General features: G+C 37.6%; 9 protein-coding genes and 1 long non-coding RNA gene across 33 annotated transcripts; 5 read left to right on the top strand and 5 right to left on the bottom strand.

Annotated features, from left to right (window-relative positions):
• The first annotated feature begins 1,203 nt into the window (after nt 1-1,203).
• On the top strand, nt 1,204-13,511 carry sgcg (sarcoglycan, gamma). The gene is made up of 9 exons (XM_041047195.1): nt 1,204-1,421; nt 1,741-1,967; nt 5,863-6,064; nt 6,615-6,719; nt 8,395-8,482; nt 9,312-9,431; nt 10,639-10,711; nt 11,087-11,210; nt 12,112-13,511. The coding sequence occupies exons 3-9, from the start codon at nt 5,870-5,872 to the stop codon at nt 12,277-12,279; spliced, it is 873 nt and encodes a 290-aa protein (XP_040903129.1). The 5' UTR covers nt 1,204-1,421; nt 1,741-1,967; nt 5,863-5,869; the 3' UTR covers nt 12,280-13,511.
• A 66,009-nt stretch (nt 13,512-79,520) lies between these two features.
• sacs (sacsin molecular chaperone) lies at nt 79,521-102,947 on the bottom strand. The gene is made up of 11 exons (XM_041046952.1): nt 102,807-102,947; nt 102,429-102,537; nt 101,224-101,374; nt 98,448-98,538; nt 98,285-98,370; nt 97,739-97,850; nt 97,284-97,430; nt 95,268-96,753; nt 94,444-94,535; nt 93,468-93,494; nt 79,521-92,508 (listed from the first exon to the last, which is right to left on the bottom strand). Exons 2-11 carry the CDS (start codon nt 102,449-102,451, stop codon nt 80,957-80,959), a joined length of 13,767 nt encoding a protein of 4,588 aa, XP_040902886.1. The 5' UTR covers nt 102,452-102,537; nt 102,807-102,947; the 3' UTR covers nt 79,521-80,956.
• A 4,193-nt stretch (nt 102,948-107,140) lies between these two features.
• Nucleotides 107,141-124,644, top strand: LOC121187747 (tumor necrosis factor receptor superfamily member 19-like). Of its 2 annotated transcripts, none has more exons than XM_041047144.1 (10): nt 107,141-107,534; nt 108,406-108,497; nt 109,295-109,408; nt 114,405-114,583; nt 114,773-114,858; nt 120,731-120,895; nt 122,501-122,626; nt 122,773-122,875; nt 123,605-123,858; nt 124,454-124,644. In XM_041047144.1, the coding sequence occupies exons 2-10, from the start codon at nt 108,432-108,434 to the stop codon at nt 124,456-124,458; spliced, it is 1,098 nt and encodes a 365-aa protein (XP_040903078.1). In that variant the 5' UTR covers nt 107,141-107,534; nt 108,406-108,431; the 3' UTR covers nt 124,459-124,644. The 2 variants fall into 2 exon arrangements, with proteins under 2 accessions (XP_040903078.1, XP_040903079.1); XM_041047145.1 differs by having other exon boundaries at nt 107,144-107,534; nt 122,498-122,626.
• Nucleotides 109,574-112,740, bottom strand: LOC121187748. Its single transcript, XR_005894621.1, has 3 exons — nt 112,226-112,740; nt 111,626-111,769; nt 109,574-111,395 (listed from the first exon to the last, which is right to left on the bottom strand). It is a non-coding gene; the product is annotated as an uncharacterized LOC121187748 (long non-coding RNA).
• Nucleotides 124,645-126,487: 1,843 nt separating the features above from the next.
• Nucleotides 126,488-150,827, bottom strand: LOC121187806 (mitochondrial intermediate peptidase-like). The gene is made up of 19 exons (XM_041047244.1): nt 150,429-150,827; nt 150,113-150,286; nt 149,382-149,470; nt 149,191-149,277; nt 148,961-149,024; nt 148,693-148,875; nt 147,893-148,049; nt 147,579-147,627; nt 146,943-147,003; nt 146,677-146,729; nt 144,391-144,544; nt 144,105-144,182; nt 143,661-143,868; nt 142,573-142,682; nt 142,257-142,331; nt 141,426-141,542; nt 137,615-137,736; nt 136,419-136,492; nt 126,488-127,060 (listed from the first exon to the last, which is right to left on the bottom strand). Exons 1-19 carry the CDS (start codon nt 150,573-150,575, stop codon nt 126,960-126,962), a joined length of 2,103 nt encoding a protein of 700 aa, XP_040903178.1. The 5' UTR covers nt 150,576-150,827; the 3' UTR covers nt 126,488-126,959.
• Nucleotides 150,828-154,797: 3,970 nt separating this feature from the next.
• brwd1 (bromodomain and WD repeat domain containing 1) lies at nt 154,798-177,586 on the bottom strand. 5 transcript variants are annotated; one of them, XM_041045801.1, is made up of 44 exons: nt 177,382-177,583; nt 177,210-177,268; nt 177,057-177,086; nt 176,782-176,841; nt 175,703-175,853; nt 175,357-175,455; nt 173,954-174,114; nt 173,419-173,640; nt 172,706-172,806; nt 171,834-171,904; nt 171,559-171,659; nt 171,370-171,410; nt 171,154-171,255; nt 169,615-169,768; nt 169,358-169,492; nt 168,839-168,967; nt 168,396-168,544; nt 168,017-168,093; nt 167,571-167,801; nt 167,221-167,404; nt 166,652-166,742; nt 166,194-166,313; nt 165,991-166,058; nt 165,463-165,688; nt 165,131-165,247; nt 164,437-164,544; nt 163,610-163,734; nt 163,148-163,230; nt 162,733-162,844; nt 162,178-162,239; nt 161,881-162,036; nt 161,579-161,699; nt 161,287-161,412; nt 161,079-161,145; nt 160,625-160,675; nt 160,236-160,361; nt 159,992-160,144; nt 159,672-159,832; nt 159,171-159,343; nt 158,572-158,697; nt 158,253-158,438; nt 157,846-158,163; nt 157,530-157,685; nt 154,798-157,426 (listed from the first exon to the last, which is right to left on the bottom strand). In XM_041045801.1, exons 1-44 carry the CDS (start codon nt 177,416-177,418, stop codon nt 155,991-155,993), a joined length of 6,762 nt encoding a protein of 2,253 aa, XP_040901735.1. In that variant the 5' UTR covers nt 177,419-177,583; the 3' UTR covers nt 154,798-155,990. The 5 variants fall into 5 exon arrangements, 3 of the variants coding, with proteins under 3 accessions (XP_040901735.1, XP_040901736.1, XP_040901737.1); XM_041045802.1 differs by having other exon boundaries at nt 166,206-166,313; XR_005894562.1 differs by lacking the exons at nt 154,798-157,426; nt 157,530-157,685; nt 157,846-158,163; ... (12 more) ...; nt 162,733-162,844; nt 163,148-163,230 and adding an exon at nt 165,771-165,814 and having other exon boundaries at nt 163,707-163,734; nt 177,382-177,586.
• Nucleotides 177,587-178,678: 1,092 nt separating this feature from the next.
• On the bottom strand, nt 178,679-182,431 carry si:ch73-281n10.2 (uncharacterized protein LOC561719 homolog). 2 transcript variants are annotated; one of them, XM_041045806.1, is made up of 6 exons: nt 182,236-182,431; nt 181,116-181,145; nt 180,016-180,045; nt 179,847-179,885; nt 179,615-179,737; nt 178,679-179,509 (listed from the first exon to the last, which is right to left on the bottom strand). In XM_041045806.1, exons 1-6 carry the CDS (start codon nt 182,248-182,250, stop codon nt 179,447-179,449), a joined length of 300 nt encoding a protein of 99 aa, XP_040901740.1. In that variant the 5' UTR covers nt 182,251-182,431; the 3' UTR covers nt 178,679-179,446. The 2 variants fall into 2 exon arrangements, with proteins under 2 accessions (XP_040901740.1, XP_040901739.1); XM_041045805.1 differs by having other exon boundaries at nt 178,683-179,512; nt 182,236-182,422.
• A 615-nt stretch (nt 182,432-183,046) lies between these two features.
• Nucleotides 183,047-186,092, top strand: get1 (guided entry of tail-anchored proteins factor 1). The gene is made up of 5 exons (XM_041046086.1): nt 183,047-183,196; nt 183,652-183,817; nt 184,957-185,024; nt 185,294-185,408; nt 185,703-186,092. The coding sequence occupies exons 1-5, from the start codon at nt 183,107-183,109 to the stop codon at nt 185,774-185,776; spliced, it is 513 nt and encodes a 170-aa protein (XP_040902020.1). The 5' UTR covers nt 183,047-183,106; the 3' UTR covers nt 185,777-186,092.
• Nucleotides 186,093-189,284: 3,192 nt separating this feature from the next.
• On the top strand, nt 189,285-200,745 carry sh3bgr (SH3 domain binding glutamate-rich protein). 15 transcript variants are annotated; one of them, XM_041046071.1, is made up of 12 exons: nt 189,286-189,474; nt 190,544-190,729; nt 191,107-191,187; nt 191,568-191,657; nt 193,366-193,581; nt 194,248-194,277; nt 194,370-194,390; nt 195,510-195,533; nt 195,958-195,984; nt 197,252-197,278; nt 198,996-199,057; nt 200,001-200,745. In XM_041046071.1, exons 1-11 carry the CDS (start codon nt 189,430-189,432, stop codon nt 199,011-199,013), a joined length of 765 nt encoding a protein of 254 aa, XP_040902005.1. In that variant the 5' UTR covers nt 189,286-189,429; the 3' UTR covers nt 199,014-199,057; nt 200,001-200,745. The 15 variants fall into 15 exon arrangements, with proteins under 15 accessions (XP_040902004.1, XP_040902005.1, XP_040902006.1 ...); XM_041046072.1 differs by lacking the exon at nt 195,958-195,984; XM_041046078.1 differs by lacking the exon at nt 193,366-193,581 and having other exon boundaries at nt 189,287-189,474.
• A 1,384-nt stretch (nt 200,746-202,129) lies between these two features.
• igsf5b (immunoglobulin superfamily, member 5b) lies at nt 202,130-218,131 on the top strand. 4 transcript variants are annotated; one of them, XM_041045530.1, is made up of 10 exons: nt 202,130-202,244; nt 203,385-203,449; nt 205,962-206,276; nt 210,390-210,517; nt 211,663-211,828; nt 212,416-212,547; nt 214,472-214,496; nt 215,214-215,302; nt 215,839-215,903; nt 216,932-218,131. In XM_041045530.1, the coding sequence occupies exons 2-10, from the start codon at nt 203,404-203,406 to the stop codon at nt 217,031-217,033; spliced, it is 1,068 nt and encodes a 355-aa protein (XP_040901464.1). In that variant the 5' UTR covers nt 202,130-202,244; nt 203,385-203,403; the 3' UTR covers nt 217,034-218,131. The 4 variants fall into 4 exon arrangements, with proteins under 4 accessions (XP_040901464.1, XP_040901465.1, XP_040901463.1 ...); XM_041045531.1 differs by having other exon boundaries at nt 205,959-206,276; nt 211,672-211,828; XM_041045529.1 differs by having other exon boundaries at nt 205,959-206,276.
• Nucleotides 218,132-224,974: the final 6,843 nt, after the last annotated feature.

Here is a 224,974-nt window from a genome sequence, read left to right as displayed (position 1 = left end):
GGAGGTGACTTGTCCCCCTGACGCGCGTCACTAGTGGCTTTATAACAGACCAACTGTCGCATACTGAAATATTTGTTGCAGGAAATGTGGCAGTTTTCTTCATCTCCCATCAGCCTCACTAAATTATTTAGAAATCTGTCTGTTTTCTGAGCTTTGCTCCTTCGTGTGCATGCAAGTGTCTGTGGCATATTGAAGCAAAGACTGAACCTCTTAATTGGTGTTGGATTTATTCCTTCATGAGACACACAGGCAGTTGTTCCTTCACTTTATAAGACATTTTAGCTTTTTTTCTGTGTGGCTCAGTAAACACATCTTAACATGGAATGCACTTTCCTCATCATGTTGGGTTGTGCAATCAGTGTTTGTAATCATGTTTGACTTAATCAGTGATTTTCCTGCTGTGTCACTAAAAATCAGTGTTGGGCCAGCTGTGTGTCCCATTGTATTTAGCTGTTTCTGCATGCGCCTCATTTTTAAAGGCACTGTGCACTGATGGTGTCAGTAATTGTGACTCCTTGTTGACTCTTCTGTACACAGTGATGGGTGGGTGGGGGGGCTGTGCTGGGAATTTTGTAAGATCACCAGACTCTGTAAAGGAATGGTCTCAGTGGCGGCAAAGCTAACAGGAAAGCCGGGGAGATGTGTCATCGAGCTCAGTGTGTGCACGCCCACTCGGTCCTGAGAGGAGGTCCAATCGGGCACAATAACCGGCGTGGGTTTCCATGGGTGTGCAGGGCCTTTAATGTGACATTTTAATGCATTTCATAATATTGCAAAAAAGTTACAGGGAAAAAATAAAACCACCATGAGGTGGGCTGCTGCGTCTGTGTTTTCAGTGTTAAATATAATTGTGTGGCTTCAGGACTGTCATTGACATTGTGACCTGTCACCAACAATGAATGTCAACTTATACAGAAGGTGTTTAAAAAAATTATTATGGAAAGCTTGACGACCCTTAATGAAAACTTGTTGGTTTATGTAGATCAGAGCTTCTAATTGTCAAGAAAGAGCCTGAATTTATCAGAATTTAATAATGAAATGGATTCATGTGTCTCACATTTCACTGGCGATTTATCCGTTTTTAAAAGCACTGTAATCAAAGCCTTGTGTAACCTCGATTTATCTATAATTGCTTTAAGCTATCCTGGGGATCATTCAAAAGCGTGACTCAAACAATTTCCATTTCAACAACTGCCACACTCACCAGCCTCCTGTCCATTATCATGCTGTGTTTGCCGCCTGTCTCTTCTGCCACTCTGACTTACTAACTGCCCCCTGCAAGTTCCGCCCTTCCTCCTGCCTGTCGCCCAGCGCAGATATCTGAAAGACCAGCTGAACTTCATGTTGAGAGCCATGACTGAAGTCTCAAATTAGACTGGACTGCACCGAGCCTTGGGATGGGCAGTGAAAGTGACTCACTGGTATGTACAAACAACTGCCTCTGTTCATTATGGATGGTTTTTCTCTGACTGAGTATATATATATATATATATATATATATATATATATATATATATGTGTGTGTGTGTGTGTGTGTGTGTGTGTGTGTGTGTGTGTGTGTGTGTGTGAAAGAAAGAGATTAAACCTCTCCACTGATGGTTAATTCTCCTCCTCCTCCCTCTCTCTGCTTCTCTCTCTCTCTCTCTCTCTCTCTCTCTCTCTCTCTCTCTCTCTCTCTCTCTCTCTCTCTCTCTCTCTCTCTCTCTCACATACACACTGCTGATATTCAAATGTCTGCAGGAAGGCAGAGGGAGTCAGAGGGAAAGAGCGTAAAGGGGAGTGGGAGCGCCGTCTCGTGGTGATTCGCCAGGCCACTTCCAGAGCTGGATTTATGGCACACAGCTGGTGAGTGGCTGACAGACGTGTGAGGAGCTCAAGCCCTGCTGCTTTCACAAGCTCCTCGTACCAGCTCGAGCTCTGCTTACTGTAGCGTAGGAAAGAGGACTGCTCTGCCTCAACACACAACAGTGAGTACTCTGCTTTCTCTTACAGAAATAATCTCTGTCACTTTGTTTCTTTGATAAATCCCTCTTAAGATAAACTTTAAGTGATTTTTATGCTGCCAACCTTTGACCTACTGTCTGATTTTTTCAGTTTTTTCTCTTCTTTGTGACTCTTGTGTCTCATGTTGTGCTGCGATTACTTTGTAGTGCTTACAGAGGTAGTTCGGGGATTTGGAAAAAATGTTTTTAGTTGCCAGCTGTCGGCAGTTTTACCATACATGGCCAGCAATATTGAAATACAAAAATAACTCTGCAAAAGAGCAACTCGCTTAATGTTTTATGTGTGTTATGAGCAATACCTCAGTGTCTTGTGGTTGTTCATTAGTTAGACCCATGCAGTGTGTGTCTGTGTCTCCTGTGGAGCTTTTTTAAATTTAGTTCACAATGCCATGCCCTATTTTTAGAAGTCATCACAGCAGAGAGGAGACATGTTGCCGGCCACTTGCTTAGACAGACAGACAGAAACTTCAGCCCTGTGCTCAGCTTTAGATCGCTCCTCTCTCCTCACTCCTCACTCTGAGTCCTCCCTCTGCCAAACGACCTCCAACTAAACAATCTGAGCTTTTCTAACTCACTGAAACAGTGTTCAGGTTTGGTCACGTGAAACCTGGACTCTAAATTGCAGCTGGGCCCTTTGGATTTTAGGGCGAGCAGTTAGCCTATCTGGCCTGCCCCTTGCTCTTATCCAGAGGTCAGAGACAGAGCCTGGCAGGGGAGCATCACTTGTTTTAGGTTAATTGAGAGGCTGCCCCGGGATAAATAGCCCTGCTAACAGAGCAGAGCACTGTGTTTAAGGTCTACAGTGCCTTTGAAACTTGCATTTAATTTTCCCTTGTGGTATAGGATCCACATTTGGAAAGTTTTAGAATGAAAATCTCAATTTAAATAATAAGTTTCTATCATCAGGAAGCTTAAAAAATCAAGACATGAACCTGATAAAAAAAATATGTTCTCTTAAAGCTCTGTGGTCAGACTGTATTTCCGATCATAATGTCTCAAAAATTGAGCATTCCTGGCACTTGAGCAGCGAGGCTGTTCGGGGAGTGTTTATTTGGGTTGCTATGGAGGGATCAGTCTGTGGCTGAAGGGCCGGTGGTAACACACTGAAACTGGAGCTGGAAGACGCCTTTAAAGATCCAGCCTCAAAACTGCTTCCTCCTCCAGCTGCTGCTGAAGTAAGGAGGCCCCTTAATGCTTTCATTTAAAGTAATTACGCTGGGTTAGATCAAATTCATTAACATCATAATGAACAAATCCAGAGCTCTTTTCATGCTCACCGCTTATTTGCCCCAAAGTGCAGAGTTGGGCTGATCAACATGTTAACATGCAAATGATCTGTGGCTGATATCGAGAGGGGATACTGGAGTCGTGTCAATTTAACAGTCACTGATTCTCAATGGAGAACTCCCTTGGAGAAAAACGGCAAAAAATGAAAACCCAACTGAATCCATGTTAATAAAACTAGCAGAGTTATGACACGTTGAATCATATACTCTGACTAAAAGTTGCTGTTGCTCTGCTGCTTTGCTAAGATTCAATTTGCCATTGTGACTCATTCTCACAACTAGGATTGATAAATATAAATGAGGTGAGATATGGCCCAAAAAATATATATATGAGCATTTCACATAACTTACTCCTTATCAACTTTTGCTTTTCACTCCTTTGTGGAAAAAGCGATTTTTCCCCCCTCCTTTTTCAAGCAACATTCATTCGCTTGGTTTTTTGAAATAAGGGCTATTCATCACAGCTGGGCTTGCAGGCCATGTGACAGGTCCTGTGCAGAGGTGGATTTTGTCATAGAAATACTCTCAGCCTTTTATGCCCACACGCCTTCTCTCTGTGTTCACTGCAAACAGCTTGAAATGAACCATGGAGACTATAGGCCTTTATCATCTTCTCTCTGAAACATCTTCTCCACGACCTCTCGGAGAGCTCAGACCCTAACAGTGAGCGCATTTGCTTTTATCCATAATCCCATGCTTAGAGGTCCGAACAGTATTTACCTTCATTATTTACAGAAGCCCAATTTATTTGTTTGTGATGCACAGTTTGTCACTGTATGCAAAGTCTGACAACCTTCCTCTTTTGCTCGTATCATCATCGCCACGAGAGTCACGGTGGGATGGTGAACGTCGACTGAACATCTGTTAATGTCAAGGAAGAATTACTTTTTGGTGTGAGGAGTGGCTCCTTTAACATGATTGAAAACGCCATTACTATGGCAGTAAGATGCAACATCTGTCCCATATGTAAATCAGCCTGGTGACTGGCGTCTCATCGAGTTCAGAAAACACAACTGAGACAACTTAGATTCATGTTTGTTCAGATAACTTTTCCTGTAAAGTTTAGGTGTGGCAGTGCTTAAGATTCAGAGCAGTTTGTTGCTAAGAGAAAGCAACAAACTTTTGCCTGTTTTCCTGTTGTTTTATTGACTCAAAATTATCTACAACTAACAGCATTTTCTTCAGGTCTTGCACTCAGTGAAAGCTGCTCTCTCTGCAGCCTTTGCCTGCTGGTTATTAATGCAGATTAATCAATAGAAAGTGACACCACTCCTCTCTCTGCAGCCCTGTGAGGCTGTGGGGTCCTCGGCTCCACTGTGCGCGAACACACATTTCTTGTGTCGTTGTGAAATCTGTCCCTGAGGTTCCCTGTTCACTGTGTCAGATGGTCCAAATGTGCTGACTTGCTGGGGAGGGGAAGGACGAGGGGCGAGTGGGGGGGGCTTCTCAACCTGATAGTGAGGTCAGCCTGTGCAGAAAAGTATTGTTGTGTCATAACTTCTAACAGTCTCTGTGGTTTGAAATATGCTGACATTCATCTCCTTGGTTTTTGTCATTGATAGCCTGCTGCTGTGTGTGGCCAGAAACTACCTCCTCTGCTCTGAAATAAGTGCCGTTTTCCTTTGCCTCTGCTGTTTTGAAAAACTGCAGGAAAGTCAGTCAAGTTTTCCGTTGCTGAAATGGGCCAGATATCCACCGGGTCTGTGTGTGCACTAGCTCTGAGCTCATGAATAACAGACTGTATGTACACTGAGTGAACAAGGCATTGTATAGAGGTGCAATTAGGTACTCTGTATGTATATAATTAAACTTAAAGGCTGGAAAAATGTTGGATCTAAACACTGTGAACTTGGATTCTGCTGGATGTATGAAAGAGGTTTGACAGAGATGGAAACCTACCCCATGACTCAGAACAGAGAGCGAGACAGACACTTCAGACCCAACCCAAAGGAAAGATCTGTTGTTTTCCATCTTATGCATTATGAAATTGTATTAAATCAAGATATTGATCTCACTGATGTCAAGATTCTTCCTCCAAATCTTCTTAGCACATACATTCATAGTAACAGCGTAGAGGGCCACAAATTTATGAAGTGGTTCCTCTATAAAAACTCAGAAAGGAAAAAATGAAAGAAAAAGATATATACACAGATTACTAACAGACATATCTAAGTAGGCTAAATGATAAGAAAAAAGTTGGTCTCTATTTCCCTCAGGTGTTGGTGGAGAACAAAACAAAGATAAACAGAGAGTGAATATTGGACTTAGATTCAGCCAGGTCACTAGGTCACTTTGAATAATGATGAAAAAAACAGAAGTGTTGTTGTTGTCAAATGAATTCTCTCTGTGCAGCCAGTTGACCTATATTGTAATATATGTAATGTGTAAATAACACTACCTTCTGTGGCCTGTTTTCTCTGATCCTTTGCAAACACCCACTGACTCATGCCACGTCCAATCTGACTGAACAGCATGGAAGAGTAATGTTTGTATGTGTGTGTTGTTTTGGTTTTTTTTCTTTTTAACATCTGTTTCTATTGCCTGTGCACCCTGGCTCCATGTGCGGCGTCCAGCTAGCAGATGGTGCGGGAGCAGTATGTCACCACCTCCCAGGGCAGCAGTGGGCCCAGGCCCGAGCCCGACCACGTCTACAAGATCGGCATTTATGGCTGGAGGAAACGCTGCCTCTACCTGTTTGTCCTTCTGCTCATCATCATCCTGGTGGTCAACTTTGCTCTCACCATCTGGATCCTCAGGGTGATGTGGTTCAACACGGTACGCATGACTCATCTTGGCAGTTTGTATTTTCAGCTGGGAGGATTTTCACTGCTTTGTTTCCACCTTTTCTTCCTCTCATACTTTTCTTCACGTGTATGATACCTTTGTCTTTGACATTTTTATGTTTACGTTTTGATAGTATATCCGTCAAATTGATCCAGTTTTACCTGCTTATAATTAGTAGCAGCAGAAGCAGTAGTGTTATCCATCATTAACTGATAGTTGGTCGACTGAACAGTAGAGTGTTTATTTCATGGAGTCCTGTCAGCTTTCTGTTTCAAGTCCAGATGGTAACCGTGGATTTATGCAGAAACAGAGCAAGAGCTGCAACAAACCCACACACACCCATACATGTACACACATTGTTGTGAAGTGCCTGCACAGCTGAAGCAACTGGCTGGTTTATTCTAAGATGGCCCTGCGTGCTACAGGGAACACTGCTGTATGTGTTTCGCAAACTGATGAAATCAAACTTCCTCACCTCCTATCCGTCTGTATGGAGAGGAGGTGAGGAAAACATAACTGAGTGTCTTCATTTTGGTTGCAGCATGGGATGGGGCTCCTTCAAGTACACTCAGATGGGGTCAAGCTGGAGGAGGGCGAGTCGGAGTTTCTGTTTCCCGTCTACGCTCAGGAGATCCACTCCAGAGAAGTAAGATAATCAGGAACACTCACTTCTCTTGCTCCTCTTCCCACATTCTTCCTTACTCTGCCATCGCACCCCCCCCCCCCACCTTTTGCTTTTGCTCTCCTTCCTCTTCTGTCTCCCTCCCAGCTAATTCTCAGACTGCTGTTTGCTCAGTTAAGTGGCCAGACAGCCTGGCCATTATTTCATCTCGCTGTTTACCAAATTTAAACTAGATTGTGAGTTGGACCTGTGCAGACTGCACGTCCCGTTATCACCTCGATCTAATTCCGTGCAGGACTCTCCAGCAGAACTGCTTAAACATATTTCTGACTGTACTTTTTTTGGGAGACGTGTCAGAACAAACTGGGTTTGGCAGTCCCACACAGTGCACGTGGTGGTGCAGTGAGCTCCCCATTAACCTCAGGGATATTTGTGGTGGAAAGTAGTTTATGGCCTGCCTGCTCACAGCAGATGGGAACACTTTGCTGCAGTTGTTTACATGTTATGGCTTTTCTTGCTCATAGCAGTATTTTTTAAGCATTCTTTCTTACTTTATGGGCCTCATTAAAAAGGCAACGCACTCCTCATTAATGGGCGGACACAATCTCTAATGTATTCTGTGGATTTCTAATGAGATTCAGGAGTTTGTGAGCCACCGCCTTGCCTTCGTGAAATCAAAAGTGAGATTCTTAGATCATTGCTATAAACAGGGCTTCCTTACAGCTGCGAAGGAGCCGAAGTGATTTATTGCTAAAGGCTGCCTTATTTAAACATTTTATGAAAGCTCACATTTCTGGCTGTTTCTGTCATGTCTGCTGATGCAAACTCAATTACGTGCTGTCATATCTTCTGCTAATACTTGTGAGAAAAACAATACCACTTTCTAACAAAGCACCATTTATATAGGGTGCATAAGCTCTAACTAATTGCTTTATTACTGTGTAATAAATCATTTACTAATGCTTCGTAGGTCAGTTACATGATTAATAAGAACAACGTTTGGGTTGCCAGGTTGTGAAAAATTTCTCTCTCTCGCTCTCTCTCTCTCTCTCTCTGGTTGGTGTATATCCTCCTCCAGCAGATTGATTACAAATGTTAATAAGTCAATAATAAAGGGTCCATATCATAATCACAGCCTGCAGCTGTGAATGTTAATATGTTGGTCCATAAATAATGGTCCAGTGGAGGAAACTTCTTGAAGGACAAAGCCAGTGTTGTGCGGGTGGAGGGTAAACACCAGCCAAAGTACTGTTTCTCCCAAAAGTTGTCCTTATTAACTGATTATAGCTATACATTTATTGACCATTATTAAACTCATAATTTCAACTTATAAAACAAAAGCAGAAAATACAAAGTACAACTGAGGCTGATGGGAAAAACTGCAATTCTGGCCTGATGGTGGAGCTCCATTAAAAGTCAGGGGATCACCAAAGTGCTTACATTTCATTTTGAGGGTAACATTCATCTCTGCACCAGACTTCATAGCAATTCATTCATTAACTGTCAATATATTTAACTCAAAGCCACAAATATAAATCTCACGGTGGTGCTAAAACAAAAATACAGAGATCACCAAAGTGATTGGACTTTATCATCTGGGAACCGTGAATGTCTGAGCAACACATCCAATATTTATTATCATGTAGTATCTGCAGAGCACGGTAACATGGCTAATGTTTTTTTTTTTTTTTTTTTTCAGGATTCTTCGCTTCTAGTGCACTCATTGGAAAATGTTTCCCTTAATGCCCGCAATGAAAATGGGGATGTCACGGGGAGGATATCAGTGGGTGAGAGCCTGAAAGAGGACACATGTGCACACACACACACTACACTCATACAGCACTCATACAGCACTCATGCATAACAGAGTATGCTGCTGATGTATGAGGGCAATAGTAAAGTCATTCATGCACTTGTCCTGCAGCGATTCCTCATCCAACATTAACAGTGACAAGAGGCTATCGTTCCATTTATAATCTCTTAGATTTCCATTTAAAATCCATTAAATGCAACATTCCTCTCTCTACCACTGTTTCTGGATCGCTCTATATTACACAGAAGGGCCCGAGGAGGATCATATTTGTGCGTCTTTTATGGCTCACCAGCGGCTGCGTTGGGATATTTTGTCATAATTAAAAGGCCAACAAATGACCCAAGTAATTGCCGTGTTCCACAGGGCCGTTATGTGTCCTTGATCATTAAGCCATAAAAAGCATATTCTGCATCCTCTCGGCCCTCTGTGATTGAAACTGAAATGCTTGTTTGAAGATTACACGCCGGTTCACAGTTGTAGGTGCTGAAGTGGTTTAAATATCCCACCGAGTGATCTACCTGCTTTATATCTGCTTCTCGCAGGGCTGTGAAAATTGATGTTGTGAAGGGTAAAGCATTTCTTTTCAGTAGGTGGTTGTTTACTCACCTTTGTTGCCACCATACTGCTGTGTATGAGGAGACTGAGATTTCCAGAGTAAAGCGTGAATGTGTCTCATTATATTCTCTAAGCACTGCAGACCTGAACGGCAGAACAGGAAGGGAAGGTATACATTTTGATGAATGAATTTTTTTTCATGTACTGTTGCCAGACCCCTTCAGGTATTTTTGTTGTTCTTGTTGCAGGTCCAAAAGAGGCTCAGGGACACACTCAAAATCTGCTCATTAACTCCCACAATGACAACATGCTGTTCACTGCAGATGGCGACCAGGCTGTGATTGGACCAGACAAACTACGAGTCACAGGTATACCAACAGCTGCAGCCTGCCGTTTCCCTGGAAATGTCGTACACATCTTGGCAAAAAAAAAATTTTTTTTCATGTTTGGAAAAAAATAAAATTGACAACAGATGTGAACTCGACGGGAGCTATTTGGTTTGATGGCAGATGATCTGTGTGACAATCCAGCAACCAAGGACGAAGACAGATACAGTCATTTTCATGATCATTCAGCTGAGTGGATGTCTGTAAAGTACACCTTTGTATAAATGAAATGTCAGGAGCTCAGTTATCTGAGCCTGAACGTACATTAATGCCATGTGGGTGAGATCCATCACACTAACTAATCCTAAGCAAGTATTTTTTTATTAAAGTAGTAGTATTAAAATATCAGACTGATCCATCCCCTGCTGTCTTTTCTTTCCTGAATTCCCTGTGTCTCAGTTTCCAGTGTACGTGTTGATGGTGCTGTGGGTCACTGACCACACACTGTGATGGCTGATTAATGTTGAAGGCAGTGTCAGCTGATAGCTTCATTAGGCCCTGGGGTTGTTTTGATCCTCAGAGAGCAGTGGGGAGCAGCGGTTGAGGAGAAGATGTTTTCTAAAACTAAAGCTTCTGTACCCACTGTGAGGCGAGTGGTTTCATCCACTACTGTTAGGCCCACATTCTGTACGGCACGTTGAGGGTGGGGGGGGGGGCGTGGGGGGGGGGCGGGGGGGGGGGGGGGGGGTGTCTCCCTCTCCCTCTCTCTCTGGCACTGACTATTCTGATTTTCCTGCAGCCATGCTAGCGTGCTACAGTGTGCATTAGTTGCTGAGATATTACAGTCTGGACCAAAGTGGTGGACTGACTGACAGACCTGGAGCCATGCTGCTAGCGAGGCTAAAAATTAAATGCGGTGCTCAAATGCTGCAGATTCTAATAACCTTGTTAGATGCTCGTCTTAAATAGCTGCACATCATTTTTAGCCCATATTTTATCAGGGCTTAGGCCTTATTCTATCAGCCCTCATACGGGATGATTCACAGAAACTCTGTATTTCAGCAATGAACAGATCAGTGCAGCCCTTTAAATCGCTTTATTAAAAAAAAAAAAAGATAAGCCTGTGCTTACAAGATCATTCCACAAGCATGTGTGGCAGGTCCTCTGACTTCTGTAGAATCAGTAACACATCTAAATTCAAGCTCACTAAGAAAGTATGTGAATGTGTGCGTGTTTTTCCCCCTGTCAGGTCTTGAGGGAGCGCTGTTCCAGCACTCAGTGGAGGTGCCCCAGCTGAAGTCTGAACTTTTAAAAGACCTGAGGTGAGCATTTCAGCCATCAGATGGACAGAGTCTTACAAGTCATGTGCAAGCGTAAGGAGGATATTCAGAACATGCTGCTGACTGGGGCCAGATCCCCGCAGTAAACAATAAATTTGCATGACCTCCACTGAAGAAATAAAAAACCTTTAGGATTTATGACATTTTAGCCTTCAATTTCACCTTCTTCAACATTATTACTGTTATTACTGTGCTGCAGTGAAAATGAAACTGAAGAGGATCTGATTTTTGGGTTCAGCAGATCTGTTAAGATTTAAAGAAGCAGCCTTTAGTGAAAAAAAAAGAAAGAAAAAAGAAAAGAGCAGGCGGATAATGTATGGGAGCAGTATTTTATAAAGCTGAGATGTTCTTCCTTAGGTTGGAGTCTCCTACTCGCTCTCTCAGTCTGGACGCACCAAAAGGAGTTCATATCAAAGCCCTCGCTGGCAACATCGAGGTCGCTTCCAACATGGACGTTATCCTGCAGTCTAGTGTCGGACTGGTAAGAAAAACACTGTCCTCTGGCTGAAAAGTCATCTTTAGGGCTGTATTTTTTTTTTCATTAACACATGGTAGATATGGTTTGCTTTTCAGCGAAATGCTGCTTCATGCTTCTATAGTCTCTCACACGTGGGAGGTTTTTGACCACCAGAGCCGCACTTAAATGCATGTTTGACAGTAGCTCTGTTTTTTTTTACATTTGATGGATGTTTTTGTCCAAGACTAGAGAACTCATGAGACCAGTTCTACTTTAGTTCTACAATTCTACTTAGTCTTGTTGTAAAAAGTAACATACACCTATTGCCTGTGGCTCTAAAAGTAAAGTATGGATGGTGAAAACGAACATTGTCCCATACTACATCTATTTGCGAACCTAAGTTCTTTATAAATCTAAAAAAGAGCACCAAGATGCTCGTCTGTAAGCTGTAATGAGCTCACTGCTTTTTGAACTTTGTTTGGGCTCTGTAGATCTGTTGTGGTGTGGTGGTTTTGCAGTTCTGATGTTACTGTTCAGAGTGAGTTTCAGTGACTGATTCTGGATGAATCAGAGCTGGGTAATTATTGTGGAGCAACTAGCAGGCTGAACTACTGAAAGTATTTATGTCACAGGCACTTATTTGACCTTTTTAAGATGGGTGTACCACACCCTCATCTCTCTTTTCTTGCTAAAGGGGAGGAAACTGGTTGTTAATGTGCACTGAACTTGTCCTGGATGAAGATAATGGCACTCACTGGACCTATAGCTCCCACCATACTGCATGGTGTGCCTCAATGTGTGTGTGTGTGCACTTGGCTGAAGTGTAAAGAATGAAAGAATGAAAAGTGAAATTTCCTTGTTGATTCAGTGCAACTTTGTTGTCCTTCTTTCATCATCCCGGCTCTCCACGCTGTCTGCTGTGCAGCTGGTGCTGGATGCTGAGACGGTGCGCATGCCAAGCCTGCCCCTGAGCGAGGGAGAGGTTTCTGGAAATGCTCAGAATCTCTACGAGGTGTGTGTCTGCCCCAGTGGCAAGCTTTTCCTGTCCAAGGCTGAGGTCATCTCCACTTGCAGCGAGAATCAGGAGTGCTAGATAGACACTGATAAGGTAACTGTTTTTCTATCTCTTAGTAGATGCATCTTCTGGGAGGCAACAAGCACAAGTGTTTATATCCGGCCTGAGTTTTTTTATTTTTATGTTTATACTCCAGTGGATCCCACTGGCTCATCTAGGCCTGTGAAAATACAAATGCCTGCTAGCGTACATGTTGGAGATGTCATGAAATGCATCCTTTTAGCTGCGTTTATGACCTCCTAACAATTCAGCGGATTTGCGCTCGGTACCAAATGTATCTGCATCAGTGCTTAGTGGAGAACGTTTTACACACATAGTATCATGGCTGGGCAATGAGGAGCTGGTATCAGCTTACATCCTATGCAATATTATCTTGTGGTGCAATAAATGAAATTGAAACATATCAAGGGCTTGGAAGAATCCAAAAATAAATGTCTCAAATGGCGACAGAATGTTATTAAAAAAAATTTTTATTTTACGTGGGTCCTTCTGGCTCCAAGCCCTTGGTATGTTATATTTTTTTGTTTTGGTGTTTAGCATGTTTATATTTAATTGGAGGAAAATTAAAAGAAATAGATAGTTATATTTTGTCATTATCATAGTAACATCAGAGATTCTGGGAAGGCCTTTATCTAACTTATCCAAATTCAGATACACCTCTAACAGACTTGTTTCTTGTTTTGTTTCAATTACTTTTTAAGGCTGAGATTAAAATTATTAAAAGTCCTTATAGTATCATAAAGTGTTATTAGTGTGGTATCATATTTTTAATTATGTGTTTTCTCCCCGTTTGTAAGACTATGTGAGTTTGTAGCCTGTGTTATTTGAAAGCCCTTCATAAGTACGTAATTATGCATTAGCTACAGGAGAGCTTTTTCTTGCAAGTAATTTGGTCTGTGTGGCCTTGAGTTTGCCTTTTGTGTCAAATATAATTATTATTATTTTTGGGTTTTTTTACATAATTTGCATGACAGGCACTTAACATTTGCCTCTATATTAATATGAAGGTTCACTGTGTCAAAAAGGGCAATATTTTGTAATGAGAGTTAAACCGAGTTTAGCATCAGTTCATGTTACATTTCTGCAAGACTGTTTTTAGCATCATTATCATCCCATGGCCTCATGTTATCAGTCAGTGTTGATAAGTAGTTAATTTTCAGTTTACACTTATATTCTGGCAAATTTTGATAAAGTGTGTAATGTGTATTTATTAATTTTGTATGTTGAATAAACTTTGAGCTATTCTTCTATGATGTGCCTCACATGCTTGTTCTAAAGACTGCTCTCATGTTTTCTGATCAGGTCCTATTAGAAAACATGAGAGCAGAGGATGTGCAGTCTTTCATTTTATTATATAATCATTTCAAAGTTTCATTGTCTCTTGTTTTGTATTGTGCACTAAAGCTGTACCATGGGGATGGTTACAGTTTTAGCCACTTACTTACCATGTCAATGGCTCTCTGGTGCACTCTAGTGGATAAACTCTGCTGCATCACCCTGATGCACAAAACAGACGGTTTGACCACTACCAACAGGAAGCCAAGACTGCTTCAACTTTCTGGTCTTATCAGGTATATCACAGTGTGGATGTTTTGGAGGCAGTTGGGCAACAGAAGTTGAGATTCAAGCAGCTGCTGAGGTATATGGTCCTGAGTTTGTGTGTTCTGTATGTCATAAGTTGATGTTTAGACATCAGGTTATACATTGCAAATTGGACCTGTATAAACAAAAGGCTAGTTCTATTGCTGAGAAGTGCATTAGTGAGGACTACTTGCATAAGTGTAATCAGGATTGTGAGGTGTCATGTGCTATTATAAATACAAGTAGGGGTGAATTATGGATATGTGATTTGTGTCATGTTAAACTGAGTAATGGTCAATTGCCTCCAGAAAGTGCTGTCAACAATTTAAAATTGGACCCCATTCCACCAGAGCTACAGTGTCTTAATAGTTTAGAGCAACATTTGATTGCATTGCATTGATAAAAATACAAATGAAGAGGTAGTTGACTTTATAGACCAATGTGTGACATGTCAACCTCCTGCAGAAGATTCTACATTGTTGGACATAGTCACATCAGTGCAGCAGCACTCAAAACACCATTCAAAAACCTGTAAAAAGAACAGTTTGCCATTTCAATTTTCCCAAGCCTGCATCTGGTTGTTCATTCATATGTCGTGGCAAAACAGAAAATGAAGAAAAGACATACATACAGTTGATAACTCTGGCAATGCAACTGAATGTACATGTAACAATGCTCAGTCACATGAAATGGGATTGTTGCCGTCTAATGCCCAAAGAGAGGCATCAAAAGATGACAATTTAAGTGCCAAAGATGCCACGAAAAAGCTTGGTGCTGTTTATCTCCATAACAGATACCTATGTGCTCAGGAAGCAGTCTACGGGCTCACAAATTTGTATTTGAAGGAATGCTCCAGGAAAGTTGTCTTTGTGCCTACAGGAGACTATGTTGTTAGAATGAGTTTGCCTATAAATGTGTTAGAACAAAAGGCAACATCTGGAAGTGTGACAACAGACATGTGGATGACTAGTCTTGTCGATCGCTACAAGAACAGGTCTAATGATGAGGTGTTTGATGACATGTGCATTTGCTTCAGAGCAAAAGTGAAAATAGACGTGGACAGATTAAATTAAAGAATGACCGCGGATATGTGACCAAACGAATAAGAACTGAACCTGCAATATTGCGATACGCACATTTCTCTGAGACCAAAAATCCAGAATTATTTTATCAAAGACTTTTGCAGTTGTTTTTACCATATCGTGATGATTCACAGCTGAAACCACCACAGTTTGAAACATTTGACCAGTTTTACAAAAACGACTGTGACATTTATTGATGGAACTACACATTCTGTCCTGTCAGTGGTTCAATGCAATCGAAGGTTGTTTGAAAAAGGAGCAGAAGACCTTGACAACATCCAGACTATACTTGACAATAATGTTGTATTTGAAGATGCATGGTGTAACTTTTGCCCTGAGCAGAAGCTAGAGCGTCTGGAATGTATCCAAGAAAAAGAAGGTAATAAACATACACTGGAAGAAGAATCACAAACAATTCCTGACTTAGCCATACTCAATCAGCAAGTCAACAAGTTTCCAATGTGGAAAAAAGAAATAACATTTTCTGTTGGATGGTTGGGCATTAATTCGCACTCTGAATGAAAAACAGCTGTCAGTGTTTTATCATATTTGGCAATGGTGTTTAGATAAAATCTCTGGGAAAAATCCAGAACCTCTACATGTTTTTATCACAGGTGGTACAGGCACTGGGAAAAGTCACCTGATTAAAGCAATTCAATATGAGGCAATGAGATTATTGTCACCACTATCACATAATCCAGATAACGTGCGTATTGTTAACTGCTCCAACAGGAATTGCAGCACACAATGTGAATGCATCAACTATTCACACCACATTTGGCATTGGCAGAGATGTACGCTTACTGTACACACCACTGAGTGAAGAAAAGCTAAATTCTTTGCGCAGTAAATATATGGATCTCCACATTTTAATCATTGATGAAATCTCTATGGTTGATCACAATTTACTTGCCTACATTCATGGTAGATTGCAACAGATAAAACAGGCAGCTTTTCTCCTTTTGGAAATGTAAGTGTTATTGCAGTGGGTGACTTTTTCCAATTGCCTCCTGTAAAAGGTAAACCACTTTATGTAGACATTGATGGATTTAACCTGTGGTCCAGTCTGTTGAAAGTTGTGGAATGACAAGACATAGTGAGGCAGAATGATCACCGCTTTGCACAGCTATTGAATACAATAAGAACATGTTCTAAAGATACCCCTATGTCACAAACTGACATGGCCATCTGATGTGGATTTTTCAGGCGAGGCAGTTGACCCAGCTGAGGGGCAGTTGAAGCTGAGTCCAAGTCCGGCCGAGTCCCCACACCTTACTCTTTTACTCTTCATTTCCTAAGTCTTTTTCTTCTCAAAAAACGTATAAGTGTTCAACTCTTCTTTTTAAAAGAAAATACAAAGAGGCACATCTTAAACACTGGAGACCAGGGAAGTTGAATCCATAGAGCTTTATTCTTCAACACAGAATTCAAAAGCCCAAGCCGCCCCACGGAGATGACTGAATTTTACCATGTGTGCATCACTTTTTATATTGTAAATTGTAGGTGTGTTACAGACCAAGGGGCGTGTCTGACCACATCCCTTTTTCCCTTTCATTGGTTATTTTTGGAATGATTCTACTCGTATCTAAAATTTAGCTCTTCCCATCTTATACCAAAAAAGTACAGCACGTGGCCTTTGGTTGGTGCGTTTTTACTGGTGTCAAGACTTACGTAGAATCTATCTTTTTTTCCTGGAATTTAGCAGGCTTGATCTCTATTGGTGTCTCTGCTTATCTCATGTGTACCACTATGGTCCATTTCAACCACATTTCAACCGTAATGGAATCTGGGTTTCTTTTGACTGTTTTTTTAAAAAAAAGTTTTAAGGCTACCTTAACAGACTCTATCTATTATACATTTCTTTTTCAGGATTATTGAAATTAGCAGCAGGCAGAGTGGGAATGAGAGTGCAACATGAGAGCAATATGAGAGCAACGTGCAGATAAGCAACAATAGTGGAATGCTCATCACAGGAGCATACACAGATGAGTAAAGTATAGGGTCAAGATGGGAGTAACATAAGAATGGTTATCAGAGTATGTGGAGCTGTGGTGGAACAGTGTGTGGAGCAGGGGAGACTTACACAATTGTTGTATAGTGTGGTGCCCAAGACATCCACATGTGCAAGATAGGCTGTGCTCCAATGGAGATCAGTGTGGGAAACAGAGTAGAGGAGTGTGTGTATGTGACAGAGTAGAGGTTTATGTGTGAGAAAGGGTAGAGGAGTGTGTGTGGGAATGAAGGGGTATGTGTGTGTGTGTGTGTTGGATAGAGTTGGGGTGGGTAGATTATAGATTATATGTCATTAATCCATTGATTCTATAGCAGTAATACCTACATATATGTCATATATGTTATTCAAAGTAAGCCAAGAAAAGTCATACTTTAGTAAGGCCTCAAAATGTCATAAAAATGGTCATAGTATAGTAAGGCGTCAAAATCAGCCAAAAAAAGTCAAAAAAATTTTTGACCTCAAAATGTCATAAAAATGGTCATAATATAGTAAAGCGTCAAAATGGGCCAAAAAAAAGTCATACTTTTTTTTGGCCTCAAAACGTCATAAAAAACTTCATAGTATAGTATGTCGAAAAATTGGCCAAGAAAAGTCAAAATTTTTATGGACCTCAAAATGTCATAAAAAACGTCATAGTATAGTAAGGCGTCAAAATCGGCCAAAAAGAGTCATACTTTAGAAAGGCCTCAAAATGTCATAAAAAACGCCATACCGTGGTATGACGTCAAAATCGGCCAAAAACAGTCAAAATTATTTTTGACCTCAAAATGTCATAAAAAACGTCATAGTATAGCAAGGCGTCAAAATCGGCCAAAAAAAGTCAACATTTTTTTTGACCTCAAAATGTCATAAAAAACGTCATAGTATAGTATGTCGTCAAAATGGGCCAAAAAAAGTCAAAATTGTTTTTGACCTCAAAATGTCATAAAAAACGTCATAGTATAGTAAGGTGTCAAAATCGGACAAAAAAAGTCAAAATTTTTTTTGACCTCAAAATGTCATAAAAAACACCATACCGTGGTATGACGTCAAAATCGGTCAAAAAAAGTCAAATTTTTTTTTTACCTCAAAATGTCATTAAAAACGTCATAGTATAGTAAGGTGTCAAAATCAGACAAAAAAAGTCAAAAAAATTTTTGACCTCAAAATGTCATAAAAAACGTCAAACCGTGGTTTGACGTCAAAATCGGCCAAAAAAAGTCAACATTTTTTTTGACCTCAAAATGTCATAAAAAACGTCATAGTATAGTAAGGTGTCAAAATCGGACAAAAAAAGTCAAAATTTTTTTTGACCTCAAAATGTCATAAAAAACACCATACCGTGGTATGACGTCAAAATCGGTCAAAAAAAGTCAAAATTTTTTTTGACCTCAAAATGTCATTAAAAACGTCATAGTATAGTAAGGTGTCAAAATCAGACAAAAAAAGTCAAAAAAATTTTTGACCTCAAAATGTCATAAAAAACGTCATAGTATAGTATGGCGTTTTTTTCGGACAAAAAAAGTCCAAATTTTTTTTGACCTCAAAATGTCATAAAAAAACATCATAGTATAGTATGCCGTTTTTTTCGGACAAAAAAAGTCAAAATTTTTTTTGACCTCAAAATGTCATAAAAAACGTCATAGTATAGTAAGGCGTCAAAATCGGAGAAAAAAAGTCCACATTTTTTTTGACCTCAAAATGTCATAAAAAACAATCGGCCAAAAAAAGCCAACATTTTTTTTTACCTCAAAATGTCATAAAAAACGTCATAGTATAGTAAGGTGTCAAAATCGGACAAAAAAAGTCAAAAAATTTTTTGACCTCAAAATGTCATAAAAAACGTCATACTTTAGTAAGGCGTTTTTTTCGGACAAAAAAAGTCAAAAAAATTTGTTGACCTCAAAATATCATAAAAAACGTCATAGTATAGTATGGCGTTTTTTTCGGACAAAAAAAGTCAAACATTTTTTTGACCTCAAATTGTCATAAAAAACGTCATAGTATAGTATGGCGTTTTTTTCGGACAAAAAAAGTCAAAAATTTTTTTGACCTCAAAATGTCATAAAAAACGTCATAGTATAGTAAGGCGTCAAAATCGGACAAAAAAAGTCAAAAAAATTTTTGACCTCAAAATGTCATAAAAAACGTCATAGTATAGTATGGCGTCAAAATCGGACAAAAAAAGTCAAACATTTTTTTGACCTCAAAATGTCATGAAAAACGTCATAGTATAGTAAGGCGTCAAAATCGGACAAAAAAAGTCAAAATTTTTTTTGACCTCAAAATGTCATAAAAAACGTCATAGTATAGTATGGCGTCAAAATCGGACAAAAAAAGTCAAACATTTTTTTGACCTCAAAATGTCATAAAAAACGTCATAGTATAGTAAGGCGTTTTTTTCGGGCAAAAAAAGTCAAAATTTTTTTGACCTCAAAATGTCATAAAAAACGTCATAGTATAGTATGGCGTTTTTTTCGGACAAAAAAAGTCAAAAATTTTTTGACCTCAAAATGTCATAAAAAACTTCATAGTATAGTATGGCGTTTTTTTCGGACAAAAAAAGTCCAAATTTTTTTTGACCTCAAAATGTCATAAAAAACGTCATAGTATAGTATGGCGTTTTTTTTGGACAAAAAAAGTCAAAAATTTTTTTGACCTCAAAATGTCATAAAAAACGTCATAGTATAGTATGGCGTTTTTTTCGGACAAAAAAAGTCAAAAATTTTTTTGACCTCAAAATGTCATAAAAAACGTCATAGTATAGTATGGCGTTTTTTTCGGACAAAAAAAGTCAAAAAATTTTTTTGACCTCAAAATGTCATAAAAAACGTCATACTATAGTAAGGCGTTTTTTTCGGACAAAAAAAGTCAAAAAAATTTGTTGACCTCAAAATATCATAAAAAACGTCATAGTATAGTATGGCGTTTTTTTCGGACAAAAAAAGTCCAACATTTTTTTGACCTCAAATTGTCATAAAAAACGTCATAGTATAGTATGGCGTTTTTTTCGGACAAAAAAAGTCAAAAATTTTTTTGACCTCAAAATGTCATAAAAAACGTCATAGTATAGTAAGGCATCAAAATCGGACAAAAAAAGTCAAAAAAATTTTTGACCTCAAAATGTCATAAAAAACGTCATAGTATAGTATGGCGTCAAAATCGGACAAAAAAAGTCAAACATTTTTTTGACCTCAAAATGTCATGAAAAACGTCATAGTATAGTAAGGCGTCAAAATCGGACAAAAAAAGTCAAAATTTTTTTTGACCTCAAAATGTCATAAAAAACATCATAGTATAGTAAGGCGTTTTTTTCGGACAAAAAAAGTCAAAAATTTTTTTGACCTCAAAATGTCATAAAAAACGTCATAGTATAGTGTGGCGTCAAAATCTGACAAAAAAAGTCAAAAATTTTTTTGACCTCAAAATGTCATAAAAAACGTCATAGTATAGTATGGCGTTTTTTTCGGACAAAAAAAGTCCAAATTTTTTTTGACCTCAAAATGTCATAAAAAACGTCATAGTATAGTATGGCGTTCTTTTCGGACAAAAAAAGTCAAAAATTTTTTTGACCTCAAAATGTCATAAAAAACGTCATAGTATAGTATGGCGTTTTTTTCGGACAAAAAAAGTCAAAATTTTTTTTGACCTCAAAATGTCATAAAAAACGTCATAGTATAGTAAGGCGTTTTTTTCGGACAAAAAAAGTCCAAACTTTTTTTGACCTCAAAATGTCATAAAAAACGTCATAGTATAGTGTGGCGTCAAAATCTGACAAAAAAAGTCAAAAATTTTTTTGACCTCAAAATGTCATAAAAAACGTCATAGTATAGTAAGGCGTCAAAATCGGACAAAAAAAGTCAAAAAAATTTTTGACCTCAAAATGTCATAAAAAACGTCATAGTATAGTATGGCGTTTTTTTCGGACAAAAAAAGTCCAAAATTTTTTTGACCTCAAAATGTCATAAAAAACGTCATAGTATAGTATGGCGTTTTTTTTCGGACAAAAAAGTCAAAAATTTTTTTGACCTCAAAATGTCATAAAAAACGTCATAGTATAGTATGGCGTTTTTTTCGGACAAAAAAAGTCAAAAATTTTTTTGACCTCAAAATGTCATAAAAAACGTCATAGTATAGTATGGCGTCAAAATCTGACAAAAAAAGTCAAACATTTTTTTGACCTCAAAATGTCATAAAAAACGTCATACTATAGTAAGGCGTTTTTTTCGGACAAAAAAAGTCAAAAAAATTTGTTGACCTCAAAATATCATAAAAAACGTCATAGTATAGTATGGCGTTTTTTTCGGACAAAAAAAGTCAAACATTTTTTTGACCTCAAATTGTCATAAAAAACGTCATAGTATAGTATGGCGTCAAAATCTGACAAAAAAAGTCAAAAATTTTTTTGACCTCAAAATGTCATAAAAAACGTCATAGTATAGTAAGGCGTCAAAATCGGACAAAAAAAGTCAAAAAAATTTTTGACCTCAAAATGTCATAAAAAACGTCATAGTATAGTATGGCGTCAAAATCGGACAAAAAAAGTCAAACATTTTTTTGACCTCAAAATGTCATGAAAAACGTCATAGTATAGTAAGGCGTCAAAATCGGACAAAAAAAGTCAAAATTTTTTTTGACCTCAAAATGTCATAAAAAACGTCATAGTATAGTATGGCGTCAAAATCGGACAAAAAAAGTCAAACATTTTTTTGACCTCAAAATGTCATAAAAAACGTCATAGTATAGTAAGGCGTTTTTTTCGGGCAAAAAAAGTCAAAATTTTTTTGACCTCAAAATGTCATAAAAAACGTCATAGTATAGTATGGCGTTTTTTTTGGACAAAAAAAGTCAAAAATTTTTTGACCTCAAAATGTCATAAAAAACTTCATAGTATAGTAAGGCGTCAAAATCGGAGAAAAAAAGTCCAAATTTTTTTTGACCTCAAAATGTCATAAAAAACGTCATAGTATAGTATGGCGTTTTTTTTGGACAAAAAAAGTCAAAATTTTTTTTGACCTCAAAATGTCATAAAAAACGTCATAGTATACTATGGCGTTTTTTTCGGACAAAAAAAGTCAAAAATTTTTTTGACCTTAAAATGTCATAAAAAACGTCATAGTATAGTATGGCGTTTTTTTTGGACAAAAAAAGTCAAAAATTTTTTGACCTCAAAATGTCATAAAAAACTTCATAGTATAGTATGGCGTTTTTTTCGGACAAAAAAAGTCAAAAATTTTTTTGACCTTAAAATGTCATAAAAAACGTCATAGTATAGTATGGCGTTTTTTTCGGACAAAAAAAGTCAAAAAAATTTTTGACCTCAAAATGTCATAAAAAACGTCATAGTATAGTATGGCATCAAAATCTGACAAAAAAAGTCCAAAATTTTTTTGACCTCAAAATGTCATAAAAAACATAATAGTATAGTATGGCGTTTTTTTCGGACAAAAAAAGTCAAAAATTTTTTTGACCTCAAAATGTCATAAAAAACATCATAGTATAGTATGGCGTCAAAATCTGACAAAAAAAAGTCAAAAATTTTTTTGACCTCAAAATGTCATAAAAAACGTCATAGTATAGTATGGCATCAAAATCTGACAAAAAAAGTCAAAAATTTTTTTGACCTCAAAATGTCATAAAAAACATCATAGTATAGTATGGCGTAAAAATCTGACAAAAAAAGTCAAAAAATTTTTGGACCTCAAAATGTCATAAAAAACGTCATAGTATAGTAAGGCGTCAAAATCGGAGAAAAAAAGTCCAAATTTTTTTTGACCTCAAAATGTCATAAAAAACGTCATAGTATAGTATGGCGTTTTTTTCGGACAAAAAAAGTCCAAAATTTTTTTGACCTCAAAATGTCATAAAAAACGTCATAGTATAGTATGGCGTTTTTTTTCGGACAAAAAAGTCAAAAATTTTTTTGACCTCAAAATGTCATAAAAAACGTCATAGTATAGTATGGCGTTTTTTTTCGGACAAAAAAAGTCCAAAATTTTTTTGACCTCAAAATGTCATAAAAAACGTCATAGTATAGTATGGCGTCAAAATCTGACAAAAAAAGTCAAACATTTTTTTGACCTCAAAATGTCATAAAAAACGTCATACTATAGTAAGGCGTTTTTTTCGGACAAAAAAAGTCAAAAAAATTTGTTGACCTCAAAATATCATAAAAAACGTCATAGTATAGTATGGCGTTTTTTTCGGACAAAAAAAGTCAAACATTTTTTTGACCTCAAATTGTCATAAAAAACGTCATAGTATAGTATGGCGTTTTTTTCGGACAAAAAAAGTCAAAAATTTTTTTGACCTCAAAATGTCATAAAAAACGTCATAGTATAGTAAGGCGTCAAAATCGGACAAAAAAAGTCAAAAAAATTTTTGACCTCAAAATGTCATAAAAAACGTCATAGTATAGTATGGCGTCAAAATCGGACAAAAAAAGTCAAACATTTTTTTGACCTCAAAATGTCATGAAAAACGTCATAGTATAGTAAGGCGTCAAAATCGGACAAAAAAAGTCAAAATTTTTTTTGACCTCAAAATGTCATAAAAAACGTCATAGTATAGTATGGCGTCAAAATCGGACAAAAAAAGTCAAACATTTTTTTGACCTCAAAATGTCATAAAAAACGTCATAGTATAGTAAGGCGTTTTTTTCGGGCAAAAAAAGTCAAAATTTTTTTGACCTCAAAATGTCATAAAAAACGTCATAGTATAGTATGGCGTTTTTTTCGGACAAAAAAAGTCAAAAATTTTTTGACCTCAAAATGTCATAAAAAACTTCATAGTATAGTATGGCGTTTTTTTCGGACAAAAAAAGTCCAAATTTTTTTTGACCTCAAAATGTCATAAAAAACGTCATAGTATAGTATGGCGTTTTTTTCGGACAAAAAAAGTCAAACATTTTTTTGACCTCAAAATGTCATGAAAAACGTCATAGTATAGTAAGGCGTCAAAATCGGACAAAAAAAGTCAAAATTTTTTTTGACCTCAAAATGTCATAAAAAACGTCATAGTATAGTATGGCGTCAAAATCGGACAAAAAAAGTCAAACATTTTTTTGACCTCAAAATGTCATAAAAAACGTCATAGTATAGTAAGGCGTCAAAATCGGACAAAAAAAGTCAAAATTTTTTTTGACCTCAAAATGTCATAAAAAACGTCATAGTATAGTATGGCGTCAAAATCGGACAAAAAAAGTCAAACATTTTTTTGACCTCAAAATGTCATAAAAAACGTCATAGTATAGTAAGGCGTTTTTTTCGGGCAAAAAAAGTCACAATTTTTTTGACCTCAAAATGTCATAAAAAACGTCATAGTATAGTATGGCGTCAAAATCGGACAAAAAAAGTCAAACATTTTTTTGACCTCAAAATGTCATAAAAAACGTCATAGTATAGTATGGCGTTTTTTTTGGACAAAAAAAGTCAAAAATTTTTTGACCTCAAAATGTCATAAAAAACTTCATAGTATAGTATGGCGTTTTTTTCGGACAAAAAAAGTCCAAATTTTTTTTGACCTCAAAATGTCATAAAAAACGTCATAGTATAGTATGGCGTTTTTTTTGGACAAAAAAAGTCAAAAATTTTTTTGACCTCAAAATGTCATAAAAAACGTCATAGTATAGTATGGCGTTTTTTTCGGACAAAAAAAGTCAAAAATTTTTTTGACCTTAAAATGTCATAAAAAACGTCATAGTATAGTATGGCGTTTTTTTCGGACAAAAAAAGTCAGAAATTTTTTTGACCTCAAAATGTCATAAAAAACGTCATAGTATAGTATGGCGTTTTTTTCGGACAAAAAAAGTCAAAAATTTTTTTGACCTCAAAATGTCATAAAAAACGTCATAGTATAGTATGGCGTTTTTTTCGGACAAAAAAAGTCAAAAATTTTTTTGACCTCAAAATGTCATAAAAAACGTCATAGTATAGTATGGCGTCAAAATCTGACAAAAAAAAGTCAAAAATTTTTTTGACCTTAAAATGTCATAAAAAACGTCATAGTATAGTATGGCGTTTTTTTCGGACAAAAAAAGTCAAAAAAATTTTTGATCTCAAAATGTCATAAAAAACGTCATAGTATAGTATGGCATCAAAATCTGACAAAAAAAGTCCAAAATTTTTCTGACCTCAAAATGTCATAAAAAACATAATAGTATAGTATGGCGTTTTTTTCGGACAAAAAAAGTCAAAAATTTTTTTGACCTCAAAATGTCATAAAAAACATCATAGTATAGTATGGCGTCAAAATCTGACAAAAAAAAGTCAAAAATTTTTTTGACCTCAAAATGTCATAAAAAACGTCATAGTATAGTATGGCATCAAAATCTGACAAAAAAAGTCAAAAATTTTTTTGACCTCAAAATGTCATAAAAAACATCATAGTATAGTATGGCGTAAAAATCTGACAAAAAAAGTCAAAAAATTTTTGGACCTCAAAATGTCATAAAAAACGTCATAGTATAGTAAGGCGTCAAAATCGGAGAAAAAAAGTCCAAATTTTTTTTGACCTCAAAATGTCATAAAAAACGTCATAGTATAGTATGGCGTTTTTTTCGGACAAAAAAAGTCCAAAATTTTTTTGACCTCAAAATGTCATAAAAAACGTCATAGTATAGTATGGCGTTTTTTTTCGGACAAAAAAGTCAAAAATTTTTTTGACCTCAAAATGTCATAAAAAACGTCATAGTATAGTATGGCGTTTTTTTCGGACAAAAAAAGTCAAAAATTTTTTTGACCTCAAAATGTCATAAAAAACGTCATAGTATAGTATGGCGTCAAAATCTGACAAAAAAAGTCAAACATTTTTTTGACCTCAAAATGTCATAAAAAACGTCATACTATAGTAAGGCGTTTTTTTCGGACAAAAAAAGTCAAAAAAATTTGTTGACCTCAAAATATCATAAAAAACGTCATAGTATAGTATGGCGTTTTTTTCGGACAAAAAAAGTCAAACATTTTTTTGACCTCAAATTGTCATAAAAAACGTCATAGTATAGTATGGCGTTTTTTTCGGACAAAAAAAGTCAAAAATTTTTTTGACCTCAAAATGTCATAAAAAACGTCATAGTATAGTAAGGCGTCAAAATCGGACAAAAAAAGTCAAAAAAATTTTTGACCTCAAAATGTCATAAAAAACGTCATAGTATAGTATGGCGTCAAAATCGGACAAAAAAAGTCAAACATTTTTTTGACCTCAAAATGTCATGAAAAACGTCATAGTATAGTAAGGCGTCAAAATCGGACAAAAAAAGTCCAAATTTTTTTTGACCTCAAAATGTCATAAAAAACGTCATAGTATAGTATGGCGTCAAAATCGGACAAAAAAAGTCAAACATTTTTTTGACCTCAAAATGTCATAAAAAACGTCATAGTATAGTAAGGCGTTTTTTTCGGGCAAAAAAAGTCAAAATTTTTTTGACCTCAAAATGTCATAAAAAACGTCATAGTATAGTATGGCGTTTTTTTCGGACAAAAAAAGTCAAAAATTTTTTGACCTCAAAATGTCATAAAAAACTTCATAGTATAGTATGGCGTTTTTTTCGGACAAAAAAAGTCCAAATTTTTTTTTACCTCAAAATGTCATAAAAAACGTCATAGTATAGTATGGAGTTTTTTTTGGACAAAAAAAGTCAACATTTTTTTTTACCTCAAAATGTCATAAAAAACGTCATAGTATAGTATGGCGTCAAAATCTGACAAAAAAAGTCAAAAATTTTTTTGACCTCAAAATGTCATAAAAAACGTCATAGTATAGTATGGCGTTTTTTTCGGACAAAAAAAGTCCAAAATTTTTTTGACCTCAAAATGTCATAAAAAACGTCATAGTATAGTATGGCGTTTTTTTCGGACAAAAAAAGTCAAAAAATTTTTTGACCTCAAAATGTCATAAAAAACGTCATAGTATAATATGCCGTTTTTTTCGGACAAAAAAAGTCAAAAATTTTTTTGACCTCAAAATGTCATAAAAAACGTCATAGTATAGTATGGCGTCAAAATCTGACAAAAAAAGTCAAAAATTTTTTTGACCTCAAAATGTCATAAAAAACATCATAGTATAGTATGGCGTCAAAATCTGACAAAAAAAGTCAAAAATTTTTTTGACCTCAAAATGTCATAAAAAACATCATAGTATAGTATGGCGTCAAAATCTGACAAAAAAAGTAAAAAATTTTTTTGACCTCAAAATGTCATAAAAAACGTCATAGTATAGTAAGGCGTCAAAATCGGAGAAAAAAAGTCAAAATTTTTTTTGACCTCAAAATGTCATAAAAAACGTCATAGTATAGTATGGCGTTCTTTTCGGACAAAAAAAGTCAAAAAATTTTTTGACCTCAAAATGTCATAAAAAACGTCATAGTATAGTATGGCGTTTTTTTCGGACAAAAAAAGTCAAAAATTTTTTTGACCTCAAAATGTAATAAAAAACGTCATAGTATAGTATGGCATCAAAATCTGACAAAAAAAGTCAAAAATTTTTTTGACCTCAAAATGTCATAAAAAACGTCATAGTATAGTATGGCGTTTTTTTTGGACAAAAAAAGTCAAAAAATTTTTTGACCTCAAAATGTCATAAAAAACTTCATAGTATAGTATGGCGTTTTTTTCGGACAAAAAAAGTCAAAAAAATTTGTTGACCTCAAAATGTCATAAGAAACGTCATAGTATAGTATGGCGTTTTTTTCGGACAAAAAAAGTCAAAAAAATTTTTGACCTCAAAATGTCATAAAAAACATCATAGTATAGTATGGCGTCAAAATCTGACAAAAAAAGTCAAAAATTTTTTTGACCTCAAAATGTCATAAAAAACGTCATAGTATAGTATGGCGTTTTTTTCGGACAAAAAAAGTCCAAAATTTTTTTGACCTCAAAATGTCAAAAAAAACGTCATAGTATAGTATGGCGTCAAAATCTGACAAAAAAAGTCAAAAATTTTTTTGACCTCAAAATGTCATAAAAAACGTCATAGTATAGTAAGGCGTCAAAATCGGAGAAAAAAAGTCCAAATTTTTTTTGACCTCAAAATGTCATAAAAAACGTCATAGTATAGTATGGCGTTTTTTTCGGACAAAAAAAGTCAAAAAATTTTTTGACCTCAAAATTTCATAAAAAACGTCATAGTATAGTATGGCGTTTTTTTCGGACAAAAAAAGTCAAAAATTTTTTTGACCTCAAAATGTCATAAAAAACGTCATAGTATAGTATGGCGTTTTTTTTCGGACAAAAAAGTCAAAAATTTTTTTGACCTCAAAATGTCATAAAAAACGTCATAGTATAGTATGGCGTCAAAATCTGACAAAAAAAGTCAAAAATTTTTTTGACCTCAAAATGTCATAAAAAACGTCATAGTATAGTATGGCGTTTTTTTCGGACAAAAAAAGTCAAAAATTTTTTTGACCTCAAAATGTCATAAAAAACGTCATAGTATAGTATGGCGTTTTTTTCGGACAAAAAAAGTCCAAAATTTTTTTGACCTCAAAATGTCATAAAAAACGTCATAGTATAGTATGGCGTTTTTTTCGGACAAAAAAAGTCCAAAATTTTTTTGACCTCAAAATGTCATAAAAAACGTCATAGTATAGTATGGCGTCAAAATCTGACAAAAAAAGTCAAAAATTTTTTTGACCTCAAAATGTCATAAAAAACATCATAGTATAGTATGGCGTCAAAATCTGAAAAAAAAAGTAAAAAATTTTTTTGACCTCAAAATGTCATAAAAAACGTCATAGTATAGTAAGGCGTCAAAATCGGAGAAAAAAAGTCAAAATTTTTTTTGACCTCAAAATGTCATAAAAAACGTCATAGTATAGTATGGCGTTTTTTTTCGGACAAAAAAAGTCAAAAAATTTTTTGACCTCAAAATGTCATAAAAAACGTCATAGTATAGTATGGCGTTTTTTTCGGACAAAAAAAGTCAAAAATTTTTTTGACCTCAAAATGTAATAAAAAACGTCATAGTATAGTATGGCATCAAAATCTGACAAAAAAAGTCAAAAATTTTTTTGACCTCAAAATGTCATAAAAAACATCATAGTATAGTATGGCGTCAAAATGTGACAAAAAAAGTCAAAAATTTTTTTGACCTCAAAATGTCATTAAAAATGTCATAGTATAGTAAGGCGTTTTTTTCAGACAAAAAAAGTCAAAAAATTTTTTGACCTCAAAATGTCATAAAAAACGTCATAGTATAGTATGGCGTTTTTTTCGGACAAAAAAAGTCAAAAATTTTTTTGACCTCAAAATGTCATAAAAAACGTCATAGTATAGTATGGCATCAAAATCTGACAAAAAAAGTTAAAAAATTTTTTGACCTCAAAATGTCATAAAAAACGTCATAGTATAGTATGGCGTCAAAATCTGACAAAAAAAGTCAAAAAAATTTTTGACCTCAAAATGTCATAAAAAACGTCATAGTATAGTATGGCGTTTTTTTCGGACAAAAAAAGTCAAAAAATTTTTTGACCTCAAAATGTCATAAAAAACGTCATAGTATAGTATGGCATCAAAATCTGACAAAAAAGTCAAAAAAATTTTTGACCTCAAAATGTCATAAAAAACGTCATAGTATAGTATGCCGTTTTTTTCGGACAAAAAAAGTCAAAAATTTTTTTGACCTCAAAATGTCATAAAAAACGTCATAGTATAGTAAGGCGTTTTTTTCGGACAAAAAAAGTCAAAAAAATTTGTTGACCTCAAAATGTCATAAAAAACGTCATAGTATAGTATGGCGTTTTTTTCGGACAAAAAAAGTCAAACATTTTTTTGACCTCAAATTGTCATAAAAAACGTCATAGTATAGTATGGCGTTTTTTTCGGACAAAAAAAGTCAAAAAATTTTTTGACCTCAAAATGTCATAAAAAACGTCATAGTATAGTAAGGCGTCAAAATCGGACAAAAAAAGTCAAAAAAATTTTTGACCTCAAAATGTCATAAAAAACGTCATAGTATAGTATGGCGTCAAAATCGGACAAAAAAAGTCAAAAATTTTTTTGACCTCAAAATGTCATAAAAAACGTCATAGTATAGTAAGGCGTCAAAATCGGACAAAAAAAGTCAAAATTTTTTTTGACCTCAAAATGTCATAAAAAACGTCATAGTATAGTATGGCGTCAAAATCGGACAAAAAAAGTCAAACATTTTTTTGACCTCAAAATGTCATAAAAAACGTCATAGTATAGTAAGGCGTTTTTTTCGGGCAAAAAAAGTCAAAATTTTTTTTGACCTCAAAATGTCATAAAAACGTCATAGTATAGTATGGCGTTTTTTTTTGGACAAAAAAAGTCAAAAAATTTTTTGACCTCAAAATGTCATAAAAAACTTCATAGTATAGTATGGCGTTTTTTTCGGACAAAAAAAGTCAAAAAAATTTGTTGACCTCAAAATGTCATAAGAAACGTCATAGTATAGTATGGCGTTTTTTTCGGACAAAAAAAGTCAAAAAAATTTTTGACCTCAAAATGTCATAAAAAACATCATAGTATAGTATGGCGTCAAAATCTGACAAAAAAAGTCAAAAATTTTTTTGACCTCAAAATGTCATAAAAAACGTCATAGTATAGTATGGCGTTTTTTTCGGACAAAAAAAGTCAAAAATTTTTTTGACCTCAAAATGTCAAAAAAAACGTCATAGTATAGTATGGCGTCAAAATCTGACAAAAAAAGTCAAAAATTTTTTTGACCTCAAAATGTCATAAAAAACGTCATAGTATAGTAAGGCGTCAAAATCGGAGAAAAAAAGTCCAAATTTTTTTTGACCTCAAAATGTCATAAAAAACGTCATAGTATAGTATGGCGTTTTTTTCGGACAAAAAAAGTCAAAAAATTTTTTGACCTCAAAATGTCATAAAAAACGTCATAGTATAGTATGGCGTTTTTTTCGGACAAAAAAAGTCAAAAATTTTTTTGACCTCAAAATGTCTTAAAAAACGTCATAGTATAGTATGGCGTTTTTTTTCGGACAAAAAAGTCAAAAATTTTTTTGACCTCAAAATGTCATAAAAAACGTCATAGTATAGTATGGCGTCAAAATCTGACAAAAAAAGTCAAAAATTTTTTTGACCTCAAAATGTCATAAAAAACGTCATAGTATAGTATGGCGTTTTTTTCGGACAAAAAAAGTCCAAAATTTTTTTGACCTCAAAATGTCATAAAAAACGTCATAGTATAGTATGGCGTTTTTTTCGGACAAAAAAAGTCAAAAATTTTTTTGACCTCAAAATGTCATAAAAAACGTCATAGTATAGTATGGCGTTTTTTTCGGACAAAAAAAGTCAAAAATTTTTTTGACCTCAAAATGTCATAAAAAACGTCATGGTATAGTATGGCGTCAAAATCTGACAAAAAAAGTCAAAAATTTTTTTGACCTCAAAATGTCATAAAAAACATCATAGTATAGTATGGCGTCAAAATCGGACAAAAAAAGTAAAAAATTTTTTTGACCTCAAAATGTCATAAAAAACGTCATAGTATAGTAAGGCGTCAAAATCGGAGAAAAAAAGTCAAAATTTTTTTTGACCTCAAAATGTCATAAAAAAACATCATAGTATAGTAAGGCGTTTTTTTCGGACAAAAAAAGTCAAAAAATTTTTTGACCTCAAAATGTCATAAAAAACGTCATAGTATAGTATGGCGTTTTTTTCGGACAAAAAAAGTCAAAAATTTTTTTGACCTCAAAATTTCATAAAAAACGTCATAGTATAGTATGGCATCAAAATCTGACAAAAAAAGTTAAAAAATTTTTTGACCGCAAAATGTCATAAAAAACGTCATAGTATAGTATGGCGTCAAAATCTGACAAAAAAAGTCAAAAAAATTTTTGACCTCAAAATGTCATAAAAAACGTCATAGTATAATATGGAGTTTTTTTCGGACAAAAAAAGTCAAAAATTTTTTTGACCTCAAAATATCATAAAAAACGTCATAGTATAGTATGGCATCAAAATCTGACAAAAAAGTCAAAAAAATTTTTGACCTCAAAATGTCATAAAAAACGTCATAGTATAGTATGCCGTTTTTTTCGGACAAAAAAAGTCAAAAATTTTTTTGACCTCAAAATGTCATAAAAAACGTCATAGTATAGTAAGGCGTTTTTTTCGGACAAAAAAAGTCAAAAAAATTTGTTGACCTCAAAATGTCATAAAAAACGTCATAGTATAGTATGGCGTTTTTTTCGGACAAAAAAAGTCAAACATTTTTTTGACCTCAAATTGTCATAAAAAACGTCATAGTATAGTATGGCGTTTTTTTCGGACAAAAAAAGTCAAAAAATTTTTTGACCTCAAAATGTCATAAAAAACGTCATAGTATAGTAAGGCGTCAAAATCGGACAAAAAAAGTCAAAAAAATTTTTGACCTCAAAATGTCATAAAAAACGTCATAGTATAGTATGGCGTCAAAATCGGACAAAAAAAGTCAAAAATTTTTTTGACCTCAAAATGTCATAAAAAACGTCATAGTATAGTAAGGCGTCAAAATCGGACAAAAAAAGTCAAACATTTTTTTGACCTCAAAATGTCATAAAAAACGTCATAGTATAGTAAGGCGTCAAAATCGGAGAAAAAAAGTCCAAATTTTTTTTGACCTCAAAATGTCATAAAAAACGTCATAGTATAGTATGGCGTTTTTTTCGGACAAAAAAAGTCAAAAAATTTTTTGACCTCAAAATGTCATAAAAAACGTCATAGTATAGTATGGCGTTTTTTTCGGACAAAAAAAGTCAAAAAATTTTTTGACCTCAAAATGTCATAAAAAACGTCATAGTATAGTATAGCGTTTTTTTTTCGGACAAAAAAGTCAAAAATTTTTTTGACCTCAAAATGTCATAAAAAACGTCATAGTATAGTATGGCGTCAAAATCTGACAAAAAAAGTCAAAAATTTTTTTGACCTCAAAATGTCATAAAAAACGTCATAGTATAGTATGGCGTTTTTTTCGGACAAAAAAAGTCCAAAATTTTTTTGACCTCAAAATGTCATAAAAAACGTCATAGTATAGTATGGCGTTTTTTTCGGACAAAAAAAGTCAAAAAATTTTTTGACCTCAAAATGTCATAAAAAACGTCATAGTATAGTAAGGCGTCAAAATCGGACAAAAAAAGTCAAAAAAATTTTTGACCTCAAAATGTCATAAAAAACGTCATAGTATAGTATGGCGTCAAAATCGGACAAAAAAAGTCAAACATTTTTTTGACCTCAAAATGTCATGAAAAACGTCATAGTATAGTAAGGCGTCAAAATCGGACAAAAAAAGTCCAAATTTTTTTTGACCTCAAAATGTCATAAAAAACTTCATAGTATAGTATGGCGTTTTTTTCGGACAAAAAAAGTCAAAAAATTTTTTGACCTCAAAATGTCATAAAAAACGTCATAGTATAGTATGGCGTTTTTTTCGGACAAAAACAGTCAAAAAATTTTTTGACCTCAAAATGTCATAAAAAACGTCATAGTATAGTATGGCGTCAAAATCTGACAAAAAAAGTCAAAAAAATTTTTGACCTCAAAATGTCATAAAAAACGTCATAGTATAGTATGGCGTTTTTTTCGGACAAAAAAAGTCAAAAAATTTTTTGACCTCAAAATGTCATAAAAAACGTCATAGTATAGTATAGCGTTTTTTTTTCGGACAAAAAAGTCAAAAATTTTTTTGACCTCAAAATGTCATAAAAAACGTCATAGTATAGTATGGCGTCAAAATCTGACAAAAAAAGTCAAAAATTTTTTTGACCTCAAAATGTCATAAAAAACGTCATAGTATAGTATGGCGTTTTTTTCGGACAAAAAAAGTCCAAAATTTTTTTGACCTCAAAATGTCATAAAAAACGTCATAGTATAGTATGGCGTTTTTTTCGGACAAAAAAAGTCAAAAAATTTTTTGACCTCAAAATGTCATAAAAAACGTCATAGTATAGTAAGGCGTCAAAATCGGACAAAAAAAGTCAAAAAAATTTTTGACCTCAAAATGTCATAAAAAACGTCATAGTATAGTATGGCGTCAAAATCGGACAAAAAAAGTCAAACATTTTTTTGACCTCAAAATGTCATGAAAAACGTCATAGTATAGTAAGGCGTCAAAATCGGACAAAAAAAGTCCAAATTTTTTTTGACCTCAAAATGTCATAAAAAACTTCATAGTATAGTATGGCGTTTTTTTCGGACAAAAAAAGTCAAAAAATTTTTTGACCTCAAAATGTCATAAAAAACGTCATAGTATAGTATGGCGTTTTTTTCGGACAAAAACAGTCAAAAATTTTTTTGACCTCAAAATGTCATAAAAAACGTCATAGTATAGTATGGCGTTTTTTTCGGACAAAAAAAGTCAAAAAATTTTTTGACCTCAAAATGTCATAAAAAACGTCATAGTATAGTAAGGCGTCAAAATCTGACAAAAAAAGTCAAAAAAATTTTTGACCTCAAAATGTCATAAAAAACGTCATAGTATAGTATGGCGTCAAAATCGGACAAAAAAAGTCAAAAATTTTTTTGACCTCAAAATGTCATAAAAAACATCATAGTATAGTAAGGCGTCAAAATCGGACAAAAAAAGTCAAAATTTTTTTTGACCTCAAAATGTCATAAAAAACGTCATAGTATAGTATGGCGTCAAAATGTGACAAAAAAAGTCAAAAAATTTTTTGACCTCAAAATGTCATAAAAAATGTCATAGTATAGTAAGGCGTTTTTTTCAGACAAAAAGAGTCAAAAATTTTTTTGACCTCAAAATGTCATAAAAAACGTCATAGTATAGTATGGCGTTTTTTTCGGACAAAAAAAGTCAAAAATTTTTTTGACCTCAAAATGTCATAAAAAACGTCATAGTATAGTATGGCATCACAATCTGACAAAAAAAGTTAAAAAATTTTTTGACCTCAAAATGTCATAAAAAACGTCATAGTATAGTATGGCGTCAAAATCTGACAAAAAAAGTCAAAAAAATTTTTGACCTCAAAATGTCATAAAAAACGTCATAGTATAGTATGGCGTTTTTTTCGGACAAAAAAAGTCAAAAAATTTTTTGACCTCAAAATGTCATAAAAAACATCATAGTATAGTATGGCGTCAAAATCGGACAAAAAAAGTCCAAAATTTTTTTGACCTCAAAATGTCATAAAAAACGTCATAGTATAGTATGGCGTTTTTTTCGGACAAAAAAAGTCCAAATTTTTTTTGACCTCAAAATGTCATAAAAAACGTCATAGTATAGTATGGCGTCAAAATCTGACAAAAAAAGTCAAATATTTTTTTGAGCTCAAAATGTCATAAAAAACGTCATAGTATAGTATGGCGTTTTTTTCGGACAAAAAAAGTCAAAAAAATTTGTTGGCCTCAAATTGTCATAAAAAACGTCATAGTATAGTATGGCGTTTTTTTCGGACAAAAAAAGTCAAACATTTTTTTGACCTCAAATTGTCATAAAAAACGTCATAGTATAGTATGGCGTTTTTTTCGGACAAAAAAAGTCCAAATTTTTTTTGACCTCAAAATGTCATAAAAAACGTCATAGTATAGTATGGCGTTTTTTTCGGACAAAAAAAGTCAAAAATTTTTTTGACCTCAAAATGTCATAAAAAACGTCATAGTATAGTATGGCGTTTTTTTCGGACAAAAAAAGTCAAAATTTTTTTTGACCTCAAAATGTCATAAAAAACGTCATAGTATAGTAAGGCGTTTTTTTCGGACAAAAAAAGTCAAAAAATTTTTTGACCTCAAAATGTCATAAAAAACGTCATAGTATAGTAAGGCGTCAAAATCGGACAAAAAAAGTCAAAAAAATTTTTGACCTCAAAATGTCATAAAAAACGTCATAGTATAGTATGGCGTCAAAATCGGACAAAAAAAGTCAAAAATTTTTTTGACCTCAAAATGTCATAAAAAACGTCATAGTATAGTAAGGCGTCAAAATCGGACAAAAAAAGTCAAAAAAATTTTTGACCTCAAAATGTCATAAAAAACGTCATAGTATAGTATGGCGTCAAAATCGGACAAAAAAAGTCAAACATTTTTTTGACCTCAAAATGTCATGAAAAACGTCATAGTATAGTAAGGCGTCAAAATCGCACAAAAAAAGTCAAAATTTTTTTTGACCTCAAAATGTCATAAAAAACGTCATAGTATAGTATGGCGTCAAAATCGGACAAAAAAAGTCAAACATTTTTTTGACCTCAAAATGTCATAAAAAACGTCATAGTATAGTAAGGCGTTTTTTTCGGGCAAAAAAAGTCACAACTTTTTTGACCTCAAAATGTCATAAAAAACGTCATAGTATAGTATGGCGTTTTTTTTGGACAAAAAAAGTCAAAAATTTTTTGACCTCAAAATGTCATAAAAAACTTCATAGTATAGTATGGCGTTTTTTTCGGACAAAAAAAGTCCAAATTTTTTTTGACCTCAAAATGTCATAAAAAACGTCATAGTATAGTATGGCGTTTTTTTCGGACAAAAAAAGTCAAAAAATTTTTTGACCTCAAAATGTCATAAAAAACGTCATAGTATAGTATGGCATCAAAATCTGACAAAAAAAGTCCAAAATTTTTTTGACCTCAAAATGTCATAAAAAACATAATAGTATAGTATGGCGTTTTTTTCGGACAAAAAAAGTCCAAAATTTTTTTGACCTCAAAATGTCATAAAAAACATCATAGTATAGTATGGCGTCAAAATCTGACAAAAAAAAGTCAAAAATTTTTTTGACCTCAAAATGTCATAAAAAACGTCATAGTATAGTATGGCGTTTTTTTCGGACAAAAAAAGTCAAAAAAATTTGTTGGCCTCAAATTGTCATAAAAAACGTCATAGTATAGTATGGCGTTTTTTTCGGACAAAAAAAGTCAAACATTTTTTTGACCTCAAATTGTCATAAAAAACGTCATAGTATAGTATGGCGTTTTTTTCGGACAAAAAAAGTCCAAATTTTTTTTGACCTCAAAATGTCATAAAAAACGTCATAGTATAGTATGGCGTTTTTTTCGGACAAAAAAAGTCAAAAATTTTTTTGACCTCAAAATGTCATAAAAAACGTCATAGTATAGTATGGCGTTTTTTTCGGACAAAAAAAGTCAAAATTTTTTTTGACCTCAAAATGTCATAAAAAACGTCATAGTATAGTATGGCGTTTTTTTCGGACAAAAAAAGTCAAAAAATTTTTTGACCTCAAAATGTCATAAAAAACTTCATAGTATAGTATGGCGTTTTTTTCGGACAAAAAAAGTAAAAAAAATTTGTTGACCTCAAAATGTCATAAGAAACGTCATAGTATAGTATGGCGTTTTTTTCGGACAAAAAAAGTCAAAAAAATTTTTGACCTCAAAATGTCATAAAAAACATCATAGTATAGTATGGCGTCAAAATCTGACAAAAAAAGTCAAAAATTTTTTTGACCTCAAAATGTCATAAAAAACGTCATAGTATAGTATGGCGTTTTTTTCGGACAAAAAAAGTCCAAAATTTTTTTGACCTCAAAATGTCAAAAAAAACGTCATAGTATAGTATGGCGTCAAAATCTGACAAAAAAAGTCAAAAATTTTTTTGACCTCAAAATGTCATAAAAAACGTCATAGTATAGTAAGGCGTCAAAATCGGAGAAAAAAAGTCCAAATTTTTTTTGACCTCAAAATGTCATAAAAAACGTCATAGTATAGTATGGCGTTTTTTTCGGACAAAAAAAGTCAAAAAATTTTTTGACCTCAAAATGTCATAAAAAACGTCATAGTATAGTATGGCGTTTTTTTCGGACAAAAAAAGTCAAAAAATTTTTTGACCTCAAAATGTCATAAAAAACGTCATAGTATAGTATAGCGTTTTTTTTCGGACAAAAAAGTCAAAAATTTTTTTGACCTCAAAATGTCATAAAAAACGTCATAGTATAGTATGGCGTCAAAATCTGACAAAAAAAGTCAAAAATTTTTTTGACCTCAAAATGTCATAAAAAACGTCATAGTATAGTATGGCGTTTTTTTCGGACAAAAAAAGTCCAAAATTTTTTTGACCTCAAAATGTCATAAAAAACGTCATAGTATAGTATGGCGTTTTTTTCGGACAAAAAAAGTCAAAAAATTTTTTGACCTCAAAATGTCATAAAAAACGTCATAGTATAGTAAGGCGTCAAAATCGGACAAAAAAAGTCAAAAAAATTTTTGACCTCAAAATGTCATAAAAAACGTCATAGTATAGTATGGCGTCAAAATCGGACAAAAAAAGTCAAACATTTTTTTGACCTCAAAATGTCATGAAAAACGTCATAGTATAGTAAGGCGTCAAAATCGGACAAAAAAAGTCCAAATTTTTTTTGACCTCAAAATGTCATAAAAAACTTCATAGTATAGTATGGCGTTTTTTTCGGACAAAAAAAGTCAAAAAATTTTTTGACCTCAAAATGTCATAAAAAACGTCATAGTATAGTATGGCGTTTTTTTCGGACAAAAACAGTCAAAAATTTTTTTGACCTCAAAATGTCATAAAAAACGTCATAGTATAGTATGGCGTTTTTTTCGGACAAAAAAAGTCAAAAAATTTTTTGACCTCAAAATGTCATAAAAAACGTCATAGTATAGTAAGGCGTCAAAATCTGACAAAAAAAGTCAAAAAAATTTTTGACCTCAAAATGTCATAAAAAACGTCATAGTATAGTATGGCGTCAAAATCGGACAAAAAAAGTCAAAAATTTTTTTGACCTCAAAATGTCATAAAAAACATCATAGTATAGTAAGGCGTCAAAATCGGACAAAAAAAGTCAAAATTTTTTTTGACCTCAAAATGTCATAAAAAACGTCATAGTATAGTATGGCGTCAAAATGTGACAAAAAAAGTCAAAAATTTTTTTGACCTCAAAATGTCATAAAAAACGTCATAGTATAGTATGGCGTTTTTTTCGGACAAAAAAAGTCAAAATTTTTTTTGACCTCAAAATGTCATAAAAAACGTCATAGTATAGTAAGGCGTTTTTTTCGGACAAAAAAAGTCAAAAAATTTTTTGACCTCAAAATGTCATAAAAAACGTCATAGTATAGTAAGGCGTCAAAATCGGACAAAAAAAGTCAAAAAAATTTTTGACCTCAAAATGTCATAAAAAACGTCATAGTATAGTATGGCGTCAAAATCGGACAAAAAAAGTCAAAAATTTTTTTGACCTCAAAATGTCATAAAAAACGTCATAGTATAGTAAGGCGTCAAAATCGGACAAAAAAAGTCAAAAAAATTTTTGACCTCAAAATGTCATAAAAAACGTCATAGTATAGTATGGCGTCAAAATCGGACAAAAAAAGTCAAACATTTTTTTGACCTCAAAATGTCATGAAAAACGTCATAGTATAGTAAGGCGTCAAAATCGCACAAAAAAAGTCAAAATTTTTTTTGACCTCAAAATGTCATAAAAAACGTCATAGTATAGTATGGCGTCAAAATCGGACAAAAAAAGTCAAACATTTTTTTGACCTCAAAATGTCATAAAAAACGTCATAGTATAGTAAGGCGTTTTTTTCGGGCAAAAAAAGTCACAACTTTTTTGACCTCAAAATGTCATAAAAAACGTCATAGTATAGTATGGCGTTTTTTTTGGACAAAAAAAGTCAAAAATTTTTTGACCTCAAAATGTCATAAAAAACTTCATAGTATAGTATGGCGTTTTTTTCGGACAAAAAAAGTCCAAATTTTTTTTGACCTCAAAATGTCATAAAAAACGTCATAGTATAGTATGGCGTTTTTTTCGGACAAAAAAAGTCAAAAAATTTTTTGACCTCAAAATGTCATAAAAAACGTCATAGTATAGTATGGCATCAAAATCTGACAAAAAAAGTCCAAAATTTTTTTGACCTCAAAATGTCATAAAAAACATAATAGTATAGTATGGCGTTTTTTTCGGACAAAAAAAGTCCAAAATTTTTTTGACCTCAAAATGTCATAAAAAACATCATAGTATAGTATGGCGTCAAAATCTGACAAAAAAAAGTCAAAAATTTTTTTGACCTCAAAATGTCATAAAAAACGTCATAGTATAGTATGGCGTTTTTTTCGGACAAAAAAAGTCAAAAAAATTTGTTGGCCTCAAATTGTCATAAAAAACGTCATAGTATAGTATGGCGTTTTTTTCGGACAAAAAAAGTCAAACATTTTTTTGACCTCAAATTGTCATAAAAAACGTCATAGTATAGTATGGCGTTTTTTTCGGACAAAAAAAGTCCAAATTTTTTTTGACCTCAAAATGTCATAAAAAACGTCATAGTATAGTATGGCGTTTTTTTCGGACAAAAAAAGTCAAAAATTTTTTTGACCTCAAAATGTCATAAAAAACGTCATAGTATAGTATGGCGTTTTTTTCGGACAAAAAAAGTCAAAATTTTTTTTGACCTCAAAATGTCATAAAAAACGTCATAGTATAGTAAGGCGTTTTTTTCGGACAAAAAAAGTCAAAAAATTTTTTGACCTCAAAATGTCATAAAAAACGTCATAGTATAGTAAGGCGTCAAAATCGGACAAAAAAAGTCAAAAAAATTTTTGACCTCAAAATGTCATAAAAAACGTCATAGTATAGTATGGCGTCAAAATCGGACAAAAAAAGTCAAAAATTTTTTTGACCTCAAAATGTCATAAAAAACGTCATAGTATAGTAAGGCGTCAAAATCTGACAAAAAAAGTCAAAAAAATTTTTGACCTCAAAATGTCATAAAAAACGTCATAGTATAGTATGGCGTCAAAATCGGACAAAAAAAGTCAAACATTTTTTTGACCTCAAAATGTCATGAAAAACGTCATAGTATAGTAAGGCGTCAAAATCGGACAAAAAAAGTCAAAATTTTTTTTGACCTCAAAATGTCATAAAAAACGTCATAGTATAGTATGGCGTCAAAATCGGACAAAAAAAGTCAAACATTTTTTTGACCTCAAAATGTCATAAAAAACGTCATAGTATAGTATGGCGTTTTTTTCGGACAAAAAAAGTCAAAAAAATTTTTGACCTCAAAATGTCATAAAAAACGTCATAGTATAGTATGGCATCAAAATCTGACAAAAAAAGTCCAAAATTTTTTTGACCTCAAAATGTCATAAAAAACATAATAGTATAGTATGGCGTTTTTTTCGGACAAAAAAAGTCCAAAATTTTTTTGACCTCAAAATGTCATAAAAAACATCATAGTATAGTATGGCGTCAAAATCTGACAAAAAAAAGTCAAAAATTTTTTTGACCTCAAAATGTCATAAAAAACGTCATAGTATAGTATGGCGTTTTTTTCGGACAAAAAAAGTCAAAAAAATTTGTTGGCCTCAAATTGTCATAAAAAACGTCATAGTATAGTATGGCGTTTTTTTCGGACAAAAAAAGTCAAACATTTTTTTGACCTCAAATTGTCATAAAAAACGTCATAGTATAGTATGGCGTTTTTTTCGGACAAAAAAAGTCCAAATTTTTTTTGACCTCAAAATGTCATAAAAAACGTCATAGTATAGTATGGCGTTTTTTTCGGACAAAAAAAGTCAAAAATTTTTTTGACCTCAAAATGTCATAAAAAACGTCATAGTATAGTATGGCGTTTTTTTCGGACAAAAAAAGTCAAAATTTTTTTGACCTCAAAATGTCATAAAAAACGTCATAGTATAGTATGGCGTTTTTTTCGGACAAAAAAAGTCAAAAAATTTTTTGACCTCAAAATGTCATAAAAAACGTCATAGTATAGTATGGCGTCAAAATCGGACAAAAAAAGTCAAACATTTTTTTGACCTCAAAATGTCATAAAAAACGTCATAGTATAGTAAGGCGTTTTTTTCGGGCAAAAAAAGTCACAACTTTTTTGACCTCAAAATGTCATAAAAAACGTCATAGTATAGTATGGCGTTTTTTTTGGACAAAAAAAGTCAAAAATTTTTTGACCTCAAAATGTCATAAAAAACTTCATAGTATAGTATGGCGTTTTTTTCGGACAAAAAAAGTCCAAATTTTTTTTGACCTCAAAATGTCATAAAAAACGTCATAGTATAGTATGGCGTTTTTTTCGGACAAAAAAAGTCAAAAAATTTTTTGACCTCAAAATGTCATAAAAAACGTCATAGTATAGTATGGCATCAAAATCTGACAAAAAAAGTCCAAAATTTTTTTGACCTCAAAATGTCATAAAAAACATAATAGTATAGTATGGCGTTTTTTTCGGACAAAAAAAGTCCAAAATTTTTTTGACCTCAAAATGTCATAAAAAACATCATAGTATAGTATGGCGTCAAAATCTGACAAAAAAAAGTCAAAAATTTTTTTGACCTCAAAATGTCATAAAAAACGTCATAGTATAGTATGGCGTTTTTTTCGGACAAAAAAAGTCAAAAAAATTTGTTGGCCTCAAATTGTCATAAAAAACGTCATAGTATAGTATGGCGTTTTTTTCGGACAAAAAAAGTCAAACATTTTTTTGACCTCAAATTGTCATAAAAAACGTCATAGTATAGTATGGCGTTTTTTTCGGACAAAAAAAGTCCAAATTTTTTTTGACCTCAAAATGTCATAAAAAACGTCATAGTATAGTATGGCGTTTTTTTCGGACAAAAAAAGTCAAAAAATTTTTTGACCTCAAAATGTCATAAAAAACGTCATAGTATAGTAAGGCGTCAAAATCGGACAAAAAAAGTCAAAAAAATTTTTGACCTCAAAATGTCATAAAAAACGTCATAGTATAGTATGGCGTCAAAATCGGACAAAAAAAGTCAAACATTTTTTTGACCTCAAAATGTCATGAAAAACGTCATAGTATAGTAAGGCGTCAAAATCGGACAAAAAAAGTCCAAATTTTTTTTGACCTCAAAATGTCATAAAAAACTTCATAGTATAGTATGGCGTTTTTTTCGGACAAAAAAAGTCAAAAAATTTTTTGACCTCAAAATGTCATAAAAAACGTCATAGTATAGTATGGCGTTTTTTTCGGACAAAAACAGTCAAAAATTTTTTTGACCTCAAAATGTCATAAAAAACGTCATAGTATAGTATGGCGTTTTTTTCGGACAAAAAAAGTCAAAAAATTTTTTGACCTCAAAATGTCATAAAAAACGTCATAGTATAGTAAGGCGTCAAAATCTGACAAAAAAAGTCAAAAAAATTTTTGACCTCAAAATGTCATAAAAAACGTCATAGTATAGTATGGCGTCAAAATCGGACAAAAAAAGTCAAAAATTTTTTTGACCTCAAAATGTCATAAAAAACATCATAGTATAGTAAGGCGTCAAAATCGGACAAAAAAAGTCAAAATTTTTTTTGACCTCAAAATGTCATAAAAAACGTCATAGTATAGTATGGCGTCAAAATGTGACAAAAAAAGTCAAAAATTTTTTTGACCTCAAAATGTCATAAAAAACGTCATAGTATAGTATGGCGTTTTTTTCGGACAAAAAAAGTCAAAATTTTTTTTGACCTCAAAATGTCATAAAAAACGGCATAGTATAGTAAGGCGTTTTTTTCGGACAAAAAAAGTCAAAAAATTTTTTGACCTCAAAATGTCATAAAAAACGTCATAGTATAGTAAGGCGTCAAAATCGGACAAAAAAAGTCAAAAAAATTTTTGACCTCAAAATGTCATAAAAAACGTCATAGTATAGTATGGCGTCAAAATCGGACAAAAAAAGTCAAAAATTTTTTTGACCTCAAAATGTCATAAAAAACGTCATAGTATAGTAAGGCGTCAAAATCGGACAAAAAAAGTCAAAAAAATTTTTGACCTCAAAATGTCATAAAAAACGTCATAGTATAGTATGGCGTCAAAATCGGACAAAAAAAGTCAAACATTTTTTTGACCTCAAAATGTCATGAAAAACGTCATAGTATAGTAAGGCGTCAAAATCGCACAAAAAAAGTCAAAATTTTTTTTGACCTCAAAATGTCATAAAAAACGTCATAGTATAGTATGGCGTCAAAATCGGACAAAAAAAGTCAAACATTTTTTTGACCTCAAAATGTCATAAAAAACGTCATAGTATAGTAAGGCGTTTTTTTCGGGCAAAAAAAGTCACAACTTTTTTGACCTCAAAATGTCATAAAAAACGTCATAGTATAGTATGGCGTTTTTTTTGGACAAAAAAAGTCAAAAATTTTTTGACCTCAAAATGTCATAAAAAACTTCATAGTATAGTATGGCGTTTTTTTCGGACAAAAAAAGTCCAAATTTTTTTTGACCTCAAAATGTCATAAAAAACGTCATAGTATAGTATGGCGTTTTTTTCGGACAAAAAAAGTCAAAAAATTTTTTGACCTCAAAATGTCATAAAAAACGTCATAGTATAGTATGGCATCAAAATCTGACAAAAAAAGTCCAAAATTTTTTTGACCTCAAAATGTCATAAAAAACATAATAGTATAGTATGGCGTTTTTTTCGGACAAAAAAAGTCCAAAATTTTTTTGACCTCAAAATGTCATAAAAAACATCATAGTATAGTATGGCGTCAAAATCTGACAAAAAAAAGTCAAAAATTTTTTTGACCTCAAAATGTCATAAAAAACGTCATAGTATAGTATGGCGTTTTTTTCGGACAAAAAAAGTCAAAAAAATTTGTTGGCCTCAAATTGTCATAAAAAACGTCATAGTATAGTATGGCGTTTTTTTCGGACAAAAAAAGTCAAACATTTTTTTGACCTCAAATTGTCATAAAAAACGTCATAGTATAGTATGGCGTTTTTTTCGGACAAAAAAAGTCCAAATTTTTTTTGACCTCAAAATGTCATAAAAAACGTCATAGTATAGTATGGCGTTTTTTTCGGACAAAAAAAGTCAAAAATTTTTTTGACCTCAAAATGTCATAAAAAACGTCATAGTATAGTATGGCGTTTTTTTCGGACAAAAAAAGTCAAAATTTTTTTTGACCTCAAAATGTCATAAAAAACGTCATAGTATAGTAAGGCGTTTTTTTCGGACAAAAAAAGTCAAAAAATTTTTTGACCTCAAAATGTCATAAAAAACGTCATAGTATAGTAAGGCGTCAAAATCGGACAAAAAAAGTCAAAAAAATTTTTGACCTCAAAATGTCATAAAAAACGTCATAGTATAGTATGGCGTCAAAATCGGACAAAAAAAGTCAAAAATTTTTTTGACCTCAAAATGTCATAAAAAACGTCATAGTATAGTAAGGCGTCAAAATCTGACAAAAAAAGTCAAAAAAATTTTTGACCTCAAAATGTCATAAAAAACGTCATAGTATAGTATGGCGTCAAAATCGGACAAAAAAAGTCAAACATTTTTTTGACCTCAAAATGTCATGAAAAACGTCATAGTATAGTAAGGCGTCAAAATCGGACAAAAAAAGTCAAAATTTTTTTTGACCTCAAAATGTCATAAAAAACGTCATAGTATAGTATGGCGTCAAAATCGGACAAAAAAAGTCAAACATTTTTTTGACCTCAAAATGTCATAAAAAACGTCATAGTATAGTATGGCGTTTTTTTCGGACAAAAAAAGTCAAAAAATTTTTTGACCTCAAAATGTCATAAAAAACGTCATAGTATAGTATGGCATCAAAATCTGACAAAAAAAGTCCAAAATTTTTTTGACCTCAAAATGTCATAAAAAACATAATAGTATAGTATGGCGTTTTTTTCGGACAAAAAAAGTCCAAAATTTTTTTGACCTCAAAATGTCATAAAAAACATCATAGTATAGTATGGCGTCAAAATCTGACAAAAAAAAGTCAAAAATTTTTTTGACCTCAAAATGTCATAAAAAACGTCATAGTATAGTATGGCGTTTTTTTCGGACAAAAAAAGTCAAAAAAATTTGTTGGCCTCAAATTGTCATAAAAAACGTCATAGTATAGTATGGCGTTTTTTTCGGACAAAAAAAGTCAAACATTTTTTTGACCTCAAATTGTCATAAAAAACGTCATAGTATAGTATGGCGTTTTTTTCGGACAAAAAAAGTCCAAATTTTTTTTGACCTCAAAATGTCATAAAAAACGTCATAGTATAGTATGGCGTTTTTTTCGGACAAAAAAAGTCAAAAATTTTTTTGACCTCAAAATGTCATAAAAAACGTCATAGTATAGTATGGCGTTTTTTTCGGACAAAAAAAGTCAAAATTTTTTTTGACCTCAAAATGTCATAAAAAACGTCATAGTATAGTAAGGCGTTTTTTTCGGACAAAAAAAGTCAAAAAATTTTTTGACCTCAAAATGTCATAAAAAACGTCATAGTATAGTAAGGCGTCAAAATCGGACAAAAAAAGTCAAAAAAATTTTTGACCTCAAAATGTCATAAAAAACGTCATAGTATAGTATGGCGTCAAAATCGGACAAAAAAAGTCAAAAATTTTTTTGACCTCAAAATGTCATAAAAAACGTCATAGTATAGTAAGGCGTCAAAATCGGACAAAAAAAGTCAAAAAAATTTTTGACCTCAAATTGTCATAAAAAACGTCATAGTATAGTATGGCGTTTTTTTCGGACAAAAAAAGTCAAACATTTTTTTGACCTCAAAATGTCATGAAAAACGTCATAGTATAGTAAGGCGTCAAAATCGGACAAAAAAAGTCAAAATTTTTTTTGACCTCAAAATGTCATAAAAAACGTCATAGTATAGTATGGCGTCAAAATCGGACAAAAAAAGTCAAACATTTTTTTGACCTCAAAATGTCATAAAAAACGTCATAGTATAGTAAGGCGTTTTTTTCGGGCAAAAAAAGTCACAACTTTTTTGACCTCAAAATGTCATAAAAAACGTCATAGTATAGTATGGCGTTTTTTTTGGACAAAAAAAGTCAAAAATTTTTTGACCTCAAAATGTCATAAAAAACGTCATAGTATAGTATGGCATCAAAATCTGACAAAAAAAGTCCAAAATTTTTTTGACCTCAAAATGTCATAAAAAACATAATAGTATAGTATGGCGTTTTTTTCGGACAAAAAAAGTCCAAAATTTTTTTGACCTCAAAATGTCATAAAAAACATCATAGTATAGTATGGCGTCAAAATCTGACAAAAAAAAGTCAAAAATTTTTTTGACCTCAAAATGTCATAAAAAACGTCATAGTATAGTATGGCGTTTTTTTCGGACAAAAAAAGTCAAAAAAATTTGTTGGCCTCAAATTGTCATAAAAAACGTCATAGTATAGTATGGCGTTTTTTTCGGACAAAAAAAGTCAAACATTTTTTTGACCTCAAATTGTCATAAAAAACGTCATAGTATAGTATGGCGTTTTTTTCGGACAAAAAAAGTCCAAATTTTTTTTGACCTCAAAATGTCATAAAAAACGTCATAGTATAGTATGGCGTTTTTTTCGGACAAAAAAAGTCAAAAATTTTTTTGACCTCAAAATGTCATAAAAAACGTCATAGTATAGTATGGCGTTTTTTTCGGACAAAAAAAGTCAAAATTTTTTTTGACCTCAAAATGTCATAAAAAACGTCATAGTATAGTAAGGCGTTTTTTTCGGACAAAAAAAGTCAAAAAATTTTTTGACCTCAAAATGTCATAAAAAACGTCATAGTATAGTAAGGCGTCAAAATCGGACAAAAAAAGTCAAAAAAATTTTTGACCTCAAAATGTCATAAAAAACGTCATAGTATAGTATGGCGTCAAAATCGGACAAAAAAAGTCAAAAATTTTTTTGACCTCAAAATGTCATAAAAAACGTCATAGTATAGTAAGGCGTCAAAATCGGACAAAAAAAGTCAAAAAAATTTTTGACCTCAAAATGTCATAAAAAACGTCATAGTATAGTATGGCGTCAAAATCGGACAAAAAAAGTCAAACATTTTTTTGACCTCAAAATGTCATGAAAAACGTCATAGTATAGTAAGGCGTCAAAATCGGACAAAAAAAGTCAAAATTTTTTTTGACCTCAAAATGTCATAAAAAACGTCATAGTATAGTATGGCGTCAAAATCGGACAAAAAAAGTCAAACATTTTTTTGACCTCAAAATGTCATAAAAAACGTCATAGTATAGTAAGGCGTTTTTTTCGGGCAAAAAAAGTCACAACTTTTTTGACCTCAAAATGTCATAAAAAACGTCATAGTATAGTATGGCGTTTTTTTCGGACAAAAAAAGTCCAAATTTTTTTTGACCTCAAAATGTCATAAAAAACGTCATAGTATAGTATGGCGTTTTTTTCGGACAAAAAAAGTCAAAAAATTTTTTGACCTCAAATTGTCATAAAAAACGTCATAGTATAGTATGGCGTTTTTTTCGGACAAAAAAAGTCAAAATTTTTTTTGACCTCAAAATGTCATAAAAAACGTCATAGTATAGTATGGCGTTTTTTTCGGACAAAAAAAGTCAAAAATTTTTTTGACCTCAAAATGTCATAAAAAACGTCATAGTATAGTATGGCGTTTTTTTCGGACAAAAAAAGTCAAAATTTTTTTTGACCTCAAAATGTCATAAAAAACGTCATAGTATAGTAAGGCGTTTTTTTCGGACAAAAAAAGTCAAAAAATTTTTTGACCTCAAAATGTCATAAAAAACGTCATAGTATAGTAAGGCGTCAAAATCGGACAAAAAAAGTCAAAAAAATTTTTGACCTCAAAATGTCATAAAAAACGTCATAGTATAGTATGGCGTCAAAATCGGACAAAAAAAGTCAAAAATTTTTTTGACCTCAAAATGTCATAAAAAACGTCATAGTATAGTAAGGCGTCAAAATCGGACAAAAAAAGTCAAAAAAATTTTTGACCTCAAAATGTCATAAAAAACGTCATAGTATAGTATGGCGTCAAAATCGGACAAAAAAAGTCAAACATTTTTTTGACCTCAAAATGTCATGAAAAACGTCATAGTATAGTAAGGCGTCAAAATCGGACAAAAAAAGTCAAAATTTTTTTTGACCTCAAAATGTCATAAAAAACGTCATAGTATAGTATGGCGTCAAAATCGGACAAAAAAAGTCAAACATTTTTTTGACCTCAAAATGTCATAAAAAACGTCATAGTATAGTAAGGCGTTTTTTTCGGGCAAAAAAAGTCACAACTTTTTTGACCTCAAAATGTCATAAAAAACGTCATAGTATAGTATGGCGTTTTTTTTGGACAAAAAAAGTCAAAAATTTTTTGACCTCAAAATGTCATAAAAAACTTCATAGTATAGTATGGCGTTTTTTTCGGACAAAAAAAGTCCAAATTTTTTTTGACCTCAAAATGTCATAAAAAACGTCATAGTATAGTATGGCGTTTTTTTCGGACAAAAAAAGTCAAAAAATTTTTTGACCTCAAAATGTCATAAAAAACGTCATAGTATAGTATGGCATCAAAATCTGACAAAAAAAGTCCAAAATTTTTTTGACCTCAAAATGTCATAAAAAACATAATAGTATAGTATGGCGTTTTTTTCGGACAAAAAAAGTCCAAAATTTTTTTGACCTCAAAATGTCATAAAAAACATCATAGTATAGTATGGCGTCAAAATCTGACAAAAAAAAGTCAAAAATTTTTTTGACCTCAAAATGTCATAAAAAACGTCATAGTATAGTATGGCATCAAAATCTGACAAAAAAAGTCAAAAATTTTTTTGACCTCAAAATGTCATAAAAAACATCATAGTATAGTATGGCGTCAAAATCGGACAAAAAAAGTCAAAAAATTTTTGGACCTCAAAATGTCATAAAAAACGTCATAGTATAGTAAGGCGTCAAAATCGGACAAAAAAAGTCAAAAAAATTTTTGACCTCAAAATGTCATAAAAAACGTCATAGTATAGTATGGCGTCAAAATCGGACAAAAAAAGTCAAACATTTTTTTGACCTCAAAATGTCATAAAAAACGTCATAGTATAGTATGGCGTTTTTTTTCGGACAAAAAAGTCAAAAATTTTTTTGACCTCAAAATGTCATAAAAAACGTCATAGTATAGTATGGCGTCAAAATCTGACAAAAAAAGTCAAAAATTTTTTTGACCTCAAAATGTCATAAAAAACGTCATAGTATAGTATGGCGTTTTTTTCGGACAAAAAAAGTCCAAAATTTTTTTGACCTCAAAATGTCATAAAAAACGTCATAGTATAGTATGGCGTTTTTTTCGGACAAAAAAAGTCCAAATTTTTTTTGACCTCAAAATGTCATAAAAAACGTCATAGTATAGTATGGCGTTTTTTTCGGACAAAAAAAGTCAAAAATTTTTTTGACCTCAAAATGTCATAAAAAACGTCATAGTATAGTATGGCATCAAAATCTGACAAAAAAAGTCAAAAAATTTTTTGACCTCAAAATGTCATAAAAAACATCATAGTATAGTATGGCGTCAAAATCTGACAAAAAAAGTCAAAAAATTTTTGGACCTCAAAATGTCATAAAAAACGTCATAGTATAGTAAGGCGTCAAAATCGGAGAAAAAAAGTCCAAATTTTTTTTGACCTCAAAATGTCATAAAAAACGTCATAGTATAGTATGGCGTTTTTTTTCGGACAAAAAAGTCAAAAATTTTTTTGACCTCAAAATGTCATAAAAAACGTCATAGTATAGTATGGCGTCAAAATCTGACAAAAAAAGTCAAAAATTTTTTTGACCTCAAAATGTCATAAAAAACGTCATAGTATAGTATGGCGTTTTTTTCGGACAAAAAAAGTCCAAATTTTTTTTGACCTCAAAATGTCATAAAAAACGTCATAGTATAGTATGGCGTTTTTTTCGGACAAAAAAAGTCAAAAATTTTTTTGACCTCAAAATGTAATAAAAAACGTCATAGTATAGTATGGCATCAAAATCTGACAAAAAAAGTCAAAAAATTTTTTGACCTCAAAATGTCATAAAAAACATCATAGTATAGTATGGCGTCAAAATCTGACAAAAAAAGTCAAAAATTTTTTTGACCTCAAAATGTCATAAAAAACGTCATAGTATAGTAAGGCGTTTTTTTTTTCAGACAAAAAAAGTCAAAAATTTTTTTGACCTCAAAATGTCATAAAAAACGTCATAGTATAGTAAGGCGTTTTTTTCGGGCAAAAAAAGTCAAAATTTTTTTTGACCTCAAAATGTCATAAAAAACGTCATAGTATAGTATGGCGTTTTTTTTGGACAAAAAAAGTCAAAAAATTTTTTTTGACCTCAAAATGTCATAAAAAACGTCATAGTATAGTATGGCGTCAAAATCTGACAAAAAAAGTCAAAAATTTTTTTGACCTCAAAATGTCATAAAAAACGTCATAGTATAGTATAGCGTTTTTTTTGGACAAAAAAAGTCAAAAAATTTTTTGACCTCAAAATGTCATAAAAAACGTCATAGTATAGTATGGCGTCAAAATCTGACAAAAAAAGTCAAAAAATTTGTTGACCTCAAAATGTCATAAAAAACGTCATAGTATAGTATGGCGTTTTTTTCGGACAAAAAAAGTCAAACATTTTTTTGACCTCAAATTGTCATAAAAAACGTCATAGTATAGTATGGCGTTTTTTTCGGACAAAAAAAGTCCAAATTTTTTTTGACCTCAAAATGTCATAAAAAACGTCATAGTATAGTATGGCGTTTTTTTCGGACAAAAAAAGTCAAAAATTTTTTTGACCTCAAAATGTCATAAAAAACGTCATAGTATAGTATGGCGTCAAAATCTGACAAAAAAAGTCAAAAAAATTTTTGACCTCAAAATGTCATAAAAAACGTCATAGTATAGTATGGCGTTTTTTTCGGACAAAAAAAGTCAAAAAATTTTTTGACCTCAAAATGTCATAAAAAACGTCATAGTATAGTATGGCATCAAAATCTGACAAAAAAAGTCAAAAATTTTTTTGACCTCAAAATGTCATAAAAAACATCATAGTATAGTATGGCGTCAAAATCGGACAAAAAAAGTCAAAAATTTTTTTGACCTCAAAATGTCATAAAAAACGTCATAGTATAGTAAGGCGTCAAAATCGGAGAAAAAAAGTCCAAATTTTTTTTGACCTCAAAATGTCATAAAAAACGTCATAGTATAGTATGGCGTTTTTTTCGGACAAAAAAAGTCCAAAATTTTTTTGACCTCAAAATGTCATAAAAAACGTCATAGTATAGTATGGCATCAAAATCTGACAAAAAAAGTCAAAAATTTTTTTGACCTCAAAATGTCATAAAAAACATCATAGTATAGTATGGCGTCAAAATCGGACAAAAAAAGTCAAAAAATTTTTTGACCTCAAATTGTCATAAAAACGTCATAGTATAGTATGGCCTTTTTTTCGGACAAAAAAAGTCAAAAATTTTTTTGACCTCAAAATGTCATAAAAAACGTCATAGTATAGTATGCCGTTTTTTTCAGACAAAAAAAGTCAAAAATTTTTTTGACCTCAAAATGTCATAAAAAACGTCATAGTATAGTATGGCGTTTTTTTCGGACAAAAAAAGTCAAAATATTTTTTGACCTCAAAATGTCATAAAAAACGTCATAGTATAGTATGGCATCAAAATCTGACAAAAAAAGTCAAAAATTTTTTTGACCTCAAAATGTCATAAAAAACGTCATAGTATAGTAAGGCGTCAAAATCGGAGAAAAAAAGTCCAAATTTTTTTGACCTCAAAATGTCATAAAAAACGTCATAGTATAGTATGGCGTTTTTTTCGGACAAAAAAAGTCAAAAATTTTTTTGACCTCAAAATGTCATAAAAAACGTCATAGTATAGTATGGCATCAAAATCTGACAAAAAAAGTCAAAAATTTTTTTGACCTCAAAATGTCATAAAAAACGTCATAGTATAGTATGGCGTCAAAATCTGACAAAAAAAGTCAAAAAAATTTTTGACCTCAAAATGTCATAAAAAAACGTCATAGTATAGTATGGCGTCAAAATCTGACAAAAAAAGTCAAAAAATTTTTTTGACCTCAAAATGTCATAAAAAACGTCATAGTATAGTATGGCGTCAAAATCTGACAAAAAAAGTCCAAAATTTTTTTGACCTCAAAATGTCATAAAAAACGTCATACTATAGTAAGGCGTCAAAATCGGAGAAAAAAAGTCAAAAAATTTGTTGACCTCAAAATGTCATAAAAAACGTCATAGTATAGTATGGCGTTTTTTTCGGACAAAAAAAGTCAAACATTTTTTTGACCTCAAATTGTCATAAAAAACGTCATAGTATAGTATGGCGTTTTTTTCGGACAAAAAAAGTCCAAATTTTTTTTGACCTCAAAATGTCATAAAAAACGTCATAGTATAGTATGGCGTTTTTTTCGGACAAAAAAAGTCAAAAATTTTTTTGACCTCAAAATGTCATAAAAAACGTCATAGTATAGTATGGCGTCAAAATCTGACAAAAAAAGTCAAAAAAATTTTTGACCTCAAAATGTCATAAAAAACGTCATAGTATAGTATGGCGTTTTTTTCGGACAAAAAAAGTCAAAAAATTTTTTGACCTCAAAATGTCATAAAAAACGTCATAGTATAGTATGGCATCAAAATCTGACAAAAAAAGTCAAAAATTTTTTTGACCTCAAAATGTCATAAAAAACATCATAGTATAGTATGGCGTCAAAATCTGACAAAAAAAGTCAAAAATTTTTTTGACCTCAAAATGTCATAAAAAACGTCATAGTATAGTAAGGCGTCAAAATCGGAGAAAAAAAGTCCAAATTTTTTTTGACCTCAAAATGTCATAAAAAACGTCATAGTATAGTATGGCGTTTTTTTCGGACAAAAAAAGTCCAAAATTTTTTTGACCTCAAAATGTCATAAAAAACGTCATAGTATAGTATGGCATCAAAATCTGACAAAAAAAGTCAAAAATTTTTTTGACCTCAAAATGTCATAAAAAACATCATAGTATAGTATGGCGTCAAAATCGGACAAAAAAAGTCAAAAAATTTTTTGACCTCAAATTGTCATAAAAACGTCATAGTATAGTATGGCCTTTTTTTCGGACAAAAAAAGTCAAAAATTTTTTTGACCTCAAAATGTCATAAAAAACGTCATAGTATAGTATGCCGTTTTTTTCAGACAAAAAAAGTCAAAAATTTTTTTGACCTCAAAATGTCATAAAAAACGTCATAGTATAGTATGGCGTTTTTTTCGGACAAAAAAAGTCAAAATATTTTTTGACCTCAAAATGTCATAAAAAACGTCATAGTATAGTATGGCATCAAAATCTGACAAAAAAAGTCAAAAATTTTTTTGACCTCAAAATGTCATAAAAAACATCATAGTATAGTATGGCGTCAAAATCTGACAAAAAAAGTCAAAAATTTTTTTGACCTCAAAATGTCATAAAAAACGTCATAGTATAGTAAGGCGTCAAAATCGGAGAAAAAAAGTCCAAATTTTTTTGACCTCAAAATGTCATAAAAAACGTCATAGTATAGTATGGCGTCAAAATCTGACAAAAAAAGTCAAAAAATTTTTTGACCTCAAAATGTCATAAAAAACGTCATAGTATAGTATGGCGTCAAAATCTGACAAAAAAAGTCAAAAAATTTTTTTGACCTCAAAATGTCATAAAAAACGTCATAGTATAGTATGGCGTCAAAATCTGACAAAAAAAGTCCAAAATTTTTTTGACCTCAAAATGTCATAAAAAACGTCATACTATAGTAAGGCGTCAAAATCGGAGAAAAAAAGTCAAAAATTTTTTTGACCTCAAAATGTCATAAAAAACGTCATAGTATAGTATGGCGTTTTTTTCTGACAAAAAAGTCAAAAATTTTTTTGACCTCAAAATGTCATAAAAAACATCATAGTATAGTATGGCGTTTTTTTCGGACAAAAAAAGTCAAAAATTTTTTTGACCTCAAAATGTCATAAAAAACGTCATAGTATAGTATGGCCTTTTTTTCGGACAAAAAAAGTCAAAATTTTCTTTGACCTCAAAATGTCATAAAAAACGTCATAGTATAGTATGGCGTTTTTTTCGGACAAAAAAAGTCAAAAAAATTTGTTGACCTCAAAATGTCATAAAAAACGTCATAGTATAGCATGGCGTTTTTTTCGGACAAAAAAAGTCAAACATTTTTTTGACCTCAAATTGTCATAAAAAACGTCATAGTATAGTATGGCGTTTTTTTCGGACAAAAAAAGTCCAAATTTTTTTTGACCTCAAAATGTCATAAAAAACGTCATAGTATAGTATGGCGTTTTTTTCGGACAAAAAAAGTCAAAAAATTTTTTGACCTCAAAATGTCATAAAAAACGTCATAGTATAGTATGGCGTCAAAATCTGACAAAAAAAGTCAAAAAACTTTTTGACCTCAAAATGTCATAAAAAACGTCATAGTATAGTATGGCGTTTTTTTCGGACAAAAAAAGTCAAAAAATTTTTTGACCTCAAAATGTCATAAAAAACGTCATAGTATAGTATGGCATCAAAATCTGACAAAAAAAGTCAAAAATTTTTTTGACCTCAAAATGTCATAAAAAACATCATAGTATAGTATGGCGTCAAAATCTGACAAAAAAAGTCCAAAATTTTTTTGACCTCAAAATGTCATAAAAAACGTCATAGTATAGTAAGGCGTCAAAATCGGAGAAAAAAAGTCCAAATTTTTTTTGACCTCAAAATGTCATAAAAAACGTCATAGTATAGTATGGCGTTTTTTTCGGACAAAAAAAGTCCAAAATTTTTTTGACCTCAAAATGTCATAAAAAACGTCATAGTATAGTATGGCATCAAAATCTGACAAAAAAAGTCAAAAATTTTTTTGACCTCAAAATGTCATAAAAAACATCATAGTATAGTATGGCATCAAAATCGGACAAAAAAAGTCAAAAAATTTTTTGACCTCAAATTGTCATAAAAAACGTCATAGTATAGTATGGCCTTTTTTTCGGACAAAAAAAGTCAAAAATTTTTTTGACCTCAAAATGTCATAAAAAACGTCATAGTATAGTATGCCGTTTTTTTCAGACAAAAAAAGTCAAAAATTTTTTTGACCTCAAAATGTCATAAAAAACGTCATAGTATAGTATGGCGTTTTTTTCGGACAAAAAAAGTCAAAATTTTTTTTGACCTCAAAATGTCATAAAAAACGTCATAGTATAGTATGGCGTCAAAATCTGACAAAAAAAGTCAAAAAATTTTTTGACCTCAAAATGTCATAAAAAACGTCATAGTATAGTATGGCGTCAAAATCTGACAAAAAAAGTCCAAAATTTTTTTGACCTCAAAATGTCATAAAAAACGTCATACTATAGTAAGGCGTCAAAATCGGAGAAAAAAAGTCAAAAATTTTTTTGACCTCAAAATGTCATAAAAAACGTCATAGTATAGTATGGCGTTTTTTTCGGACAAAAAAGTCAAAAATTTTTTTGACCTCAAAATGTCATAAAAAACGTCATAGTATAGTATGGCGTTTTTTTCAGACAAAAAAAGTCAAAAATTTTTTTGACCTCAAAATGTCATAAAAAACGTCATAGTATAGTATGGCCTTTTTTTCGGACAAAAAAAGTCAAAAAATTTTTTGACCTCAAAATGTCATAAAAAACGTCATAGTATAGTATGGCATCAAAATCTGACAAAAAAAGTCAAAAATTTTTTTGACCTCAAAATGTCATAAAAAACATCATAGTATAGTATGGCGTCAAAATCTGACAAAAAAAGTCAAAAAATTTTTTGACCTCAAAATGTCATAAAAAACGTCATAGTATAGTATGGCGTTTTTTTCGGACAAAAAAGTCAAAAATTTTTTTGACCTCAAAATGTCATAAAAAACGTCATAGTATAGTATGGCGTTTTTTTCAGACAAAAAAAGTCAAAAATTTTTTTGACCTCAAAATGTCATAAAAAACGTCATAGTATAGTATGGCGTTTTTTTCGGACAAAAAAAGTCAAAATTTTTTTTGACCTCAAAATGTCATAAAAAACGTCATAGTATAGTATGGCGTTTTTTTCGGACAAAAAAAGTCAAAAATTTTTTTGACCTCAAAATGTCATAAAAAACGTCATAGTATAGTATGGCGTCAAAATCTGACAAAAAAAGTCAAAAAATTTTTTGACCTCAAAATGTCATAAAAAACGTCATAGTATAGTATGGCCTTTTTTTCGGACAAAAAAAGTCAAAAATTTTTTTGACCTCAAAATGTCATAAAAAACGTCATAGTATAGTATGGCGTTTTTTTCGGACAAAAAAAGTCAAAAAATTTTTTGACCTCAAAATGTCATAAAAAACGTCATAGTATAGTATGGCATCAAAATCTGACAAAAAAAGTCAAAAATTTTTTTGACCTCAAAATGTCATAAAAAACATAGTATAGTATGGCGTTTTTTTCGGACAAAAAAAGTCCAAATTTTTTTTGACCTCAAAATGTCATAAAAAACGTCATAGTATAGTATGGCGTTTTTTTTGGACAAAAAAAGTCAACATTTTTTTTGACCTCAAAATGTCATAAAAAACGTCATAGTATAGTATGGCGTCAAAATCTGACAAAAAAAGTCAAAAAATTTTTTGACCTCAAAATGTCATAAAAAACGTCATAGTATAGTATAGCGTTTTTTTTTTGGACAAAAAAAGTCAAAAAATTTTTTGACCTCAAAATGTCATAAAAAACGTCATAGTATAGTATGGCGTTTTTTTCGAACAAAAAAAGTCAAAAAATTTTTTGACCTCAAAATGTCATAAAAAACGTCATAGTATAGTATGGCGTCAAAATCTGACAAAAAAAGTCAAAAAATTTTTTGACCTCAAAATGTCATAAAAAACATCATAGTATAGTATGGCGTCAAAATCTGACAAAAAAAGTCAAAAATTTTTTTGACCTCAAAATGTCATAAAAAACGTCATAGTATAGTAAGGCGTCAAAATCGGACAAAAAAAGTCAAAAAAATTTTTGACCTCAAAATGTCATAAAAAACGTCATAGTATAGTATGGCGTCAAAATCGGACAAAAAAAGTCAAAAATTTTTTTGACCTCAAAATGTCATAAAAAACGTCATAGTATAGTAAGGCGTCAAAATCGGACAAAAAAAGTCAAAATTTTTTTTGACCTCAAAATGTCATAAAAAACGTCATAGTATAGTATGGCGTCAAAATCGGACAAAAAAAGTCAAACATTTTTTTGACCTCAAAATGTCATAAAAAACGTCATAGTATAGTAAGGCGTTTTTTTCGGGCAAAAAAAGTCAAAATTTTTTTTGACCTCAAAATGTCATAAAAACGTCATAGTATAGTATGGCGTTTTTTTTGGACAAAAAAAGTCAAAAAATTTTTTGACCTCAAAATGTCATAAAAAACTTCATAGTATAGTATGGCGTTTTTTTCGGACAAAAAAAGTCAAAAAAATTTGTTGACCTCAAAATGTCATAAGAAACGTCATAGTATAGTATGGCGTTTTTTTCGGACAAAAAAAGTCAAAAAAATTTTTGACCTCAAAATGTCATAAAAAACATCATAGTATAGTATGGCGTCAAAATCTGACAAAAAAAGTCAAAAATTTTTTTGACCTCAAAATGTCATAAAAAACGTCATAGTATAGTATGGCGTTTTTTTCGGACAAAAAAAGTCCAAAATTTTTTTGACCTCAAAATGTCAAAAAAAACGTCATAGTATAGTATGGCGTCAAAATCTGACAAAAAAAGTCAAAAATTTTTTTGACCTCAAAATGTCATAAAAAACGTCATAGTATAGTATGGCATCAAAATCTGACAAAAAAAGTCAAAAATTTTTTTGACCTCAAAATGTCATAAAAAACATCATAGTATAGTATGGCGTCAAAATCGGACAAAAAAAGTCAAAAAATTTTTTGACCTCAAATTGTCATAAAAACGTCATAGTATAGTATGGCCTTTTTTTCGGACAAAAAAAGTCAAAAATTTTTTTGACCTCAAAATGTCATAAAAAACGTCATAGTATAGTATGCCGTTTTTTTCAGACAAAAAAAGTCAAAAATTTTTTTGACCTCAAAATGTCATAAAAAACGTCATAGTATAGTATGGCGTTTTTTTCGGACAAAAAAAGTCAAAATATTTTTTGACCTCAAAATGTCATAAAAAACGTCATAGTATAGTATGGCATCAAAATCTGACAAAAAAAGTCAAAAATTTTTTTGACCTCAAAATGTCATAAAAAACATCATAGTATAGTATGGCGTCAAAATCTGACAAAAAAAGTCAAAAATTTTTTTGACCTCAAAATGTCATAAAAAACGTCATAGTATAGTAAGGCGTCAAAATCGGAGAAAAAAAGTCCAAATTTTTTTGACCTCAAAATGTCATAAAAAACGTCATAGTATAGTATGGCGTCAAAATCTGACAAAAAAAGTCAAAAAATTTTTTGACCTCAAAATGTCATAAAAAACGTCATAGTATAGTATGGCGTCAAAATCTGACAAAAAAAGTCAAAAAATTTTTTTGACCTCAAAATGTCATAAAAAACGTCATAGTATAGTATGGCGTCAAAATCTGACAAAAAAAGTCCAAAATTTTTTTGACCTCAAAATGTCATAAAAAACGTCATACTATAGTAAGGCGTCAAAATCGGAGAAAAAAAGTCAAAAATTTTTTTGACCTCAAAATGTCATAAAAAACGTCATAGTATAGTATGGCGTTTTTTTCTGACAAAAAAGTCAAAAATTTTTTTGACCTCAAAATGTCATAAAAAACATCATAGTATAGTATGGCGTTTTTTTCGGACAAAAAAAGTCAAAAATTTTTTTGACCTCAAAATGTCATAAAAAACGTCATAGTATAGTATGGCCTTTTTTTCGGACAAAAAAAGTCAAAATTTTCTTTGACCTCAAAATGTCATAAAAAACGTCATAGTATAGTATGGCGTTTTTTTCGGACAAAAAAAGTCAAAAAAATTTGTTGACCTCAAAATGTCATAAAAAACGTCATAGTATAGCATGGCGTTTTTTTCGGACAAAAAAAGTCAAACATTTTTTTGACCTCAAATTGTCATAAAAAACGTCATAGTATAGTATGGCGTTTTTTTCGGACAAAAAAAGTCCAAATTTTTTTTGACCTCAAAATGTCATAAAAAACGTCATAGTATAGTATGGCGTTTTTTTCGGACAAAAAAAGTCAAAAAATTTTTTGACCTCAAAATGTCATAAAAAACGTCATAGTATAGTATGGCGTCAAAATCTGACAAAAAAAGTCAAAAAACTTTTTGACCTCAAAATGTCATAAAAAACGTCATAGTATAGTATGGCGTTTTTTTCGGACAAAAAAAGTCAAAAAATTTTTTGACCTCAAAATGTCATAAAAAACGTCATAGTATAGTATGGCATCAAAATCTGACAAAAAAAGTCAAAAATTTTTTTGACCTCAAAATGTCATAAAAAACATCATAGTATAGTATGGCGTCAAAATCTGACAAAAAAAGTCCAAAATTTTTTTGACCTCAAAATGTCATAAAAAACGTCATAGTATAGTAAGGCGTCAAAATCGGAGAAAAAAAGTCCAAATTTTTTTTGACCTCAAAATGTCATAAAAAACGTCATAGTATAGTATGGCGTTTTTTTCGGACAAAAAAAGTCCAAAATTTTTTTGACCTCAAAATGTCATAAAAAACGTCATAGTATAGTATGGCATCAAAATCTGACAAAAAAAGTCAAAAATTTTTTTGACCTCAAAATGTCATAAAAAACATCATAGTATAGTATGGCATCAAAATCGGACAAAAAAAGTCAAAAAATTTTTTGACCTCAAATTGTCATAAAAAACGTCATAGTATAGTATGGCCTTTTTTTCGGACAAAAAAAGTCAAAAATTTTTTTGACCTCAAAATGTCATAAAAAACGTCATAGTATAGTATGCCGTTTTTTTCAGACAAAAAAAGTCAAAAATTTTTTTGACCTCAAAATGTCATAAAAAACGTCATAGTATAGTATGGCGTTTTTTTCGGACAAAAAAAGTCAAAATTTTTTTTGACCTCAAAATGTCATAAAAAACGTCATAGTATAGTATGGCGTCAAAATCTGACAAAAAAAGTCAAAAAATTTTTTGACCTCAAAATGTCATAAAAAACGTCATAGTATAGTATGGCGTCAAAATCTGACAAAAAAAGTCCAAAATTTTTTTGACCTCAAAATGTCATAAAAAACGTCATACTATAGTAAGGCGTCAAAATCGGAGAAAAAAAGTCAAAAATTTTTTTGACCTCAAAATGTCATAAAAAACGTCATAGTATAGTATGGCGTTTTTTTCGGACAAAAAAGTCAAAAATTTTTTTGACCTCAAAATGTCATAAAAAACGTCATAGTATAGTATGGCGTTTTTTTCAGACAAAAAAAGTCAAAAATTTTTTTGACCTCAAAATGTCATAAAAAACGTCATAGTATAGTATGGCCTTTTTTTCGGACAAAAAAAGTCAAAAAATTTTTTGACCTCAAAATGTCATAAAAAACGTCATAGTATAGTATGGCATCAAAATCTGACAAAAAAAGTCAAAAATTTTTTTGACCTCAAAATGTCATAAAAAACATCATAGTATAGTATGGCGTCAAAATCTGACAAAAAAAGTCAAAAAATTTTTTGACCTCAAAATGTCATAAAAAACGTCATAGTATAGTATGGCGTTTTTTTCGGACAAAAAAGTCAAAAATTTTTTTGACCTCAAAATGTCATAAAAAACGTCATAGTATAGTATGGCGTTTTTTTCAGACAAAAAAAGTCAAAAATTTTTTTGACCTCAAAATGTCATAAAAAACGTCATAGTATAGTATGGCGTTTTTTTCGGACAAAAAAAGTCAAAATTTTTTTTGACCTCAAAATGTCATAAAAAACGTCATAGTATAGTATGGCGTTTTTTTCGGACAAAAAAAGTCAAAAATTTTTTTGACCTCAAAATGTCATAAAAAACGTCATAGTATAGTATGGCGTCAAAATCTGACAAAAAAAGTCAAAAAATTTTTTGACCTCAAAATGTCATAAAAAACGTCATAGTATAGTATGGCCTTTTTTTCGGACAAAAAAAGTCAAAAATTTTTTTGACCTCAAAATGTCATAAAAAACGTCATAGTATAGTATGGCGTTTTTTTCGGACAAAAAAAGTCAAAAAATTTTTTGACCTCAAAATGTCATAAAAAACGTCATAGTATAGTATGGCATCAAAATCTGACAAAAAAAGTCAAAAATTTTTTTGACCTCAAAATGTCATAAAAAACATAGTATAGTATGGCGTTTTTTTCGGACAAAAAAAGTCCAAATTTTTTTTGACCTCAAAATGTCATAAAAAACGTCATAGTATAGTATGGCGTTTTTTTTGGACAAAAAAAGTCAACATTTTTTTTGACCTCAAAATGTCATAAAAAACGTCATAGTATAGTATGGCGTCAAAATCTGACAAAAAAAGTCAAAAAATTTTTTGACCTCAAAATGTCATAAAAAACGTCATAGTATAGTATAGCGTTTTTTTTTGGACAAAAAAAGTCAAAAAATTTTTTGACCTCAAAATGTCATAAAAAACGTCATAGTATAGTATGGCGTTTTTTTCGAACAAAAAAAGTCAAAAAATTTTTTGACCTCAAAATGTCATAAAAAACGTCATAGTATAGTATGGCGTCAAAATCTGACAAAAAAAGTCAAAAAATTTTTTGACCTCAAAATGTCATAAAAAACATCATAGTATAGTATGGCGTCAAAATCTGACAAAAAAAGTCAAAAATTTTTTTGACCTCAAAATGTCATAAAAAACGTCATAGTATAGTAAGGCGTCAAAATCGGACAAAAAAAGTCAAAAAAATTTTTGACCTCAAAATGTCATAAAAAACGTCATAGTATAGTATGGCGTCAAAATCGGACAAAAAAAGTCAAAAATTTTTTTGACCTCAAAATGTCATAAAAAACGTCATAGTATAGTAAGGCGTCAAAATCGGACAAAAAAAGTCAAAATTTTTTTTGACCTCAAAATGTCATAAAAAACGTCATAGTATAGTATGGCGTCAAAATCGGACAAAAAAAGTCAAACATTTTTTTGACCTCAAAATGTCATAAAAAACGTCATAGTATAGTAAGGCGTTTTTTTCGGGCAAAAAAAGTCAAAATTTTTTTTGACCTCAAAATGTCATAAAAACGTCATAGTATAGTATGGCGTTTTTTTTGGACAAAAAAAGTCAAAAAATTTTTTGACCTCAAAATGTCATAAAAAACTTCATAGTATAGTATGGCGTTTTTTTCGGACAAAAAAAGTCAAAAAAATTTGTTGACCTCAAAATGTCATAAGAAACGTCATAGTATAGTATGGCGTTTTTTTCGGACAAAAAAAGTCAAAAAAATTTTTGACCTCAAAATGTCATAAAAAACATCATAGTATAGTATGGCGTCAAAATCTGACAAAAAAAGTCAAAAATTTTTTTGACCTCAAAATGTCATAAAAAACGTCATAGTATAGTATGGCGTTTTTTTCGGACAAAAAAAGTCCAAAATTTTTTTGACCTCAAAATGTCAAAAAAAACGTCATAGTATAGTATGGCGTCAAAATCTGACAAAAAAAGTCAAAAATTTTTTTGACCTCAAAATGTCATAAAAAACGTCATAGTATAGTAAGGCGTCAAAATCGGAGAAAAAAAGTCCAAATTTTTTTTGACCTCAAAATGTCATAAAAAACGTCATAGTATAGTATGGCGTTTTTTTCGGACAAAAAAAGTCAAAAAATTTTTTGACCTCAAAATGTCATAAAAAACGTCATAGTATAGTATGGCGTTTTTTTCGGACAAAAAAAGTCAAAAATTTTTTTGACCTCAAAATGTCTTAAAAAACGTCATAGTATAGTATGGCGTTTTTTTTCGGACAAAAAAGTCAAAAATTTTTTTGACTTCAAAATGTCATAAAAAACGTCATAGTATAGTATGGCGTCAAAATCTGACAAAAAAAGTCAAAAATTTTTTTGACCTCAAAATGTCATAAAAAACGTCATAGTATAGTATGGCGTTTTTTTCGGACAAAAAAAGTCCAAAATTTTTTTGACCTCAAAATGTCATAAAAAACGTCATAGTATAGTATGGCGTTTTTTTCGGACAAAAAAAGTCAAAAATTTTTTTGACCTCAAAATGTCATAAAAAACGTCATAGTATAGTATGGCGTTTTTTTCGGACAAAAAAAGTCAAAAATTTTTTTGACCTCAAAATGTCATAAAAAACGTCATGGTATAGTATGGCGTCAAAATCTGACAAAAAAAGTCAAAAATTTTTTTGACCTCAAAATGTCATAAAAAACATCATAGTATAGTATGGCGTCAAAATCTGACAAAAAAAGTAAAAAATTTTTTTGACCTCAAAATGTCATAAAAAACGTCATAGTATAGTAAGGCGTCAAAATCGGACAAAAAAAGTCAAAATTTTTTTTGACCTCAAAATGTCATAAAAAACGTCATAGTATAGTATGGCGTCAAAATCGGACAAAAAAAGTCCAAAATTTTTTTGACCTCAAAATGTCATAAAAAACGTCATAGTATAGTAAGGCGTTTTTTTCGGGCAAAAAAAGTCAAAATTTTTTTTGACCTCAAAATGTCATAAAAAACGTCATAGTATAGTATGGCGTTTTTTTTGGACAAAAAAAGTCAAAAAATTTTTTGACCTCAAAATGTCATAAAAAACTTCATAGTATAGTATGGCGTTTTTTTCGGACAAAAATAGTCAAAAAAATTTGTTGACCTCAAAATGTCATAAAAAACGTCATAGTATAGTATGGCGTTTTTTTCGGACAAAAAAAGTCAAACATTTTTTTTACCTCAAATTGTCATAAAAAACGTCATAGTATAGTATGGCCTTTTTTTCGGACAAAAAAAGTCAAAAAATTTTTTGACCTCAAAATGTAATAAAAAACGTCATAGTATAGTATGGCATCAAAATCTGACAAAAAAAGTCAAAAAATTTTTTGACCTCAAAATGTCATAAAAAACATCATAGTATAGTATGGCGTCAAAATCTGACAAAAAAAGTCAAAAAATTTTTGGACCTCAAAATGTCATAAAAAACGTCATAGTATAGTAAGGCGTCAAAATCGGAGAAAAAAAGTCCAAATTTTTTTTGACCTCAAAATGTCATAAAAAACGTCATAGTATAGTATGGCGTTTTTTTCGGACAAAAAAAGTCCAAAATTTTTTTGACCTCAAAATGTCATAAAAAACGTCATAGTATAGTATGGCGTTTTTTTTCGGACAAAAAAGTCAAAAATTTTTTTGACCTCAAAATGTCATAAAAAACGTCATAGTATAGTATGGCGTCAAAATCTGACAAAAAAAGTCAAAAATTTTTTTGACCTCAAAATGTCATAAAAAACGTCATAGTATAGTATGGCGTTTTTTTCGGACAAAAAAAGTCCAAAATTTTTTTGACCTCAAAATGTCATAAAAAACGTCATAGTATAGTATGGCGTTTTTTTCGGACAAAAAAAGTCCAAATTTTTTTTGACCTCAAAATGTCATAAAAAACGTCATAGTATAGTATGGCGTTTTTTTCGGACAAAAAAAGTCAAAAATTTTTTTGACCTCAAAATGTAATAAAAAACGTCATAGTATAGTATGGCATCAAAATCTGACAAAAAAAGTCAAAAAATTTTTTGACCTCAAAATGTCATAAAAAACATCATAGTATAGTATGGCGTCAAAATCTGACAAAAAAAGTCAAAAAATTTTTTGACCTCAAAATGTCATAAAAAACGTCATAGTATAGTAAGGCGTTTTTTTTTCAGACAAAAAAAGTCAAAAATTTTTTTGACCTCAAAATGTCATAAAAAACGTCATAGTATAGTAAGGCGTTTTTTTCGGGCAAAAAAAGTCAAAATTTTTTTTGACCTCAAAATGTCATAAAAAACGTCATAGTATAGTATGGCGTCAAAATCTGACAAAAAAAGTCAAAAATTTTTTTGACCTCAAAATGTCATAAAAAACGTCATAGTATAGTATAGCGTTTTTTTTGGACAAAAAAAGTCAAAAAATTTTTTGACCTCAAAATGTCATAAAAAACGTCATAGTATAGTATGGCGTCAAAATCTGACAAAAAAAGTCAAAAAATTTGTTGACCTCAAAATGTCATAAAAAACGTCATAGTATAGTATGGCGTTTTTTTCGGACAAAAAAAGTCAAACATTTTTTTGACCTCAAATTGTCATAAAAAACGTCATAGTATAGTATGGCGTTTTTTTCGGACAAAAAAAGTCCAAATTTTTTTTGACCTCAAAATGTCATAAAAAACGTCATAGTATAGTATGGCGTTTTTTTCGGACAAAAAAAGTCAAAAATTTTTTTGACCTCAAAATGTCATAAAAAACGTCATAGTATAGTATGGCGTCAAAATCTGACAAAAAAAGTCAAAAAAATTTTTGACCTCAAAATGTCATAAAAAACGTCATAGTATAGTATGGCGTTTTTTTCGGACAAAAAAAGTCAAAAAATTTTTTGACCTCAAAATGTCATAAAAAACGTCATAGTATAGTATGGCCTTTTTTTCGGACAAAAAAAGTCAAAATTTTCTTTGACCTCAAAATGTCATAAAAAACGTCATAGTATAGTATGGCCTTTTTTTCGGACAAAAAAAGTCAAAAATTTTTTTGACCTCAAAATGTCATAAAAAACGTCATAGTATAGTATGCCGTTTTTTTCGGACAAAAAAAGTCCAAAATTTTTTTGACCTCAAAATGTCATAAAAAACGTCATAGTATAGTATGGCGTTTTTTTCGGACAAAAAAAGTCAAAAAAATTTTTGACCTCAAAATGTCATAAAAAACGTCATAGTATAGTATGGCATCAAAATCTGACAAAAAAAGTCAAAAATTTTTTTGACCTCAAAATGTCATAAAAAACATCATAGTATAGTATGGCGTCAAAATCGGACAAAAAAAGTCAAAAATTTTTTTGACCTCAAAATGTCATAAAAAACGTCATAGTATAGTAAGGCGTCAAAATCGGAGAAAAAAAGTCCAAATTTTTTTTGACCTCAAAATGTCATAAAAAACGTCATAGTATAGTATGGCGTTTTTTTCGGACAAAAAAAGTCAAAAATTTTTTTGACCTCAAAATGTCATAAAAAACGTCATAGTATAGTATGGCGTTTTTTTTGGACAAAAAAAGTCAAAAAATTTTTTGACCTCAAAATGTCATAAAAAACGTCATAGTATAGTATGGCATCAAAATCTGACAAAAAAAGTCAAAAATTTTTTTGACCTCAAAATGTCATAAAAAACATCATAGTATAGTATGGCGTCAAAATCGGACAAAAAAAGTCAAAAAATTTTTTGACCTCAAATTGTCATAAAAAACGTCATAGTATAGTATGGCCTTTTTTTCGGACAAAAAAAGTCAAAAAATTTTTGGACCTCAAAATGTCATAAAAAACGTCATAGTATAGTAAGGCGTCAAAATCGGAGAAAAAAAGTCCAAATTTTTTTTGACCTCAAAATGTCATAAAAAACGTCATAGTATAGTATGGCGTTTTTTTCGGACAAAAAAAGTCCAAAATTTTTTTGACCTCAAAATGTCATAAAAAACGTCATAGTATAGTATGGCGTTTTTTTTCGGACAAAAAAGTCAAAAATTTTTTTGACCTCAAAATGTCATAAAAAACGTCATAGTATAGTATGGCGTAAAAATCTGACAAAAAAAGTCAAAAATTTTTTTGACCTCAAAATGTCATAAAAAACGTCATAGTATAGTATGGCGTTTTTTTCGGACAAAAAAAGTCCAAAATTTTTTTGACCTCAAAATGTCATAAAAAACGTCATAGTATAGTATGGCGTTTTTTTCGGACAAAAAAAGTCCAAATTTTTTTTGACCTCAAAATGTCATAAAAAACGTCATAGTATAGTATGGCGTCAAAATCTGACAAAAAAAGTCAAAAATTTTTTTGACCTCAAAATGTCATAAAAAACGTCATAGTATAGTATAGCGTTTTTTTTGGACAAAAAAAGTCAAAAAATTTTTTGACCTCAAAATGTCATAAAAAACGTCATAGTATAGTATGGCGTCAAAATCTGACAAAAAAAGTCAAAAAATTTGTTGACCTCAAAATGTCATAAAAAACGTCATAGTATAGTATGGCGTTTTTTTCGGACAAAAAAAGTCAAACATTTTTTTGACCTCAAATTGTCATAAAAAACGTCATAGTATAGTATGGCGTTTTTTTCGGACAAAAAAAGTCCAAATTTTTTTTGACCTCAAAATGTCATAAAAAACGTCATAGTATAGTATGGCGTTTTTTTCGGACAAAAAAAGTCAAAAATTTTTTTGACCTCAAAATGTCATAAAAAACGTCATAGTATAGTATGGCGTCAAAATCTGACAAAAAAAGTCAAAAAAATTTTTGACCTCAAAATGTCATAAAAAACGTCATAGTATAGTATGGCGTTTTTTTCGGACAAAAAAAGTCAAAAAATTTTTTGACCTCAAAATGTCATAAAAAACGTCATAGTATAGTATGGCATCAAAATCTGACAAAAAAAGTCAAAAATTTTTTTGACCTCAAAATGTCATAAAAAACATCATAGTATAGTATGGCGTCAAAATCTGACAAAAAAAGTCAAAAATTTTTTTGACCTCAAAATGTCATAAAAAACGTCATAGTATAGTATGGCGTTTTTTTCGGACAAAAAAAGTCAAAAAATTTTTTGACCTCAAAATGTCATAAAAAACGTCATAGTATAGTATGGCATCAAAATCTGACAAAAAAAGTCAAAAATTTTTTTGACCTCAAAATGTCATAAAAAACATCATAGTATAGTATGGCGTTTTTTTCGGACAAAAAAAGTCCAAATTTTTTTTGACCTCAAAATGTCATAAAAAACGTCATAGTATAGTATGGCGTTTTTTTTGGACAAAAAAAGTCTACATTTTTTTTGACCTCAAAATGTCATAAAAAACGTCATAGTATAGTATGGCGTCAAAATCTGACAAAAAAAGTCAAAAATTTTTTTGACCTCAAAATGTCATAAAAAACGTCATAGTATAGTATAGCGTTTTTTTTTGGACAAAAAAAGTCAAAAATTTTTTTGACCTCAAAATGTCATAAAAAACGTCATAGTATAGTATGGCGTCAAAATCTGACAAAAAAAGTCAAAAATTTTTTTGACCTCAAAATGTCATAAAAAACGTCATAGTATAGTATGGCGTTTTTTTCGGACAAAAAAAGTCAAAAAATTTTTTGACCTCAAAATGTCATAAAAAACGTCATAGTATAGTATGGCGTTTTTTTCGGACAATAAAGTCAAAAAATTTTTTGACCTCAAAATGTCATAAAAAACGTCATAGTATAGTATGGCGTTTTTTTCGGACAAAAAAAGTCAAAAATTTTTTTGACCTCAAAATGTCATAAAAAACGTCATAGTATAGTATGGCCTTTTTTTCGGACAAAAAAAGTCAAAATTTTCTTTGACCTCAAAATGTCATAAAAAACGTCATAGTATAGTATGGCCTTTTTTTCGGACAAAAAAAGTCAAAAATTTTTTTGACCTCAAAATGTCATAAAAAACGTCATAGTATAGTATGCCGTTTTTTTCGGACAAAAAAAGTCAAAAATTTTTTTGACCTCAAAATGTCATAAAAAACGTCATAGTATAGTATGGCGTTTTTTTCGGACAAAAAAAGTCAAAAAAATTTTTGACCTCAAAATGTCATAAAAAACGTCATAGTATAGTATGGCGTCAAAATCGGACAAAAAAAGTCAAAAATTTTTTTGACCTCAAAATGTCATAAAAAACATCATAGTATAGTAAGGCGTCAAAATCGGAGAAAAAAAGTCCAAATTTTTTTTGACCTCAAAATGTCATAAAAAACGTCATAGTATAGTATGGCGTTTTTTTCGGACAAAAAAAGTCAAAAATTTTTTTGACCTCAAAATGTCATAAAAAACGTCATAGTATAGTATGGCGTTTTTTTTGGACAAAAAAAGTCAAAAAATTTTTTGACCTCAAAATGTCATAAAAAACGTCATAGTATAGTATGGCATCAAAATCTGACAAAAAAAGTCAAAAATTTTTTTGACCTCAAAATGTCATAAAAAACATCATAGTATAGTATGGCGTCAAAATCGGACAAAAAAAGTCAAAAAATTTTTTGACCTCAAATTGTCATAAAAAACGTCATAGTATAGTATGGCCTTTTTTTCGGACAAAAAAAGTCAAAAATTTTTTTGACCTCAAAATGTCATAAAAAACGTCATAGTATAGTATGGCGTCAAAATCTGACAAAAAAAGTCAAAAATTTTTTTGACCTCAAAATGTCATAAAAAACATCATAGTATAGTATGGCGTCAAAATCTGACAAAAAAAGTCAAAAATTTTTTTGACCTCAAAATGTCATAAAAAACGTCATAGTATAGTAAGGCGTCAAAATCGGAGAAAAAAAGTCCAAATTTTTTTTGACCTCAAATTGTCATAAAAAACGTCATAGTATAGTATGGCGTTTTTTTCGGACAAAAAAAGTCCAAATTTTTTTTGACCTCAAAATGTCATAAAAAACGTCATAGTATAGTATGGCGTTTTTTTCGGACAAAAAAAGTCAAAAATTTTTTTGACCTCAAAATGTCACAAAAAACGTCATAGTATAGTATGGCGTCAAAATCTGACAAAAAAAGTCAAAAAAATTTTTGACCTCAAAATGTCATAAAAAACGTCATAGTATAGTATGGCGTTTTTTTCGGACAAAAAAAGTCAAAAAATTTTTTGACCTCAAAATGTCATAAAAAACGTCATAGTATAGTATGGCATCAAAATCTGACAAAAAAAGTCAAAAATTTTTTTGACCTCAAAATGTCATAAAAAACATCATAGTATAGTATGGCGTCAAAATCTGACAAAAAAAGTCAAAAAATTTTTTGACCTCAAAATGTCATAAAAAACGTCATAGTATAGTAAGGCGTCAAAATCGGAGAAAAAAAGTCCAAATTTTTTTTGACCTCAAAATGTCATAAAAAACGTCATAGTATAGTATGGCGTTTTTTTCGGACAAAAAAAGTCCAAAATTTTTTTGACCTCAAAATGTCATAAAAAACGTCATAGTATAGTATGGCATCAAAATCTGACAAAAAAAGTCAAAAATTTTTTTGACCTCAAAATGTCATAAAAAACATCATAGTATAGTATGGCGTCAAAATCGGACAAAAAAAGTCAAAAAATTTTTTGACCTCAAATTGTCATAAAAACGTCATAGTATAGTATGGCCTTTTTTTCGGACAAAAAAAGTCAAAAATTTTTTTGACCTCAAAATGTCATAAAAAACGTCATAGTATAGTATGCCGTTTTTTTCAGACAAAAAAAGTCAAAAATTTTTTTGACCTCAAAATGTCATAAAAAACGTCATAGTATAGTATGGCGTTTTTTTCGGACAAAAAAAGTCAAAATATTTTTTGACCTCAAAATGTCATAAAAAACGTCATAGTATAGTATGGCATCAAAATCTGACAAAAAAAGTCAAAAATTTTTTTGACCTCAAAATGTCATAAAAAACATCATAGTATAGTATGGCGTCAAAATCTGACAAAAAAAGTCAAAAATTTTTTTGACCTCAAAATGTCATAAAAAACGTCATAGTATAGTAAGGCGTCAAAATCGGAGAAAAAAAGTCCAAATTTTTTTGACCTCAAAATGTCATAAAAAACGTCATAGTATAGTATGGCGTTTTTTTCGGACAAAAAAAGTCAAAATTTTTTTTGACCTCAAAATGTCATAAAAAACGTCATAGTATAGTATGGCGTCAAAATCTGACAAAAAAAGTCAAAAAAATTTTTGACCTCAAAATGTCATAAAAAACGTCATAGTATAGTATGGCGTCAAAATCTGACAAAAAAAGTCAAAAAATTTTTTTGACCTCAAAATGTCATAAAAAACGTCATAGTATAGTATGGCGTCAAAATCTGACAAAAAAAGTCCAAAATTTTTTTGACCTCAAAATGTCATAAAAAACGTCATACTATAGTAAGGCGTCAAAATCGGAGAAAAAAAGTCAAAAAATTTGTTGACCTCAAAATGTCATAAAAAACGTCATAGTATAGTATGGCGTTTTTTTCGGACAAAAAAAGTCAAACATTTTTTTGACCTCAAATTGTCATAAAAAACGTCATAGTATAGTATGGCGTTTTTTTCGGACAAAAAAAGTCAAAATATTTTTTGACCTCAAAATGTCATAAAAAACGTCATAGTATAGTATGGCGTTTTTTTCGGACAAAAAAAGTCAAAAATTTTTTTGACCTCAAAATGTCATAAAAAACGTCATAGTATAGTATGGCGTCAAAATCTGACAAAAAAAGTCAAAAAAATTTTTGACCTCAAAATGTCATAAAAAACGTCATAGTATAGTATGGCGTTTTTTTCGGACAAAAAAAGTCAAAAAATTTTTTGACCTCAAAATGTCATAAAAAACGTCATAGTATAGTATGGCATCAAAATCTGACAAAAAAAGTCAAAAATTTTTTTGACCTCAAAATGTCATAAAAAACATCATAGTATAGTATGGCGTCAAAATCTGACAAAAAAAGTCAAAAATTTTTTTGACCTCAAAATGTCATAAAAAACGTCATAGTATAGTAAGGCGTCAAAATCGGAGAAAAAAAGTCCAAATTTTTTTTGACCTCAAAATGTCATAAAAAACGTCATAGTATAGTATGGCGTTTTTTTCGGACAAAAAAAGTCCAAAATTTTTTTGACCTCAAAATGTCATAAAAAACGTCATAGTATAGTATGGCATCAAAATCTGACAAAAAAAGTCAAAAATTTTTTTGACCTCAAAATGTCATAAAAAACATCATAGTATAGTATGGCGTCAAAATCGGACAAAAAAAGTCAAAAAATTTTTTGACCTCAAATTGTCATAAAAACGTCATAGTATAGTATGGCCTTTTTTTCGGACAAAAAAAGTCAAAAATTTTTTTGACCTCAAAATGTCATAAAAAACGTCATAGTATAGTATGCCGTTTTTTTCAGACAAAAAAAGTCAAAAATTTTTTTGACCTCAAAATGTCATAAAAAACGTCATAGTATAGTATGGCGTTTTTTTCGGACAAAAAAAGTCAAAATATTTTTTGACCTCAAAATGTCATAAAAAACGTCATAGTATAGTATGGCATCAAAATCTGACAAAAAAAGTCAAAAATTTTTTTGACCTCAAAATGTCATAAAAAACATCATAGTATAGTATGGCGTCAAAATCTGACAAAAAAAGTCAAAAAATTTTTTGACCTCAAAATGTCATAAAAAACGTCATAGTATAGTAAGGCGTCAAAATCGGAGAAAAAAAGTCCAAATTTTTTTGACCTCAAAATGTCATAAAAAACGTCATAGTATAGTATGGCGTTTTTTTCGGACAAAAAAAGTCAAAATTTTTTTTGACCTCAAAATGTCATAAAAAACGTCATAGTATAGTATGGCGTCAAAATCTGACAAAAAAAGTCAAAAAAATTTTTGACCTCAAAATGTCATAAAAAACGTCATAGTATAGTATGGCGTCAAAATCTGACAAAAAAAGTCAAAAAATTTTTTTGACCTCAAAATGTCATAAAAAACGTCATAGTATAGTATGGCGTCAAAATCGGAGAAAAAAAGTCCAAAATTTTTTTGACCTCAAAATGTCATAAAAAACGTCATAGTATAGTATGGCGTTTTTTTCGGACAAAAAAAGTCCAAAATTTTTTTGACCTCAAAATGTCATAAAAAACGTCATAGTATAGTATGGCATCAAAATCTGACAAAAAAAGTCCAAAATTTTTTTGACCTCAAAATGTCATAAAAAACATCATAGTATAGTATGGCGTCAAAATCGGACAAAAAAAGTCAAAAAATTTTTTGACCTCAAATTGTCATAAAAACGTCATAGTATAGTATGGCCTTTTTTTCGGACAAAAAAAGTCAAAAATTTTTTTGACCTCAAAATGTCATAAAAAACGTCATAGTATAGTATGCCGTTTTTTTCAGACAAAAAAAGTCAAAAATTTTTTTGACCTCAAAATGTCATAAAAAACGTCATAGTATAGTATGGCGTTTTTTTCGGACAAAAAAAGTCAAAATATTTTTTGACCTCAAAATGTCATAAAAAACGTCATAGTATAGTATGGCATCAAAATCTGACAAAAAAAGTCAAAAATTTTTTTGACCTCAAAATGTCATAAAAAACATCATAGTATAGTATGGCGTCAAAATCTGACAAAAAAAGTCAAAAATTTTTTTGACCTCAAAATGTCATAAAAAACGTCATAGTATAGTAAGGCGTCAAAATCGGAGAAAAAAAGTCCAAATTTTTTTGACCTCAAAATGTCATAAAAAACGTCATAGTATAGTATGGCGTTTTTTTCGGACAAAAAAAGTCAAAATTTTTTTTGACCTCAAAATGTCATAAAAAACGTCATAGTATAGTATGGCGTCAAAATCTGACAAAAAAAGTCAAAAAAATTTTTGACCTCAAAATGTCATAAAAAACGTCATAGTATAGTATGGCGTCAAAATCTGACAAAAAAAGTCAAAAAATTTTTTTGACCTCAAAATGTCATAAAAAACGTCATAGTATAGTATGGCGTCAAAATCTGACAAAAAAAGTCCAAAATTTTTTTGACCTCAAAATGTCATAAAAAACGTCATACTATAGTAAGGCGTCAAAATCGGAGAAAAAAAGTCAAAAATTTTTTTGACCTCAAAATGTCATAAAAAACGTCATAGTATAGTATGGCGTTTTTTTCTGACAAAAAAGTCAAAAAATTTTTTGACCTCAAAATGTCATAAAAAACATCATAGTATAGTATGGCGTTTTTTTCGGACAAAAAAAGTCAAAAATTTTTTTGACCTCAAAATGTCATAAAAAACGTCATAGTATAGTATGGCCTTTTTTTCGGACAAAAAAAGTCAAAATTTTCTTTGACCTCAAAATGTCATAAAAAACGTCATAGTATAGTATGGCGTTTTTTTCGGACAAAAAAAGTCAAAAAAATTTGTTGACCTCAAAATGTCATAAAAAACGTCATAGTATAGCATGGCGTTTTTTTCGGACAAAAAAAGTCAAACATTTTTTTGACCTCAAATTGTCATAAAAAACGTCATAGTATAGTATGGCGTTTTTTTCGGACAAAAAAAGTCCAAATTTTTTTTGACCTCAAAATGTCATAAAAAACGTCATAGTATAGTATGGCGTTTTTTTCGGACAAAAAAAGTCAAAAAATTTTTTGACCTCAAAATGTCATAAAAAACGTCATAGTATAGTATGGCGTCAAAATCTGACAAAAAAAGTCAAAAAACTTTTTGACCTCAAAATGTCATAAAAAACGTCATAGTATAGTATGGCGTTTTTTTCGGACAAAAAAAGTCAAAAAATTTTTTGACCTCAAAATGTCATAAAAAACGTCATAGTATAGTATGGCATCAAAATCTGACAAAAAAAATCAAAAATTTTTTTGACCTCAAAATGTCATAAAAAACATCATAGTATAGTATGGCGTCAAAATCTGACAAAAAAAGTCCAAAATTTTTTTGACCTCAAAATGTCATAAAAAACGTCATAGTATAGTAAGGCGTCAAAATCGGAGAAAAAAAGTCCAAATTTTTTTTGACCTCAAAATGTCATAAAAAACGTCATAGTATAGTATGGCGTTTTTTTCGGACAAAAAAAGTCCAAAATTTTTTTGACCTCAAAATGTCATAAAAAACGTCATAGTATAGTATGGCATCAAAATCTGACAAAAAAAGTCAAAAATTTTTTTGACCTCAAAATGTCATAAAAAACATCATAGTATAGTATGGCATCAAAATCGGACAAAAAAAGTCAAAAAATTTTTTGACCTCAAATTGTCATAAAAAACGTCATAGTATAGTATGGCGTTTTTTTCGGACAAAAAAAGTCAAAAATTTTTTTGACCTCAAAATGTCATAAAAAACGTCATAGTATAGTATGGCGTTTTTTTCAGACAAAAAAAGTCAAAAATTTTTTTGACCTCAAAATGTCATAAAAAACGTCATAGTATAGTATGGCCTTTTTTTCGGACAAAAAAAGTCAAAAAATTTTTTGACCTCAAAATGTCATAAAAAACGTCATAGTATAGTATGGCATCAAAATCTGACAAAAAAAGTCAAACATTTTTTTGACCTCAAAATGTCATAAAAAACATCATAGTATAGTATGGCGTCAAAATCTGACAAAAAAAGTCAAAAATTTTTTTGACCTCAAAATGTCATAAAAAACATCATAGTATAGTATGGCGTCAAAATCTGACAAAAAAAGTCAAAATTTTTTTTGACCTCAAAATGTCATAAAAAACGTCATAGTATAGTATGGCGTCAAAATCTGACAAAAAAAGTCAAAAAATTTTTTGACCTCAAAATGTCATAAAAAAACGTCATAGTATAGTATAGCGTTTTTTTTGGACAAAAAAAGTCAAAAAATTTTTTGACCTCAAAATGTCATAAAAAACGTCATAGTATAGTATTGCGTCAAAATCTGACAAAAAAAGTCAAAAATTTTTTTGACCTCAAAATGTCATAAAAAACGTCATAGTATAGTATGGCGTTTTTTTCGGACAAAAAAGTCAAAAATTTGTTTGACCTCAAAATGTCATAAAAAACGTCATAGTATAGTATGCCGTTTTTTTCGGACAAAAAAAGTCAAAAATTTTTTGACCTCAAAATGTCATAAAAAACGTCATAGTATAGTATTGCGTCAAAATCTGACAAAAAAAGTCAAAAATTTTTTTGACCTCAAAATGTCATAAAAGACGTCATAGTATAGTATGGCGTTTTTTTCGGACAAAAAAAGTCAAAAATTTTTTTGACCTCAAAATGTCATAAAAAAACGTCATAGTATAGTATGGCGTTTTTTTCGGACAAAAAAGTCAAAAATTTGTTTGACCTCAAAATGTCATAAAAAACGTCATAGTATAGTATGCCGTTTTTTTCGGACAAAAAAAGTCAAAAATTTTTTTGACCTCAAAATTTCATAAAAAACATCATAGTATAGTATGGCGTTTTTTTCGGACAAAAAAAGTCCAAATTTTTTTTGACCTCAAAATGTCATAAAAAACGTCATAGTATAGTATGGCGTTTTTTTTGGACAAAAAAAGTCTACATTTTTTTTGACCTCAAAATGTCATAAAAAACGTCATAGTATAGTATGGCGTTTTTTTTGGACAAAAAAAGTCAACATTTTTTTTGACCTCAAAATGTCATAAAAAACGTCATAGTATAGTATGGCGTCAAAATCTGACAAAAAAAGTCAAAAATTTTTTTGACCTCAAAATGTCATAAAAAACGTCATAGTATAGTATAGCGTTTTTTTCGGACAAAAAAAGTCAAAAAATTTTTTGACCTCAAAATGTCATAAAAAACGTCATAGTATAGTATGGCGTATTTTTCGGACAAAAAAAGTCAAAAAATTTTTTTGACCTCAAAATGTCATAAAAAACGTCATAGTATAGTATGGCCTTTTTTTCGGACAAAAAAAGTCAAAAATTTTTTTGACCTCAAAATGTCATAAAAAACGTCATAGTATAGTATGGCGTCAAAATCTGACAAAAAAAGTCAAAAATTTTTTTGACCTCAAAATGTCATAAAAAACGTCATAGTATAGTATAGCGTTTTTTTTTGGACAAAAAAAGTCAAAAATTTTTTTGACCTCAAAATGTCATAAAAAACGTCATAGTATAGTATGGCGTCAAAATCTGACAAAAAAAGTCAAAAATTTTTTTGACCTCAAAATGTCATAAAAAACGTCATAGTATAGTATGGCGTCAAAATCGGACAAAAAAAGTCAAACATTTTTTTGACCTCAAAATGTCATAAAAAACGTCATAGTATAGTAAGGCGTTTTTTTCGGACAAAAAAAGTCAAAATTTTTTTTGACCTCAAAATGTCATAAAAAACGTCATAGTATAGTATGGCGTTTTTTTTGGACAAAAAAAGTCAAAAAATTTTTTGACCTCAAAATGTCATAAAAAACTTCATAGTATAGTATGGCGTTTTTTTCGGACAAAAAAAGTCAAAAATTTTTTTGACCTCAAAATGTCATAAAAAATGTCATAGTATAGTATGGCGTTTTTTTTGGACAAAAAAAGTCAACATTTTTTTTGACCTCAAAATGTCATAAAAAACGTCATAGTATAGTATGGCGTCAAAATCTGACAAAAAAAGTCAAAAATTTTTTTGACCTCAAAATGTCATAAAAAACGTCATAGTATAGTATAGCGTTTTTTTTGGACAAAAAAAGTCAAAAAAATTTTTGACCTCAAAATGTCATAAAAAACGTCATAGTATAGTATGGCGTCAAAATCTGACAAAAAAAGTCAAAAATTTTTTTGACCTCAAAATGTCATAAAAAACGTCATAGTATAGTAAGGCGTCAAAATCGGACAAAAAAAGTCAAAAAAATTTTTGACCTCAAAATGTCATAAAAAACGTCATAGTATAGTATGGCGTCAAAATCGGACAAAAAAAGTCAAAAATTTTTTTGACCTCAAAATGTCATAAAAAACGTCATAGTATAGTAAGGCGTCAAAATCGGACAAAAAAAGTCCAAACTTTTTTTGACCTCAAAATGTCATAAAAAACGTCATAGTATAGTAAGGCGTCAAAATCGGACAAAAAAAGTCAAAAATTTTTTTTACCGCGGTATGATGATGAAGCCTTGCTATGAAGTTTTTTATGACATTTTGAGGTCTTACTAAAATATCACTTTTTTTGGCATATTTTGAAGCCTTACTACACTGTGGTGTTTTTTAATGACATTTTTAGTTCAAACTATGCCAAAAAAAGTCATATTTTAGTAAGACCTAACAATGTCATAAATTCTGTGACTTTGTGGTGGTCACAGTGGTGCCATGGTTTAGCTGAATTATTAGCTGAAACCAGCTCCAACATATGGTTCAGTGTCCGGTTTTATCAGGTTACACTTTGACTCAAAGTCCCGGGTCTTCACCTGATGAACAACAGTATTTCACAGATTTGAATAAATTCACAACCAGCTTCTCTGTGTACACCTGTTTCTAGCGTCCTCCCAGCCTGCACCTGCCCCTTTTAAGTCCCACCCCTCTAACAACCAGGTGGGTCGTCATCTTTGATTGGCTAATGATTGGCCAGTGATAATTGAGCCAGACCATAATATCACAGGCCATGTATTACGAAATAAAACAGAGAAACTAATAGGTGTGTGCCATACTGAAAAATTTGGTATGATACCATACCAAGTAAATACAGGGCCAGTACTGCTGATACCAGTACCACTATCAATACTTTTTTACTCAGAAAAGCAGCTCATCTACTTTTGTGTAGGGCGGAGCAGTGCATCATAATGACATGAATGCAATATGCAAACGAAAAAAAATTGAAAATTTGAATTTTCATGATAATTGAATGATTTTATGATTTTCAATTTTCAATTAGATGATCATGATTATGATCATAATAAAACACAGGACAAAGATTTTAGGCAAATATAAAATATCACAATATAAAAGATATCACAAATTTTACTTTTTCAGTTAAGATTTTTGTTCAGTTTTTAACAGAAGAGGGCAAATAAAAATAGTGCAAATATCTAAACAAAAACTACTATTGGCTGTCATTCGCAATCTTTGCTTAAGGTCCCCTTTTGGTTCCTACACCCCACACCACTAATTGGAGCTGCTCCTGCAGGCTGTGACAATCTTATGTCAATACCAGTAATCAGATCATGGTATAACTAAGTTAATGTTTCTCCACTTACCAAAACAAACAGGATAGGTTGCTCTGCTTTAAACTTGAGACAACACAAGATATTTTAAAACAGATGCAATAAAAATGTGTGACAATTCACTGACTACATATTCTTTTAAAATGTGCCTTCAATTATAAACCCACAAACAAAAACAGACACCATTTCTTTAAGGGGAATTTATTAAGCCCTCCTATGACACAGTGTGCATCAACATGTATGGTACACAAGGTGCTCCGAGGTGGTTTATTCAAGGAGACACCCTCAACTGAGTCACCTCAAGCTTGAGGTGTAATAAGACAACAGATACCAAGAAGCACATATTTAAATTAGGTTTTGAAATGACACAATATGTGGTCAGTGTGTGTATATTTCTTTAAAGGGAAAATTAAGCTGTAAAAACACATGAGCACCACAGTCTGGTGCTGTTCTATGTTCCTTAAACCAGAAAACTTCAAATTACCAAAAACATTTATGAACATGGTTTCATGCTGACATAAGTTAACATGTTAAGGATTGTGCCCAGGTTATAGCATATACAGAATATGGCTCTTTATTCTATCACACTGTCCTACTGAGTATTCCCAAACAGGCCATCAGTGTAAAAAAAACAACTTTTGGATGACTTGTTTAAGCAAAAGCTGAGCTGTAGCTGTCAATGCCGCATCCAAACCGGTAGTTATCAAAGCAGATTGGCCCTCTGTAGGGCCCCAGAGTACACATATTTCACATGAATAGGTAATAATGCAAAACAGTCACCAAATCTTACTGTATGGAGCACAAGAAAACATTTCACATAGCCATAACAAAAAAAAACATATCCCCAATAAAAAAAACAAACAAAAACACAATTGCATTTTAAGTAACAAAGAGTTTTCCATTCACAGTTGGATTCTCCCAAGTTGCTGGGGTGACACAAGCGCTATCCAAGTGCAAGTGCGAGAGTACATGAGTACATGAGGAGATTCAAAAAAGTGCTTTGTCCATAAACAAGTGATTGGCTATGTTACAGAAAATTTACAAATTTACAGAAATGATATGAAATCAATCATTTAAAAAAGAAAATTTACAAACATGATTGTATTTCCTTGCTTTGCTGAGATCTTGCAAACAGGACAAGATGCATGACAGTAGTTGCAGTACTGACAGTCTGAAATCATCTAGTTCTTCTTTACAAGCACAACCTTTAAGTACACTCAACTGGTTTTCTGTAGCAAGAAAATATATATATATATTTATATATATTTTTTATAAAAGATAAAGTAAAAAAAGCAGCATATTTTTTTCAATCTAACAGAGCAAATAGGTTCAGAATGGGGACTTTGGTAAACAAAATGTATTGCTGTGGCATTTGTATGTACAGCATATGCAATTTTTTTTCATATATTACCGCAAATCTACATTGAGATAGCCGAATGGGTTATAGGAGCCATACAATTATTAACTGTGCATGGGCCACAGCACCGCCATCACAGGTAGAAACTGCATATGTACCATAAGCTGCCAGCTTGATACTTCAGTTTTATTTAAAGTGATATACATGATCAGTATGGGTGTCCTCTATTCCACAGAGGATCTATGCATACTGTAGTGTCATTCTTTTTTTTAACAACAGTATTATATTTTTTGTTGCACAAAGGTTTCAAGCTTTATGATAATCCGTGCCGTACATTCCATCACTCTCATTGCTACCTCCGATGTGTATCTGTCATTGGGAATCTGTGGGAATGGCAGGAGGTCAGGGTAGCGAGTTCTCAGGCTGTCCACACCATATCCCTCCAGGATCTGAACATCATTGGTGAGGCCTGTTAACTGGGAGTTGTACTCCTCCACTTTCTGAGCCAGCGCAGTTGGTTTTACATCTTTGTCTGACTTTCCTCTGACTGCATAGTCTGCAGCTATCAGTGCAAGCTTAGTGGCAAGGTAGCATTTGAAACAAACCCACTCGTTGGCATTTTTATGAAGATCATTGCGAGCAGCAGAGTAGTTTGCTCTGGCTTGCCTCAGCCACCTGCGGGCTTCCACGGGGTTTCCAACTGTCTTGAAAGTTGGGGGCACAAAGAAACGATGAGAATGTGATGAACCTGCATAGCTTGTATAATGTCCCCTGAACTGCTGCCTTTCTGACTTGTGACTTGTAGCTTCTTGGTTCCATGATGAATAAAACCTTTGAAATGAGAACTTCTCCGATTGGAAACGGGTTGAGGATGTGGAGAAGGATCTCCTGGAAGCTCTGTCTGTATTTTGCTGATCAGCCAAAGACTGTTTCTCCATCCTGTTGATCTCGTTTTGCAAGTGTTTGAAGACTTCTGTAGCAATGTCCAGATTCTCTGCATTTTTGTCCGGATGCCACTTGAGATACAATCGGCGGATTATTTTCTTTCTCTCTGTTTCAGGGAGCTTCCAGGCTTGTTCCACTACTAAGGTCACTTCTTTCAGAATCTCGGGCAATGCATGAAGCTTGATCTTTTTTGGTGATTGTTTTTGAGGGGGAGGTCGGAGATTTTCCTTGCCAGCAAAAAGAGGAGGGACCATTCGTAGACCAGAAGAACGACTGTCTGGGCTTGTAGGTGTTGATGGGGCACTGGTGTCTCGCACATGGGTACTTTCATCTTGTCTTGAGAACTTGTACAAGTCAAGGGAACTCACTATTTTGTATTCACTGTATCCAATGTCAATCTGGAAGCATTTTCCAAGAAAACTTGTGTTTTCCTCCTCTTCCTTATCTACTTCTTGAACAATGATGGCATATGTGTAGGTAGGCTGGTAGGACCCATATATGTCTCCTCCCTCAGAGTCTACAAGGTAACCCACATATTCCCCTGGATAGAAGACATTCATTGGATCCATGAGGAGTGTGTGATGTATCTCAGCTGGTATGGGGGTTCCAGGGAGGGGTAGCTCAAGTTTTGAGGGCTCTGTTGAGTCATACTTAACACCAAGGCTGTCCAGCTTCTCTGTGATTCTGTAGATGTCATTGCAGCCCAGCATGGCAATTAGGTAGGATGTGTCAGAAATCAAATTGTCTGTAGCAGACTTTAATGTCATAGCCAGTGCCAAGAGAAAATTGATGTCTTTACTGTCTGAATGCTGGATGTAGAGGTGAATCACAGCTGTCCCATACCTCTTGAGGAAGGCAAGGGTTTCACTGCGGCTGTGTGGGATGGGACTACATCCTTTCACTCTTAATGTTGTCTGGAGTTTCTCAAAACAAGATACTTTGAGTCCTTCACAAAGTGCTTTGCAGAGACGTATGGCTTTTTCCTCATTCACAAGGTATGCATTGTCATTCTCATGTTTCATTATTCTGATCAGTCCTGTGATGAACTGCTCTGATGACAGCAACAGTTGAAGGCGACCTTGAAGTGAGCAAAGAGCTCCAAACTGGCACATTTTTGGAGAATCCTCATCAAGTTGCTCTTCAAGAATGCTACTCAACAGTCTAGGCCTTAGTTTCTGTGGAAGAAGCATGATCAGCTTTGTGTGGAAGGCGTGATCTTTGCCCAGATAGCATTGGCTCATATCCACAAGCATCTGAACTCCAACGTTACCCTGAATTCTGCTCTTGTAGTGTGGGGCATCATCAAACACCAAGCTACTGGACTTTGCTAATCTGCCATCATGGCTTGGCAGATAAAATATCAAATCTCTGATACTCTCGAGGTCTTTGCGAATTTCCACTGGATCATTATGGAGAGACTTGAACAATCCTGAAACAACCCTTTTCACAGTTCTCATTTCATTTGGGTCAAGTTGCTTGCCCTCTGAACTTCTGTAAATTCGCCACAGCACTTCAACATACTGTTTGGTTGACACAACATCTTCTGTGCCAAGGAGTTTGAAGAGCTGATGAAAGGTACCAAGTTCTAGAGGCAATTTGTACAAGTAGGGTTTAAAGTCAGATTCATTGTCCAAATTAATGACAACCTCTTCAGGTTTCAATAATTTCCAGCCATCTTCAACCATGACAAAAGCCACCCCACGGAGCTGGTAACGGAAATCTCTTTTATCTGCATTGAGGAACTCATATGTGGACCTCAAAACTTTGTTCCTGGTTTTCACCATTTCATCATCTGGACTGGAAATGTTGCAGATGTTCTTACAATTGCTTATGACTTTATCCAGAGGAGGGTCCAAGTTGACACCTAACATGTTAAGTACTTGGTCAAGTTGTTCCTGTCCAGTGAGAGTGCTCCCTTCCTGGTCCTTTATGCTTGATGGAGTAGCTTTCTCAGGTAGAATTGGGCAGGATGTCCAAAGCAAGTGAATAATATCTGTTTGCTTGAATTTTGGATTTACCTGTGACCCATTAAAACGAATCAGAGGAAGTGTGCCACTCATCTCTTGGTACTGCGAATGAAGCCTGATGAGTTCTTTAGGTGCTCTCTCTGGACAAAGGAATGGTATCATTGAGAGCTCTTTCAGAAAAGTACCGTGGAATAGGTCTGTCCTCTCTTTGAAAATATGGTTTAAGAGAACATCGACAATGGTTTGCACCTTTTCTTTAGTCCAGCTCTCTGTCTGGGCTTTGATGCTGACCTCTTTTGCAAACTGAAGAACTTGCTGCTGGGACATTTCATGCTTGAGACCAATATTTCTCAGAAAGGTTATCCATGAGGTGAGCAACAATGTCCCATTCTTTGGTTTTGACACTTGCTCAACTTTTTTGAAAAAGTCATTTGGTATGAACGATTTTGCAGGTAGCATAACTTCGAATACCTTCACTGTCTCATCATAGAAGAACTTTGTTGGCCTGAGTCTGTTTGAGTAGTCATAGATGAATGACAGTCCCTCCAGTTTCTCATAGAGCTGATCTTTCATCTCACATGATTCTTCCATTGACAAAAGTCTCTCCTTCAAGTAGATGATGTGTTCAACTTTGGCATCATAGGAAAGACTCTCAAACTTTGGCAGGAGATGTTGAAGGTAGATTTCTAAGTCATCAATTGGCATACAGCCAAGAAAGGTGTACAGTTCTTTCAGCTGTGGACTGTCAGCAAGAAAGGCAAAGGATGCTGTGTGAGCCCATTTGTCTATGTCTGCAGTAGGAATGCTTTTTGCAAGGACATAGTTTGCCGCATAGTTTGCAATGCTGATGTATTTCCCACTAACTGATTTGAAGCATGGCAGGAGTTTTAGGCTCTGTACATCCTGTTGTGTGAGGTTAGCTAGGTTGCAGTTGAAATACAACAGAAGAGCCTCAAAGTCCTTGTCAGTCAGGTTTGCTGCTTTGAATGCAGATGTCTGAATCATGTATTCTACTGCCTTTAGAATACTTGATGGATGTTCAATGTTTGCTGTGTGCTGTGCCAGAAAAGGCATGATAGGATTCTCTTTGACACAGATTTTGTTCACTGCAAGCTGAATGCACCCTGCTTTCATTAGGGTGTGAAAGACTTTGTCATTTTGGCCATGTGGGAATATGGCTACATTCATCAAGCTCAGAGGTAAAAGTACATCATGCTCAGGGACAACAATCTTTTCTCTTGCTATGAATTTGATTCCAGGTAGCAAGGCCCAGTCTTTCAGAATGTCAAGCACTGTTTCAAAACTGGGTTTGATGTCTGCTTGATCCTCCTTAACAGCGATGTTCTCACTGATGAAGTTCCACACATTCTTCAGCCATGATTCACTTGCAAAGGTGTCTTTCCACTTCACAGGGATCCTTGTTCGATACTCTCTTGGAAGAACAGACCCCAGGAGGTCACCAAAGCTGCTGATGTCAAAAATCTTTGCAACTCCTGCCTTCAACAAGATGTTGCTGTACTTGACATACAATGTATTCATGAACATTTCTTTCCTTGATGAGATTAGCTCATGGTGTGTTGTCAGGAACTTTGGTCTCTTGGTATCAAATACCTGGAGCATATTGTCCATTGTTACCAACAGAGGCAAACCCTCAATTTTGACCTCATCCGCTTCTATGTCTTTGAAGCAGTAGTCAAATAGAAGCTTCAGGCTATGAACTAGCCTGTAGCTGGACTGTTGGAGGCGGCAAGGGAGTTTACCAACATGGCAAGATGTGTCTGGTGACGAGAAAGTGTGAAGAAAGTTGCGGACATCCTCTGGTGTTACATAGCTGACTGGTATCCCTGCATCCTCCAAACAGAAGTAGAGATTGGCAGTCTCATCGCAGCTGTGAATCAGGTGGAAGCCAATTTCCAGAAGCAAAGTTTTCAGTCTGTACACATTTTCAGCCACAGACTTCCTTGAGGTTATGTTGTACTCTGTGTTCTTCAAGTGCTGAAGCTCATCTTGTAGGAGATTGTCAAAAAAGGCTCTCCCTTTGTTTGCTGTGGATGTGTTCACCCATGAAATATAAATGACAGAGTGCATGTCAGAGTTGTCTGTTTGTGCTACTCTGACTACAGGAAGCAGACGCTTCAGGTCAGCATGGATACAGTTGTACACTGCTTTAACCAGGCAGTACCAGTCTGGCTGTATATCAAGTCTGTTGGCTGGGAAGAAGAAAAGGTACTTCCTCAGTGTATCTTTAACAACATGAAGTGGTGTCCCTTGTAGTACGGTCATGGTGGGATCAGGACCTGGGAAGTATCGACGCTTAAGCTGAATCAGCAGTTCCACACAGGCAGGGGCTATCAGTGATGTCATCAAATTGTTATTCCAGTCACTCCTGACCCCGACTCCATTGTCATCTCTCCACAGGTTTCTTCTGGCAGAGTCTAGAGCAAAATGCCCATTGACATGAAATGGTAAGCCGGTCTCCAGTGAAAGGGGCAGAAAGCAGAACGCTCTGTGGGGTTTTTTGTAGTTGTGGCTGACACATGCAGCTACCCCTCCACGTGGAAACAGAGTTATGTCTTCATTTTTGTGAGCTGAGATCACACTTTTTGAGACGTTTTCAATGTTAGGGAAACCAGATCTGTTGCAGATCATCCATGTGGTCAAATTTCCATCAGTGTCCTCTATGTCCATTGTGTAGGTTATCTGTTGGACTGGGATTGCAGTGAGTGGCTTCTTTTTGGTCACGCTATCAATGACTGAGGCATGAAACTGTTTGCGTTTTAGCCTATCACCATCTGTTATTTTGGCAGTCACAGAATAGAGCACATTTAGTTCTCCAGATGCATTATCAATTTCACAGATCGATATTTTCTCCATGTGGTTGAGGAACATCAGAAGCTCTGCACCGTCAGTTTTTAGCTTATCCAGAAGGTTTTGCACCATTCTGTCTGAAGCAGGGACTGAACTGATCTCTGAGTTCTTTGCCATCTCTGTAGAGCGGATAGGGAATCTGAACATTGTGCTGCGTTCTAACTTAAAATGAACTCCTAAGTAAAGATTCAGCACATCTGAAAACTGAGATCTGAAGTCAGAGTCCAAGTCTCTAAACATTCTTCCAGGACTTACAGATGTAGCCCCAGGTGCATACTGTGCATGAGGGTCAAAGATACACAGAATGTCATTGTTTGAGATGAAGGACGGGCAGTCAGTGATGTGATAGACAGAGTTGAATCCTATACCATACTGACCGGTTTTGCCTGGATTGGCCTCTTTTGTTCCTCTTCCGAGATTCTGTATACCTCTGATATCATCCTCTGTGAAAGGCTGGTTGTTATATACACAGAGTGAAGGGCCTTGCATTGGGATCCATTTATCGTCAAATATTCTGTCCGTGGGGTGTGTCCTTGGATCAAAGACAAAGTAAATTTCAGTGGCTTTGGCATCATCTGCATTTTGAAGCAGTTCTTTCAGCATTTCTTTTTCTGATGGGTAGGCATTGAGAATGCTTTTGATTCTGCTTGTGAGTTTTTCTTTCTGTCCAAACTCACTCCCAAGAGGAGTGAAACAGACATTTGAGGCATACCTCTCCAAGGCTTTATGACGTTTTGGGACTGCTCCTAATTTCACAGCAACCTCTCTTGGAATATCCCCATGACAGTATTTCACAGAAGAGTCTCTGACTTTGATCCAAGGGCAGTCATTGTAGCATAGTGATTTTGATTGCTGCAAAGTCAGATTGGAATCCGGTAATAGAATCCCACCATAATTCGCTTGGCAGTATTCTTGGTTCTTGTCTCGTATCAAGCTCCAAATTCCTTCACTAATAATTCTGCGACACAACTGGAAGTTGTCCTCAGTGAGTGCCCTTCGCCCACACTCCTGCTTCACAGTTTCAAGAACTGCTGAGAAGTCCTCGACTGTAAAGCTTGGCTGTACCCCAACATTTTCAAAGAGTTCACGACAGCTGTTTCTGTATTTGTTAGGGAGCTGATAAAGATGTGGAGATGCATCAAAGTTCAGGTGGAATGCAACTTTGGAGGGATTGATGTATGTGTTCTCTACCAGGATGGAGTTGAACGCTTTCAGTTCTTCAGTTATTTGTTCTTTTGCGTTCTCATCCTGTAGCATTTCTTCATGTAGATACTTGTAGCAGGCATTTGTTATGTTTTCCTGATACAATGTAACACCATCAAATGACTCAGACAGTTTCTTGAGCTGACTGATGACCAGTCCAGCTGAGGGCTTCCTTATTAGGCCAAGACAGTCTTTAACAGCCAATGACATTGCACCACAACCTTTGAAAGATGGAGAATTCTCATTCAGGATTGGCTTCATCAGGCACACTGTGTCCTGATGTTCAGTTGTGAAGAGTTCTCTAGCAGAGAACACTGCTGTTGGGGAAAAGTTGTTCCCATGCCATGGTAGTGAAAACCCTGCAGGTCTTGTCAGAAATGGAAGGAACTTGATCTCCTGCAGCTTTTCTAAGAGCTCAGCTGCTGCTGTATCTCTCATCTTCAGCTTCTCGTCAATGAGGCTGAGTAGGATACTGCTACGAAAGCATGCCGCTGCATGATCACTTTCATTGAGATGAATAACTGACTGAGCACGTTCAATCAGGTCCTCCCACGACAGATCATCTTTCACCATGCCTAACTGCACAAGCTTCACTAAACACACAGGGTTTAGGTAGTCTTTAGAAGTCCCTTCAGGAAATCTTCCATCATCGGTGCTGTAGAGTTTAGCAACTCTTCCCTCTGGGTGAATGAGTCTGGAAGGCAAAACCAGTTCCTTACTGGGTCCAGAGCATGGGATACAAGGAGTAACCCTGAGGATTGATGCAAAATCTTCCAGTTTCTCATTCAAGACATAATGCATCAGGGGATCTCGAAGTTCTCTGTCGATTTCCTGGATGTGAGGGAAAAAGACATCTGAAAAGAACTGCTTCTCCGTCAAAGTGTTTTCCATCAACTTCCCTTTACATCCAGCATCATCAAATCCCTCCTTCACCCAGTCAGGCAGCTCAACAGCACAGAGGTTTTGTGAGCCACTTTTCTTGAGATATTTCAAGAATATCTTGAAAGCAGCGGGACCAATGTCTGGCCTACAGAGTAAGGCATCGTCAAGGAATCTGACATACTTGATTGACACCCAGGTGTTGCCGTCCGAGAAAACCTTTGCCTGCTCACTGTCGCCTCCTTTGGCTATTTCTTGGTAGACACCCTGGCTGATCAGTGTGAAGTCATCATGCACCTGACTTGGATCTGGCCATGCTGCATAATAGTTGTAGTTGAGGAGCTCTCCACTTTCAGCCATTGAACGTAGCATTGTGAGTGCTGCCAAGTAGGCCTGGACGATGACATGTCTCATGAACACAGAATTCCACTGTCCTTTAGTGTCTGTTTTCCAGATCTCTTTGCGGTTGGAAGTCACAGCAAAGCAGCCATTAATATGGACTGGCAGGCCAGTTTTGATTCTGAGAGGTAAGTAACAGAACACCTCTCCGATTGGTGTAGCATTTGTCTTCACTGCCCATTTGCGATTCTCTTCCTCTGAGAGCAGGATAGCCACTCCTCCACAAGGCACTAGTCCAAGTCTTTTTCCACTATCACTGAGGGAAAACTTGAGTGCTTCACTTACATCCATGCATGAGCAAATGAGCCAGTTGGAGACCTCAACTGCCTTTTGGGGCATTTCATCTGTAAGTCTTCTTGTCTGAACCCCTTTAGCAGCCATCTCAAAGTACTGGTTAGGATCTTCCTCTGAACCTCTGAACAGGGGGGAGTGGAGATCGACAATCCGTTTGAACACATTATGAAACTCCTCCACCACAATGCGTATGATGCAGCCAGATTTGGGAACATCAGCAGGTACCTTGTTGGTGCTTGCTACTCTTTTCATGACCTTTGCTGCAGATTTTAGGATACTCAGAGGTCCGTATGAGGCTTTAGATGACCACACACTTTTGTTGATGGTCACGACATCTTGTGCTCCTGCTGGATTTGGTTCTTCATATTTCAGGTACTTCAAGACCATACTTCCAACGTGCTGCGTGAACAGAATGAACCGATGGCCACATATGCTGAACTCATCAACCAGGGAATAGATGTCGGTGGTGTTGTAGTACAGACTACTGATTTCACTTACTGAGGCTTCTTGCTCTGTTCTGAATGGGAGTCTGAACAGTGTACCATTGTATTTGTATGGCGAGTCCTGAGCAAGAGGAAGCTGGCAATTGAAGACATTTATGAAAGGTTTGAACTGGTTGGGGAATTTTCTCAGCCTTTTCTGTTGCTTGCTCCAGTTGATTTTGATCCCTGGATTTGACCTGTCTCTGATGTGCTTGCTGATGTGATTGATGTTTGGATCAAACATGATCATGAACTCCCTGCTCATTATGATGGGGATGTCAGTGACATGATAAACTGAATTGAAGCCTAAACCAAACTTGCCAACTTTGTCTGCTTCGCATCTCTTCACTGATCCACCTAGCCTTGTGATGTTCAGAAAGTCTGCATCTGAGAATACAGAGTTGTTGAAAGACCACAAGGAGGGCCCGTGGCAAACAATCATGCCAGGATCAAGGAGATTCTCTCGAATGTCAGTGTTTTTTCTCATGTCAATGAGAAAACTGCATTCTGTTGCATTTGCATCATCAGCATTCTGGAGGAGTTCTTTAAAAATGTCTGCCACAGAAGGATATTCCTCCAAGATGTTCTTTATTCTTACTGTCAGAGGTTCTCGTTGGCCTGATTGTTCGAAGCCAAGGTTCTCAGGGTTTATCAGCCTTGTGCTCAAACATGGCACCTTCAGCCACTCTGCGGTTTTCATGGGGATGTCGTCATGGACTAATATAATGGGCTCTGATGCATCTTCAAGTAAGTCATTCAAATCGTCAACCTTGATGTCACAGTAGGTGCATTCGTGAATGGGCTTCATGGCTAATTTACTTGGGTCCTTGTAACAAAGGATTGGCACATGCATGTTTGTATCAACAGTTATCTGATTGTTGTACAGCCACCTCAGGATGTTGATCAAAAGTAGGATATCACGTTTGCTTTCCTCCTTGGTAATCTGTCCTTCACATCTTTGTTGGATGGTACTGATGACTTCAAACACATGGCTTGGCACAACCTCTTCAACTGAACCACAAAACTTGAAAAGCTTGTGAAACTTTCTAATCGTTTTTGGCAGGGAGTACAGGTAAGGCTGCAAGTCTAGATCAGGCAAGGGTTTTAGGACTGTGTGGCCAGGTGATGAGAATGTCTTCCCAGTCCACACCCAGTCAAAAGGCAGTGATTTCATTGCTTCTCTTGCATCCTCAAGATGAGCCTGCATGAAGGCATAAATCTCAAACAAGATCTGCTGGAACTGATACCAATCCTCTGTGGTGAATGCTTGAGATTTGTGCCAGTCATTTACTGCTTTCAGGTGTTGCAGCACTTGATCCACCTGTGGCTCCACAGTTAGTTTAAGTGCCTTCTTCATACCCGCAGATGTGTGTTCAACCAGTGCTACTGAAGATCCCACAAGCACTGCATGGGATATGTCACACATCTCAGACAAAGAGCAGATATTGAGAGTATCTCCAACCCAGGCAAGGGATTTAGGGTAAGTTGGAGGTCTTTCTTTGCAGACAGGTACCCATTTCAGTTTTAGCAATAATGTCTGGGCATCAGCTGATTTTACCAGCTTGGTTTGTCTGTTAAGTATCTGCAGGAGTGTTTTTGCCTTTTTGATTACGAAGTCCCACTCAGGTTCATCGCTCCTATGTAACTCCTCGATCTTTTTTGCCACGAGCAGTGCATCTTTTTCACTGAGCTGTACTTCGTTTCTAAGTCCCAGTTGTCTGAGTGAATGAAGAATATCAGGGGAAGACGTGAATGTACTTGTGGGAAACCTGGTTTTCTCTTCCATGTAGAACAGATTCTGTAGAATCTCCAGCTCAGGATCAAAAAGATCTGAAGCTTTGACTGACTTTCCACAAGGCAGCTGAATAAATTTAAGAGCAGAAAGCCATCCAATCACAGCTGAGTTTTCATTCTTTAGAAACGCCAGATGTTTAAGTGCCCAAAGCATGATTTGGGTTGTCTCATCTGTTGTGTAGAACCCCCTCTCAATATCTTGAATGATAATCTTCAAACATTCTGTTGTTTTGACCTGTTCCACATTTAGCATCTTGATGAGGCGGATTGATTCCTCGTCAGAGCAAGCCACAAGATTTACAGATAATTTCACATCTGGTGGATACTTGGCTCTGTGATGTAAAGCTCTTGCTCCTCTCAGTGATGTAAACGCTAAGGTACCTTCAGGGCAGGCCCCCACTTTCTCAAAGATGGAAAGTTCAAGCAGAGTATGCTTTTCCTTCTCTGTAATGTCAGACAGTCCTGCAAGAAAGTTTCTGAGTGCAATCTTCTCTTTGACTGAGAAAGAAGAAACTTGGTTGGACAATCGTTGTGTTGCCATTCTATCCATAATTTGCAGAAGCATTCCAGGAGAGGAAGGATGGATGTAATTCTTTACTAAAGGATGTTGCAAACATGAATCCAGCTTTTTTATCACAAGTCCTCCAAGCTTTTCAATGATGTCAAGAAGGTTTTCAGAAAGCGGTGCCTCTTCCTCATCCACAAGAATGATGGGGGATGGAGTTTTGAGACGTAGAAGCTTCACTATGTCCACGTTTTCCTCGAGTGGCACAAGTGGGATCAAAGGCATGTCTTCAAATGTACTTAGGTCATCAGCAAAATTTATATACAGATGCTTCCAAATAATCTTCAGCCAGGAAATTGTAGGATGCTTTAACTCTTTGTTTCCAGGTTCCCACTGGACAATGAAGTCTCTAGTTGGCCAGGCTGTTGATAGGATCTCCTTGATGAGTCGAGATGATCGTTCAGGGTTCAGCACTTGTAGCTGAGTGCAGGGTCTTCCTGTTTGAATAAGAAGGAAAAACAATTAGCCTCAGTTAATTTTGTATAAGTTACTAAATGTTATTTATCAAAACTGACATAGGTTTGTTGCTGTTATTGCAGGAAGCAGCATCTACAAAGGTTAATTCTGTTAAAGGAAAATGCAAGCCTTTCACAGTAAGTGTGAGGATGAAAGATTCATTTTTTTCTTTTTGCTTCACTTATTGAGGTATGACAAGGCACAACAGTTTTTTTCTCAGGTCAGATGATTTTAATTAGCCTGCACAAAAGATGATTGACAGTTCTCTTTTCAGAAATGAACATGAAAATTTCCCACAGATGCAAAACTCTCTGGGCTGTCACTGGTCTTCAGTTTGCTAGCATTTTAAAACTAGAACAATGTTGAATTTTAAGGGGGAAAAAAAGTCGAATTAGCTTAACATACCACTCAAATTATTTTCTAAATAATTCAGAGAGCAACACTTAAAAGAGAGCAACACTTAAAAACAAAACAGCTAAACATACATAATTAATATATTCATATTCAACATTTAAGATTTACAGCAATATTGCAACACATATTTCTGAGGCAAACCATGCAAACACACCTGCATAAATCATGTTCTGTAGACACGCACAGGCAGTTTATTAAATTTATACAAAAATCCTGTCAATCTTGGGCCCATTCTTAGGTTTTGGTGCAGGGGAAGCCATTTTTGAAGGACCCTTTTAACTAGCAAAACACTGCAAGTAGTAAAGTGCACCATGAAACCTTTATAAAATAAGTCAGAATGATGATGAGTAAATGCATCACATTTATAATACAGAATTTTACAGAATCTAAACATGTGAATCGTTTATTTTACTCATATCTGTAAGAGTTCTCTGACTGCAGTAACCATGGTGCTCTTTGACAGCCATGTGTTAGTGTAGGTCAATTGAAAAAAGGTTCAATATTTGACACACTTTGAAATACCTACCTGAACACCCCCAAAGATATTGTTGCACTGTAATTCAAGTGACAAATTTTAGAGATTTGGTATGAATTTTTACATAGTACGTGAAACACAACATTAATGATGGCTGTGATGCACTGCTGCACAATTTGGAAAAACAGTTATAATGGAGACTGAGTGATGAGTGGGATGGGTGGAGACTGGGAGGCCAGGATCTGAGAAGTGGTACTCTAACATCATAAGCAGGGGTGGGGCCACAGTGGGCAGCACAATAAAGATTTGTAATGGCTGTAGGATGCTAATGAAAGTTAAGCTACTGTAGACACTACAGTAGTAGTCCAGTATTGCCACTTCATGTACAAAAAGTGGTAATACTACTTCAACATCATATAAAAATTAATAGGAAATGCAGAGCCTCACAGGAAATGGGGAAAAGTTAGTTCCACATTAATAAATTACTATATTCTCTGTGTGTTACTCGGCATATTTCCTTTGTCTGGTTCACGGGCCTCTTGTCATAATCACAGCTGGTTATGCAGTGCGGGCAGTCAGGATCTGATCTTGTGAAACGAGTGGAATGTGTGGCACAAAAACAACTCTTCCATGAAACAGCGTGCTCGCTCTCTCTTTCCCTTTCTGTCTCTCACTCCTAAATTATCTCAGCAGTGTACCAGATTTAATGCCCTGCTGGCACTGCAGGAGTAAGGTGACCTAGTGTTACTACAATATGGCTGAACCTACATAACCCACATACTCACCACAGGATTTTTGAGTCTGAGTTAGAGATACAGTTTTGTCATACATTTTCCATGTTACACTCTACTAAAAACCATACTTTGCTTTGTATTTTAAGACAACCCTAAAAATCTGCAATTCATAGACTTACTGTCACATCCTGTTGTTGATATCTTTTGGCCAAAAACTTTACAATATAAGGATATTTATTCACACATGTATTTATGTGGAGGAGATTACATATAAATTAAAAATGTTACTTTACCTCTGGTTTTGGCTGCTTTCTTCAAACTGTCCATTACTGAAGGTTTAATGCTCTCCAATATAAATCGACCCTCAAGTCCTGGATACAGAGACCTTAGGAAAAAGCAAAAGAAAGAAGAAAAATGTTACAAATTAAGTTTTACATGTGTATGTGTTTTAATGTTGAATAATTTCCAAATACAAATACTTATACTGTCATCTGAGTCCAAATAAACCAGTAAAATAAAATAACCACGCCATATAACTGAGCAAAATGAGTCTATCTCAATGGCAATATGTAAAAGACAAACACATTTCTCAGAACACTGAAAAGATGCTACACTGAGGGCCAAATTTATGTGCATGAAAGGAGAGCAAAATTTGCACAATTCATGTCAATCAATTTCCACTTCCAATTTGCATGTAATTATGGTCTGATTTTCAAAGGCAGCAGCGAGGCCACCTGCTAATCACACAATCAATCACGACCTTCCTTCAACATTTCTGAACAAATTTGCATCTGCTTTTTAGATATGGAAATTGTTCACCTCAAAACTGGTCTTTGAAAATTGCAGTAACCCCATTAAAGTCAAGTACACTGACCTGTACTGATATCTACTGTTAAAAGGAGAGATGCTCTTTGATGAACATACTGACTCTGCCTTAGATCAGACAGACTGCTGCACCTGTTTAAATTTGGTCCCAGTGGGAAGAAGACTGTCCATGAAATACAATCAGGGTTATTTTAGGTAAAAGTACTATCTCATATTATTTTCACTTGTTAAAATCACTTCAAGTAGTAGTGATGACAGTAAAAGGAAAGACACAATTTTACTTTATCTCTACCTGGGGTATTCTTCAGAGGCAATGTAAATTGCATCTTTTTCATTGACAGAAGATGAAAAAGTTGTAAATGTCTCATCTTGGAGTGGCAGGAGCTCCAGTCCTAATAAGTCACCGTAACTGGCATCACTAAGCACAAACTCCAGCAGCAGCAGCTTCTCCTGTGAGGGACCTTTGTGTTTGTACTTCCTGATCATCTGCCGCAACAAAGAGGGAGTCACCTTCCTCACTTCAGTGGACTCAGCCATGTAGGAAGCCAACACAGAGGCCACAGCAGCAGGCACCTTTGCCACCTGCATTCCTGAGCTTTGGAGGTAGTTGATCACAGTCTCTGAAATATCCTTGTCCGTGTCCAGCTCTGAAAACACAGCCTGGTCCACCCGGATCCAGCTCTCATTGAGGGAATAGATGACTTCCTGCTGCAGCAAGTTGTGAAACAGTGCTTGGAGAATAGGTTTCCAGCGGGACTTGACCTTCTTAGGGTCTGGCCAGGCCTCATAGGTCCCTGCAGGGAACAATGGAAAGTCTTGGTCCTTTTTTGTCTGTACCCTTTTGATAGTCTCTGTGATGAGTGTGAAGTAAGCCCTCGGGATGACGGTGATTATAAGCAGCTCATTCCACAGGGCAGCTGGATCCCTCCACTGGTCCACTTCCCGCCACTTGATACTCCTACGGTTGTCTGTGAGACCAAAGAAGCCACTGACATGAACTGGGAGCCCTGTCTCGCTCTCTTCCCCGGGGGGAAGAGGGAGGAAGCAAAAGGCCCGTCCTGAGAAACCAGAAGTGGCACCTACCTCCTCTTTGTTTAGCAGAGTAAGAGGCAGGGCAATGCCAATGGTGGGCATGAACTTCAAATCATCTGCAAGAGAGTCCAACTCAGCACACATTCCTCTCCCCCCAACTCCATTACAAACCAGCCACGTTGTTCTCTGAGTCTCTTTAGCTGTTTCATCCTGAGTTTCTATGTTGACTTGGTAAGTGACGCATGTGATGGTAGAACTGGGAACACCATTGCTGTAGCTGTCTACTGCCTGACCCAGAGTCTTCAGTGCATTTGGTCTTTCTAACTTATCATCAGTATTTTCTGTTGCTGTGACCTGAAACAACATGCGCTCTGTACCATCTGACTCACGCACATGCAGGGAGATCTTCTGAACGCTCTTGAGGAAGAGGAGCACTGTGTCTGCATCTGCTTTGAAAGACTCAAAGAGCTCCAGAACCTTTTCTTTGTTGTATATGTTGCCACTGAGCTGGGAGGGTTTCATGCGGAGCGGGAAGCGGAAGAGTGTTCCAGGAAAGCTGCCATCCTTAATGGTTTTCTCAGAGCTCCCAAACATCCCAGTGTAGGGAGCAAACTGGTCAGCCAGTTCTGTTATCTCTTTAATGTCTGTCTTCAAGTTCCAACACTGTCCAGATTCATTCACTCCGAACAGGGTCTGATGAGGGTCCAACATGGCAATCTGGTCTCCACTGAATATACTGGGAACATCTAAAACCATTGAGAAGAAAAACATAAAAACTATAAATTAAAATAGATTAAAAACATTATTCATTTATAGAGTAGCAAATATAGAATAAAACACAATTCTGCAAGTGTTTTTTAACCATTATTCATTCGCTGAGATGTAACTCGTCTTTTACAGGAATGCCCTGATCACATTCACGTAGTTACACACATTAACACCTGGAAGCTGCCCAGTACACCTATAGCTTGACCCGCGAACCACTAAGCAGCTCTACTGGGGAAATTTCAGTTGCTTATGTTTCTATGGGAAGTATTGTACATATTTGATGTTTTAAATAAACACTAAAAATGAAAAGAGCTTTCTTTCATCAAATTATTTACTTTTAAATATCATATAGACGAAGAGAGTCTTTTACTGTACCACCTGAAGAAGTTTCTCTGATGTGATTATGATGTACAGTACAACTTCATTTATCATTTACAATGATGATTTACAATGATCTTAATAGGTAATATGCCTCACTATATACCTAACATTTCAAAACAATCCTCACCTGTAATATGGTACACAGAGTTGAAGCCAATCCCAAATCGTCCCACTTTCAAAGGATCCTCTCTCTTCCTGCTCCTCGCGATCTCCTGAATCCCATTCCAGTCTTCCTCAGTGAACACAGCATCATTGTAGACATACAATGCTGTTGCTGCAATACCAGTTAGGTTACAATCAGATCAGAAACAATTAGTTAAAACAATCTAAAAATCGTACTAAGTAAAGGTGTAATGAATGAGGAAAGGTAATGTTTTGTTATTTTAATATAACCTATAACAAAGTTGTCTTTTCCCTGTTCACAGGAAGGTCAGGATCAGCTACAGAACAGATGCTAAACAACACTTAAGCAAGACAGAGACCTGCCAACTCTAAGGCTTGGACTTATGCCCTCCAATGAAAGAACGGTTTCACTGATCACTGATCTATCCTGCGGTGCTTAACTAGTTACTAACTACTAACCTTGATGCTGAGCCATGTCAGGTGACCACAGTGACTCCACTCCATACTCTGTCTCATCATACATGAACTTGACCTCTGTGGCTCCAGCGTCCTCAGCATTTTGAATCAATTCCTTCAAAATAAAGCACAGCAGATACATGCATTTATGAAGGGAGGGCCTTAAAAGTGAAAGTACACAATGACATCAGCTTATTTATCACCAGCTTTCTTACTGCCACATAGCCTTCAGTTGTTTAAGTCTCTTCTCATAACTACGTGTTAATCTGGATCTTGCTGGTGAGCTCACATAAAACAAAACAACAACCACATACAGATTTGGGGAGCTTTTTAATAGAATCTGCTTCTTAGTAATACCACAATTTAGTATTGTCCATCAGAGTTTGGGTTAAATAAATAAATTCATGATTTATTTTCTATATAACAGACCTTATTTGTCAGATAAATCATCATTAGATCTGAGAAACTAACTAACTAACTAACTAACTAAATACTAATTGTATCTCAGCCAGTGGAAAATCTTTGAAAAAAATTTAGCCTGACACTTACCTTCAGAATCTGTCCACCTTCAGGATATCTCCTCAGAATATCTTTCAAAAATTCAACTAGTGGTGGTGTAGTCTGTCCAAACCTCCCTGTAAAAGCCATAACAGGTAAGCTTCACTGTTGTAGGAATTGGTTTATTGCATTAATGTGGTGGATTTAGTCCTACCTCCCCCTTTAAGGCCTCTTCCCTCCAGTGTGATAGATACTTCTGGGCTTCCTGTGGGCACCAAAGTCCCAATCTGCATGCCGTCATCCAACTATTGTGGGTTGATTTAGGGACAGAACATATGACAAGAAAACATTTTACTGAAAAAAAACACAGTTTAGTGTGCATGGTCTAGGTTTATTACATATACAGAAATCTCTTCAATTAAACAAAAAGAACGTTAGAAGACAACAACCTTATAAGAGATGTTTTCTTACAAATATCTCTTGTAAGAAAAGATTCCCTCTATAAACTGTTTCATTACTCACTGCCCTCATAAAACAGTTAGAAAGCCTACTAGAACTGACTGTTCCTTTATAAGAACTATTAAGAGACATACCATTGTCCACCCATTAAGAATCATGTATCATCACTTTTCACGCCAGCTACTGTTAAATCTTTTGGGCAGTGTTGCTGCAAACATTACTGTGATCAACAATCTTCTCCTGGTGCATTTTACAGAATCGATGCAGAAGGGAGTTGGGACCAGGCCTGATACTGCTGCTACTGCTACTGTGAGGTTTTTCAAGGTGACACTGTGACCCACTGTACTCAGCAGTCTTTGCACATCAACATGCTGTCTGGCACACTGAGCTCTGCACAAGCAAAACCCTCAGTCATCATCCTCATCATGGTTAGTTCCCCTTTGCAATAATCATTTCTACAATTCAGGGTGAAAGAACTTAAATCTGTATTTATTGTCTTATTAATATTTAATACAGCATAATATTACTGCAAACATACAGTTAAAGTGAAAGTGTTCATCACTGGGAGGCATTGTGGTTAAATAAAATGTTCTTGGTTCAAAAAAACGAGTGAGAGAGACCTGGATGTTGTAATAAGTAAATACAGTATATCTTGTGTCTGCTGTATTTACCATTAACAAACAAAGACGTATGTATAGTAGTATAATAGCTAAAAATGCTTTTCTCTCATTTGGCTTCTGGACTGAATGTTTTCTTGCATTTAAGGGCACCAAGAGACTCAGATGTTTTCAATGAATAATGCTTACGAAAAAGAGAACAAGCTAAGCTTTGCTTTCGGTTTCTCCTAAAAAGCATATAACTCCTCTGCTAAGTACTGTGTCTGGCACAGTGTTTCCTCCATCAGACTGCAGCACATCTTTAATTTCATTAGGCAGAACAGGAATACAAAGTGAAACTTAGACTTGCATTTAAGGGGAACAATGGAAAACCTTTTTAATTGCTTATTTTCATCACTGGAAAAAGGCTCACATTACAATACTCACAGAACAGAATTCAAGAATTAAATATTCCCTTTATTTAACAGTCTCAAGTGTAAGCCCTGACCTTGTACTGTAGTTAGTATTAGTTGCAGCTAATTTCTGCATATGAGATCGGGGGGCTGCCAAGCACTGACCAACACCTGGTGCTTTCCATCAGCTCAGCCCCAAGACAGGGGGTCAACTCCAGTCATGTTAACCCATACACTGACACAGCCATCAAAACCTACCAAACAAGAGCCCTTCTGTACATTTATCTGCGTAAAAAGTAACTAGTTCATCACATAAACAATTCTGAGATATCTGTTTGATGCAAAATAAGTCATTTATGGCATGACAAAAAATTAGCAATGGCAAGACCTTAATTCATAGAACTGTATAAAAAGACAACATTATAATCTTTCAAAAAAAAAAAACCTAACATTTAATCTTAGAAGAGGTAGTACATCTAAAATGCTGAGAATCACTCAGGAGATTTATATTATACTTTGTTTAATATGGCATTTATGAGTGACTTGTTTAGTTTCATATGCTAAGAATGCAGTAAGTCCTAAACTATGGCGCTGTTCAATGCACCGTGATGATGAGGTGCCTAGTCATGTTGCCCACAGTATGAGTCAGAATATTTAAATGCAGTCACCCAAGCTGATATAGGATTACACTGCATTACTGTGTTAGACTCCAACAAAAGCCCACAGTAAAAATGAGGCAGACACACAGAAGGATAGAAAGATAGAAAGATAGAAAGATAGATAGATAGACAGATAGATAGATAGATAGATAGAGAGAGAGAGAGAGAGAGAGAGAGAGAGATAGATGGATATATAAACAGATGGATATATAGATATGATCATTACCAAACAAATCAGTCATAAGATCAACAACAGAACAAAAAAGATTAAATTAATTGCTCACAGAAATAACAAATTAAACCTGCAAGGGAGACTCACAGCACTTTAACAATGAAGGCACTGTTATCAGTTTAGATGACTGTCACATCATTTGTCCTGCAGTTATGGCACGAGGTCATTAAAACCAGCCTGTTTTCTTCTGCTGGCAATTATCCGCACCCAGAGAAAGAAACCTCGGTTCTTCCTAGGGCAGACCCACCCACATAACAGCAGGCATACAAACTAAAATGACCCCAACAAGTTTTCCAGTATTGAGATGTCCAAGAAGAACACACTGAATTAGAAATTTATAATAGAAAAACCCAACACAGTAAAAATAATAAAGCCATCCTATGCAACTAAGAATTACAAAACAAGTTACCCAGAACTGGTTTTATAGGAACAATATTTAGCAAATTTCAAACTTTGCTTTCTGGGTTTTGTCTTTAGTTATTATATGCTTTGTTGTTGTAGATGATTTGCAGTTTTGCAGTAATCAAGTAGTGCAATTCTTACGAACATGTTCAAACTGCATACTGTTTTGGCATATTTCAGTGGTACATTCACTCTGCTGTTGCAAACAAACATACAAACAAACACTCACCACTCTCCCATTGTGGGTCAGTTGTTGCTCTTTAACTGGGAGATCTGTCTCCTCGTAGAGCAAATGTTTGACATCATGAACAGATGTTGAGGGAGAGACCTGGTAGGACCTCAGGCCAATGTACTCATGACGGACTGTCACCCATGGCAACCTGAAAAATAAAGACATAAATGTGTTTGAGGTTTGACAACAAACAAAATCATTATGGGAAACATTTCACTTTACGCTTAAAAAATGTCAAGACTTTTGGATATACATTACATTATAACTTGATGTTTTATATGATTTTATAAGATATAGATTTAAAATCTTGACTTTTCATTCATTTGGAGCACTCCTATGAGTGCACTGACAAGACTACATAGTAATCCTCCTAATTTCTGCTGTGAAATTACAGCAGAGAAAAGGAGGTATCAAATGTTATCTCTATTGTATAGGATACAAGAGTCTTGCTGATAGTCATTATTGATTAAGGTTTAGGTTTGGAAGAAACATGAGTATGGACACCTCACCAGCTCCATCTGTTAACAGTCCATTAGTACCAGTTGGACATCTGTATTAAGCTCTAGATTTTGATTTTTGGTACACTAAGTTGCATACCTTCTGTCCTTTCCTTCTATCCTAACCTTCTGTATGCTATCCTAAAAAAGTAAAAAGCTCACTTAGCCCTTTCTCAAGAGATATGTGCTGTTTCCCATCAGTGGGCCAGCTATCTCAGTAATTTTGTTGCTGGTCAACTCTGCCTCTATGACCATTACATTACACACTCTAGAAATGGGCTGTGCTGCTATTTAAGGGACCAACATGGGTGTTTTACTTATGTAAGGCAAACCTATAGGTTAGCCTGTCATCACCTTAACAGCAATAAAGTAAAATATTCTTGCTTATTCAGCAGCAGAGCACTGGACCCATGCAGCCAAGTCCACAGTGGTGCAGTCACTGGAGCTGGAGTGGGTGTGGCAGTCAGCAGAGGATGGTTGAAAAGCTCCTCATACCATATTAAGCTATGCAGGACAATACATAACAGATACAATGGAAACAGCGAATCTGAAAAAAAATGCTGTTATTGCTGTTATTTGTTTGATAGGTGGTCAGAGCAGCTGAACACCACAGCCAATTGAGTGTCACAGGAGGGCCTATCAGCTGTTAACATTAAACATGCTCTAACATTACCGGTAATATTGTACAGCATACATTAAACTTACCATGGATCTGGACAGGTGGCCATCGCGTTGCTGTTATGTGTCCCAGCACAGACACATTCATCGGACTATCTCCGGCACAGGGCGCAGGAATACTCCACCCGGAAAACGACTGTGGCACAACAGAGAAAACCGTTACTTTCCTAAAAACAAACAAACAAAAAAAACAACAAACAAACACCTGTCTGCACTGCATAACAGTGTGGTATATACATACCTACCCTTGTTTGGTGACGTATACGATACAAGAAGGCACATAAAATCAATATTTGTGGTGTGTGCGGCTAAGAGGCTTTGTTTTGACCGTGTATCGCCGGTGCCGGGTGTTTTGTTTAGCTCCTTTAGAAGCGTTATCCCGCTATCCCAACCAACCCCACTCACTTGTGTCGGTCCAGTGCGCGCCGTTAACGGTCCCTTTACAAAGACGATACATTGCACGACAGGTTATTATTCCAGGGAATAATGACAGCAACAATGGCAAGTGACACGACTGTTTCCCTCCAACAACATACTGACTCCTTCAAAGGCGATGTTCTAATAATAATGAATTACACTGCGCGTGAGCGCAGCTCCTGTGGAGATGGAGCGAGAGGGTCCCCCCCCCGGTTACTTCCGCGTCGTCTTAAATCCGGTCAGGCAGACTCAACGGCCTCTTCCATCTCCCGTGTTTTGGCTTGGTGTCCCGAAGGGTGCATCGATATTCATTGCATATTTTATTCGAGAGGCTTATTTTGTATTTTACAACCCTTTGTCACGGATGTAATATTAATATAGACCACGAGAAACTATTTGGTTTTGTTTTGCGCATGCGTAGCAGCCAACTTGCGTTATAAATCTCAGACTTCATAACGATTTTTACTGCACACTTTGGCAAGCTGTCGTGCTATCTATATTTTAAGGTGTGGTGTGTAAGTGTATACATGATGTGAGTCTATCTCTAGCTCGGTTAAAGTCACACTGGTTTGCAGAAACTGCAAAGAGTCAAAGAGCTCTCACTCTGTCCTATTCTGCAGGCCCAGTGTTCCGGAAGTAAAACTATTGATATTTTTCATTGACAATGATAAGTGGGTGACTGGCAGCTGGAGCATTTCCAGGGCTTGCATGGACATCAAACCATCACTCCAAAAAATGAGCATCCGTGTTGAAAAGGTCGTGCTGATTAGTAGAACTTAAAGCTGCATTAATTGATTTTTATGGCCACCTGAGGGCACAAGAACTCTGCAAAATACTGTCCAACTTATAATTACTGACAGAAGCTGGTATCCAGCAGACATGGAGTGCCACTGATTTGAAGCTGTCGCTCTAGCTGTCTGATAAATGTGAGTCTAAAACTCATTAGTGACCTCTGGCAGCTGCATTTACTTTGACCAGCCTGAGTGGTTTATGCCGCGGAATTCTGGGACTTGTAGTCAAGAAAGCAAAGAGATCAGACGCCAGCACACTGCAGTCAGAGATGCGCACATCAACTTTGTAGACAAGAACCAGCGGCTGATATACTGGCCTGTCCGCGTCCAGCTGACCAATCACATTTTGTTAAAGCCCAGGATCAAAGTCTATACTGCATTAGACATGGCCTCTATATTTAAAAACTCTACTGTTTAATGCTAACTAACCTTACAGAGGCTGCTCTGGTTAGCCTGAATCCTAGCCTATCTGATTACACCTTTGGTCCACCTACCCCTGCAAAAATCCCTGTAATGTTTTGACAACACATTGCAGTGGTGTGCAGTGCTTTTTGGCAATTCCAGCAGGATTAGGTGGAAAAGTAACATTATGGTCATGATATGACAGAAGTCAAGGACTCCCTGCACCTTGAAATATAAATGTACTCTCAGTGGTATCCTGTTGGGTTTCCCGAGAACACAGACTCAATCTAACCAGCCCCATCTTTTTTTGCCGAAAAAAAGCCAAAACAAAAAAAAACCTCGATTGCGGTCTCACTGTTCAGGACAGCATACAGTAAAACACTGTTCTATGCAAAAATACGTCAAACTTAATAGAGTACTGTGGTTTCAAGCGCCAAAGGCTATTTTTAGAGATTTTGCCCTAAGACTCTATTTTATTCAGTAAGAAAAAATGCATTATTTAGTTATCTTAAAATGTCGCTAGAGCTAAAATATGTTTTTTTCGCGTCCTATCGTCCCATTGCCCACATCTTTATGCCGCATTGAAGAGAGAGAGAGAGAGAGAGAGAGCGAGAGGGATACTCACATTAGGAAACCAGCAGGCTGGCAGCATCAGTGCAGCATCTCTGCCCTGTCCTCTGCACCGCAGGGGAGATCATAAATTCCTTCATATGACCGCATAAATAGCATGGTATCCGACTTAAAGACTTCAGGTGTGGTTTAATTCGAATGAAATCAGCCATAAGAAGAGATATCTCACAATCGTGAACACCTCTGGACAGTTTACTGCAGGTTTTAACGCACAAGTCCCTTAAAGCGACAGCTGCTGAGCAAAGATCCGATGGGACACACCACACCAGTAAATTTGGGCTGGGCGAATAGAAGAGAGTAGAATAAAACAGAAGTCCACTTGCAATGGCCCGGATATGACGTGTGCAACCTGAGATTAAAAAAAAAGAAAAAAGTTTAACATACTAGAATAAAATAGAGGAGGATATGAGTTCACTTGTGACAGAGCATTATGGGAAAGGATGTTGCAAAAATATAAAGATTTAATAGAATAGAATAGAATGGAAATGCAAAAGAATCCACTTTAGATGGAATATTATAAATAAAGAATGTGTATTAAACATGATATAATTCTGTAGTATAGAATATAATGAACTATAAGTCCACATGCACTGTTATAAACATGGATTTTTATCATGTATAAAAATGATATGATACTGTGCAATAGAATAGAATAGAGTTAGTGTTATAAATATTGCATGTTGACTGAATTCAATAGGACTCCTCTATTTGCCACACGGACATTATATGGAATGTGCAAAACTATGAAGATGTAATACTGTGGAATAGAAATGAATAGAATAGAATAGAATGAGTCTGCTTCAGTTGGGACATTATAACCACCTAATGTGTAATAAACACATTAGGTGTTTATTACACATTAGGTCTATAGAATAAAATATAACAGTTCATGTTATAAATATGGAATGCTGAATGAGTTGAATAGGACTCCTCCGTTTGCCACAGGGAGTGTTCAAAACTATGAATATGTAGTATTATGGAACAAATGAAGAGAAAAGAAAACAGGTGACAGGAAAAAAGTCTACACACTTCTTAATGACATAAGTGCTCAGCAGACGTTATACAGCTCACTGCAGGAAACAACGGCAGCGATGAAGAGCCACTAATAAACCATTACACCAACAACCCAGAAGATGGAGACAACAGCAAAGCTTGAATCTCTTGCTGTATGAGGGAGAAGCTTTGACTATGGTATCATCCTCTCACAGCTAGATGGCGCATATCACAGTAACCTACAGATTTAACCTCAACACAGTGGCAATGAATATATGCAAACATCATCAGGTAAAATCAGAATATTTTTATTATGATTGCCATAGAGTCAAACTAATCTTAATCAGGATTTCATTTAAAAAAAGGACAGAACTCAGGAAGGTATTGAAAGTATCATGACACAGACTTTAACTCAGACCAACAAAGTAATAATAAATACATTTGTTGCATACTACATTAAATACGCCGAAAAAAGCTGAAATATAAAAATTCCACAACAGGTTTTGTAACAGATAATTACATTTGCAAAGCAGAGGCTGATTTCCTGGAATTGATATACAACATGTCCAGACATGTACAGTAATTGGCCACTTTTGCTGCAGAGCTGAACTTTTGTCCTCTGTGTCTTTGCCTTGGTTCAAACACACACCAGCATGCACAGAGAGCTTTTTTTTTTTTTTTTTTTGCCAGAGGTGGATATCATCATGTACATTTTGTGTCAATGTGGCATTTGTCAAATGAGCTGAAGTTGCTGCATTTAACTGTCATATCAACAAAACTTTTAGGAAGCTGAAGACAAAATTAGGCTGTCATTAAATAATATTTGCAGAAAGACTTTAGGTTGGTCAACCCAACTATCTATTAAATGATTACAACTGTGGCATTTTTGTATACATTTAGATTAAAAAGTCCATCTTTTCTGGATTCTTCTCTGTTAACACTGTTTGCGAAAGTGGGTTGTTTTATTATTTACTGCAATTCAAATTGGCTCCAACATTTTTTTTCTTAAAAACGCACTTTTGCATTTTGAAATACATATGCCGAATCGTTTATATAAATATGAATGAAGTATCTATTTCCCAGCGTGCAAGCACCATGCAGGAGAAACCAGTAACTTGACATTGAACCCTGCTCTACCCAGCAGATGGGTTAACAAGTCACCCGGGGTTCAGCCAATCCCGGAGCAGCAGACTGACGTCATGTCATCTGCAGCTCATAGAGATGAAAGCTCCCAAATAATTTAATGTCGACGACCTCCAAATATACGAGCGCTAGACCATAAATTAGCATTAGGTGTCCACAGCTTGGGGAGCCGCTTGGCTGGTGCTCAACATTCAGAGCGCTGGCATGAAACAGCAAAGCCGTCAAATAAACACACACACACGCATGCACGCATGCACGCACACACACCAACACATGCACATACACTCATTGGGGAGATAGACTCGTGCTCTTCTTTGTCGACATTTTCTTAACCCTACTGCATCATTTCCACATCCTCTCTCATAAACACTGTTATCGGTCACACTGAGCTCAGTCAGCGCTGTGTGTGCATGTGAGAGAGTGTGTGTGTGTATATGTGTGACTGTGGGGGACCGGGTCGCTGATGTAGGCAGGCTGATCACAGATCAGATACATGCGCTTCAGATCCATAAAGCCAACTCCCCCTTCTCTCTCTTTCTCCCTGTCTCTGCCTGTCTCTCCGCCTTTGATCTCGGCGCTCGGTTTGTCCTCTGTCTGCTGCTGCTGCCGCTGCAGCTCTGTGTTGTGCTGGGCTGGAGGCAGCAGCGCTGGCACGGTGAGCAGACCGGTGCGGGAAACACACCACCACACCTCTCGCCGGTCTGCTTTCGACTCTTAAGAAACAAAAACTTGGATCCACAGGCTCCGTTTTCAGCAGGTAAGAAAAGCCTTTTTTGTTAGTTAGTTATGGACATTTACTGTTAATTCACTTACGACAAACGATACGGAGCGAGCTTTTGGTTAATTTCGGAACACAGTATGGCACACGAACAACTAACCTCTAGTGACTAAAGGAAGATATTAAGTTGTAAATATTATTGTAGCGACATCATAAAATAATCTGGCGATAACGTGGCTTTTAAGTCTCCAGTTAGTAGGTAGTCTCAGTCGCTTTACACGTACTGACGTTGTAATTTTGTGACTTTTAGATAAGGATGTTAGTTACATGGTGACAACATTATGGGTTTTTTTTTGACATTTTTTATGTAATGAACCCATGAGAACAATAAAGTCTTTCCTATGTAAAGTGGGACGCAAAAAGCATCAGTCTGTGTTTTCATTCTTTAATCAGTGCTTCATAGCCTACACCTGCTTTATTACAGAGAAGGGTGTTTTTAAATGTGTTTAAATCCCGTTATACTTTAACTATTGTAGTTTTCAGCCTGGTAGTATGATCATATTCCACATTATATGACAGTGTCATATATATTTTGTATATATTTTTTGTGATTCACCCTTAGTTACATGATGTTTACTGTCAGTGGAATATTCTTCTGTTCTGTGGGTTTGAATAAAGATTGGCTGCAAAGTGAGTTCGTACTCACCAACCCACTAACAAGTCAGTGAGGCTCAAGAGGTTAAACAGACCTGAACGTGGCTGTAGTGGTGTTAATCATCATGACTAAAACTTTGTTGTATCACTTCAAAAATTTGACCCAACCTAATATGTTTTTCTTCTTGAGCAATTATTACATGTGTTTTATAGAGAAGGAACAACTTAAACTCTTTATTGTTGTGTCCTTTCTCAGCTTCAGGCAACAAGTGGCTGATCAAAATGGTCTGGAGTCTTCAACACACCTTCTCTCTTTTACTAACTGTGCATGTCTTATATTCTACTCTGGTAAGTGTTTCATTGGATGATGCATTTTGAACATAAGTGTGCCAAAGTATGTATTGTTTATGTATGTACATATTTATGTCTATGTATGTTGTTTATGTGTTGGATATGTTTTTTGCAACCTCTTGTTTTTGGAGCTTTTAAACACATTTTACACACTTTTCCAATATAACTGAGCAAACTCCATCTATTAGGGTGAAACTGGTTGGGAATTTCCAGAAAGAGCTTGGAAGTGGACCTTGTGTTACAATTTATTATATATATATATTTATTATATATTATATACATATATATACACACATTGTCTTACTGCCCTACTGTACTTATAAGTCTGGACTACATTGACTACTAGTGTTTAGTTTGCAGTGCACTTGAACTGCACTGCACACCTGTGTAACACTGTGGGATCTGTAAAGCCCTTGCTGGTGACGCCCTGACAATGCTGTGGATCATTTTACCTTTATCCACTGCGGTGTCCTGATTGATTGTGTTTTTTGCCATCTAGATTCTAGTTTCTGATTTTGATGAGCCCTCTATTGTTGCTTTTCACTTAGATTCTGTTCCTGCAGCTATGCAGTTTTCTCACAGGGCTCATTAAAGTTTCATCCTATCTCATCCCAACAATATCAGACTTGTTTTTCAAGAAGAATCCAAAGCGGGGGTTGATCCCCTCAAACCACTATACAAGAGATTACTGTATGATGCATAGGTCTGGATTAAGTCTGCTTTATCTGTTATGGATAAAAGCAGTGATGAAATGCAGGAATCTCTAACTTTCACCAAACGACTGTCCCTCTCAGATTCCTGTGCGGGCCGAGGAGGAGACCAGAGAATGCAGAGAACAGGAGTACAAGGACCGGTTTGGGAACTGTAAACCCTGCAAGCAGTGTGATGCAGGACAGGAGCTTTCAAAGGTTGGAACAAAAATTGTTTTCGACTTATTCTGTCTTTTATTACCTTGCGTGTATGAACTGAAACTTTTATTTTAAGCAGCTTTGTCTAAAGTACTGTGTTCACTCAAGAGCATTTTCCACAGAGCAACCAAAAGGAAAATGTATTGTCGCTTGTTTATTTAGGAAGAGGAAACTTTAGTAATACAAGGGATCCATAACGGGTCAGTTGAATCAACCTTTTTTAAACTGAAAAAAAGTTGGATGGATTATTCATGAAAAAAAAAATCCCCACAAAAAGTAATACTGTCGAGTTGATGAAAAGAATGGACATCACTGTTTAGAAAAGTGTGTCTTATCCAGGGAACCAACATTATTTATCACTTCCTCTCTTTCATGCAGAGAACAGCCAAGCTGTTATTAGCTTTTGTAGAACACCGACCCTTCTTTAATCAGTCACACCCATACGTTTGACCTTCTGCAGCTGAATGGCTTCCATTGTTTTTCCCTGTTGCACCCTGTCCAACTTATTGTCTTCACTGTTTGAAGCTAGCCATGCCTAAGCTTGCTGCTCTCTCGGCTGGGAATACAGTTTTTTCCACCACCTTAGCCACAGGTTTTTGTGTGCTTTGTACAAACAAGCCTCTATAGTGTCAGTTAAGGTTGGTAAGCAACGGCTTTCCTCTCTGGGTGCAGCCATGCACCTACTTTTATAAGTGTAGGCAGTGATGTAAAGGTGAGTAAACTGTAATCACCTATCATTTTGTGTCACCGATATTCAGTAACTTGGTTTAATAGCAAATAGTGACACACTGCAAAAACCCTCCATCTTATCTAGTCATTTTCTAACATGTACAGCTTTGCAGTTCTACTTGTTCAAAGTACAGATTTCATTTAAAATGGTTGGTACAGTCAGAGATTTATGTTAAACATCAGATTGGAACCTGTTGTTACCCCCTAAAACTGAACATTACAGCCTTCATGAATGTAGGATTTATTGCAGGGCTGAGATTAGACTAGATTGGGCCTAGGAAAACAAGATAGGACTCAGCTCTATGTTAAATGGCTCTTGCCTTAGTAACGTGATTTCAGTTTATTTTATTACACTGTAAGGTATACTTTTATATCATAAAACATTATGGCAGCCCTAAATAAACAATATTCTGTGAATAAAAAGGCTGGTAAGTTGATTTTAGGTGAGTTTACACTCCACTACATCTTTGAGTACTGATGAAAAAACTCTGTATCAGCCTTGACATCTGTTGCGCACATGCATTTAAGCCCAGTTGCCTTTAATCTCAGTGCACACAGACATGCACTCTGTGGTTGGTAATACGCTTCAGTAGTCCTCGTGTTCCTCTGCCAGCTCAACAGGCATGAATGCTGCTAGCCACCCTGGGGTCCTGGTTAATAATTGGCTGCCTCATTCTTTCTCTGAAGGTAGCGGGATGACGGCTCACAGCGGAGACCTAGGGCTGCACTCAGAGAAAGTTTCCCAGAGAAACAACTTCTGATCTGAGCTGTGTTTAACCAAGACAGTCTGTCCATATTCTGAAAGGCAGAACTGACTGTTGTGAGTGAAGCAGACTTTTGGAGTCCCCCTGTGCAGCTGCCATAGAGATCCCGGAGGAATGTGGCCCAGTTTGCCTCTGGAAGCCGCTCTGAGGCGAGCTGACAAACATCAATTAGCTCCTCCACACTAACTGTAGCTAAAAGAACCACCCACACAGAGGAAACGCACATTAAAACCAGTTATTCTTTGTGTCTCAAACTTATTTCATTCTAGGTTTCATTCATAGTAAGTTGCTTAGTCTTTTGTGTTATGTCAAGCGTGATGGAGAAGGGGTGACTTGCTTTCCAGTGCATGCTGGAAAACTGCCAGTCGCCAAAAAAAAAAAAAAAAAAAGGCAGGAACACAACTTTGATGTGTCAACATCTTGTAGTATGTAGCAAGAGTGTAACATTTCCTTCGGCCACACTCCCAGGGCAAAGGACTTCTGGATGGTGCTGGCTAAAGAGAGAGAGAGACACAGTTATAATGAGTGCATGAGCAGCAGACGGGTCAAAATCACAGTATTCAGACAGCAGCTATGTTATTCTTGTGTGTAAAGAAGTCAGGCAGAAACAAAAGTTTTAAAAAGTGCAACAGAGTGAGGAAAACAACAGGAGTGAGGGTGTGTTTTGTCTCAGACAGAATACTGCTTTAACTAACTTGCAGTGTTTTCAGCGTTGTTTCATTACCAAGATCAGATGACTGGCAGCCCCCCCTTGTGATTCCCTCCTAATCTCAGAAATATCTCTGCGTCTGAACATGCTTCAGGTCCCAGCCAGCTCGCCCCCTCTCTCCACTCCACACGGCTGTTATGCTTGGCAGTCTCACCCAAACTAGATCAGGAGATAGGATAGGATAGGGAAAGGGGATTTTAAGCATCTGCTTTTTTGAATGGCTTTGAGGTGAAACCACCTCAAAGTAAAATGTAAAATTTAAGGAATTGCTGTTTTCTTCATTTTCATTTCATTTTTTTTAATGATGCAATTTTTATTCTTGGGCTCATCCATGGTATTTTTCTCCCCAAATGCTTTGTTTCATCTAGTGAGTAGCTTACACAAAAGATAAGTTGTACCTACAGAAAGACATAAACATATTTTCTCTCAGCTGTCAGCAGATGTATAGCAGAATTAACTTGCCTTTGTTTGTTTGTGTACACACACATGTACACACCCTGAAAATATGGCCTTTTCATGGAGGTTTAACAGATTGAGTATGTACTCCTTTGTTGATACTGGTGGCTGTTGTTTGGTAATTTATTGTTGGAAAAGGCTTACACATTGTTTACTCACCTTTTCATATAATAAGAACCTCAACATCACAGATTACCACTGAGTACAGTCTCTCTTTTAGCTGCTAAACTAGTCTCAGTCATTGCAGGGTGTCAGCTCTGTGGAGCTTTGTTAGCAGAGATAAAAGAAGAAAGAGATCTTTCCTTGATGTTCTGTGCGGCCTGGATCAGAGGGGCAGAAGTTGGCTCCATTTTCCTTTTGTTCCAGTGCTCTGACCTGCTCATGTCTACGTGGCAGCAGCCCCCATCCTGCCATGTGGTGCCCCATGGACAGAGCTTGTGCCAGTCCCAGGCTTAGTGTGGATGAATCATCCCTGGGCCTCTTCCTTCATGTGGAAGTGGGTCACAGAATCAATGAGAGGTACCTTGTGGTGGCTTGGCCTGCTGCGCTTCCTTAAGGACCAGTTCAGTTTCAGGGCTGAGTGCTGTGACAGTTTTCCTGCCTCACTCTGAGCTTCTTTTTCTTGAGAAAGGCAAGATCATGGCTCGCAAGCTGTGGTCTTCTTTATTCTGCCTTTCCCCTCTTTATCACTCATCAGCCACCCCCCACCCCACTCCCCTTTTTCTCTGCCCTCCACCCCACCACCTCCACTGTTCCCTGCCCTGCCCTGCTGAAGAGCAAGGCCTTATATGGAGAGTTCATAACAACAGCTGCAAAAGTCCAGCCCTAGATGGTCCACCTCGAGCCTGGCCTGGCCCAAGGGTTCAGTGTCAGGCTCACATGTGTTTGGCTGGAAGGACTGAATTCCTCATCTTCCAGCCCGACAGTGTGGTGCCATCACACGATCACATCTTTGCCCTCAACCTCCCTTTCAATTTCTTGCCAGCCAGCCTGCTTCCCCAAAACCCAACCCCCATATCAGACTCTTGTGCCCACATTCCAGCAGGACTGCATGCCCGGGCAGTGAAATGGGACACGGGCGAGGAGAGAAGAGAAGAGAGAAGCCCTGTTTGAAGCTGACCTTCACTTTAATGATATATGAGTGCACCCACACCCCCCCCCCCCCCCCCACCTCTCCCTACTCCCTGTCCATCTTCCTGGCTTTGGATTGCAGTGTGGCAACACTGGACAACAGGAGGGCAGCTGCTGTGGAGCTGATAATGAAGGATCAATGTATGATGTCATCTCTACAGGGCCTTCTCACTCAGTGTGATGTACAGTAATATCAGCTGTCACGTAAATGTCAGTTTGTCATTGAGATCATCAGCCTTCACACATAATCTTAGGGGATGTGACAGTGACAGAGATCCAATTAGAACAGAGACAAAACAAGACTAACAGTGGCAGATGGAAATGAGCAGCTGGAGTGAAAAGAATTAAATAAATTAAATGATTTGTGGTTAACTGTGTTGAGTGTTGGGTTTCTACCACCGAAAAAGTAAAATTTTGAGACTTGACTTTCCCAAACTTCTGTGTTCACATTGCCAGCTGCTGTAAAGGGCAGGAAAACGATGTTAAATCTGTAAAAGACAAGAGTTAATCTGACTCTGAAATATGTAAAACTCATACAACCAAACAAGATATGTACTTGATCTTCTGTCTGTATTTTTAGTCATTGAAAACAATAAATGGATCTTATATATTCCAAGTTCTTAAAAATATCTGTCAGGATTTAGATTTTGCTTGGTTCAGGTGAACAAATTCTCAAAAGGTGGTTTAGCATTAGATCACTCACACAGTAGATGGAAGCTGTGCTTTTTAAGTGCACTTTCAGTTGTTGAACACAAAAGAGTATTCATCTTATTTTCTCCATATACCTCTCTATAATCCTTGCCCCCTTCCTGAAGCGTTTCCTTTTTCTTGCTGGCCTCTCAATCAACGGGACACTCACTGAGTCTGCTTGGAGAGGGAGTCACACAAAAACACAGCAATAAACTTGCAATAATACAACAGTGGGTGTCCTCCAGGGCCTTTATTATTCAAATGCCTGGCCTTTCTGGGTCTTGCAGCGGAAGGCCGCTCATTCATACTGAGAGAGTCAGGGAGATTATTGCCAGTGTAAGATGGACTCTCAAAAGAGGCAGGCCATTGTTCTCTTCTGATCCTGTGAGCCAATATCATTCTTTAATTCCAGACCCCCGGTAGTCCACATTCAAGCCCTCTTTTCACCAGCTGCACATCACCCCAAACCATCGACCCCACCTCTTACCCGGTGTATTTCTCCTGTTAATCCCCCCAGGAATGTGGCTTTGGTTATGGAGAGGATGCCCGGTGCGTGCCCTGCCGGAGCAGTCGCTTCAAAGAGGACCGGAGCCTGCAGAAGTGCAAGCCCTGCCTGGACTGTGGCCTCATCAACCGCTTCCAGAAGGGCAACTGCTCCACCACCAGCAACGCCGTGTGCGGCGACTGTCTTCCAGGGTGAGACGAGAGACACATCACAACCAGACACAAGCGTTATTTATGAAACTTAATTATCTTACAAGAGCAGTCTGACAAAGAAGAGAAACATGTTACAACATCCCAGTATCAGAGTTTTTGCACGTTTGCTGCTCCTGTGGTCATGACAGCTTTGAAGGCTAAAAACGTGTAATTTTGTGTCTTCCACAGATATTACAGGAAGACAAAATTAAGTGGTTTCCAAGACATGGAGTGCATACCCTGTGGGGACCCTCCGCCTCCTTATGAACCGCACTGTAAGCACCTTTTCCTTCCTTTTACCTCTTCTAACAATTGGCCAGACATCACTGGCACATTTTGTTAAATGTTCCCATGAATGCAGGCTATTCATCCCAGCCCACAATAGGTGATGTTTTAAGATGAAACAACAGGGATACCGTTGTCTAAAAGCAAACCTCACCAGCTACAGCACACTATTGAACTCATAGCCAAATGCTACTAGATCCAAAACTCAAGTAGCATTGCCACAACAAAGCCTGTACACACACAACATGCCAGCACAAGGTCCTTGGAGTAACCAGAACCACAGCCTTTTTAAGGGTGGAGCGAGCCACAGTTCATTCACTAAGTCTCACTGAGCCAAGCACCTATGCTATATGTGCAAATAAACACTTGGATTTATAAGCTGGGCAGCTGAAAAGCTGAAATGGATACCACTAACATAATAGTGGATTTGCCAACACTGGATTATGCTAGCTCAGAACATGTCACTCATTTTCAGCACTCAATTTGGATTAAATGAGCAAACTTCCTTGGACAAAACCTCCATTGATATTTCCAGACAAAACGTATCTGAATAGCATGTCTCAAAAAGCAACTGCTGCACTGTTCTGCGTGTTTTTGATTCAGCACCAGAGTAAACACATCAGGGAGTGTGCTGGTTCAAGCAGCACAATTTATTACCTTTTGTACAGATCCATTATGCCAAAACGAGGCAGGAGGTGTGTTACAGTATGTTCACAGAGCAGGGCTCACATTCCAGTAGGCTACAGATCCAATTAACTTCCCTCTTCCGGCCATTATAAGTAGTTAAGTACAACCTTATGATTTCAGGTTTCCACATAAAACCAACAGGCGACTGAACTTATACCTTTGGTAATTGAGTGTGACTTCCTAATGGCAGAGGAGGCTGCAGCTGTTTCTGAGGAGGCTTTTGGCAGCATGAGCATCAGAGCAGACCCAGCCAGGGTTAGCACCCCTGTGTTAGATAAATGGAGACAGCTCTGGGAGATCGGACAACTCCTTGCTCACAAGCCCTAAATGTAAAGACTCATGATTTCATCAGACCATCTGCTGATTGTTTGGTTTTTAATTTAGTGTCTTTCTCAGTCTTGATTTTTTTTTTTTCATGCATTGTTGCAAGCAGCCTTACTGTTTGTGTAATGAACACCAGCCTTAGGACAACTGGCCTCCCCCTGTCTGCTCATTTTTCCATCTGTGCAGCTTCCCGTTTTGATACTGGAGGAGGCCTGCGAAACAAAATGGCCATTGTGTCTGAGAACATAGCTGGTAGTTAGCTCCTACAGGGACCCACAGTGGAGCATTTCCAAATGTTTGAAAGTCTTGCTCCCTCCCTCCAGTGTTATCTTGAGGAGGGTGGTGAAAACTTAAAGGGCAGATCATTCTAATAGGCCACACTGGCCCAGGGCAACGGTGCAGCTGTGCAGGGGAGGCAGTCGCCGTCTGGGGTGGACTGTAAATCTTAAACCACCCCTCCTCTCCTCTCTTCTCCTCCCTTTCCCCTAGTGGCTTTTTGGAGTGGAGTAAAAACAAGACTGTGTTTTATGGATTCCTTTAGCCTCTTTAATGTGTTTCATCTGCTGGAGTTTTTCACTGTCATGGTAGATTTCAGAGAGCTGACAAGGCCATACTAACACATACACACATGCATAGATGCACTCACACAAGCAGAAAGAATCCTATCTGCTCTTTGTAGCTTTGTAAATTTACATGGAAGTTAGATGGGAATGAAATGAAATGTAGCCATAAGACATCAGTTATCTTTGATATTTTAGGCAGGCTATCCCAACTTTCCCAAGTGAACTATTTCAAGAAATGGGGGGAATTCTGGAGAACATTTTTACATGTTACTGTAAGGTTTTTAGTGGGGACTAGCCAAAGCCCGAAACATGATCGGGCAAACCTCTGTCCCTCCTCATAGCCTCAGCGCTCCATCTCGTAAGATGAAGAACACCCAGTATTGGCTCCTGCGGCATGCTCACTGACTTCAAAGCTGCATACAAATCAGCTCTCACCACAAATGGCACAAAATATACCAGGCTGGCAAGGTACAGGAAATATTCCTAACTACCTCACCTGCCAGCAGTTCAAACCACAGCCTTTCAGGATTCAAAGCCAAAGTCAGAGTTCACCAAGGTCACTTAAATGTCAGTACCTGAAATGATGACCTCTGTGGACTGCAGGACAGTTTATCCTCACACAAAAGCATAAAACCAAGTTGTTATGCTTCATGAACACTCTGAAACTGGTAGAAGAAGCTGAACTCAAACATTTAATATAGTTTTAATAACAGATGATGAGGTGGACATCTCCTTCAACTAAACTCATACATTTCATTCTTAGGCTTCTTTCAGACAATATGCTAATTTCTAATAATAGTAATTCTAATTTTATAATACATAATAAATATTTAAATAGAAACCTTATTCCCAGAGTCCAAAGTTTTCTTATTTCATGGTCACTTCTCTGAAACTTAAAATGTCTCACAGTTACAGATCATTGTAACGTGCATCCATTAGAGATACCATCATTAGCTTCTAAAATCCTGTCCAAGAAAATGTCCTTATGCTAGTTGTTCTTTCTTCTGTTATTCAGAGTTGTGGTTTAAACACTGGCCAGTTCTGCTAAAGAACCTCTTAAAAGAGTCTGTACAGACCAAAGTCAAAGATCCTTTAGAAGTGGAAAAGAAGTGCTTCTTTTATTTGGAGTATGTGGCGTTCCATAAAGTCAACAGGCAGGGAGTCTGTGAAAGGCTGTGGTTTATTGGTCTGGTTTGTGTGAAGATAATATCAGCAGGTGAGCTCTCTTCAATGGACCAGTGTTTATCTGTGTTTGCTGCAGCTGCTGGGCCTCTGATAACAGGCTGCCTTTGTGTTGTAGGCCAGATGATGCTCACCTCGGATGAGTTCAGTTTGACCCTGACAATGAAGACCAAATGTAAATACAATGGTCCAATGTTAAATCTGTGGATTACCAGTACAGTGCAGTACCAGTGCATGTGAAGACTACACAGTGAAGACTCCTTTGACAAACAAAAATATTAAACATGGTGGGTCTACACCTTGACTTTACACTGTTTTTAATAAATAAATATATTTTTATATATAATATATTATTATTTTTAATAGTGAAAGAATACCTCTGAATATCAGAATGAAATTTGATGTTAATATATGAGTCAACAGGTGATACATTGTTGTTCAGTGTGATCAGTAGGATTACATGGAAATAAAAACTTAGCCTCATTGAGCACAATACAAATACAAATACACTCAGACTGTATAAACTGCAAATTATTTAGCGCAGCGGCAATGCTTTCGGTTGTGTCTCGCTGTTGGCTCTTGTAACAGTTTTTAAGATCTGGCACTGGCATAGAAATATTTTTTAATAACAGGCAATAAGTCATGTTTTTGACAGTATTTACTTTTCAGTACTTATATCGAAATGCTTCTTTATTGTGCCCTCTGGGTCAAACTGAGTTTTGGAGAGTTGTTTTGAATTTTTTCTCTTGGAAGGAATGTTAAAATACCCTTATCCCCTATCATGGCTGAATAAAAAAGCTGCCCAAAGCTAAAGTAATGTTTACATTGCATAACAAAGAGCTCTTGGATGTGAAAAGGTTGAAACCAGTTCCCGTGATTAATGCACTGAAAAGCAAACAGCAGGGCTCACTGAAAAAGATTTTCTCAAACAAAAAGTCATTCATTATTTTTGTCATATTCATAAAACATTCCCTCATAATTTACTTTTCCCCCCGTATATTGTTAACTGGTCAGTCTCTTTCACACTTGACATTAAAGCATACTTTCACTGTTTGCTCTGTACTGCCCCGCACCGCCTCTGTCACACATACACTGATCAGGAAAATAATGTTTGATTACTGATAATGATCAGTAACAATTATGTTAAGCTGCATGTACACAGCCTCAGAGAGAAATGCCACTCAGTTTGAGATTTCAGGCATGCTACTGTTTTTTCTCCAACTCCCTCTTAAAGCTACAAACTGGAGAGTTGAGGTTGTCATGTGGGACACGCAACTCACAGCGCAGACTTAACACTGTTCCCCCCGATCACACAGAACATCTTGGAAAGGCACAGAATGCTGTTTCTTTGTATATGATCTCTGTGAGTAATGGCTGCCGAGGATCATTAATGTTCTGCTGCAGATAGCAATAGTTCAGGGTTCTCATAACCCATTTCTCCGTGTCAGAATGTTACCTTAATGTCATGGTTCAGTCTCAACCTGCAGTCAGAAAAAAAAGCCTTGTTTCTTATCCAGAAGATCCCATATTTCTTGGAAACTGTGGAACCAGAAATTAAAGTTGTTTTAATCAGAAATTATACATCCACCAATCAGGGAATGCAATATCGTAGTAATTAGACACACCAGTGATTTCTTTCTAACACTGAGTGACGTGTCCTCCACTGGAATGTAAGGGATTAATTTGAGTGGTATTTTTCCCCTCAGAGTATATATATGTCACCTGACTATGATTTTATTGCTCTTGTGTTAAAGGCTCAATCCTGTAATTTTTTCTATTTTCTTTTTTTTTTTTGCACAGCATCAAGTAACAGACAGACAGACAAGGTTAGCAACTAGCTAACGGAGCAGCTAAAGAGCCAGATATTTCTCTCTGGAGTTGATGTAGACCAAAAGCGCTCCTAAAAGAGAGTGAATACTAGACTTGCATTCATCAGGTGTTCAGAAAAACAAATAGTAATGTTGCTCTGTGTCTGCTCGATGTGCAAATGAGCAACTGTTTGCACAAAGTGGCCAAACAATCAAGTAACACAACTTAAAATAGTATGATAAAACATGAATAATTCATTGTCTTGCATTCATCTCTGCATTAAATTTGCTGTTCAGTTTGACAGTGATGGAAAGTTCCTGTGTTCATGTTTTGAATTTGGCTGCACTTAGTTTACAGTTGGATCACAGAGTGTGCCTTTATCTCTGATGAGTGTTTGAAAGGATAATTACATGTAGCAAAAGCCAGCTTTTTCAGTCAACCGTGCCAGTTCATCTGTCTTACATTGTGATATTGAGCGTTAAGCTGCATTAAACCCTGATGTTCTGCATTTGCGGGAACTTGTATAATGAGCAGCATTCTTGGGGCCAGAAGTCTTTACATGAGAGAGTGTGTGAAGGGTCCTGAAGGCAGGGCAAACAGTGACGACATGTTTCCCCTCTGGCAGGATGAGAGCTGTACCAGCAGTTTAATCAGTGCATACACGTGCACACAACTCAGCACCACAGACACAATAATACACAGAAGTATAAATACACTCCTGACGTCTGTGCAATCTCTTTCACTGATATCTGGCCTATTCCAAAAGCCTGACCAGCTTCTTGATTTCAGTGCTGTGTGACTAGCATGTTGAGGGAGCCTGAGGGTTGGGGGTTACGGGGGGGGTCTGTAAATCATCTTCTGAGGAAAACAAGACACAGGCAGATAGAGAGAGAATCCACCACAGGCGTTTTCTCTTTGAACTCCTCTGCTTATTTCATTAGGCTTCAGCAAAGAGATGACTGGCTGAAGGCGAAAAGGAATAATTTATCTCACATTACCAGATTCTGATCGGCTGAGGAGTGTTGGATAATATGAAGTGAACTGCACCTCGTCGTGATTATCTCCCTGTTCTTTTCATAACTGCACCTCATGAGAGATTTGTTGTTTTGTCTAAGACCCTCGAATAAGTTTAGTCTAATATTAATATTAGACTAAACTTATTAATATTAATAATCAGTTTGCTATAAGCTGCGAACACATGCTGTCATGTGGCCAGTCAATCAAAGAATCAGTCAACATTTCACACCTTGATGTTCATCTATTCCTCACATTCGGCTCCCTCCACCTTCTTCTACAGGCAGTGGACGTGTGAACCTGGTGCCGCTGCCCTCGGTGGTGACTAGCCCTCGGGACATGGCGCTAGCCGCGGTCATCTGCAGCGCTCTGGCCACCGTGCTGCTGGCCCTGCTGGTCCTGTGTGTCATCTACTGCAAGAGACAGCTGCTGGAGAAGAAGCCCAGTGGTGAGTCACAGCACCTGGAAGCCCTGTGTTTTTCACAGGTGTCCAATAAAACATTTACATTCGAAAAAAATAAAAAATTGTGCACAAGAACTGCTGCCTTTGATGGAGCAGTGATTAGATGACTTGTATGAAGTCTTAAAACCATTACAGAGGCCTAAAGATAGGTTCACATTTCATTGCCAGAAAGACTTTTCATGCACCACTGCGATTGCTGTCCACGAAGGAAGGCTTTCTTTTTTTTCCACCAGCCAGGTTTGCATGTTCTGTGCAGCGAGCATTGAACTTTGAACCCCACCCCACCCCAGGTGCCGGTGAATTCCCAGTTCAATTTGTACTGTGGTCAAGACTTCCAAAATAAAGGAAAGGCTCATACTGTGTGTTCCAAAACATATTCACTTATACAACATCATTAGAAATACCAAACAATGAAGATAAGGCGGTGATAAGTTATCGCAAATGTGTCGCTTGTGTTATTCAGGTGTGTGCTTTAATACGTGCTGAGCAGGCAGTTGTGTGGAAGCCGTCATTTGAAGCAATTTCTTTAGTTGGTTTTTGCTTTTCTAGTCTTTGGCAAAGGCTTCAGCACCTTCAGCTGTACTTTTAATGGAGCGAGTGCAGCTCAAAGAGCCAAATATATACAATATATGAAGCAATAATATAGCTCTTAATTAGGCAAATAAAGAAGCGTATATATAGCATTGCTCTTTTGTTAACTGCACAAACAGTGCCAGTCCATCTGTCAGTTGTGATCTCGAGTGTTAAGTCTTATTAAACCCTGATGTTGCATATTTGTGGGAACTCGTATAATAAGCTGCATTCTTGAGGCTGAAAGCGTTTGAGTATGCGAAACATCCCGGGGCGAAGAATTAATGACATCATGTTTGCCTGCTAACTTCACCTGAAATAAAGAGCATGCTACAAGTTACCAAGGCGTTTCCAGTGGTATGTGTGTTTTTTTTTTTTTTTTTTTTTTTGAAGTGGTGTAAAGTGAATGCATGAGGTAGATATTTTGTAAGTAGTTCCACTCAGTCGAACACGCACCCCACCCTTCACCCAAGCTGCTACAAAACGCCAACACAGTTGCTTTTTAAATTACACAAAGGAATTTTAATCGACTCTTGGACCCGAGGGTTATGAGGCATTTCCCAATAGATACAAGAGCGTGTACGTTTAGCGTGTACATGCACCACAGCTGGAGCTGTGAGGACTTCACCTGACAGCAGCAGTTATACCACAAGAAAATCTCATTCCACACTGGTCTCAGTTATTATTCTAAGTAATAGTGCAGCAAAAGTTGAAGGATACCATCTTCTAATGAGGCGTCCTTTATAAGCTGTAACTAATGGATTTATTGATAGTTAATTAATCATTTACTATTTATAAGCATTAGTGCATCTGGTGGTCATGCAGTCCAGTCAGGTGGGATTTTTCACAAATGCTAAACCAACCAAAAGTTGCTCATTTTAATGGCATAATGCTGTTGCATTTATGAAGGATACCTTATTATTGGTGCGAGTAGAGTAGAGTCTGCTGTCCTGGGCCATGGGTTCATGGGCTGTTCAATGTCTCAGTGGTTGACCGTCCTCCAATATGTTTCCTCAGCAGCCTCCCTGAGGTCTCAGGACTGTCCGTACAGCGGGGCGGAGCTGTCCTGCCTGGACCCCCGCTGGCTACATGACTTTCCCCAGAGACCCTGCTGCCAGTGTCACCTGGGTCCTGGACACACCTGTGGTAGGTTGTGTACCTTAACACATTAGCGTCTAAGCAATAGACACTTCCTGTCATGTTGCCTCAGCTCCCCTTCAGATTGAAGGACCTCAGACTTCAGATGGTGATGGGAATGTGTAAAGTCCATATTTCATGTGTGTGATGTTCAGGTCCAGTCCACCTGATCCCATCTCTGTGCTGTGATGAGAGCTGCAGTCTGGGCCGCAGCCAGGACAACAGTCCTTTCCAGTCCCAGATGAGCCTCAGTGATGGGTGAGGACAAATTCTGCTTCAAGTTTAAGCTCAGAAGAAACAAAATGTGATCGAGATGGTCATTTTTTAAAATATATTTTGTCCTTTTTTGGGTGGCAAAATGGGAGGGAGATGGCTGGATGGACAGCTGCGGACAAACTATATTGCACATGCTGCATTACTACTGAACTGTTTGGTGAACACCTCTATTCAAACTGCCTGGCAAACAGCACGACTGCTAACATTTTCAGTACAGAGGGAAATCTGGCAACTCTGCTGTGTTTGGACCACTCTCTGCTCACTGAGCTGAACCTTTATAGCTGGCTAATGGCTAAACTCAACATTAAACCTTCCAACAAACACAGTAAAAATACAATCATACACACAATTTCATTCCTCTGCAATGTAATTACAATTCCAGTGTCCACAATAAAGCATGTAAAGTACAGAAGATATGAGAATAGGAGTGAATGACCTCCTCATCAGCTAGTGTTTAGTACGCTGACAGTAAACCTGGGATCAGTCGCCAGGCGAACACCGAAAAGCTGCTCTGCTGCCTCGGGTGCAGCTCTCTCATTTCTGTTACTGTTCAAGGTGCTGTGGACATAACGCAATGTGGCTAATCATATTCTTTGAAGTGCTGAGAACAAACAAAGGCATCTCGCACAAATGTGAAACACCACAGGGTGTGGCTGTCAACAGAAATTCATGACAACAATAACCACAGCTTTCTTTGTCACGCCGCCCCAGAAATACAAACCTGGACGAGGAGGGTGCCCCGATGCAGCTGGCAGGACATGCAGAGTATGTCACCGCAGAGGCTGGTGGGATGATGGGGAGCTCAGAGGTTGCAGAAAGACCGGAGGTGGAAGAGGAAGAGGATCGTGAGGGTGATGAGGAAGAAGAAGGGTGCAGGTCAAGAGGGAATTCACTCGACACGACCAGACACAGCGAAGCCGTGACAGATACACTTCTTCCCAAACAGCACCCATCAGCTCAGGAAGGTGAGTCACTGCAGCCCTCTCATGCAAAAAAACAAAAACAAAAGAGAAATCATATCCTTGGCTGTATATCAGTTTTACTCAGAAACATTTCGCTTGGTGCATGAAGACACTCCCTTGGCATTTCAGATTAGTTGCCTCAGAGAAAACTGCTTAATGATCCTCAGTACGTTGATTGTTTACTTGAGGTGCAAAGAAGAAATCACGTGGGCTCTCTGAGTCCAGAAAACACAGATAAGTTATGAATTAGATACTAAAGTCTGGCTAAGAGTTACGATTTCAGATTTCATGGTTTTATTCATGCCTACAGACATTAAGAGACTGAATCTTTGAAAGAAGATTTGGCTTCTTTTAAACTACTGCATAAAATATTCCTTCAAAGTACACCCAATAATAATCTTGGATGCCCCCCCTTTTATGGACTGGGACATTTGTCTGTGTGTGTCCACAAAGAGCAGCTGGTAAAAGAAACAAGAGATAGCACGAGCTCTTTGATGTAGACAAGACTATCCTGTTTTAAGTCGGCCCCTGGCTGGCTCTGCGTAGATACGTTACTAATCACTGTGCGTCTGTGTTCCTCTTCCTGCTCTCTTTCCAGGATGACATGGACTTCTTTGGCTCGCGTTCCACCCTTGAACCACCCTGGACTCAACAACAGCCGCGGACAGATCCCGTTTCAGATTACTCCCCCCCCCCCCCCCCACTTCGAAATGTGACCTCAGAGCCCCTTGTCAAAGCATCCTAACGGAATATGTACATACATGCAAACGAAAAGCACTGCAACATACAGCACACACACAGACACACATACACATAATGTGAACTCACTGGCCCAGAAGGTGAAATCGAATGAAGTTCAGACGTCGAGGAGGATAGACTCATTATCGTGGAGCAAAGTGAATCAAAGTGAGCCTCTGCTCTGCCTTGAGAATGTCTCACGTCATCACATGTAGGAGGACATAAACTACCACTGGTCTAGCAGCTGGTGTTATGAAGCTTTTGTGTGTAAAAGGTAACAGTTGTAAAAATTTGCGGTTTGAAGAAAAGTGTCAAAAGTGATGACGTTGCACATTGAAGACAATCTTGACAATATGGAACAAGTTAAGACGAGGAATGTTTAAGTGATAAATATGTTGTAGATACTGTAAAATAGTAAATAGGTCAATATTTTTGTAACATAGACATGACTGACTATATGTTTGCTTTTCTTCCCCCAGTTATAGTGTTGATGGATGTGAACGGTCATGTCCACACATCGTTTGTAAATAAATCACTTGAACAAGTTTATGTACGGAGTAATTTATATTCTCAATTCTTTATTGAACTCATCAAATCAAGCTCTTTAGCAATGGACCTCCACAGAGTTGATACTCATGTAGGACATTTAAAAATAATTGATATATCCTGACTTTTTGTCTCTAATTTGGATGCACTATTTTTGACAAGTCTGAGTTTTGGAGTTTTGTAGGTGAGACAAAACATTTTGTAGATGTCAAACTAGTAATTTTTCCCCTATTTTATCTTACATATTATTGGCAAACAATAAATAATTCTGACAAAAAAAGGATTAATCAATAATGGAAATAATCCTAACTCTAAAGTTTGTAAGGCAGGCTTTGTGTTAAAAATCTGTTGTTTCCAGGGCGACCTGATAGCCAAATGGTTAGGGTACAAACCAAATGGCCACAAATACGATGAACAGTGAGTCTTTGGTTCAGCTCCAGACCATTTGCTGTGTGCTGTGTGTCATTCTCCTGCTCTCTTTCTCCACATTTCCTATCTCCACTGTCCCTGTATCTAAGCGTAATCTGAGACAGACAAATTTTACAAATCTCCTCCAGAGCCAGAGGAGATATTATATATCTGATAAACAGATTTTAATGTATAAAATTTTGGAGTGCCAAAGAATCCCATTAAAAAAAACTCTGAAATGATAATGCAGCCATGTTCACATCCAGACAAACTGGGGTATTGCAGCCTGTGTGTGTTTAAAGCCACCCAGCTTGCTCAGTGATGGCGTGTTCACACCTTCAACAACCATGTGAAGCTGCTCCAGCCTCAGATCTCAGCTAAAGGCAAGCAAGGACATTGTACGAGGGAGCAGCTGCAGTCCCAGCTCAGCTGATAATTACTGTCTGAATGTGTTCAAACAGATGCAAACAGCCTCTCTGGAGCGTCTGGAAATGCAAAGAACTCCTTTAGAAAGCAAGCTACAAAGCTAAAGTTATGTTTGAGCAGCTATAACACAGTGTGAAGTAAAAAGTACTGAAGAGCAACTTCCCGTAATAAATCATCTAACTTGTACTTCTACACTGTGCCACAACAGCTGTGAGTAAGATAATCCAGATCAGATTTGACCAGAACTTTCCTATTTACAGCTGAAAATTCATAACACGAAATGCTGGACTCCACCCCCGCCTCCCCGAAACTCCTGACAGACAAAACAGATGGAGCAGTATTAATTTAAAGCCTAAACAATGACCACATGACAGGAAGAGCAGATTAAGTATTCTTCCTCACACTGATTTGATCAGGAAAAAACAATGTTCTGCTAGTATGCGGGCTGAAAATGGATATTTAATGAGGGGTTATTATCTGTGGAATTAATAAATGAATGAAAATGAAGGGAAATGAAATGATGAGAACCGTAAAACTTTATGTGGAGAAATTTATGTGGATATTTTACATCACAGAGTACATTTCTGTTCATTGTTGCCTGACATAAGTTACTGTGACATGAGTTGATTTACCATTAATGTTGACACAAGGGAGTCCAGAGTTCTGGGAAATTCCCTGTGAATGAGACAGACCTGACCATAATCTGCAGCTTTCAATACCGATAAATAATCAGGTGTTTTCAGAGGTGGCAACAAGTTTTTACTTCTTATCGAGACATTTTCTTGACAGCAGAATTGGCCTAAAAATATCAACAAGTCAATGTGACTTTAAGAAAGACTAGCAATATATAAAATAGTAACAATTCATTTACAGACAAGGTAAAGATGCTGATTTAGAATGACAGTGCACTATGCTGCCATGGTTTTCACCTCGTGGCTAAAGCAGCAAAGGTTCAAGTCCGTTTCAACGCCACCGGAAGACGTCTTTCAGCTCTCAGAGTCCATGATGAAGGTCTCAAAGTTTGGGTTGAGCTCAGACACCAGCGCGTCCACAAAGTCGTCAATGGTGGGCCGTCTCTGCAGCATCCCTGTCACAAAAAAAAACAGAGAGCAGCAGGCTTCAGGGTGTGAGTGTGTGTGTGTTGACTGAAAGGGAAGAACATAAAAGCTGTGGCGAGACACTGGGATGGACTGGTTTGCTATTTTCAGTCACTCCATCTCACCTCATTCTAAAAGGAAAAGTGCAGCTCACTGCAGTGGTTTTACAGAACAGAGCAGTCTAATGGGTTAAAAGGGACATTTTTAAGAAATCCTTTGAAGCAAGTGCTATTTTTAAACCAAATTAAGTTAAATCCAATTACGTTCAAGGATGCAGGCTGCTGCTCCTGAGGCTTTTGATCTAATTCCAGTTCTTCTGCAATGTCATCCACACTAGTATAATGTATTTTAAAGATGGTTATATTTTTAACATTTCACGTGTATGATTAGTGCAATGTTACATTCTAATTAGTTTGAGTTAAGTGAAAGTATAAGTGAAATTTCCACATATTGTACAACAAGACTTCATTGTTATAAGCCATCGTTAAAGACGGTGTGCTGCACTTTATTTTTTTCTGAACCTCACACATTCTCCCTCTACTGAAAAGAAATGAGAACAGGCACAGAAACAGCTTTTAACAGGCCTCAGATGGTGATATGACCCAGCAGACTGTATGTAGTAAAACCAACCTATTAAGTTCTCAACATCTTCTGTTTCTGCCTTTAACAAAACTAAAAGGTATATTGTACATTTTATAGAGCTTTATGGGGGTAATACTGAGCTCACACACATACAGCACACACTCTCATTACACCAGACAGTGACTAGTGCCGTAGAGCGACAGTGCAGCCGTGAGCAAGCCCTGGGAATGTCTGTCTGTGTTTTGAGAGCCCGTCTGCCAGCTCATGCATGGAGGACTCCCTTGCTCGCTTTACAATTCAGCTGCACGCCCGCTTTGAAGTCAGTTCATTTCCCCTTGTGTAGCTGCCAATGTAAATAGGCGCTCTCCCCCTCCCCCGCTTTCCTGCATGGGTCACCTCCAACACACACACACACAAGCAAGTCTGCACAGGTACGCATGAATGGAGACGCAAAGAGTTTCACACAGCGATCCAGAATGCATGGACACACATATATGGACACAAGCTATGGACAGTCAAACACAGACAGACACACAGACACACACTGCGGATGATGTGTTGCTGCCATGGTTAAACTGGCTCAGCAGGTAGAAACTGAGTGCAGGTCTGGCCTGGCCTGCTATGAACCTCCTTGCATGAGAACACTACAGAAGGGATTATCATCTCCTCTTACCCACCGGTAACACCCTGCCCCTTGGCTACAAGATGATACCAACGTACAGGGGACCCTAACACACCGCAACCGCAAGGCCCCTGGGTCCCTGGGAACAAGGCAGCCACATGAAAGCGATTATTTCCAACCATAAATGATAGCCCTAATTAAAGAGCTGTGGGATGTTTTTGCTGTGACCACTGTTGGCATTTGATGACCGCTTTAAAGTGGAGACAAATGTGCCATGAACAGCTCAAGCTGCATTAATAAATGTTAAAACAGTGAATACGGAGGCCAGCAAATCAAGTTACACCTCAAAACCCTCCTCAGACAGCCGACTTTATTAGAAAATGCTATGTACAAAATAATAGAAACAGAAAAGGGTTTAAATATTGTCATTTCACTGTTGAATTTCATTCCAACATATAACCTTATGGTGTCTGAGGTAAAAGGCCCAACATTTCTGCACATACATCTCAGTCTTTCCATATTTTATTAATGAATAATAAAATAAACTCCAGCTCAACAAATGAAGAAGATGCATATTTAAAGCAAAACCACCAATGCTTGTATTAAATACACTTCAAAACCTCATTTACCATCCTTACTCAGTTTTAAATAAAATGCTCCACTATGTTCACCAGGTCGCTGTAAGTAAAGTTGTGGGCAATAAAACCAAAACAAGGAACTTAAAGACACTAAAACACTTCACTGTGAAAGGAAATGCCTTAAAGTAAGGTGATAATTCTCTGTGGGTTTGTCATTACAGGTAACACCTTTCACATTACGCAGACATCTGACTCTTTGTTGATGTCAAAATATTTATTAGTGCAGCTTTAATCTAAAAGGCTTTGTTGGTCACGACGATTAAGTGTGTGTGTGGAAAACTTTACGTTACTTGCAGTAATATCCTCTTTTCAGTCGCCCCTACTCTGCACAAAGGTCAGGGTCACAGAAAAGCATTCCAAAAGGTCAAAGAGCAGTTTGAGGGACAGTCGTCTCCCTGCTCACTACACCAATATGTGGCACAAAACACAACAAAGAAACAGGCGCACAGGTACACACATGCTGTGACATGACGTTTGTTTACTTATTACAGTACGTGAGCAGACAGAGCTGTGGGCTCCGCGACTCATTTGAACTCTCCATACACTGTCTGCAGCGTCACCAGCACTTTCTCTAATAGATGTAATTTCCTGACTGCGTATTCACAGGGGAGGCACAGCCTGCCACAGGCTAGTGTGTTAAACAAGCAAAGTTAACATGACAAGAGTGATGAGAGGCAGACAGAGGAGGAGGAGGAGAAAGAGAGAGAGACAGAATTAGAGATGGGAGGGAAGGTGTGATCATGACAGAGGTTAGGCAGGTAAACAATAGCACCCTCGCCTTCCCCTCATCAACAGCTGCCTGTGGCGTCAGCACCTGGGTCTCACACACAGCATTCAACCATACAGACGAGGAGAAGACCGACAATAAGCAGCGAGGAGTGAGTCTTTTTTTCTCAGCCCAGATCTCTGGGAGAGTTTGAGAGGAATGCACAGATAACCTCAAAGTCATAACAACAGTGTGGAGGAGTATCTGATCTGAGGAGCTGGTTTTATAGATACACACGAGGAGGCGGGGCTGAGTCAGAGAAAACACACTGGTGGGGCATATTTGACACACTGCAAGAAGGTAAGCACTGAAGCTGACGGGGTTGAAAAGAATGGCTGAAAAATGGATGCAACAGCAATTTATTTTGTTCATAAACTGTCTCAGTAACCCTGGGTAATCCACAGACTTCACTATGAACACTGTTCACAGGGGCCTTTTTCTTTCCCTACAACTATTATTTCCAATGTCAATCTACAAATTATTTCCTTGACTAATTGTGCATTCTATAAAATGCTTAAAAAACAGTGGTGAATGCTTTTCAAGGTGATGCCCTGAATTTGCTTCTTTTTGTCCAACGAACAGTTGAAAATCCAATGATATTCAATTGACTGTCATATATTACAAGAAAAGCAGTAAACCCTCTTATTTCAGAGGCTGCAACTTGAGAATATTTGGCATGTTTGCTCAGAAAAATGACAGAAATGAAATGAATGAAACTGATTTTAAAAAGTTTCAGATAAATCTTCTGTTCTTCTTCTCTGTGAAGTAATCTTGTTAAACTGAGCTCGACAGTACAAGACAGCTGAAATCTCCAGATTCACACAGGCCATCCAGGTACTTGTGGTTTACAGCAGCACCTCATCAGCACAGATACTGTAAGAGTCCCTATGACTGCTTGATAGCACAACTACAGTGGGCAGGACTGTACGCTCAATCGTGGCTATGCACCGAGGAAAAACCAGAGCCAAACTAAACATAGGCTGTGCTTTGTCTCCATTGTTGAGAGCCTTAGGACAGAGGCTTTGCCGTGTGAGTCATCTCGTATTTAAGAGTTTCCATTTCCATTCATAATGGCACTGACAGCCACTGAGGAACAAGGCTTCTACCCATTACAGACAGAGAACTCAGCCAACAGAGTTTGGGTGAAACAACAGGTGTTAAAAGACACAGGACAAACAAAGTATTCAAAGTAACAGTGGGTTTATTTCAGCGGGGGTATCCTCAGACAATCTGCTGATTAAGAAAAGGCTCTTTAACCAAACCCTTGCTTTGCACATTCACACATTTAGGCCACAGAAAAGCCTCACTAAGCCGTTGAGTAAGGTACTCAAGGGTAGCTTGTGGCTCAAGGGTACTTCAAGAGCACTTGCTGGTGAAGGAAAGTGCACTACTCATTCTCTATCCCTGCCCAATTTTTCCAAGCTGGTGTGGGAACCTTCAAATCGCAGACCCTCTCTCCTTTAGCTCGATTTCCACGGCCTCTTCTTGTCTGTAATAGTTGTTTTCGCAAAACTGAACAGAGGGATTCCCACTGAGGACTCATCTTAAACTGACAGTGTACTTGAGCATAGCTCTTGGCCACACATCATGTACCAAATAACTTGTTTATTTACTCAAAGGGTGGTGGGCGATGGTTATCGGTCAAATGAAGACCTATGTGGCTGGCTAGCAGCTCTGAGCCCTTGGTAATGACAGCTCTGGGGACAAGTATTCAGCAGAAATCTTTCAAAATTGCTAACCAGCCTGCAGCTACTGCTGGTTGAATTTACCGAACATCCGAGTTACCGCCTAGATACAGTTTTGCTCTCACGGATAAAGCAATTGGGACTTCACTGTCTGATGACCTACATTCTTCTAAAAACTTATAAACAAAGTAGTGCTCCCATTTTTTGGGCAAAATAACATGAAGAATGATTTCTATTTTCAACATGTGCACAATTTAAAGACTTTAATTAACACTTAAATATACATATTGGCTTTTCCACAACACTGTCCAAAAACATCCCATAACTTGCTTTCTTGACTCCGTGAAAGAATGTGTAGCAAGCATTTCTATTTTTATCTGAATCTTGCCATTGCAGCGCTAATCGGCACTGTTGGAAAGTGTCCTTAACCAATCCAAAGGCTTAGCTGAAACTGTTTTATAAGAGCTATTGATCCCACTCCCATGGGCTTGGCTGTGTTCTGTTCTTTCATGATTTAATTGGTTGCTTTTATAGGCCAATTACACCTACTTGCAGCTTGGAGGGAACAGCAGTGCGCCACATTTGTACATTTAAAATGAGAACAAACTGCAGCATGCAGTAACATGAGCCTCCGCGTCGCCTCCTCTGCAGCATCACATTCCCTGTATGTTTATGAAACAATGCTCGGATGCTTGTGAACGAATCTCAAAGTCAGAGAAGAGCATATGATCACACATTTCAAAACATATTTCTGGCTGATTCAGTGGCTGTTTAGCTGCTGCTCATAACCATTCCAAACATGTCAAGGTTTGAAAAGCAGTTACCTCTGTCAGACCTGGAGGCAAACCATCGGCTCAGTGCCTCTGTAATTACACCTTTGAAGTTCAGGAAGCTTTTTCTACAAACCACACTTTAGACAGGCCCAGAAAGCAAGCGGGACAAGGGTGATGACAAACATTGCACTGGGAGGCTCTTTGTTGAGTAAGTGCTTTCACAAAAGAAAAAAAAAAGAAGAAAAACCTGCAATGTTAATGAAGATAAGCCCTAAAAAACCCAGTACACCAACCTCTTCATGTAAGAGAGCTTTCCCCACCCAAACCTGCATAAACTTAAACTGTATGAAAATGCTTACTTTTATGCAGATATATGCAACTTAATCCAGGATTCTTTATCTGAGAACTAGTTCATACGATGAACTAGTTCTCAGATAAAGAATCCTAAGTGTTTACGTCTGTTTGAAAAAGCAAACCCGTCATACAGAGAAGCGTATACATTTAAATACGGGGATAACAACAGTCACTCTGTGGTAAGATGTTTGTAGTGTTGCACTCAGGTGTAAAAGTGAAAACTGCCAGAAATAATTTTGCAACTAAAGTAAAAGGCCTGCTTACTTTCTGGCCTCCACACAGCTAGCCAATCACTGTGGAGGGATGGGGTTTCTGAAACTGTTTGAGCATTTGAAGTGTATTGGTGGCTCAACATCTAGCCATACTAGCTCTGTTACTCTAGACGTGGCAGTGTTGGTCTTTCGGTCTGGATGGATTACCATGAAATTTTGTCCAGGCATTCATGGTCACCAGAGGATGAATCCTACAGATTTTGGCAATCCTCTAACTTTTCATAGAGCACAAACCAAGAGGTTTGCATTTGTGGTTTTAAATGAAGTATCTCTAAAAGTTACAACTTTGGCAATTTCCTGACTTTTTCTTTAGAGCCATCATCAGGTCTAATGTTTCATTTGTTCTGTACTTTGCTTCTATTTAAATTCCATCCATCGTCTGGAGCGATGCAAAATATTTAGTAAAAAGCCTCAGGACTTTGATTACTTTTCTCTTCAGAGCTCTGTGGTCATCAAAAGGCAAATTACTATCAGTAAATCAAGGATAAGACACTTCCCTCTGCACTTGCACTGAAAGATCCTTTTCATCACATATCATGTATGTTTTTAAGGAAGAGCTATAAATTATGTATTTTGCAGCTTTACATCTTGGCTGTGACGTTTATCCAATCCTCTCCTTGAGTTCAGACAGGACTATACATCACTGTCACAAAAGCGCTGTGGGACTGTACAGACCACCGTGCTCTTCGGGTTTATTAGCAACTATGCGAGCAGTCATAGGAACTATTCAGCCAAGCTGCCTCCGGACAAAGAACTAACAGGGTCCTGGGACTCGGCTGCCTAGCCCAAGTAAATTCATTTTCTGTGCTCAGTGGTCAGGGCTATGGGAACAGTCTGGGCCATGAAAGCCCTCTCTGTAGCAGGAACCGAGGTTCAGTTCAGTCAGTTGCTCACCTTTCACTCTCTCCTTCCCTTTCTCTCCTTTTCCTTCCCTCTTCCTCTCTCTTTCTCTCTGACTCGCTCGCTCAGTCCTGATGCTGCTGGTCTGGATTTAATGCCCGGGTTTACATTTCAACACCGTCTTTCCTGGGAAACATCCAGTAGTGGGCAGGGAGCCACACAGATAAAGACTGGCCTCTGATTAGCTTTCCTGGGCCTGCTCCGGTTCCCCGTGTGCCCTTGTGCCCCCTCTATCACCTCGCCGAAGGGGAAAGCAGGGAAATGTTACACACCTCCATTTACAAGGGTCTTTGTTTGAAAGGATTACGTGTAATGGGTTGGACCTGGATTCAGTGTCCTTCCTCTAGTCTTCTGGTCCCTTCTGGCCTCAATACTTCTTTTGATATAAAAAGGGCCCTTCTTATTTGCTTCAAAATCCTTTTCCATTCCCCAATAGGAATTCAAGATGGTTGCTGTGAACCTCTCAACCCCACAGCGAAGAACAGTGAAAAGCTAAATGTTTCAGCACATGCACTGATGTGGTTTTATAACTCTGACTTCAGCGTTCATGATGTTAAGGTAAATTACGAGGACATATGTAGCCATCAAAAATGGCAAGGCGGCGGAATGAGTCTCCTTTAAAAACGTAGGGAGTTTTTGCTTTGGTTTAAGCATTTCTCCAGACCCAGATCAGATTTTGTTCTGATCTTAAAAAAGAAAGAAATGTTTTTCTTAGATGCTTATGAAAGAGAATTGAAAACTGTGTTACAGAACATTGCCAAAAATGTTGGCTGGAACTAAAACCTAGCCTTTTCAAGGCTCTTTTAATTTTAAAACTTTTTTTTAAAAATAAACTTAAATTATTTTTTACCTGCTGACATTTACCCAATGCAGACATTTTTATAATCTTGACTATGGCACCATGACTTACGGCTGGGAAAGACAGCCAGGGGGATTAATATGACCCTGATAACTACTCTGTTCACAGGGCCTTGGCCTATAATTAGAGTAGCACTCACTTCAAAGGGAGCCATAAAAGCAAATATTGTCAGTTCAACAACAGTTAATTGGACAGTAGATCTAATAACAAGGATCTGATCTGTTGGTGGTTGTAATTTCAGAGGCTGGGTGCAGCGCTGGTTGGAGCTGTCAGGGGGACAATCCAATGGAGAGGGGAGGAGGTGACCCTGGGGAGAGATTTACAGTACACTCCCAAATGTCACCTGATATTACTACTCCCTCTCACCTCCTCTTCTGTTGTCCTGTCCAGACATGCCACAGCCACCGCTCAAGGAGGGATGGGAGGATGAAGTGAGGAAAGCACCAGGAGGAAGCTGTTTTTTGAGGTTTTTTTTGGCTGTCAATCCTACGTAAAGATAAACTACAGCTTCTGCTACAATGACATAATCTGATTAACTAAAGTTTGGTGGTCACAAACCTGGAGAAAAGCTAAAAGACACTGCTAGTTCACTATGTCAGAATGCTAACATTTGCTAATTGGTATATAACTGCAAAGCTCAGCTGTGGCTGATGGGGATATCAATAAGTTTTGCAGGTATTTCAAAACGTATTTTAAAATGTACAATTAAGTATTGGACAACTTAGATTTTTGATTTGGTGCTTGCAGTAGAAGAAAAGCCAGGGGTCACAAAATCAGTTGGATGCCTGGTCTGGGGACCATGAATGCCTGTTCAATATTTCATTTCAACACATCCAATAGATCAACCAAAACCAAAGTTGTGGACGGAGCGGCCAACAAGGCCATCTGTAGAGACATGTTGTTAGCATGGATAAAAATGTATTTGATCTGAAGTGGTTAAAAGCACAGTGGGATGATGAAGCCGTCTGTGCTCTCAGCTCTGCAGAGTCAGCAGTGTTTAGCAGTAAAAACCCATAATCATCCACGTCTGCATTTTCCTCCTTCTAGATTTTGTCCGTGCACAGAAAAGCAACATGTCATTTAAAACATTGTTTTTTTTTGTTTTTGTTTTTTAAAGCCGATCAAATAACTAAGCTTAAAAAAGGGTTGGACTAAAGTAGCATGAATACTGTGTGGCTGCCACAAAAGGAGCTGACTTGACAATTCATATCCCAGCAGCCTACAATAGCAAGACTCGCTGAGCCTCTGAGTTGACAAAGCTCCTGTAAACAAAGATAAGAAAGCTTGGGAGGTGAGTCTAACTGGTAAATATGTGCCACTGTGGAGGCTCCAGCACAGACTGGGCCCAAACCACAACAGCAGCAGCTGTGAACAGCTGAAAAAACTACAACCTGACTAACAGATTCACAGCTGCTTCTGCTTGATGACTAACTCGAGTTAATACAAAGACTCCCGTCAGGTGACCTTCGATACAACCTTTACACGTGAGGTTAAAGGACTGTAGTGGAGATCAAGAACCACTGTCTATCCAAATTGCTCTATACTGTGATTAGCCACAACATTAAAACCAGTTTGACATGGCTGATCAGTGTAAATACCAAGCTGCCCCAAATTATTGCTATGAATTGATGATTATTCCTTGACTTTTTCAAGCCAACAACAACATGGCAACATTATTTGCTGTGTAAAAAAAAAAAAAGTGCACTGACACTTTAATTCCTGGAAATGGACACTGGAGGGAGAAGTGAGGCCTAAAGGTGTCATTCCTCATGTAACCCAAACATTTTGATATGAACTGGTAATAAAATAAAGCTCTTCACTGACTTTTATGGATAACAGTGAAAGCATTCTTTCAACATTTGGAGAAAGAAAAAAAAGTTTGGACATGGTAAGTTACCTTCCACCATCAGCATGGGCTCCTTGGCTCCTCCATGGGCCAGCATCTCCCGACGGTAACGCTCACCCATTTCCCTGGAAAAGATACAGAGAGCAAGGCAAACACAGACAGAGAGAGAGAGAGATAAGGTTACAGACACCTGTATCCTCCACTGCCGCCGCCGCCGCCACTTGGAGCCCAGGGCCTAGTCTCCTAAGCTACCTGTTCACAACAGACAAGTGACAGAAAACGGAGATCTGACAATTGCAGGTGGAACTAGAAGAATCTCAGAAAGACAGGAAGACAGAGAGACGGCCGAGCAAAAGAGAAGGAAAGAACGAGAGAAGCAGAGAGAAAACGCTGCAGGGCTTGAGTCGAGGGAGATACAGTGGAGGTTTCGTTTTACAAAACAAAGTCTTTGTGCTTTGTCCAGGGGCAAACACTTGTGATAAGGGAGGGTCTGGTAATGTGGATGCTGTGGTTGTGTGTCTGTGAACTACAGCAGACACCTGCTAAGGCAGTGCTTCACATTAATGTCATGTTCAATGTTGGGCGGCAGAGACTTAAACAGTATCCAGGGAAGGCAGCTTGCCAGGAGGCATCGGTCTCAGCACGCTAAACACAGAACAGGTTTACGCTGAGCCTTTACATCACCGTGTGATTCTCTCACCATAAACACTAGGCTGCAAGTGACTGCAGTGAGACTTAAGATTGAAAGTTAATCAAAACATGTAAAATACCACAATATAAACTGAAATACAGGAGCTCAGTGAACCTCATAACCTTTGTGATTTTACTGTTGGAGACTTTTATTGCTTTGACTTGAAATAGGATGATTAAATAAGTATTTTCCATTTTGGTGATGCCAATCTAACCCATTCAAATACAGCACATTGTTCAAATTCAAAGTTTGGAGCGATTCATTAGAGACAGATCCATAACTCTTTTCAAGCTTTTAAATTTCAAAAAAATGTGCTATGGCTGGAGATTTTTAATGGATCCAAATAAAAAATGTTTATTTTCTTACTAAGAAAAGAAGGATCCGTTTTAATGAATTACATAAAAAGAGAAATTCACTTGCTCAATTTGAGTTTGTCTTTTGTAAAAAGTTATTAGTTTTTTAATTCCAGGAAGGTTAAGCTTTTCCCTCCCATTTCTTCATGCACAGTTTAATAGTTTGTTATTGAATTTTTTTTCACCTTAACCACCTGTCTCACCTGTTTAAAGGATCCTGAACAAAGCACTGTCTCCACACCATTGACGCCACGGCCCGGGACATGAGGTAGGAGTAATACTTGGCTCCATAGCCAATCAGGTGGCTGAATCTCAGCTGCCACGCCTATACCAGAAATTTAAAAAAATTAATAAATAAATAAATCAACAAGAAGTCACAAGATTATCATCTTCACTTAAGTGAAAAGACACGGGCTTAAAATAATCCAGCAGTCAACAAATTCTACTGCTGCAGACTGGATGCAACAGAAGAAACTCTGAGAGGGGAGAAGGATCAAGGCAGAATTCTGGCTCCCAAATAAAGAAAGTACACAAAGAAAGAATACAATTATCCCTTATCATTATGGATTAGTTTTAACAAAATGAAACATGTAATGGGTCTGATGGAAGCAGGGTATATTGTGAGGCTGCAGTGTGTGTGGCAGAGGGAGGACGTCACAGCCTTAAAAGGCTAACGTGTCTGTGGTCGTAAAACATGTTGAGAGGAACATGTTCCATGACCACAGCTAACTATTCCAGTAAAAGGCACAAAGTGAGGCTGTAGATGATGACTGCAACTGAAGATAAAACTACAGAGAAGCATAAAAATCTGCATAAAAGACTCAACCTTCTTTAAGTTATTCTTTTGAACTGATGTAGATATTAGTGAAATAAAAGTGATTAAAATCTGCTGATGAATATGTCAGACGCTCCTTTCATCTTTTTCAGCTGCTTCCCTTATCTTTATCTTGATGGAATAAATACAGGCCCCCCCCCCCCCCAAAAAAAAATCTCTATAACAAACATTAAATCACAACCTGCTAGCTCCTTCTTTAAAGGACAAAACATGGAAATTCCTAAATGGTAGAAAGCCCCCTTCTTTTCTCCTCTTTTCTCCCCTGTACTTGCCTGAGGGGGCCCCCCTCTCCATATCTATAAAGACGAGCTCTTTTATGATCTTTGCAAACGGGGACTCTGGGGGAATTCAGCTGGCAAACACTCAAACATTCAGCCTGTTAGAGAAGACAGCAGCTGCCATAGTTAACAAAATCATAACAGACTGCAGACGCCTCCCTCCATTTCCACATTACACTCTACACAACACTTTAAACATGTTAATGATTTATACATCAGCTGCAAAAATACAGATAACATTTGTGATGCGTCAGTACATACATCTTATATAATACATTATATACTGATGACATTATATAATGTCATTTAATCAAAAGTCGATTTCGTCAATTCTGTATCACAATGAAAGGAATGTATGGTGAAATCATACCTGGAATCATAATTGTTACCTCTGAGGTCAGAGATAGAAGGTATAGCAAGGAGGTCAAAATGAATGCTTGAGATGTTTTGTTTATGTTTTAATTCTAATAAAAATCTATTAGCCTTGTTATGCTTATAAAGCCATTTAAAGTGCTTGTAATGAAAGACTAGCTCAGCTGAAATAATGCAAAGTGGACAACTAATCTATAAAGATCATCACCAAAAGAAACCATAAAAAACTATATATCACAAACACTTATATACTAAATACCTTAAAAATTATGTTACGGGATGACAAAGTGTAATGCACTTTGCAACTGCTGCTTGAGAGTCTAAAATGGCAGCTGCACATCTTCACCGCGGTGGGAGAGAGAGCTCGGTGGTCTGACCTGGTCTGAGTGATCCAACAGCGTTAAAAATGCTTAAGCTCCAAAGTGTCGACTTGACAAGACTCTTCTGGGCCGTGGTGACTTTAATGAGAGTAAACAGCACTCCTGAGACGAGTTATGGCTCAAAAAACCACAGGAAGGCTGAAGCTGACCGAGTCTGCTTTGTCAGCTGAACGCAGCAGTGATACACCGCCTCGGGTCATGTGGGTTAGAAGTCTGTTTTAGCCGTTTAGAGTCAAATTCACATGAGAGGAAAAGTGTAGGACACACTGACGAAGAGTGTTCACAAAATTAACCGACAGATTATGTTGTTCTGTGCTTTTTTTTTTGTTTGTCTAATTTTAACGTAAGGTTTTAAACCTATGGGAAGGCCAGTCTTTCATATGAAGACTCTTATGTGATTAATACCTGCTGATATATTGGAAACAAATTAGCATTGAGGAGCCATTTTGGTATGCTGTCTGACGCTTTAACAAGATGCTTTAAACATTTGCCACAAACGTGCCACGGAAATTATTTTTTTTTACGTCCAAGTTCCTCTTTGTTTCCAATCCCTTAGCCACACATCAAATGATTAATGTCGACTTTTCTGAGAGAGTGCAAGTGGGTCACATGTCAGCGAGATATCCTTTTGATCCTTACACACAAAGGACACAAAGTCAGCACAGGCTTTTTACTCTGTTTTCCTCTTGTACGTGAGATAAAAGAATGTTTTTGTTCTTTCCGAACTCGACTCGTGGTGTTTTGTCCATGGTGCTAATGTGCAACTGCGCATTTTTACAGGAGAACGTGAAACAACATGAGCTGGGTCTTGCATTAAAAACAAAAGATGAACATCATTAAAAAGAGGAACAAACACTTGGTCCCGAAGCATTCGAGCCAAGAATTGCAGATCAGAGAAATGTCAACACAGCGAGCAGAACATTTTGCTTTCTGCCATTTACTTCCAAATATTATCTTCAGCTCAAGGATGAGCATGTGGTCTGTGTTACTCACAGCTGATCCTCTCTCTCAGCGCACAGCGGGAACTGATAGCCCTGCTCTATAAACTATACACATGTCAGCGTCACCCTGATGTTTACAATCTGTGGCTCTCTGTAACCTATTAGCCACTCAAACGTTCGCTTTACTGTGGAAACTTTTCCTGTGCTGTGTTTCCATGAGGAGAGAGAGAGAGATTCAGAGGGTGAATTAAAAAAAAAAAAACAGACAAGTTCAAGTAGAGTCTGTCACTGAAGGATCTAAACAAATCGGTTTTCATTTGCTCTGATCCAATGATGATCCAGTCCTAGATAGTCGAGCACTGTAACCATCCTCAGTCCAAATGGGGAAAACGATCCTGCCGCGGTTAGCCGTGCACGCAGAGGTGAGCGTGTCTGTTAGAGCTTTCAGTGCGGTTTGAAAATTTGAAGTGAAATAATTGCGACAGTGGGAAACTGTATAACATAAACCACAATCTCTGGAGAGAAAACTACAAAGCAGGGCTCAAGCAGAAAGTGTGGGAGGACTCCTGTGTGTGGAGAAACGCTGGCTGGGACACTGAAGACTGGGAGAATATAAAGCAGCTCTGAAATCTCTATTCCTGATGGCACCCCACATAATTATAGAGTAAATGCTCTATGAAGGCCATTCCTGGCTAAATTATCACTGTGTTTTTGATTCCGTTCTCCCTCCTGGCCTCATCCCCTCGCCCACAGCTGCAAAAGTGGGGGAAATAGAGAGCTTTGTTCATTAAAGGACCAGGAGGAAGAGTTTCAAATATTTCCCCCAGGGAGGGCTCATTCAAAGTATACCTCTGCTTTGTTATTTTAGCAGGGCTTCAAAAAAAAAAAGACTTTAATCCCTTAAACGGTGCGATGCCTGGGTAAAAGATATAAAACCAGTGAGAAAGAGGGTAAGGAAAGAGAAGAAGAAAGGAAAAAGAGAGTAGAAAGCTACAAAACTCATCAGTGAAGTGTGTGTTGTTTCTGTGCTGTGATCAACTGGGCAGTGAGAGGAAAGTCTTTAGGGAATCGGGCACAGATTTTTTTCACCAAATTAGCATCAACTTTGAAGACTGTAGCAGAACACACATATTCAGGAGACCAGCTACTGAAAAGAAATGAACTCAAAGACAGTGTGTAAGACAGCACAAAGACGGACAGAGATGTACCGTATTGGGCGTATAAGGCAAGCCGTAGAATTTTTGCTGCATCTCCTTCAGGATTTCTGTGGTGGAGCGGTTCTGAGGTTTGCTGTGGTAGATCTGGTCCAAGACTGCATAGAAAATCTGCCCAGAAAGAACATAAAAAAAAAAGCATAGCTCCCATTGAATCAGTCCTGCACATACGGTATATGAAAATAAAATTTAAGTGCAGTGGTAGAGTTCTCTCTAGAAATAGGGTCAAATTTTTTTTTTTTTTGTTTTAGTCCTCATGCCCAGCAAAACTGCTAAAAGATAAATAAACCAGGATAAGGTAATATGGTTTAATGATTTAACCTAAAATATCCAACAGACTCAGTAGTGGTTCCACAAACACTAAATCGGGAAAAAAAAAGTTTGTACAACCTCTTCAACTACCAGATGCTGTTACATGTTTATGCGAACCAACATTTCTGCATCCTTCATCCTTACAGCACTGGAGGCTTTCCAACTCGAAGGAATGTCCATTATCAAAACATCGGATCTTCAGCTTTCTGGCATGAATGACTTCAAGAAACACTGAAGCTGGAGATCAATGATCTCTCTGCTCTGCGATTAGGTGTTTGTGTTATCTTATTTGCTCCCTCTATTTGCATGACGTATTTACAGCTTTTTGGGGAGGAACCCTCAGCAATCAAAAAGCTATTAACAGTGAAACAACCATGTGCAAATGTGCTCCTTGTAAACATCCTCTAGACTGTCACAAGTACTGGTGTCACAGATTAACTGATGTGAGTTGTAGGAGGTTCTTGGAGTTGTGTTTTGTTTGAAAAGTGATGTGTGTGGGGCCGGTCATTGTACCTGCAGCTGCGTGTCTGCAGCTCCGCACACCTTCTTCGACTCACACAGCCGAGCCACCATACTCTCAGGCAGAGGCTGAGGAGATGAAGAAACAGACAGAACAAACCTACAGGTAACGATTCAAGTCCACCTTTTTCAAATTGCTGTTTCTGAGCTGATGTGACACAAGCTTAACTTATAACGGCTAAAATGAAAAATGAAGGTGTCAATATTACTATGATTATGATGTATTGGACAAAATGTCTCCGCAGTCACTGAGTAATAATAGAGCAAATCTGTCCTCACACTGGTCTTTACTTTGAGGGTTTAAGTTTACCTGTCCCGTTTCATAATGGCGTGCAAACTGACTGATGACGCGATAGTCTGTTGCAAAGTACTCCATGAGGATGGAAGGGACCTCAGCAAAGTCAGTCGCACATCTGGTTCCTAGAAGAAAGATGTCAAAAGAAAAGAAACAAAGGAAGGTATGGCTTAGTTCAACAATCTGTCTGAGTGGGTTGATGCAGACGCAGATGTATCACCCACTCTGTAACTTGGCATTCACACTGAGGGTGTTTCATGGAGCCAGTGCAACAAAACAAAGCACAAGTGATTTGTGGTGCAATGACAAAATCAGGTGTTTATACTCCCAAAGTAGCAAAACAATACCCAGACAGGTATTGGCCGCTGACCTGACACACAACTCTAATACGCTCATTCTTTTAGGCCGAAAATACTGTACGTCAATCTGAGCTCATCGAGTACAACATCAGATATAAAAAATATTAAAAAATAGAGCTTTAAGTTACCGGTAATGCAACTGCCGTGAACTTTGAGCCACAATTTAAATGTCAGTACCATGTCTTAAACAGATGTAAACATGGTGTCCACTGAAGAAACAGCCTTCAGTTGAGTTAACGGATACCATTATTATCGTAAAATAAAATACTTTTGGGCTCTTGAATTACTAGCGAAAGTATCCATCAACTTCACCTGACAAGTGAAACAGTGTCGAATGACAGCTTTGGCAGCCAAGGATAATCTAAACCTCTCCCTGGGGCTTACACTTAATCGGATTTACCCTCAATTTTCAATTCACTAGACTGTAATGAATAACCTATGGCTCTGTATCTAACGACATAATTCTAGCCTGTGACATTTGGGAGCTGCACAGCCATCATTTTCAGACACAGAGCTCATAAAATGTCAAACATCGATCGCCTCCCACATTGCTGCGTTGTTATTACATTGCTACATCCTCTGCCAGATTAACAGTTTGAATAAAAACATAATGAATGATACATGTGTACAACCTTGACTCCATTTACAGAGTCTTACTTTTGAAAGCAGGTGTAAATCCAACTAAAGCCTTTAGCCTGCACATGGTTACAGTATCTGTATGTTCAGCATATGCTCACGCCTCACCTGTGACATGCTGGTAGCGAGTGCGTCCCAGCATGGAGTGCATGGCGTGTCCCATCTCATGGAAGAGGTTCTCCATCATGCCCGGAGTGAGCAGGGTGGGGGCGTTCTTGGAAGGGTGGGGCAGACTCAGCATCAGCACCACAACTGGCAGTTGGTACTGACCTGTTTCCTGGCACCAACGGCCACCACGGATGGTGAAGTGACAGTCCTGGGAGGGAGAGGAAGGGGTGAGGCGAGAGGTGGGGAGGAAGAAAGAGACTGATAGATGAAGATGCATATTTTCTCATGGACGTACTTAAGAGAGTAACACATGTCTCACTGACTGTGAATATTTTATCTGAAAACAGAATTTGGTAGTAAGGAAAAAGTGCATATAAAATGAGAAAAGAAAAAAAATTAGATCAGCAAACAAGAATTTGTGTAGGTGAGTGTTTGTGTGCACACCTGATGAGGTTTATCTGACCGGTGGAAAAAGTCACAGTAGATATATCCCAGTAATCCCTCTGTCTCATGTACCACAGCCTAGAAGCACAAACACACACACAGACACGCACATTAAACACACACATATGAAAAACTCTGATCTTTGAAAACTGTCTTTGGTTTAATGTAGAGATAAAAGCAGCCAACAGCATACATCTGATCGTAATACGCATTAGAAACTGACTCCTCATTAGCGTAAACAATCAACACTATCACTGACTGTTTGCAGTATCAGTATCAGATTTACCAGTTTGCGGACGTCCTCGCTCCACACCTCTCCAGGGCTGGGATGTTCAGACATGAGGGAGACACCGTACAGCTGAGAGAAGAGGCTGTTCAAACCCTCCATACAGGCACCAAGAGACAGGTAGGGACTGTACAGACTGGGCTCTATGTTGTACCTGACAAGACACGAAATATAAACCAAGAATATGGAAATGAAAGAAGCAGCCCTTTTTAATCTTCAGGTCAGTGGGTCACGAAGTGATCAGACATTTTCCACCAAATGTATAAACATAATTATATTCAGCATCCAACAAAACTGAGTACATCCCTGGTCAACATCATTAAAAAGTAATAACAAATCATGTCCATTTAATACAAATACAAATAATTTTTTTGCCAAAACCCAAGAACAATCTGTATGTTCACATTTATTTTTGACGACAGATTTGATCCTGAATATGGATGATGTGACCAGTGTTGCACAAATCTGCGGAGAGACGTTCTGTCTTCTTCACAGATGATTGTTTTCAGCTGCACAACAATAAATTAAACTAATGACTATTACAAAGAAAGAAAAACATGCTGTGTCCCTAAATGGAAAGTAATCTTGTGTCCTCAGGTGACAGAAGATCGCCTCCCATCTTCTAGCGTACTGGGGAAAGTGTCAAACTATTTTAAATACAACCAGATACAGACTAAAATGTCCCAAAAGGCTGTTCTTGTTGCAGACCCAATCCACACAATTAATCTAAAAGGCCTGAAAAATTCCCTCATCGTTACTCATATGGGATCTCAAAAGGCAGGACAAAGCCACAAGGTTCTTGTCCAGGGGCGACCCAAACTTAAAATGGATGCATTCATGCTGCTGTAAGGCACTTCAGATAAAGACCACCAAAACTAAATGGTTGTTTAGCACCATGTCCAGTGTATTATCAGTGATGAATAACAGACTGCTGCTGAGCTCAGCTACCAGCTCTGTTTACCACACGCACACACGCACACACGCACACGCACACACGCACACACGCACACACACACACACACACACACACACACACACACACACACACACACACACACACACACACACACACACAATCTGTACGTCATTCAATATGGTTTGAACACTCAGCAATTCAAATGCTTACTGGTGGAAAATCAGAAATTAAGAGAAAATGATTTGAGTGAGTGAGATTAACAGTTTTTGGGTCTGTGTGTGTGCGTGTTTGGTGTGTAGTGGAAAACAGAAGCAGCTCTGGGGAAACTGTTTTTTTTTTAATGCAATCAGACTGCATCCTTAATTTCTTTATGGATCTCTTGCCAACAAGCAGAGCCCAAAACCACAAACAGGAGAGGACTAGAAATTTCCTCCGCTGGAGGAGTGGTAGCACGAGAGAGAGGAGGACAAGATGCACTCCTCCTCAGAAGCCCTGGGAACAGTCACCAACACATGAAAATGTGCACACACACATACACACACACAACTTGGTGGTGGCTGCTTAAATCCAAAGGACACATGAGGGATCTATAACATCTGCAATAAAGATTTACTTAGAACCTCTCCAGAACGTTTTGGCCCAACGTGTTAATAGTCTCTGGTGAGTGCTAGGAAGGAAAAGGGCAGTTTATTAACAACAAATATCTGTAAAAACTTGGAGACACAACAGCTAAGCTAAGCGAAAAGAATATGGTATCAGACTGTGCTGTTTAAATGCATTTAGAGAAGAAACGTTTGGGCCCTGGTGGCATCGAGGGTTCAGATTAGGAGAGTGAAAAGTAAAATCCAGGACAATCATATATAGACTGTCATCAAGTCAAATAAGGTGAAGAGCACATTACAACCACACAAGACATCACAGGTAGCAATAAATTTGCCACAATAATTTAGTCACATGTCAAATGTAGCAGTGAAAATGCTTTAGGAGCTGCAAAATGCACTGAAACTCAAAAACAATACTGGGCGTAAAACATGCTGTGAAGCAGGGCTCGACATAAAAATCGCCACTGCCACAAACGCCAAGAAGGAAAAACCACAGACTGAAGCAGAGCATGTTGATTATATCAGACTGTATTGTCCCGAATCAGAAAAGCAATATGAGAGAGCACTTCAGCAACTCCCATGCTTCTCCTCTAACACCTTTTGTAACGTCTGTCACCTGAGGAAGAGCTTGGACGCAATAGCAACTTGCACCGTGCTGGAATATGGAGTTACAAACATCTAAAACCGACACAAAGATACCGATCAAGATGCCTTTATCGAATGACAGCGGGCTGAAAAATATGTTTCATAAGATGGCTGAATGCTCACCTTTCAGCACGCAGGACACCGCTGAGGAACGGGTGATCCCAGGGCATGAGTTCCTATGAGATAGGACCACGAGCTTTATTTACATGTGACACCAAAGAATTTAAAAACAGGCAAAACAGAATAAAACTCATTCATATTAAAACTAACCTTACATTGAGGGAAATGTGTAATATTTAAGGCATCAGGGTACACTTTCATGTACTGTAGCTGAACACAGGAAAATATGCTTGTATGTAAAGAATATGTTGTGAACAAAAATCACTCACAGAATTACGAGGGTTGAGTTTCTTCTTCATGTCCCTCATCATCTTAAAGTCTTTTGCTGTTCTGTGAGATTTAACAAAAAAAAAAGCAAAAACAAAACATCAAAACAAGTCATGAGCTAGCTGACTGGAGGCACTCATTCCAGTCTTTACCCAGCTATCTCTACTCAGGGTCAAAGGGGGCCAGAACCTATCCCAGCATGCATTTGGCTGAAGGCAGGGAAACACCCTGGACAGGCTGCCAGGCTAACGGCTCACATTCATACCTGTGGGTAATTTAGAGTCTCGGGTCCACCTGACTTGCATATTTTTGGAGTGTTTGAGGAATCCCGAGAACACAAGAATAAACTTACATAAAAAACCCAGAGAATGCAAGCTACACAAAAAACCTGAGGCCTTTTGAGTGTGAATCAACGGAAATGTTACAACATAATGGCCTCTTGAGCGTCATGTTGTGTTAAACGGCTCACCAACTTATAGTTAACTATAGTTGAATCTTTAACTCCTCAGTTGCTTTCTTTTTCTTTTTTATAAACAATGTAACACATAAATCAGGTCATGATAACGACCCTGTAGATTTTCAAACTTAATATTAGGTCTGTACATTTTTTGACAAAAACTTTAAAAAGGAGACTGTACCTGTCTGACAGCTTGTCTGTTAACAACTGAAGAAAGCTCATCACCGTCTCTGCAAAGGGCAATAAAAGTAAAGATGCGCCATGTAAAACCATCTGAGACTTGTTGCCAAAGGCACAGGCAGAGCAGCTTAGAAAAGTCATTTCTGTAGCTTGTATTGAAATTCTGAAACAAGAATTATTTGGCATCTTTTTAAATTATTAACAATTATTATACAGCAAATACGGAAATATTAACTCATATGCATCTTTTCACACTCTCTCCATCAAATAAATAATAATAACTATACTGACGCTGAAGCAAAGAGATGCATTAACCTGGTGTTTTGGCCATCGTTCCCTTCAGGGCTCTGTGACCGTACGACTCGTAGCCCACAAGCTTGGCCAGTTTGTATCTGCATTTCAGCAGCTCTTCCAGACACCGCATTAGGTCTGCGTTGGGATAGAGGTAAATCCTGTAGGCAATCTCTCGCACCTACAAGAGAAAGAGGGGACAAATTAATGATAAAACAAACAACATCTAAACCAACATATAAAGAAGGCTGTTGAGGTCCAGAGTGAAAAAAACAAAAACAATCTATTGAACAATGGTTGATCAACAGACAGGTTGAGAGATCTGTAAATGATCCAGTGCAGACATCACTTTATCTTTACCTGAACTGTCAAATTGTCATGGTTTTATGCATGATTGTAAAATATCATGTGACCGGCTGTAATTTGACTTTGAACATGGCTGGACTACACTGATCTCAGCTTTTATTTTTTCTGAAGTTCCAATAATCCCTCTAACATTACTATAATTATATCAAGGTTACAGGATATCTGTCAAATTAAGTAACGTCTGTTGCTACGTGTGTGTAACTTAAGGATCAGAAAATAATAGAAATGCTAAAATCATTAAAATTTGAGTGTAAAGTGTAAACAGTGGGCAGGAGACAATATTTTATTAAAAAATTGTCATTTTGAAAAAGAGTTTGATTACCAATCAGGACAGAGCAGACTAATTTTCAATCTGCCCTTACATTCAGTCTTATCTCTGTTATAGAGCAAGGGCGCCACCTGCTGAACAAAAAGGGAGAAATATTCCAGTGACAGTCCAAACACACTACTGTACATACCAAGTCATCGGGGGAATCTGCATGCAATCCCCCCACTTGGATGAAGCTTCCTTCATTTGCAAAGTGCAGGTGTAGGTGTTCAGGAATCGCAGACCTGGCGATTCTGTTGGGCATGTGAGAGCCCACCAAAAACTCATTGTTCAGATCCAGCATCTTCACGTGCAGGGCAACTGCCTCTTTCCTCTGCAGGGAAAGGAGCAGCAAGATCAGTAAACACATGTATTGTTGATTACTCTTTTCAGACCTGTGTCTTTTCTGACTAACTCACCAGTTTGTCATCCAGGTGAATTCCACTGATTTCAAAGTCGAACATGAACAACTCTGCCACTCGTCTAGAAAGGCAAACATAAAGGGCGATTGAACCGTCCATCACTGGACATTATTGTTTGATACTGATACAATTATGAAAAGACGTAAACAAAAATATTTTATCCACAGTGGTGTAAACACCTTCTACAGACCCTACAATAAAACTAAATAAGATAATGGAAAAATTACCTTGTGTCAGGATCCAGCTGAGCCACAATGTCCGGGCTGTCCAGCAAATTTTTAAGGCTCTTGCATAATTCAACATTAGTGTTCAGCCTGAAACAAACAATTAGCAGAACTGAACATCTTTCAAATACTTCTTTGTGTTGTGCAGCTATGAAAAACATTTGTGAAGGTGAGATCAATATGTTGCATCTTACTTCTCTACAACTGTGCCAATCTCTATGCAGGTCTTCTCTGCAGCCTCGCGGAATGCTGGATCTGGATGAGCTACTTTAACAAAGTCTGCCTGGATACAGGGAGAGTAATCACATTTCACTATAGCTCAATTTAATAATGACAGAGTTGCAAAGTGAACAAGCGAGCCACACTTCTCAGGATTTAAGACATATTATCTTCATGTGACATATTACCATTAGAATAAGTCTACAGTATAGAATATGTGAGTCACTCTGTAGGTAGTAGCACAGTTTTAGCTACAGATCAGTCACTGCTGGAGTCGAGGACTGAATTTTATAAGCTGATACCGATAAACGTTTCAGAGTTTAGTACATCCAACCATGAAATATCATTCATCTATAACATCTACAAACATGTTTGACAGGGATTCCTTTAAACATGGTCATTAAATAAGTGTGGCCAAGACTTATACTGACTGAGAGACTTTATAGTTGAAAAACACCCCTGTCTCTATGTAAATGCATCACTGTAAACTGTATTTCTGTACTGCAGTCTCTTGTAACTTGTCAGCAGACCAGCACACCAATACTGATATGTCTGTGGTAAGTTACCATATCAGCCAATACAACCTACCTGCACTGGTGTCTCCTACAGATGAGCAACAACCATTCAGAACTTCCTAAATATCAGCTGGGAAGCTTGGGCTGTACAATATCAGTATAATAATTGCAGTTTTGTGCGTTGAACTCACCAGATCAGCCACTTTACACAAACCATCTGAGAGCTGGTCAAAAGACTCCACAATCTCAACCCCTGGAGGACAAGAACAAGCTTTTTCCACCAGGAGCTCAGTGTTTTTGAGAGCTGTCTTTGTGGCTACCTGGAAGCCTGCTGGACAGCTGAGCTCTGACACTCCAAACAAACCCTGCAAACAAAGTTCAGAGAGAGATTGGGGATGTCGTGGCATATTTACCACAGATTTATGTGACAGTATTATTTCACTGGATCTGTGTGTGATAATGTTGCAGTGCTGTAATTCATCAGACACGTTAAAGACTAATACAAACCACGCTCTTTTCGAAACTGTCCAGTCTCCTGACAGGTTTGGCATTGAAAGCAGCTCCAACAGGTAGCCATGTTGCGACATTTCTCCGGACATGCGTCCACAAACTTCTGTGCTTCACAAAGTAAAGCAACCTTTTACACGCAGACATTTTGTACTTAATCTGCTGTGTGTCCTCTTGATGTCTACTGAGGCTTGCAGTGCTCACAGTGGATGACAGAGGACATACTAAACTTCAGCTTTAACGTTAACCTGTTTGCAAAAGCCGGAAGAGTAAATAACTTATGTAAACAACGTTAGTATGTTCTGCACCTATCTCCGTAGGTAAATTAAAGACTACTTGTTTTTTGTATGAAACGTACCTGTCATTTCAATGAACACAAACGCTCACATGTTAGCTCTCTAGCTACCGACCGAAGTCAATACATGTGACAGTTGCAGCTGGCATTTTCGTGAAAAGATGGGAACATATATAAATACATATTGAAGAGCGTTATCTTCACTAATAAAGGGGCCTGACACTATAATGTCGTTCAGAAATTGCAGGATTTTTTTTAAAAATTTGTAAACGCACAGTAATTCAAAACTCTACAAATCAAATCTGTCGAAAGTGCGAAAAGCTACAGAAAGCCATTACGTGACGTCACCACGCAGAAGCGACGCTTCCTAGTCGCTTTTGACGCCCTCTTATTGTGAAGGAGGCCCTTCACAATAAAACCAGGTAGCGTCACGCACCAAAACTGAACACACTGGATGTCATCTTCAGCTCAATGTTTATAAGCTGTGTAAAAAAGAGAATATTTAACTATACAACATATGCGGATAACAAAAGACCAAATAACACCGACAAATCATGAATAATGTCAACAGAGAAAGCAAAACGGGCTATCGGCTTAGTTGTTTAGTTCATCAGGAATGTGCTAAATGATCTATGAAGAAATCGATTACTCTGTCCTCAGGGAATACCTTAAAATATTTTAAAGGGCATTTGGCCATAAATCATTTAGAGACAGTCAAAAGCGCATGCGACATGACTGTCTACATATTCCATTTAGTTTGACATTTAATAAGGTCTAGGTAAACGGTAATTTAAAAAATTTCTTAGTAAATATAAGAAGTATACTGCGTCGTTTGGACGTGCAAAGACACGTCCAAACGTCTTTTCGACGTCGTTTTTGCACGTCCAATTTTGGTCCCCTGAAGGTGCAGACTGTGACGCCAGAAGACGTCTTTTTTCCGACGTCTATCGAACGTCCAGTATTGACGTCCACAGGACATCTGAATAAGGGCTAATTGTAGCCCAAATATGGTCGTTGTGGACGTCCTTTCTACGTCAAATTTAAACTCATTTTAGACATCGTTTTTATACTGCTTCTAGACACTGCACGACTGTAGTCCCATTTCAGAAGGTGGCACACTGTTCCTATTCATTTTCCTGTAGCTTCATTTGATTGTCTCAGCAGCAGGTGACAGCTGGAAACGCATACAAAGGTGTAATGCATTTCCAGTTTAAAAATGCTGCCGAGCCAACGAAGCTACAGGAAAATTAACTGGTACAGGAAACGGGTCCTCCACCTTTTGTAAACACATGGGACTACAGTTATACTCAGAGGTTTACAATAAATCACAATTCAACCCCCACTTATTTCCATTTTTATTTTTGTCAATCACTGGCACAAACACGTCACTAATAAAGCTTTTGACTTCTGATGAATTTCCTGCCAACTACCAGTAAAAACAAGGAACATGAATTTCACGGCTTGCATGTGGACATTGCTTCAGTGTTCATCAGTTGAAGCAAACATGCTTTACTTTTGATTGTCTGCCAAAACTAAATGAAAGTGGTAGCCAATAACTACCAGTAATAGAAAAATACAAATAAATAAATATAAAAATAAAATAAATTAAACCACCCACCTTGTTTGGGTCTGTATCACAACAAATATACATATACAACAACAGAAATTTAAAACAATAAAAATTAAAGTGCTAAACAACGTGTTTTGAGGTAAAATCCAACCAGAACCAATTATATTGAATACAGAAAAGAAGACAATGCACAAAAGTTGTGACAACATTCTCCACAATGGATAATCAGTCCTGAGTGACTGCTGTGTATCCTCCACTTCTTTGCGGTCCTTTGCTTCATCCTCTGTCCTCTGTGTCATCAAATTTCCTAAATCCAACTGCACAAGCAGAAAAAGAAAAATTATTAGAAATATGTAAAGGAAATCTGCAGTCATACTGTACTGCTCTCACCACGCGTACCCTTATGCTAAAATACGGTGACTACCTACACAAATACATTAAACAACAGGACATTACGCAAAACGTAATGCGGCTAGCAAACAAACTCCACTAAACAATGCTAACAACACAACACAATAAACATACCACTTTGAAAACTACACGCACACAATACTTACAGACTGTACGTTCCCTGGCTGAAACGTGTGCAACCACATTCAACTTTACGAGCCCATTTCTGTGTTACTGACCAAACTTATTGACTGAAGAAACGGAACGCAGCAGAGCGGCCAAGATGCGAATAGGAACATTAAGAAAGAGCGCTCACTCTGTCGCCGTTTCCAAAAACTAAGAAAAGTTCAGAACACTCACTTTGATACAATTTCCATGAACCAAAGGAAAATATACATTTTACATTTTTATACTTTTTAGCACTTTTAACTTATGAACTTTAAATATTACCTTTAACCTTTAAATACAGCACACGTACACCAAGTCCCCATATTTGTAAGCAAAAATATGTTGCCTGTGTATCCACTACCAATACTGGATTAATACATCTACATCACCACCTGCCTATATCGTCGTGGCTCGCTAGCATGTAAAAAGCAATCCCCGCCGTGAGGGAGCCGCTAGATATAAAGTTCGCAGCTTGTTCTTTTCGCTAGCTTAGCGAATTTAGCTTAGACTAGCTACCAGCCAAGCTCTGGTTAGTGAGCAGTGACTTAGCGACTTAACAAAGCTTGTTCACGTTAATCCTACAGCTAACGTGAATATTTTTAGGCACAGTCGTTTTCAAAAGTAATTCCAATTCCATGTAAACTATGGCCAATATTTAGCTAACATTAGCTGATACGATGACATGCAATGCCAATTGTAGCCACAGCAGTTTTAGGTAGTTTAAAACAACAAAGCTAGAACAGCTAACACTATAAATACATAAATGAACATAAAATGAACAAACATGACAGACTTACTTTCAACTTAGTGGAAAACGGTGATTCTTGGTGTACGCTGAACAGAGCCGAACGGCAACTTGCTTCCACACAGATGAAATCAGACGGAGAGACGGTTGATGATATTTGAAGAATCGCGCCAAAAGCTTGGCGTGTTGCCTCGGCCAATCAGGGTGCCGTTTACTGGTTGGCTTATGACGACGTGCTGCCTCAGCCAATCAGAGTGGCGTTAACTGGTTGAACTCATAAGAGTTATAAAATCAAGGCTCTTATGTACCATGAAATTATTTTCTGAAGCTTAATTTCCAACAAGTTGCATTTCCATATAAGTATATGAATAAAAACATAAATAAATAATTACTAACAAATGATTTTTAATCACAAATAATCTATAATCGTATTCATTAATCATGTTAATAACAACAATGTTGATATTTGTCATTTAAAAAATTACATTCATTTATAATGTAAATTTCCTGCACCTGTCTTAGACGTCCACATGACGTCCAAAAAAGTTACCTAGTCCGACGTTCAAATGTTGAAATGCATATTGACGTCCAAGTGGGGTCGTGGTTAGACGTCCAAATATCGGACCTAGTTTGCATGTTTAGTTTGTTTTTTGTTTTCTTAATCAACGTATTGGGTTACCTGACAATTGCCGTTTTCTTTTCTTCTCAGCAAACCAGCAAAAGGTCTCTTTCTCGAATAATGCATATTTATTATTACTCTTACACTACCCTACCTTATACCTGCAAAAATCTCATTCCTGCACAGTCCACTTGTTTTTGAGTGCTGTTCCAACTTCCATCAATCCACAATTAGCTACAAAGTAATGTAGCTGATTGTGGATTTAAGTTGGAACAACACTTAATCCACACTACATTGCTTTTGTGAGCAATGGGGTCGACTGCGTGAAAACCCTAACGCTTGCAGATGGCCCCAAAAAGAGACCAGAACACAGTATAAAAGGGCACCAATTTTAAATCTGCTGTTGTTGCTGGTTGGGCCTCACCTTATGGTTTGCTGTCATACCTGTGCTGCTGCTATAAAAATAAAGAAATTTATGTCATTGCATATTCAACCTTTGCCTCGGCATTTTCTTCCTTCGGAAGTCTCGGCTGTCAGTACAGCCATTCTAACTTCTAAAGGATTAAGGTCCAACACAGAATACACCTTGAAATGATGTCTTTATTAATAGGAGGAATAACTCATTCATTGCACTCCACAACCACATTGTGTTAATATTTTTCCTGTGAAATCTGTTTATTAAAGGTGTAGTACGAAAAACATTAAGCAAAATGTCATAAAGCGACTATTTAGAAACCTCCCCATAAACAAAACTAAACCATGTGACTGGCAAAATGTTTTAAGTCAACTCTGAAAAAGAATTTAATACTGAAAGTAGGTAACACAGGACAACAATAAAAGGTCTTCCCAATATGAGAAATCACAGTATTTTGCAATAAGTACTTTTGGTTACTTGTACTTGGCAAAAAGGTACCAATTTGTGACATATGGCAAGACAATGCAGTTAAATGTAAAAAAAAAAAAAAAAAAAAAAAAAAGTAAGAAAAAAAGCTATAAAAAGCTAAAATTTAAATAAATGTTTTGCTACTGACTGACCAACCCTTTCAGGCCATGTCATTCTCAATCACATATTTACATCTATTCACTAGAATACAACACAAAAACTAATGAAAAAAAAAATGAAATGGTATGGGGAAAAAAAAAATCATACTCGTTCATTTGGCTCATATCAAAACATAATACAGTCAAGCATTAAGTGTGTGGATTTACAAAGGAGTGCTGTAGTCAAAAGTCTGAACGTGGATTCGTTGTTGTCCCAGTGAGTGTGCTTGGACATCTGCCGACCTGGAATTGTTTCTTTTTCTTACCTTAGCTCAAAAAACAACTGCATGTCTGAGACTACAGTAAACTTAGTTGACCCCTGAGTTTCTAATGCAAAACTAGTGTATGAAATACCTCATTACAGTGTATCTTAGTGCAAGCCAGCAATATGCTTGATTAAACAGAGGTATATTAGATAGCACCCAAGCTGACAAGATTCCCCAGAATGGTTACTCTGCTGGCCAAATCACAACAAGCAGTATGGGAGGTGGTGTTTTGCTCTGTAATCCTTGTGAAAACCAGCAGTTCAAATGCTTGAATTTGTATTACATCTATAAACATGTTTTTTTTTCATAGAAAATATAAATATCCCTGAATGAAACAGATTCACAGCATTTTCTCTCGAGGACTCCAGTGCTACTACCATAACATGGCCATCAAGTGTCTTTAAGGTCTCCAGTTAATGTCCATCTCCACCTTTCCTCTAAAGCCTGTAGTTCCAGCCACTATGTCCTTCATTCACTGTCGTGGTAATTTACCGTCCGCTTTCCCCGGTTCCGGGTGTTCACGCGCGTCTTTCGCTGCGGCTTGCTGTACGACTCGTCGCTCTCCTCTTCCTCTGAGGCAGCCCGTTGCCGGCGTTGCCTTAATTGGCGGCTAGCCGTCCGTTCAGTGATCCCAGACCGTCTGTGACTTCTCCTCTTTGGACTGCTGTGGGACCCTGAGCTGGCAAATGAGTTTTCAGAGGCTGAAGACGACTGTTCACTTTCTGAGTCAGAACTGCGGTTGCTGCTGCTGTAGCTTTCCTTTCGCTTGTGTTTCGGCTGCCTCACGTTCTTCTTCCCACTCCTTGAACGTCTGACATCTTCCTCCTCCTTGCTGGAATCGGACTGGGAAGAGTCCTCCTCGTTGCTGTTACCATTCCCTTGTTTGGATTCCCTTTTGGGACGTTTTGAGGAGCCTGACCTCGTATTTTTATTGTTCTTCGACACTGGCCCCTTCTCCCCGGCCTCCTCTCCATCTTCAGAGTCTGAGGTGTAAATGCGTTTTCTCTTGGAAGACAGCTGATTCCTGGTTTCACTGGGAGAGGTTCTGTTAGACTCTCTCTTATTATACTTATCTTCCCTCGAAGTTGTGGCTGTTTTGTTACCGTTCCTCTGTTTCCGCTGGCTCGCAGAAGCAGAATCTTCCTCAGAAAAAGAGTTGTCACTGATGTATTTCTTTTTTGGTAGGGCTCGGAGGCTAAGCCGTCTATTTGATGTGTTATCTGTATTATCTGACTCTTCGTCTGATGAGCCGGTGGAGCGTTTCCTCCGCGATTTCCTCTTGGGTTTGTATTCCTGTTCAGAACTTTCTGATGCCGAGGTGCCACCGTGAGGCCGTTTAGATTTGCTCTTGTTTCGCGCTGACCTCTTTGTCTTTGTTTCAACCTCACTTTCCTCACTGGAGTGATTGCTTTCTTCTTTGCGTTCTTCATCTTTTTTCAGGCTTTTCTTGCGTGGGCTGGATCTCTTTGGAGAATCACTGACTTCGTCTGATTCTACACCGTCCAGTTTATTAGTTGAGGCAGATTTTTGTTTATCTTGGCTTTTTGAGGGTGTAACTTTACTCTTTTTCTTAGAGTCCTTGTGGATTGCTTCGTCCACATTTCTTCCATTTTGGTGTGGGTGTTTCTGGGAACTGTGGTCTTTGTCCTCTTCATCTGAGCTTACAGGAGGTTTGTGTCGTGTGGTCCTGCGTTCAGTGTCTTCTACCTCCTCCTCTTCCTCCTCGCTTGTAATCCTCTTTTTCCTGGCTAGAGTGGTTGCTGTGCTTCTCGAAGGTTTCTGAGACACGGCCGCCTGTTCCTCCTCAGATTCTCCAGAACTCTCCTTGCCAGTTTCCTCCTGCTCAGAGCTACTGTCAGCCTTGTGATGTTTTGAACTGTGTCCGTTTACATGGGACAAAGTATCTGCAGAAAAAAAAAACAGATTAGAAAAACTTTCATCACAGTTCCAATCAAGTGGCAACTAGAAATCAAAAACTTTAACGTGACTGATGAAGACATTATTCACCATTTCCCTTTGTTTTAGCAGCTTGTCTTGATGTCCTCTGTTTGTTGGACCTTGTGTCTCCATTCTGCTGATTCTGGGAGGACAACGAAGCGTCGCTGTCATTTCCATCCTCCTCGTCCTTCGATTCAGAGCCTGATTCTTTTGTATTCCGAGAAGCTAAAAATCGAAATGAGAAAAACTGAGCAAAAATTGATCCTGTAAGCTGTGGACATAAAGATGCAAATATGTCCGTGTCTCTTCTGAGTGTCCTTAAAGAGTCCTGAAGTCTGGCTTTAAATGTGTATTTTAAAAAGTACTAAGAAAAGCATTTGCCTACCCCGTGTTGACAGTTCTCGGTCTGAATCTGAGCTGCTCTGGATCACTGCGGTGCGTTTGCTGGCCCAGGCTGTATGGCGGAGGCGGCTGCTGCTCCTTCTTGGCTTCTCCTCCTCTTCATCATCTTCATCTGATGCTTCAAGGAGTTTGATCTTGTTCACAGCTGCCCTAGCCGTCTTTCTCTTGAGCGACCTGCGGACCGTGACCTCCTCTTCCTCCCTGTCCGAGCCCTGTGACGTGGGTCTGTCGGAGTCCCGGTGGCGACGTCTCTCCCTGCGAGACGACCTGCTGCTGTGACCGTTCATCTCCGCTCTGCCCTCTGAAGACAAGCCATGGAGAAGGATGTTAATTGTGTGACTGTGACTCACCGGGCTTTAGGTTTAAAAAGGACATGTCCGTAGCGTTCACCTGTCCATTTCCTGTCTGCGGCAGCACTGTTTCTGGTCAGCCGTGTACTCCTGCTGTTTTTACTCCTGCTGGGGTAGCGACGACCTGAAGACTGGGAGGACACTTCTCCATCCTCGCCCTCTTCGCCCTCACTGTCAAACTCCTCCTCCTCGTCATCTTCCTCCTCTTCACTATCACTCTCGGCAACTGGCAACAATATATTTCCAGATACATCATTTTCGGGCTGTTTGTTTAAAAATACATAATTTCTAAATATTGAATTATGATCTCCTGGTTTATCTAAATACAAGGCATGCTATTTGAAAACTTAATTTCTGACCTTTTTTCCTCTGCTTGGAGCAATTGCTTCTTGTAACTCTTGCTTTCTGTCTGCGTTGTTGGTGCCTTAAGGAACCGGGACGATTTTCCTCCTCTGACTCACTCGCCTCGCTCTCACTGTCAGACTCTGAAGAAGAAAAAAGAAAAAACACAAATCGTGTCAACATTTAAACTAATGAGCTATCAGACGTGTCACTGCGCTTCAGGAAAGCACTCTCTAAAAATGTTTCTTCTGAACAGCATTTAATTATGGAATGTAAAAAATATTGTGGAAGTTCCAACAGTGCTTCTTCAGACTGTAGCTTTCAGTTTTCAGACTCCTCGCATGATAATTCAGAGAACAGTATCTATCACTATAAATGTGCAGTGGGACTGTTAGAAAACCAATCATGTAGCAAATGAGGTTAGTGTGTCATATTCAGGTACAAATGCACAGTTATGCTCAGTGCGAGCTGGGATTAAGCAGTTAATTGACAATTACTGCTATGTAATATTTCACTTGGGACCAGCTTGTTCTGACAAACATGGCACAACATAGTACATTACACAGCTGAAGAATCTTGCTTTTTATCATTACGAGTTTCTGTACTGTCTCTGTACCTGGTGTTGATGAAGCAGCTTTGGAGCCGGAGTCGTCCTCCGAGGAGCTGTGACCTGAGCTGCTGCTTCGACTCCTCCTCACTCTCTCAGGAACAGACACTTTGGCTGAGGTAGATTTGGTCACTGATGTCGACTCCACTTTTTCCTGAGTTTTGACTGCAGCCCTCTTTTGACTTGAGAAGAAGAAGAAGAGAAGAATGCAACTTTTAAATCAGAGAGCGGGGCATGGAAAAGCAATTATCTGCAAGTATTTCATCATATGAGCCTCAAACCCTAGCTGGTCTGACACCTGAACATATTTTTTGAATTTATGAATTAAACTGACTACTTTTAAACATATGTGCCGCCTTAGTAAGTGTACAGTTGGAAAAACACAGAGTTACAACCACATACTTAATCCAGATTTTTACCCATGTCCTTTAGAGTACTTAGTTTGCCCACTGATCCACTCAAGTCACCTGTTAAGCAGGTGAGCTGAGGAGAGGATAAACTCAAACAGACCTTGTGGTGGTGGTGGGCTGATCCTGTTGCTGCATTTTCTTGCGGAACCTCTGACTGCGACGGAGCCTGTCACTGCTCTTGACAGCAGTTTTGTACTCAGATATGATTGTTCTGATTTGCTCCTCAAAGAAGGCCGAGAGCCTCAAGGTCATACTGTAAATCTACGCCAGAACAGAACAGAAAAAGAAAGGAGGAGACGGGTCAGACAAACTCAAATATAAACTGACATCCAAGCATAAATGAAATTTCAATCACAAATCTGAACCCCGAGGAGGTTCTAATAGCTGTTTTAGCAGATTACTTTTCCAGATTTTCATTACCTTGGAGCGTTTATTGGGTGTGTAGGCTTTAGCGTTGGCAAATATTAAGCGGGTGTCCTTGCAAAGCTCTACAGGGTTTTCATAGTGGTCTTCCTCCAGGGCCCTTTTCACTGTCCCGAAGTCCATTGGTGTATCAATAATGTCAAGGTAGTCCTGCACAGGCACACAAAACACGATTTAGACTTCATTACAAAAACACAGAGACACATAAGACAAAATGTAGCCTACTGGTGTCTTAACTCACTGGATAGTTCTGAGGATCCACAGGTAGTCTGAACGGCTCTGAGTCCTCACACTCAAATATGTAGTTGAGCAGACTCTTGCACTGTTCCTTCCAGGCATCTCTGTCTGGCAGCACCTCTACAGAGCGCTGCAGATACCAGGAAAAGAGGGGGGAGATCATCATGATATGTAACACATGCTAATCCGCAGCTACTGAGTCATTATCTACCACTGAACTGTCATCTCTCTTTTTCTCATACAGACTGTGACTAACAATGATGTAGTATAGAGCTTCAACCACTGATGTTTATTGATCTTTAATTTGCGTTGTCTTGTTTTTTTTGTCAAAGCCTTTTATATGAAACAGCATTTATTGTCTATTATCCACATACACACTGTATGTCTATTTACCTGACGTAAACGGTGTCCACTTGAAGTTCCTGGTGCTTCTGTATCCTCATCCTGTAGACAGTAATCAAATATGGATTACTTGAATCTGATCATTGTACTACTAATTTAATTTTCCACTGCTGAAGGGACACTGATAAATTGAGTAAAAATGGAAAACAACCATCCGAACATTCACTTATTACAGCTTGTGGACAAACGTTGTCTCCTAAATCTCTGTGTTTCAAGTAAAATCAAACAAATGCAACACTGAGTTAAATCAACAAAACAGATTTTATGTAAATAAATAAATAAATAAAAGCATCAAGTACTCCTCCTACACTCACATCTATATTTACTCGTCAAACTAATGTGTAGCTATTTGACAAGCAAAGTAAGTTCACCTATATGCGACACATACAACACATAAATAAATGTCATTACACACAATATCAAAGTTTACTTTACTTAGGCTTACCTCTTCATCATCATCCATCTCTTCAACAGCACTGTAAATCTCCATGATATCTGTGCAGCTTGGATCACTAAGCAAATTAGGAAAAAATATTACAACTTTAAGTCTACAATAATAATTTTAGGTGTTACAACTGTGTTATATTTTGGACGGCATCACATTTTAAGTTACTGTTTTAGTAAAAACATCGGTATAAAGAACAAAAACTTACTTGACAAATTTCTGGAGGACATTTGTGATGATTTTTGCAGAGTGGGCAATCTTGCTCCTTGGCTCATTGAAAGTGCGGGCATTATGTGCAATATACCTGGCATCCCAAATTAATGCTGAGAGGCGTCTGTGGAGGAAAGTAAATATACTCTGTTGACCAAAAGTTATTTAGAATTTCAGTAGGCAAAAACAATACAAGGACAGATCAAGATATCGGCCAGGAGTACAAATAATGCCATAAATCAGCTCGCATTAACAGGTATGTGGAAGAAAGAAAGACTGGTGGGGCCAACCTGTAGAATCTGTGCATTAGTCGCAGTTTGATGGTTCCCAGATCAGTAGGATAGGCGATCACAGTGCAGTAGGTGGGATACTGGACCAAGTCCACAGGACCAGAGAAGGGAGCTGCAATCTCTGTAGCAGAAACACAATGTATTGACGTGATTATAACTGAGCAGAAATTCTGTCACAGTTAAATGGATCTTGACCTTGATGTGAGTGAATGTCCTAAAATGCCACTGTGACAGATAAGTGAGAGAGAAAGTATGTGAGCGAATGTAACAAAGTTAAAGAGCGTCTGTGTATGTTTACACACCGACAGTGATGAGCTGGTCGATGCCAGCGATGACGCGTTCGCACTCCTCGTCCCTGCTCCTCTCGCCCCACTCCCCTGGCAGAGGCTTGTACATCAGCTCGCTCATCTCCTCAGCTGTCACAGGGATACCACCTCCTTCTGTCTCTGGCTGCTGAGCTGCACAGCAGAGACAGACTTGTTCAATATGCAGTGAAACACCATTAACCACACTTTCAGAGCAGACCCCAGTACTGTGTTGTCTATGTGTGTGTGTGTGTGTGTGTGTGTGTGTGACTGTAAGTACAAGGTCTTACTTACCATCATCTGGAATAGGCTCCACATCCCAAGGACTCAGTTTCTCAATTTCCCCATTGTCCCATCTGGTGGGAACACAAAAATGGGTTTAGGACAACTTGCTGCACTCAACAACCAAACACTGAGTGCTACATTTTTTTTATTTCTTGAATTAAAATCTATTAAATATATGTTACAGCATTTAATAAAATGTTTTTGTTTTGTTTCAGTAAAAAAACAGAAATAAGTGTTACTGTAATTACAAGAACACAGAGTGTCAGATGTTCTGTACACAGTGCAAAGAAGAGATGAGTACATTAACCTGGTTCAATGTCAGTTGCCTATAAACAATGTAATGCATCTTAACGTTCATTAGGGGGCAGACTGGCCAGTCACAGGCAAAAGGATATAAAGTGTAAAAGTACATATAATTGACGGAAAGGCATACAGCATCCAAGCTTTGCTTTAAATAGTGACAGCTGTGACAGTCAAAATCAGTATGTTAAACACCAGCTTGATATTGGTTGTATCCCAACCACAGTATCCTTGACTTGACAACATATGTGTTTTTTTCCCCACCTGACTTTGAAACACTGGAAGAGACTGTCAGGATATTCCGGCTGGTAGGGCTCCTGACAGACAATGGTCCCAAACCACCAAGCATCGTCTATTACTGAGCGAAACCTGTCGTCTGCAACAGAGAAAGTAGTACCAAATTCAGGGGAAGGAGAAAGAAATGTCTGGCGCCTGTTTATTGTGGTGGCAGCACTGTTGATGAAGCATTTGAAACAGGATGTATGTGAACAACCTCACTTCATCTATCAGCACCTCCACTAAAACAACATTAATGCTAAAATTGAAATGTTGACATAAAACTATTAATTTCACTGTAGGGAGCACATTTCTTCTGTGAAGATATATGTATATTAAACTAATCACACGGATGGAGGACGCAATGACGACGTAACATTTCTAACAAGGTTAGAAAACTTACTTGGTTGCCAGTTTCTACGGAGTGCCTCGTCATAACTTTGCCTCAGAACCAGGAAATCTATCACATCTGGCATGTCGTGGTACCTGTTGGAGAAATCAGTCGTTTTTTTTTTATGGGGAAGCACAACAAACATCCAGTGTCTTTGTGAAACTGATGCTGAATCATGCTGATGAATACACATGTATTTTATAAAACAAACTGCAGCACCAGAAATCTATCCTGCTTTTCAAAATCAAAAACAGGATTTTATCCTGACGATTTTGGAAGCAGGAGAGATTATTATAGTTAGCATAGCCTTACTATTTCCATAGAATAATTACCTAATTTTTGACCTTATATATTCAGTTCATTAAAGACTCTGGTAAATGCCTCCTTCATGTTGGATTGTTAACGAGAATAAGAAAAGCAACAATGTTTATTGTGTGGCTCAACAAAGCCGGTTAATGAAACTGAGCTGCTTACTTGACAGAAAACGACTTGTCTGTGATCTTGCCAGTGCCGTGGTCAATAAGAGTCAGCTTCAGACAGCAAAGTGTTGGAGGGCAGACTTCATATTTGATCCCAGTGATCTTCACAAACTCTTGGTCCTATGAAATGCACAACAAGGTTTCCATTCATGTCCAAGATTTCTGCTTACACAGATGAGCTAAAACATTGTGACCGCTCGAAGATGAAGCGAACAACCCTGACGATCTCATAACGATGATGCATGTCATACATTAGATGGTGAACAGTGAACAGTTGGTTTGTGTAGTCAATGTGTTGTTGGATCCAGGACAAAGGGTCAGGACAAGTCCCCCTTTTGACAAGGACCAAACTGTTATGGCCCAAACGACTGGCGGCTTGGACCATGTTCGAAACATCAAGCTTTGTGGGGCACTCCCTGTAAACGGTGGTGAGTATCTAATGACAGTGGTCGGAGGAGGGACAGTGGTTCACAGAGACAAACCACAAATTAGGGCACTGATGATGCACAAGGACGGCCAAGGCTATCCCATGTGGTCCAAACCAACAGAACAGGGTACTGTGGCACAAGTTACAGACAATTTTAATAAGGGTTAATGGAGGAATGTGTCACAACACACAGTACATCACATGCTGCTGTTGTATGGGACTGCACAGCCACAGACACATCAGAGTGCCATGCTGGTCATGATGTTTTGGCTCATCGGTGTATACTATACATAATCCTGATTTTCAGTGTTTAAAGTGGCCTTAGTGAAGACTTTGTAAATTGTGTTCAACTTCCTACTTCTCACTTCCTTCTTTCTAACTTGACCTGGTCTTACCCGCAGCTCCATTTTCTTCCAGGGCTGTTTATCTAAGTTGATGGGGTACAGATCACTCCGGCTCACTGCCTCAACGTAGGCTTCATGTCCCTGCCGAAAGTAGATCACCTGATAGACACAGAGAGAGTCAGAGCTTAGAATGTCTTCTTACATTTTCTTTTAACAGGATGACCATGATGCCCTGCTACTACCACCAAAAGATTTGCCAGAAGCATTCAGACTACATCTATACATTTGCTGTATAATATTTTAGAACAATCCAAGCCGTTAATAATATCTAACATGTATATATACATTTCCCAGTCTTACTAATTTTACAGTCTGCTGACAGATTAAAAATATCTGCAAGACAAACTGCAAGAGTTTACAAAAACTTACATTTCTTTACATTTTGTGTATGGTTAAATTCTTGGGTTTTTATAGTAATTTTATCCATTTCTCCGAGTCTCTTGAGGAAGAATTAAGTTTGATCTTGTTGTCATAGGGAGCATGATTTCCTGCCAAGTTGTTGAGGCTAAGTTACGACTGGAAAAATATTTTTATGATTTTTGTTTGAGAAGACCAAGCAGAAACTGGGGGATTGAAAGAAAGCTCAGAACAGATATAAATTCTGTAAAATCACACTGAAGAATTGTTTCCTCATATAATGACAGCATGGCTCTATAAAAATACAAATCCTACTATTAACACATACCTCATCGCCCATTTGGGGAACAAAAGGAGACTTCCTGGGAATGACATCAGTGATCCATGGTGAGGGTCTGAACTCATTGGACACCTCTCTGTTAATGGATGGTCTGGCCTTTGGACGCTGATTGAAGCACCAAGATGGGAAAAAAAAATTAATTTAAAAGAGTAAATGTCCACCTGTTCTAAAATATTTATTACATAATGCATCATTATGTTTCCTCAATGACAGAATCTAAAGCGGTCTGGGTGATGACTAATCAGTTAAGATCCACACAGTGCCACGTCAGGATTAGTAATCTCATGAGTGGAGTAGGATATCAGTGTCTAACAACTCACCCGGGGTGCCTTGTTCTTTGCTTTCTTAGTCTTCTCTTTGCTTTTCTTCCCAGGTCTTTCCTCCTCATCACTCTGCTGTTTCTCCTCCTCTTCCTCATTCTCTTCTTCCTCCTCTTCGGAGGTGCTGAGTCTCCGCTGCACTCGTTTCCGTGACGACAAGGGGGTAGAGGGCTGCAGGTTAATACCGGCGTCTGCCGTCCAGTCCGAGTACTCGCTGGACGTGTGGCTGTCCCATAAAAAGCAGTTATGATTATTACAGTTTAAGTTACATTGATGAAAGCAGGCGATACAAAATGTAATAAACTAACTTGTTTTAACCTGCTTGGGGTACCAGATGGGTGGAGAATGCCACCTAAGACAACACAAGGGGGTTAACACAAAGGTTTAACACCAAAGTCAATACTTCTCAGTTTATATAATTTTTTGATTCAGGAAAAAACCCTTTTATCTGGTACTCTAAACAAGTTCAAACAAATGCTAAGAATTCCTCTCCAACAGTATGAGGCCCTTGTCTATAAAGCTTTATACCTTGAGCTGTCACTGTTCCACTCCTCATCATTAGAGGACTCCAGATCACTCCCATCCAATTCATTGTCCTGAACAGATTCAAAACAAGAAACAAGAAACTGCTTAAAAAAAAAAAAACAACAACACAGACACACAAAAGAAATGAGGTGCTTATAAATGACATTTTTTTCTCCAAAGTCAGAGGAAAGTAGAAAATGTGATACCTCCGAGTGTACCTCAGAGCTTGCGGTTTCCTCTCCTTCACATGACAAGTCCATAATATCCACCGTGTCACTGCGGCCGTGCGTTCGCTTCGTAGTGGGAGGCTCATCGTCTGAATCATCCTGGGGGGACAGATGGGACTGACTCAACACGAGTGCAAAGATTTGTACAGAAATACTTGTGAACTTGGTAAAAAAAAAAAAATGCTGAAATCTCTGATAACAAACGAATAAAAACAATCCCACAGAGGCCATAGTGAATATATGTAATATACACATTAAATATACAGCATTTTGAAAACATCCAACACCACACCTTTAATCAACATGTTGTGGTGGTGTTGTCGTTTGATGTACAGTACTTAGCGTCTCATGAAAATTCACTGAATAGGGGGTAGACAAACCATGTTTGAAACTGCCACTTAAGACTTCCTACACTGTTACAGGAACAAGAAACCTACTCGACAGCTACTGTAGATAATGCGTCTCTTCTTTGCATTGTACAGAGCCACCTCCTCATCTCCTTTGGATGCTCGGATGTCCTCCTGGTCCCTGGAAAACAATTTATATAATGTTTAAAATTAAAGAGGAAGACTACTAAAAGTGAGAGGAATCTAAATTTTGTAAAATATTGTTACATGTAAACCACACTCTGTTGCTTAGTAGTGGCCATAAGCACCTGTTCATTTTCAATTGATGTTTACAACATGCCTTTTATGCCTCAAAAAACAAAAATAATGACACTGGACATGCTTTCCAGTGTCCAGTATTTGTCTGTGGATATCATAAAGAAAACCAGGCTACTTTCACATTTATTTAAATCCTATTTCCGTGTCATGAAACAAACATGAATATGTAAAATGTTGAATTCAGTTGGATAGGATCTAAATATTGATCTAATATGGGAGTAATAGTGTCCCCTTAGAAACAAAATCCAGTAGAAATGTCCAGTGAAAAGCATGTCCAGTCACATATGCCATATCTTCAGCTGTGGCTGCTAAGAGGTAATACTGCTCTCTCAGGTCTCTACCTGTACGTGCTGGGTGACAGTTCAGGCACCACCACCCTGCGTCTCCAGGCCTGCAGGTCTCTCTCAGTGGCCATCTGGCTGCGAGGAGCATTCTGGTGCATCTGTCGGACGCCCTCCACCTGTCCGCTACGGCGCAGACCCACATTAGGGGGTGACTGCACATCTGCACGATCGTTCACAGACACTGCAAAGCAGGGAAAATAGAAAATATTAACCTCCAGTAAATGATCATGCTGTATTTTCAAGGGCATTATGTCAAACTACCAAAATCACACAGCTAGCCTCCAGCAGCTCATCAGATCAATACATCAGCTAAATCAATCCAATGCAGCACTGGTGCCGTTTGATACCTCTGCGTGGCGTGCTTGGTGCTGGTGCCATGGCTGGACCCTGTGCCTCAGCCAGCCCCACTGGTCCTGCTCCAGCACCCAGTGCTGCCTCTCTCCCAGGCTGGTTCTGCCGGTCCTGCTGTTCCCGGAGCTGTCGGATGGCCTCATCCAGAAGGCTGCTGCGTCTTACTGTAACCTCCTCGTGCTCTGCAGTCTGTTGGCTGATCACCTGCTCCACCACCTCGCCATCACCTCAACATCAAACAGGCAGACCAAGAGCATGAGTGGATGGTAGCGGAGGACATATACTTACACCAGGCTGTTTGGAAAAGCCTGACATGTTATCAAACCTAGCTGGCTGATAAAGGAGTGAAAGTGGACTGGGAAATTTGTGACTTATAAATTAAAACATACGTTGTACAGTAAATTTTTAGAAAGGGCTAATAATGGTCAAATTAAGGCCTTACTAGTGGCTACGTATCCCAGCTGGGGTACCAGGTGTTCAGCAGCAATGTTCTCCCGCCCTGGAACAAGTCGCTGGTACCTGAGGTTAAAAAAAATAAAAATAAAACAAAATAAAATAAAATAAAACATTGCTTAGTTTATTAAGATATTTTTTAAATCAAAGACAGACATTTTGTTTTGCTAACTGACCTCGCTATGAAGATCATAAGTAAAACAGGGGCAATAAGACAATAAAGTGATAAAAACAATTGAAGATCAAAATGTAACTGCTCTTATCTACTTAGTGCTATTTTTCATAGTGGTTTAGGGCTTTGAGAACCTCAACATTCAATGGATGGAGACCGTATTACTGCTGTATAACTGATAGAAGCTCAAGTCTACCTGGGTGGATGCGGGTTTCCATCTACGTCCACCAAGAAGGGTGGGGGCATGAGATGGGGTGCCTGCTGTGTCTGTTCATCCAACACAAAGCCGTTGGCATCCCGGATCAGTGGTCTGTAGTCTGTGTGGAAGAACACCTGGTCTGGAAGCTGTGTCGAGACCAAGAGAAGGAAGCCGGATAAGATACCATGCTTCTTTTATTACATTCATGTAAAGAGGGATTCAGTCATGCACACTTGTTTTTTTGGACGACCACAATTTCATACTGTACAGTGAGCTTACAAAGTGATAAAGTTAAAAGGCTATAATATATTATCAATCTGTAAAAATCGAATACTGCATATGTGTGAAGCAGAAAACAGTAACTGTCCATAAAAATGGCATTACTCTGTTTTTTTACCTGGCAATAAACATCAAGATCAAGATTTAAATTTTTTCCTTGCCTTGTCATACGGCTTGGAACTGCCGAAGCCAAAGACGAGCAGATGGCCGTGAGAGTCTGTGCAGGCGAAGCGCTGGCCATCGGGAGTGAATTTGCAGTCAAACACGGCTCCATGACCCTGGCCCTCAATCTGGATGAGAAACACAAAATCGCCCCAGGTACAGAAACTCATTTACAAGGGAGGTAAATTACACACAAAGGAAGTTTTAACAACAGCCCAAATTATTATTTTTTAAAATTATTTTAGGTTTTCAATTCTTGTTCACACTGCGTCCTTGCGTGATTTTTCCCCTTTCAGATCCTGCAGGACCTTCAAAACAGAATTTTTAAAAATCGCATTCTGTTTCTTCCTTTCTACTAAACACAAACTAAATGTTTAGTTACCATGTTGCTTATAGATGTATTTGTCATGTTGTGTATCGCGCCTGTAAATAAGCATTGTTTGTTTATCATGTTGCTGAACTGTTGCGTTCACCATCCTGTAAACGCCATGCTATGATAGTGCTGAGTGTCAGTGTACCATGTTGAAGTAGTGCTGTGTGTTTGTCCCTCGCTGCAGATCCCATATGAAGACATTCCCATCGTGGCCGGCAGACAGGATGATCCTGGGGTCAAAAGGGTGTGGTTCCAGTACAAACACCTCAGCCTCATGGCCCTGAAAACAGTGTTCAGATTAGCCTCTGATTTTAAAATTAGTCCGTTTTGTTAGTCAGGTGGTTGCGATATCTCCCCCGTTCAACATTTTACAAAAAGAAACACAACACTGTGCACAATTACTTTAAGGATATGTAGCAGCTGTCCCGTGTAGGAGTTCCACACTTTGAGGAGATGGTTGTTAACAGCCGTGATGACTGTATTGTCATGGCGATCCCACGCTACCATGGTGACTTTGGGTTTGAAGTAGCTTTCCTCTTCACTCATTGCTTCGGCGCTGTGGGGAAAAAAAATACCCGTCAAATTAGAAAATACACATGCTATAGGCTGCAGCTCTTTACTCAACACAAACTCGCAGCTTGAAATAACTGGCAGCTTGTATCTGATGCTGTCTCTGGAAATGATACCCTTTGTTTCCTGTTGCAGTGAGCATGTTTCTACCTATTCCCCCTCCACAGCATTACCCTGAGTATTTGTGTTTTCTCTTTCACCTCACTGAAGAAGACAAAAGAAGTGGGTAGTTTCATTTATGATCAAAAAACCGCAGCACATTTTCTATTTTGTGTCATAAAGCAATCCAGCAGATTTACCACAAATAAAAATCAAACAAGGAACAGAATGAGTGCACTTAGTTTGATTGATCCTAAGTTATATAAACAAATCACTACACATATGTGGTGCTCATGATTTTCTTTTCCAATGAAGCAAAAACCCTCTTTTGTACTGGATTTTCTTGGCCCTTCATACAGAGCACATTCATTATTTCATATGTATATGAGATAACATATAGCTTTGAAAAATGTAAATTAAGATTTATATTCTAGAAACTGTCAGATGAGGCTCTTTTACAGTTCTTCCAAAGACAGACAGGCAGTGGTAAACACTATTTCTTTCTCACATTTCAGAAAAATACAGGAAAGTATGGTTAGACTTATATATGTCAATGAGGTACTGCATCAGCACATATACATTCTCTGAAGGAATGACAGTGAAATAAGACCTAACTGTTTGGAGTCATTTCAAGTTTGACTTTGTGATTTTGTCCATCAAGCGTGGGTGTCTGATTTAAAAGAGAGAGTACAAACTTAGGTCAAGTTTGTACAGAAAAACAAAAAGAAAGAAAAAAAAAATCTTTTCCTTCTGTTACTGCCCAGTAATATCACCATAGCAAACCACAGGGAAATGAACAGTAAAAAGTATCATTTTACAGTATCCTAGGTTTTGAGTTATCGGTAGTCATTGTTCAGAAACAATGACACTGCACATAAAAATCCAGCATCTTTCTGTCCTTAGCTGGAAATGATGTAAAGTCTTCATGGCCTGTTAGTGACTGTCTAACAGACAGATGAGAGAGCTAAGGCTTATACAACCTGACAACCGAACAAATAAAACATTTGGGCAAATGGATTCCTCAGCTGACATCAGCACCTGGTTCAGCTGGACATGCTCCGACAGCTCTTTGAGGCGGACAAGACAGCAAACGGTTGCGCCTCATTTAACAAACCTTCCAGACACTTTTTACAGCAAATGAGTGTCTTGTTCTTGCATATTCTGTTGCTTGTACGGTGCATTTCCTCATCTCATCACGTGATTACAGAGCACAAACCAAGACAAGACTGGCTTCATCCACACTGTGTGTACAGCAGCAAAGTTTGTCCTTACCCTGGAAGAGTGGCAGACATGTTGAGAAGGATGCACCTCCACTGCTGCCGCTGATGGAGCTTCCAGATCCGCGCTGTTCCATCTCGACTTCCACTCACAAACCTGAGCCAGGACAGTGACAGCGACTCTTTATTTAATTCATTTTTAACTGATTAACTACCATGATAAATGAATGGTGCAATACAAGAATAGAATATACAGTGATTTTTATCATACCTTTCACCTGAGTGGCAAAACTGGATGCTATCAACTTTGTCCTGCACAGAGACAACAGAGATACAGAGAATGATTGTTGCACTTTTGTGTTATTGCTGTTCGGCAGCTGACAGGGTATGTGAATATGCTCTGTTGCAATATGTTGCAACAGAAATATTAACGTGAATCGGCTCTTGGGAGGGTTCTTACTGTGTGTTCATGGAGCTCTGATATCTTTTCTGGACTCCCACTTCCCAAGTAATATATTCTGATGACATCATCAGTGCTTCCTGTTGCTAAGAAAATCCCACCTGAGGAGAAAAAAAAATCAGCTTGAGGTGGTTAACCCAAAATTTAAAAATTAACCTGTTTGTCTTTCATAATTGCTAGATGATAATTCTGAGAAATGCACTGCGCTAAAACACATGAAGTGGCATATATACAGGGTATCCAACACAACAACACTACCTGAAATGACTAATTACCTGGACTAAATGAAGAGCACACAGTCTGAACTCCTGGTCTTGGCCGCTCCGTAAATTTGTGTGGCCGATCACTTCAAAGATAAAACAGAATTGTTTTTTACTGACAAAAAAAGTAGCCTTTTACTTACACTCAAAAGTACACAGTAAAACAGGAGCAGTGTTATTCCTCAATAAAACTGTCAATTGAAGATTCGCCTAATCCAACCGGCTTTTTGCCTTCAGGGTGACAGATGTGACAACAGTCAGGTCAGATGCCAGGCTGACATTCTTTTGTCAAATAAAGGTCATCCACTTACTTTGAGGAGAACAAAGGTTACTTAATACCCATTTAGTCTTTTCAGATATCTTACTAATTTAATCATGTTATACTTTTACCTGGTTACTTGCTATACACATAGATGCTTTCTACTTTGGTTTATTAAGACAAAGCAGGCATTTTTCATGCACCAATATTAAAAAGGTTCCATATTAGTGATACAGTTGCAGTGTTGGAAAAGAGAAAAAACTGCCAACCCAGTTTGGCTTGTTTTCCAGTGTTTGCTGAGGGCCTACTGCTGATTTCACTTAGAAGAGCTGCCATTTTTAACTCTTATTTACAAGACAGTCTACAGCTTAGCACGTTACAATATTTGCTAGGAGCCTTGTTAGTTTAACCGATACACAAGCAAACAAAACTATGTTGTTGTTTTCTTTCTTTTCAAAAAGCCACAGTGTGAATCCTTTGCTTTGAGATTTTAAAGATCATTTTGAAACCCACAGTATTCATAGTAAACAATATTTAATGGCTTATTAATTTGATCATATTTTTTGAAGTGCTACAACAGAATATTTGTGTGTGAAACACATACAGTTATTTAACAAGCAGCGCTCACCTAAAGTTGATGTTGTTGACATCCCACTGCCAGAAGCAGACAGTAGCATCAGTTCCAGTGGACAGCATGTAACGTTTTGAGCCCTTGGCAAACGGTGAGAACTGAAAACACAAGACATCTACAGGTCAGTCACATGAATTATTCTGACTAAATTATGTTAAAATTAATTTAGACACGGATTGTGCGCAGTGAGTCAAATATTAACACTTTTCCCTCTTACTATCCAGGTCAGGCTAAAATTCTCTACTCTGGAGCCAACATGCAAAAGAACTAGGTTAAATTTTTATTTTCTGGCATACAATACTAACCTTCAGTTGTTCAAGTGATAGCATAAAATTAACAATAATTGACAGGTTCTCTGAATCTGTATAACGTTGTTCTGGCAGTGTACAAAGAACAATGTTTTTTTATGCTTGGCTGAGGCACAAGCTGTCACAGCAAAAAAGAGATAATGACATGAAGGATGATGGAAACATGATGCAAATAAAACAAGACCACGCCAGACTTTCTACAACTACAAACAAAAATACGGTACAGCATATAAATATATATATATATATAATTAATTAATTAAATTAACAAACTCTCGTTCATATGATAATAATTACTTTCGCTTCAGACAAAGAACCAGCTCCTTCTTGTCTTTTTAAAACACAGAACAGCATCACATAGAAAATGACTGTATATTAGAATATTGACAGAGATTTCTTTACCTGAAGGGAGGTAATGGATCCACTGTGCCCCTGCAGCACAGCCACGGGGGCACAGGTACGAAGGCACCATACACGGATGGTCTTGTCACAGCTTCCTGCGGCAATTAGTGTGTTCTCATAATTAACCGCCAAGTCTGTGATTTCTGCAGAGTGTCCTCGCAACGTCGAATGAAGCCTTCCATCAAACGAAGACCAAATCTTCACCAAACAGTCATCCGAGCCCTGAAAAAGAAAAATAAGAACTTCTATTTTAATATTTTACTTTTACAGGACAAGTCTTGCACAATGTTCAGATGATAGCCTAGCACTCGGTGGTATAAGAAACTTGGATCTGATCCTAACAACATTAAATTTGTACAGTCGTAGTCAGCTGAGTGTCAAATTCTTAAATGTGCTCTATCAAAAGATTCAGGGTTAATCAGTGGTTTAAAAGAGCAAAAGCAAAACTACTGTGATCACAGCACAATGAGTAGGAGTTTTTGGTTTTTTGTTTTTTTCCTGAGAGGGGGAAATATGCAGACAAATTCCATCTTACTGTGAAGATCCTGAGACCGGTGCGATCAAATGCGATACAGTACACTGCAGACAGATGCCCCAGGATCCGCCTATGCAGCCGCATGTGCTCATAGTTGCTGACAGGATTGATGGAGCTGAAGCGCTGCACTCCCGTCAGCTCTCTCCCTCGATGCACCTTCACTGTTGATGATAAGATGCCAATCATCAGAAGAGTGATGAAATTACAGGACTGCAACAGGACTGGTACCAGCACATACACAGTGGGTGTGAGATATATTTACTGGAAGGTGGGCAGGAATGGATCGGGCATTATAATCATGCAATAAAATGAAACGTGGAAATACAAGAGGCTGTTATTCTTGGGCTTAACTAAGTATCTAAATGCATTGTCTTTCAATAAGCCGTATGCCTCTCAATACAGCACCAAATAAACTTAGGTTTTACTTTAGATTGTTTATCTCAGTCACTTGCTTAATGTCTCTTTTTCTAATCGTGTCAGTTAATAAATCTGACTTAAACTTCAACAGCACAAAATGAAACTGCCACCCCGAAGTCAGATCTGATCTGTAAACAGTAACAATATCACTGCTGCTCTGAAGTCAGATGCATCTGGTTTGTATCTGTTACTATGGGAAACAACAAAATATCAGAGAAACATTAACACCATCCATAATCTTTTTTTCTGCTTTAAGTTCTCTCTGCCTCAAGCTGAAGTTGTTTTAAGCATGTAATGAGGCCCGTTTGTGGTTCATGCCTTCTAAAAGGTGGCTTACTAACAGTCGGGTAACTTCAAAAGCATAAAAAAAATATCCAGAAGGCGGCCTATGTGTGTATTTCTTTCTGTGAGGAAGGACAGACTTTGAATAAAAAATACTGTTGCAAACAGGCATAACAAGAACCTCTGCAGCAATATGCTAGAACCGCAAGAAATCCAGAAGAACTGGGCAGGTGAAGTATTGAAAATTAATAATAAGAAGAATTCAGTGCAAATCTCTAGATGAAACCTTGACTTATGATCACAATAACTGTAATGTTAATCGCACAATCACAACAAACACTGCAGTGTAACAGGCTGCAATGAAGGCATCCAATCTGGCTAAGTCATTGCAGTGCACCACACAGTGATATCTGACAACAGACTGACAAAATGCCTTTTACTAACATTTGGACAGTCAGGGGAAAGAGTAATACACAGTGCATTATACTGTAAATTCTTCAGACTTCAGAAATGTGCACATTGCCCAGTCATTCAATGACTTGTCAGCGCACACATCACATGCATGGTTAGTGGAGAGAGACATTTGAAAACACTGCCAAGCAATACCATGCCAAATACATGTAGCAAGCCCCAACACATCAATTTGTCCATTTCATTTTGTTTAAACACACATAACAGAGGAATATTAATGAGGCCAGACTTACCTAGGTGTGGAGGATTCTTGCAGTTCAAAGGCCTCTCTGGTGGTCTGCCCCGGTGAAGGGCTGCATATGATGAAGCTTTAAACCGCACACTGTCGCAGTCTGAGAAACAAAACAGAAAGTTCAGATAATGATTAAGCTGATCACCAGCTGCATGTGGTGAATGGACTGTATCAGTTCTGGCAACTGTACAAACCATGAAACTATTCAAAATTGTAAAACTCAATGTTCATCAGTGTAAGTGGAATGTGTAATTTCCACTACCTCATCAGTACTGACAAAAAAAGATAGTTATAAAATTCCGCCTCAAGAGTAGAAGTACTCAGGAGGAGCCTTGAAGATTGTGTACCTTTTGGGGTCCTAAGCATTGACTGCTTTCCGGACCCCAGGAGAGAGTGTACACCTGGGACACATGATGGCACCTCTTTGTCAAGAAGTGGTCCAATCTGCTTACATATCTGTAGCAAATGGTCTGGTGCAATGTGTCTGTTGGCTGCAACCTGTCAGAGCAAACAAAGACAGAGTAGGGATATGACACTGAATGCAGATCACTGTGGAAACGATCGGTCGATAAATTTATCGACAGAAAATGAATCAACAATCATTCTGATAATCGATTATGAGTCTAAAATGCCAAACAACCTTCTTAAATGTAAGGATTTGCTGCCCATCTTTGCTTTGGGCCACTGTAAATTGAATATGTTTCGGTTTTAGACTGCTGGTCAGACATGCACTGCTAAGATGTCAGAACTTACGACTAATATTTTACTGTTTGCTCACATGAAAACTGAAAACCAAGAAACCATGCAGTTATGTTGTATACTGCTTGAGTTGAGAACTATGTGTGCATGTATATGTAAAACTGACTTTATAGATAACATTTATCTTGTCTAATACTAGTAGTTTTGAGACTTTTCTGGGAGCTGCAGCTTTGTTAAAATACATGTCTGACCGGCTGTCTGGTTGTTTCATGTGCTTCTCAACGCCTGCTCTGGGAGGCGTGGCTTCTTATGCAAAAACAGTCTCTTTTTTATGGACCAATCACAGCGCCGGTCACATGCACAACAACGCAGAGACAGCACATCTCGGCCTCTGATTGGCCAGTGGAGCCGTCTCTACGTAGCGAGAAGCCGAACTACCCACCCTATCTGCAGTACAACAGTCGGGGCTAAATAATATTAAACCCTCTATTCAAATACGGTTTTCTGAGCGAACGTATCCGAGTTCACTTTCTGAAAAAAATTAACCCACCGAGAATAAGCCGTGACCTTGTCAATCATCCTAAGTCAAAGATATCCAACAGCGGTCCACCAGGAAAAAGAACAAAGACCGTAAACAAGCGCAGAGCGTGGACACAGGGTCCCCTGTCACAAGACAATAACAAGCACCGACAATGAACTTAACGACAGAGACGAAGTTAAATCTCACCACATCTTCATATGTTCTCGGGTGCTCGTTTCCCAGCCAATCCAGTCTCCCGGGCAAGAGCTGTGGAAAACAAGAGTTTTTATAAAGCGGAGTCCGCACATAAAACACCAGCGGGTACACATAAAGCTATTAAAATACCGGGTGATGTCAAACGAGTGAGACGTACAGAGGTGCTAAAAAGTCGACAGCAGTGAGACAAGTTTTATGCCCAGACTCGGGCAACAGCGACGGATAGCAGCTAGCAGATAACAAGCCGAGACAGCGGAGATACACACCTGATATTCCTCCAGTTCACTCGCCAGGACCTGCAGTGGATTAAAAGAGGCGATTCAGACCACACTCCTTCTATTAACTAACTCTATTATTAACTAGCTAGTCAACTATTTTCTAAGACAACATAGTGTGCCAGTCAAGGCACGCCAGCTCACCTCAGCCGCTCTCCGACATGGACCCGTTGTTAGAAAACGAGAAATCAAGTAATAGAGCTCTGAAATTGAACAGTGGGGAAATTAACCGTGAGAAAAGCAGCGGGGTTATCAATTAGCACGAACCGTATCGTTGTAAATTGAGCTATCAGTTGGGTTTACTTCTGCGGCTTACCCGACTCAAGGAGCGAAGTGTTCCGATTTTTGGCCATTGAATCGGCCGTGATTTGGAGAGGAGAAACAAATTTTAGGCTAACTTTATGACTACAGAGAATAGGATATATTTATTTAATTTCGGCTACACAGCTCTGGCCCCCTCCACGGTTGCTCCCGCTTTCTATTCAGCCTGTTTGCAGTCGCCATTGGAAGGATGAGGCCTCAGCGAGTCGACTTACTTCCGCCACAGCGGAGTAACACAGGAAAAAGGGGGTGGGGAGGAGCGCCCTCTCAACAAAAGACAAAAGTAAACGCTAGCTGGCAGGCTGACGACATTTGCATTATTCGAGTGTAACATCAGGCACGTATACTATTTCCAACCCCACTAGTAAAATTAAAAAAAAATAATTATTTAAAAATAAATTTAAAAAAATAACACGTTACATTTAACACAACGATCAAACGACCGCCCCCCCACCATTTTTTTTTTTACAGACCAAGGTCGTGAGTCCTGCACATGACGTCATATGTGAAGGTTGCCAAATTTGCGTTATCAATCCGTTGATTGATAAATTACGCTTTACCAATTTTGTGAAAAATGATCAGACCAGTCCTCTGGACGGGATGGAAGGGCACGACCGTATCGCCACTGACTTATTTTCTTTATAGTAGCTGACTCAGAGGCAAGTTAACTGTTGTAGCTTCTTTAGTATTCATATATTAATATTAATGTGATAACATACGCTACCAATCAAAACGTTTAATTTTCCAGTTGTAGTTTATGGTCTATGTTCCTTAAATTATACCATATAACAAATAAGCAATTTGAGATTTGAAAAAAGAACTATGGTATCTTTTTATTGGGCTAAATTTAATCTTAATTGATGACTCAACCAGCAGCTGAACACACTCATGACATTTTTAAAACAATAGAAATCAAATGTAACCAGTAATAATAAAACAACCAGTGATACTGTATTTATATGAATATACCTGAATTATATGTAACTAAAAATCCAAGTGGGTAACAAATGCAGTCCGCCCATTTTAAGTTAAAATATATATTTTTATATATTGGCGTAACATCCCCACAAGTTCTCGGACAGAGTTACTTGGAAAAAAGATTTGAAATCAAAGATCCTATCATTAGCATTTTTAGTGTGAGGATTTTCTGCCCAGTCTCATCTATTTCTCACTTAGGTGGTTAAAAATAGCAATAATTGATTTCAGGTAACAATAGGGAAACATCTGAAATCCATCATTTTATGTCAATCACTGTGCACAGAAAGGAATACAAAAGAATATTGAATACATAATTGATGAGAGACAATCAAATATTTAAAGAGAAATTTCCACTTTAATTGGCATTTTATACCATTCATAACAAAGAAAACATGTAATTAACATTTTCTGTTTTTTTCTTAAAAAAAGAGGAAACTGTACATTACTAGAGAAATCCCAAAACCACATTGAATATATCCACAAATCTGTGGCATATACATTTTGATGACTGAAGTGAAAATACAGTTATCCTAAAAGGATAAACCAAAGCACATATCATAAACTCTGTGATGCATTTTATTTTGAGCACAGCTGAGTATGTAGATCAGTTTAACTGTCCTCAAATGTACTATCACAGACTGCATTAAAAAAAGGAGGGTGGGCAATTCCAGCTCAAGTGAACAAGATGTTACTTAGCAAAGAACACAACTCTCAAACTTTCAATCGTCCAATCAAACACATCACATTATGATGTAGGGTCATAAAATCCCTTCAGATGCCTCTGGAATGTCTAAGGTAAACTCTGCTGGAATTGAAAATCAAATTCCTGATATAGAAATGACTGCATGTCATGCAGAAAACTACAACCTACAAGCAAAGTAGGAAGCCAGAGGGACAGAGAAAAAAACAAGTACAAGCATGAAATTAAATGAAATTTGTAGTATTTTTTAAAATGCATTTGTGCAGTCAGATTCCTAAAAACACTGCTGTCTTAAGAAAATAGTAGATAAAAATATTCTCTGCATTGTACAAGGAAGGAGGTACAGGTAGCAATGGCATCTGAGTTTTTGGGGGTTTTACTACTACTCTGCTGCTTTATCCTCCTCTTCAGCCTTGTCCTCCTTTTTGTCTGCCTCATCTTCAGCCTGCTGAAGGAGAGGATGGAGAAAACAAGCCTCATCATTTTGTTCTCTTTAAACATTGCTGCAATGCAAGCAAAGAGCAAATTTCACGAGGCAGCGCTGTCATACCTCCTCAGGTTTGGCTTCCCCGTTTTCTGCAGGAGCCTCTTCTTTCTCTGCTTGAGGTTCTTCTTTCTTCTCCTCTGGCTTGGCCTTTGCTGCCTCTTTCACCTTTTTATTCTTGGGAGGTGCCTAACATGTCGAAAACAAACCGATCAGCATGAAATGAACCCTCAAACATGAGTAATTGAGAATAAAACAGTGCATCTTAACTGAATAAGGTAAAGATTTCTTCCTTTACCTTTGTCTTTTCTGGCTGTGGTTTTGGCTGCGTCTCTTTCTGTAACACACACACACACACATCCAACAATTATGCATCATATTAAGCCAACAAAATATTTATAATAGTAGTAGAATATGTGCTGCTTTTATTAGGGTGACATGGTTTGACTGGGCAATGTAGAACTCACTTCTGACAACCTCTGAGACTTTCTCCGTGGCTGAAGAGAAAAATAGAACAAGATGTTAGTTTGGTCATTTAAAAGTACTGATAAACATAATACAGAATCAGAGTCCACAGAGCATTTCTTTTCCCATAAAATTAATGATGAAACAAATGTTACTCAATGTGGGGTGGTACTATAAGCAAAAGAAGGAAGTAATGAGGGCCTCTACGTGTGTTTCTCAATAACAATATGTAACTGACATGTGCCTCAGCTGAATGTCTGGTATGACTTTTGTGTTTGTTTGTTTTTGGCTTTGGGTGTAAGAGACAGCCAGTACAGGGAAAAATAAACCATTTATTTATTTATCTGTTTAAAAAGTCTGTTAAAAAAAATCCTTACAACTCACTCATATGAACCAATTTCTGAATCAGAAGTGTGACACTCTTTGTGAGAGTGAAAATTTAAATACATGTACATTTGAGTCACATCAGTCACAGACAAAACAAATCAATTCACAGAGGTCAAAACATAACATCCTTGACAGAAGAAATAAAAAAAATCCTATATCATATGGTTTCATCAACTAGCTTGATGAAACCAAGACTGAAAGTGAAACTGCTTCATTGTACTGTTGTTCTTTTTTCCTGCATAACTTTACTGTAAACGGTCATACAGGGGTCAAAGGTGAAACACTGCATGGTGGAGTTTGTAGCAGAAAGTGGTGTTTATGCTATGGTTTCAAAGTCAATTGTAGTCTTGTGAAAATTATTTCTGCATACAGCAGAAATCTGAACTTAGAGTCGGGGTATTCTAACTAAAAGAAAAAAAGAGAAATTTGGACTTTGTATTAATCAGCGCCTCCTAGAGGCTCTGCAGTTCCTCAAACCCAACAGTGAGACGAGGTTTGGATCATAACCTGTACGACCAACTGACACTGTCATCCATAGACCTTCAGTTTCTCACTTGCAGAATTGAAACTGGACTGCACCTAACTAAAATGTAAATAGCCATCCAGTATCAGACAAGCCCTTCTCTTTGTCTTGACAGAAAACAGAACAAAATGTTCATTCGGGTGTCAGTCTGGATGTCGAGATGAGTTTGAGAGTCAAGATATGAATACTAACCTCTGCACTTGCATCTGCATCACCGGTTGACTGTGAGAGACAGAGAGGGAGAAAGAAATTAATAAGCCAAGAACAACAACCATTCATGAGTGAGCTAAAGTGGGTGTGTAATGCAAAGGGGGGATGGGCACCTCTCCCTCCCCTTAAGTCACAAAGAAATTATGCAACCTTAAAGTGGGGAGGGGAGTAAGACACGTTTCTAAAATGACCGAAAAGTTTGATCCAACCAAACACCGTAGCGCATCACTCATGGGACAGAAATCTTTTTGCTTAGGAAGGCATGGTGCTGGAGATACTTTAAGCGGAGGTGAAGTGGGGTCGCTCCATCTCCACATGCGCTTCCATACACCAGTACAGTGAGTCTGCCTTATGTTCCCTACGTGCCTACACCTCAGGATTGATCCGTAAAACTTGTCTCCGACATGATGGCTGGAGACGCTGCAGTTAAAACGGCCAGATGTGTCGCTGTCTTATCTGCTGCCATGACGCTCCTGAAGAAAAAGACTGTACACCTCAAGGGTGACGCGCACCAGCTTTACAGTACGCGCAATCAGAGGTCAAAATCTCAACGGTGTGGACTGAAATTACGCATTTAGCAAGTCCAACATATTCTGTGTGCAAATAGCTGCCTAAGTATGAGCGCGTCCGACCTACGATAAGTTCAAAAATCCAGTGGCAATTACGCAGGAAATTTCCACGAAATGGCAACCTGTACATCGACGGTGGTTACACCCCTTTGTTTGATCTCAGCACACAGCTAAGACTAATTCTTATTAAACCACAGCGAAGACGCACAACCACCAAGAAGCAACATTAGAGGACACCATGCAATACGCAAACTTGGTCGATAAAAAGGCATGCTGCACTGTACTAAGTAAAAAGGCGCCACTTCCCTGTATCAACAGGGTAGACACGACCAGACCTGAGCGCAGCCAAGGTGGACTTCGTGCATGCACATGGACACATTGTAGCAACTGTTTATAACCTTACATTATAGCGCATGCAGTGTGAAAACATACATTATAGCGATATAGAAATACACCCTTTGCATTTAATTAATGTTAATAAATATGCTGTAGGCTAATTATCGAAATTCCACAGTCTACACATTTGAACTTACTTTTTTCCTTCCCATTGTTGCTTAGATTGTACGGCAGGGATAAAAGAGCAACACAGCCGTTTTACAGGTCAAGAAACTAAATGAAATGTGAGTCAGCCCTACACCTCTGCCTACACTTCCCGTGCGGTCTGTAACTTAACATAAACGTCCGACCAGCACCAGAACTAGCTCAAACCGGATTGGATCCCCCCTCTCGGTATATTTTATCCCTTATCCTACCAACCTACCAGGAAGAGTAAACCCCCGCCCCTTGCTTCCAGTGATTGGCTTTGAGGTCCAGGCAGCATATTTTTGAACCATAACATCTTACCTGTGTGGGCAGGATTGTATGCCAATCAGTGAACCTACTCAACTCTCACTTTTTAATCACTGCCTGTTTCCACAGGGTGTGTGTGCAGGACAAGGGAAAATGCAGAAGAACAATGTTGAAATTATGAGGTATTAAATAAAGCTGTGGTTAATTATATTATTATAAAACCCACATCAAATCTTAAGATATTGCTTTTGTGTGCGTTGTGGGATCTGTTTCTTTACTGTGTGGAATTTCTTATTATTAAAGCCTTAAGATGTCATAAAACCTGAGGACACTGAATAAATGCTCATACTTCACCAAATCATATTTAACCACAATTCTAATATGCTATCTAAACAGATTGGACTGAGTGAGTTCATTGGTGCTGTAAAGACGACGTGTGTGTGTGTGTGTGTGTGTGTGTGTGTGTGTGTGTGTGTGTGTGTGTTTTAATAGTTTTTGTGTACCTTTAACTATTGCCACCATAACCTGAACGGCCTAATTATTATGTAACAGCACTGTGCTCTCCAGTAGCTCCACAGCTGCAAAGGGAGGCTGACTGGAGGGGGGAGAGAAAACATGGCGACCGGGTATGCGTGGTTCCTTGTGCTGGGGTCGGTTTTTCTGTGCAATCTCATGAAAACACTCCTGCCGACCATATCCTCTGTCGTGAGTATTGGCAATATTGTTATTATATGTGAACTGTTTGACTTAAAGATGTTGCGGTGCATTATGGTTGTTTGTGTTTTAGCTTTGTCTCAGCAGACCGTTGTTGACTAGCTTAGTTTACTGTACAGCTAATGCATAATGCTAGATGGGTGCTACATGGCACATGGGTGGGGTTTTCACGAGAACCTTGTCAAGTTACAACACATAAGGGGGGAACATTTTGTGCTACATCATTGTTCAACTGTAAAGAGACCACTGTAACGTTAGGCAGTTGTGTAACTGTGTGCGTTTTAGCCATAGTGCTAAACATAGCTTAGCATATTGGAGATCTGTTGGCTAAAACTGTGTTTAGCGATTGTCTAACTGAGCTTCTGCATCCATAAACAAAAGACTACATTACAATTCAACCCTGTCCCCCTGTTCCCTCAGTAATTGTCTTATTTTCTTCTTTCAAGCTCTCAAAGATGGTGCAGAAAGATGCTGAGCAGGAGAGTGAGATGAGGGCTGAAATCCAGGAGATGAAGAAGGAGCAGTCCTCCATTAGCATGATGGATGAGTTTGCAAGATATGCCAGGCTGGAGCGCAAAATCAACAAGATGACAGACAGGCTGAAAACACACGGTGAGAAACAGGAGTAGTTACCAACATAAAGAAGCGGTGATGTGACAGGAGCCCTTAAAATGAAAATCCAGTACATAGGCCACAGATTTCCTTTGAAAAGCTTCAATAACAAGTTGTATTTAAGAACATCAGGAACCTCTGACAACATCACATAACAACGCTATAAACTGTTATTTCTAAATATGAATTAGCATTTCTGTGACAGTTACAGTGATCGATGAACAAAAGCTTTAGAGAAGGCTTGCTGTCCATGTTACTTAGTCCATCCCTTCTTTTCTTTTTGAAACACAAGGGAAAATACATATGGTAACATATGGTACACAGTCACTGCCACTTTGACTGTAAACATTACACACCTGTGCGTGTCTGCTACAGAATATTCACACTTTAAAACCACCACCCGCAGGAAGTGGCAGGGGTTTTTGGATAACGTACTTGCTAAATGTTCGCTGGGAACATCTGCTGCCTGTTGCTGTCCTTTACCCACAGCCTCAGGATTATCTAGTGTGCAGACAGGAAGTGGCTAAACAGAAGTTGAGTGTGATACACATCTAAAGCATGTGCAAAGGTGTTATATTTCACCGTTGATATGTTCTTAAAACTGCACACAGGCAGTCTTCAATCTGTCACAACTGATCTATACAACCTGTGTTGTACTCGATATGACTTGAATTAATTCTCCAACCAGTCACTATTTCATTGTGTTCATCATGACCCCCAGCTGACTCATAGTCTGTATCCTTGCCTTCATCAGTGGGATCTCTCCACTGTTTACATAAAAAAGTATTTTGGTGAAATATCCAAAATGAACAAAAGATTTACTTAATGTAGTATATTGATATTTCTTATACAGTGTATTTTTTTGAGACTTCATCCTTGGTCTTTCCCAAGACCTTACAAAGTACACACTATTGCCCTATGAGTGGGTAGAAGACCAAAATTGGGAATGTACAATTAAGGGCACGAGTTTTAGACTTCTGAATCACTGCCCATGTCTCCCAATTTTTCCACTGATTCATATAATGAAGTAAAGCGAAATGGCAGTTCAGTCTGATTAACACTTGGGCAGTACAGCTGCTGCCTCGCCACAAAAATCAATGTATTGAGTTTAACATTTATGTGTTTCCTCCCTTCTGCAGTGAAATCAAGAACAGCACAACAAGCCAAAATGAAATGGGTTGTGAACATTGTCTTTTACATACTACAGGTAGGTGGAGATTATAAGCAGATGCACAAATGCAGTTATTAGTAGACTGTATTGTAACCATGAGGTCCACAAAGAGAGCTACTTTAGTGTCACAAATGTAAGCATGGATCATCTGTTTGATGCAAACCTCCAGTTAATGCTATTTAAGTATTTTATTCTGACAATTTTAAAAATCTAATGTTAGAGCTGACATTGCTAGCATCATGACAAGCTGATAAAATACTTATCATGTGTTATGTACCTACTTATTTCTCTCTTTAATTTGTCAGGCTGCACTGATGATCTCCTTAATATGGAAGTATTACTCTGATCCAGTGACAGTGGTTCCCAGTAGATGGATTGCCCCTGTGGAGCGCCTTGTGGCATTCCCGACAGGAGTGGCAGGTAATCAAGATGTGCTTTATTGTCCCTTGGGGAAATTTATCTTGAGCTCAGAGTTACTGCCACTTGAAGTGGTTTTTTTGGTATTTGATAAACCATAAATATAAGAGAATTTATTGATGAATACAAGCAGGACACCTCAAATATAACAATATAATACACAAGGGATATAGTTGTTTTTATCAACAAAACTTGGATTAAAACTTGGTTTATATATATAATTTACAGTTTGTCAGACTGTTCCTCTTAAACTTGTCATCAAGCTCAAGCACTGACAGAGCTGTTCTTTCCTTTCAGGTGGAGTGGGAATCACATGTTGGTTGGTGGTTTGCAACAAAGTAGTTACACTCGGTCTCCATGCCGTCAGCTAGAGATTAAAGCTGTGATCACAAACAGTAAACACATTGTTCTCCTCACGTACTGCTCAAAATTGTGTTGATGAAAGCTACAGTTTTGTTCCGTTAATTTATTTTGTCAGCTGCTCCAGGTCAACTTGTAGAAATGCAGTGCATTTTGATGCTGGCCGTCTCATTCTGCAACATAATAATTTGGTGTTGTTGAATTTTGTTGGGATCATTTTGTTGATTTTATTTTTTTGTTAATTAAGTTAATTGTGAGAATGTTTTGACTGTATATGAGTTGGAAATACTGAAATGCCTTTTCAATAAAAGATAAAAGAAAAGCTTGTATTTATTGTCACTTTGTAAATTGGGAGTTGACCAATTAAAACATGTTAGGTAGTTTTCTCAAAGTAAAACTGTAATGGAGTGAAACAAAGTTGATAAACCACAATGAACAGTGCGTAGTTGTAATGTGAGAAAATTTTTTCCAATACCTGTACAAGGTAGGGGTTTGTGTGTTATTAAAATATAATGCACACATGGCATTAACCTGCATATATCTCAGTATCCTCTTATTCTGTAATGTTTAGTTTTCCCAGCATCATTGGTGACCACTAAGCAGGAGTTACACCGTCAAACACAAGCATAAAGCCTTCAGTATCAGTGGTTCGCTAATGGCCAATTGTCTGTGGAAAATATTGATCCAGACATCATAACCTAATTCTCCAATAAATGCTTAGTCTGTCTTCAATTTGGATATGACATGAAAGCATTCTTATTATAGGATTCAAAACACTGTGGTCTTCTGCACAGACTGGGATACTACATGTGGAGGCCACTGCTACTGTCTCAGAGGATACACGCTCAATAATCCTTAGGAATAAATAGAAAACAGCTCTTTGCAACTTACTTGAATTTCCTTGGTTAGGAGATATATCTGCTCTTGTAGACAGCAGGAAATGTTTCTCGCCTCGTTGACCTTTCTCTGCTCAGTGACTAATTGGCGATTGAACGAGGCTTGGCACAACTTATGTTTCTTCTCCAAGTCCTAAAATACAGCAAGAGAAAATGAACAAAGGAATAGAGTCTTAAAAAATCCCATTCTTATATATTGTCCTAGTGATCTGATGTTATAACCTACATTTTAAGGCTTTGACCACGGATGCTTCTGGAGCTCTGGTGGATGAGATTCCCACACACCCATAGCCATCCCACACAACCTCTCCGTACCCATATCTTCTTGTCCTTCTCCTCCAGCTCGGCAGTGGCTTTGGCCAACATGACGATGAGTTTCTCCCTCTCCAGCAGGCTGTGATCCTGGCTGAGTAGCTGCAGGTGCTGCAGAGTGACCTTTGTGTTCTGCAACTTATTTTCTGTGGCCTGTAGCTGCTTTGCCAGGTGGTCACGGCAGACGCGGGTCTCGCGGAACAAACCTTGCAGGACTCAGGCTTTGTTGTTGTGCTTGGTGAGGATCGGGGAACAGGGATAGCATCAAGATAACAAGAGGAAAATAAGAATCAGAGAAAGAACAATTCATAAGATTTTCTGCCTGGAGAGATGAACCAGTGAACAGCTTCTGACATTTTGACGATACATGGGAGTAAGTGTAGAATGGATGGTGCACACAGACAAAAGCATTCCAACTTTTAAGGATGGGTACCCACCAAAAGCAGTGTTTTTATCTCTGAGCTTCCTGTGCACACAATGATTTGGCAACGATTCAGCTCTAACTGAGAATGAGAGATACCAGAGGAACATGACCAACCAACCTGAGAAATGCTGCCCTCTGAGTCTTGGAAGTGCTGCAGTGCCACCATGTGGCGATGCTGGAGCCTCTTCAGCAGTTTGTTCTCAGTCCGGGCCTCACTCAGTTGCTGCTGCAGGTTCCACACCTGGCTCTTCAGCTCCCTGATGCAGTTGGCGAACTGGATCTTTGACTCTGAAACCTGCAGGGACTTGATTGGAGGCATCTTCAGAACTTGGCAGTTTGTCTTCTGTTTGTAGACCCCTTGTGGTTTTTTACATGAGGAGGAGAAAAAAGTATTTACTCATACTATGCATTACATCCACAATATTGATATTACATATAAACAACATAAATTAATGTTAAATTAGGTTAAATAAAATGGCTTTCTTTCTCCCAAATAACTTGGATTCCTGACACTTGTTTGATGACTTGGCCTCTGGTTTCTTGTCTGTGATCCAATCAGCTTGGTCTTCACAGTCAGGTGAGTATTGTGGACTACAGGACGGTTTGGAGGGAGTGGAGCACCTGGATGTGTCAGTACTGCAGCTCACAGCATCACTGTCACCCTCCTTATTTCGAGCCAGGGCCTGCCGCATCAGGCTCTGCTGCCTCACACACATCGCTTCGTTTACAAGCTTTTCTACTGTGAGGAAAAAAAAAAGGAAAACACAAACCTTAATGTGAATTTAACACAAAACAAAATGATTTTGAGGATTATATCCCTGCTCATTTTATATAAAAAGTAAAGAAGCAGCAAGTGCAGCTTTTTGGAGCACTAATAAATCTGCTAATAAAAGATGGAGAAATTATACATTTTTGATTCCTTATATAACGTTTCATTTTGGTCTCTACATGTTTCCTTCATCTTCAGCTTAAGGGACATTGGTTCTTCATATTTGTAACCGGTGTAGCCTGAAAAAAGGACAGCATCATACCTTTGTCTTGCTTTTGTAAGGAACTATCCTTGTGCTCTTGTTGCTCACCACTGAACAACACGTATGGGCAAAGTTATCATTTTAACTTGCATCCAGGTTGTAGATATTTGGTTAATAAACAAGTGAATCTTTTTTTTGACACATTCAAGGTTGTCATGGTAACTAGAGGAACAATGATGAAAGCTCAAACCCTTCTCGGGAAAATAACATCCTATACTGAAGTTGCCATCTATAATATAGGCCGGATTGTGTGTTTGAACAAGATACTTACTCAAATTTTATTTTCAGTGTCCACAATGTATGTTGCTACACAATTCATTGATATTAAACCTGTTGTGAAAGGGGTTAGACACATTTTCAGTTAAACGTGAGGTTTGGCAGCTTTAATTCACATTCAAGATGAAAAAAAACACAATGATATTTTTAATTTCATTTGTGCTTGCTTTACAAGGACGGAGAGAGAGTGTGAGTGAGTGAAACCTCGATGATCGTGCCTCTAAGGTGCATTGGCCCAGCTTCACAACAACCTCTTTGAAATTAAGTAAACAACCTCCCATTTTGTTGGGGATCCTAATGGAGGACCCATAACAGGTCCGAGTGCCTACGTTTGGAAACCGAAGACTTACAGCCTACAGTGCTGCTCAGTGCTATTTCTGTCCATATATGAACTCAGCAAGAAGCTGGAGACTAACTTCACTGTCCCCCGCGCCGACAGACAGCTGAAGTTGCCAATCAGTCAGTGTGGTGCTGCGCCCCTAGGGGCCTTCCCACCAATCCTGCACTAATGGAGCCTGAGGACAAAAATAGCCTCAGCAGTGTGTGTGTGTGTGTGTGTGTGTGTGTGTGTGTGTGTGTGTGTGTGTGTCAGTGAGTGCGTGAATGTGTGTGATCTCAGTGCTATGTCTCCGTCCTGGGTGCGCTCTAATAATAGAGGAGGCTGCCTGCTCCTTTAAGAGCCTACTTGTTGAATACTCTACAAGATATATTGTAAAAACAAAAACATGGTTATCAAAGTATTCCTCGCCTCTTCATCGGGATCCACTGCGGTAAGCATTCTGCCCGTGCGACCGATTTCTCATTAGACTCAACTTTCCTGGTTGTGCTCCTTAAACCGATCAGGACTTTCACTCACACTGACTTCATGAGCGTCAAACCTCGAAATTAATGTCACTTGCCTTTGATTTCGCAGACCTAAAGCCTGTTGGCGTGTTTATGGCTTGATTTATGTTTATATTTATGCCTGAGAAGTGCTTCAGTGCTTTGTTTAATTGTCTCGCAAAGTCGACCTGATTCACATGCAGAGCTTTCTAGAATAGGGAGGGGGGCTCCCAGACCTTTTCATTTCACGGACCCCTATATACAGACGCTTTAGACCACGTAACCCGGTGTTGGCAGATATTTTGCCCCCAGTAAACAGCCTTTTCATACTGTTTGTGATCAGATAGCTTGAAATAACTGTCTGTACCCATGGTGGGGTGATAACCACAGCAGGGAGGGTGAATTTATCCTCTAGATCTACTTTTGGCACAGCTAAATAGGCAGCTTGAACTGGCCTAGGGCTGGCATGGTGGCCCACTTGGATTGGACTGTTGTTTCACAGCAGAAAGACCTGGTCTGTTTCTTCTGAGTTTGCATATTTGTAGAGCTTCACTGAGTTTATGCTGGAAAAAGTGCAATCTCCCCAAACTGAGATGAGAAGCGGACTATTCATGCCTTTTGGATTAGCAGATTAATTGTTGAGACTATTATTTGTCAGAAAATTGTGAAAACCAGACCATCAATTTCCCAGAGCTCAAAAGAACATCTTCCCTTTGTATTTTCTGTCAAATTAACAGCCAAAAACACAAAGATATTCAGTTTGCAATGATATAATATAGAGAAAAGCTGCGTGTGCTCACACTTCAGCCAGTAAATACATAACTTAAACGATTAATTGATTATCAAGATAGATGGTGATTAATTTTCTGTCAATCAGGTAATTATTAGAGCTAGTTAGTTAATATTTTTATTATGTTGAACAGGTGACCAGAGGAGGACGGCAGGTCTCTCCTCATACATTCTTCAATCAGTGTTGATTTTCTAAAAGTTTATGTTATCTATTTTTCTGCTTCCCAGATCAAGAAGAAGCAGCAAGATGTGGTGGCCTTCCTCGAGGCTCTTAAAGTGGACTACGCTCAGCTGGACATTGCCTGCAACGAGGAGAACCGCATGTGGATGAGACAGAATGTCCCAGAGGAGAAGAAGCCCGCCAACGGCATCCCCCTGCCCCCTCAGATCTTCAACGAAGAGAGCTACTGTGGGGTGAGCATATTCATAGTTTATTAACCGGTGTTTGATAACCAGTGCTTGACTCCAGATGTGTGTCCAAAATGTGGGGACCTCTTCAAAATAGAACAGAATTTACATATATACTTTTATAACTTTATCATGTGTACAGAGAACAATTAAGTGCCATTATCAGCAGAACGTTTCTGTGAGTTCTGTTACTAAATTATCTTTTTCCTACCTGTTATTGATTATCCTGGTTGCTGCTCTTTCCTAGTTAAAACACACTGAACATATTGTATATGAAAATACTACAATGTACAGACCTGCTCCACTAGGTACACATGATGAGTAAGTAGAGATAGAAGATGCATTGGATGTTATAAAGAATGTTTTCTCATATTTTCATGCAGGACTATGAGACATTTTTTGATGCCAAGGAGGATAACTCAGTGTACGCCTTCCTGGGGCTGCCCCCTCCTCCTGGGTCAAAGGTTGGAACTATTTTCTGTTTCTAAAACTGTTTCTAAACTAAAAATAATATTTCAGGGTTCTATCAGGCCATGCCCTGAAAAATAAACACAAATGGACACACTTTCACCTCTATTGTGAATAATATCAAGTTGTATTATCTGACACTGACACTGGCAGATGCTGAATCAATGCTGTTTAGAAATCACTACTTCAGACTGAAGTGTCCCCAAGCTACAATTTTCCAAATCTGCTACATATTTTTATTTTACTATTAATTAAAGGCATGAAAAGCATTTTGGTTTGTGGGAGGCTGCAGAGGACATATTAGCAGGTGATCCAAACTCAGGGACTGATTCTGTATGATGCACTTGTGTCAAACCTGATCATTTCATTGACACAGGAAGCAGTACAGGCTGACAAGGCCCACATCGTGGAGAACGGGACCCATGCTGAGGAAACTAATGCAGAGGGACACCTTGATGACTCAGCAGTAATGCCGTCGTTAATTCCCTCATGTTTTGCTTCTTTTCACTGTGTCTCACCTTTTCCTTTCCATCCAATATAACTTAACAATTTCCCTTCCGTCCAAACCCGTGAACTTGAACAGGCTCTTAATGTCCTCTTGTCCCTGTCATCACATTGACTAATCTTTTGTGTTTTGCATGAGTGAAACATTTTACTTCACAGTAACACAGTGTACTGAGTTGTCATTGTAACACTGTGGCACTGCATCACTCAGACTGCCACAGAGTTGTGAGGCATCATGTTCCTACAATCCTTTCTTCAGTTCTTCTTTCTAAAGTGTTATATTTTTGTGAAATTTGATGTTTTGTTTCATTATTATGGCTTTGTTCAGTGCCTACTTAAAAAAAAAAAAAGCATACAGTGTCTTTTATGCTTCTTGATTCCACTGACTTTCTAACAATTTTCCTCCAATAAGAAAATCCCTGCTGTCCTCAGCTTCATCACTGAGCACATCCAAATGGGAAGATACCTAAGAACATACATCATTCACTTCCTACATTTAACTCTGCCTTAACCAAATGGAATCATACTTCTTTTAATTCTAATTCTAAGTTAAGGACATGAGTAAATATTCTTCCTAAGTTGGATTTTGTTCCACTTATACCTTACTCATTGCATTAATATTGACATAGCTGCAAAATGCACAGTCACATTTATTTTTTTTAGCTGTTTTTCTACTTTGGGATTTAAAGTAGCTGAAGAAGATCTAATGGATTTTAATGTTTTGGGTTTTTTTTGCTGTAGGTTAGATGAAAACACAACTGAGGAGTTCTTCTTAGTTGAACCTGTGACCTTCCTTTTGTTTATCCCACAGGTTATAATGCAGCGCTGCATGAAGAAAGTTCAGACTGAGTTCATTTTAGCTCCATTTTGTTTCCAGCAGGAATTCAGTTGCCCCTATACTTTCAGTGCTTTTTCATCAAACACTGCTGACTAGACAGATTAGAGGTTCCATGTTTTGGAGAATATTCTTATTTGCTTGTCTGTGTGCTAAATGTGAAACTACCAAAAGTGGCTTGTTAGCTTAGCTTAGCACAAAGACTGGAAACAGGTGGAAACACCTAGCATGACTCTCTCCAAAGATATCAAAATCATCCTACTAAGTTATATCTGTTTGTTTAATCTGTAATAGTCTGGCACATAACCCCTGTCTTCGTCTTTGTCTGTTAAATGGTAATATTTATATTTAATAAATTATTTGCACACTTATTAATTATTGCACTAACCTAAAAGTTATTGCATTAACCAAGACAGTATAATGGCTGTTTCCCTATGTTTCCAGCCTTTGTGCTCAGCTAAGCTAAGCTAATTGGCTGCAGACAGTGGTATTGAAAGCAAATAAGCGTGTTAGCCAAAATGCTGAACTACTCCTTTAAGCCCTTGACTTCTCAATGACAGTTCATTGTGCATTATTACAAACTTCTGATTTTCATGCAGAGTACTGACTCTCCAGTCTCCACCTTTTAACTACTGCTCCTTCTTCCCTCCTCCATTTTTCCCTTTCTTCCCTCCACCACCTACATTTTAAGTTTTTGAACCTCCCCAACTGATGAGCTGACCTTCTTAGTGCTGTTTGAAGCCCTGCCTGTACAGCTATTCTATTAATATTCCAAATTTTTTTCACATCATTTGTTTCCCGTGATCACCAGTTATTGTTTTCACCTCACAAAAAGGAGGTTCCAGTGGAGGAGCGTAACGGGGATGCGCATGGTGAGGAGGAGCAGACACAGGCAGCAGATGAGGAGAAAGGTGAGGGTGGTGAGGAGGAGGAGGAGCAGGAGGGGGAGGTAGCAGATGATGAAGCCACGGAAGAAGAAACAGCAGGAGACGAGGCCCCTGCAGAGGAGGAGGAGGCAGTGGAAGAAACAGACGAGGTCACAGAAGACACAGTAATTGCCACTTAACTAGAATCCAACCTCCCGTCGTTTAGCCTCTCCCTCCATTTCTTGAATGTTATGAATGTCTTTTTTTCCTCCACCTTCCCATCATTCCTGGAATGCTCTGTTTTTCTCCTCTCAGCATCTAAACTTTCCCTTTAATGTTGTCTTTCTCCTCCATATCAAGGGTGTGTCTCCTTTTTACGTTCCCGTCGCCCCTTGTACTGCATCTCCTCCTCAAGTCTCTCCCTGGATTCTCTCATTTACTAACCCACAATATGCAACATTCTTGTTCATCGTTCCCTATATGTCCCTTTAGCACCACTGGACATTTAACCTCTTTATTCTTGCATTTCTGCCAATGTTTTCTGGGGTTTCTGTTTGTTTTAAATTCACCTTCATTTGTCACCTCCCTTTGTATTTTACCGATGGCACTGTTACTACTTGTCTTGATGATTCAACCCATGTGGCACTGCATAAACATTCACCATTAACTGTCCTGTTCATGGTGTGTCAGTAGGGTTACTTCAAACACCACACTTTACATGGTTTCATGAGCCTGATCTGTGAATGTGGTTGTGTCTAAATATGGATATTCAGTAGATGATATTGGAGGTATTTTCTATTGTCCATCTGCATAGTCTGAAGTCTCTAACTCTGTCTTATCTATTCTTTTAGCACGCCCTTGCAGAGGAGGAAGAAGAGCAGGTGAGTTCATTTAAAGCTTATGAGCACACTGAGCTCAATTAAAGGCTTAAAGGGGCTGTGTTTCAGTAGTTTTCTTGTCTCTCCTTGAACAGGAAGAAGCGGATGATGACAGGGTAAGAAGGGACACTGTGTGTTCTTGGGGCCAAATGTGAAGGGTGTTATTAATAAAAACAAACAGTATCATTTCATGCCAGTAGGCATCGTGTCAACATTGGTAGTGGTAAGAAATGCCTACGCTCCGTAAACATCACCCGTGTTTCAGTTTTATTTTGTCAAGGAAATTTTGCACACAGGATTAATTGCATACCGTGGAATGCATGTGAAGTACATGAAGTGGATGTTCATAAACTAACTCTTTCCTTTCTTAGCAGTAGTTGCTGGTTTAGAATCAGCTCTCTGACCAATCTTCTCCAGTGCCCAGCCCAGGCCCTTGGTCTGAAAATGTCACCTAAGATGATGATTACTAACATGAGCTGAACTCGTAGGGTTTCTATTAACTGTCAAATCAATTCACGGTTTGGTGAAATTTTCACCTGAAAGCCAGATGAGAAGCCCTTCCTCATAGTGCTAGTGGATAGCACAAACATTGCATTACTTTTCAATCAATAGTTTCACTCAAGCATTTGACAGGTATTTGCTCAGTATGTTTTTTAATGTCCGTAGGAAATATGTTGAAATATATTATTTTCCTTACTTCCACCCCTGGATTTTTCCTCACAAATATTATGAGCATTTTCTATTCAATGCTAACTCCCAATGTCCAGTATCTTTGGCAGAAGATGTACAGCTATATGGTCATGTTTTTTCCCCCAAGCCTCCTATCACCTACTTTCTCCACTAGTAGCTGCTCACGTCTGTGTGGGATTTGATTACTTTTTTCATTTTTTTGTCTGTAAAACTAGCATCAGCATTTTAATCTCTTTTGGCCAATTTATACAGAAATGAGAAGTTCATGTTGTGGTACACTGATTGTAATTGAGATAACTCACAACAAAACAACAATTGATTGACTGATACACACATCTGTTGCTTCAGGTAGCTGCAATTAAGAACTGACGTCTTTCCTCAGTCCATGTTCCAGTCCATTTAAATCGCTTCACTCAGTTCACACCACTTAGATGCGTCACTTTCAGAGGTCCTTCTGCTGGCGTTCACACCAGCTATGATCCTCATGCACACACCATATGGCCTTTGACCCCTTCTTTGCCCTTTTCTTGGTTTGCTCCCTCCAGGAGGAAGAGGATTTGCAGTCAGAGGTAACTGTTCGTCGGTGACCGTCTCTTTCTGCGGTTTCTCCAAATAGTCATCAGCAGTGTGGGTTTGATGGTGCAGAGATCAGGGGAGGCTGCTCTGGTTGAGTTAGGGTGTGGGGAGGGGGCTTGGTCTGCTGTTCCCACTCATCTGTATACTCTTTAAATTGCTCACTTCAAGACTTCACCTTTCTCTCCCTATCTCTTATCTCTTCATCATTCTACTCCATTTTTTTAACCATTTTGTTTACCTCTCTTTCTGCTAACATCCTGTTCCTCATTTCTTCCCAGTCCTGTTGCTGCTTCCTGACAACCTCAACTACCCCCGTAGTTTCCATTTTAAATCAGAAGACCTTTCTGTAGCGCATGTCTGTGATGCTCTTTTGCTCCCCACACAGCCTGCTGACCTGCTATCTGTTATTCCTTATAGGAGGAAGAAGAGCTACAACAGCTTGAGGTAGATTCATGTGATGTGTTTTTTTTACCTGCTCCTAGCCCTACTCCATTTGTCTTGTCTTTTTTCAATAACTTATCCCTCATAGTACTTACGTACTTAAGTTTTCTTCTTCACTAGTTGTTAGTACATCTTGTGTCAGGGAGGACATTCCAGAAGGTTTGCAGAGTTTGCCATGCTGTCATCCCTAAAGGGACCAATCACATAGCTAGATGAGTCACATGGCATCTGTGGTAACAAAGTTAAGAGTCAGTATAAAATTACTCAAAAATTATTCAACAGTATCTTCATACGCTCTGGCTCTCATAATCCAAATGACAGAATACTGATTCACTACTCTAGGTAGCCCTTAGTTATTACAATGTGCCCACAGCAAAGAGCTTTATTATCAACTCTTAAATTTTTTGTGTCCTCTTTTTTTCGCCTAGAGTTTTGACTGTCAGGGTACATACACAGGAAGACCCCTGTCTTAATTGTGCCTCAGTCCACTTCCACAACCTACGTACCATACATTTGCATCCACACTGTTTTTCACGACACATTAAGCTTTAACGACAGAGTTTCAAGTTTCTCGATTAAGATTCTGTCCACGATCAATTCAGCCACTTTTTACACTTTTCCACACAGCACTTAAATCAGGCTTTGCTCCCCTAGAGAGTTCAGAACTAATCAGATGAAAAATCAGGATCTGACCACTTTAGAGTGCAACACTGTGAAGCCTCAGTTAATCCAGTTTAAAAAAAAAAAGAAATTCAAGTTAAAAAAAATGTCCTTGTTCTAAGTGCTGTGTTGAAGGGACTCTGCTCTTCTGAGACATTCCAGCCTCTGCCTGATCTTCTATTGCGTATGCGTCCCTGCTTTGCTTTGCTTTGCTTTGCCTTCTTTCCTTTCCACCTTTCCATCTGTTTTGTCGTTGTTGTCCTACCTTTCTTGCAGGAGCAAGACGAACAAGGCAGTGAGGTAGTTTCTCGTGGTTTGTGGCGTCTCGTATTTTCTAGGCCTTATCGACTTTAGAGAGTTTCACTGTCCTCCCTCTTTTGTCTGTCTCTCTTTCTCTCTGTGTGCTGCATGCACTCGTAGATTTTTTTTTCATAGAGGTGCCTGATGGTGTGCAGCATGATGAAAATGACAATATTTTACCTAAACTTTAGGTGGATTTTGTGAGGTAACAGAAATACCAGTCATATACAGAGCATTAGGTTGGCTATTACGCTCATACGTTCTTTGCGATGTTCACATTCTAAACACCACCTGATGCAATCCTCCATAGGAAGAAGAAGAGGCTGAAGGACAAGAGGTATATTTGGATTTGACATTGCCGATGTTTTTGCATGGTGTGAATCATACTGGGGTTTTTATGCATGATCCAATTGCATACAAAGACTGAATGTACAGGTTGTATTTGTATGTACTTTTCTACTATCTCTCCCCATGGCATTCTTGCATCATGTGGTCCAGTGCACAATGTGGGAATGTGACACAACTTTGAATTTTATTCATGAGCATTACTTCAGAAATGACACCACACAGTATTAGTTCAGTGTTGTAGTGGGTGTTATGAAACATTCACATAGGCATTTTCTCTGAGCCTGCCAAGACAGTTTTACTTTTTTCGCTCTGATGCCTTAAGAACAGGTGGAAAGTTTTGTTGTGTTGTTCAGACCTTCCTATGTGCACATGAGCATAACTTGGACATGTTTTCGGTTTGGTTATATTGCACGGACAGGGGACGCACTGACTTGACAGGGGGGCGTGTCTTTTTCTTTCTTTTTTTTTTAAGAAGTCATGGCTGTTGTTTCTTTTTTTTGTCAACAGCAGTCTGAAACAAAGTGGATGTGACAAGTTCCAAAGGGGATGGAGTAGGAGGATAAAAAAAGTGGTTGTGTAGATCCACTTGTTTTGGTACTAACTACCTTAAGTTGTACCACTGGATGGAATCAAGTGATTATGGCATCTAATTATAGATAATGATGTCAACTCCCTTTGTCCATCGGTGAGCGTGTTGTTTACTTCAAGAAGGCAGCCATCGAACTGTACCAACAAGGAACAGCCAGTGCAGCTTGAGTGATTGCACTTAAACACAACACATAATGACTAGTTTCAGAATTTAAAACATCTTTATGGTGCGTCCTAAGCACCGCTCTTGTCTTACATAGGTCATCTCACAAAATACAAAAATCTGCCAGTCATTAGTTTCTCTTGCTCCGTCTGTCACCGGTTTTGACTGCGCTTCTCTCGGATTACTCCTTCCCCATTTTTAACCCACCCCTCACTGCAGCCACTAACATGTGAAGTCCTCTCACCTCCCTGCAATGTGGACCGTGACTTCACACAACCCCCTTCTTTCTTTTTCTTTTTATTGTGTCAAAGGAAGAAGAAGAAGACTTGGAAGAAACACAGGTAGTATAACGGCGTAAAGAGTAAAATCTACTTTTCCCATTTGTCCATTTGCTGCTTGTGCTTGATCTGCCTGCAAAAAGTCTTGTGTCACTCTTACTAAAAGGATGGATCTGTGTGGGACACAAATACACATTAATAGAACATTGTGCTAGTTCAGCCCCCAGTAATGACTGGTTTTATTGGATTAAGCAGTCTGGGTGGACAGAAGTAAGGGGCAAGACAACAGTTTTTAGAGAAAGGAAAACTCCTGCCTTTCCTTATACCATCTCTGTCAGAGGGATCTTTGTTGTTTTTACTTATGCAACAATCCAAGCATATCCAATTGTAATCTTTTTTTTCCTGAAATCCATTTATCCCCCTGCGGTGGATCTGACCCAGGCCAATGAGATGAAAGGGCTGAAAGCAACGTACAAACAGACTGCCCCGTTTTACACTGAGATTTTTTCATTTTTCTACAAAAAAACCTTGTGCCATCAGAATAATTTATAAGGTGTTATAATAAACTAAAAAATGAAGCTACTTAAATTACAGATTTTAATACATTCTTACTCATCTTCTGCCTCTCATCTTTTACTGCTTTCCCTGTAAATATATATGATTATTTCTTTTAACAGGAGGAAGCAGCTGAGTAATTAAACCCAGGCGACGTGGGTGATGTTGACTAACTTCTGTCCAGGTAAAATGCTTTTTCCATCGCTGTCACGTTTTAATGTGTCTGTTTTACCATTGGAGGGCAGTGCAGCATTATGTGAACTGACTGCAAATATCACCCCAGCATTCATAAGTCCCCTTGGTGTTGCTTTTATATTTGGCATTTTTGTATTCAGATTAATTAAAAAGATAAACCTGCAATTCAAACAATTATTTTTTTTTTGCTTTTGCTTTGACCTTGCTATCAAATCAGCGGCCACTGTATAATAACAACAATTACTCAACCTGTCTGCTTTACCTACACTGTATACTGTACCTATGAAACAAGTGTATAATATTCACTGTAATGTGATATTCCTGCCTTTACATATTGGATGCATAAATCTCACATACTAACCCTGATGCTCTCCTTGCTTCACCTCGGTTGTCTTTCTGTTAACATGCACTAACTGGTTCAGTCAGAGGAAAAAAAATAAAGCAGCAGCCCATTTACGAGGGACTGCCACTACTGTCTCCATTTGCAAACAGTGTCAGTGAGCACACATACTGCCTGGGGATCATCTGGAGTGCTAACAAAAACATCTCACAATTCCTTTTTTTTTTGTTCCTCTGAGGCAATGGAAATGATGGTGATGATAATAATAATACTAATCCTGATCTTCAAAGCCCGTCTTTTTAGTTCTTCTGTGTATGTGAGGCATCTATGACCCACTGCAGGAGGAGCTACAGAGCTTGCTTTGAAGGAATGGCAACCCTTCTCTCCTTCCTCCCTTTGCTGTCTCCAAACCCCTGCGAGCCCCTGTCACGCCTTGTTAGATGAAGCTGCTAAGTGAGCTTCAGATGTGCCTCCAGAGGAGCGGGCACATTGGGTGGCACAGCCATAGTGGTGGTGGTGGCTCCTTCAGCCACTACAGACAACTGAGAAGTGTGACCTCATTTTTTTCCCATTTGTTTGTCTTGTGTTTTAGCCTGAAGGAGTCCCCTGTTCTGTCTCTCCCTGACCCCTGACGCTTGACCCTCTCAGAGCCCTCAGACAGCTCCTCCCACACCTCCCTAAAGGCCGTACTGGACCCCACTGGAAACATGACAGACAAGGGCATGTGCTTGAAGGCACCATCCAAACTAACTAAGAAGTCCTCACCCATATTTGCAACCTCCCTTTCCCTTTTGACTGCGATGTTGACTTAATTTTTATATTTTACGTGTAGAGTCATACTGTAATGAAAATGTGCAGAGTGGTGTCAGTTTGTTTTTAATGAGTAGCTTTTGTAAAATGCACCAACAGTTATTTTGTTAAATTCAAACATATTTCTCATGTTTTACTTTTAGAGATTCTAGTTTTCTAACACAAAGAGGCAGTGACCTTTTCAACAAAAATATTACCTTGGCATACCTTAGTTTGTTTCTTCTGGCTTTCAGATTCAAAGGTTCACAACTCACTTTCTAAGTAAGCGTTCTGTACTTTGATTACACTGTCGTGCCTAGATGACTTCTTCTACCAACTGAATGTATGAATGCAAACCAAGACTTCTAATGGCTACATGAGAAAGAAAATACTACACATACTGCGAGACTGCAAACTATTCTACCATCACTACAATTACTTCTGCCAATACTGCTGTCTAATCAATGCACTTTGTTGAATGAAGAGTGAAACGTGACTAAGACTTGGATGCAATTGAAAATGCAATAAAGTAGACTGATAACAAAAAACAAAAACAAAAGAAAACCTTCTGTGGTTCTATTCTGTTTTATTTCAAACTCTTTTGTTGGCATATTTATAAATCAGTGGACTATTGTGCTGTCTGAGCAGTGTCGGGGGGCGGCAGGAAAGCAAATGCCATGTCCTCAGAGATTTGGCGTAGAGGTGGAGGCGACCATTCACTATTAATATTAGATGATGTGGGAAAAAATGGTCAGGCATGTACTGTAGTTATCTTATTGTACCATCTAAGCATTGTTAATATGCTAAATATACCTATAATAGCTTATGATCTGCGCAGGACCTCCACTGTGTGGGAACCAAGAATAAGGACCGAGGAATTTACTCTGTTTAATTTGAGAGGCAAGACACAAACGTATGGAAACTTCAGTGAGAGTTGAAAGGTGGAGAGTGGAAGACATACTCTGAACCTTTACTTGAGTAAGTATTAACAGCAAACTATACTGAAAGCATAAAAAGTAAAAGTACTCATGCAGGAAAAAAGCCCCTGTGACTGATATTTCATATGTTATTTCATATATTATTATTGTGAATACTAATGCATCATTGGTTAAGTAGCATTTTAGTGTTATACCTGGTCAGGGTGAAGCTAATGTTAGCTACTTTTTCCATAATTTGGTAATTTAGTGAAACAGCACCCAGCTTCGGGGTGGAGTGTTCAAAGAGTAACAACAAATCTGAGAGTTCAGTGTTTGTTTTTTCCTTTTTGGATTTTTTGGGGATTTTTGCTTTCCTAAAGGAATTTTGGACATGTTTTTGTCTTAGGGCTTTGAATGTGACAAGAAGCCCTGACTAGACTCTGATTTTTTTAAGGAAGTTACAAGCCAAAAAGGTGGGAAGCACTGGTTTAATTTTTAACAATACATTATATTTTTTATAAGCTTATGAAGTGTGCCTTGATGTAAAATAATAACTATAGATATCAAATACATCTAGTGGAATAAAACATAGAATATTTGCCTCTGAATGTTAGTGGAGCAGAAGTTTCAAGTAGCATAAAATGGAAACCACTTAAGTACACAAACCTCAAAACTATACTTAGGTACATCACTTGAGTAAATGTACTTTCTATGGGAAAGATGTTTTTTGTAAAGCACTGAACACAAACCAGATGTGTCATGCAGCTTACTGGCTTTGACAGAAGGGAGACTTAAAGGTTCTTTTTAAAAACTTGTCAAAACATCTCATCTATCTTTTATCACGTCACTTTCATTGTTCACTGTGTCCAACTGCATTCTTATGAAAATGGTGGGTGGGGGGGCTAGTTGTAGGGCCCCTGGGAGCTGGGGACTTACAAGGGACATTGTTTGCAGTATGAGTCACACTGTGTGTTTACATCTGCATGGGGCGAAGTTCCCACTGAGTTTGGTAATATTTAACGGGGCAGTTTCGGGTGATATGGCACCAGGCATGAGGAGGAAGCAGCATCGTTGACATGTATCCACTGTGTGTGCCACTCACTGCTGATCCACAGAGACACCAGACTGAGGTGAGTGAGACAAACAGTGGAATTTATTGTTATTTACTGTGAACTTAACCTGGACTTAAATTTTATTCCGGAGATGTGGCTCTCTGCCATATGTGAAAGAAATGGTTGAGAGACAGGTGCAGTGCAACAAATTACTTACATACAAGATCTCTGTGATTTTACTGGTTAACTTAGTGTTTTTCTAAATGAGGTATAATACTCCGACCTGAATTTAACTTTGCTGAGACTGCTGTACTTTGACAACAGAGAAATACCCTTTACATGTGAAGTTAAATGATCAGAATACAAGATGTCTCTTCCACTGAGTTACTGTACAGTCTTATCTGTGATCTGTGTGACATGCAAAGGTTTATTCAAGTACTGTTACACTTGCTGTAATTTGCTTTGGCTCATCATGTTGGATAGTGTGTTGCATAGACGTTCAAGTAAACCCTGAATTTAATGCTGTTTTGAAAGGCATGAATGCACAAGGCTAACATGCTGATTTAAACCAGGTACGTTTACCATCCTGGTGCACATGGCATGTCTTAGCGTAACATGCTAAAATGTGCTACATTAGTACAACACAAAAAAAGCACAGCTAAGGCTGATGGGAGTCACTATATTTGCAGGAATTTCATCAACCAAAGTATTTGACAAATTAAACTTTTGACCTTTGATTGTGCTAGATAAAAAGTCAAGGGAGTACAAAAGTTATTACAATTCATCCTGAGTGGAACGTGAACATCTGTTCCAAATTACATGGCAATCTGAGATATTTCATTTTTAAACCACAAATGGGAACCTCATGGTAGCGATAGAGGAAGAGTCAAAGGATCACCAAAGTCAGAAGGATTCATCCTCTGGGAACCAGATGTTGGTGCCAGACCGTCCTCTAGATGTTGAGATAATTCACGGCATAAGAGAAAACAGGGACCTTCTGGTGGAGCTAGAGCAACTCAGGGGTCACCAAAATCATTAGGTCACATGCTCTGAGCAATATGGGCACATAGCTGATATCTGTTAAGATCTTTAAGTCTGGACCAAAGTGCTGAAACAGCATACCAGCATTGTCGTCTAAAGCCATGCTGCTAGTATGGCTGAAAACCTTAGATAAACTGTGCTCCTACATTAGGAATAATTCAGTTATTTTCACTTCAGGGCCATCCGGCATTCAACAATGGTGGTTCATCTGTTGGTGCTCCTACTTTCGTGCAGGATTCAAGGTGAGAGTTCAGCTCATAACAAACACAGTAGCTCGTATGACTGGAGATATGTCACAAAGGCCTGTGATGCGCTTGTATTAATGGCCACATTCTGTGCCGTGGTGTGTTTAATAGCAGAACCCTTCAGATTAAACCCATAGACAATCTAATTAGAAGGCCTAATGATCTATCTGCACTTTATAATTAATTCTCTTCAAAATGGCCGCCTTTCTAGTTAACTGTAAGATGTTGCCAGTGGTCAGGGGACTTCAGAGTCACTGGTTCATGGTTCCAGTGGGAGCATGCGCAAATTATGCTCATTAGTCTACCATTCTCTGATTGCAATGAAAAGAAATAGCTGTATAGGCTGGCCTAGATATTTCTCAGAATTAATTTCCTAAACGGATGCATAATTTATGACTCTGCATGCTGGCTGTAGAAGGTAACACAGCCAGCTCACCACAAACAAGTTAACATCACCCTGAGTACTGTGGCATAAACATGTTACTTCATATTTCACAGCTTGTCATTAATATTAATTCCTTTCCTCCTTAATTTGTCAGCAACAGACAGCCACAAAGATTTGCTGGAATTTAACTGAGGATGTGTGCATTGACGTGCCTCTGTGTGTATGTGTATCTGTTTTTGTGCATGTGCCTGGGTGATGTTTACAGAGTAAATGAAGAGTAGGCCCTAACAGTTAGTGTACAGTTGGTTATGGATGTTTCCTCGTAGAGTCTGTTCATCTATTTTAGCCCCAATCATGCAATCCCTGCAGCTTTGTCAAATCCTGGAGGTTACTGTTAAAATATTTACCCTGCAGAGTGATGCTGTGGCCTGTTGCTGGAAGCTATAGATGAATTTACAGTCTCCTATTTTGTCAGTATTTCTTCCCTAAATCCTGTTTACGCTCATTCATCTTACCCAGCCAAGTCACCAATCCCCATCTGGACAGCCACAGTAAGAAGCAGATTTAGGGGGTTGTGCTGTCATTCTGTTTCTTTGTCTCTTTATCCCCCTCAGGCCTACTTCATTTCTCTCTTTTTATTTCTCCACTCATACTTTCATTTCATCCCTTACTTACGCTCTCCATGTCTTGAATGTTCTGACAAAGTTGTCCTGAAGTCATTCACACTGGGCCAAAATTTGTACTTCACTTTTGATTCCAGACGAAGAGGCAATTACTCATATTCACTTTGTTCCCTTGGAACAATGAATAAACCAATGCTGAGTTTGTCCATTCTCTGACTAAACGGAATGAATATATCTACTTACCATCCACTCAGTTTCCTGTATATTCATGGTTTTCCTTCACCTTGAATACACTAGCTTCAGTCCCTGACTATGAAATGCAGTCTCTTACAAATTCAAAGCCCCTTCTAAAATAATGTATTTATAACATCTTCTCAAATAATGTCAGTATGATACTGTTTAGATGTTTTAATTTGCTTGCTGTTAATGTCTCACTGGATACATTTTATAAGACAATTTGGATTGCAAAAAATGAAAAATACATTCTAATAATCTGGCTAAATTTGCATATGTCCTAATGTCCCTCAAGAGAGCTGTTTTCCTTACTTAGACAAATGGATTGAGTTTCTGATGTCAATCATGAAATTGTGCAACACTGTGCAACATCCCATCTTTTCCCATCCTATCCCACCGTTTCCCATCCCATCCTACCCCATCTTATCTCATTCTATCCCGTCTTATCCCATCCTATCCTGTCCTATCCCATCCTTTCCCATCGCATCCTATCCCATCCCATCCCATCCCATACTTTCCCATCCCATCCCATCCATCCAATCTCATCCTTTATTATCCTATCCCGTTCTATCGCACCGTTTCCCATACCATCCTATCCCATCCCATACCGTCCCATCCTATCCCATCCTATCCCATCCCATCCCATCGCATCCTATCCTATCCCATAATAACCCATCCTATCCTTTCCTATTGTATCGTATCGTATCCTATCCTATCCTATACTATACTATCCTATCCTATACCAACCCATCCTATCCCATTCTATCCTATCACAAAAAAAAAAGAAAAAAAATCTAATGATCTGGCTAAATTTGCATATGTCCTAATGCCACTTAAAAAAGCTGTTTTCCTTACTTAGACAAATGGAGTGATTTTCTGACATCAGTCATGGAATTGTGCAGCACTGTGTGGTTTATGTTTTGTATATTTCATAGTCAACTTCTTAATTGTGACTGTCTTAATGCTTGTCACTCACATTTTGTGAAATGTGGAGTTATATATTGTTGCCAGGCAACATCACGGTGAAACAGGCCGAACAAAGGTTTGGCACATAACCTCCCTTCAGACCCAGCCAGGCTAGAAATTAAGCTAAGCTAACCAGCGGCTGGCTGTAGAATCATATTTGCCAGACACATATGAGGGTGGTATTGATCTTCTCATCTCATTTTCAGGAAAAAAAAAACAAAAACTGTTTCAGACTCAGTGCAACATCAGTGTCACTATAGTCACAGTGTTTTATGTCTGTCTCTCTTTGGACCTTTAGCAGTTGGAACTCAGATGAAGCTGTCACCTGAAACACTAACCGTCCTGCGAGGGGAGGAGGCCCGCTTTACCTGCAGTACCCATGGCACCCAGTGGACCGTTATGGTTTGGCTGCTGAACAATACAGTGGCACTGACCATCTCTAAGTCGCACGGTGTCCTGCCATCCCCTATCACCAACGTGACAGCTGAGAAACACTCTGTCTCACAGGGAGACAGCTGGGTGTTTATCCTGAAAAGCACAGAGAGGTACAACCAGGGACAAGTGACCTGTGACCTCCAGAGCATTGACAGGAAAACAGCAAACCTGCTTGTACAAGGTATGTATGTTCACAAATGAGTGTATGTTTGTGTGTGAGTGTGTGTCTGCAAGGGCTCATTTTCTTGCAAACAAGAGTATGCATACACACGCATACATACGGAAAGGAAACGAAGCAGATGGCAAGTCTCTCAAAAACCATTGCAGTGTGAAAGACTGCAGAAATACTCTGAATTTAACCTTGACAAGGCAAAAGCAGAGTGTAAAAAAAGAGGTAAATGAAGCGATGAAGCAAAAGTTGTGTAACTGCTTTGATTCTGCCCACCCACACGCTGCTCTTCTCTTAAAAAAAAAATAGAAGTACTGCATGGCGGTGGTATGCCTCTGCACGGTTGGGTGTCTGTTTGTAGCAGATGTAGAGGTAGAGGTTATGGGTGTCTTGAAGGGATAATGGCAATGTTTGGAAAGGTTCGTGTTGGGTATTCACAAGCAAAACTTTCACAAGATCACAGTGGCCTTGACCTTGGACATCTGACCTCCTATACATATTGACTACATCTTTGACAAACAGTGATAATATGTGCAAAGTTTGAAGAACATCACTCAAAGCACTGTAGAGATAACACTCTGAAGCACAACATTTGCATTAAGGTCACAGCAACCTTGACCTTTGACCTCTGACCTCCACAATCTAATCAGTTCATCCTTGAGTTACAGTCAACATTTGTGTAAAGTTTGAAGACCATCCAGACATAAAATGAACATAAGGTCACAGTGACCTTGATTGTTGACCTTTGACCTCCAAAGTCTACTCAGTGCATCCTTAAGTCACAGTCAACATTTGTGCAAACTTTAAAGAACATCCTTCTAAGTATTCTTCAGATATCACATTCGCCTACATAAAATTAAATGTACGATCACAGCGAACGTGACCTTTGACCTCCAAAATCTACTCAGTTCATTCTTGAGGCACAGTTGACATTTGTGCAAAATTTGAAAGCCATCCCTCAAACGGTTCTTACGATATCGCATTATCATGCAAAACATGAATATGGTCATAGTAACCTTGCCCTTTGACCTTTGACCTCCAAACTCCTTTCAGATCTGCCTTAAGTCACGGTCAACATTTGTGCAAAGTTTGAAAGAGAGACTTCAAAGCATTCTTGAGATATTGCGCGTAGAAGAATACGGGACGGATGGACAACCCGAAAACATAATTCTTCCAGCTCTGGCTATCCCCTGCACAGAGGCATAAAAACATAGTATTTTTCCTTAGCTTTCAAGAGGCACATCTTAATTTAGTGTCTTTGTTTAAATTTGTTTGTAGAGTGGGGTTTGTAGAATAAAAGTTTTCAGTTTCCTGTAAAAACAGCTTGTGCTAGTACATGAGTGATCAGTCATGGTTTGTATAGCAAAGCTGGGAGGTCATTTGGATCTGTGGAGTACAGTCACCCATGTTATCTCATCCTTTCCCATCCTATCCCATCCTATCCCATCCTATCCCATCCTTTACCGTCCCATCCCATCCTATCCCATCTTATCCCATCCCATCATGTCATATCCCATCCTATCCTGCACTATCCCATCCTTTCCCATCCCATCCCATCCTATCCTATCCCATCCCATCCCATCCTATCTCATCGTATCCTATCCCACTGTTTCTCATCCCATCCCATCCCATCCCATCTTATCCCATCCTATCCCGTCTTATCCCATCCCATACTTTCCCCATCCTTTCCCATCCCATCCCATCCCATCCTATCCTATCCCATCCCATCCCATCCTATCTCATCGTATCCTATCCCACTGTTTTTCATCCCATCCCATCCCATCCCATCCCATCTTATCCCATCCTATCCCGTCTTATCCCATCCCATACTTTCCCCATCCTATCCTATCCCATCCCATTCCATCCTATCTCATCGTATCCTATCCCACTGTTTCTCATCCCATCCCATCCCATCCCATCTTATCCCATCCTATCCCGTCTTATCCCATCCCATACTTTCCCCATCCTTTCCCATCCCATCCCATCCCATCCATCCGATCTCATCCTTTCCTATCCTATCCCATCCTATCCCGTCCTATCCAACCCTTTCCCATCCCATCCCATCCTATCCTATCCTATCCCATCCTTTCCCATACACATCCAAAGCAACATGGAGGAATTTCTGCACCAAATTTGTTTTCTTGTACATGCAAATTAAGGAACTGAAAAAATAATTAGGGTTGGAGGAAATGTCAAGTATCATATAAAGATGGCCCATGTTATAATTCAGCTTCAGCCTTTTTACTATCTCTTGTGGCTGGAATTCATAATTTTTTTTATATTTGTCATAAATATGGAAACTCTGTGAAAATTCTTTTTTCGGTAGTGAAAAGGATTGTTCCAACACATTAACTGCACTTTGAGAAATCAGTTAATAATGGTACAGTTTTTTCTCTAAGTCAAGTTTTTAAAGAGTTGAATAACAATTGTACAAACTGAACTGAGAGCTCAGCTAAAAAAAAAAAAAAAAAAAAAAAAATCAGCGTGGAAACATCCGCTCTGCAAAAAGCGAGAGGAAACAAAACCAATGACCCATCACCTCCAATATATTATGGAGAGAGCCCTCATTGCTGCCACTGCCACAAATCTCCACTGACATATTCAGCCATTAACAGTAGTGTATGGTGAATCAGGCCCTCCAGTCTGGATGCGGAGGATCACTATGGCCTGACACAGCCTTTGAATTAATTGTGCATCCTGGCACACCCAGTTAACAGTCAGCAACTCTGCCTGTGATTTGTGTACTGCGGCATCACATATACGGTTGGAATAGAGCCACAAATCCGCACAGGGCTGGTTGACTCTTTATGCTATCATCCACACTCCTTGCTTTAATTGTCCAATATGAAGATGGCGTAAATATGACCACACGCTTGTGCTTGCTCTCTGCTGCTCCTCCTCTGCTTACTTCCTCTCACTCATTCAAACTCAAACACACAAACCTTTCACTTGAACAAATCAATATGCGCTCGAGTATAAACAGGATCTGCAGATGGCTAGAGCTGCAGAATAGGAGAACGCTATCAATCTATCTATAAATCAGAGAAGAGTGAACATGCATGTGGTGATTGTGGAGGACTAGTGCCCCCACATCACTGGAATAAATTCACACCCACATATGAAGTGCATGCATTATATACTGTTCATGTTACACAAGCTGCATGCCCATACACACCAACCCTGCACCCACACATGTACAAGTCTTGAAATGCTGCCCTCAAAGTAGCAATTTTCCCTCTGAGGACCCCTGCTGAAAAATCACTGAAATTAGAGTTAGCTGGGGGCTCCCCGTCTCACACAGCTCGCCACCGCAGCCCGAAGTCTTCAGAGTTTCCCTACAGTGATTAACAAACTTCACAAAACCTTATTTCTGGGATCACTTAGATTGGAGCTTTGGGAGGAAGTGCTGATGCTGTTCTTTTTCTATTCAGATGTATCAATCAGCTGCGACTGCCCAGAGCCCCTCGGTCAGTGCAAATGAGGCTGCTGGTTCCTTGCCAGTCTTTTATTCACTGGTGCTGAGATTCTCTACGAACAGCTTAAGTCCACTATCAGAGCCGGTGGCTGTAAAAATTGGATGGTATGATGTTTATGACACCAAATCAGGCATCAAATAAAGGCCCCTGGAGGAAAAAGGACAGCCAATAATGCCTATGAAACATTTGAGGATTTGAACCTAAATCAACACAGACATGTCATTCGCTTAGAAAAAGCAAGAAGCTTCTGTAATTATCTTTCTGTCTATAGCAATTGTCTGTACCATCCACTGCCTTTCATTCTGCCAGACAATAGACTTCACATATGAAACACTGTATCTCTCAGGGCCTTAAGTGGCTTATTTGGCTGGCAGGTAAGGAGATGAAGGGGAAAAGAGAAAAGTAGGCAACTGAGACTTTGAGACACGTGATCAACCACCTGGGACAAATGAAATCTCTCTTTTTCTTTTTTTTTTGTCAGGGTACAGATATGTGTATGCAGTTACATGAAATTCAAAGGAGAATGTTTAACTTACTCACACTCATGATGCAAGAATATACAGGCATACACATACTGTGCGTGTGTGCAGCTGCACAAAGAAAAAAGTACAACATTCAAGTTTGTGAACGTACTTTCTTCTGATTGCAGAGAAGGGCAGTGTGAAAGTCTTTGGGGAAGACAAGCTGGTTTTCAAGGGGCAGTCGGTGCTGTTTGAATGTCAGGCAGAAGGATGGTACCCTATACCCAGTCTGCAATGGCAGGTGAATGACATAAAGGTAAGTACATAACTGCAATCAGACATGCTCATCATCATCATCTTTATAATATAATATGTCAATGTTTAGGGGAATTTTCCTAATCTAGAGGGTCTGAGGATTGATGATGTTGTATTCTGTATAAATTTTAAAGCTGTTTGAAGTAAATTTGTGTTTTTTGGCTACATAGATAATAACTGATGTGTCTTGTCATTTGGAGAACTTGGAAAGCAATTTTGTAATAGAAAACAGTAATCAAAATACACTGTTGTTAAGGTGACATAAAAGTTTCTCACCTGTTTTATTTTTCAAAACATGGTGACTGACAACTTGAAAACATAAACTATCATTTCCTATCACTTGGTCTTTTATATGTTCATCATCTGTAAGTGCATTTGGTTCATTGCGTTCAAAGAGGCCAAAAATTATGTTAAAAAACATTTTATTTATTGACTCTTTCAGAACTAAACAAAAACGCTTACAGTAATTCACAGACCTGTTAGTGACCATTTTAACTCAAAACTACTTTCTTTCCAAGTACCTACTCCTGCATTTCCTGTTAAAGTCTCTTCCTGGCCCTTTAGGAAACTGTCGGTGTGTCATGGTGATGAGTGCACTGCTTTTAGAGGGGATGAGAGAAGCTGATGTGATGGACCGTTAGTGAAGTCCATCCCCTTTACTGTACCTACTTATAATGTATTTCTGCTAACAGTACATTCATCTTACTCCAGCCCTTATTGCAGAAGGTGCTGTGTCTGTGTCTGTCTGTGCATCTGGTCACTAAAATGGAAAATAATAGTTGGTCATGAACACCACTGTGGAACTGGAGCTCTGTCATCTATCATTCCTAATATGCATCTAATCTTTTGCTGCTCTAAGAACTATTAAACATTTTACTGTGGTGAGCTATTGAAGACATCTCAAATATCAGGAAGTCATGTCTTCTAATTGGATAAACTGTCCTGCCTCTGAATGGAGTGAGAGTGGTGCTGTCCATTTAACTTGTTCTTGTCCCTTAGACTAAACCACTACTAACACATCTGAAACGGTTCAAAAAGCAGACTTTTTAAGCTCTGCAAAATAACTGGTGAGTCAGGATGCAGACATCCCAATTAGAATATACTGTAAATAATAATAACCCTCTCTCTCTGGGGAATGGTGTGGAGGTGAGCCAGGGTGAATACAACATCAGCAGTGAAGAGTCCGGGAAGAGCCTCTTCACTGTGAGTAGCAACCTCAGCGTGACGGCAGCAAAGAGCTCTCGTGTGGATTGTCTGGCCTCTGTGTCTGCCCTCCCCACACCACTGAAGAGCAGCGTCCGTCTGACAGTGGGTGAGACTGTGATGCAACCATCATGTTTTAACATGTGTGTAGACGTGCGCACAAATGCACAGAGGGAGTTGCCTGTCAAGCCTCTCTTTATTCTGCCCTAGGTTAGTTCTCTGTCTCTACGTTTCTTTGTGTTTCTCGCTTGTTTTTAATCTGTTTCTATTTGTGCGTTTCATTTTACCCGCCCCCACCCCACCCCCTTTTTTTGGAAGCTTGTGAATCATCACTCAGCATTATTATTGAACAGGAGAGTTAAACAGAAAGTAGCTGCCAGATCAACACTGCACGAGTTTGCATCACAGCCACTGAGGTGGAGCTGAGGTTGCAAACCTTTCCAAGGCCCACAGCTTCCAAAATGCAAATATTGCCTTACTGTCATACTAATGTTCTGTTTGTAGTTGTGGTTGTAACATTTTCTTGAAATCAGAGCAGCTGCCCTCTGGAAACACTCTCTTGCCTACTACTGAAAATTAAAACAGGAAATTAAACACAGCTTTCTTTACACTATGTCTGCAGATCTGTAATTGAATTGCAAAAGTAACAACACTGCTTCAGCGTTTCTTTACCCAAATGTGACCTTCTCTCCTCAGTTGCAGAGGTGTTGCAGGAAGGAGATGACTGCACAGTCCCGCTGGCGGTAACAGCCTCCCTCTCTGCTGTTCTGCTGCTCCTCCTGCTCTGCATCTGCACTGTCCTCTGCTACAGACAAAGGAGACAAGCAAGTAGGCACTTTTCTCATCCTTAAATTGCTCCAGGTGAAAAAAAAAAAAAGTCACCTCCCTCCAACACTTTTCCAGTACAGAAACTGTGATTAAAGTATAATGAAGAAGATAGGTGGTTACACGCTGTGACTCGGCACTGCCCCGTGCTGGCCTTCGCCAAGGGCACGCAATATTTTTTCTGACAAAAGGCAGAACAGTAGTTGTCAGCAGAAAGCTTTACTTCTCAGGACACAGCAGCAGCAAAAAAAAGGTTAGAGAGGTATGTGTATCACTGCAGGGTTGGCAGTTTGAATCCCAAAACAACTGGGCACACAAGCCAGGATTATTCCTTCTTTTTTCCAGGAAGGGATAATGACTGTCAATCCTCTGCCTGAGCAACTACGGCAGAGCAGCAGGGCATGTGCAAATGAAGTTGTGTTGTTTTGAAATGAAATTTAATTGCATTTTTTTTCTGCTAGAGCATACAGCTAGACAGATGCAGTACGTTACACAGCTGTAAAAATATACTTGCACATGTGGTTTTGGTCAGTTTAGATGAAGCTGTGGTTCTTGAGTGAACATGCCTCACTGAAACACAGTGCCACATAGAAACAACACGGCAAATTTAAAGGAAGTCAGACATTTTGCTTATTAGCTTTCCTTGCTTGGAGTTAGATGAAGAGATTAACACCACTCTTATATCATATGGTAAATATCTATCTGAAACCAGCAGCCAGTTAGCTTAGCATAAAGACCAGAAACAGGGGAAAATGCTATCTCTCAAAGGTAAAAAAAACTGCTGAAAAATGTTGAACAATTCCTTTAAGAGAAGCACATTTAATTTTCATTTTTAGAGTTGAAAGTTGACTAAGGCAGTATCAGCTTGATACTACAAAATGCTACAAACCCATTAATAAAGGTTTAAAATCAGCACACAGTGAGACAGCTTTACTGCAACTCTTTTAGAGCTCCTAACGCAACTTTGAATATTTGTGATGTGGCTGGACTACTTGTCACCTCTCCAAGCAGAGAGGTCGATACCTTGGCAAGTTGCTGAAGTAAAGTGGCGTGATGTAAAAAGTCTGGCCAGGAAAGCAGGATGTTGAGATGTTTCTGGAGTACCATCTCTGAGGGGATCGTTGCTCTAGCACAAGGAGGCAGAGGAGGCCTGTTTGTGTGCGATAACAAAAAGTGGCCCTGAGTCACACATTTAGAAGTCAGTGTAATCCCTGTGACTGATTCTGGACCATTGCAAATCATGGCTGTGGTTTAGAGCTAAGGGATTATCATAAAGCAGGTGTGACCTTTCTCCTCAGGCAGTTGTTGCTGTACCTGAAACGTCTAATACCTCCTCCACCGTCGTCCTTGTTTCGGTTTCGTGGCTTTAATGCAACATCCCTGAACAAGATAAATTAACTTCATGAGGATGTTTCACATGTTAGAGGATGTGGCTTGCTTCCAAGTCACTGAGCTTTTCTTTGGGTAATCCACCTCAATGGGGGAGTAATGTATGCTTTGTAATTACTGGAAAAATAGAAGGGATCTAATATAGTCACCCTCAAAGTCTTTGGCCAGCATGACAGCGGGGATTTAAAACATAATGACAAAGGCAATTTCTTCCCCTAAAATGAACAGTTTATATCTCTCCTGGGGCAAGCGCCATCTGCGCCATTGCTGTTTTGTTCTGTTTTCGCCGTGGCCAGGAGGACCTTTGGCAAAGACAACCACGAAGACATGTTACAAAACTCATTAACACTCAGCTCCAGCTTCACTGAATTGCAAAGTGACTGGAGGCTATGATGCTAGTGCAGAAACCAAAACTAATAAACGGCAGGACATTTGCAGCTTTCATAGTGCTGTAGATGCAGTGGGCTGGCACACTGCTTCTGTGGTCAGTGCAGTGAGAATAAAGTTTGTGTTTTTTTTTTTTTTTTTTACTTTTCAGAACCAAACCCACAGGTGGACATATGGTAAGACTTGAAAGCTATTTTTCTAGACTCCTTTTGCTTTATAAGGCTATTTTTAAACAATGAAAACCTTTTCTAACTTTTCTAAACCAACAAAAAGAACTTCAAGATCAGCTGTGGAGTCATAAGTGAAAATGACTTTCTTGTGGATAAAGAAGCTGCCAGTAATCTGTGACAGAGGCAGAGACATGCAGTTCTGGCTGTGCTGAGCTCCATTTACACTTTACATAAGCCACTATAATATGGCGACTCAGCGTGACTCTGTTAATACTTGCAACTTGTTTCTGAGAATGAATGGACTTTTATTGTTCCTCATTATGAAAGAAAACTAAAGACATGAATTTCAAATTGTATGCATTAAATAGCCATTACATTTTGTAACAACTTAATTAAGACTCAAATTGTCATTAGCTCGTCTAAGAAGATATATTATGCATTTTATCTGTCAGCATTTTTCATGCAGCTGAAATACGTTTTATAGCTTTCCCAGTGAAGTGAGAGTCGAGTACTTTGGTTGGGTCTAATAAAACGCAATGAAAAATGATGATGTTCATTCTTTATCAGTCAAAGCACTTTATGATGAAAACAATGCAGATGTACTGCAGCTTTGTGAGCAAAGAAAATTGTCTGTTCACAGCAGCAGGCTCTGACAAAGCGGCTCTGCTGTTTCTCGGCTAAAGGTTGTCTTTTCCATTGGACCGTTCATTTGGGCATTTGTAGGTTCAACCAATCAGTGGCTGACAGAAGCTTGGTTGCTGAGGCGACAGGGGGGAAGGTCAACATGGGATACTCTACTGATGGCTCCACAGGTGAGAGAGCAACATATAGTTCACTGTGTCAACTACAACTGTAAAACACCATAACAGAGACATTTTTCAGTGCAATTAATCACACATACTATCTATGGGCTTTTTTTGGGTCAAATTATGATTGCTTTGTAATGCACTTTTAGTTGCAGATTATTTATCTGCATTGCTTTTCTCCACAAGGATAATGCAACTTTGACAAACAGACATGATTATCACTGGATTGAACATGATGGATTACACAGCTCAATCATATTACAGAGTCTGCTAACATATTTGGATATTGCACAGAGTCTGGAATGCCACAGTGGTTGGTAACATACAATATACTTCATAGATCACAAAATGAGTAAAACTTATTATGTGGGGAAGGTAGCTGCAGTGGGCTTTAATCAAATGATCACATCTCAGACCTCTGAGCCACTAAATCCTGAATCCTACTGTTTTGCTGAGTTCTGCTTTAAGTCCAAACTGGGCCATAGTTTGTCAGAAGGGCTGCAAAGTTAGATCAGGCTAAAATGCTGTTTTTCACCCTGCAGATGCAGATTTCAGTGAGCTAAGCATGGAAACTCGTAGCCAGATGGACTTTGTCAGCTTTCACAAGGTAAGGTACAGAAAGAGAAGGAGAGAGAGAAAAACAGAGAAAGAGAGATGAAGAGAAAGACAGACAGACAGGGACAGAGATCGAGTGAGGCTGAATAATGCATCCAGTCATTCTGCAGCTGGAGTTCCTGCTGCCTCCTCTCACGTTGATGAGAACAGGAGGGAACTGCCCTGCTACACTGTTGCACCTCAGCTGGCCTCCTGTCAGACAACTCAAATCATGCATCGCTGGGCAAATCCAAATTTGCAGAGCACTTCAGGGCTCCACAAAATGCCATCAGTGCTATTTTTAGCGTGGCTCCACCGTTATTGTTGTGTATGATCTAAATATTGTGATGATCTACAGGTGTACACATGGGACTAAACTGGGACCTGACCAAGACATAAACTGAGAAAAATACATATATATATTAAAATGTGTTTTTATCTGTGGGCTGTAAATATTGCCATTGCCCTAACATGATTCTAACATGTCAATATTTATGAGGTATCTGCGCCTCAGGGAGTCCTATAGCCCTGACCTGTAATTGACTAATTGATTGTCACTTTAAGTTTAGATAACATACTGTACAGACACCTTGTGTTATATCCTCGTGTCTAATAATGAATGGCGGAGGGACAGCTGCGCTCTTCTGGACTGGTTTATTTAGCTCCTTTTCCCAATTACCTCTGACGTGGAGCAGCTCTGACTTGAGGTCACAAGTTCAGTTCTGATTCACTGTCTGAAGAAATGAACCAGTGCTTTAAGTTTGGTAATAGGATTACCTTCTCTGGGGGAACTGAAGGTAGAAGACAGTCACTTTGGAGCCTTCAAGGCAATAGCTGTCTTCCAGTTGTCTTCAGACATGTCTGAGTTTGATTCTATACTAGGCTTTATTGGCAATTACAATACAGAAGAACACCCAGTGTCACCGCTGGGCTCATGTAGGATCATGTTGTATCCAGGAAAGTCTTTTCCTCCATGTACACTGCTGCAGAAACTTACCTGGTCTGTTGTCACTGAGAATTAAGTTTGATGCTGTTCTCCAGGTCCCGGATGTTGTGCGCGCCAGCAGCCCGTCTCTACGCAGTGAGAGCCAAGTCCAGGGGAGTCTGGCAGAGGAAAACGTCCGGAGAATTACAACAGTATGATGTTATTTGATGCAATGAACATGTTAATGAAAACGAAAATAGCATTTTGATGTACCATACTTACAGCTGTGCATCTGACCAATGTTTGTATAATGGACATTTTTGAAAAGCTACAAGCTAATATTATGTGATCTTAAACTGTATGAATACAGCACTTTTTACATTTTTATATTATGAAGCTATACCCTGGGCAGTTTTGAATGAATCCTCAAGAATGCAAGTTGTTTTTGAACATCTACCATTGTATTTTTATTTTCAGTAAATTTTTTTTGTGTGTTTCTTGACATTGCTGGTTTTTATTTACCTCATTTGTCAATATTATACAGTACATTACAATACAGATTTCAATATATAGACAAGCATTTTACTGGAAAATTCTGGCTCATCTCTTTTGATCTGCTTTGGCCATCATTTCTGTCAGTTATCATAACATTGTATGCAACAAGTTGATTGCAGTGTCACGTTCAAGGCAGCCAGGAACACAAGGGAAGAGAGGACCCAAATGCAAAAACCCCAAAACAGGCGAACGAGTAAACTAAAAGTCTTTTAATTTAAACTGAAAATCACTCAAAGTCCAGGGCCAGAGAACAAAACTTAAACAACTAAAACTCATCCATGAAGGAGAAAAAAAAGGGCTGGAAACATAAAACACAAAACAAACTCCAAAAGTCCTTACTTGAAAACAAAAGGCAACCAAGGTATGTCCATGAGGGGGAAGACGCAAGGCACAGGTACAGGGAAGAACACGGGGAACCAACACAGGTAAAGACACGGCCAAACTCAGGTACAGACAAGCACTAACTGACCAGGGCACAGGGAAACAACAAGACTTATATACACAAGGCATTGGGGAACAGGTGACACCAATTAGGGTGGGGCAGACAATCACAAAAGGAGGGAAAACAGACAAAGACAGGAAGTAGAACAAGACCAGATACACTAGGGACAAGGTTTATAAAATAAAACAGGAACTACTAACAAAATTTAAGAAACAGTCCACAATGAGTTCAAATAACAAACCAAAGGAAACCAAAAACAGCCCTCTTAGGGGCTCATCATGACATGCAGAGGAATACAGTGAAATTGCTTAAATTAAGAAGTAGATTTAGACAGATGAGCTAAACCACTTTATTTGGAGGAAAAACATAGTGTTACCATACCTAAAATGTTAATAATTTTCAATTATTGCACAAGAATAATGTGCACATAACAATGTAAAGTAGACTGGAGGTCAAGCTAAACTATGGTAGAAATTAACAGTGGTTTGTTGTAGATGTCACCACATCCTGAGAACAAATGCAGTTGGTTTTGTGAGTACAGTGTTTTTATTGCTGATATAGAAACAAATGGCCAAAAATGGCAAAAACACTGTACTCTCTGTAGAGTGTACTCTTTATTATCTACACAGTGTGTAATCCTTTAGCTATTTAACCCCCCACTCCCCCTTTGAATGACACTCTTAGCTCTTCCTCAGTAATTATCTGATGATCTTATCGCCAGATAATCTGATGGAGAAACACAGAGGATTTCAAGGGAATCTGGCTGAGCTGTTGGATGTTGATTGATATCCAGATTGTTACCAGTGTCCTTTACTACTGACTGGTGAGGTTTAATGTGACTGGCTTCTGCATTTGTGGATAACACTAAATGATTTCTTTCCTCTTACCTGTAGACGTACTGTTTTCCCACAGTCTCCTCACAGTCTCAACTAGAAAAATATCACACTCTCTCCAACAATACCTCATCATACTGTACTTTAGTACTCTAACCCATTCTATCATTTTGGTTTAATTCTATTTTCAGGGAAGCTATAATCCATTATAGGCCTCTTTTACATTTTAAATGTGGTGATGCCTCAAAACTCAATTAATTTCCCAGTCACGGAGAGGAAGTGGTTATAAAAATGCAGCATCTGTGGTGGAGGCTGGAGCGCAAATTAACACTGTGCGCGTGGCGCTGCAATGAAAATGATGTGGTGGTGAGACTGTGTAGTAATGTACAGAATAACAGATTTATCTCTGTGTGTAGTGGGTGACATAACATTTGCATTTCATAATAGTAAAATATGGAGTTGAGTGGAGTGGTGGAGATGGAGGAGCATGAATTTGCCAGACACTCTATAGTTTCACCAGCAGTGCTGTCATTAAAGGAGTTGGCATGAATTAAAAAGATGACATGCCTATTGCTGGTGTCCATTAAAAAAAAAAAAAAAAACTCACAGGAATTTAATTTACTACTGTAATTTCCTGTGGATAGCTGTGCATTATTTTTCACATTTCAGAAACCATTTTAACCGTGAATAAGCTGCTCCCAGGTTAATCAAATTATTCACCACATGTGGCCATTATCATTGTTTGACGGTGTCTCAGAATCTAAGTAAAGATCTGTACCAATGTGTCTTTTTCTTTTTTTTTTTCAGGATAATGCTTCAACTCTTTCAGTATTTATGCATCATTTGTCACCTCCTGTAACTAAAATGGCCTTGAAAGAAATGGCATGGCATGCAATCAGCAGCTTATATTTTGTTGAATGGGAAATACTCTTTTATTTCACTGAGGGCCAATACACATTCTGATTGGACCTTTTAGTTTTAGACTTGATTTATCTCTGCTGACAACCTTGATTAGCTGAATATGACTGCGATGCCAGAGACGGGCAATATGGCTAAATCTCTGCAAATACAAACTGCTGAAAACAAATGAGGTGATTTGCAGTGGGCTCCATTCTGAGGTTGTATATTATTGCAGAATGATGAATGTAGAATGAAAGAGGAATCTATAGGGTGGTCAGAGAATCAAGAGTGAGGACAGCTGGCACTGGAGGTGTGCAGAAACATTAATCTGTTTTCTGTGGTTTGGGGTTAACTGGTATCCTTTACACTGTCTCCAGGCAGATGATACACAGGCAGTGTGTCCACAGTCTTTTGTGTCCATTGTGTTGAAGGCAGTACTATCTTGGTTTTCCAGCATTTTTCAGACAGAGAAAAAGATTTATACTGTAGGAGGTAAATAAATGGCATACACAATAAAAACACAGAAGCTGACAATTCACAGAATCCCCCCCTTGAATTGTCAATTATACAGCGACAGCATGCTTGCTTGCATTATTGAAAATAGCATGCTGACATAGTTTCCTGCTATTCTCTATCACCAGATGGCTGACACAGATCTTCACTTTGGAAATCACATTTCGTCAGTGTATGTGAGGAAAGTGTCCTCTCTCTTCCTCTCCTGCCACGCTTTCATCGGCGTCGCCTTCTGTTTTCCCACACCAAACACCTGGCACTGAAGTGGCAGGCTATTAAATAAATTAGGTTTCTGACAAAGACAGGTGCAAAATGAGAGGCCTATTACATGACCCGCGTTAGTGTTTTGTTTTCCATCTTAACCTTACCCTTCCCTGGGGCTTACTTAGGGCACTCCATAGGTGTCAGTTACACTGCACAAAGTGGTGTGCCCATATTGTTTGGGGGCATCTGAAGCTCACAGAGCCAGCAGAGCCAGGGCCGGTCAGTGTCTGCCTGTCCAACCGTGTGGCTCCTCAGTTCCCTCAATTTCACCTCCCATAACCAGAGCCATCATCTGGAGTCCCCCCTGTCACTCATTCGCTGTCTACCCCGCTCTTCCTGTCTGTCACAAACTGATCTCCTCCTCATGTCATTGTGTGACACTACAGTTACACTGCACATGCTCAGTCTCTAGTGCCACCCTGGCTCCCAGACTCTTACGTCAGTGTGTAAACTTCTTGAGTCTGCAAGGGACCAACTGTCAGTACAGCAGGTATCTCCTCCCTCCCTGCATGCATCACAGAAAATTACCGAATGGAACAGAACCATCAGGGACGACGAGAGAAGAGTCTGCAGCTAGGGTGCACCTCCCTAGCTACCTCAACAGTTTTCTGTTGGCAATTAGCAAGAAGTCACTGCACTCTCTTTTTTTGTGTATGGATAAATAAATGGAAACTTTAGCTAATGGCTCTCTGGAGTACAACATGATGTCTCCAGTGGCTTGTTATATTCTGCTTTCCACTTCCTGTTCGTCAGGGTCCATTAGCAGTCCAGTCACTACTGCTGTAGGAGAAGACACTGAGCAGAGCAAGGACATTAAAGCCGTACATTTACAAACATCTTAGTGCTCGAGTAGTGTTGCCTCCTATTTGAGTTTCATTCTTTGTCAGGCAATTCTGAAGGCTAAGCCTGGCAGTATTCTCCATTTACGTTATTGTCAGCAAAGACCAAAACTAGCAGTGACTTTCTCCATCTCCCAGTACTTTCCACTAGTTCATACTGAAGACATAAATCTTAAAATATGGTTTACAGTAGCAAAAAGTAGCAGTAATTAGTAATTTCCTAAAACAGGTGTTCACAGAAGAGCACATAATGCATTTGTTGGGGACTTTTTTCAGCTGCGGATTAATACACGTGGTTCTGCAGTGAGTATTTCTAGCAGCAGTATGGTGTATGATGTGCACAGATTTTGAACCCAATGAAAAGAACAACCTAATGTAAGTCAGCCTGTCAGTCACAGGCTCTCAGAATCATCCTACCCCCCCTTAACTCCCCCATATGGTGCCCCTGGGTGTGTGACTGTAGTAATTCAAAATAAATTACAGTGCTTCTCGTAATGAGAGAACATCACCCAGCTTAATGCTGTGGCTCAGCAATGTGTGATTAATAGGTTTGGACAGCAGAGGTCTATGGCACAGAAGATTTAGCTTTATCAGTCTTTGGATAAACAGGAAATACTTATCAGAAACAATTCATTGTTGGTTTTGTTTATTAATGAGACTTGTTGACAACAAGTAAAATATAGAACACCAGATTAATCCTTTAAACAACTGTGTATTAGGAATAAGTTTAAATGTCTGATGGGTGAAGAGAAATAATCCTTACTTTGCTAGTTTGTAAACTATAGACTAAGACTCCTCACCTCCAGTGAGCCATGGCTCTGCCGTTACTCCTCCAACATGAATATGATAATTTTTTTCTGATTCTGATTCTGATAATGGAACATAAACCCTGAGAGCGCTTCATCATCGGCTTTATAAATATTTATTCATGCACAACAGACCTCAGTGACACGTAAAAGCTCTGCCACTTCAGAATGCCCCTGCGTTGACTGACTTGAATTAAATGGGCGCTCTTGGCACTGGTCAGGGCAAATTAAGCGGTTCATGCTTTGTTTGGGCTCTCGAGGGCCAGCGCTGGTAGAGCACCACTGATGAATAACTTAACACCTCCTCTCATTATTGAAAACCAATGCTTTCAAGAGCATCGTAGCACAGAGCTCCTGCTAAATTAAAGGCCTTTGAAAGTAACTCTTTGCCACTGTATTATGCGTCTAGGGCCATTACCAGCAATTGAGGCTAAAATCCTTGACACGACCTTGTTAGCATAGGGTACTCTTTATTAGCCGTGTAATGGAACTCAGCAAGTGTTTTTGCAGACTAATCACCGCAGCGCACAAGTTAAGAGCTGTTCAGTGGTCAGTATTTAAAAAACAGAAAACTAGATAATAATAGAGTTTCTTGTCGTTTGGGGTCCCTGTGGCTGATTAACTGGCCTTGGCAGGCAGTGCAGGCGGTGTCAGCGGTGGCTGCAGTCTGCTGCCTGGCTGAGCAGGGCAATTCCTCTGCCTCTGAGATGTTTCCAGTCCCATCTAGTCCCTCTCCCTCACTTCTGTTACTTCCCTCTCCCTCACTTCCGCTAAATAAATTATTCTGATTCTACTCATTTCATGAAGGCGAACTGACACCAGCCCAGATCAATCCCATACTCCTAATGGACGCAGAGTCCGTGTGTGTCACCCAAAAGGACAGGGACTGCTGAAACTCTGTGCAAGCTTTTCGGGCCCCCTTTTTTTTTTTTATCATGATCCTGACCTGCCCATCTGTCATGGCCGGGCTCAGATGGCAATAACGTTGGCAGTGAGGGGGTAGCAGTTCAGCACGTCAGCGCTTCTGCAGACCACATCCCCTGATAGTGCTGTCCTGATAAATGATATCCAGCTGTCACTGTATGGGCACCCAAAAAGACTTATGCACCAACTCTCTTGTAATAGAAAGCACTTCTCGTAAAATCCAGTACTGACTCGTTGCTCAATCTGACAACCTGTACAGTAGCCTGGTAAAGCAATTCCCAGAGAAACACAGAGGCTTCTTCTCTGCCACGGACTGGGCATCACTGGTATAATCAGCTGACATATGCAAACTAAAGTAACGCTGCATACATGCTTGTGCAAACAAACAAGACTAGGCAAGCTACGTCTGTGTGAGCACAGATTACACCAGAAAGGCATTACAGATTAAACCTGATTTTTACTGCACATTGGTCTCCCCCAACTAATTTTAGCGCCTGGCCAATTTTCTGTCAGACTGGTTTGGTCGGCTATTGGCTATCTCGTTTCTACTGTTCTAAAGTACGTTGTCCTTCCCCAGGTTCTGCTCTCACTGACATCTCCTGTGGTAACATCTGTAGCTCCATGTTTGGTCTGTTCAGACCGATGCAGTGGTATCACAACCTTACCTCACCTGATGAAAATGATTGCCACTATCAACAACAATATATTGGTGGCATAAGACATAAAGTAAGCTGTGCATGTAAAAATAAAAATGAAGGTTGCATGCATGAACCTAAAATGCAGTATCCAATGAGAACAGTTAAGTAATGAAAGCCAGAGATTGCCCTCAAGCTGAAGCTTTTGCAGCGAGTTTGTCAAAAATGTTGCAAGAATAGTGTCAAAAGCTGTTTGAGTGAAAAATTAGCTGACTTTAAACAAATAAGGCTGCCACTGCAATATTCTTAACTGCCATCAGTTATGCAGTGAATGCATTTGTCATTGATTTGTGTGTTTCAGTTAAAAAGAGGGAACTGCTCAATTGCCTCCTAATAGCCCAGAGGACATGGTGGTCGATGCCATGTGTGATTCGATCATTTAAGAGACTTCCAAAAACAAGAGTACCACATCAATGGAAAGACAGAAAAAAAACAGAAAAATGTCTCCCTGATTTTCAATACAAACAGAAAATGAATAGAACAAAACTGTACGATGAATTTATTCATGATTTGTGCAGCCACTGCACATCATTTTTAAACTCAGATCTCAGATGTACCCAAGCCTTGATTGATCTGTGGACCTGTCATGTCTTTCATGTAAAAACTGGATTTGTCTGCAGTAAGAAAATGAGTCTGTCAGAATAAAATGAACAAAACTATCATTGAATGTAAGGGAATTCTATTAAATTGCTTTTCAAATTACATTATTGAATATATCTTAAATGTCAAATTCAGTTTTTGGGATTTAATACAGAAAAAAGGGCCTTCAGGCAAAGTACTACAGTCTGTGGACTTTATAAAATGTATCTGTGGGTATGGGGAAACAATGAATTTTAGGATGCGGTGTCCAGGCAGAGGGCACATGAGGGGACATCCAAAAATGACAGCTGTGCCACTTGATAAAATGCTGTGGTGGACTAAGCCGTACTAGCATGTTGTGATGAACCCAAAGCCTCTTACAGGACCAGCTACATTTTCCACTTGCACTTTTTCACCTGACACTGCAGTTCGTGAGCCAAACATGCTACAGATTTGCTGAAACAAACTTCAGCTCCGTACTCACACAGTAAATACAGATGTTTATCTGTGCCGCTAAAAACACAGCCGTTGATTCCAGGAAGTTACACAGTCCTGGAATGAAGTTAAAGTTGGTTCATTTATTCCAAAAATGATGACACAGAAACACAAATCCTTCTGTAGTCCACCATGTTCTTTTGATCTTCCTTTAATTCTTGAGTGTGTGAAGAACACCATTGATTTTTTTTCCCCCTTCCACTTTTTTGAGGTGTGAGGCAGATGAAGCGTGGGCGGCTTTCCTTCCTGAGCCTGAGGTGAGTGCTCTCACACGGTGTAGTAAAATACCCTTCATCCTCCCCCACCCTCCCCGA

Source organism: Toxotes jaculatrix, chromosome 9 (assembly GCF_017976425.1).
Source record: "Toxotes jaculatrix isolate fToxJac2 chromosome 9, fToxJac2.pri, whole genome shotgun sequence".
NCBI classification, from domain to species: Eukaryota; Metazoa; Chordata; class Actinopteri; family Toxotidae; genus Toxotes; species Toxotes jaculatrix.
This window is presented reverse-complemented; position numbering and strand designations above follow the sequence as displayed.

Bases quoted from the DNA above. Each gene is read 5' to 3' on its own strand.
- LOC121187747 (XM_041047145.1), top strand. From the start codon at position 108,432: ATGGTCTGGAGTCTTCAACACACCTTCTCTCTTTTACTAACTGTGCAT. The intron at 122,627-122,772 runs GTAGGTTGTGTA...TGTGATGTTCAG, and splicing joins GGGTCCTGGACACACCTGTG to GTCCAGTCCACCTGATCCCA. The intron at 122,876-123,604 runs GTGAGGACAAAT...ACGCCGCCCCAG, and splicing joins CAGATGAGCCTCAGTGATGG to AAATACAAACCTGGACGAGG.
- sgcg (XM_041047195.1), top strand. From the start codon at position 5,870: ATGGTGCGGGAGCAGTATGTCACCACCTCCCAGGGCAGCAGTGGGCCC. The intron at 6,065-6,614 runs GTACGCATGACT...TTTTGGTTGCAG, and splicing joins GGGTGATGTGGTTCAACACG to CATGGGATGGGGCTCCTTCA. The intron at 11,211-12,111 runs GTAAGAAAAACA...TCTGCTGTGCAG, and splicing joins TGCAGTCTAGTGTCGGACTG to CTGGTGCTGGATGCTGAGAC.
- igsf5b (XM_041045529.1), top strand. From the start codon at position 203,404: ATGGTGGTTCATCTGTTGGTGCTCCTACTTTCGTGCAGGATTCAAG. The intron at 206,277-210,389 runs GTATGTATGTTC...TTCTGATTGCAG, and splicing joins AGCAAACCTGCTTGTACAAG to AGAAGGGCAGTGTGAAAGTC. The intron at 214,497-215,213 runs GTAAGACTTGAA...GGGCATTTGTAG, and splicing joins AACCCACAGGTGGACATATG to GTTCAACCAATCAGTGGCTG.
- sh3bgr (XM_041046070.1), top strand. From the start codon at position 189,430: ATGGTTATCAAAGTATTCCTCGCCTCTTCATCGGGATCCACTGCG. The intron at 193,582-194,247 runs GTAATTGCCACT...CTATTCTTTTAG, and splicing joins ACGAGGTCACAGAAGACACA to CACGCCCTTGCAGAGGAGGA. The intron at 195,534-195,957 runs GTAACTGTTCGT...TATTCCTTATAG, and splicing joins AAGAGGATTTGCAGTCAGAG to GAGGAAGAAGAGCTACAACA.
- si:ch73-281n10.2 (XM_041045805.1), bottom strand. The intron at 180,046-181,115 runs GTTAGTATTCAT...TTTTCTCTTCAG, and splicing joins ATGCAGATGCAAGTGCAGAG to CCACGGAGAAAGTCTCAGAG. The intron at 179,513-179,614 runs GTATGACAGCGC...CCTCTCCTTCAG, and splicing joins GGGAAGCCAAACCTGAGGAG to CAGGCTGAAGATGAGGCAGA.
- sacs (XM_041046952.1), bottom strand. From the start codon at position 102,451: ATGGCCACCTGTCCAGATCCATG. The intron at 98,371-98,447 runs GTAGGACTAAAT...TGGCTTTTACAG, and splicing joins AAGAGGCCTTAAAGGGGGAG to GGAGGTTTGGACAGACTACA. The intron at 97,431-97,738 runs GTTAGTAGTTAG...CTGGTATTGCAG, and splicing joins TGACATGGCTCAGCATCAAG to CAACAGCATTGTATGTCTAC.
- get1 (XM_041046086.1), top strand. From the start codon at position 183,107: ATGGCGACCGGGTATGCGTGGTTCCTTGTGCTGGGGTCGGTTTTTCTG. The intron at 183,197-183,651 runs GTGAGTATTGGC...TCTTCTTTCAAG, and splicing joins TGCCGACCATATCCTCTGTC to CTCTCAAAGATGGTGCAGAA. The intron at 185,409-185,702 runs GTAATCAAGATG...CTTTCCTTTCAG, and splicing joins ATTCCCGACAGGAGTGGCAG to GTGGAGTGGGAATCACATGT.
- brwd1 (XM_041045801.1), bottom strand. From the start codon at position 177,418: ATGGCCAAAAATCGGAACACTTCGCTCCTTGAGTCGG. The intron at 162,037-162,177 runs GTAAGTAAGACC...TCTGCTGTGCAG, and splicing joins GGAGCCTATTCCAGATGATG to CTCAGCAGCCAGAGACAGAA. The intron at 160,145-160,235 runs GTGAGTTAAGAC...GTGCCTGTGCAG, and splicing joins TGGATCCTCAGAACTATCCA to GACTACCTTGACATTATTGA.
- LOC121187806 (XM_041047244.1), bottom strand. From the start codon at position 150,575: ATGTCTGCGTGTAAAAGGTTGCTTTACTTTGTGAAGCACAGAAGTTTG. The intron at 149,025-149,190 runs GTAATTTTTCCA...TTGCCTTTCTAG, and splicing joins CAGCTGGATCCTGACACAAG to ACGAGTGGCAGAGTTGTTCA. The intron at 147,628-147,892 runs GTTAATGCATCT...TGCCCTTTGCAG, and splicing joins AACGATGGCCAAAACACCAG to AGACGGTGATGAGCTTTCTT.